The 288,358-nt window shown below is 38.6% G+C and overlaps 4 protein-coding genes across 9 annotated transcripts; 3 read left to right on the plus strand and 1 right to left on the minus strand.

Moving 5' to 3' along the window:
- The first annotated feature begins 24,075 nt into the window (after positions 1-24,075).
- Positions 24,076-36,551, plus strand: CCDC179 (coiled-coil domain containing 179). The gene is made up of 4 exons (XM_070782706.1): positions 24,076-24,185; positions 24,762-24,806; positions 27,715-27,819; positions 36,330-36,551. The coding sequence occupies exons 1-4, from the start codon at positions 24,141-24,143 to the stop codon at positions 36,336-36,338; spliced, it is 204 nt and encodes a 67-aa protein (XP_070638807.1). The 5' UTR covers positions 24,076-24,140; the 3' UTR covers positions 36,339-36,551.
- Positions 36,552-41,905: 5,354 nt separating this feature from the next.
- Positions 41,906-48,700, plus strand: SVIP (small VCP interacting protein). The gene is made up of 4 exons (XM_070782426.1): positions 41,906-42,086; positions 44,147-44,197; positions 44,872-44,985; positions 48,022-48,700. The coding sequence occupies exons 1-4, from the start codon at positions 42,033-42,035 to the stop codon at positions 48,034-48,036; spliced, it is 234 nt and encodes a 77-aa protein (XP_070638527.1). The 5' UTR covers positions 41,906-42,032; the 3' UTR covers positions 48,037-48,700.
- Positions 48,701-53,481: 4,781 nt separating this feature from the next.
- Positions 53,482-233,973, minus strand: GAS2 (growth arrest specific 2). 6 transcript variants are annotated; one of them, XM_070782424.1, is made up of 9 exons: positions 233,703-233,973; positions 193,048-193,212; positions 180,712-180,833; positions 157,466-157,607; positions 144,832-144,895; positions 130,271-130,412; positions 122,393-122,500; positions 104,923-104,976; positions 53,482-54,669 (listed from the first exon to the last, which is right to left on the minus strand). In XM_070782424.1, the coding sequence occupies exons 2-9, from the start codon at positions 193,190-193,192 to the stop codon at positions 54,451-54,453; spliced, it is 996 nt and encodes a 331-aa protein (XP_070638525.1). In that variant the 5' UTR covers positions 193,193-193,212; positions 233,703-233,973; the 3' UTR covers positions 53,482-54,450. The 6 variants fall into 6 exon arrangements, with proteins under 6 accessions (XP_070638525.1, XP_070638524.1, XP_019810839.2 ...); XM_070782423.1 differs by having other exon boundaries at positions 233,643-233,973; XM_019955280.2 differs by lacking the exon at positions 233,703-233,973 and adding an exon at positions 201,343-201,692.
- FANCF (FA complementation group F) lies at positions 233,969-235,195 on the plus strand. The gene has a single exon (XM_019955311.2). The coding sequence runs from the start codon at positions 234,000-234,002 to the stop codon at positions 235,077-235,079; it is 1,080 nt and encodes a 359-aa protein (XP_019810870.1). The 5' UTR covers positions 233,969-233,999; the 3' UTR covers positions 235,080-235,195.
- Positions 235,196-288,358: the final 53,163 nt, after the last annotated feature.

A 288,358-nucleotide genomic window follows, 5' to 3' on the forward strand; every position in this document is an offset into this window, starting at 1 on the left:
CACCAGTCGTGTAAAGGAACTACAGCCTCATTTATTATTCGTAAATCTTGAAGTAGTCTCCATTTACCATTTGATTTCTTTATACCCAAAATAGGAATGTTGCATGGACTGTTACAGGGAATTAATAGGCCCTGCTCCTTTAAATTTTCTATGATGGGTTTTAACCCTTCCTTAACCTCAGGTTTCAGTGGATACTGCTTCTAATGTGGAAATAAGTGCGGGTCTTTGAGCTTGACAACTAAAGGAATAGCATTTTGTGTTCAAGCCACAGATTTTCCATCAGCCCATACTCTAGGATTTACATTTGCTCAATTAAAGGGAGAGGAAGGGAAGGCTCCATATTTATGAAAACAGAGGCATGGACCTTGCTCAGTATATCCCTTCCCAAAAGCGGTGAGGGAGACTCTGGCACGATCAGAAACTCGTGTGAAAATAGCACCAAATCCCAGTCACAACTGACAGAAACACTGAAGTAATACGTTTTTGCTCGTCCAGACAGTCCCATTACGGAAGCGGATCCAGAAGAAAGTGGGCCAGGGGCTTCAGTAAGCACGGAGTAAGTTGCTCCAGTATCTAAAAGGAAATCGATGGATTGCCCCCCCCTCACAGTTATTAATACCCGGGGTTCCTCAGGTGTAATTAGGACGGGAGCTTGTGTGGGGACCCCCGGGGCACCTTCAGTCCTGATTGTCTTGAGAGTCCAACCCCGGAGACCTGCGCCTCTGGGGACAGTCTCTCTTCCAGTGTGGTCCTTTGAAGACCGGACGTGGAGCTGGGCGCAGCTTAGATGCCTGAGGGCAATCCCACTTGAGGTGCCCCTCCTTTCCACAGTAATAGCAAACCCATCCCTTTTCACCTGGGTCCCTCTGGACATTTTTCTCAGGCTGTTTAAGAACGTTTTTCATAGGCATTGCGAAGGCTTCTGCCTTTTCCTTTGTCTTTTTCTGCCTTTCTTTCTTTTCCTCATATTCCCTACCATAATAGACTGTCTGAGCCAGTTGTAACAGAGTATCTAAAGACTGATTTGGTCCATATGTCCATTTTAATAGCTTATGGCAGATATCTGGAGCCAACTGAGTGAGAAATCTATCCTTTAAGATCACTTCTCCCTCTTCACTTTCAGAATCAATCTCAATATCTCAATCTATCTAGGAATTTACCAAGAGCTTCCTTCTCCTCCTGTTCTATGTCTGCCAATTTGCCATAGTTTAAAGGCTTAGCCCCACGTCCAAGGAGCTGTGGCTGCGTGGGCGCAGGAGGGCCTAGAGGAGCTATCCCACGTTGAAGGTCAGGAAGGATGAGGAGATACCCTTTGTCCAAGGTAAGGAGCAGCAGCTGCACTTTGCTGGAGCAGCCATGAAGAGATACCCCACGCCCAAGGTAAGAGAAACCCAAGTAAGACGGTAGGTGTTCTAAGAGGGCATCAGAGGGCAGACACACTGAAACCATACTCACAGAAAACTAGTAAATCTAATCACACTAGGACCACAGCCTTGTCTAACTCAATGAAACTAAGCCATGCCCATGGGGCAACCAAAGATGGGCGGGTCAAGGTGGAGAGATCTGACAGAACGTGGTCCACTGGAGAAGGGAATGGCAAACCACTTCAGTATTCTTGCCTTGAGAACCCCATGAACAGTGTGAAAAGGCAAAATAATAGGATACTGAAAGAGGAACTCCCCAGGTCAGTAGGTGCCCAATATGCTATTGGAGATGAGTGGAAAAATAACTCCAGAAAGAATGAAGGGATGGAGCCAAAGCAAAAAGAATACCCAGCTGTGGATGTGACTGGTGATAGAAGCAAGGTCCGATGCTGTAAAGAGCAATATTGCATAGGAACCTGGAATGTCAGGTCCATGAATCAAGGCAAATTGGAAGTGGTCAAACAAGAGATGGCAAGAGTGAATGTCGACATTCTAGGAATCAGCGAACTAAAATGGACTGGAATGGATGAATTTAACTCAGATGACCATTATATCTACTACTGCGGGCAGGAATCCCTCAGAAGAAATGGAGTAGCCATCATGGTCAACAAAAGAGTCCAAAATGCAGTACTTGGATGCAATCTCAAAAATGATACAATGATCTCTGTTCATTTCCAAGGCAAACCATTCAATATCACAGTAATCCAAGTCTGTGCCCCAACCAGTAACGCTGAAGAAGCTGAAGTTGAATGGTTCTATGAAGACCTACAAGACCTTTTAGAACTAACACCCAAAAAAGATGTCCTTTTCATTATAGGGGACTGGAATGCAAAAGTAGGAAGTCAAGAAACCCTGGAGTAACAGGCAAATTTGGCCTTGGAATATGGAATGAACTAGGGCAAAGACTAATAGAGTTTTGCCAAGAAAATGCACTAGTCATAACAAACACCCTCTTCCAAGAACACAAGTGAAGACTCTATACATGGACATCACCAGATGGTCAACACCAAAATCAGATTAATTATATTCTTTGCAGCCAAAGATGGAAAAGCTCTATATAGTCAGCAAAAACAAGACCAGGAGCTGACTGTGGCTCAGATCATGAACTCCTTATTGCCAAATTCAGACTTAAACTGAAGAAAGTAGGGAAAACCACTAGACCATTCAGTTCTGTTCATTTCAGTTCAGTCGCTCAGTCATGTCCGACTCTTTGCGACCCCATGAATCGCAGACCATTCAGGTATGACCTAAATCAAATCCCTTATGATTATACAGTGGAAGTGAGAAATAGATTTAAGGGCCTAGATCTGATAGAGTGCCTGATGAACTATGGACGGAGGTTAGTGACATTGTACAGGAGACAGGGATTAAGACCATCCCCATGGAAAAGAAATGCAAAAAAGCAAAATGGCTGTCTGGGGAGGCCTTACAAATAGCTGTGAAAAGAGAAGCTAAAAGCAAAGGAGAAAAGGAAAGATATAAGCATCTGAATGCAGAGTTCCAAAGAATAGAAGGAAGAGATAAGAAAGCCTTCTTCAGCAATCAATGCAAAGAAATAGAGGAAAACAACAGAATGGTAAAGACTAGAGATCTCTTCAAGAAAATTAGAGATACCAAGGGGACATTTCATGCAAAGATGGGCTCGATAAAGGACAGAAATGGTATGGACCTAACAGAAGCAGAAGATATTAAGAAGAGACGGCAAGAATACACAGAAGAACTGTACAAAAAAGATCTTCATGACCCAGATAATCACGATGGTGTGATCACTCACCTAGAGCCAGACATCCTGGAATGTGAAGTCAAGTGGGCCTTAGGAAGCATCACTACAAACAAAGCTAGTGGAGGTGATGGAATTCCAGTTGAGCTCTTTCAAATCCTGAAAGATGATGCTGTGAAAGTGCTGCACTCAATATGCCAGCAAATTTGGAAAAGTCAGCAGTGGCCACAGGACTGGAAAACGTCAGTTTTCATTCCAATCCCAAAGAAAGGCAATGCCAAAGAATGCTCAAACTACCGCACAGTTGCACTCATCTCACACAGTAGTAAAGTAATGCTCAAAATTCTCCAAGCCAGGCTTCAGCAATACATGAACCGTGAACTTCCTGATGTTCAAGCTGGTTTTAGAAAAGGCAGAGGATCCAGAGATCAAATTGCCAAAATCCGCTGGATCATGGAAAAAGCAAGAGAGTTCCAGAAAAACATCTATTTCTGCTTTATTGACTATGCCAAAGCCTTTGACTGTGTGGATCACAATAAACTGTGGAAAATTCTGAAAAGAGATGGGAATACCAGACCACCTAATCTGCCTCTTGAGAAATTTGTATGCAGGTCAGGAAGCAACAGTTAGAACTGGACATGGAACAACAGACTGGTTCCAAATAGGAAAAGGAGTTTGTCAAGGCTGTATATTGTCACCCTGCTTATTTAACTTATATGCAGAGTACATCATGAGAAACGCTGGACTGGAAGAAACACAAGCTGGAATCAAGATTGCCGGGAGAAATATCAATAACCTCAGATATGCAGATGACACCACCCTTATGGCAGAAAGTGAAGAGGAACTCAAAAGCCTCTTGATGAAAGTGAAAGTGGAGAGTGAAAAAGTTGGCTTAAAGCTCAACATTCAGAAAACGAAGATCATGGCATCCGGTCCCATCACTTCATGGGAAATAGATGGGGAAACAGTGGAAACAATGCCCGACTTTATTTTTTGGGCTCCAAAATCACTGCAAATGGTGACTGCCGCCATGAAATTAAAAGACGCTTACTCCTTGGAAGGAAAGTTATGACCAACCTAGATAGCATATTCAAAAGCAGAGACATTACTTTGCCAACAAAGGTCTGTCTAGTCAAGGCTAGGGTTTTTCCAGTGGCCATGTATGGATCTGAGAGTTGGACTGTGAAGAAAGCTGAGTGCCGAAGAATTGATGCTTTTGAAGTGTAGTGTTGGAGAAGACTCTTGAGAGTCCCCTGGACTGCAAGGAGATCCAACCAGTCCATTCTGAAGGAGATCAGCCCCGGGATTTCTTTGGAAGGAATGATGCTAAAGCTGAAACTCCAGTACTTTGGCCACCTCATGTGAAGAGTTGACTCATTGGAAAAGACTCTGATGCTGGGAGGGATTGGGGGCAGGAGGAGAAGGGGACGACAGAGGATGAGATGGCTGGATGGCATCACTGACTCAATGGATGTGAGTCTGGGTGAACTCCGGGAGTTGGTGATGGACAGGGAGGCCTGGCGTGCTGGGATTCATGGCGTCGCGAAGAGTCGGACACGACTGAGCGACTGAACTAAACTGAACTGAAAGGCTTAACATGCACCTGCCTGAGTCCTTCAAGAACACATCTGACAAAATGACTCTGATCCCATCTTCCTTTAGCTGTGTTGTAGTCTCAGTCTGGTTCTGTAATTGGGACCGCCTGATTCCCAGTGGGGAGGGCGGTTATCTTGTCCTCCCTCTTCCCTACTGATTCATTACCAAACCATTCATCTCCATCAGTTCGGTTCAGTTCAGTCACTCAGTCGTGTCTGACTCTTTGCGACCCCATGAATCGCAGCTCACCAGGCCTCCCTGTGCATCATCTCCATAAGCAACCGCTTTTCCCAAAACTCGAGTCTTTGAGTCGGGAGTCAGCTTTTGTCCCAAGATATACATCACATCCTTCCAAGTAAGGTCAGAAAGCAAAGTAACACCTTTAAAAGCTCTATTTTTGGGGGGCCTCTAAATAGTCTCCCAGATCCTCCTTGATTCTTTGTATTTCTTGATAAGAAAAAGGTTTATTAACTCCCATAGACTGATTATTTCTCCTGGTGGGTGCTTCATGAAGAGGGAGCAGTTTGTGTGGCTGTTCCTTAGTCTCTCTGGCTGCTCTGCACATATGATCCCAGGGATAGATTGGAGCTTTTCTTTATCTCTGCTTTTCTTTATCTCTTTGTCTCCCGTCCTCCATCTCATCTAGCAAAGTAGGAGGAGAGGAGGGAGCTGAAGGTTTCACACCCAAATCTATACCCTTAGGACACAAGTCTGGCATATTTCACAGAGAGAAAAAAGGGCAACACATAGGCTACTTCTACCCATTTCCCTTGTTTTCTACAGAACCAGTATAATTGTAAAACAGTATTATACTTAAGAGACCCTCCAACTGGCCACGATTTGCCGTCCTCCAGTGGGTACCACGGCCATGCAGTATCACATAGGAAGACCAGGTGTGTCTTCTTTAAGCCCTGGGGACCCTGGGGATCAAATCTATAGGATACAGTTTAAAGGAGTGAGGCTGGAATTGTTAGCTACCATCTGTAAGAGAGAAAAAAAGCAACCAGTGCCCTCTTTCTACTGGAGGCGTCCCTCCCTGCTCTAGATGGGGGTATAGACAGACTTTACACCAAAGCTTTTTTTTCCTGGTCAGACTTAGTCTGTCCCTTACCCACGCAGGTGACATACTCGTCCCTCCTGGTTCTACCAACAAAATGAGGTGAAGATGCACTGGGGTAGACCTGATGGCATCCCTGACTGACGTCTAGCTCCTCACCATTAAAACCTTGCTTGCCTCTGATGCCACCCAGGGTGCAAACAGAGTAACCTTCTGGAATGCCTCCCAGGCTAAACTGCTGGGGAAAACATTCGTCACCTGAGTGCCTGTGTATGACCCTGAGTATATTCCTGACCACAATAAGATAGATACAAACATAAAACTGAGATGTTCCTTCCAAGCGTCACCACACAAGTATAAGAGCCTCCTCTGGTCCACTAAGAGCCAGCGTTACCAAAGGAAAAAAACCCGTTATAGTTCCAATCTGAGTAACCTTTAACCTCAGAGATGCTCTTGGAGATAGAACTCCATCTAGCTTCCAAACTTTCCATGCCTAGCGAGGCTAAGTGCTTCCTGACTACCAATCCAAGCTTGGGATCTAAGTAACAGTACACAGTAACAGCATAGATCACAAGTCCCTTGAAAGTCTATGATCCTACAGATTAGGTTAGTACTTCTAATTTCCAAGGAATTATGAAATGGTCAAAGAGACCAAAAAGTTTGACCAAGAAAGGAGAGTTTGGTCCACATGCTTTACCCATTTCTGGTCGGTCCCCAAAAAGAGACATTGGGTGCCTCTTGGCATTGGCAGGTCGGTATAAACCCTCGACAGGTTTCTGCTATAGCCGTATGAGATCGAGCGGGACCACAGAGCAGGGATCCTCACTTGCTTAGTTCAAAGCATTTCATTCATTCACGCAAGCACACCGTAGAGTTAGTAAAGTACAGCAGAAAACGTGTTTGCTAGGAGAACAAAGAACTAGGTCTCCAAGCATCCTTACCTTGTCCTGAAGAATCCCAGATGAGCCCCCAAGATGAAAGGTTGTTGCTGAACCACGGAAAGATGCCAGGATTCTTGGCTTCCAGAGGAGAAGAATTCAATCCGGGGCCAGAGACAAGGCTTGATCACTCAGAGCTTTTGTGTAATGAAGTTTTATTAAAGTATAAAGGAGATAGAGAAAGCTTCTGACATAGGCATCAGAAGGGAGTATAAAGACTACCCCCTTGCTAGTGTTAGCCATGGGGTTATATACTCTCTAATTAGTTTTTACAGTGAATCAAAAGAATGTCTGGAGGTTGTAAAGACCTCACTAGACCTACTTACATAATTTACACCTTAAGATAACAGGATTAGCCAGAAGATTTTTTCCAGAGACTGTACTCAAGCAGGATACATTATTGTAATATAATCCTAAGGAATGTAGAGGGGGAAAAAGTGTGTCCTTTCTTCCTCTTTGAGAATTCTAGACCCCTCTCGCCTTGGGGACCCATAAACTTCTTATCAACCTGCCTAGGAAATGACTCTCTTACGGTCGCACAGAGTCGGACACGACTGAAGCAACTTAGCAGTGGCAGCAAAAAGTTTTCCAATCTCCATAAATATGTTTCTTTGTCAGAACTTTATACGTCTTAGTAGAGCTTACTTTATTTCCTTCGTTAACAACCCACAGACTGAATGCCACACTTCTGTTTGTCACTCTGTGCTTCTTTCTATGTGGGTATCTCTAAAACCAACCATGAGATTCACATTTCACTCATTATACTTGGACACAAAAGTCAAAAGGAAAGGAATAATAAGTTGCCACCGTTCTAAAGTGTTGATTCAATTCAGCCTAAAAACAAGAATGCTAAAACTTCTGAGTTAAAGAACAGATGCTCCGTTAATCTATTCATACTAATCATATTTAATGTGTTTTAACCTTAATGGGAAATAGATGGGGAAACAGTGGAAACAGTGTCAGACTTTACTTTTTTGGGTTCCAAAATCACTGCAGATGGTGACTGTAGCCATGAAATTAAAAGATGCTTACTCCTTGGAAGGAAAGTTATGACCAACCTAGATAGCATATTGAAGCAGAGACATTACTTTGCCAACAAAGGTCTGTCTAGTCAAGGCTAGGGTTTTTCCAGTGGCCATGTATGGATCTGAGAGTTGGACTGTGAAGAAAGCTGAGTGCCGAAGAATTGATGCTTTTGAAGTGTGGTGTTGGAAAAGACTCTTGAGAGTCCCTTGAACTGCAAGGAGATCCAACCAGTCCATTCTGAAGGAGATCAGCCCTGGGATTTCTTTGGAAGGAATGATGCTAAAGCTGAAACTCCAGTACTTTGGCCTCCTCATTCAAAGAGTTGACTCATTGGAAAAGACTCTGATGCTGGGAGGGATTGGGAGCAGAAGAAGGGGACAACAGAGGATGAGATGGCTGGATGGCATCACTGACTCAATGGACGTGAGTCTGAGTGAACTCCAGGAGATGGTGATGGACAGGGAGGCCTGGCATGCTGTGATTCATGGGGTCACAAAGAGTTGGACATAACTGAGTGACTGAACTGAACTGAACTGAACCTTAACCTGTGAGTTGTTTAATGGTGTATTTTAAATGTTCTTTTAACTGGTCCTATATGTAAACTAGCTAGAATCCTACTCAAAGGCTGCAAGTGAGGACTCTCTCTTAGGTAGTGGAACAAATCATAGTAGGATGCAGTTAGGAGAAGGGATTCCCATTATTCACAGCAAGACAAAATAAGGGCAACCCACAGAGGGAAACAAAGCCATTGGAAATGAATCATTATGATTTGATTGAACCATATTTCCTTTTGTATATTTCCATCATGTAAACCAAAATAATAAAATCTTTCAGCTTTTATACTTTCATCAGTACTTCTGTTTTTGCAACTACAGGAATACTAATACAGTACTGAAAAAATACACACTGAATTAATAAATGTTAAATCACCTTGGTTAGTTCTCTTAAGTTCTCAGAGCTTCACCTTTTTAAAAAATTTAATTTTAAAATAAAGGGAATTATGCACTTTTCTTTCCTCCCAAGGCTTATGAAGTTCATATGACATGAGTACCATATGAAATAAATGATTTGTAAATGAAAGATTTAGAAACTTCTATAAAAGTGCTATGTAAATGTCAAAATCATGGTATCCAAATATGCCATACTGTTGAACAAATCAATAGATGTGATCAGCATAAGTTAGGAAGTGTTTGCTCAGTCATGTCCTACTCTGAGACCCTATGGACTGTAACCAGCCAGGCTCCTTTGTCCATGGAATTCTCCAGGCAAGAATACTGGAGCGGGTTGCAATTTCCTTCCCCAGGGGATCTTTGCAACACAGGGATCGAACCCCGGTCTCCTGCACTGCAGGCAAATTCCTTACTGCTTGAGCCACCAGGTAGAGTGCTCCTTAAAAATGACATCAGTTCAGTAAAGCTTCATCTGTTTCATTGTGTCATTTTCTAGCACATAGACAGGAATGGAGATATTTTCAAGGGTTTCAGTATTCAATGAGCACTATAACTTAATGTTATGACAAAGTAAGCTGATTGAGTTAAAGTATGAATATAAAGATTACAGATTATATTTATCATATAAGAGATGTTTGAAAGATGATGCTTTATGAAAAACATTGCATTTAATTTATTTTGCCTTTTGTAAAAAACGCAAGGTCATCCTCTCTCTCAGGATAAAGTGGAATAATTTCCCACACTTCCTGGTATCTGGAAAATGCCTTCTGTGAAACACCGATTCAACTCTTAATATTCCTGTGATTGCATAAAAATTCAGAAGAACAATATGTATTTATTTCTGTGATGTTAAATACACAATGTAGTTTTGGCAGGCTAATTAAATAAGAATTCAAGACAAGATGGAATCAGACCTCTTAAAATAACTTTTTTTCTTACCTAACAAATAGATCTGTGTTCTATTTGGATACATTCTCCGTCTCCAGATCTTTTCTATGTATTTTTATTTATGCTCTCAAAATATCCATTTGAGGTAGAAAACTGTATAATAGTGAAGTACAAGTGAAGTTGCTCAGTTGTGTCTGACTCTTTGCGACCCCCCGTGGACTGTAGACTAACAGGCTCCTGCGTCCATGGAATTCTCCAGGCAAGAATACTGGAGTGGGTTGTCATTTCCTTCTCCAAAAAGTGTCAACTTAAAAAACTATGCAACGTGAGAGTTTTGAGTTACGTTTTATTGGGTGGTAACTGAGGAGGACAGCCCAGGAGACAGCACCTCAGAGAGGTCTGAGAAACTGCTCCAAAGAGGCAAGGGAAAAGCTCAGTATGGATGTGACTTTGTAAAGGGGGCGGGGGTGGGCGGGGAGGGTAGATGCCATCCAGCACTTCTTTTTTTCTTGGCAGAAGGTTTCTGCTAGTCACAAGAGACAGTCATCCTCAGAAAGGATTTTAGTGTTTTTCTAGTTATAAGGAAATGGCAACCCATTCCAGTGTTCTTGCCTGGAGAATCCCAGGGACGGGGAGTCTGGTGGGCTGCCGTCTGTGGGGTCGCACAGAGTCGGACACACCTGAAGCGACTTAGCAGTAGCGGCAGCAGCAAAAAGTTTTCTAATCTCCATAAATATGTTTCTTTGTCAGAACTTTATACTTCTTAGTAGAGCTTACTTTATTTCCTTTGTTAAAAACCCACAGACTGAATGCCACACTTCCTGCTTGTCACCCTGTGCTTCTTTCTATGTGGGTATCTCTAAAACCAACCATGAGATTCACATTTCACTCATTATACTTGGACACAAAAGTCAAAAGGAAAGGAATAATAAGTTGCCACCGTTCTAAAGTGTTGATTCAATTCAACCTAAAAACAAGAATGCTAAAACTTCTGAGTTAAAGAACAGATGCTCCGTTAATCTATTCATACTAATCATATTTAATGTGTTTTAACCTTAACCTGTGAGTTGTTTAATGGTGTATTTTAAATGTTCTTTTAACTGGTCCTATATGTAAACTAGCTAGAATCCTCCTCAAAGGCTGGAAGTGAGGACTCCCTCTTAGGTAGTGGGACAAATCATGCTGCTGCTACTAAGTCGCTTCAGTCGTGTCCAACTCTGTGCGACTCCATAGATGGCAGCCCATCAGGCTCCCCCGTCCCTGGGATTCTCCAGGCAAGAACACAAATCATAGTAGGATGCAGTTAGGAGAAGGGATTCCCTTTATTCACAGCAAGACAAAATAAGGGCAACCCACTTAGGGAAACAAAGCCATTGGAAATGAATCATTATGATTTGATTGAACCAAATTTCCTTTTGTATATTTCCGTCATGTAAACCAAAATAATACAACCTTTCAGCCTTTTTACTTTCAGCAGTACTTCTGTTTTTGCAACTACAGGAATACTAATACAGTACTGAAAAAATACACACTGAATTAATAAGTTAAAACACCTTGGTTAGTTCTCTAAGTTCTCAGAGCTTCACCTTTTTAAAAAATTTAATTTTAAAATAAAGGGAATTATATGCACTTTTCTTTCCTCCCAAGGCTCATGAAGTTCATATGACATGAGCACCATATGAAATAAATGATTTGTAAATGAAAGATTTAGAAACTTCTATAAAAGTGCTATGTAAATGTCAAAATCATGGTATCCAAATATGCCATACTGTTGAACAAATCAATAGATGTGATCAGCATAAGTTAGGAAGTGTTAATCGCTCAGTCATGTCCAACTCTGAGACCCTAACCCACTCCAGTGTTCTTGCCTGGAGAAAAACAGGGACGTGGGAGCCTGGTGGGCTGCCATCTATGGAGTTGCACAGAGTCGGACACGACTGAAATGACTTAGCAGCAGCAGCAGATATAAGGAGACATAAGAATTGGGCTCATAAAACCAGCTCCTGAAAATGTCTATCTAAAGACCAGTGCTGGCAGTTTTCTCCTGAGCACAGAGTGCCTCATTTCTGCTCTCCACCCCGAACTCCTTTCAGGGGGTGCTGAAGATCTGCATCTATAGCAACACATGATTTAACCCTTGTGAAGTAGATGGCAAGTGCCAATTTGTATTTGACAATAGTCAGAACTAGAGAATACATGAAGAAAAAGATTTGTAATCACGAATATGAATACAATCGTTCTTCACACAGATGACAGTGTTAGCATTATCTTTCTCATCCCAACCTCCTTAGGATTTACGATGTTAAGACTTTCAAGTACTTAAGCAGAGCTCTTTCCATCTGTAAAACTTAACTGTTAATTTTGTTCTAAAATTAAACTATTTGTGCTTTTTTTCCCAATAAATAAGTCAACTGAAAATTAAACACACAACATAAAAGCTGGAAATTGAGTTTTCTTCAGGGTCTCATTGACAGAGAGAGCCTGGGAGACAGCAACAGAAGTATTTCTCTCAGTCTGTAAGGAACACCCCTGATGGGGAGGTAATCATTTAAGTTGTGCTGGGAATGCTGATCGGGCTCCTCAGGTGGTTCAGTGGTAAAGAATCCACCTGCCAATGCAGGAGATACAGTTTCAATCTCCAGGAGGAGGAAAGGGCAACCCACTCCAGCATTCTTGCCTGGGAAATCCCATGGACAGAGGAGCCAGTGGGCTATAGTCCATGAGGTTGCAAAGAGTCAGACACATCTAAGAGACTAACCCTACAGTTCCGGGGTTACGATGAGTCAGACAAAGTTGAGTGACTGAATATGCATCCACGTGAAAGCTGATCACATCAGCATGACAAGTCTTTTTCTGTGCGTTGTGTGTTGTTGATGCTCTAAAGATCCAGAATACTCTTATGTGCAAAGATCCGCTGTTTAGGATGAAGCCAGAAAAAGGGTCATATAACCTAGACTTCTGTAAATCAGAAAACAAATGAGAAACTGAGAAAAGCGGGTCCCTACATGTTTCTCTAGGCTGACTGTATGTAATGAAAGGCAGATTTTTGAAAGATGAGAAAATGTTAATCAAACAAGGAGGCCATAGCTGGATGAGGCTCTAATGCCACTGAAGCCCATGTAAGCAACCCAAAATCTAAGCTTGTAAATACCACAGGGTTACACAATCAAGAGACTAAGGACAACCACTCTGAATCAGCCAACTAGGCTTTCAACTGTAGACAATCAAATAATCTTTGTTTGCTTCTTCACTTTCTCTGTGTAAGCCTAGCCCCTTAGCTACTATCAACCAGGGCTCTTTAAACACTTCTGGTTTGGCATTGCCCCATTAAAATCAATTCCTGCTTTAATAAACTCATAAAAATTTCAATATGCCTCAGTTTATCCTTTAACAGCATGATCCTTTGAAGTGTGTGTGTGTGCACATGTGCATGTTCCTGGTGATTTAATAATAAAGACTGGTTTATTTCTGGTAAGAAATTATGTTTGCAGTTCTTGCTAAAAAATTTGCATTGTAATATACAATTGATAAAAGGTTAAACATTTCCATTAAGAAAGAAAGAGGGACATCCCTGGAGGTCCAGTGGTTAAGATTCCAGACATCCATTGCAGAGGGCAGAAGCTTGATTCCCACTCTGGAAACTAAGATCCACATGCCACATGGCGTGGCCAAAAAACTAAGGGAAAGAAAGAGACCATTTAGGAGGGCAGATATCCCCATCAGCTTTTTAAAAATCAATTTAACCATTTTTTAAATTCAGCTGTCATAGCCCAATGTCTACTTGTAGTACTGGTGGTGTTTAGTCACTCAGTCATGTCCAATTTTTGTGACCCCATGGACTATAGCCTGCCAAGCTCCTCTTGCTTAACATTAATTTTCTTATACAACCATGTTTAAAACCACACTACATAAAAAAATATATTAGTTAGAAATACTGCTAATTTCCATACCCACATTTTATTAAACTGTTTTATTCAACTTCTTCACATGTATTTTCAGCATCACTGTCTTAACTGTCACAAGAGCCTTTTTTTGAGCAATTTTCAGTAACTTTCATTTTTACTTTCATCTCAGTGCCTCAAAATACAGCAATTTTAAAAACCCAGTTTGTACATTTGAATCAGTTCTAATGAGGTGGATGAAACTGGAGCCTATTATACAGAGTGAAGTAAGCCAGAAGGAAAAACACCAGTACAGTATACTAACGCATATATATGGAATTTAGAAAGATGATAACAATAACCCTGTGTACGAGACAGCAAAAGTGACGCCGATGTATGGAACAGTCTTATGGAATCTGTGGGAGAGGGAGAGGGTGGGAAAATTTGGGAGAATGGCATTGAAACATGTAAAATATCATGTATGAAACGAGATGCCAGTCCAGGTTCAATGCACAATAGTGGATGCTTGGGGCTAGTGTATTGGGACGACCCAGAGGGATGGTATGGGGAGGGAGGAGGGAGGGGGGGTTCAGGATGGGGAGCACATGTATACCTGTGATGGATTCATTTTGATATTTGGCAAAACTAATACAATTATGTAAAGTTTAAAAATAAAATAAAATTAAAATAAATAAATAAATAAATAAAAACCTAGTTTGATGCTATTACAAGTTACTGCAAATTTATATACAGCCTAGATACTTTTTCATATAACATTACAAAAGCCTAGGTACTTTTTCATATAACATTACAATAGTCATTTTTTTTTCTTTTCGTTTGTTCTTCTTATGTGTGTTAAAAATCTCCAAAATATAGCCATTTATTCTGTTAGTTTTTAAAGTGATTTTTTAAAAAAAGCTTTGTTAACAAGACTTTCAGAACTTCAAAATTTGAAGTTGTACTTCAAGACTTCAAGAGATCATCACTAAATCTCTGTGTTTTTACTGATGTGGCTAGGTGACCTCAGTAAGTATCTAAAGCTGGAATTCATTAAGGCCAATTTCTCACTAATTCATTTTCCTAAAAAACTTTGTTTTTCAAAATAAAGTTAGTGAGAAGGAACTCTTAAATAGACTTCAAAAGCATTCTGACATAAGATAACTCATTGTTTCTGACCTTACATTGGGGCAGGCGTGAGAGGTGCAGAAGAACCAGCAAGGTAAAGAGACTGAACTGCAGATCTAGTGCTTAATTTACGAGAAAGTATGACTAGATGGAAGCAGGGTACATGGCATATCCCCTCCTGAAAGCTCTAGAACCTGGAGGGTTAAGTGGAGAAAGGAGGAGAGAGATAAACTGTGACAAAAAGAGCAGTCATCACTGGTTTGGGGACTTCCAGTTGATTCGCTTTCCCCTTTTCTAACCTCAATGTGAAATTCCATCTCTCTTCATTTAGTGAAAAAGTGAAAGTCGCTCAGTCATGTCCAGACCTTTGCGACCCCATGGACTGTATGTCCATGGAATTCTCCAGGCCAGAATACTGGTGTGGGTAGCCTTTCCCTACTCCAGGGGATCTTCCCAACTCAGGGATCGAACTGGGGTCTCCTGCATCGCAGGCAGATTCTTTATCAACTGAGCCACAAAGAAAGCCCTTCATTTAACCTCACCTTTTAAAAGCACCAGATTCCACCCATAGCTTTCTTATCACCCAAGCTAATGTAAAGCTGACTCCTTATAAGGTCCCTCCCTGCCTATAGTGAGTATCTTGTAGATTCTGACTTCTCTCTTCTTTCTTCTCTGTTCACTCATTACCTACACATTAATATAAAAGTAAATAAGGAGAAGGTGCCTGCCAACCTCTGATTTCTGATGCGTTGTGAAATTTCTCTAGTCCAAGCCCCTTACCTCCTCTCCTGCAGGTACCTTGTTTTTTTGGTTTTTTTCCTGGTAGCCATCTCTGCCAGGCCCAAGCTTCATTCAGCACCATCACCAGCTAGCAGCTCACTAACTCTGCCAGCACATCCCCGTGCACAGGCTCAGTCAGAGAGACCTGTCTTATCTTTTGGTCCAGAAGGAATTCAGAGACCAGAAATAGTGACATATGATCTATGTCATACCAAATGGGATTTGTGGTTAAGACTGTCATAAAGAAACTGCCAAAGACAATTTCTCACAGCTAGTAAGGACAAAAAGTGTCACTTGTTCCTTCCAGCATTCTAACTGCAGTAACTGATTAATTGCTTTCCTTGCAATGGCCCAGTGACCTGGAGACTCAACAGGTGTGACCCTAGCTCTGCACCACAGAGGTGAAGAGTCCCAGCTCTAGATGGTGGAAAGGACAAGCAAGTCCTCATGAGACAAAGGAGAAGCAAGCAAAATCAACCCTTACCCAGGGCCAGGTTAACATATATGGTAGCCCTAAGGATGAAGATATATGATACCCATCCTATATGTAATTTGAAATCAAAAGGCAAAACTTTATCTGTGGTAGGCTAAAAATTGTTCTCAAAGATATGCCCATGTACTATTCCTTGGAACCTTCCAGGGAACTTTAGAATCCTTGGAAAATGAAGTGAAAGTGTTAGTTGCTCAGTTGTGTCTGACTCTTTGCAATCCCATGGACTAGCCCTCCAGGCTCCTCTGTCCATGGGATTTCCCATACAAGAATACTGGAGTGGGTTGCCATTCCCTTCTCCAGGGGATCTTCCCCACCCAGGGATTGAACCTGGGTCTCCTACACTGCAGGCAGATCCCTTACCATCTGAGCCACCAAGGAAGCCCAAGAATACTGGAGTGGGTAGCCATTCCCTTTTTGGGGGTATCTTGCTGACCCAGGGATTGAACCTGAGTCTCCTGCACTGCAGGCAGATTCTTTACCTTCTGAGCCACCTATGGGGGTTGGAACCTAATGAACAATGCTTTATTTGGAAAAGGGGTCTTTGCAGATGTGATTAAATTAAGAATTTTGAGATGAGATTGTCCTGGGTTATCTAGGTGGGCTCCAGATACCATCACAAGCATCCTCTAAGAGGCAAAGATTAGACACACATAGAAGATAAGGATGAGTGAAGATGAACACAAAGACTGGGATGATGTGCCTTCAAGCCAATGAGTGCAGGCAGCCACTGGAAGCCAGAAAAGCCAAGGATCAGAGTCTACCCTTGAGTCCCTTGAGAGAGTAAAGCCCTACTGACACCCTGATTTCAGACTTCTGACCTCTAGAATAAACTTCTGTTGTTCTAAGCTACCAAGTCTGTGGTAATTTTTATAGCAGCCATAGAAAATTAATACAATAAACTATGAAATAAATAAAAAACAGTCCAACAAAAATGCTGGGGGTTTTCTTCTCCCTAGTTTAACTCCTTTTATTGATCTATTTATGCAATATTAACTCTAGAATTTGATAAGTCAATTTATAAATTGGGGACAAGTTTGCTGAACAAGCAAACTATATGGACTCATAGCATAAAGCACATTCAGATTCCAATAATATATTAAAAAAATTTCATGATATTGATGCCAACAAGATGAATATAATCAGAACTAGCTAGTATTTGAGTGAATATATAACTGAATAAATTCTACCAAAAGGTACTGATGAATACTTCCTGATAAAATATCAGTGCAGCTTTCTATGCTGAGATGTACAGTATCCTTCTTGACCCTGTGCCATGCAAAGTTTTTATTAAAATTTGGATGATGATGTAACACAGTGACCAAGTGAGCAGATGACACAGAGGAGCTGTACTGTAGAGAACAAAAGGACTCTGGATAGGATGAAGCGATAAGTTGGATTTTAAAAGATGTAACTTAATATAGACATATTTACAGTCTCTAATTTCACAGTTTCACTACACACAGGTACAGAAAAGGAAAAATCTACTATAAACTTCACTCATAAAATAATGATAAAAATGATATTAAGTGCTACTATGTCCCAGATATTTGATGATAGACAGATAATTGATACATATTTCTCCCACTTTGTAGAGTAGGCTCAAGACAACCTATACAATTTGCAGGTCCTAGGGCTTCCCTTGGAGAAGGCAATGGCACCCCACTCTTGCCTGGAAAATCCCATGGATGGAACAGCCTGGTGGGCTGTAGTCCATGGGGTCGCTAAGAGTCAGACAGGACTGAGTGACTTCACTTTTACTTTTTACTTTCATGCATTGGAGAAGGAAATGGCAACCCACTCCAGTGTTCTTGCCTGGAGAATCCCAGGGACAGGGGAGCCTGGTGGGCTGCCATCTATGGGGTCGCACAGAGTCGGACATGACTGAAGGGACTTAGCAGCAGAGCAGCAGCAGCAGCGCTTCCCTGGTGGCTCAGCAGTAAAGAATCCACCTGCAATAAAGGAGAAGCAGTTTTGATCCCTGGATCTGGAAGATTCCCTGGAGAAGGAAATAGCAACCCACTTCAGGACTCTAGCCTGAGAAATCCTATGAACAGAGGAGCCTATAGTCCTTGGGGTCGCAAAAGAGTCAAACAGGACTAAGTGACTAAAGAACAACAACAAATTGCCCGATGAAAATTCAGAGCCACTGGCTTAAAAATTAAGAATTTTAAAACAGTAAGAACCGAGCATCAATCTTTCTAAGCACTGAGTCCCAGTGTGTGACTAAACAGATTGTACACCATGGAGTCACCCCTACACTAGTATTATTTAACATGGGACTCATTCATACAGGATTCTTTGGTACTAAAACTCCAGCATGAAGCATAGACACTGGAACAGAAGAATCATTCAATGGATATAAATATATGTAGAATGGAAGAAGGGTCAAAAGAAAGAGCAATGAATCTGTCAACACCTGATTTACTTTAGCATTTTATCCCAGAATGGTAACAGACTTTAATCGTAAGAAAAATTTCCAGGGTTTAAAGAATCTTAAGACCTAAAAAAATTTTGTTTCCTTAAAGTTATTTGAAAAAATAAAGTCACAGGGAAATTTTAATGTATATGAATTAGTCAAAATCCTCCTATGTACTTTGGAAAATAGTCTCAAATTGAAAAGTAGTTATATTTAAATCAAAGTAAATAATAAAGTTTCTTCATGCCCCAAAATAGATTCCATGGTCTCTTGGAATCCCAGAAAACTAACAAAACAGAAAATCTTTGAATAACAGAACAAGATAGTCCAATGTGGACAATCCATTTGTATTTCTGCATAAGCTGTTTCATTTATGTGGAAAAGCTTATAAGCTAATATTTTTAAGAATTTGTACTGTATTTGTATAAACTTACAAAGTAAAATCTAATTATGGAAACATCAAACATGATAAGCTTTTTAAAAATGTGAGCGAAATATTTAAATTCTTCCATAAATTCAGTTTCTAACTAACAAACTTGGAAATACTTGGGATGATAGCAAAGAAAGCTGCAAAGACACAAACCTGAAATGATTTCATTTGAAAGACATGAAAGAATATGCTTAATATTTAAGCAAAGGAAAATTATGTAGGCATTCTATTTTATAAATATTATCCTGTTTTAGGTGATATATATGTAGCATTGATTAGTGCCATATTACTTTAACTGATTTATCAGTATATATTTATTAAATATCCAGAGAAAGCTAATTAAAAATACCAGCTGCAGTGCATAAATACTCTTACAAGCTAATTTCATTTGCATTATGAAACAGCCATTTAAGATATAAAACAAAGATCAGCAGCTTTTTCTTAGAAAATGAGACAAATAATTGCATGTGGGAAAAAGCTGAAATATTGATATTAAGAGTTAATGATGTAATTTATGACATTGCAAGGTCATGCTTCAGTTCAGTTTAGTCACTCAGTCGTGTCTGACTTTTTGTGATACCATTGACTGCAGTACGCCAGGCTTCCCTGTCCATAACCAACTCCCTGAGCTTGCTCAAATTCATGTCCATTAAGTCAGTGATGCCATCCAACCATCTCATCCTCTGTCAACACCTTCTCTTCCTGCCTTCAATCTTTCCCAGCATCAGGGCCTTTTCCAAGGAGTCAGTTCTTCACATCAGGTTGCCAAAGTATTGGAGTTTTAGCTTCAGCATCAGTCCTTCCAATGAATATTCAGGAGACTGATTTCCTTTAGGATGGGTTGGTTTGATGTCCTTGCAGTCCAAGGGACTCCCAAGAATCTCCAATACCACAGTTCAAAAGCATCAATTCTTCAGTGCTCAGCTTTCTTTATAAAAGTTCAACTCTCACATCCATACCTGACTACTGGAAAAACCATAGCTTTGACAAGACAGACCTTTGTCGGTAAAGTAATGTCTCCGCTTTTTATTATGCTATCTAGGTTTGTCATAGATTTTCTTCCAGGAAGCAAGCATCTTTTAATTTCATGGCTGCAGTCACCATCTGCAGTGATTTTGGAGCTCCCCCACAAAATAAGGTCTCTCACTGTTTCCATTGTTTCCCTATCTATTTGCCATGAATTGATGGGACCAGAGACATCCTGGAATGTGAAGTCAAGTGGGCCTTAGAAAGCATCACTACAAACAAAGCTAGTGGAGGTGATGGAATTCCAGTTGAGCTGTTTCAAATCCTGGAAGATGATGCTGTGAAAGTGCTGCACTCAATATGCCAGCAAATTTAGAAAACTCAGCAGTGGCCACAGGACTGGAAAACATCAGTTTTCATTCCTATCCCAAAGAAAGGCAATGCCAAAGAATGCTCAAACTACCACACAATTGCACTCACGCTAGTAAAGTAACGCTCAAAATTCTCCAAGCCAGGCTTCAGCAATACGTGAACCGTGAACTTCCTGATGTTCAAGCTGGTTTTAGAAAAGGCAGAGGATCCAGAGATCAAATTGCCAACATCCGCTGGATCATGGAAAAAGCAAGAGAGTTCCAGAAAAACATCTATTTCTGCTTTATTGACTATGCCAAAGCCTTTGACTGTGTGGATCACAATCAACTGTGGGAAATTCTGAAAGAGATGGGAATACCAGACCACCTGACCTGCCTCTTGAGAAACCTATATGCAGGTCAGGAAGCAACAGTTAGAACTGGACATAGAACAACAGATTGGTTCTGAATAGGAAAAGAAGTATATCAAAGCTGTATATTGTCACCCTGCTTATTTAACTTATATGCAAAGTACATCATGAGAAACACTGGGCTGGAAGAAGCACAAGCTGGAATCAAGATTGCTGGGAGAAATATCAATAACCTCAGACGTGCAGATGACACCACCCTTGGCAGAAAGTGAAGAGAAACTAAAAAGCCTCTTGAAAGTGAAAGAGGAGAGTGAAAAAGTTGGCTTAAATCTCAACATTCAGAAGACGAAGATCATGGCATCTGGTCCTATCACTTCACGGGAAAAAGATGGGGAAACAGTGGAAACAGTGTCAGACTTTATTTTTTGGGGCTCCAAAATCACTACAGATGGTGACTGCAGCAATGAAATTAAAAGATAGTTACTCCTTGGAAGAAAAGTTATGACCAACCTAGATAGCATATTGAAAAGCAGAGATATTACTTTGCCAACAAAGGTCCGTCTAGTCAAGGCTATGGTTTTTCCTGTGGTCATGTATGGATGTGAGAGTTGGACTGTAAAGAAAGCTGAGTGCTGAAGAATTGATGCTTTTGAACTGTGGTGTTGGAAAAGACTCTTGAGAGTCCCTTGGACTGCAAGGAGATCAACCAGTCCATTCTGAAGGAGATCAGCTCTGGGATTTCTTTGGAAGGAATGATGCTAAAGTTGAAACTCCAGTACTTTGGCCACCTCATGTGAAGAGTTGACTCATTGGAAAAGACTCTGATGCTGGGAGGGATTGGGGGCAGGAGGAGAAGGGAACGACAGAGGATGAGATGGCTGGATGGCATCACTGACTTGATGGATGTGAGTCTCAGTGAACTCTGGGAGTTGGTGATGGACAGGGAGGCCTGGCGTGCTACGATTCACGGGGTCGCAAAGAGTCAGACATGACTGAGCGACTGAACTGAACTGAACTGAACTGATGCCATGATATTTGTTTTATGAATGTTTGGTTTTAAGCCAGCTTTTTCAGTCTCCTCTTTCACTTTCATCGAGATTCTTTAGTTCTTCTTCGCTTTCTGCCATAGGGTGGTGTCACCACCTGCATATGTGAAGTTATTGATGTTTCTCCTGGCAATCTTGATTCCAGCTTGTGCTTCATCCAGTCTGGCATTTTGCATGATGTACTCTGCATATAAGTTAAATAAGCAGGATGAAAACATACAGCCTTGACATACTAAAGTATGTCATGCTTAAAGTAATATAAAATAGTATTAAGTTATTCAGCAATAACTACTGTATTTAATGTGGAATCCCCCACATATAAGTTAGGAAGATTTTGTATGCATATACATGGCACAATATATATATATGTAGATGGCACAAAGTGATCCCACAAGCAATAAATTAGACAAACACTGTATAATATATTGGGGCTTCCCAGGTGGCACTAGTGGTAAAGAACCTATAATTCATAATCACTAGCATATTAGAAGTTTTAAAGTAGTCCAACAATAAAGATAGTTATTTATCTTTTTTTTTAACCATTTGACTCTTACATTTACCATTATATCCAAAACATACTTGAACTCAGCACTCATTTTTAGGTAGAAAGGTTGTGTGGTTTGTTTACTTGTTTTGTTTTTTCATGTAAAATTACAAGTATTTCCGGAGTTTACTTTGAGAATTGCAGCTCTGTACCAATCACATATGAGCATGTAGGAAGACTGCTGACATTTAATATTCAGGTGTGTTCATAATTTATTTTACAGTTAAATTGCATAGATTTTTGGCAAAGGCAATTTTTATGCAAATATGCTGCCCAGATTCAGACAGTATATTCTTTGCCCCTTTGCTCTTGGTCATATCACTGACTTAATGGACATAAGTTTGAGAAAGCTCCAGAAGATGGTGAAGGACAGGGAAGCCCGGCATGCTGCAGTCCAAGAGATGGCAAAGAGTTGGACATGACTGAGACTGAACAACAACAACAATATCACATTTTGAGATCTGAGTGAGGTGCAGAGCATTGGCTGTCTGTAGTGTGATACAGATTATCAATATGAATAGTGGGGAGCTGAAGGACTGCAAAGTGATTTAGGGCATGATGGCTGTTGTGCTACTTACTGGTCCCTTATCTTTCAGCTCTAAACCCACTCTTCCATACTCTACTTTGTAAAGCCAAGGTTGGGACTTCACATATTTATTTTTCTCTTTAGAAATAAAAGAGCGGAGGGGTGGGATGGGGAGAGGAGAGAGAGACTCAAGATAGAGAGGATATATGTACAATGATAGCTGATTTGCATTGTTGCACAGAAGAAACCAACACGACATTGTAAAGAAATTTTCCCCAATTACAAAACAAATTTTAAAAAAAGAAAGAAAAGATCTGGAAATTTATTTGGCTGGATCCTTGTATGTTCAGCTAATAGTGGGTACTGGACAGAGGCTGGGAAGCAGGTGGGAGTGCAGAAGGATGGGACTCAGACCTGTCCTCTTGGTCACCTGTCACCCTAGCAGTGACACTTCATCTGGCAGTGACAGTTGACCCATCAGCAGTCATCCCCAGTTTCTAAATAATCTCTGCATGCCCAGAATTGATTTTATTGTCTAGTCTAATCTTTTAAAAGTAGTTGATGGCCTAGCACAGTATTTAGAGCACAGGCTCTGGAGGCTGATTGTGGATATAAATTCCAGCTCCCTCTCCAATTATATAATCTTGGCCAAGTTCAAGTTATGTATTGAGGAGGGCATGGCAACCCACTCCAGTATTCTTGCCTGGAGAATCCCTTGGACAGAGGAGCCTGGCGGGCGATTAAGTCCATAGGGTCGCACAGAGTTGGACAGGACTGAAGCTGCTAATTACGTGGGCAAGTTATTTAACATACTAGAGCCTTGTTTCCAAGAGGATAATCAGCATAGATGCCCCTGTTGGGTTGCTATAAAGAGTTAATGAGTTACGTATGCATAAGTTCATCTAAGAGCACTGAGCATAACCTCTACAGAAGTGTTAGCCATTATCAGGGTGCGAAGCAAGACTTGTTCTGCTTCTAAAAGTGACCTGGAGATAGTGGGTTCCGAGATTTTAATAGAGGACAAACAGTTTGAAGGAAACGCTGCAAAGCCCCCCAAAGAAGTGGTGCAACATAAAAGAAGTGGAAAGCAGCGGTGAGGACCCAGTTTAAGCCAGAGACAGTGAATGTGCATTGCAGCTATCTTCAAGATTTCTCCCTTCTGCCTGGGTACTGACCAGGAGAAGACAAGTACTTGGATGTATCCAACGGGAAGCTGTGACAGAAGAATCATGAGGTGATGGAACTAAGAAACCCTGAGGCTGAACCCAGGGACCATGAAATGTAAGCTAGATGTGTTAAGAAGGGAGGGGAACTCCCTGGAGGCAAGAGTAGAGCGATAAGGTCTGGAAGAAAACCGGAGGGTGTTACGCGGATGTCAAAGCAAAGGAACCGGAAGGCTAGCCCATCTCGGGTGAGGTACTGACTTCAGCTTCCTTGCACTGCGATTGGAAGACCGCTAAGGGAAAGGGCGGGCCCCCAGCGGGTAGGATAAAGAGGATTGTGATGGAACAGGGCGGGGCTCGCGGGGGCCACAGGGGGCCACTGGGGGCGCCCCTCTGAGGACTGGGACGGGGGCCGGCGGTGGGCGCTGCAGCGCTGCAAGGCTCTGCAACATGTGCCTGTGCTGTAGGGAGGACGACTCTGTCCAAGTCAACCCTGTGAGTCCTCCCAGGCCCTCAGCCCCGGGCCCTGCGCCTGCCCTCCCCTTTCTCGGAGGCTGCCTTGGCCCCTCGCGCTGCTTGCCCTTGCAAGACGACTGGTGGTTTGGGGTTGGGAAATCCAGCGGGGAGTTGGGAGGGGTGGTAGTGGGAGAAGGCCGACTGGATCCTGGGCTACAGGACCTACAGGGAGGTGGAAAAGCCCCGCCTCCTGCCTGCCGGGGCCAAGCACGTGCTGTCTTCTGTTGGTTGAATGACACTGACCCAGCGTGGCAATGTTCAGTACCAACTGAAACATGCTTGTTTGGTTTTTCTTGTACACCCTCTCCTTCCAGAATAAATCTCAATAGTCCCGGTAGTGTGGTTCATAGATGTTTTTTTTCTTTTTCTCATAATACAATCTCATCTTCCACCCAGTGTTCACTTTGCTATTCTTATTCTGATCCTGCCTCTTGCAGTTGAGATAGTAGGCATCTATAAACAGAAAATAGTAGCACAGGCTTCCTATTATAATAACTGAATTTTTCCTTTGTTCATGCCCTTTTTAAAAATTTTTTAATCTTACATGTTATGTAGGAAAGCTCGAGCTGGCGGCATCCTGCAGAAGTCACTGAAAGGCAGGTAATATTTAAATAAATAATCCTGGTTATTTCGAAAGTGTGACTTTATCACGTTCCTTTCTGTGTGCTGATCCCTAATAGGACAGAAATTTTACTAGCTAGACCCTTCTGTGTTATCTTTGTTGAGACTCTGGAATCTTGTGACTAGTATCAGAATGAGTCTTAACTAGGATAACCTAAATGGTTTATTTTTCTCCTTTTTTTAATGTAACATTTTGTATGCGGACAGGGTGTGTGTATATATATATATATATATATATGTATACAGCATATGAAATTATAAAATATACCTCCAATTTAAGAAAATATATGGGTATCCTTGAACTCGTGTAGAGGCTGCTTCTGTGCTCAACCTGAGCGCAGCATCTCTCCCAGAGGTAACCACTACCTTGAATTTCATTTTTATCAATCTAATCTTTTCCTTTAATGCTCCTAAAAGTATATTGTCTTCTTTGTTTTGAACTTCATAAGCATAGGATCACACAAAATTCATTGTATGATTTATCCTTTCTTCTTAATATTGTTTTCAAAGATTTGTTCATAATGTGGTATATAGTTATAATTCCTTTGTTTTCACTGCTATTAATATTTCATTGTTGCACATATAACAGTTCATTGATCCTTTCTCCTGTTGATGAATATTGGGTTGTTTCCAAATTTTTCAATGATGACCAGTGCTACTGTGAACTTTAGAGTACATGCTTTTTTTTCCCCCCATAATCAAGGGTTTCACTTGATTATTTGGGCAAGCATAAAAGGATTGGACCTTACCATTGTTATGAAAAATAATGCCATATGGTTTTCAAAGCAATTGTACAATTTCACATTGGCAGTGGAAAAGTTCCTATTATTCCTGTCTTTTCCAGCCTACTACTCTGTTACCTTATCTTCTAAGCATTCTAGTTTCATCTCCGAGGTCTCTGCTACTTATAGATGCCAGCCATGCAATGGGGACATAAAACTCTGTGTGACGTTCATCATTTAAGAAAACTAAAGAATGTGCATGTATTTTGTATTCTTACTTCTATAAAGAAAAGCCCTTTGGGATTTTAAAATGAACATTACCTTTAAAATAAAAGTAAACACATATATCCATGAGTCTTAGATCTGTCTCAGTTCAGTTCAGTTCAGTCTCTCAGTCGTGTCCAACTCTTTGCAACCCCGTAGACTGCAGCACGCCAGGCTTCCCTGTCCATCACCAATGCCCGGAACTTACTCAAACTCATGTCCGTCAAGTCAGTGATACCATCCAACCATCTCATCCTCTGTCAGCCCCTTCTCCTCTGCCTTCAGTCTTTTCCAGCCTTGGGGTCTTTTCTAGTGAGTCAGTTCTTAGCATCAGGTGGCCAAAATATTGGAGTTTCAGCTTCAGCATCAGTCCTTCCAATGAATATTCAGGACTGATTTCCCTTTAGGATTGACTGGTTTGATCTCCTTGCAGTCCAAAGGACTCTCAAGAGTCTTCCCCCACACCACAGTTCAAAAGCATTAATTCTTCAGTGCTCAGCTTTCTTTATAGTCCCACTCTCACATGCATACATGACTACTGGGAAAAACCATAGCTTTGACTAGACGGAACTTTGTTGGCAAAGTAACATCTCTGCTTTTTAATATGCTCTCTAGGTTGATCATAGCTTTCCTTCCAAGAAGCAAGCGTATTTTAATTTCATGGCTGCAGTCACCATTTGCAGTGATTTTGGAGCCCCCAAAAATAAAGTATCACATTGTTTCCACTGTTTCCCCATCTAATTGCCATGAAGTGATTGGACCAGATGCCATGATCTTAGTTTTCTGAATGTTGAGTTTTAAGCCAACTTTTTCACTCTCCTCTTTCACTTTCATCAAGAGGCTAATTAGTTCTTCGATTTCTGCCATAAGGGTGGTATCATCTGCATATCTGAGGTTATATATATTTCTCCCAGCAATCTTGATTCCAGCTTGTGCTTCATCCAGCCCAGCGTTTCTCATGATGTACTCTGCATATACGTTAAATAAGCAGAGTGACAATATGCAGCCTTGATGGACTCCTTTCCCAATTTGGAACCAGTCTGTTGTTCCATGTCCAGTTTTAACTGTTGCTTCTTGACCTGCATACAGATTTCTTTGGAGGCAGGTCAGGTAGTCTGATATTCCCATCTCTTTCAGAGTTTTCTACCGTTTGTTGTGATCCACACAGTCAAAGGCTTTGGTGTAGTCAATAAAGCAGAAGATGTTTTTCTGGAACTCTCTTGCTTTTTCAATGATCCAGTGGATGTTGGCAATTTGATTTCTGGTTCCATCACCTCCACTAGCTTTGTTCGTAGTGATGTTTTCTAAGGCCCTCTTGACTTCACATTCCAGGATGTCTGGCTCTAGGTGAGTGATCACACCATCGTGATTTTCTGGGTCGTGAAGATCATTTTTGTACAGTTCTTCTGTGTATTCCTGCCACTGCTTCTTAATATCTTCTGCTTCTGTTAGGTCCATACCATTTATGTCCTTTATCAAGCCCATCTTTGCATGAAATGTTCCCTCAGTATCTCTATTTTCTTGAAGAGATCTCTAGTCGCCCATTCTATTGTTTTCCTCTATTTCTTTGCATTGATCACTGAGGAAGGCTTTCTTATCTCCTTGCTATTCTTTGGAACTCTGCCTTCAAATGGGTATATCTTTCCTTCTGTCTAATAGTGCCCGGTTAGTGAAGTGGAAATCAAAATAAAGAGTTTCATTTGAAAACTCTACTGAAGCTCTGAAGTGTTTTCTTCATCTGTAAACCACACATTTGCAAAAGTCTTTCCCTTATTTCTATGTAGCTGTGTAAGCCATATCCAGTGATTGTGTTTATCTTTTTTTGTGGATACAAACCAAAAATGTTGGCATGCTCTGTTAATACTGTAAAAGTTTTCTTTCCTTTTAATTTTTTCCTAAAGTCCACAGCTAAACGTATTGAGCATATGAGAAACCTATGGAGACAGAAGAGGAAATTTAATAAACGGTTTTCAAGGCCTGCGCCTGTTCCAGAACCCGGACTTCTAGTAAGTGCTCCACTGAAATTAACAGATCCTTAAATGCAAAACACATCATCATTTTTTTCATTTATATAACACTCTAAATTCTGTTTTTCCCCTTTCCTTTGAGAAATTGGTAACTGCAGTCTGGCTGCAGTTGAGCCTCCATGAGTTTTTTACATGTAGTACCAATTGTATGCCTAATAACCAGTCATAAATCCAATGACTTTCCTTCCACTGGAAAGTCCTTTAGGTATTGGAAGAAAACTATTACCTCCCATCTTAGGCAGATTTTTTAGGGTGAAAACCCCCAAAACTCCTCTAATCAAATTCTCATCTGTTATTTAAGTCTTCTTTATAGTTGTCTCTTGAAGATAATGTGGTCTAATGGAAAGAGTGGATGGAAAAATGGAAAATGGAAAGATCTTTGAAACCTTGATGTTCTGAATTCCTTTGCATGTATTATTAACTGTACAAAGTTAACCACTTAAATCTTCTCAATTATATTATTTGCAGAATAAGTCACAAAATCTCCTGCCAAATAGTTTTTTAATCCAGGCTTGAGCACTTGTAACATCAGAAAACTCTACACCAACCACAGCTTATTCCATCTTTCTTAATACCTTTGATATACATTTGAAAGTTCTTCCAGGGACTTATCTGATGGTCCAGTGGTTAAGACATAGCCTTCCAATACAGGGGCTGCAGGTTCAATCCCTGGTCGGGAAGCTGAGATCCCACATGCCTCATGGCCAAAAAGCCAGAACATAAACAGTAGAAGGAATATTGTAACAAGTTCAAAAAAGACTTTTAAAATGGTCCACATTTTAAAAAATCTTTTAAAAACTGAAACTTCTTCCATGTAACACTTTATATTGCCTCCATGAGCTTTTTACATGTAGTACCAATTGTATGCCTAATCAGTTCAGTTCAGTGGCTCAGTCATGTCCGACTCTTTGCAATCCCATGAATTGCAGCACACCAGGCCTCCCTGTCCATCACCAACTCCCAGAGTTCACTCAAACTCATGTCCATTGAGTCGGTGATGCAATCCAGCCATCTCATCCTCTGTCGTCCCCTTTCCCTCCTGCCCCAATCCCTCCCAGCATCAGAATCTTTTCCAATGAGTCAACTCTTCGCATGAGGTGGCCAAAGTACTGGAGTTTCAGCTTTAGCATCATTCCTTCCAAAAACACCCAGGGCTGATCTCCTTTAGAATGGACTGGTTGGATCTCCTTGCAATCCAAGGGACTCTCAAGAGTCTTCTCCAACACCACAGTTCAAAAGCATCAACTCTTTGGTGCTCAGCTTTCTTCACAGTCGAACTCTCACATCCATACATGACCACTGGAAAAACCATAGCCTTGACTAGACGGACGTTTGTTGGCAAAGTAATGTCTCTGCTTTTCAATATGCTATCTAGGTTGGTCATAACTTTCCTTCCAAGGAGTAAGCGTCTTTTAATTTCATGGCTGCAGTCACCATCTGCAGTGATTTTGGAGCCCCAAAAAATAAAGACTGACACTGTTTCCACCATTTCCCCATCTACTTGTCATGAAGTGATGGGACCAGATGCCATGATCTTCGTTTTCTGTACGTTGAGCTTTAAGCCAACTTTTTCACTCTCCTCTTTCACTTTCATCAAGAGGCTTTTTAGTTCCTCTTCACTTTCTGCCATTAGGGTGGTGTCATCTGCAACCAGTCATGAATCCAATGACTTTCCTTCCACTGAAAAGCCCTTTAGATATTTGAAGAAAACTATTACCTCCCGTCTTAGGCAGATTTTTTAGGGTGAACACCCCCACATTTCCTCATCCATTCCTCTTTTGCCTTAGTAGTGAGCTCCGACCTTATTCAGGAAATCTCTGGGATCAGATTTCATTGTAGAAATATTTGAGGTAGGTTATATTTCTGATCGTTAAGATTTTTTTTCTGTTGGTTTTTTTTTTCAAAGAAAACAAACCTCACTAATGAATAGCACTGTTAGACAGAAATTTGTAACTTCAGCTCCTTCTAAAAGAAACTCAACTGCCATGGTTTAAATAAATAGTACTTTTTCCTCAAAAGGAGAACTCCTGATCTAGGCAGTCTAGGATTGATATGATGAGTTTTAAAACCACCAAAGAAGTTTCAGGTTCCTTCCATCTTTTTGATCGTTCACATTTTCACATGGCTTTTACTCTCATCGTCTCAAAAAAAGCTTCTACAATAGGTAGAGATTGCATCCACATTCCAAAAGAAGAGGATACAGGACAAAGGGAAAAAGTATACACCTGTTGAATTAGTTCTTGTTCTGTATATGTACATCAGTCAGTTCAGTTCAGTCACTCAGTCGTGTCCGACTCTTTGCGACCCCATGAATCGCAGCATGCCAGGCCTCCCTGTCCATCACCATCTCCGGGAGTTCACTCAAACTCATGTCCATCGAGTCGGTGGAGTCGGTGATGCCATCCAGCCATCTCATCCTCTGTTGTCCCCTTTTCCTCCTGCCCCCAATCCCTCCCAGCATCAGAGTCTTTTCCAATGAGTCAACTCTTCGCGTGAGGTGGCCAAAGTACTGGAGTTTCAGCTTTAGCATCATTCCTTCCAAAGAAATCCCAGGGCTGATCTCCTTCAGAATGGACTGGTTGGATCTCCTTGCAGTCCAAGGGACTCTCAAGAGTCTTCTCCAACACTACAGTTCAAAAGCATCAATTCTTCCACGCTCAGCTTTCTTCACAGTCGAACTCTCACATCCATACATGAGCACTGGAAAAACCATAGCCTTGACTAGACGGACCTTTGTTGGCAAAGTAATGTCTCTGCTTTTGAATATGCTATCTAGGTTGGTCATAACTTTCCTTCCAAGGAGTAAGTGTCTTTTAATTTCATATATATATATATATATATATATATATATATATATATATATATATATATAAAATCTAGGTTGAAGTGATGGTTTTGTGGGTGTATGCATGTCAAAACGTTTTAAAGTATACACTTCAAATAAATATTTGTGATTTATTGCATGTCAACTATACTTCAAAAAAGCTGATAGACACCCCACACATACAAACATACACACACACACACACACACACACACACACACACATCTTTTATTCACCATTACACTATCATACAGATTTTCACTGCCCTAAAAATCTCCTGTGCACTATACATTTATCCTTTCCCTCTTCCCTCACCCGTCTCAAGGCCCTGGCCATCACTGATATTTTTGCTCTCTCTCTAGTTTTGCCTTTTTCCAGAATGTCATATGGTTGGAATCATAGAGTATGCAATCTTTCATACTGCTTTCTTTTACTTAGTAATAGACACTTAAGTTTCCTTCATATCTTTTCATGATTTGATAAGTCATTTCTTTTTACCCATTGCATGGATCCATTCACCTATTTAAAAACATCATGGGCACTTGCAGTTTTAGCAATCATCAATAAAATTGCTGTAAACATTCATGGGAAAATTTTTTTTTACACATAAAAAATGTGTAAAATTTTTTTACATGAAATACCTAGAAACACAATTGCTGGATCATATGGTAAAACTGTGTTTAGCTTTGAGGGAAAAAAAAAAAAAACCTGGCAAAACTGTCTTCCAAAGTAGCTGTATTATTTTGCACTCCCACTAGCAATGAATGACAGTTCTCTGTTGCTCCTCACCATTGCCCACATTTGATGTCATCAGTGTTTGCAGATTTTAGCCATGTAGATAGTTGTGTAGTGATATTTCATTATTTTAATTTGCAATTCCATGGTGGCTCAGAATCCACCTGCAATGTGGGATACCTGGATTCAACCCCTGAGTTGGGAAGATCCCTTGGAGGAGGGCATGGCAAACCACTCCAGTATCCTTGCCTGGAGAATCCCCATGGATAGAGGAGCCTGGTGGGCTACAGTCCATGGGGTTGAAAAGAGTCAGACATGATTGAGCAATTCAGCATATTGACAATTATTTTATATGTTTATCTGCCAACTGTATAACTTCTTTGATAATGTGTCTATTCAGGCATTTTGCCCACTTTTTAATTGTTTATTTTTTATAGTTGAGTTTTGAGCCATTTGTGTATTTTGGATGCCAGCTTTTCATATGTATTTTGCAAATATTTTCTCTCAATCTGTCCTTTGTGTTTTCATTTTTTCTAGTAGTATTTTCCCAGAGCCAAAATTTTTAATTTTAATGAAGCTTAACATCAATTATTTCTTTCACGGATCATGCTTTTAGTGTATCTAAAAACTCATTGTGAAATCCAAGGTCTTATAGCATTTCTCCTGTGTTATTTTCTAGAATTTTTATAATTTTATACTTTACATTAGGTCTATGATACATTTTGAGTTCCTTTCAATGAAAGGTATAAACTGACTGTTTTTTTTTTTTGCATGTGGCTGTCGTTCTGATTTTTACAGCACCATTTCCTGATCAAGCTATCCTATCTATACTGTATTACCTTTGCTCCTTTGTCAAAGTCCTGTTGACTATTTGTATCTGCGTGGATCTGTTTCTGGGCTATCTATTCTGTTCCATTAAATAGAGTATTTATCTGTTCTTTTGCCACTTCCACACTGTCTTGATTACTGTAGCTTTATAATAAATCCTGGAGTTAGATTAGTAATATCAGTAACATAAGTGTCAGCCTTCTAACTTTGTTCTTCTCCTTCAGTGTTGTGTCAGTAATCCTTGGTCTTTTTGTTTATTCATATAAAACTTAGAATCAGTTTATAAAAATCCACAAAGTAACTTGCTGTAATTTTGATTGTATTGTGCTAGATCTGGAAAAAACTGACATCTTAATAATATTGAGTCTTTTTATAAATGAGCCTTGTTTATCAGATTTATTTAGGTCATCTTTGATAATTTTTTTTCATCAGAGTTCCTGATCTTAGCTGGGAACATCTAGTTACTCATCATTAAATATGAGGTTAGCTGTAGGTGTTTTATAAATGTTCTTTCTTAAGTTTGAGACAATCCCTCTCTATTCCTACTTTGCTGGGTTTTTTTTTTTTAATCATAAAGGGGTGTTGGATTTTGTCAAATGCTCATTCTGCATCTAGTGATATGATCACATAATAGAAGATCAGGGAAAAATCTCTTTGCTTCCAGAGTGGAAGGGGGAAACTGCCATTTTGAAATACTTAGGGCTCTTTGTTCTCCTAACAGGGCACACTCAAGGGAACTGATTTATCAGGATCTAATTTACCTTTTATCTAATTTGGCTTTTATCAAACTCTAGTTGACCTGGGGAAATGCCCAAATCCAGACCCTTCTACATACGGTATGGAAAATACCCAACTAAAGTTCTGATCTTCACTCAGTGAAATATGAAGGCTTCCCTAAGAGGGCCTCCCTAAGACTCCCCACCAAACTGAGTTTTTTAACTTTCAAGCTAATCCATACTGAGCCACAGCAACTTGTCCGTTAAAGTTTAAGTGTTCCTTCCAGTATGGTGTCAGCAGAGCAGTTCACCTTGGGACTTCAGTTCTCTGACGGATCTAAGAAAAGTTGTTGATTTTCAGTGTGTTCAGCATTTTTCTGGTTATGAGAATGTGAGTGATGATTTCCAAACTCTGTACACGTCAGACTGGAAACTCCCACTTATTTTTCCTTGATCAAAACTGGCCACCCTTAGCTGCAAGAAAGTCTAAAGTGGTAAAAAAAAAAAAAAAGAAAAATTGAAGTTGCTTTCTTGCTGCTCTAGAGAATTGAGGTTCTATTAGTGGGAAAAAGGACTTCTCAGGTGGCTCAGTGGTAAGCAATCTGTCTGCCAATAAAGGAGATGCAGGTTCCATCCCTGGGTCGGGAAGGTCCCCTGGAGAAGGAAATGGCAACCCACTCCAGTATTCGTGCCTGGGAAATCCATAGACAGAGGAGCTTGGCTTGGCTATAGTCCACAAGGTCACAGAGTCAGACCAACTGAGCACAATTAGTGTGAAAGAAAATACCTTCATTTCCTTTTCAGGCCGAAACTCATCCTGTTCCCAGTTTTTCAAGTAAATGCATATTATGAATATAAATTCAGCCCCTTAGCTTTGCTTTCCTTTGTATTTCCATAGTCATGGGAGTTTATGTATTGCCACACAGGATCCCAGGATATGCAACTTTATATAGTTACCCCACTGTCTTAAATATCTACATAGCTCCTCTCTTGCTGATACACCTGTGTTTGTAATTCCACCCCCATGGTCATGATCTCTCTGATATGCATTAAAATATGCTTGCACAACATACGTTTGTTGTTATTCAGTCGTGTCTCTTTGAGACCCCATGGACTGCAGTATGCCAGGCTTCCGTGTCGTTCACTATCTCCGGAGTTTGCTCAGATTCATGTCCATTGAGTCAGTGATGGCTATCTAACCATCTCATCCTCTGCCTCCCTCTTCTCCTTTGCCATCAGTCTTTCCTAACACCAAGGTCTTTTCCCAGGAGTCATCTCTTCACGTCTGCACAGTTATTCCATAGCAAAGTTTAATGATGTGGGATGTGGGGGAGAAGGGAGCAATGATTCCTGAGACCACCTTGCTACAGGGTATGGCTTCTGAGCCCCTTAACTCTTGATTCACTTTCACACAATTAGTTTGGTTAACCTTTCCATCCCTTTTCCAGTGCAGATGTCTCGTGCCATTGGTTTCCTCTTTTTGTGACTTGTCCTCAATTTCAAACCATTATGGCTTTCCGTTAATAAACTCCCTTTTCTTTCTTGAGCTGCCAGATGTGTCTTATAGAAATGTCTGCCGAATGTTCTTTATCAATTATCCTACCAGCCAGAGAGCTTCCAGAGACAACTGATATCTCTCACAAATACAAATATAAAAAATAAAATGCGTGATCCATGAAAAGCCTGAGTTCGATCTGGCACTTAGTATTCATTGTCCTTAATACAAAATTTCTGAAATTATGTTCAGAACATCCAGTTATTTTCTTTTGGCGGTAGTAGGCCATTATCAACGTTTCCTTTTTCCACAAAAAGAACATGAGGGGGCTCAATGTTCCAAAGTATACACTAAAATTTTGTTTGGTTTAATTTCCAAACCACTGTGGACTGATCACTTTGTAACATACAATCAAAATGCTGTAGCAGTGTCAAATTATTATAAATGAACATAAATGCTTGTTCTCAATTTCTCTACTGATCTTGTTGCAAAATTGTAATGAATGTAATGGCTCATAATGAATGTAAAACTAGCACCAAAGCCAGACTGTACAGAATAATACTGCTTTGAAAAGTGAAAGTCACTCAGTCGTGTCCAACTCTTTGCAAACCCATGGACTGTCCATGGAATTCTCCAGGCCAGAACACTGGACTGGGTAGCCTTTCTCTTCTCCAGAGGATCTTCCCAACCCAGGGATCAAACCCAGGTCTCCTGCATTGCAGGTGGATTCTTTACCAACTGAGCATATCATTTTTCACTTTTTCTTCTCCTTATCTTTTGCAAATTGTTGTGTTATAAGTGGCACCCCTACTAATACCATCTTCTCTTTTTCTTTCTACTTAAATTAATCTTTGGCCTCAGAAAAAAGTATATCAACAGTATTTGTACAACTTAAATGATTTGAGATGAAAATAAAGGCCTGAGTCCACACATATAAGTGCTTTACGTAAACATGGATTGTGCCCAGTAGGACAGAAGATGCATGATGACACCAGAGCATCCAATTGGAAAATGTTTGAAAAAACTTTTTGTCTGTTTATCTCTGTAACAAAACTTTTCTCCTAATTATATCATTAATTATCATATTCATACATACTAAAATTATCCTGAAGTATTAAGATTAAATTCCTGCTGATAATGATATACATAAGCTTTCCATTTGCACTTATTTGTCACTCTTGTTCACTTCATTTTGGGACATTTCAAGACTTAAAACACTCAACAGGTAAATTAGTATACTTTTTCAGTCAATCACAGACCATAAAACTTGGAAAGAAAAATCCTTGTCTAACATCTCTATCACATCCATTATATTCAGAAATTCCTCTGTCCTCTCTCTAAATTGTTATTTTTGGTTTTTACAGTTTTTTTCTATTTATAGCATTTGTTGCTTGACTCATAGAAAAAATGATTATATCATATTTATCCAGATATGATTTATTTGGGGCTTCCCAGATGTCACTAGTGATAAAGAACTTGCCTGCCAATGCAGGAGACGTAAGAGATGCAGGTTCGATCCCTGGGTCAGGAAGATTCCCTGGAGGAGGGCATGGCAACCCACTCCAGTGTTCTTGCCTAGAGAATTCCAGGGACAGAGGAGCCTGGTGGGCCACAGTCCATGGGGTCGCACAGAGTTGGGCATGACTGACACGACCTAGCACAGCACACACAGCATGTGATTTATTTGATAATAGTTTTCTATTATCATGACTTATATCTGGCTTCTATGTGACTGTTTTAATTTAGAATATTATTTCTAATTCTTTATACAATTATTTTTTGTAAGAAAGTCTTTTAAGACTTTTCCAAGAGAATTTATAGTTTGTATAAATCTTTGCTTTGTACGTTTTGATTGAATTTATTTTTCTCTGTGTATTTTAATCTCTTCTAGTGGACATAAAGTTGAAGTCTGTGTGGAAGAAATCATGCCGGACCACAGATTTCTAACATCAAGTGGCATTTTATGATGTGATGTCATTCGAAAAAGTAAAGACAGTGCTCTTCCAGTTCAGCAAAATAAACACAGTGCAACCATCTAACACCTAAGCTACAGGGTCTAGAATTTTATTAAATACGATATCTTACTACCACTTTGGTAATTTGAGAGTGCTTCTTTTCAACAAATAATAATATGCATATGCCTTTGTAAGTGATGTATTCATGCTTACGTTTTTGCAACTGGATTTACAACTTATTTAGAGATTTAGAGTTATGCTTTAATAATAGGGGAAAATACATTTCCTCTGCTGTTTATTTATAATGACTTGTGTTTAAACAAGATGTTTAGAATCTTTAAACAAGTCATAGAAGAGAGTTTTGTTTTGGTTTGTTTTTTATTGAACTATGACGTATTGAAGTGTCGTTGACTAACGATATTAGATTCAGGTGCACAATGTAGTGATTCAATATTTTTGAAGATTATCCTTCATTTAAAGGTGCTATAAAATATTGGCTGTTTTCCATGCACTGTACATTATAACCCTGTATCTTATTTACTTCATAGGTTGTACCTAGGAAAGAGTTTTAATATAACTAATGTCTGTATCATATGTTGATATTGCAAATAAGCTATAGTGTAATTAAAATTTTCATTTAAGTTATTAGTAAAATTTGAATACTGAATTTTTACTTTTATGCAAGAAATAAATCATTACCATATCTGTCTGTAAAATGCTTACTTACTTATATAAGTAATTTCTAACATAAAAAAGGAATTATCACAATTATTTTCTGATAAAAGAATAACCAACTATAGAATGAACATGAATGTTATATTCGATGACTGATGTGTGGTTTCTTAAATAAAATTTAAAGTGAAATACAGGAAATTCTGCTTCTGGGCATAATGGAAGTACCAGAATTATGTTTCCACAGTAAACAACTATAAAATAAGACAAAATTCTAAAAAACAATGGTTTCAGAAAATAGACAAAAGTCAAAAACAGGTTGTGATCCCTAAGAGAAGAGAACCAAATGAACTCCATTTACTGCCTGAGGAGCATTCCAGAGCAGTCCTTTATGCAGGGAAGAGGATCATAAGCAGAACACAGGAGTTTTCCTGATTGAGAAACAGGGATAAGGATTCAGGCAGTCTGGAGTAACTGGAACCTGTAGGGCAGAAATCCAGGAAGTAAGAAACTGCTGAAAGTAATTGGCAGTTCTGTATTACGACCTGCATTTGGTCTGTGTTAAATGCTAAGCTGCATGTGTATAGGGTGAACTCAGCAAGGTCAGATCTGTTTACCCTTTTTGTACCATCCATGTGCGATATCTAGTGTCCAGTCAAGATTACTAGGCATGCCAAGGAGCAAAAAATTATAAAACATTAAAAATGGGGGAATCAAGTTAATAGAGACACCAAAATGAAGAGAGGATGGAATCAGAAGAATCAGTTTAATCATCTATTATAAATATGTTGACTATGTTCAGCAGTTTAAGGGAAAATGTGAACACAGCAAGGAGAGGAACGGAAGACTAAAAAGATGGAACTTTTAACACTGAAAATATCTGAAATTTTAAAAATCCACTAAATGATATTAACAGTATATTAGATTTAAATAAAAGACATTGAAGGTCACTCCAGTATTCTTGCCTGGAGAATCCAATGGACAGAGGAGCCTGGCGGGCTACTGTCCTAGGGTTGCAAAGAGTCGGACACTACTGAGAGACTACGTATGAAAGACATTGAAATTGAAGATACAGCAGATAAAGCAATAGAAACAATTCAAACTAAAGCAACGAGAAAAAGACTGGGAAAATGATTAGTTGCTCACTGATCTGTGAGACATTATCATGAGGTCTAAGACATGAATAACTAGAGATATGTGAGTAGGGAAGGATGGAAGCAAAAAAAAAAAAAATGCCCAAAATGTCTCCAAATTTGATGAAAACTAACCCCACAGATTCAAAAAGTGTGATGGACACCAAGCAAAATGAATTCCAAACCTTACCAAATTATCTCATAATCCAATTGCTGAAAAACATTGAAAAAAGAAAACAGGGACATGCAGCACATTAAATGCTGAGAAATAAGCATAAGAAAACCACCAAGGTCATGATAAATCATGTAACCAAAATGACATCTTTAAAAAACTGATTTAAAACATTTTTAAAAATCTTGTCAATCTTACGTGTTATTTGAAGCAAAATGCAGTTGTTGTTGTTGTTGTTTTTTCCAGAAAAGGAAAGCCCCCAAAATATCTATCACTAGAAGACTTGCAGGGCAAATTCTTTAAGTAGAAGAAAAATTGTCAGATTCTTGGACCTTCACAAAATGAATAGCTCTGGAAATGATACACAAGAATGAATACAAAATCATTTAACCTTCTTTTATTTTTTTTAAAAATAATTGATTGTTTTAAGAAAAAATCAAGGTATTGTGGCAATAATAACATGCAGGATTAAAATGTATGATAATAAAAAAGTTCCTTCTAGGAGGAAGTTGAATTTCTCCTATACTTCTGAGTTTCATATAGTCTACCTGGTCAGTTACTCTAATCATAGTCATCTTTTTAAAATGCAAATTTCAGGAAGGTAATTCTTACTAAAAGAAAAAACAAAACAGGAAAAGATAACTTGGAACTTGACTTGTCAGGACAAATACAAATCTTAAGGTTTGTAAGACACTTAAGTGTCTTTTCTATAAATATTAGTAAAAGGATTAGTCATCTAAACAGGTGACCTCGATTTGTTCCATCCACCAGAAATACAATTTGAATCCAAAGTCTTATAACTGATGGGTTTTATATTATTGTAACTTATTCATGGCTAAAATTTTAGAGTGGATACTATGAGGTGTTTGTTTGTGTCTGCATGTTTGTATTGTAGAGGTGTGGCATTGCCAATATTAATTTGTAAAAGAGCTCTATTTAATTGGCTTAAAGGAAATTAAGCATATATAAATACTCATAAATACAAAGAAACTTATCCACATGAACTTCTGAATCACATGATCTAGAGTTAATAAATTAAATGAACTAGATTACATTTTAATGGATGAAAAATTTCAGTTTGTCAGTTTAATTAACACAGACATCTCTTTAGGGTCATCAACATTAAGAATGATACTTTTGTTGTACCTAGGTTTACTCAAAATCAAATAAAACCATAGTATTCCTGCTACAAAATTTGTCAGCAAGAAAAATAACTTGATATGAAAGTTTTAAATAAATTAAAGGTAAATGAGGTAGTTTAAGTGAACTCTTTAGGAATAATTATGTTTTGAGTATATCTGTCTAAAATCATTTCTCCAGATTTATTTGTAACTTGAAACTGCTTAGTTAAATTCAATGATGGAAATTCATTGAATATACAGATCATTTCCAAATAAGAAACTGTAACATTACTGAACAAAAGCTTCCTTTTACAGAGAAACTAAAAATATTCAGGATTATTAGTAAATATATTTGGTGCCACACTGAGATATTTTCTTTACAGAACACCTGTTTTAGAAATTACAATTAATATTCACAAGTTTGCCTATCTATAAATTGCTAATGTACATGTTCATAATTGCTTACTTAGTTTTCATTAGAAACTAAGGTTTTTAAGGTTAAGAATTACAATTAAAATATCTAATTACTACAATTAAAGTATCTAATTACTACTAAAAATTAATAAGGAAAAAATCTTTGTATGCAAGGAAAAAGAAGGTATAAAGAATGGAAACACATGGGAAAAGAAAGGATTTTTGTCCTAAAGCTGTTTATATTTCTAAAAGGAAAAGAAAATAAGGGACAAATTAATATGGATATAGAAAGCTATCTTTAGACAATGCCTTAGAAAGGCATTCTATGTGTTGGTCAGGGCTGATAAATAGTAGAATAAATTTAACTGAGTAAATGAGTTTTAAGTTGAAAGGTAAAATGGTACAAAACCTGAATTCAGCTTTCTCTCTATTAAGGAGACAAAGTTTTTGGAAAATATTGATCTTCTTTTGATAACTAATTGTAAAGTTTTTTTACCTTTAACCAGTAATCTGTTATGACTTGCAACATTTGCTTCTTGAAATCTTTTATTGGCACTTTGGTTAAGTGAATAAGTATTGTTCCACAGTGACATATGACCCTATAATATTTGATCAAATGTTTTGAAACATTTTTGATATTTTTGACAAACTTTCCAAATTTCAAATTCTAATCAAAGTTCTTTTGACCTCTAGCTAACTTTGGGATGCTTCAGAGATAACATCTGAAAAATCTGATGAAGAGAAATATTAAACGAATTAGGGTTACTTTGTACATGAAATTATATGTAAGCATTATCAAAGGAGTCATGATAAAACTTAGTTTATGTTGTAAGGGTAAATGTTATTAATATAGACATTCTGGAAATTATGGACCTCCTAAAAATCTAATATGTCTAAGTAAAATATTAACAGCCATAATTCTAGTAATCATGCTGAATTTTGTAACTCACAGTAGTAACCAAGTTTCTTTGTCAACTGCATTGTAATCAGCTCTTCAATCATGTCTAGTCACTGTTTTACTCTGATGCTCTTGCAATAAGCACTTCATATTCAAAAGGATTCATAGAAAGGATTTTTTGACAAGTACAGTTTTCTGATAACTTTTACACCATAGCAATTAACTGGGTAAAAAAAATTAAATAATTTAAAAGAACCACTTGGTGACTTCATAAAGCTGTTAATAGAAAATTAACATCAAGAACCCAGTATGCTGGCATCAAGTTTCCAATGATATGTCCATTTGGCTGTGATATTTGTTACCTTAATTCATTAAAGTTGATGCTCAAGTGATTCTTATACCTATTAAATTTGAAAAGTATTCACTCTAAATATCTCTGAATATTTCAAACATTACTGCTACTCTTGGATGGAAAAATGCATCCAACGCACCAGAAAATAATGGACATCTCAACTAATGCTGCATTCACGCGGCTCAATCCTAAAACATAGTGATAAATTTCATGTTCTGCCCTCTTAACTGGAGTAGTACTGAGAGGCACTTACAGAAATGCGTGCTGACATCAACTTGAAATCTTGGCTTTAATTTCTTGGAAGTCAGAGTCCCTTCTCACAAAAGAGATAACATAAACTATCCCGAGTCATGTCACTCATTTATACAGGGTCAGCCAACTGGGAGCTACAAAGAGTTTTGCAGGCTATAGCCAAACTTTTCCATCCCTCTTCCGCGTGCTGCCTTCAGCAGGTGTTTCCGGAGTCCAAGGCCTGGTCCTAGCGGAGCCTCTGGAGGTAAGGGTGGGGAGTTGCCTTAGAGGGGCGGGGTTTAGCTGCAGGGGCGGGGTCGAGGCGGGGCCAGAGTTGAGCCCGGCAACAGTGGGGCGGAGCCGAGCCCATGAGGAATGGTGGGGCGTGGGCGGAGCCGCGGGGACGGGGCGTGAATGTGGGCGGAGTCGAAGGGCGGGGAGTGTGAGTGGGCGGTGTCGCGGGGCGGGGTGGGGCGTTGCGGGAGAGGGGCGGGGCAGAGAGGAGCGGCGGGGCGGAGCAACCCGGTCACCAAGCCGCCCGGCGGGGGCGGAGTGAGCGCCGCAGACCTGGGACCCGCGTTTGATCGCGCAGTTCTCACGGCCTGGTTTAGGCGGACCGCGGAGCAGATCCCCGGCCGCGATCCCCATGGGGCTGTGTTTTCCCTGTCCCACCGAGGCCTCGCCTCCCTCGCCGGACCTGGTGAGTAAGGCTGCCTGCCCGCTTCCCCGCGTCAGCCCGCCGGCGCCGCGCGCACCTGTTCCCGGAGGGGCGCGCCGGGAGGCCCGAGCTGCGGCCACGGGACGGGCCGTTGGACGCGGCGGCGCGGGCCGGAGAGCCGCCGGTGGGGACCCAGCTGGCAGAGACGGGTGGCTGCGCCCCGAGGGACCTCGACGTCCTGCCTGCGGGATTTGGGGGCTGTCTCCGCGTCCGTCTCTCTCCCTCTGAAGGCGGCTCCGGTGTCTCTTTACCTTTCGCCGCCGGCAAAATCGGGAATTCGTAGGACGCAGACGCACGCGGACGGTGCGCTGTGGGGACCACTCCTGGAGATGCGGTAGATGAAGTTAATATGTGAAAAGACATCCCTCTTTGTCCGTGAACTGAGGAGTTTCATCTTGTAGGAGATGTGCATTTTTATGTGTCTGTACCAGCTGTTTAAAGAAGGTGCTCAATAAAGTCTTGTATATTTCTGCGTTTTATTAGATATTGTGTTAGTGACTTTCTCTTTAGTATTTATCTACGTTCTATTTTAAAAAGCATTTTATGTAGTACAGAATATACAATTTGTAAGGTTGCCACGTTTAGCGAATAAAAATACAAGGCATCCTGAGATTTGAATTTTCAGTTTAACGAGAAATGCATCTTAAAAATATGTCGATTTGTCCCCATGCAATATTGGGGACATACTTGTACTAGAAAGTAGTCGTTATTTATCTGGATAATTGCAGATGTATCTAGGTGGTTTGTGGTATAGTACATTTATACTTTTTGTAGCTTTCTGTTTTTAACAGCCTTTTTACCTTAATAATCCTTACAGGAAATTGCTAACAGAAAACCTAAATTTTAGGTTTATTAATATTTAGCTAAGAATTCTTTGAAGGAAATGAATTGTTTAGGGAAGTACATTAACTCTTCAGCTATTTGATCTTAAGTGCAAAAAACGACCTGGAAGTTGATACGAGAAAATTCACCTTGTCTTCCTTGCTACTGCTGCTTTTAAATGTTCTTAATTTTCTTTATCTGGCTGTTGATAAAAAACCAACGTGCCAGCAGTTGTTAAGCCCTCCCCGCCACCCCCAGAGATAACCACATGGCAGAATACTTAAATATCACTTTATCTTTGAGGCTTTTCTTCACCACTCTAAATAAAATAGATCCTCCACTCTACCATCAACCCATCCTTCCATTTTGACCATACTCTTTGTATTTCCCAGAAGCACTTCCTTCAGTCTAATAAATGTATATTTATTTGATTATATATGACTGTCCTCATTGGAATGTAAATTCTATGTGGGTGGAAATATTTCTTTGTATTATTTCAGTGCTGTATTCTCAGCACCGGGAATAGTTCCTAGGTACGATTGTTGCTCAATAAGTATCCAAAGAATGAATAAGTGAATGAATGAGTGTTTTGTGGAAAATGAAATTATTAACACAGCTCCCAAGAGAATGCTGTTTACTGTCTTATATATTTAAATAACTTATAACTTGTGATTAATCTAGGTAGAAAAATAATATTCATGGTGTCTCAACATGAAACAGTACATCTCAAATATCCTTCAGTCCTTCTTGTCCTACACAATGAGATTCATTCTCTTCATTCATGAACTTTTTCTGAAAATACCAGGCTGCCTCAAACTCCTTTTCAATTGGCAGTATCAACCGTGTATTTCCTTGCTTGTATTGTTCAATGTCATTTGTTTTATTATTGCCCTGACTAGTTTGTTAGTGCTTAAAAAAAAAAAAAAAAGTGCAAATAGATTATTTCACAGGCCAATCTGTGTATGTATGTATGAGATATAAAATGTGTATATATAGATATATGTCTCACCTTGTGCTTACTTAAAGGTACACTGATTGGGAAAATGAAATTCACAAAGTTGAGTATTTTATAAATGTTATAAGTAATGGCATTCCTAGTGGGACAGTTGAGGCCAGTACTATTTTTATAAACTATTACATTACTGGTAAGATAAAGTATAAAATATCAAGGATCATGTTTGGTTTTGTTTAAAACCATATTTTTTACACATTTTTTCTAGGAAGAAAAAAGAGCAAAGCTTGCAGAGGCTGCGGAGAGAAGACAGAAGGAGGTAACAGTAAAATAAAATTCGACCTTAGATGGTTAAATTTGTGCTTTGTTCTCTGTAAATGTCTATTACTGGTAGGATTCTCTAATGAAAATGATATCTGATATCTTACAAATTTAAAGATAAACATTTTTCAGAATGATTTCTGTGTTTCAGTAAATTCAGTTAATGCATTTATGTCATTTGTGTGTGTGCTCAGTCATGTCTACTTCTCTGTGACCCCATGGACTGTAGCCAGCGAATCTCCTCTGTCCATGAGATTGTCTCCACAAGAATCCTAGAGTGGGTCGCCATGGCCTCCTCCAGGGATTTGTTATTTAATGTATGACAATTACCATACACGTGTCTTCCATTATGTGAGATGCCCCTTTAATAACATTGTTCCTTGAGGTGAAATGACCGTGCCTTGTAAAGCACTGACAGTTGTGAAGTAATTTTAGGGGCGAAATATGTATGGTTGCAAAATACTCAATGAAGAAATTGTAGTATGTTTTATGTAAAGCTGTTTTAGAAATAGTCTAATTCTTTGTTGCCAAAAAAAGAGACCAACCCCTCCCCTGCCCCCACATCGAAAGAAAAACCTGAAAGGCAAAAAGCAAAAGACACCTTCCGGACACAGAAAACTAAATTTTGTTGTTTTTCTACAATTTTGTTGTTTATCAACGATTTTTCTGAAGGCTGCATCTCGGGGTATTCTGAATGTTCAGTCTGTGGAAGAAAAGAGAAAGAAAAAGGAAAAAATAGAAAAAGAAATGGCTACATCTGGACCCCCACCAGAAGGTGGACTTAGAGTAAGTATTAAAATTTATTGAAGATTTGATTTACCTGGAATTTTTGAAAACTCAAGTAGCAATCCATTCAATAATTTCCTCCAGAAAATGATTATCAAAGAAATGTGAATTTAAAAGCATGAACAATATAGATTGGAAGAAGTGTCAGTTTATTTGAACATTTCAACATTGGAATAGATTTGTTTTCTTTTTCCCAAAATGAAAACAGACTTTTCTTGTTTATCTTAACCCTATATCTTAATACTTCATATGTACATGTGTGTGTGTATATGTGTGCTCAGTCATGTCCAACTCTTTGCAACCCCACAGACTATAGCCCACCAGGCTCCTCTGTCAATGGAATATTCCAGGCAAGAACACTGGAGTGGGTTGCCATTTCCTCCTCTAGGGGATCTTCCCAACCCAGGGACTGAACTTGTGTCTCCTGCATTGGCGGGTGGGTTCTTTGCCACCTGGAAAGCCTACTCACATAATTAATGACAATCTTAACTGTGTAGAAAACTTAAGCAATATGGAAGGGTACAAAGAAGAAAGTAAAAATCACCCAAATTCAGTATCATTTTGACATCATTTCTAATCTCATTTTATATGTCAATTTTATAAAATTGGATTGTACTATAACCTGCTTCAAACTCTTAGTTTTTTCACTAAATGTAACACAAATTTCTGAATGACTTGAAGTCACATATAATGTTACAAAAAAGGATATTTTTTTCTATAGTCAGAAGGTACTTCTTTCGCAACCCACTCCAGTGTTTGCCTGGAGAATCCCAGGGACAGGGGAGCCTGGTGGGCTCCCTAGGTTGAGAAGATCCCCAGAAGAAGGGAAAGGCTGCCCACTCCAGTATGGAGCGACTTGCACTTTCAACCTAACAAATTTTACATCAGCTTTTGAACTCTTTAAGAGAGAAAGGAGCTTCTGTAATTAAAGCTGAAGTTTCCATGCAGTGAAGCCTATAGATTACAAATAAGTTAGGTCTTAGATTTCTTCTGGTCCCTTCAGAAGTGCGCAAAATGAGAGACATTATCAGTATTAAATTCAGTACCTTTTTTTCTTTGACCACCTGCATTGCTCATAGCATACAGTGAAGTTCAAAACTTTTGGCGGCTCAGAGCTTCCCTGGTGGCTCAGCTGTTAAAGAATCAGCCTGCAATGCAGGAGACCTGGGTTCGATCCCTGGGTTGGGAAGATCCCCTGGAGAAGGGAAAGGCTACCCACTCCACTATTCTGTCCTGGAGAATTCCATGGGTGGTATAGGCTGTGGGATCTCAGAGAGTTGAACACCACTGAGCAACTTACACTTTCAGGGATAACAGAAGGGAAAATATGAGATAGACAATAACTTTAATCCTCAAACCTTTTGGCCTGGGGCCATTTAGGGGCCGCTCTCAGATCCCTGGGTTGGGAAGATCCCCTGGAGAAGGAAATGGCAACCCACTCCAGTATTCTTGCCTGGAAAATCCCATGGACAGAGGAGCCTGGTAGGCTACAGTCCCCGGGGTTACAAAGAGTCGGACACGACTGAGCTACTTCTATCCTATTCTCAGGCCTTGAGTGTCCTGTGGTATAGGCTGATTCTTCCTAACCTGACTCCATAGTATGAGGAAAACAGGACCCTCTCTGTCTTCACACGCTCCACATATTCATCTGCTGACTGACTAACTGCCTCTTACAAGGACAGTTGGCATTGGTAATGCTTACTGTGTTCTGGAAAGGCAGCCTTATTTTATGAAGTCAGTGTGACGATGGCATCAGGACACAAACTAGCATCAGTTCAGGATATACCAGCAGAGGCGTTCTGGCAGATGCCACTGGCTCATGGGGGACTTTCACAAAAGGCTGGACCTTGGTTCTGACCTTGTACCAATCATGATCTCTGAGATGGCGCTTGGCCCTCAGGACTTTTAAACTCTGCAAGGAGTCTGATGTCAAACCAGATTGAGAATCACTGCTCTAGTGTTTGTAATACTAGTCCTAAGGGCTATTTTGTTGAAAATAGAGTGCCATGGTAAAAAAACGTTTAAAAATACTGAATGAAGTAAAAGTGAAGAGTTGCTCAGTCATGTCCGACTCTTTGCGACTCTTTGGACTATAGTTCATGGACTTTACAGCCTTTCCCTTCTCCAGGGGATCCTCCCAACCCAGGGATTGAACCCAGGTCTCCTACATTGCAGGCAGATTCTTTACCAGCTGAGCCACAAGGGAAGCCCCAAAACACTGAATATTATGTTATATATATTGAATACCTTCCTTGGAGATTAAAAAAAGCACAATATTTAAATCCGTAAGAAGTCCTAAAATAAAGGGAAGTAAATTTACTTGAATTCATCTTTAATTTTTAACTTTATTTAAATAAACATTTTTTAAAAGTATGTTACATCCAATAATGTTTCTTAATATACTTGAAACAGTAGAGACTGGTAAATACGTCTGGTATTATCTCAATGGCTTTTTCAGAACTTACTATTGCAAAATTTAATAAACTGGATTAAGCAGAATACCACGTGTAATAGTTTCTCAAGTTGAGAGAGTCAAAGACTTTGTGTGTATTAGTCGCTCAGTTGTGTCCAACTCTTTGCAAAACCGCATGGACTCCTCTGCCCAGAGGATTCTCAAGGCAAGAATACTGGAGTACAGGTTGCCATATCCTTCTCCAGGCAAAGACTCTGCCAGACCATTATTTAATAATTTCTACCACTTGTTCACTCCCCTGCCTCAAACAAGAATTCCAGTTCCTTTATTTTTACTTTGTAGTTTCATTGTTTTTATTTTGTCTTGTGATGTTTTGTTTGACTGATTATCAGGTATTTGGGACCTAGCTGCTGCCCCTCATTAACCTGTCCAGATATTTTCTTTCTTTCTCTGTGTACACCCTCTTATATTTGATTTCAGACTTTTGACTATAATATAAAATTTTACTAGTCACTGGCCCTCACAAAGATCATTTTACATTTGTATAGCCCAGATTCCTCTTTTACCTGTTTGTTCACTTTTTAAACAAAGTTTACTTTCCTCTATATTTTTATCTTTTCTAGTGGACAGTTTCATAAAGCACAGCATGAATGGAAGAGTCTACTGCCAGTAACTAATCTCTACAATCAAGTGGACATCCTCAATTTAATTTCTTCTCTTTGAATAAATGAAGATTCAGACTTTGTAATTTTAGTGCTCTCAAGTGCAGTGCTTTTTCAAAATTGAATACTGAAAATGCTTTTGATTGCGAGAGTTAGAAAATGGCCAGACCTTTCATTAAATTCTTATTTTCCCTACCTTTGCTCTTCTGTAGATGGTGGGTGATTTGCCACTTTTTAGTAGTTCAAACATGGACCTAAATAGTGAATATATATTTGTATATTGCATGGAAAAATTCTGCATATGTCTCAGATATTTAAAGTTGCACTTGCATTTTCCCTCCTTTATGAAATGATCTAACTCTTTATAATTTGCTGCTTAACCTTATATCTCATTATTTCATTATATGTGAAGACTTTAGCTTAAACTTGTGGACTTAGTGCCTTTTAAACTGATCATCAGGGAAAATCTTGAAAAATCATTTGAAGGGCTTATATGAAGGAACACTGTAAATTTTTATAACTTACTAAGAAATTAATATTTATTTCTAGAGAACATAAAATATCTCCTAATTTCTATTTCTGTAGCTTATAAAATTAACATACTCTCTTTATAATAAAGTTTTTTTTTTTGCTTGCTGAATTTAAAATTATATATTAGTGATGCCATCAGAGGGCAGCGATGTACAATATACAGTATTGGATTCAACTCTATAAAGATCTTTGCAGTAATTGAATGAGTTTAAGAATGGATGGGTTATACTTAGTGCGAATATGTTTGTCCAAATTTTATAGGTGTTTTTATTTTTTATTTATTAAAGAATGCTTATAAGATTTTTACAGATGTGAAATTGCCAAGGCCAGTATGAATGTATGAAAAAAGTATGTAAGTATTGTATTTAAAAAGGTCTACTTTAAACATAAAAATATTGCAGGGTAATTCTGTGTGATGCATTGCCATAAACTTTTTTAGATTTTTGTTCACTGGTAATATTTATTATAGCAATTTTGGTTTTTTGAGTTTCTTGATATATAATAAGCTAAAACAGAAGAATTACTGTATGTTTTAATTTGGTTGCTCTTTTGGATGACAAGGCCACGGTCTGAGCCCTAAATTACAATTTTCAGGTATTAAATGAAATAAGGATTGTAAATTAAAGAGACCAACTCACCTAACCTACAGAAAGGAAACTGAACTACTGTCTCGCTCATCCCTCCCACAAATCTTGTGTTATATTGCAGTATATGATGTATTTTAATTTTAAAGACTTCGAACTATAATATAGATCTCTTGACTCCTCAATTGGAAAAAATCACTTTCTTTGATTATGGAATGAAATATTCTGTGACTATCCAGGCAAGATATGTAGTTATAGACAGGTTCAATATTCTTTATCCTTTAGAGAATTGGTGGTATGTTTGTTCAGAAAGAATAGTGAAGTCATTGGATTGTATTTTAGAAATAAAATTCTTGTATGAACATGATTAATTTTTTTCAAGGCAGAAAGGAGAAAAGAACATTAATAGATGAATGGGTATGGAACCAGAGTATACCATTCCTAGAATGTGTGCATCCTTCCTTCTGTTTTAATATAGAAAAGACAGTTTGATCAGTGTTATAGCTTATAGTTTGGGTTAGTGTAGACAAAAGGCTTACATCTTGGGGATAATGCCCTATTTCTAATAGCAGTTTATATCCAAATACCATGCTTATTTACTATTGAACCAAGAATGCTGTGCTGGTGAATTGCCTTCTAGTAACAGTGGATATGCCCTTCCAGTCAACCATGGCCTGCCTCCTTGGGTGTAATCGACTGTCCCCAAAACCACATGGGTTGCATGCCTTTTAAGGGGTGATACTCAGATGTTAGGAATAGTGTTAGGAAGGAGAAGGAAAAAGGGAGACTGGATGCCTGATAGGAAACCAGTAAGTGACTACTTAAAAAAAATGTACACACGCACACACATTCTCAAGGAATCTTCCTCAAAGTTATAAATCAGTTTCTGATGAAACCTTAGCTTAGAGCCAATTTCCCATAATTGATAATTTAAATAGGAAAGCATTATAATTCTCGATATGTCACCTAAACTCCCCACCCAAATTACTAAAATAAAACTAAACAGTAAAATGCTTATATGTATTGACTATCACATTAAGTGCTTAAACCACTGCTTGTTGATTCTAATCATCAAACTGTTACTATGGCTGATAACAAAAAGTTGTGTATTACCACACAGCCCCTGTGTTGACATGCTGCATGTTTTTTAAAACATCTGTATGTGATTTTTTTGTTTCACTGATTGTATTTGGAATGTAATTTTCCCACACATGGATTTGTTATGAATGCCGTATTGGCTTACAGGGTACAAATATACATTTTCCTATACAAAAAACTGGCTTTGGCCGTTTCTGTTGAACAAATTTTTTTATTTTTACTACATCTTAAATCATTTATGGGTTGGCAAGTTTCTTTTCCTATACTCTAAAAAAGAAATGCTATTATTTGTCTCCTGTTTTTTAGAGAAATACTATAATAAACTTCATAGTGAGTCTGTGTATATACATATATGAAGTGTAATCCCGACTTTGCACAGAGTGAAGCAACACCCCTGCGGCTAAGATGTGGCACGGGTGAGATTTTTATTCATCATTTTCTAATGCTACGGTCAGGCCATTTTTGCAAGCTATGGATCTATTATCCCACCTAAGCCAGGACAAACAGACTTTCAATTACAGAGGAAGTGATGCTTGGCAACAATATGGGCCCAGTATGTTTGTAATGTGAATTCCAATATTTGTTTAGTATTTCCAATAGTATTCTGCTAGCAATATGCAGTCTTGTGGCATTAGGATAAGGAGAAAAAAGAGTTCCTGTTATATGAATAACTTTAGCTTTTATGGAGGATTATGACCAAAAGCAATTTAATAACACCTTAAATGATATCTTATTTCTACATGGAAAGTAGTTATAGAATCTTCATAGAGTTCTATGAGAATAAAATATACTTACTATTTATAAAAGAGAGAAAAATGAGAAAAAAAAAGTTAAAAAAAAAAAGCTTTCCTAGTCATTTATTCTTGAACTTCACTCTGGCATGCAGAGTTTAATGGTTTCTCAGATTATTATTTTGTGATTTTGTTTTTTATTTTGCGTTAAGTAAAGATAGAAGATATATATGTCTGACACATATGTATAAACTTAGCAGCAGCATTTTTAATAATGAAATATAGTATTTTCTAAAAAAAAAAGAGTAAATGTTCTAGCTATCATCTTTGGTACTTCAAAAGAATTGGCCATAAGCTATGAATTTTCCTTTTCTGCTCCAACAATTCAAGTTATTTTCACTGATAAGAATTGTGCTGTGCCCTTAGAAGAAAAGGTAACTCTTGTTGGTTTTAGATTTAAATAATGTCTGCATAAACAGATCAGTAAGAGGTAAGTAAACATGCATGCCTATCCAAGTTGATATTTAAGGTGATTCCTTGGACATCTCCAAGCAAGCATCTCAAATTCCCATGATAAGTGTATTTGCTTTAAGTTGATTGAGTTGTGGTACAGTTTTCTCTGATTTTTTTCAAAAGCCATTGACACAATCAATTTGCATTTATAGCAGACTTTGAAACTAATGCGTTTAGTAGGGTAGCAAAATGCAAATCATTCTATGCTGTGCTGTGCTAAGTTGCTTCAGTTGTGTCTGACTTTGCAACCTCATGGACTGTAGCTCAGTAGGCTTCTCTGTCCATGGGGATTCTCCAAGCAGGAATACTGGAGTGGGTTGCCATGTCCTCCTCCAGGGGATCTTCCAAACCCAGGGATCGAACCCAGGTCTCCTGCATTGCAGGCAGATTCTTTACTGTCTGAGCCACCAGGAAAGCCCAAGAACACTGGAGTGGGTAGCCTATTTCTTCTCCAGGGGATTTTCCAGACCGGCGGACAAACCCGCATGTCCTACATTGCAGGCAGATTCTTTACCAGCTAAGCTACCAGGAAAGTCCAAATCATTATACAGAAAAAGTCAATTCTGTCTTTATAATACAAGTAATGAATAATCTTGAGGCTTCCCAGGTGGCGCTAGTGGTGAAGAGCTCGCTGCAATACAGGAAACATAATGAGACCATGTTTGATCCTGGGTAGGGAAGATTCCCCTGGAGGAGGGGCTGACAACCCACTCCAGTATTCTTGCCTAGAGAATCCCATGGACAGAGGAGCCTGGCAGGTCCATAGGGTCACAGTCAGACAGGAATGGAGCAACTTAGTACACAAGAACAATGAACAATCTGAATCTTCAAACACTGTAAATCATACAATATCATCACATAGGATAAAAATACTTAGGAAAAATGAAAAGATCTGAATTAGAAAACTACAAACACTTTTGAGATTTTTTAAAAAAATATATGAATGGTGAGAGCATTGCATGTTCATGGATTGAATGACAGTTCTGTCAAGATGGTATTCTAAAATTGATCAATAAATGAAACACCCCAGCAAGCTCTTTCAGAGAAATTAATGAATCAATCTAAAACTCATGGAAAATGCAAGATTTAGGATAGTCAAGACAATTTGATAAAAGGATCTAGTGATTTTCACTAAGAAGTCAGTGAGTAAGAGCCATCTACACTTAGTCATTTCCTTCTGAATATAGTCTTATTTCTCCAGATTCTTTTTCAGTGCCATTCAGCTAGCAACTAGACCCCAATGTCAGTTGGGACTGTGTTCTTAGTTCCACTTAAAAAGACCATTGTAGATGTGTAGACAGAATAATGCCACTTCCCCAGAAGATGGGACCCATCCTAATTCCTGGAATCTGGGACTGTGTTACATAACACAGCGAAAGGTATTTTGTAGCTGTGATTCAGTTAACGACATTAAATGGGGAGATTATATTGGACTATTCAGGTGGACCCAATCTAACCATGTCTGTGTGCTCAGTTGTGTCCAGGTCTCTGTGACCCCATGGACTGTAGCCCACCAGGTTCCTGTGTCTATGGCGTTCTTCAGGCAAGAATACTGTTCCCTTCTCCAGGGGGTCTTCCCGATCCAGGGATCAAACCCAGGTCTCCTGCATTGCAAGCAGATTCTTTACAGTCTGTTTTAAAAAGTTTGTGTCTGCTTTGATTAAATCATTCATGTGACAGATACTTCTTCCCTGGCTTTCTGAAGCAAGAAAGGGGTGGATTCTGTTGTTGCTGAAAAAAATGAAGAAATGACAAATTAACTCTGCTTATTCAGGGCAGCACTCAAAGGACTGTTTATAAAATCTAGACTTTCTGCTAAGAGAACAAACACGACCACCACTCAGCTGCCCAAAGTGAAAAAGTACTAGGTAACCGTAATTAAACACTTCCTGTAATTCCCAGGGGAAGTTGCTATTTGCAGATGATCTTTATTTCAGAATGAAGCATTGATAATAGAGACGGGAAATGTTTCAACATTTATCTTTTTAATTCTTGAATCAGTGAGGACAATATCTTGCTGTTTATGAGTACAAAACAGCCCTGTCCTAGGTATACAAGGGTATACATAAGTCTGTAACATCATTAGCTACAGTAAAATTACTAGACAGCACAGCAAAGTAGGGTTAACTAAAGATACATTTTAATAAGAAAATGCTTTGAAATAACATGTAGTCAATGGACATTTGACTGTACAGTTTATTCTGTCAAAATATAAATGTATATCAGCTTATGTGTGTGAATTACACAGTCAGTTTCAACACAGCCACGTGCCTAGGATTGTGTGAAACAACTCATAAGCCATTCTCTAAGGGGTGTTGTGAAAACTTCCAAAAGTACCCCGGATATTTGGTCAGAGCTAAGGGATAAACTTTAAGGCAATCTTGCAAGTGAATGTAAACTTTTCTAAAGTGGCCTTTCCAGTAAAGGATTACTGTCGTGAATACTCTGTACTTTATAGTGCTGTTGGATATTTTTAGTAGCACGTCATCACACTAATTGTCACTTTTTAAAAATCAGCTTTAAAATCCTGGAATTATAATTTTTAAAAAAATGTCTGGGGTGCTTTTATTCTGTAGACTTTGGGCAGGCACTTTCTGTTGATTTTCCTGTAAATCCTATTTTCTTCTAATAATTTTTATCTTTAGCTAGAATTGTATTGCTAAGTTTGTGTTCTAAATACTGTGTTCATATATTGAGAAATAATAATTAGCCTACAATTTGTCTAATTTAAATCTAATTTGAAAATTTCTTTTTAGAGGTCATTTTCTACAGAAGCATTCAAAATAAATAGTGCTACTCTTTGAGCATGTTTCAGCATGATGACATTTTTCTGTCTTTTTCCAAAGTAATTTGTAGAGCATGTGAACTAAACTGACTACTGGAGATGTAGATACAGGCCATTATGAGAGTCCCCTCGTAGTGACCACCTGGTTTCACTTAATTTCCTTCTTAGCCTTATAACTGGCAGAGACCACCAGGTAATTGTCTGGATTCATGTCCTTAAGGGTTGGAGATTTGCTCTGGACGGGGGATGTCTTGCCATCCACACGGGATATCTGCAGCATCCGGCAGGGGTCGTGTTTCAACAAATACCCTGCGAACGTTTCCCATCCTCCTCCCACGCGGACCATAACATGCTTGTTGTGCAGCATCTGGGGAATGAAAAGAGAGCGAATGAGTGAAATTCTGAGAATTCCTGCAGTATCTCAAATCAGCTTCCAGCTCTAGCGTGGTTACTGTTTTCTGTTTTGTTTTTCAAGCCCCCATTGTTCTTCCACTTCTTGTCTGAGTCAGCATAGAGTTTATGAGAGAAGCTTTGTTTTTTCCAGGCAAGTGAATCATGCATGGTTCGCATCCCTGGGTTGCAGCTTTGCCCTGCTGTGGCCATCAGTAGGTACAATCCCCTGTTGGTTCAGTGAGTCTAGAGGCTCCTCGCTGACACCTCAGGCTGCATCATAGCCTCCTCATTGTCCCATTTCCTGCTTGCTGCCTCAGATAAGAGCTCCTTTCTCCCCACTTGGTTATTCCCCCCTGAACCAGGACTTTCAAGACCACGGAAATGCCTGCTGTAAAATATATAGAATATAGAATTGGAATAAAGAATACAGATATATACGTGTGTGTGTTAGTTACTCAGTCGTGACCGACTCTTTGCAACCCCATGGACTGTAGCTAGCCAGGCTGTGCTGTCCATGGGATTCTCCAGGCAAGAATTCTGGAATGAATTGCCATTACCTTCTCCAAGATCTATGCATATATGTATATATGTAAATATATGTGTGTATATTTACAGATCTATATGGGTTCCCAGGTGGCTCAGTGCCTCAATTTACCTGCCAGTGGAGGGGATGTAGGAGGCATGGGTTCGATCCCTGGGTCAGGAAGATTCCCTGGAGGAGGAAATGGCTACCCACTACAGTATTCTTGCCTGGAAAATTCCATAGACAGAGGAGCCTTGCGGGCTACCGTCCATAGGGTCACAAAGAATCAGACACAACTGAGTGACTGAGCACACACGTATGCACAAATATATATATAAATGCAGTACTTGGATGTAATCTCAAAAACAACAGAATGATCTCTGTTCGTTTCCAAGGTAAACCATTCAATATCACAGTAATCCAAGTCTATGCCCCAACCAGTAACGCTGAAGAAGCTGAAGTTGAACGGTTCTATGAAGACCTACAAGACCTTTTAGAACTAACACCCAAAAAAGATGTCCTTTTCATTATAGGGGACTGGAATGCAAAAGTAGGAAGTCAAGAAACACCTGGAGTAACAGGCAAATTTGGCCTTGGAATACGAAATGAAGCAGGTCAAAGACTAATAGAGTTTTGCCAAGAAAATGCACTGGTCATAACAAACACCCTCTTCCAACAACACAAGAGAAAACTCTACACGTGGACATCACCGGATGGTCAACACCGAAATCAGATTGTTTATATTCTTTGCAGCCAAAGATGGAGAAGCTCTATACAGTCAGCAAAAACAAGACCAGGAGCTGACTGTGGCTCAGACCATGAACTCCTTATTGCCAAATTCAGACTTAAATTGAAGAAAGTAGGGAAAACCACTAGACCATTCAGGTATGACCTAAATCAAATCCCTTATGATTATACAGTAGAAGTGAGAAATAGATTTAAGGGCCTAGATCTGATAGATAGAGTGCCTGATGAAATATGGAATGAGGTTCGTGACATTGTACAGGAGATAGAGATCAAGACCATTCCCATAGAAAAGAAATGCAAAAAAGCAAAATGGCTGTCTGGGGAGACCTTACAAATAGCTGTGAAAAGAAGAGAAATGAAAAGCAAAGGAGAAAAGGAAAGATACAAACATCTGAATGCAGAATTCCAAAGAATAACAAGAAGAGATAAGAAAGCCTTCTTCACCGATCAATGCAAAGAAATAGAGGAAAACAACAGAATGGGAAAGACTAGGGATCTCTTCAAGAAAATCAGAGATACCAAAGGAACATTTCATGCAAAGATGAGCTCGATAAAGGACAGAAATGGTATGGACCTAACAAAAGCAGAAGATATTAAGAAGAGATGGCAAGAATACACAGAAGAACTGTACAAAAAAGATCTTCACGACCCAGATAATCACAATGGTGTGATCACTGACCTAGAGCCAGACATCCTGGAATGCGAAGTCAAGTGGGCCTTAGAAAGCATCACTACAAACAAAGCTAGTGGAGGTGATGGAATTCCAGTTGAACTATTCCAAATCGTGAAAGATGATGCTGTGAAAGTGCTGCATTCAATATGCCAGCAAATTTGGAAAACTCAGCAGTGGCCACAGGACTGGAAAACGTCAGGTTTCATTCCAATCTCAAAGAAAGGCAATGCCAAAGAATGCTCAAACTACCACACAATTGCACTCATCTCATACACTAGTAAAGTAATGCTCAAAATTCTCCAAGCCAGGCTTCAGCAATATGTGAACCGTGAACTTCCTGATGTTCAAGCTGGTTTTAGAAAAGGCAGAGGAACCAGAGATCAAATTTCCAACATCTGCTGGATCATAGAAAAAGCAAGAGAGTTCCAGAAAAACATCTATTTCTGCTTTATTGACTATGCCAAAGCCTTTGACTGTGTGGATAACAATAAACTGTGGAAAATTCTGAAAGAGATGGGAATACCAGACCACCTGATCTGCCTCTTGAGAAATTTGTATGCAGGTCAGGAAGCAACAGTTAGAACTGGACATGGAACAACAGACTAGTTCCAAATAGGAAAAGGAGTACGTCAAGGCTGTATATTGTCACCCTCTTTATTTAACTTATATGCAGATTACATCATGAGAAACGCTGGACTGGAAGAAACACAAACTGGAATCAAGACAGCCAGGAGAAATATCAATAACCTCAGATATGCAGATGACACCATCCTTATGGCAGAAAGTGAAGAGGAACTCAAAAGCCTCTTGATGAAAGTGAAAGTGGAGAGTGAAAAAGTTGGCTTAAAGCTCAACATTCAGAAAACGAAGATCATGGCATCCGGTCCCATCACTTCATGGGAAATAGATGAGGAAACAGTGGAAACAGTGCCAGATTTTATTTTTCTGGGATCCAAAATCACTGCAGATGGTGACTGCAGCCATGAAATTAAAAGACGCTTACTCCTTGGAAGGAAAGTTATGACCAACCTAGATAGCATATTCAAAAGCAGAGACATTACTTTGCCAACAAAGGTTTGTCTAGTCAAGGCTATGTTTTTTCCTGTGGTCATGTATGGATGTGAGAGTTGGACTGTGAAGAAGGCTGAGCGCCGAAGAATTGATGCTTTTGAAGTGTGGTGTTGGAGAAGACTCTTGAGAGTCCCTTGGACTGCAAGGAGATCCAACCAGTCCATTCTGAAGGAGATCAGCCCTGGGATTTCTTTGGAAGGAATGATGTTAAATCTGAAACTCCAGTACTTTGGCCACCTCACGCGAAGAGTTGACTCATTGGAAAAGACTCTGATGCTGGGAGGGATTGGGGGCAGGAGGAGAAGGGGACGACAGAGGATGAGATGGCTGGATGGCATCTCTGACTCGATGGACGTGAGTCTCAGTGAACTCTGGGAGTTGGTGATGGACAGGGAGGCCTGGCGTGCTGTGATTCCTGGGGTTGCAGAGTCGGACATGACTGAGCGACTGATATTATCTGATGACTTCTTTGGTGGCTCAGATTGTAAGGAGTCTGCCTGCACTGCTGGAGACCTGGGTTCAAGCCCTGGGTTGGGAAGATCCCCTGAAGAAGGAAATGGCAACCCACTCCAGTATTCTTGCCTGGAAAATCCCATGGACAGAGGAGCCTGGCAGGCTGCAGTCCTTGGGATCGTCAAGAGTCAGACACGACTGTGTGACTTGACTTCACTTCATATATATATATATATACACACACACATATATCATAAATATATACGTTTACATTTCATAGTGATTCAGTTATACATATATATGTACATACCTGTATTCTTTTTTCCAATTCTATCCCATTATAGTTTATTTTAAGATATTGAACATAGTTCTCTATGCTATATAGTCAATCCTTGTTATCTGCTTTTGGAATATAATGTTAATGATCCCACAAATACTCAATGGAAAATGGAATTGAAGATGCACTCAGAAAAACTGAAACCTTCCCCAGTCACCCACTGTTGAGGCTTTTGAGGAAAGATTTTATGGAGTGACCAAATAGTTATGTTTGTCTTTTTCTCATTCTTCCTAGTTAGCATAGAATACCTCCTCAAAACAAAAACAAACAAAAACCTTACTTTCAGCTGCATGAACCATTTAGAGCTCCAGATTAACAAGACTACAGATTGAAAAGGTGAAACATGTGGTTATTTAACATATCTGAGTTGTGGAGGATTGGCACAGTGAGCCAAAGATTTGATCTTAGTAAGAATAAGAGGGCGTACCACTCGTTCACCAAAGACCCTGCTGACTGGTCTCCTGCCCAAAATATTACAACAATGGCAATATAATCTTGGGAAAGGGGTATAGGTTTGGGAGGGCATTTGGAGAGCAGTTTTCCAAGTCAGGCTTCCCTGGTGGCTCAGACAGTAAAGAATCCTCCTGCAATGCGGGAGACCTGGGTTTGATCCTGGGTTGGGAAGATCCCCTGGAGGAGGGAAAGGCCTCCCACACCACTATTCTTGTCTGGGCAATTCCATGGACAAAGGAACCTGGCAGGCTACCGTCCATGGGGTCCCAAAGAGTCAGACATGCCTGCGTGACTTTCACTTCACTTGCTGTGCCTCCCCAGGTCCCACCAGTGACACCACGTTCCTGTTGTGTAGGATGAAGATAGTGAGACCCGGACCTTTGACTATGATTTCCTGACTCCCAGTCTAGTGCTCTTCCCACAAGGGTTCCTCCTTATAAAATCCGTCAGGGCATTTGTAATTTTACTGGCCTATTGTCATTTCACAAGTTCCTGGCTTTGTCTCTACTTCCTGATTTTAAAACTTGGAGTTCCTGAGAGAAAAACAGAAAAGGCCAGTTTCAAAATAACACTTTGACCCGAGGTGTTCCAACATAGCTGCTTTTGCTTATTGTTGAAGTCCTGGCACCTATCCTTGCAAACTACCTCTACACATCATTGGCATGATGCCCCTGGCAGAATGCCCAAGTTCACTTGACTATCAGCAGTCTGTTTCACCAGAAAGAAATAAGCAGTCAGAAGGATTTTTAAACTATCAGTGAATTCTGGAAAATAGAGACAGAAATGCTTTTCAGCCTAGAGTATAAGATTTGGTACAAAGTGCTTGCAGATTCTTTCATGAATCCATAGGACCATAGAAAGTGGATCCAACTTGAGACAGAGTCATTCTGAATATGAATAACACACGAATTAAATTTCTGCCCACCTCATCTTTCATACTCTTCCTATAGCTAATCAACAACTTACGTTTTGCTAAAGAAAGCCAGTGGTCAAACTGGGCAAGTTTTAAGCATGGGATGAAAATAACAGAGCTATAGATGGTTATAGCCTGATTATAGAGATTTGAATCCCATGCCTTTCTTTATAACATGGTCGGTCTCAAGAAAATTAAAAAAAAAAAAAGAAATGAATGCCCACCTGGTGTCCATAAACAAATTCATTATTGTTTAACCTAAAAGCAAACAGTGATGACGTATGATATATTTCCCGTGTTTGGACTCTCACAGGTGTGAGCTCAGAGCACTGTCAATACTGTAATCATAGAGTACTACTTTTCATGCATCCTTCCATACTACTTGCCTTGTCTAACATAAGGTATCAGTATCAGTATTACTGCACTTCACATTTAGTAAAACTGAAGCTCTGAGAAGAACTGATACTCTTATGCAAGATCACAAACAAATCAGTGGCAACACTGGAACAAGAACCCTTTTATCTGTTATACCATATCCACTATCCACTTTCTGTGTAAAGCTTCTAGATTTGGATATTCAATCTACTTCAGATCAGATCAGATCAGATCAGTCGCTCACTTGTGTCCGACTCTTTGCAACCCCATGAATCGCAGCACGCCAGGCCTCCCTGTCCATCACCAACTCCCGGAGTTCACTCAGACTCACGTCCATCGAGTCAGTGATGCCATCCAGCCATCTCATCCTCTGTCGTCCCCTTCTCCTCTCGCCCCCAATCCCTCCCAGCACCAGAGTTTTTTCCAATGAGTCAACTCTTCACATGAGGTGCCCAAAATACTGGAGTTTCAGCTTTAGCATCATTCCTTCCAAAGAAATCCCAGGGCTGATCTCCTTCAGAATGGACTGGTTGGATCTCCTTGCAGTCCAAGGGACTCTCAAGACTCTTCTCCAACACCACACTTCAAAAGCATCAATTCTTCAGTGCTCAGCCTTCTTCACAGTCCAACTCTCACATCCATACATGACCACAGGAAAAAACATAGCCTTGACTAGACAAACCTTTGTTGGCAAAGTAATGTCTCTGCTTTTGAATATGCTATCTATGTTGGTCATAACTTTCCTTCCAAGGAGTAAGCGTCTTTTAATTTCATGGCTGCAGTCACCATCTGCAGTGATTTTGGAGCCCAGAAAAATAAGTCTGACACTGTTTCCACTGTTTCCACATCTATTTCCCATGAAGTGATGGGACCGGATGCCATGATCTTCGTTTTCTGAATGTTGAGCTTTAAGCCAACTTTTTCACTCTCCACTTTCACTTTCATCAAGAGGCTTTTGAGTTCCTCTTCACTTTCTGCCATAAGGGTGGTGTCATCTGCATATCTGAGGTGATTGATATTTCTCCCGGCAATCTTGATTCCAGCTTGTGTTTCTTCCAGTCCAGCGTTTCTCATGATGTACTCTGCATATAAGTTAAATAAAGAGGGTGACAATATACAGCCTTGACGTACTCCTTTTCCTATTTGGAATCAGTCCGTTGTTCCATGTCCAGTTCTAACTGTTGCTTCCTGACCTCCATATAGGTTTCTCAAGAGGCAGGTCAGGTGGACTGGTATTCCCATCTCTTTCAGAATTTCTCACAGTTTATTGTGATCCACACAGTCAAAGGCTTTGGCAGAGTCAATAAAGCAGAAATAGATGTTTTTCTGGAACTCTCTTGCTTTTTCCATGATCCAGCAGATGTTGGCAATTTGATCTCTGGTTCCTCTGCCTTTTCTAAAACCAGCTTGAAAATCAGGAAGTTCACATATTGCTGAAGCCTGGCTTGGAGAATTTTGAGCATTACTTTACTAGTGTATGAGATGGGTGCAATTGTGCGGTAGTTTGAGCATTCTTTGGCATTGCCTTTCTTTGGGATTGGAATGAAAACTGACCTTTTCCAGTCCTGTGGCCACTGCTGACTTTTCCAAATTTGCTGGCATATTGAGTGCAGCACTTTCGCAGTATCATCTTTCAGGATTTGGAATAGCTCAACTGGAATTCCATCACCTCTACTAGCTTTGTTCATAGTGATGCTTTCTAAGGCCCACTTGACTTCACATTCCAGGATGTCTGGCTCTAGGTCAGTGATCACACCATCGTGATTATCTCTATACATGGGCATCACCAGATGGTCAACACCGAAATCAGATTGATTATATTCTTTGCAGCCAAAGATGGAGAAGCTCTATACAGTCAGCAAAAACAAGACCAGGAGCTGACTGTGGCTCAGACCATGAACTCCTTATTGCCAAATTCAGACTTAAATTGAAGAAAGTAGGGAAAACCACTAGACCATTCAGGTATGACCTAAATCAAATCCCTTATGATTATACAGTGGAAGTGAGAAATAGATTTAAGGACCTAGATCTGATAGATAGAGTGCCTGATGAACTATGGAATGAGGTTCATGACATTGTACAGGAGACAGGGATCAAGACCATCCCCATGGAAAAGAAATGCAAAAAAGAAAATGGCTGTCTGGGGAGGCCTTACAAATAGCTGTGAAAAGAAGAGAAGTGAAAAGCAATGGAGAAAAGTAAAGATATAAACATCTGAATGCAGAGTTCCAAAGAATAGCAAGAAGAGATAAGAAAGCCTTCTTCAGCGATCGATGCAAAGAAATAGAGGAAAACAACAGAATGGGAAAGACTAGAGATCTCGTCAAGAAAATCAGAGATACCAAGGGAACATTTCATGCAGAGATGGGCTCGATAAGGTACAGAAATGGTATGGACCTAAGAGAAGCAGAAGATATTAAGAAGAGATGGCAAGAATACACAGAAGAACTGTACAAAAAAGAGCTTCACAACCAAGATAATCACGATGGTGTGATCAATCTACTTAGTGACTTCCAAGTCACTAATTTAGCTCAAGCAAGGAATTATCAATGCCAGAAATAGTTTTAAATCACTTAAGTGGATTAAATGCTCATGTAATATGATTTATAGTTTTACTCTAATAAACTGTAAATAAATATTGCATTTAATTTCAGAAAATTAGCCTTTCGTAGTCCTAATATGTGTCAAGTACAGGTAATAGGATAAAATATATTTATAGATATGTATATGTTGGCATAAGAAGAACTGGGTTTTGATTCTCTGTTCAATGTACATATTACAGTTCCTTTATTTCTGATGCTTCATAATGTTGAACAATTTTGCATTCCCCATTCCAAAAGATAACTCCTTTTGATTAACAGTGCCAAAGCATGTGTGGATTGAATATGCGGTCTAGTTGTCTGTTACTGCATTTCTCTTGAGTAAAGAAAAACAGAGCTGCTACAAATATCCTGCCACACTGCATGTTGCAGAGCAGCTGTTTTTGCACATTAGGCCTATTGTAACATAGCTCTTTTCTACCATCAGCCTCATTCCTCACTGTGCCCTTGATTCTAACAAAGGTAAGATGATTCATTATCAACTTAGCAACATCTCTCAATGCTGAAGGGAAAAAGAACAAAACAACAAAAATCTTGTCTCCACATTTTCCCAAAGGCCTTAATAAAGTTTTATAAGCAGAGCTGGGTTATCATAAAACATTTTAGTTTTTGATGTTTTTGAGTGACATACATCCCTTGCCCAGGGAAAACAATCAGTAGGCCTCAAAGTTATGTTTTTGTTTTTTAAATAATTTCTTCCAGTAATGAGAAAAAGATCACCTGTTCTTATCAAGGACATCTTGCTTTATGCCTTTGTCCTCGTAATATGTTTAATTATGTATCATTTTCTTAGGAGGCCTCTTGCCATCTGCCAGAGAAAGGGAAACTTTTTCTCGGATGACACAGAGTCACAGTATCACAGCACCTACTCTGTGCCAGATAACCTGCAAATATACCTTCCTGAAATAAGGAGGATAAAAGACATTGAGGTCATTGGCAATGGTCTCATTTCACAGATGTACCAACTGGCAGAGTGAGGGTCACATAGGTGGTTCCTGAGAGCCAGGCTAGAAATCACATATCCTTTACTCCCAATCTGTTCTTCCAAAAGTTAATATTCTAAAAATGAATCCAATCTTTAAAGGTGGGAGAATCACTTAATATATTGACCCAGCAGTGGTTTGTAACACTCTCAGATAAGTCTTTTGACTTACTGGATTCAGTACACATCTTGTTAGACTGTAATATGTTAACCTACAGCCTACTTTCTAGTACCACCTTTCAATCTTATCTTCCTAACACAGTCAGGTAACAAATTATCCTATAAACAACAACTTCTGTAGCTCATCCAGATACTTAAAGAGAAAAAAAAAATGGGTTGAAAGGAAGTAAGTTAATTCTCCTATATCAACATACAACATAATGGAAAATTCAAATGTTGTAGAAATGATTAAGCAAAAGCTTCCTACAAATTTTGAGTTCATGGCAGGGGATCTAGTGGTCTGGTTCTTATCATGTGTGATAACAGGATTTCAGGAAAATTATTTTTCCTTTCTAATTATTGGAGCAACAGACTGGAATCATATAATGTGTAGTTACTAAGAACTTAAAGCAAGAAAAAGTATGTATATTTCTTTTTTCTTGGGGACATTCATTAGTCATCAAAAACAATTACATCAACTCACTTTTTGTTGACAAGGCACAGTTGATATTTATGTATGGATCACAGAAAATCATATGTTTTACTAAATGAAAAAAAAATGGCCCGATAAAACAGTCAGAAAATATTGTGGATTTATTGGTAATGTATTTGTGTTAAAGGTGACTGGGCTACATAGAGCTGTTATATTACACAAACAGAAAACAAGAAAAACACCATCAACAAAAAGAACTAATAGAAAATGTCTTTTAGGTAAGCAGAGTTCAAAGTTAAATGCTTTGTGCCCTATCTGATAGCTTTATTTCATAAATTCCCCAGCACAGATCTGCTTGTGTGTTCACCTCTGTCCTAAATCACCATTCCTGTGAAACACTTCAGGTGTCACCACCTCATAGGGGAAACACCAACATATCTCTTTCATTCTGATTTGAATCTTGTGTCCGTGACCTTGAAGACCCAGGGAAGCAGGAGTGTCTGTGTCTGAATGCCAATGTCCTTAGACCTGGAGGATGTGAAAGCGTTCCAGCGCAATGCCCTCACCATCGCTCACACTTCACCAATCCACCCTCCAGTCCAGGGCCACAGCGAGCTTTGTAAGAGGAAAATCTGGCCAAGCTCCTGCCCTGCCAAGGTCCTGGGGTGGTTCTGCACCGTCTCCAGTGTTTCTCAGCCATGTTCAGATCCAGTCCCCCTGAGGAATATGACTTATTCTCATCATCACAAAAGGCTGTGGGAACAATTCTGGGCAAGCAAAGGTGTGAGTGTACAAGCAGGCCTGAGCGAGTGTGTTTGTGTGTGTAGGGCCGGAACAGAATCTTGCATATCTAGAATGGGCAGAACTACACATAATTTGAAGAGACAATTTGTGAGTGAGTCTGATACCTGCCTCCCTTACCTCTGTCCCTCTCCTGCCCCCATGAGAACAACCGGCCTGAGTCAGCAAGCACTTTACGGTCCTGCTATTACTGTTTTCCCGTGTTCTTTCTCACTGTGCCTGTGCGATCACATTCTGTTGGGCACGTGGCACACTGCACAACTCTGCAGCTAAGTGTGGCCCTATTTTTCTGTGTCCATAACCACCCTCCAAATTATTTACCCAGCAAATATTCTGAACTCCTTAGAACACCCTGAAAGGTTCATGCCTTTCTACATGTAGAGGATTGTTACAGATTCACCAGGAGAATCAAAGTAGGTCTCTTCAGTTGACCAACAAATATTGGTTGAGTGCCAGACAAGTTTATTCCTTGCTAAATTTTATACCCTAAGGACCTAGGACAGTGGAAAGTACACAAAGGGCACTCAATAAATGCTTGTTAAGTGGATGAATGAACAATGTTAACACCTGCTAATGCTCCACCCACTGCCTTTATACAATATTTTTACATTTTCTGATCTTTAGATTACCTTCTTTGGATCTTGAGATTTTCCTGCACAGACCTCAAGCAAAGTACCTCGAATACTTTATTGTCTTATTTCTTGACCTTCTTTCTGACCACCCTAAAGGGTCACATCCTATTTAGCTTTGTGCCCAGTCGTGTCCGACTCTTTGCGACCCCATGGACTGTAGCCTGTCAGGCTCCTCTGTTTGTGGAATTCTCCAAGCAAGAATACTGGAGTGGGTTGCCACTTCATTCTCCAGGGGATCTTCCTGACCCAGGGATTTAACTGGGGTCTCCTGCATTGCAGGCGGGTTCTTTATAGTCTGAGCCACCAGGGAAGCCCTCAGCTTTGTATATATGGCAACTATTATCATATGTAATACGTAAAAGACATGAGTTATTCACAAAAAGATAAGAAAAGACAAAATGCTTTGTCTTTAACAGAAAGAGTCAAAAAACAGATTGTGAATGATAATCCACATCAAATATTGCTTAGAGAATTCCTTTGAGAGAGACAGATTGGGGGTAAGAGTATGAAGCTTTAACAGGGATCATATTTTTTTTTTTTTTTTTACATATTCATTAACCCTTTTATTTTTCCCAAATTCTTAGTTGCTATTATTATTTAAACTTTTTATTTTATACTGGAATATAGAGATGGTTGGGCTTCCTAGGTAGTGTTAGTGATAAAGAACCTGCCTGCCAACGCAGGAGACACAAGAGACATGGGTTTGAACCCTGGGTCGGGAAGATCCCTGGAGATCTGGAGAAACCACTCCAGTATTCTTGCCTGGAGAATCCCATGGACAGAGGAGCCTGATGGGCTACTGTCCACTGGGTTTCACAGAGTTGGACACGACAGAAGAAACTTTAGCATGCATGCATAGAGATGGTTGGTGGCATCACTGACTCAGTGGGCATGAATTTGAGGAAACTCCAGAGACAGTGAAGGACAGGGAAGCTTGGCGTGCTGCAGTCCATGGGGTCACAAAGAGCTGGACACAACTGAGCGACTGAACAACAATAAATAGATGATTAACCATGCTGTGACAGTTTTGGGTGGACAGCAAAGTGACTCAGCTATACATATTCATGTATCCATTCTCCCCCAAACTTCCCTCCCATCCAGGCTGCCACATAACATTAAGGAGAGCTCCATATGCTATACAGTAGGCCCTAGTTGGGATCATATTTGAAAAGGGGATATTGTGCTGAGAGTCAATAGAGCAATGAAGAGGAGAGAAAGCAGAAAGGGAAAGATGGAGAGAAGAAGGAAGTGTCCTGAATGAATCCAGAAGCATGTGATTCTCTTCATTACCTCCCTTAACAAGTTCTGATAACACTGGAAATGCATATTTTAAAAGTATTTTTCACTACAGTAACAAACCGCTTGATAAAATTTTCACCCCCTCCTCTTTCTCTTTCAGTGCTTACTTGTTTGAGGTCACTCTCATTAAGCCCTTCCTAATCAAGTGACCAGAGAGGCTCGTATTTCTGCCCAGTCTGTGAACTGCTCTCCATCTGAGCCATCCTTTTAAGAGGCAACCATCTCTGATGCTGACTGAGGAGAGGAGACAATCCTCCTAAATTTAGATCAGTTTGGCTTCGTGGGACGTTATATGCTTCCTAAACGTCCTTGTCAACCCTGTTCATGGTGTGTTTTTACAAGCCATCATAACCTGAGTGAAAATATTGTTTTTAGAATGCAGTCATTTGCTCTCCAGAGAAAGAGTGTTAAATTAATTTATAGTACAACAGACTCTGTCTTCATCGAATATTCTACTGAAATGGCATATGGTGAAAATTGGACAACTGGGAATTCAGTGCTCTGCCTAAGGTACGCTGACACCTGGAGGAGTGAAATGGCAGGTGTGCAATCCCTAGTGGGTCATGACGAAAGGTCAAAACCTCCATCTTCAAGATAAGTGACGACGTGACCTAGGAATAGGGCAACAGAGGCTTTCTTAACCACAGGTGACATGTGAAGCCTCCTTTTTGTCAAAGGTTGGGGGTTCATCTCAATTTCTCTGGCTATTTGAAATTAGAAATGGTTAAATACTACCCAATCAACAAGCTTCTGGAATTATCTCTTTATTGTTTACAAAGCATTTGTCATGTTTGTCATCTCATTTTTATCTACCTAATCGTCCTTTGGTTTATTATGCTGTTTTCTTAGATAACACTTGAGATCTGAACAACAGTCACCAGAGCAGAAGCTCTGTTTCATCTTTACCAGACTGCCTAGGTATGGATACCACTAACTAGCTGTACAACCCTAAGACATTATTTAATCTCTCTGTGCTTCAGTTTCTTATCTGTGAAATGATTATAATTTAGAGTGTTTTGTATGAAGATATTAATATGTGTAAGCATGTAGCCACATTGCCTGGGGCGTGACACTGAATAGCAACCTGCTATTATTATAATTATTATCAAAAGAATAGTACTATAATAGTGATGATGATGATGATAAACTTCTTATGGATTTTATTTCAGTTAGTTCTTGGAGCTACCCTAAGCATCTTGTATTATTATTGATATTTACAAATAAGAAAATGATAGCTCAGAAAAGTCATGTGAATTGCTCAAAGTCACTTAGCTAGAAAGTGACAAAGTTTAGATTTGAACTTGGCTTTCTCTTACCTCAAAGGCAATACTCATTACCACTAAACTATACCCCCTAAAGTTGCTTCACCAGGAGTCATGATTGTCTGGGTTCTTACCTAGACTCTTCCCTTGGACAATACCTCTTTTCTTTAGGAATAGCTGTTGCCATTTTATAATGTCTCCATTCATGATCATATCAAGACCCAGAACAGAATAAGGAACTTAATACATGCTTGGAAGAATTTATTTCAAGTTGAACCTGATGTTTAACCCATACAAAAATACTGAAACTTAGGTACACTGTACACTTAGGGCTTTGTTCTGGGCCCCATACTCTGAAAGGAAACTGCAGAGCAGAAACCTCTGACAGCTTGCAAAATACTTCCAATTAAACCATTTCATTTTGTTATCACACCTGCCCCAGTGGTTTGAGAGGTTAATATTACTGTTTCCATTGCACAAATGGAGAAAGGTTCTCCTCTGGTAGCTCAGATGGTAAAAAAATCTCCCTGCAATGCAAGAGACCCAGGTTTGATCCGCGAGTCAGGAAGATCCCCTGGAGACAGGAATGGCAACCCACTCCAGTATTCTTGCCTGGAGAAGTCCATGGACAGACTATGGGGTCACAAAGAGTCAGACACAACTGAGAGACTAACACTCTCACTTTCAGAGAGGTTAGGTGGGTAGCTCATGGGTACACAGCAAGAACACAGACCTAGTCTTCTGATTCCCAGTTTTGCGATTTTTTTTGTCTTTGGTAATAACATATATCAGGGGGAATATAATCCTCAAACCCTTATTTGAAGGGTGAACTGTTGCAGTATCCTAAATGGTAAGAACCAATCATCCAGCATGAACAGGGCCTTGAATCTGAAACCCTCTGGCTCTTAAGGCTGACCAGAAAAAAAATCCCTGGCCTACTTCTGTGATTTCCTTCTGGAGGGGTAAAAAGTTTAATTCTCAGACTCAATATGGACAAATGACTCTCAGTAACTTCTTTCTAGAAGCAAACGTGAGAAGAGCAACTAGCAGATGAGTGTAATGATCGACTGGCAAAAAGTTCCCTCTGCGTCTGTCTGGAAATATGTGTAGGAGCACTGACTGCCAATTGCCTGTCAGGTCTCATCTCCTCATCATGTAAGGTCTCCATTTTCCCACTTCTGCACCGAATGAAATTGAGAATCCTTAGCTGCAATCTAATTACCAGTCTGTGGCACCATTTCAGACATGGAAGGCAAAGTTATGATAAATATTTAATAGAACACTCAGCACAGTGAAAGCAATGAACTGGAAAATGCTGGCGCTGGAAATGCACAGTCGTCTAGAGGGAGGATTTGTGGCTGGGATGTCTCCAACTGAAACTAGACTTCATCCACCCGAAGGATGCAACAGCTATTCAGGAAGGAGACGTGGGCTCCAAGAGGCAATGAAAACCCACCCCTTTCATTAACCAAACGAGGTCATGTTTGACTCAGTCTGAACTCCCATTCTCTCTTCTAAACACCTTTACCAAAAGCCAACAGACTAGAACCAGTCCTGGGAGAGCCAAAGGTTAACATTTGCTGACAATGATGTACAGCACTGGTTTCCAGCCTGGTGTCCTCCAGGTCCTGAAAAGGAACAACAGTGTCTGGAATCTAGATGCTGGAAAAATTACTACTTTACCACTGGTTTTAATGTATCTTTAGTATTTTGGTAGATCCATTAAAACAGAAAACAAAGTATTACTAAATACATTCAGATCTTTTATGTCGACAAAATACTTGAAAATACAAGTCTCCTTTCTCTAAAAGCCCCACTGAAATGAAAGGCAAGGCATAAAAATGTTTTGAAGCCACCAGGGCAAAGGACATTGAGAGGATGTAATAGAAGACAAGAAAGGTCAAAGACAGTTTTAGAAGATGGAAAAAAGGTAAGTGAATCATAACTGACTAAAGGTGGAGAGAGCTGAAACTAAAAACCCGAAATGACAGCTGACAAAAAGAAGCAAGTCAGATCATGCCTTGAAACTACAGGAAACTCAGGTTTTAAAATCATCAGGTACTTCCATCAGGTGAGGAGAGAAATGTAGCTAAAAGAAAGGGGAGAATCGGCTGAAAATCAGTGTAAGGATCATTTAAGAATTGATGCTTTTGAACTGTGGTATTGGAGAAGACTCCTGACAGTCCCTTGGACAGCAAGGAGATCCAACCATTCCATCCTAAATGAAATCAGTTCTGAGTATTCATTGGAAAGACTGATGCTGAAGCTGAAACTCCAATACTTTGGCCACCTGATGCGAAGAACTGACTCATTTGAAAAGACCCTGATGCTGGGAAAGATTGAAGGTGGGAGGAGAAGGGGATGACTGAGGATGAGATGGTTGGATGGCATCACCGACTCGATGGACATGAGTTTGAGTAAACTCCGGGCATTGATGATGGACAGGGAGGCCTGGCATGCTGCCATTCATGGGGTTGCAAAGAGTCAGACATGACTGAAGGACTGAACTGAACTGATCCAAGATTTACTGCATCCCACGCGAGATGTGCTATGCTATGACTATTCCCCTGGTACCAATGACCACATCATCACAGCAGGGGACTGCAGGTTCCTTTTTGTAGGAACTGAATCAGAAAGGACTAGGGGATGACTCAGGCACAGGATGGAGAGAGGGACAGATAGACGATAAAGCCAATCCAGCAAAGTGTTCACTGTAGAACCAGATGGTAGTTCGATGGGTATAGACTTCTCGGTGTTGCTTCAAAATTTTTTCACAATAAAATGTGAAAGGAAAAATCCATCCTGAATCTGAATCCAATCTGTTTCCAGCATCACCGCTGCCACCTCCCTCATCCCAAGTCTCCTTCATCTCATCTGGATCTCTGCAATAACCTTCCAACTGCTCTTCCTGCTTCTGTTCTGCCTTGTCGGTACATTCTCAGCAGAGAAATTAGAAGGATCTTATTCAAACAGAAGTCAGCTCAGGCCACACCTCCACTCAGAACCCTGCGCAGCTCTCCATTTCACTGGGAACACACTAGAGAGTCCTTCAAATGCCTCCCAGTTCCTGCGTGACCTGGACTCCTGTTACTGCTCCGACTTCATGTGCTACCACTGGGCCCTTCAGACGCTATGAGGCAACCATCTGGCCTCCTTGCATTTCTCAGACACTCCAGGCCTCTCCAGACACGCTCTTGACTTAGTGTTCCTCCTGTCTAACAGACACTCTCACTAAATGACTGGAGGGCTAGCTCTGCATCTCTATGACCTTGCTAATCTCTCATCTGCTCAATGAGCCTACCCTAATACTCAGTGAAAAGCACTGAAAGTGAAAGTGTTAGTTGCTCAGTCGTGTCCAGCTCTTTGCGATCCCACAGACTACCTCACCAGGTTCCTCTGTCCATGGGATTTCTCAGACAACAATCCTGGAGTGGGTTGCCATTTCCTTCTCCAGGGGATGTTCCCAAACTAGGGATTGAACCTGGGTCCCCTGCATTGCAGGCAGATTCCTTACCATCTGAGCCACCAGGGAAGCGAATTACTCTTAAGGGAAAGGGATAATTGGGGAGTTTGGGATGGACATGAACACACTGCTGTATTTAAAATGGATAACCAATGAGGTCATACTGCATAGCACAGGGAACTCTGCTCAATGTTATGTGGTAGCCTGGAGGGGAGGGGAGTTTCGGGGAGAATGGGTACATGTATACATATGGCTGAGTCCCTTTGCTATTCACCTTAAATATCCCAATATTGTTGGCTATACCTCAATACAAAATGCTTTTGGTGCTGAAGACTGTGCTTTCACTCCAGAGGGATGCAGGTTGGATCAGGGGACAAAGATCCCACATGGCACAAGGCCAAAGTAAAAAATAAATAAATAAATTGGGCCAAGATACTGAAAAATCAAAAAAGTCCAAATAAAAATAAAAACTCCTGCAGTCTCTACTCTCAGCACTCCCGGCTTGCCTTACCTTGCCCTAGTTTTCCTTTCCTGCCCCAGCAGGAAATAAGCTCTAGGACTTACATATTTATTATGTTTATTGGACCCATCTCAACTAGGATTGCTAGAATATAAAAAAACAGGACACCCAGTTAAATCTGAATTTCAAAAGAGCAACCTCTCAATCTAAGTATGTCCCCTGCAATGTTTAGCACATATTCATACTAAAAGGTATTGTGGTTTATCGGAAATCCAAATGAAACTGAGCATCCTGTAATTGATCTGGTGACCCTACACACACACACACACACACACACACACACACACATGCACGCACACACACTCACAGGAATATAAGGTCCTCAAGGAAGCCAGGGATCCTCTGCTTTGTTCTCTGATATATTCTCAAGGCCCAGAACACTGCAGGTTTCAGAATATATGTTGATTAAATATATGCTGGATGAATGAATGATTACATATTTCTTAGGATGTATGCTAAGAAAACAAGAGAGTAATTCTCAGAAGATGTGTGATGCAGGAAACAGGAGACCCAACACCAAAACAAGTTTTTAAAATGTCTCAGATGATGCTGTGAGGCTGACCTGCAGTGGGAGGATATACATGGAGGGGCCAGAAATGAAACCAAAAGATGAACTGTTGTGTCTGCCTGTGACATTATCATGGTAATGGGCTTCCCGGTCCTCTCAAGGGATCTGATAGGGGTTTTTAATTATACTTTGGCCAAAAAATAAAGAGATTATCAACTTCAAGCAAAATAAAAATGGTTAAAAAAAGGAAAAGTAATCGTGACACTAGAGTATTTATGTGACAGTAATAAAGCAAATACCGAATACAGTACTGATTTGACCATCAGTGTGGTATCATCTCAGCAAATAGGAGGAAAGGAAGATGTGTGAAGTGGGGTTAAGGGGAGCATGTTGCTGCTGCTAAGTCACTTCAGTCGTGTCTGACTGTGCGACACCATAGATGGCAGCCCACCAGGCTCTGCCATCCCTGGGATTCTCCAGGCAAGAAAACTGGAGTGGGTTGCCATTTCCTTCTCCAATGCATGAAAGTGAAAAGGGAGCATAAAATTGCTAAATCGCCATCTTCCCACTCTTGCTACCTTGGTGTTTATGGGTAGACCACAGAAAATGTCTAACATTTAAAAACTAAGAAAGAACAGCTTAATTACATAGTTTACAAATTTGGAGACAAATGAAAAGAAGAAATAGCTTTCAGAGGTGAAGCTAGTTGCCCATAGGGAGAACTCAGGGGAAGAAAAGAGTGGAAAGGCTGAAGAGGGATGGGGCAGTTTTGCTGTTTTCTGTCATAACTCAGCACCCTTTTATTATCTATATATGTGTGTGTGTGTGTGTGTGTTTCTTCAAAAAATTTAAAATTTCATTTAAAACCCTCAGTTCTGCTACTTAGGAAACAAAAACAAAAAGGGAAACATAGAATTTCTAGAACACCAACATAGGAAAAATATCCACACGTTATTTTAATGCTATGAAACGTTTATACTCTTGCAAACTCGCTGACAGGCTCATATACTTCACTATAAACAGATGCAGTTTTACCTGAAATTACTGCACATTTAATTGTGGTTTTTTTTTCCCTTTTGACATACTTCAGGAGTACTAGGTAACGGAAGACGATTCAGAGTTGAGGTCCAACCTGGCTACCTAATTGCAAATGTTTACGAACATTTCATTAGGACTTTTCCACTTGCAAAATCTTTTGCACCACCATTTCATTTGATTCTCCAACGTTCCATTAAAAATTATTTTCATATTATTCATATTTGGATTTCTCCCAACATTAAACAACATCATAATATCCTCAGGTAAGATGGTGACGTGAACTCAGGAAGGAAAAGCTCTGACATTCACATTGTTTCCCTATCGTTTGTTTTATCCTATCCTGTTCCTGCTGACTCTTGAACTATTATAAGTCTACATGTATAAGCCTTAGCGTTTCTCTTCCAGAAGCTTTCTCTCTTCTCTCCATGATCCCTGATCCTTCCTGCTTCTCCCTCCACTCTGATAAGATGCCAATCACTGCCTTGCCTGTGGGCTTCCCTGATGGCTCAGTTGGTAAAGAATCTGCCTACAACGCAGGAGACGCCGGTCCAATTCCTGGGTCAGGAAGATCTCCTGGAGAAGGAATAGGCTACCCTCTCCAGTATTCTTGGGCTTCCCTGGTGGCTCAGCTGGTAAAGAATCTGCTTGTGATGTGGGAGACCTAGGTTCAATCCCTGGGTTGAGAAAATCGCTGGAGAAGCGAAAGGCTACGCACTCCAGTATTCTGGCCTGGAGAATTCCATGGACTGTACAGTCCATCGGGTGGCAAAAGAGTTGAACATGACCGAGCAACTTTCACTTTTCCTTGCCTGTGACCCTCACTATCTCCAAAATCTTCTCTGAGGCACAGAGACACAGAGGCATTGCTCTTCCTTTCAGTTTTTCATGCTGTTTAAACTATTCAAGAGCAGAGAAGAAAAATACACACCGATCTCATCAATATATAGGGACTTCCTGGGTGACTCAGTGGGAAAGAACCCGCCTCGCAATACAGGAGCTGAAGAGACCCGGGTTCGATCCCTGGATTGGGAAGATCCCCTGGAGAAGGAAATGGCACCCCACTCCCGTATTCTTGCCTGGAGATCCCATGGACAGAGGAGCCTGGTGGGCTTCTTTTTACCTTTCTTTTTCTTTTTTATTGGATTGCAATTGCTTTACAGTGTTGTGTTAGTTTCTGTTGTACACCATCATTAATCAGACATAGGTGTGTGTGTGTGTGTATATATATATATATATATATATATATATATATATCTCTCTCCTCCCTCTTGAGCCTCGCATGCACCCCCCTATTCCACCCCTCTAGGTCATCACAAAGCACCAAGCTGAGCTCCCTGTGAATACGATATTTTAAAAACCCTTCGTCTTTCCCTTCCACGCAGTTACACTCCTTGCTACATGTTTTAAATAGACTGTGTTATTCTGAACTCAAAAATCTCTCTTTACTGAATATTCTATTTTCAGCCTTCATTTTCCAATAGGAGGAGGTGAAGGTTAGAGCTCACTTCCAAATTATTCAGTCTTCCTAAAGACCAAGTGCAGAACAATTAATCAATTCATCACTGACTGGGTCTACCATCCTTGCTTCAGGGACTGGTCACATGTTAACTTATAAATGAGCCTACTGTTCCCTAGGGCCACCCCAAGATCCCCATAGGGAGAATGATGCAAACTCTCCTGATAAAAGTCACACATAACTAATACCCTAGGAAAGGATTACCTGACACTGCTCAAATTCATCATTTTCAGACAAGAACTTCCAAAGCATGCATGTTTTCTTTGCCCTCAAATTCATTTGCCTTCGAGAATTCAGGTGTCTCTTTTTCTCTTACAGTTTACATGACATTTTTCACCAGTCCATCTTTCTTTGCACATTTCCATAATTTTATATCTCTCTTCTCTCAGTTGTATAATTTTCTCATGATTTTGAAAAGTCTTTCATACATGCATGTATGCGTACGAGAGATGTGTGTACACGTGTGTTACAGCAATAAAAGGTAGAGCAATGATTTTAACACATTTATCCCATCTGATATGAATATATATATACATCCATTACCGTGTCTTTTTTTTCTTCAACTATTGTTAGAGAGAGATTGTTTGTCTAACTAGGGCCTGGCTGACACAATGGAATACTTTTCATCTAGTTTAGTCCATCGCTCTTAAATAATGTGAATTTTCTCATCACAGAACCCACAGAACAATTCCTCAGCCATGTGGATGCCTTGGCTACTTCCTTCTCTCTCCTCAACAACCCGTGGCCATGTGATGACATGTTCCTGTTGTATTGGGTTGACCAAAATATTCATTCGGGTTTTTCTGTATCATCTTATGAAGAAAACCCAAGCGAACTTTTTTGGTCAACCCAATACAAGTATCTTCCCATACCTCAAGAACTTACCTGCACAGCTTTACCTCTCTCTGCATGTCAATGAGGAACCATGATTTTTCTGAATAAACCCTTTCCTGTGTCCTTTTATTCCAAGTTAAATTATGATGTTGAAGGAGCAGTTATACCTGTTTCTCAGTGACTAGTCTATCCTTCCCAATGCTTTGTTTCAAATTCACCCACACCTCCAGTAATGTTATTCAGTTGCTAAGTCCTGTCTGACTCTTTTGCGACTCCACAAATTGTAGCCCACCAAGCTCCTCTGTCCATGGGACTTTCCAGGCAAGAATACTGGAGTGGGTTGTCATTTTCTTCTCCAGTAATGTATGTGTTAACATAAGGGCCTCAGATACAGACTCTGTCTTTAACTTGTTAACAAAAATGTCACCACTGTAGACAGCCTGAAGCCATTCCCTTATCTGCAGTTTAGGTCTAAGGGATGATAGCAATGATACAACTTGCTCTGATTCTGCACTATCTTCTGTCTTAAATGCCCTCTTTGGTTTGTTCTAATATCTTTTAAGGCCACTCAGAGTTCTTTTCCGGAGAAGGCAATGGCACCCCACTCCACTACTCTTGCCTGGAAAATTCCATGGACGGAGGAGCCTGATAGGCTGCCGTCCATGGGGTCACTAAGAGTCAGACCTGACTGAGCAACTTCACTTTCACTTTTCACTTTCATGCACTGGAGAAGGAAATGGCAACCCACTCCAGTGTTCTTGTCTGGAGAATCCCAGGGACGGGGGAGCCTGGTGGGCTGATGTCTATGGGGTCGCACAGAGTCGGACATGACTGCAGCGACTTAGCAGCAGCAGCAGCATCAGCAGCAGCAGAGTTCTTTTCTGTTATTTTGTGATCTATGCCTCCCTAGCATCTAACCACCTTCTTCCACAGCAAGATCAAAAGCAAGAATTTTGTAACTAATGTTAAAGGTATGTCAGTGGCCTTCAGAAATGGATGCCTCATATTTTGCCTGCTAACTAGTTATTAAAAGCATGACTGTCTGAGGGCCTTAAGACCTCAGCCCTGAGACCTACAAGTTGAGATGGACTATCTTTGGCAGTGGTCTTTGAAGTGTGACATCTTCACCTAATGCCCTCCTCTACCCTCTTTGCCTAGTTCTCCATTTAGAGAACTGTCCGTGCCTGCTATACCTTTACAAGCTCTTTGTACAAATTCATAAAACTCCATTAACCAGCCTCAGCACCTTCACCATCTATTAATTCTTAACTCTCAAACCTACTTCCCTTTCTTCCCTGTCTCTCCCATATCCTAAGAGGTGTTCAAGAAGGGAATTTAATCTTGCCTGACCTATCTTTCTTTTCTTTTCATGTTGAGTCCATTTGATCTTTTTAATTTAACTTAATTTTAATCATCTCCCACATCCCTTTGTCAGGCTTGTTCTGATAAAGGTTTGCAAAGGATGTTATGAAAGCATATTGGAGATACATAATTTCAACCTAGTCTTGAGGGGCAAGGGTTCCTGCAAATATTTGTTGCAGGAAATGATCTGAGTCTTGAAGAAAAGTAGAATTTTGCTGGATATAGAAGAGGCAAAAGAGCATTGCAGGCTAAGGGAAAAGCATGTGCAAAGGGACAGAAATATAAAGCAGCACGGTCTGAACACGACACTCAGTAGTTCACTGTTGTTAGTCAATAAGTTGTGTCTGATTCTTTGCAACATCATGGACTATAGCCCACCAGGTTCCTGTCCATCGGATTTCCCTGGCAAGAATCCTGGAGCAGGGTGCCATTTTCTCCTCCAAGGGATCTTACCGACCCAGGGATCAAATCACATCTCTAGCATTCGTATGCCCAATTCTTTGTGATCCCATGGACTATACAGTCCATGGAATTCTCCAGGCCAGAATATTGGAGTGGGTAGCCTTTTCCTTCTCCAGGGGATCTTCCCAACCCAGGGATTGAACCTAGGTCTTCCGTACTGCAGGCAGATTCTTTACCAGCTGAGCCACAAGGGAAGCCCACCCAGCATTGGCAGATGGGTTCTTTACCACTGAGCCACCAGGGAAGCCAGTTCACTGTTACCATGGCTAAAATGTGAGAGGGATCAGGGGGAGACTGTTAGGAGATGCAGCTAGTGAGGTAGAGTGACCAAGTGTAACATGACCTTGAATTATACGCACATGGGACAAAGTGGATCACTGATGGGTTTAACACCTGGAGGAATAGGCAAATTTGGCCTTGGAGATGGAATGAAGCAGGGCAAAGGCTAATAGGGTTTTACCAAGAGAACGCACTGCTCATAGCAAACACCCTCTTCCAACAACACAAGAGAAGACTCTACACATGGACATTACCAGATGGTCAACACCGAAATCAGATTGATTACATTCTTTGCAGCCAAAGATGGAGAAACTCTATACAGCCAGCAAAAACAAGACCGGGAGCTGACTATGGCTCAGATCATGAACTCCTTATTGCCAAATTCAGACTTAAATTGAAGAAAGTAGGGAAAACCATTAGACCATTCAGTACAACCTAAGTCAAATCTCTTATGATTATACAGTGGAAGTGAGAAATAGATTTAAGGGACTAGATCTGATAGACAGAGTGCCTGATGAACTATGGATGGAGGTTCGTAACATTGTACAGGAGACAGGGATCAAGACCATCCCCAAGAAAAAGGAATGCAAAAAAGCAAAATGGCTGTCTGAGGAGGCCTTACAAATAGTTGTGAAAAGAAGAGAAGCGAAAAGCAGAGGAGAAAAGGAAAGATATAAGCATCTGAATGCAGAGTCCCACAGAATAGCAAGGAGAGATAAGAAAGCCTTCCTCAGTGATCAATGCAAAGAAATAGAGGAAAACAACAGAATGGGAAAGACTAGGGATCTCTTCAAGAAAATTAGAGATGCCAAGGGAACATTTCATGCAAAGATGGGCTCGATAAAGTACAGAAATGGTATGGACCTAACAGAAGCAGAAGATATTAAGAAGAGGTGGCAAGAATACACAGAAGAACTGTACAAAACAGATCTTCACGACCCAGATAATCACAATGGTGTGATCACTGACCTAGAGCCAGACATCCTGGAATGTGAAATCAAGTGGGCCTTAGAAAGCATCACTACGAACAAAGCTAGTAGAGGTGATGGAATTCCAGTTGAGCTATTCCAAATCCTGAAAGATGATGCTGTGAAAGTGCTGCATTCAATATGCCAGCAAATTTGGAAATCTCAGCAGTGGCCACAGGACTGGAAAAACTCAGTTTTCATTCCAATCCCAAAGAAAGGCAATGCCAAAGAATGCTCAAATTACTGCACAACTGCACTCATCTCACACGCTAGTAAAGTAATGCTCAAAATTCTCCAAGCCAGGCTTCAGCAATATGTGAACTGTGAACTTCCTGATGTTCAAGCTGGTTTTAGAAAAGGCAGAGGAACCAGAGATCAAATTGCCAACATCTGCTGGATCATAGAAAAAGCAAGAGAGTTCCAGAAAAGCATCTATTTCTGCTTTATTGACTATGCCAAAGCCTTTGACTGTGTGGATCACAATAAACTGTGGAAAATTGTGAAAAGAGATGGGAATAGCAGACCACCTGACCTGCCTCTTGAGAAACCTATATGGAGGTCAGGAAGCAACAGTTAGAACTGGACATGGAACAACAGACTGGTTCCAAATAGGAAAAGGAGTATGTCAAGGCTGTACATTGTCACCCTGCTTATTTAACATATGCAGAGTACATCATGAGAAATGCTGGACTGGAAGAAGCACAAGCTGGAATCAAGATTGCCAGGAGAAATATCAATCACCTCAGATATGCAGATGACACCACCCTTATGGCAGAAAGTGAAGAGGAACTAAAGAGCCTCTTGATGGAAGTGAAAGAGGAGACTGAAAAAGTTGGCTTAAAGCTCAACATTCAGAAAACGAAGATCATGGCATCTGGTCCCCTCACTTCATGGCAAATAGATGGGGAAACAGTGGAAACAGTGTAAGACTTTATTTTGGGGGGCTCCAAAATCACTGCAGATGGTGATTGCAGCCATGAAATTAAAAGACGCTTACTCCTTGGAAGCAAAGTTATCAGCAACTTAGATAGCATATTCAAAAGCAGAGACATTACTTTGCCAACAAAGGTCCATCTAGTCAAGGCTATGGTTTTTCCAGTGGTCAGGGATGGATGTGAGAGTTAGACTGTGAAGAAAGCTGAGCACTGAAGAATTGATGCTTTTCAACTGTGGTGTTGGAGAAGACTCTTAAGCGTCCCTTGGACTACAAGGAGATCCAACCAGTCTATTCTGAAGGAGATCAGTTCTGGGATTTCTTTGGAAGGACTGATGCTGAAGCTGAAACTCCAATACTTTGGCCACCTCATGCGAAAAGTTGACTCATTGGAAAAGACCCTGATGCTGTGAGGGATTGGGGGCAGGAGGAGAAGGGGACAACAGAGGATGAGATGGCTGGATGGCATTACTGACTCCATGGACATGAGTTTGAGTAAACTCTGGGAGTTGGTGATGGACAGGGAGTCCTGGCATGCTGCGATTCATGAGGTTACAAAGAGCCGGACACAACTAAGCGACTGAACTGACTGACTGACTGATGGGTCTAAAGCAAGCTACTGGCATGACAAATTTTCTCTCACCTGAAGACCTCCAGCAGATCCACAGAACAGTAAAGTCTTGGAGTAAAAGAGGTTGGGTAAGAGATTTTTACAGTATTTAGGAAGGAGCTGAAATTGAGGCTTGGACTGAGCTGAAGAGAAAGGGAGGATTTTTACAAACTCTGAGTGGGGGGTGGGATAATATGTTCGCATTTTTTACAAGCTCACTGTAGGTGCCCTGTGATGACTACATAGAAAGGAGGACAGAGTAGATGAAGTAGGCCAATTTGGAAGCTATTGCACGGTCCAAGTTGAAGATGCTTGCCTGGGCTGGAAGGGTGCACCTACTAGAAGAGTTCTCTTCGTGTCCCAGTTACCTCATTCTCAACTTGCCTCCCCCCTACACCCCTCCCCGCCAGGACTCATGTTATCCTCTTCCAGAATACACCACAGATGCACAGATGGGCATTGTCTTCCTCTCTGATATGATGCAAGCCAGGCAAAATGCGGATGCTATACGTTCCCCATTGACAGAGGAAAAAAGTGAGAGACAGGAGGCAAACTGCCTTGCCAAATATTTCACTCCTTTAGAGCAACTTTCGGGAGAGGTTCTGTGGTCCACGCTTTTATATTACGCCAAGTTAGAAAAACACTTCGTTATAAGTAATGTGTTATAATCAACCTTCACTCTAAACTGTCGCTTAGTTTATAACTCAGTATGCAACTGGGTGTAATGGGTTGGCCAAAAAGTTCATTCAGGGTTTTCCATGCCGGCATGCAGAAAAACCCAAATGAGCTTTTTGGCCAACCCAGTATAAAGTGGGATAATTTTCTAGTCTAGGGGGTGATCATATGGCCTCAGGAAGTAGGGTTTTTCTCTACTGCAGCTGATTGATTATTGACTATTGATTATTGATTATTATTGATTATTGACTATTGATTATTGATGATTTTCTAACATCTGTCATGTTAGCATCATTCCTGATAACATGACATCTAATAGGTTCACGTTCCTCTTCTTCATCTATCACAATCGTAGTCAAAATAGTTATGTAAAGCTTTATTTAACTTCTTTCTCCATCACAACTTTAATCGATTTTGGAAAAACAGGTCAACTAGCATTACCTCTCTAGTGACTGGCATGATCCCCAGCACAGAGCACTAACTAAAAACATCTATTAAACAATAACATATAATTATTGAGTACTTACTAATTAGCAGACACTGTGCTAAGGAATTTAAATGTGACATCTCATTTATTTTCATACTAATTTCTTGAAGTAGGTACAGCTACTGTCTTCAGTTTAGAGTAGAAGAAAATTAAAGCTAGAGATGTTAAGTTATTTAATCACAAAATTTAGAAAGTAGCAGAACTGGGATTCAAATTCAGACCACTTATTAATATATGATACTGCCTCTCTTGAATATATGAGTGAATGAAAAAAGTCAATGAATAGATGGGTTGAATTTGCTGACAATTCACCAGGCATCATATAATCTGTCTTCAACTAGTGCAAACACTAGACTTAATGAAACTGGGTCATTTGTAGAGATATGGATGAACCTGGAGTTTGTCAGAGTGGAGTCAGAAAGAGCAAATACTGTACATTAAGGCATACATGTCAAATCTAGAAAAATGGTACAGATGAGCCTATTGCCAAGACGTGAGTAGAGACACAGACGCAGAGAATGGACATGTGTGTGGGGCGCTGGGGGGTGGGGGAGTGACAAATTGGGAGATCAGGATTGACATATATAAGTTATCATAAAATAGATAGCTAGTGGGAACCCACTTTAAAGCACAGGAAGCTCAGTTCGGTGCTCTGTGATGACCTTGACAGGTGGGATGGAGGCAGTGGAAAAGAAGTCCAAGAAGGAGGGGATAGTATGTGTTTGTGTGTGTGTGTATGATTCATTTTACTGTATAACAGAAACTAGCATAGCATTGTAAAGCAGTTGTACTCCAGTTTAAAAAATATTTTAAAAACTAAGACGCATAAAAATCACCTATTTGTAAGTAATTACCATAATATGGTTTCGCATTTGTTTCTTAACCCAGGGACATTTGGTAATTTCTGGAGACATTTTTGGTTTTCTCCACTAGGAGGGGGAGTTGCACTGGCATCTAGGGGGCAGAGGCCATAGCCGCTTCTAAACCTCCTCCTACAGACGTGACTTGGCAGCAGCAGCGGCACAACGCATAGGACAGCCCCCCACAATAAGGAACTGTCTGGTCCACTATGTCAATCGCGTCAAATTTGAGAAACCTTGCTCTCTATCATATGGTTCTTCACATGAAGCCAAATCATATTGAAACTACTCCTGTTTAAGAAAAAAAAAGGAGAAGAGATGAAGGGGAGCAGAATGCCTCAGCATCACCCAGGTGATGCAGAGATATGGGAGGATCCAGCTCCTTCTATTAAAAAAAAAAAAAAAAAAAGAAAGAAAAAAAAATTCTCATCAGATCACACAACATGCAAAACTCACTAAATCACATTTTCCTACAGAAATAACTGCATGTGAATTTGAGCAAACCCTGGGAGACAGTGTGCAGAGGAGCCCGGCGTGCTACAGTCCACGGGGTCGCAAAGAGTTGAACACAACTTAGTGCCTGAACAACAACACAGAAACAACAAGAATGGTGACAGAGGACAAGTGGGGACAACATTCCTTCTTCCTGTAGATCAGCAATGCTTTGCTAAAATGCAAAACCGAGGAGGAAACAGTCACCATTTCATGTTGTACATATGCCCTGACACCTTAAAGACAGACACGTCGCCTGACCAGCAAGGAGCCGGTAACCCATTCTGCTTGGGTCGGCAGGTATTCACTATTACATACTTGAAAAGGGAAGGGAAACAAATTCCTACAGATACACTCCAATGTGATTTAACGTCTGTTTCAAAATTATTAACAAAGTACCAAGCCGGTTTCCAACCCTGAATACCAGGCAACGAAAGGAAGGCATAGCAAGACTGCAGTTGTCAGATCTGGACTCTAGGTGGCAGCAGCACATAAGCGCGTGGCTTCACCCCTGAAGAACTATTTAGTGCTGCATTGTTTAAATTCTCTTGGAACAAAAGAAGTAAACATGATTTCCCCCAACACTTCTCACCAATGCCTTGTATTTCTTTTACTGGACCTAAAATTATTAAGCTGCCTTTGTTTTCTGAACAGTGTAGCCTGCCAGTCTCCTCTGTCCATGGAATTCTCCAGGCAAGAAGACTGGAGTGGGTTGCCATTTCCTTCTCTGGGGAATCTTTCTAACCCAGGCATCAAACCTGAGTCTCCTGCATTGCAGGCAGATTCCTTACATCTGAGCCACAGGGAAACCCCCTGTTTTCTGAATAAATCTTTCGTATTCTTGAATAGTTGTTTCCCTATGTAACAAATATTAAGTGTACACGTGAGTATGCATACATATAATTATATATATGAACATAAATTGCATATATTATATGTAATTATATAAATTATACATCTGCCATTTATAATAGTGATGTTGAACATAATCCAATAATATTTGTCACTCTTTGTTGAGCATTTTCTCACTTAATACTTTTAATCATCTTATGTGGAATGTATTAGCTTTTTCCTTTTGTAGTTTAATTTCCAAGGATGAAAAAGATCAAACAGCTTGGCCAGGGTCAGACAGGATAATGAGCACCAGAAGTGAGATTCATATTATACATTTCAGACAGCCCAAAGTCTGTGAGCTTTTTGAGGTTAGGGATTTTATCTTAATTTCTATTCTTCCTCACCAAACATAGATAAGTGCTACAAATGTATTGCATCAGTTGCAAAAACATTTTGTGCCCATTTCCTGGTGTTAGGGAAAAATAGTTCATATGGGAAAATGAAGGCAAATACTAGGGTGCATGTTAAAAAGATTACCAGGCCCCACCCCAGACTAGTTAAATCAAGCATTTCTCATGAAGGGGAGTTTTCTTAAAGGTCTCCAGGTTATTCTAATATGCAGCAAGTGTTGAGAATCCATAGGGTACTGATTATGAGAGTCAAATTTTCAGTAGTTTGAGATGCCTTTTCTCACTTTTTGATAAGTTCTCAAAGACAGAACTGAAAATGCCAAATAGCTGTGGAGAAGGTTATGAAGGTGATGTTTGCCACTGAAGGAGACACAAGTTTGCAGCCCACTAAAGCCATTAACACCCCATCCGATCTGTGGTCTATTCCTTTTGTGATTTTGGGACTTCAGTGACAGAGGCAGCAACCTGTTTTTGTCTATTTCCATAAACAGCTTATCCATGCATGGGTGACATTCATAGAAGTTTGGTGCGGTGGTAAAGTATCTGCCTGCCAATACAGGAGACACAAGATACATGGGTTCAAATAAATCCTGGAGAGGGTGTGGAGAAAAGGAAACCCTCTTACACTGTTGGTGGGATTGCAAACTAGAACAGCCACTATAGAGAACAGAGTGGAGATTCCTTAAAAACTAGAAATAGAACTGCCATACGACCCAGCAGTCCCACTGCTGGGCATACACACCGAGGAAACCAGAATTGAAAGAGACATGTGTACCCCAATGTTCATTGCAGCACTGTTTACAATAGCCAGGACATGGAAGCAACCTAGATGTCCATCACCAGATGAATGGATAAGAAAGCTGTGGTACATATACACAATGGAGTATTACTCAGCCATTAAAAAGAATACATTTGAATCAGTTCTAATGAGGTGGGTGAAACTGGAGCCTATTATACAGAGTGAAGTAAGTCAGAAAGAAAAATACCAATACAGTATATTAACACATATTCATGGAACTTAGAAAGATGGTAAAGACGACCCTATATTCAAGACAGCAAAAGAGACACAGATGTAAAGAACATACTTTTGGACTCTGGGAGAAGGCAAGAGTGGGATGATTTGAGAGAATAGCTTTGAAATATGTATATTACCATACGTGAAATAGATCACCAGGCCAAGTCTGATGCATGAAACCGGGCACTCAAAGCCGGTGCACTGGGACGATCCAGAGGGATGGGATGGGGAGGGAAGTGGGAGAGGGGTTCAGGATGAGGGACACATGTACACCCATGGCAGATTCATGTCAATATATGGCAGAAACCGCCACAATACTGCAAAGTAATTAGCCTCCAATTAAAATTAATTAATTAATTTTAACATATAAAAAGATATACGGGTTCAATCCCTAGGTCAGGAAGATCCTTTGGAGTAGGAAATGGCAGTTCAGTCCAGTATTCTTGCCTAGAAAATTCCATGGACAGAGGAGCCTCACTGGCTAAAGTTCTGTGCTGTGCTTAGTTGCTCAGTTGTGTTTGACTCTTTGCAACCTCATGGACTATAGCCCGCCAGGCTCCTCTGTCCATGGGGATTCTCCAGGCAAAAATACTGGACGGGTTACCATGCCCCTCTCCAGAGGATGTTCCCAACCCAGGGATGGAACCCAGGTCTCCTGCATTGCAGGTGGATTCTTTACCAACTGAGCCACCAGGAAAGCCAGGGGTCGCAAAGAGTTGGACATAACCGAGCGCACACACATGCAGAGTGGTAGATATAGTTAGAATCATTTCTGCCCTATATCACTGATTATACTCTAGAACCTCAGCAACAAGTCCAAGGTACATCTTGAGATATGATTAATTATTAATACTAACTCCAAATTACTATTATTGAACACAGATCCTCACAAATAATGAATAAGCAATAACCTTTTGGAGAATGAGTTAGCGGACGAATGGACTTAGAGTGACTTATTGAGTGAAGAAATCCCTGACTGGTCTTTTAGTTAATCTTCAAAAACCCACCTCAAGACTATTTAGTTATCTCTACCAATATTTCTATCTAACCAGTTGTTTAAAAAATAAAGATTGATTTGACAGCTCAGATAAACTTCTCCTTTCCCCATTTTTTTTTTTTAAACACCACTGATGTAAATGTAGAACTGAACTCAGAAATAAAGGTCTGAGAAGCTTTGTGATTGTTTTAACATAACTATGAGATATAATGAAGAACATTCCAAGCTCTTCTGAGGTGGCTCAACAAAGGTGGCTTGCCTTTGGGAAGATGAGAGAATGGGGTTTATTTTGTTTGTTTGTTTGCTTTGGTTTGCCTTGGCCAAACTATGAAAAACTATGTCATTCTGCAGGCCTTATTCAAGAAGACTGACTCCTATGTATTATGCTCATTATGTTAAGAATCTATTCTGAACTACATATAACTAACTCATAGTCAATGTCAGCATGACAGCAATTTCTAGACATGTTAACATGTTGACATCTTCCAGAATTATAATGCCAATTCCCACATAAAAGTAAAACCATCCATGTTAATTGTTTCTTTGTTTTGTCATTTATATTCCCGTAGACTCCTCATCCTGAATAGTGGCACTCAGGAAGCTAACAGTTCTTCCAATGAACGTGGCATAACATCCAGTACTTTGAATGGCAGAGAGCCCAGGGCAAAAACTGCAAGAGCTGCCCTAGAGTAACGAAACTAAAGGTGGAGACACCCTTAGCAGAGTCCCCAAAGAACCTGGTAATCCATACAGTGTATCAAGGCACAGCTGTGGAGGTGACGGGGGCATTCCCCGATTCCCAAGACATCAGCAAAGGCCTTTACTCAGCACGTATATTATTCTGTTCTGTATGTAATATTGTTCTTAAATATTAAGCAGGTGGTGATTCAGTACCTTCTGGCAGGCCCTGTTATGAATAGCTCTGATACAGCAGGAATGTGTCAGGAGTAAGGAAAAGCAGTTTCCAATGAGGATACTATGTCAGAGTGAATCAGAGAGACTGAGTGAGTGTGTGAGAGGGGACGGAGTACCCTCCCACCCAGAAGGTGGATAAAGAAGGGTGAGAGGGCACTACATACCTTGTGCCACTGATCGTCTTTATCCACGCAGCCTGCAAGGATGTATTTTCTGAGTGTGTGGGTTGTTTGACTTCTGCTTTTTTCTGTCAGCAGCAAAGATATTGTGAAGTGCAAGTCTGTGATACACAGAGTAGGTTGGACTGAGACGAGAAAACAGCCACAACTCACGCAGGCCAAACAAGCTGTCCTTGGCATTCAGAATCCTGAAGATGAAGCATTTACAGCATAACAGGAGGATTTTGGAGTTTTAAATATCCCTCCACCTTTTTGTTCTCCAAGAGTAAGGCTGTTCTGGCAATTTAACCCCAGGCTTTTGCCTGTCTCAGGTTTACTGGAGCCTTCCGTGGCCAGGCCAGGAGATGAAATATGGTCTGCAAACGACTCTAACCCGTGATTTCAGAGGCAACAACTAATTGAGAAAGAGTGTCAAGAGAGATGCCTCAGTACTGAAGGTTACACGCCCTCAAAGGCAGGTGAAGACGGAGGAATAGACCCATTGTGAGAACACGTGTGCAGGACTAGGCTTGATCCCCAGGCCTAGTGGAGGAAGGACAGCGCCAGCTTCTAGAGCACCCAGAGGGCATGGCCAGGATGGCGAAGAACCTAGCAAACTGTGGTTGTGAGAAGGGCAGAGTGGACTCCATAGAGTGGTCAGCTGCCACTTACAGTTTGTGTGTGTGTTAGTCACTCAGTCGTGTCCAACTCTGCAACTCCGTAGACTGTAGCCCGCCAGGCTCCTCTTTCCATAGGATTCTCAAGGCAAGAATCCTGAAGTGGGTTGCCATTTCCTTCTCCAGGGGATCTTCCCAAACCAGAGATCAAACCTGTGTCTCCTTCATTGCAGATGGATTCTTTACCATCTGAGCCACCAGGGAAGCCATTTACAGTTTAAGCAAGTTCTGTTATATGCCAGGCTCTTAAGGTGCAACAGTCCAGAAGGCAGATATGTCTATATCCATTTTGTAGACAAGGCAACTTAAGCTCACTGAAGAGCAGGAATTTGCAAGACAGCACTGTCTGTGTAAGACAGAGAGCTGGGAAGGAGAAGTCTTGGTTGGGTGGTAAGGAAAGTAAACTACCTAAGCTACCAAGTACCTTACAGATCAGTATCCCATGCTTTCTTTAACACAGATGCTGACAAGAAGGGTTTAACAATACCATGACTTGCTCAAGATGGTTTTGCCCAGATCACCTGAGTCTTATCTTTGTTGAATCTTCAAACAGTGCTACCCAATTGATTTTCAACTAAGAAACTGTTTTACTTAATTTTTCTTTTAAACCCTCATGTTTTGGTGGAATAAGACAACTTTGATGATGATGGTGGTGATGATAAATAATCATTCTTTATTAAGTGACTACTAGTGACCACTACTAGCTAACAGTCCTCTCTACCTCTCAAATGAATCTGTCATAAACATCATTAATCCCCTGTGTACAGATGAGAACATTCATTCTCACAATAGTTGCATGCCTTAAAGTGGCAAAACAGGACCAGGGCTCCATCTTATATTTTATTCTAAAATCTGCATACTTTTCCCATATTGTGCTAAAAAGAATTTATCTGCAAAACTTATTCATTAAGAAATAAGTTAGTCCCCATTTTAACTAAGCAGAAACAAACAAAAGTCCTATTTAGAATATCCATTGACTAGTATAAAGAAACCTAAATTACAAAGAAAAGCAATGCCAAAGAATATTCAAACTACCGCACAATTGCACTCATCTCACACGCTAGTGAAGTAATGCTCAAAATTCTCCAAGCCAGGCTTCAGCAATACATGAACCAAGAACTTCCTGATGTTCAAGCTGGATTTAGAAAAGGCAGAGGAACCACAGATCAAACTGCCAACATCCGTTGGATCACTGAAAACGCAAAAGAGTTCCAGAAAAACATCTACTTCTGATTTATTGACTATGCCAAAGCCTTTGACTGTGTGGATCACGATAAACTGTGGAAAATTCTTCAAGAGATGTGAATACCAGACCACCTGACCTGCCTCCTGAGAAATCTGTATGCACGTTAAGAAGCAACAGTTTGAACAGGACGTGGAACAACAGACTGGTTCCAAATTGGGAAAGGACTGTGTCAAGGCTGTATATTATCACCCTGCTTATTTAACTTATATGCAGAGTACATCATGAGAAACGCTGGGTTGGAGGAAGCACAAGTTGTATCAAGATTTCCAGGAGAAATATCAATAATAACCTCACATATGCAGAGGACACCACGCTTATGGCAGAAAGCGAAGAGGAATTGCTGAGCCTCTTGATGAAAGTGAAAGAGAAGAGTTAAACAGTTGGCTTAAAACTCAACATCCAAAAAACTAAGATCACGGCATCCAGTCCCATCACTTCATGGCAAATAAATGGGAAAACAATGGAAGCAGTGAGAGATTTTATTTTTGGAGGGCTCCAAAATCACTGCAGATGGTGACTGCAGCCATGAAATTAAAAGACGCTTGCACCTTGGAAGAAAAGCTGTGACAAATCTAGACAGCATATTAAAAAGCAGAGATAAAAAAAAAAAAGCAGAGATATTACTTTGCCTACAAAGATCTGTCTAGTCAAAGCTATGGTTTTTCCAGTAGTCATGTATGGATGTGAGAGTCAGACATTAAAGAAAGCTGAACACCGAAGAATTGATGCTTTTGAACTGTGGTGTTGGAGAAGACTCTTGAGAGTTCCTTAGACTGCAAGGAGATCCAACCAGTCAATCCTAAGGGAAATCAGTCCTAAATATTCATTGGAAGGACTGATGTTGAAGCTGAAGCTCTAATACTTTGGCCACCTGATCCAAAAAATCAACTCACTAGAAAAGACCCTGATGCTAGGAAAGACTGAATTCAGGAGGAGAAGGGTATGACAGAGGATGAGGTGGTTGGATGGCATCACTGACTCGATGGACATGAGCAAGCCCTGGGATTTAGTGATGGAAAGGGAAGCCTGGTGTGCTGCACTCCATGGGGTCACAGAGTTGGACATGACTGAGTGACTCAGCTGAACTAAACTGAAATTACAGTTAATTTAGGTCAAATTATTATTATTTGTATAATAGTTTTTATTTATATTTTTTATGCAAATAATATTATTTATATAATAATTATTCTCCCCATTCTGGCTCAGAGGGTAAAGCGTCTGGCTACAATGCAGGAGACCTGGGTTCAGTCCCTGGGTCAGGAAGATCCCCTGGAGAAGGAAATGACAACCCACTCCAGTACTCTTGCCTGGAAAATCCCATGGACTGAGAAGCCTGGTAGGCTACAGTCCACGGGGTCGCAAAGAGTCAGACAAGACTGAGCGACTTCACTTTCATATAATTATTAGATTATTATAATAATTTGACCTAACGTCTATGTTTTGGTGAGCTTACATACCCTTGACATTGGTGAAAGTACAAGTTCCATCTGCTTTTTGAGATACTGAATTTAGCCTATGAACTCCCATTTCTAAAAGCACAAGACATGAGAAATCATGATAACTCAAGGTGAGAACTACTTCATTATATATTATTGAAAATAATTCCTGCTGATTTTATATTCTCGGACTTTACATCACACTGAATTAAATTATAAACCTCAAGGAGTTTATTCACACATTTTTAGCTGAAAGCACAGACCAGCATTTGTGATTTGCTTTCCATTAAGGTTCCCAATAAAAATCTCTGAGATGCTGAAGGCTTACGAATTTCTTTCTATAGAAACAAAGGCTCTATAAATCCTCAAGAGCTTTAGTCTCTTAGAGAAAAAAAAAAATTACAAAAGAGGAATGATAGATGAGCCTTGCTAGAAATTTTAATTAAACCTCTGTGACTGAAAAATTCTGAATCAGGCCAGTGGCAGCTGCACTCAGACATGACCTGCTACCACAGCAGAGGCGGGGACACGTGTCAGGAAATAGACATCCTGAGAGAACAGTCACAGTACCCTTGAATTTCATTTCACCTGGCTCTCCATAAGGTCCAGCTTTGAAGGGCCTTGTGGGAGACCTCCCTAGCTCAGAGAATAAGTCAGAATACAAAGAAATCGGCTCTTGGTTGCTTAGTGACAGGAGAGTATGGACCACAGCATGTCTTTGGTGTGTGTGTGCCGGCCCTTGTTTGTCAGAAGACAGGATGCCCTGTCACTCTGCACTGCTCGCTGCAGTGATTAAGTAATTAAAAGCCCTGACCATGGAAGTTTCCATCTGAAACTTCTCAAAGAACTAGGATTAAAGAATACAGGCTATCCACATAAATATTATAATAAATGCTCCTCTTCTATGGCAGGCTTTACCAACAAGGCATTTAGGAGATGCCTGCTTTCTTATCCATACTTCCACATGTTCACTCTCGGGTTTTGACATGCTCTGGGGGACAGGAGGAAGAGCTTGAACTTGATATGACATGAACATGGTTCCATCTTGACTCCATCACTTATTAGCTGTCTGACTCTAGTCTGTTAATCTCTTCATCTAGCTAGCCTTGGGGATTGTTTGTGATAAGGTCAAACTGCCCTTAATTCAAAGTGCTTGGTAAATAGCCAAGCATTAAATAAATATAAAGTGCTATAAGTAATTTTTCCTTTATTTCTAAACCACACTTGCTCTCCTTTACCATATGTACTGAAAGTTAAAGACTTATATGGCTGATTGAATTTAATCTGGCTCTAAATTAGAATTAAAGTGCTTGCAAGTCAATACATTTCATGAAAAAGAATCCTATACTTTATTGCAACCATCTTTGTTGCGAGAGTCTCCTGTATGGATCCCAGTAAAATAGCATAACAAAAACAAAAACCACACTCAGAAGAACAGATCGTTTTAGTATCAATATGAAGTAACTCTTGGGCCTTTAATTTTCACGACAAATTACAGAATCAAAGCGTTAATTTCAAGGCCAAGTTAATGCTTGATGACGTGCTAGGTGGTCATTCAGATATGCCCGATCTCTGTGTTGTGTATCCCAGTTTCCTGGGAAAGACATGGTGGATCCCTCGACACTCTTATTTTCCTCTGTGTGTTAGTCACTTGTCATGTCCGACTCTTTGCAAACCTACTGACCATAGCCCACCAGGCTTCTCTGTCCGCGGAATTCTCCAGGCAAGAATACTGGAGTGGGTTGCCATGCCCTTCTCCTACTTTCCTCTAAGGCAGTAGAAATCTAAATTGGACACACCACTGCCTGGAATAAAGACTAATTTCTCAGTTTCTCGGGCAGGTAGATATGACTACATATCTAAGTTACAGCCAATGAGATGTAAGCACAAGACTCAAGTGAGTCAGGGATTTTCTGTAAATGTCCCTTCTTCATCCTCCCCTCCATGATTCTGCTGGAAACAGAGCTACCCAGGACCATATACCTGAGACCCACCAGTAGCGACAGTGGTGTTGAGCTGGAAAAACTGAGTCCCTGAGAACTTTGAGGAGCAGAGTCATCAAACTAGGGCTGGATTTTTATGATGGAGAAATAAACTATCTTTAAGTCATTGATGTTTTGCTTGTTTCTGTTACAGCCAATTTACAAAAATTACTTTTCCACCGATTCGTTTTCAGAGTCCCTCAACTTTCAAAAAATCTGCATTATGCCTTAATGATACCTGTTTATTTTAGTGCAATACATTTGATAACTATCGATTAGGCAGCTTTGATATGCAAAAATAAGTACAGGAGAATATGTGGCATTGAGGAACCAGTGAGCAACTCCAACACACATCACACCTAAGATGCTTAATGGTGAAAGAAGGGGACGTTCCAGCGTGCTTAACAGAAAAACTTAATCTATCCGAGCCCAGTGTGGGGAGGAAGGAAGGTTTGTTGGGGGATGAGACATTAGCAATAACAACTAAAAAATGAGATGTTAAGCGATGGACAGAGAGAGGAGGTGCATTTCAGAAAGTGGAACCATATTTCCAAAGGCCTTTGAGCAGGAAACAGCAGAGAATGTTGAAAAAAGGGAAGTCAGTTTAGTTAGAACAGAACAATGGCAACACCGGTGAAAAGAGAGTCAAGGTCTAAAACTTCTCATTCTATTCCTTGTTGTCTCTCCATCACCTTCTAAGCTACAAGGATGGGCCCCAAAATGAGAAAAATGACTAGATTTCATAAAGAAAATCCTAGGTCCTGCTTTTCACAATTTTCTTGTGGGCGAGGAGATAGAATTTAAACCCACACCATAGAATCAAAGTATTCCCTGATTCTAGTTTTTTGTTTTTTGTTTTTTTTTCCCCCAAAAAAGGATAAGCACTGAAGTAAGAAAAGATAACACTTAATGGGATCATTGTTTTGCCCTGGTTTATATAAGAATGAACAGACCCAACTAAAATATGCAAGCCATCCCTCTCAACAGAACTCTGCTTGTTCCCCTCCGCTTCCAGTCCTTCTCATTTACAAAGATAAATAAATAAACGAAACTCTCTTCTTTGACAGAATCTGGCTTCTCAGAATTTTTGGTTTCCTACTTCAGAAAATATTAATGCATTTCACTGAGCCAGTGTGGGCCGACATGCATTTACCATCTTTCACGGCACTGAGAAGAGAGAAAGCTTATTAAAAGGATTAAATAATCCACAGAGGACACTAGAGGGCGGGTGTCTCATTTGAATTTGCTGTGATGTCCGCCCATAGACTAACAGCCAACCAGGACCACATTAGGTAGGCACATCCAGGGTGTTCCCATTTCCCAGAACTGTTCAAATATAAGGTTAAAAAAAAATTGCTATCCTGCTCCTCAAATAAGCCAAGCTTTGTATTTGCTTTTCCTTTTACCTCTAAACAGCTTTCCCTGTTATTTCTCAAGTCTGGCTCCTCCTTAATGTTTAAGTGTCAATCCCAGTATCATCTCCTAGGAGAGGTCATCCCTTAGAGCTTTTCCTAAAATAAGCTCTCCTAATCCCATTGCTTTATGTTACATCAAGTGTTTCCTTCTACATTCACTAAACCCCAAATTACCTTGTTATATGTGCTTACTTGGGCTTCCCAGGTGGTGCTAGTGGCAAAGAATCTACGTACAATGCAGGAGACCCAGGTTCAACCCCTGGGTTGGGAAGATCCCTTGGAGTAGGAAATGGCAACTCACTCCAGTATACTAGCCTGGAAAATTCCATGGGCAGAAGAGCCTGGTGGGCTTCAGCCTATGGGGCCACAAATGGACATGACTAAGCATACAGTTAATTGTTGACCAGGGGATTTTTGCAGAAACTAATACTTGTGGCAGAAAGTGAAGAGGAACTCAAAAGCCTCTTGATGAAAGTGAAAGAGGAGAGTGAAAAAGTTGGCTTAAAGCTCAACATTCAGAAAACGAAGATCATGGCATCTGGTCCCATCACTTCATGGGAAATAGATGGGAAACAGTGGAAACCATGTCAGACTTTATTTTTTGGGCTCCAAAATCACTGCAGATGGTGACTGCAGCCATGAAATTAAAAGACGCTTACTCCTTGGAAGGAAAGTTATGACCAACATAGATAGCATATTTGAAAGCAGAGACATTTGCCAACAAAGGTCCATCTAGTCAAGGCTATGGTTTTTCCTGTGGTCATGTATGGATGTGAGAGTTGGACTGTGAAGAAAGCTGAGCGCCGAAGAATTGATGCTTTTGAACTGTGGTGTTGGAGAAGACTCTTGAGAGTCCCTTGGACTGCAAGGAGATCCAACCAGTCCATTCAGAAGGAGATCAGCCCTGGGATTTCTTTGGAAGGAATGATGCTAAAGCTGAAACTCCAGTACTTTGGCCACCTCATGTGAAGAGTTGACTCATTGGAAAAGACTCTGATGCTGGGAGGGATTGGGGGCAGGAGGAGAAGGGGACGACAGAGGATGAGATGGCTGGATGGCATCACTGACTCAATGGATGTGAGTCTGGGTGAACTCTGGGAGTTGTTGATGGACAGGGAGGCCTGGTGTGCTGTGATTCATGGGGTCGCAAAGAGTCAGACATGACTGAGCGACTGAACTGAACTGAACTGAATAACTTGTGGCTGGCAATTTTAATTTTGGCTGGCCCAAAATTAATTCTGCTATTTCACTAATATTTCACAGGTTATTACATTCGATAGTTACACCTCACACACCTTTAGAGTCCTCTAATTTTCATGAAATGTGGGTTTTTAATCCACTCTTCTGTATAAGCAAAAGCTGGAGCATTCTCCAGCACCAGGAGTTTCATTTTTACTTTTCATATCAGAATCAATCACTAAGATTTTTCATGTCTTTTTGTTGGTCTAATATTCACACTGTCTGAATCAAACTATATTCTGAAGAACTATCATCTTCTGAGAAACTAGTATATATGTTGTTCAGATAATCAGAGAAAACACCTGCATAAAATTCACATAAAAATTACTCTTCACTTAAAATTTTGCAAAGTGTCATTTTTGAAAATATTATGTTTACAATATAATCAAGTACAATACAATATAATAGAACCTAGTGGAGCAAAATGTGAATGATTACAATCATAAGTTGTATAGTGAAGCCCTGATCAATTCTAAGCTCTAACAACTTAGCGTGGTGATGTTAATTGTGTTGTGTTGTATTGTTGTGTGTGTGTGCTCAGTTCTGTTTGACTCTTTGCCACCCTATGAGCTGTAGCCTACCAGGTTCCTCTCTCCATGAAATTTTCCAGGCAAGAATACTTGAGTGGGTTGCCATTTCCTACTCCAGGGGAATCTTCCCGACCCAGGGATCAAATCTGCCTCTCTTACGTCTCCTGCATTAGCAGGAGAATTAGGAAGATTCTTTACCACAAGCATTACCTGGTTTAAAAATGTATTGATACATCTCTGGTCAATGTATCTGTCTCTTCTAGAAAATATACTCCTTAAAGGCAGTGACCTGGTCTTACTACTCAAGTCTCAGGACCTAAAAAAGAATTTGTGGAGTATCTGGTGAATGAATGAAAGAGTGGTCAGTTCTTTAAAATGGGTATGATCATAATTTACATTACAGATGACTCACAGAGATTTTATCAAATAACTTGATCAAGGTTTTACAGCCAGTTGACGGAAGAATCACTTGACCTCAGAAAATCTTTTAAGCTATATATGTTTCTTCTCTTAATTTTTTTTTGTGTGTGTGGGGGAAGTAATGTATATTAAGAAAATTATCATTTTCAAAATTCTAGTTTCTTCTTTGACTCTTCCCTCTGTTCTGTCAATATCCAATCAAGTCCACTCTTAAACTGCTATCTATACTGTCCATCCTTTTTCTTTCGATTCTCTCTGCACCATTTTTATTACTGGTCACGTTCTGGGAACTATTGGAATAGCCTCCTACTTAGTTTCATTGCCTTTCGTTGCCTCCCTACTTAGTCTCATTCGTTCTGCTCCAATCTCTACCTCTCCGTATGTCTCTCCCAGATTAACTGCCTTAAACTTCGACTTTATCATGCTACTGAGTCACATCTCCAGTTGCTATCTGTTGCTATTAGCTTAAGTTGCACATGTTTTGGCTTTTACATTCAAGGCCCTCCCTAGCTGTCCCCAGTCTTTCTCACGTTATTCTCTCCTTAAACTCTCTACATGATCTCCAGTTAGATAGCCCCACTCACTATTCAAACATCTCTAGAGTTCTTCCTATTCTTCAACCATTCTTACCCGATTATTCTCCAAAAACATGCCTTTCCACATTCAAATTGCATTCATTTATCAAATCACTGGAGAATTTCCACCTTCTTTTAGAATGTTTTCCAGATAACTCCAGTGTACATGGGTCCACCTGTCTCCAACTTCATTAGTACCTAGAACAGTGCCAAGCTCATTGTGGGTGCTTAGAAAATTTTTGTCCAGTGAATTACTGAACACATAGCAGAAATCATGCTCTGTCTTATGGTAGCTTTTATTTTGTCTTATTTTATCTATGCTATTAACTCTTGGATCCCTTTCCAACTGGATCTTTGAGGTCTGAGATCATAGACTCCTATCCAGCTCCTCATACACAGGAAGCAATGCCTCTTATCTGACAGATTACCCATCATGCTTTAACCAAGTGAGCCTAATATCATACTGTATTATTGATAAACTTACACTCTCTGATGTGCTTTATGGCTCAGGATTTAACAACTACTACACACGTAACAACTGACCCTACAGAGAGGAGACACTGGAGATTCAAAGTATATCCCTCCTTTTTCTTCTGTTAATATTTCACCATCATTATTATACTGTGAAAACAAATTACCAATGTGAGCTATTTCTTGTTCAAATTCTAGCTGCAATTTTTTTCTAACTTTTGTGATCCTCATGAAATAATCCCCTAATAGTTATGGTGTGCCAATAATGTAAAGACAACAAGCTAGCCATAGAAACTAGTATGTAATAGAGTCCATACACTTCAGGGCAGCACATACAAAAGACATACCAACCAATGTCACTTCTTCTCAATACTATGTGAGTATTGTCAGTTAATAAATGTCATGGAAATTCAGAGGAAGTATAAATTAATGAAGGCTGGGGCATTGCATGAAGATACCTGAAACTCTCTTCAACAACAGTGTAATAATTAATGAGCCTGCTGCTGTTGCTAAGTCGCGTCAGTCATGTCCGACTCTGTGTGACCCCATAGACGGAAGCCCACCAAGCTCCTCTGTCCTTGGGATTCTCCAGGCAAGAACACTGGAGTGGACTGCCATTTCCTTCTCCAATGCATGAAAGTGAAAAGTGAAAGTGAAGTCACTCAGTCGTGTCCAACTCTTAGCGGCCCCATGGACTGGAGCCTAGCAGGCTCCTCCGTCCATGGGATTTTCCAGGCAAGAGTACTGGAGTGGGGTGCCATCGCCTTCTCCAATTATTGAGTCTATGTACATGTAAATCTGGTCTATATGGTCCCTACCTGCTATAAATGTGTAATCTGTGATTTAACTTTAATAGCTTTACCTATGCTTTTAAGAGAAAGACAAATAGATGATATTGACAATTTTCTCTTTAATCATTTGGACATTGATTTAACCCAATCACAAAGAGGCCTTCCCAACTACTGTCACCAAAACAGCAACACACAGTACCTCTCTTCCACATTATTGTGTTCTGTCTCATTCCTTACTAGTCCATGAGAATAGTTAAATTTATTTATTGACCTATGTCAAGAGTCACCAAAATACAACAAATATGAACCTCATTCTACTTTTATAAATAAAGTTTTATTGGAACGCCATCATATTCACTCATTACATATTGGCTAAGGCTGCTTTTGTGCTAACACAACAGAGTTGAGTAGCTGTGACAGAAACCGTATGGCCCCCAAAGCCTAAAATATTGATATCTGGCTTTTTACGATCTTACCCTTGGCTTATAAGTTTCTTGTTCATTTCCTCACTCTCAGAACATGAAAAGAGAGTTTTTGTTTACTGCTTTAACTGTGACATTTGTACCTGGGACCTAATAGGTGGTTCATTGCTATTGCTGACCATTCTTGGGGACTTAACAGGAGGAGGGTAAATAGTGTTAACATAGATCCATGTGAATTCAGCTGTGCATCTGGAATCACTGCTTTCTGGGTATGCATGTAATAAACTCATATATAGAAATGTGTAAATGGCCAAAGAATACTCTAGGGAGGATTCTTGGCCCAAAGAACAGTTTTCATAGAAAATACCTTGGTCTCACTGCTGGGCTTACTGGGGGCAGGGTATTTTTTATAGCACTGCTATGCTAAATGAAACATGCAATAAATCACCAGGCAGACCTGGAACTGAGAATCTGGGTAACATCTGGAGAGTAAGAGTTTAGGGTAACAATTCCTAAACAAACTTGTTGATAAGAACACAAGCCTGTACCTTTTTATTAATTTATTGTATTCTTGTCAATTGATATTACCCAGAGGTTTTAAAGAAAAAAAAAAAAAAAAACCACAACAGTTATGAAAACACCAATTTCCCAAGAGTCTCTTTTACTTTCTAGATATAGCTTAGAATTTTATTCTACGTAAACTTCTCACCAAAGAAACTTTATTAACAAGTGGGAATTCTGACCTCCTGAAACGCAGCCAATGCCTCTACGCTAGGCAGACGTGTCAGAATAAGCCAATGTCAACATGTCAATTTTCCAATATTCTGTTTGAGGTACAAAGATGAACTTAATAGTGTCTCAGTGTTAAATAACTACATACCTAGATAGAGAGCTTTGTCTGGGAGGTCATAGTATGTATTATTTCTGGAAGTCTTATCAGACGGTCTCCAGGTTGAGCTGACATTGTCATGACCCATACATCCCCCAAGCCAATATGGTTGGATGTATTCCACTAATTTTATATCATTTCAGTTCATTCTCCACACTATAGCCTAAGCGATTTAAAATGTAATCTAGTCCTATCTCTTCCTTTCTAAAAATTCCCCAGAATCTCTACATTTCCTTCAGGAGAAAGCCAAAGCCTTCATCATACATGTAGTCTGAGATGGCTCTGTGTGTCTGCTCACATGTCTTGCCTTGCCACAAGATTCTCATCTCTCCCTCCTCCCCTTGTCCTCCTCTGAAGGCCGAATGTCTAAGAATTTTGGTAATGCCTTATTCTCTCTAGTCTTATTCTCTCTAGACCCCCTTCATCACTTTCTATTTCCTCCCTATCTCTTTTCTCTGGTGCTCCTGAGCCCCTGTGCTTGCTGTTCCCTTTCTGATTCTGATTGAAACACTTTCCCTTCCTTTTTTTGGCTAACCTTTGCTTATTATTTGAGTCTCAGCTCAGACTTTTCTTTCTCCTGATAGCTTTTCTGGATTTCTGAAGTCCAGATTAGATAGAAAAACCCTGTGGTAAATAACGTACTATTGGGAACACCACCCCATATCTAACTCCCTAAAATGTATCACATGAAAGACACATGAAAGGTAGAGCTCTAACTTAACTGTGATGTCTAACCCAATGTGATCTAAATTCTTCAAATCAATAGATTAAGTACAGATTTAAGTATTCTCCCGTCTCCCAAGCAATTATTTGTCTCTTAGATAAATCTATAATTGTGTCACTATCAAAAAAATATATATATACAGGAATTGTTCTTTTAAAATATGGCAAAAGTGCTCTGTTTAAAATGACACACTATAGAGGCTTCCCTGGCAGTCCAGTGGTTAAAGCTTCACCTTCCAATGTAGGGACTGTGGGTTTGATCCCTGGTCAAGGAGTGAAGAACCCACATACCCAAAACCAAAACATAAAATGGAAATGATATTGCAACAAATTCAATGAAAGAAACTTTAAAAATGATCAAGATAAAAAAAAATTTTTTAAATAAAGAAAATGGCACACTAAATGTATGTTAATTAAAGACATAAGATGTGTTTTGAAAGCTCTTCACTTTTAGGAAATCAAAGAGGATGAAGGCAAGCCACTTGTAATAAATAGCTCCAATGCCTAGGAATACGAGAAAACACCTGTTTTTCTGGAGACATACTTGTACTAGAGTAAATGGGATTGGAGATAACAATAAGAAGTTGCATTAAAATAAAAATGGAGCATTCATGTGTTTAACTAGAAATGTCTGGGCAGCAAACACCGGGTGGAGGCATGTTAAGCACATCAGCCTGTCCCTCACTAGCTCTGGTTATCCAGATGTTGCTAAAATTTAACTGCCATAACCTAAAATGATGCTTGCCACATTTTTTGTAATCTGCTATGGGTAGAGGGTCAAAAACGTGGTATCTTGGGAGTAAAGAAAACCAATCTAAGAAGTGCCAATAATAGGAGGCAGGAAAGGTGATTTTGCTTCAGAGAGAACAATAATTTACACCAAACAAGTCCCAAAGCGGGCGCCTAACGCCAGGCCTGTACATACCCAGCAAGATCTGAAGGTGGTATAGATATCTGAGACTGAGATCAAGGTATGGCATTAGGTATAAACAGCAAAGATGACTAGAGCATAAGTCCCACCTGTGGAAAGGGGTCAGAATGAGGCAAAGAGAACTGAAAACTGGGAAAAGAATCAGATGATGAGACTCAGAAATGAAAATAGCTTGGCAAGCCTCCCTAGCAAGAGTCAGAAGGGCCACAGGGCTGAGATTCTGCAGGGAATAGTGTGAGAGCAAAATGGGACCTCAAGCAGCACCCAGGAGGAAGAACTAGGAGCTTGGCATCTGTTGGGCTCCTGGTATTTCAGCCCTGGGGTCCAGGCTTTCTAAACTGTGCTTGTCACAGCCTAGCAAGCTCTTCCTGTTCTCTCAGAACTGCCTGTGTTCAAGGGTGAAAGAACAGATAACTCCCAAGAGGGTCTGTACCCACCAAACGTAAAGCTCAGCTCCAAACATTTGCTTTGGGCACTAGAGGGTCTCTTGAGAAACCTATATGCAGGTCAGGAAGCAACAGTTAGAACTGGACATGGAACAACAGACTGGTTCCAAATAGGAAAAGGAGTACGTCAAGGCTGTATATTGTCACCCTGTTTATTTAACTTCTATGCAGAGTACATCATGAGAAACGCTGGGCTGGAAGAAGCACAAGCTGGAATCAAGATTGCTGGGAGAAATATCAATAACCTCAGATATGCAGATGACACCACCCTTATGGCAGAAAGTGAAGAGGAACTAAAAAGCCTCTTGATGAAAGTGAAAGAAGAGAGTGAAAAAGTTGGCTTAAAGCTCAACATTCAGAAAACGAAGACCATGGCATCCGGTCCCATCACTTCATGGGACATAGATGGGGAAACAGTGGAAACAGTGTCAGACTTTATTTTTCTGGGCTCCAAAATCACTGCAGATGGTGACTGCAGCCATGAAATTAAAGACGCTTACTCCTTGGAAGGAAAGTTATGACCAACCTAGATAGCATATTGAAAACCAGAGACATTGCCAACAAAGGTCCATCTGGTCAAGGCTATGGTTTTTCCTGTGGTCATGTATGAATGTGAGAGTTGGACTGTGAAGAAAGCTGAGAGCTGAAGAACTGACGCTTTTGAACTGCAGTGTTGGAGAAGACGCTTGAGAGTCCCTTGGACTGCAAGGAGATCCAACCAGTCCATCCTAAAGGAGATCAGTCCTGGGTGTTCATTGGAAGGACTGATGCGGAAGCTGAAACTCTAATACTCTGGCCACCTCACGCGAAGAGTTGACTCATTGGAAAAGACCTTGAGGCTGGGAGGGATTGGGGGCAGGAGGAGAAGGGGACGACAGAGGATGAGATGGCTGGATGGCATCACCGACTCGATGGACGTGAGTCTGAGTGAACTCTGGGAGTTGTTGATGGACAGGGAGGCCTGGCGTGCTGCGATTCATGGGGTCGCAAAAGAGTTCGACACGACTGAGCGACTGAACTGAACTGAACTGGGTCTCTGAGGAATGACTCCAGGAAGCGTTGATTATAGTGCATTTCACTTCGATTAAGAAAATGTCAATGTCAGTGTTGTCATCCTATGTTTGTGTTTAGATTGAAAGAAAAATGAGAGACCAAGATGAGGACCCACTTCCAAAATTTGACAAAGTCTGCTTTTTTCCCTACTCCTCTTCCCAAGGGAAAATGGGAAGGTAAAGAAAAGGAAAGAGGAGAATTCTGTACTGCTCTAAAACTCTCAAAAAGAGATGTAAACTGCCTCCCAAAGAACTAACCTGTGAGCTCCTTTACAAACCTCCTATAAAATCGACACTGCCTACTGAAACCATACCAACTTGAAATATTTTCTATAGAGATGCACCCTAAAATAGGAAGCACCGTGATGAAGGTTATCAGAGAACTACATTCCTGATGTACGCATGCCTTTTTAAAAAACACTTATGAAAAGTTTTTGTTTTTGTTTTTGTTTTTAAGAGAGAAGCAGAGAGAAGTGTGGCAATTTAAGTCACGAAAAGAACAAAGAACACAGAGAAACTTGTCAGGAATACCTTCTTCTTCAAGACATTTAAAGAATGAAAAGGGAAATTTCACATCCAGCAAGCAAGAGTGGTTCAATTGATTATGGTGATAGATGGCAGTCAAGGCTATCATAGCCAGGTCAGAGCAGCGGATTAAGGTTTCATATTTAGTACTAACTTGCTTCAAAAGTCATTATACAATGACTTTCAACAGGTCCAAGGAAAGTTATGGCTGCTGTTTTTCTACCACCCAACATGATCATGCACCCTAATATTCTAGAATATTTTCAGGTTCATTGAAGAGATTTTAGAAGTGATCTAAGGAAATTCATTTCCTTCTCCTTCTTGCCAATTATTAATGTGGATAACCAATTAAGTTATATGCCATTGATAGAATTATCACTAATGTGTGACCAATTACTTATATAGTTAAGCATGATCTTTATAAAGAAACACACCTTACAAACAATATCCTTGAGATTTCTAAAAGTTCTTTGCATATAGCACATACTCATGTATTTGATGAATGAGTGCAGAAATAAATTACAAATCAATAAATGCATTTAACAATACATTGTTGAGATCTAATCTAGTTCTCATAATGTAGTTTCAAGATATACCCATCCTGTTTAAAGAAAAATTGACAAAATGGGACTTTTCTAACACTTATTTATGTGAAATTGACAAGATTTACTCAAGTAAGCTATTTGTGGATCATAATTATTAATATTTAAAAACGAAAAGTGAGCCAATATTTATATCTACACTGATAGCTTCAGGGCTTCAAATTAGAGACTTACTCCATTGCTATCTCTGTCACTTTTCATATAATAAACTAATAAATCACATGTATTAGTTAAAACCCTGCTGAATGATCTGGAGGTTGGATATGGTGTCAGGAGCCAAAATTTGGCAAAGATCCATGGGGTTCATGTGTTAAATCACAAAAGGCAATTTGTACAATGGGAATAGAATGGAAACAATCTGAAATCACATGGCATTTCATTTTTATTCCACAAGTATATTATTTTAAATATTTTCAGGCAAAGGCTAAAATGACATTGCATACAGAAACTAAACCCAGGTTTATACTTTCAAATAATTTTGATAACAAGCTCAGTAAAGGAACACACTGGAGCAAGGAAACTGCACTAAGAAAAGACAAAAATTACTAGGTTACTGCCAGCCACCCACCCACCATAAGCCCACGGTTGCCATTTTTATAAACTATTATGGGAATACCAAAGGAGAACCAGCATTTTAAAACTCTCACCGAAAAAGGAAAAAACAACAGGTACAAAACTCACTTTTGGATGCTCAACTTCCCTCACTTGATGGGAGGCCAAGAGTCCACCGCGAAAGCAATGTGGAGAAGTTCTCCCCTGAGTTTTTAAATTACTAAATCATTACTTAAACTATCTAAGTGATTACCTTCAACGTCTGCTTTGCTTTGGCTATGGAGACATAGTCACAACCATGAAGACCCTACTGAAACAAGAAGATAGGAAGTTCATAAAATGCTCTCTGTCTCAACAGCAGAAAGGCGCATGAATGTTACCTGAAAATGCAAACTGTGATCTTTTTTGACAAGATTAAAGAAAATCTTTACTTTCAGGTTATAATGACTATTCTTACATTTCTTCATACCCTAGAGTCAAAGGAAGGTTTAATGCCTAATAATCTACATGAAGTGATAACTAAGGCATACACAGTCTAAGAATTGGTAGACACTTTAAAACGTAAATGTTTAGAACTATCCATTTTTGGGGGTCCTTCAGTCTCCTGTTCCTTGCTGAATTCTTACTTTAACAAGAGATACACGTAAGGAAATAATTTTTCCCCAAAACAGACATCAAGTCTGTGTCTCGATTCCACAACTGAAATATACCAGGCTCTAGAGAAGGTTTCATGAAACTGTAGAGAAAATTGTTATGTAAATGCAGTCTTTATTTTCTCTATGAAATTTCCTGTTTTAGGTGAATATCCTGCCATCTTGTTCTGACTTCCCTACTTACTTGACCTCTTGCATTTATTCAAGGTTTCACCATTATATTTCCACTCAGAAAATTGTGTGACATGTGAGTATATTAATACTTCCTTCTGTTGAAATTTAAAATGTACGCAGGTAGTGTATTTATGCAGATTAGAAATCTCACAATGGTCACATATTCACCAGGAGATGCCCAGTTTATCTGAAAGGTGATTGGTTGAAAGTCCTTCAGTTATAATTGAAGGACATGTCCCAGATTCTCTGCCTAAGCATCAGGGTTTCAAAGTAAAGTTATCCTTGGGAAACATTCATTTCCCCTCCCATGATTAGATGTTATTATGGCTGTAACTTACTATTTAAGGTTATCTTCCATTTTTTCCTTAGAATATTTCATCTCTACCATATGTGTGTGTGTGTGTGTGTGTGTGTGTGTTATCCATCAGATCTATGGATGTTGTACATGAAGAAAGATCCCACTCAATTCTTGCTGCCAGTAGGTCAATTAAAAATTCAGGCTTCTTTGGAATTCTTCCAGTGCTCATTGTGGGATTTCTTTTTGTTATAAGATGTTGAATAAATACAGGAGATAGATGAGCTACCCAAGATTGGTTAAGAGCTCATTCCTCTCTTGGCGTCTGAGAACACTTTCAGCTCCTTGTCATGTTGGTTGATAGGGAAATTAGAAGAAGGTAGAAAGATACTTTGTAAATATCACCATGGCAGCAGGATTTTGTGATATATTCATTGTGGTCCAAAGTGCCTCTGTGCAAGGCTGAAGCCTACTTTAGCTGTAGGTGGACAGGCCAATAACACTCCTAAAGCTCTGTGTGCCATATGTTTTCATAATTTCTCTATTAATCGAGGATTTCAAAAGACCATGATTATCAAAAGAAGAGTTCCAGATGGGTAACATTATCGTTGGCTAACTGGCACCCCACTCCAGTACTCTAGCCTGGAAAACCCCATGGACGGAGGAGCCTGGTAGGCTGCAATCCATGGGGTCGCTAAGAGTCGGACACGACTGAGCGGCTTCACTTTCACTTTCACTTTCATGCATTGGAGAAGGAAATGGCAACCCACTCCAGTGTTCTTGCCTGGAGAATCCCAAGGACAGGGGAGCCTGGTGGGCTGCCGTCTATGGGGTCGCACAGAGTCGGACACGACTGAAGCGACTTAGCAGCAGCAGCAGCAACACATTGGTGGATGATGACAAATTACTGTGTTACTATTTATCTGGGTGTTGCAATTTAGAATGGAGTCCTTGGGGTCCTTATGCCTAATGCCAAAGTTAGAAGAGAATTTGAAATCCCAGGTCTGCCCTTTACCTGCCTTCAAATGAGGCCTTGGAGGTACTATCCAATTATCTCTGCCCCACATATTTTATGAGGCTGGGTTTCAAGAAAAATATGAACAAATGACTATGTTTAGAGTGAAAGTTAGAGACTGTTAACTCAGGTGTCAGTTTCTGTGAAAATGAAAAAAAAATTGTAGAGCTAGTTTAAAAAGAGAAAGCATGAGAAAGTCCTTTACATGGTGATATTTCAAATAATTATAATTTCTCCATGGAGTTTATAGCCCCCTAAAATGTGATGTCTGTAATACAAGCTAGATTATAAAACCTCTGGGCAAGAGAGAAGGCATTTCTCCATAACAGCCAAGAGTGCTGGAAGGACAAGGTGTGAGAACCGTGAAGGAAGATTAGAAGTTGGCAAGAGAAGCTGGTATATAAAAGGAAATGAAAGTGAGAGAAAGCTACAGCTAGGAGAAAAGTCATATAATGTAGTAATTTCTTGCTGGTGTTCTTTTAGGGAAATGGGGGTAAATATCTTTAAATAACTCACTGTGATTTATTTATTTTTTGGGTAACATTAGGACTTTCATTAGAGTAAAACAAATTGAGTACATATCCTAACGTTAATATTAAACCCAAATTCTTATATCTTGTTCCTCCCCAAATCTACATAAGGAATCTCCTCAAGGTCTTAGTATGCCTCTAACAAGATGGCAGGAAATGACAGAATATATCCTAAACAACATACAACCAACCTTCAAATGAAAATGTTACTACTACTATAAGTGGAACACACCATTCTAGTGAATAAAAATTTGAAATGAATCAGTAAGGTTTCTTCACTAAAAGTCTTGACAGTTAGATGATGAAGGTACCTTCTGGATCCAGAACCAAGCAAGATTCCATGATTTACTGAGGAACTGAAATGCAAAATGTCAACTATTAGAAGGGAAAGACAAGGCAAGGTCTATCATGACTGAGTCTGCAGAAACTTAACTCACTGACTTTATGAAAAAGATACCACAAAATAAATGAGTCCTAATTTATTACAGTCAATGTTGTAATGGTAAAATTGCTACCATGCTATGTTCAGTGCAAACTCAAGATAGCTAAGTTATAAAGTATGTTTCTTAATGAATCTAGCTGCATCCTGTTTATGTAACTTGGCCCTTGGAAGGATGATACACAATTTATAATGACAGATATTTCATAGGTTTGTTCTTTGGCTCCTAGAAGACTCATCAATAATTTAACAACATGACACCCTTTCTGTAAAATTGCTTCATATACTTTCACTTAGTAAAACTCATTTTAAAAATTACTCATATTTATATCAGCATAGAACATGTAAACCAACCAAGAAATATTCTTGTTGGGAAGACTAAAAAAGGAAGAAAGAAAACTCAAACTTTACAATTTCACATTATTATGTAATGCAAGGGAAATGATTCTTAAATCAAAAACAGAAGAAAAAACAAAGAGTTTCATTTATTCCAAAAATTTAAACAATACTTCAAAGGGAATTTTACTGTGTGATGTTTTCAGTTCAGTTAAATTCAGTCACTCACTCACGTTCGACTCTCTGTGACCCCATGGACTGCAGTACACCAGGCTTCCCTGTCCGTCACCCACTCCCAGAGCTTACTCAAACTCCGGTCCATTGATTCGGTGATGCCATCCAACCATCTCATCCTCTGTCATCCCCTTCTCCTCCCACCTTCAATCTTTACCAGCATCAGGGTCTTTTCCAATGAATCGGTTCTTCGCATCAGGTGACCAAAGTATTGGAGTTTCAGCTTCAGCATCAGTCCTTCCAATGAACACCCAGGACTGATCTCCTTTAGGATGGACTGGTTGGATGTCCTTGCAGTCCAAGGGACTCTCAAGCATCTTCTCCAAAACCACAGTTCAAAAGCATCAATTCTTCAGCACTCTGCTGTCTTTATAGTCCAACTCTCACATCCATATATGACAACTGGAAAAACCAAAGCTTTGACTAGACGGACCTTTGTTGGTAAAGTAATGTTTCTGATTTTTAATATACTGTCTAGGTTGGTCATAGATTTTCTTCCAAGTAGCAAGCATCATTTAGTTTCATGGCTTGCAGTCACCATCTGCAGTGATTTTGGAGTGCCCCTGCCAAAATAAAGTCTCTCACTGTTTCCATTGTTTCCCCATCTATTTGCCATGAGGTGATGGGACCAAATGCCATGATTGGTTTTCTGAATGTTGAGTTTTAAGCCAATTTTTCACTCTCCTCTTTCACTTTCATCAAGAGGCTCTTTAGTTCACTTTCTGCCATCAGGGTGGTGTTGTCTGCATATCTTTAGGTTATTGATATTTCTTCCACCGATCTTTTTTTTGTTTGTTTGTTTATAGATTAGTTTATTTATATACTATTTTTTTTTATCACTGAATAGTTATTTTAATATCTTATATATATCACCAATCTTGATACCAGCTTGTGGTTCATCGAGCCCAGCATTTCACATGATGTATTCTGCATATGAGTTAAATAAGCAGGGTGACAACATACAGCCTTGACATACTCCTTTCCCAATTTGGAATCAGACTGTTGTTCCATATCCTGTTCTAACTGTTGCCTCTTGACCTGCATACAGATTTCTTAGGAGGCAGGTCAGGTGGTCTGGTATTCCCATCTCTTTAAGAATTGTCCACAGTTTGTTGGTGATTCACACAGTCAAAGGCTTTGGTGTAGTCAATAACAAAGAAGTAGATGTTTTTCTGGAACTCTCTTGCTTTTTCAATGATTCAGCAGATGTTGGCAATTTGATCTCTGGTTCCTCTTTTTCTAAATCCAGCTTGAACATCTGGAAGTTCTTGGTTCATGTACTGTTGAAGCCTGGCTTGGAGAATTTTGAGCTTTACTTTGCTAGCATGTGAGATGACTGCAATTGTGTGGTAGTTTGAATATTCTTTGGCATTGCCTTTCTTTGGGACTGGAATGAAAGCTGACCTTTTCCAGTCCTGTGGCCACTGCTGAGTTTTCCAAATGTGCTGGCATATTGAGTGCAGCTCTTTCATAGCATCATCTTTTAGGATTTGAAACAGCTCAACTGGAATTCCATTACCTCCACTAGCTTTGTTCATAGTCATGCTTTCTAAGGCCCACTTGACTTCGCATTCCAGGATTTCTGGTTCTAGGTGAGTGATCACACTATCATGGTTATCTGGGTCATGAAGATCTTTTTTGTATAGTTCTCCTGTGTATTCTTGCCACTTCTTCATATCTTCTGCTTCTGTTAGGTCCAAACCATTTCTGTCCTTTACTGTGCTCATCTTTGGATGAAAAGTCTCCTTGGTATCTCTAATTTTCTTGAAGCAATCTCTAGTCTTTCCCATTCTATTGTTTTCTTCTATTTCTTTGCACTGATCACTGAGGAAGGCTTTCTTATCTCTCCTTGCTATTCTTTGGAACTGTAAATCAATTGGGTATATCTTTCCTTTTCTCCTTTGCCTTTCACTTCTCTTCTTTTCTCAGCTATTTTTAAGGCCTCATCAGACAACCATTTTGCCTTTCTGTATTTCTTTTTCTTGGGGATGGTCTTGATCACTGCCTCCTGTACAATGTCACAAACCTCTGTCAATAGGTCTTCAGGGACTCTGTCTATCAGATCTAATCACTTGAATCTATTTGTCACTTCCACTGTATAATCATAAGGGATTTCATTCAGGTCATCCCTGAATGGTCTAGTGGTTTTCCCTACTTTCTTCAGTCTGAAATTGGCAATAAGGCATTCATGATCTGAGCCACAGTCAGCTCCTGGTCTTGTTTTTGCTGACTATATAGAGCTTCTCCATCTTTGGCTGCAAAGAATATAATCAATCTGATTCTGGTTTGACCATCTGGTGATGTCCATGTGTAGAGTCTTCTCTTGTGTTGTTGGAAGAGGGTGTTTGCTATGACCAGTTGGTTCTCTTGGCAAAACTCTGTTAGCCTTTGACCTGCTTTGTTTTGTATTCCAAGGTCAAATGTGGTTGTTACTCCATGTATCTCTTGACTTCCTACTTTTGCATTCCAGTCCCCTATAATGAAGAGAACATCTTTTTTTGTGTGTTAGTTCTAGACAGTCTTGTAGGTCTTTATAGAAACGTTCAACTTCAGCTTCTTCAGCATTACTGGTTGGGGCACAGACTTGGATTACTATGATATTGAATGGTTTGCCTTGGAAACGAACAGAGATCATTCTGTCATTTTTGAGATTTTGAGATTTGTCTATTGGCGGAGCATTCTGACAAAACGTGGTCTACTGGAGAAGGGAATGGCAAACCACTTCAGTATTCTTGCCTGGAGAATCCCATGAACAGTATGAAAAGGCAAAGAGGTATGACATGAAAGATAAACTTCCCAGGTCAGGAGGTGCCCAATATGCTACTGGAGAAGAGTGGAGAAATAGCTCCAGAAAGAATGAAGAGGTGAAGCCAAACCAAAAACAACACCCAGCTGTGGATGTGACTGGTGATGGAAGTAAAGTCTGATCCTGTAAAGAGCAATTTTGCATAGGAACCTGGAATGTTAGGTCCATGAATCAAGGCAAATTGGAAGTAGTCATACAGGAGATGGTAAGAGTGAACGTCGACATTTTAGGAATCAGTGAACTAAAACAGACTGGGATGCATGAATTTAACTCAGATGACCATTATATCTACTACTGTGTGCAGAAATCCCTTAGAAGAAATGGAGTAGCCATCATAGTCAAGAAAACAGTCCAAAATGCAGTGATGTTTTAAATGTATGGAATTTAATATTTAAAGAAATATAATTTAATCCTGGATCAGCCACTTACTAGCTGATGAGAAAATTGTTAAATATCTGTTATCTGTAGCTTCATCATCAAGAAAATGTATAAATTAACAATCACACTGATTTTTTCAAAAAGTATTAATGAAAAATACGTGTGCTAAGTTGCTTCAGTTGTGTGTCTGACCCTTTGGAGCCCATGGACTGTAGCCTGCCAGGCTCCTCCATCCATTAGGTTCTCTAGGCAAGAATACTGGAATGGGTTCCCATGCCTTCCTCCAGGGGATCTTTGCAAGCCAGGGACTGAACCTGGGTCTCCTGTATTGCAGGCAGGTTCTTTACCATTCTTTGAGCCAGCAGAGAAGCCCCAGTGAAAATATGACATAATGTATAAGTAAGTGCAATTTGACTTTCCAAGTGGCGCTAATGGTAAAGAATGCCAGTGCAGGAGACATAGGAGACAGTGGTTTGATCTCTGGGTTGGGAAGATCCCCTGGAGGAAGGCACAGCAACCCACTCCAGTATTCCTGCCTGGAGAATACTATGGACAGAGGAGCCTGGTGTGCTATGGTCCACAGGGTCACAAAGAGTCAGACACAACTGAAGTGTCTTAGCATAGCACACACAGCACAGTATACTTTACAAACCATACAAAAGAAATACTCTACCCTCCATCAAGTAACACAATTAGGAAAAAGTATTATAAAAAATTACTCAAAACTTATGTTTAGGGAAAATGATTTCAAAATGATTAACTGCTATGCCAAAAGTTTTCAGATTGTACTTTGTCACAATCTGTACATAAAAAGTACTTTGTACTTTTTAATAAAGGGCCTAATTTAGACGCTTTATTAAAAATACTAAAAGGTAGAAAAGGCAATTTCATCTCTCCAACCCACCATATCATGGTCAGAAAATCCTTTCATATATAACAAAATTAATGGGATTTAATATTGATAACATAAAAGCAAACTGGAAATGGAAATATATAACTGTAGTAATTTGAGAATATCCCTTTGTTCACTCACCAAATAAATCATTTTTTTGGGAAAGATCTTTCAAATCTGGTCAATATATTGGGAAAAAAATCAGTAACTATGTTGAACAATGTGAAAACCATCCTGGTTTTTCTGATTTGTGTGTGTGTGTGTGTTGGGGTGTTATTGTTTTCTAAGATTGTTTCTTGGGTAATCTCTTCTAACAGGCATTGGCTATTAAATTCCATGCTTTACCAAACCACAGCAGCAAAGGAATAAGCAAATTAGGAACTACCATTAAGTACAGGTCAATTATCAGTGGATGTTGAAAGCTGAGCAGAATACTCACAGCACAACATGCCAAAGACTAGATAGTCTGAAACAGAATGAAAAGCATGTAGTTAAAAATATAGGCTCTGAAATCAGATATGCTGAATTCAAAGAAAGATTTCAACTCCTATAGCTGTGTGACATTTGGGGAGTAGTTAACTTCCTAATACTTGGTTTCCTTATTGTCTATATATATACAAAAGAATCCATGATAAATTTGGTACAATGAATTTATCTCAATGGCAGGAAGGCACAGCAATGCAGAAAGTGGGAATAAAAATCATAGGTCCTATGTATTTCCTCAATTGAAGATGCTTACTTTTCCAATGTTTTTGTAAGTTTACATAATTTTATTTGTGGCTAGTAAAAAATATTATCCATTTATTCTAGATGTAGTGGAATGGCAAAAGAAAATGATTCAAGGTGAAATAGAGTCACGCATGTATTGTACAACTTAAAGGCGTGGTAAACTTTGCTGATCCAGTTGGATATAAGTAAAAATGCTTACCAGTTCAGCTAAAAGGTAGACATAATATTTTTTTTAAAAATCTACTCACTGCTAAGTGGCAAATATTGGCAAATTCTCAAGGAAAAGAGTTTTTGGTTTTGAACTCATTTATTTATTGTTCTTCACACTTGATATACTTCTCTAACTTAAATAGGAATATAGAGAATGGCCCAGATATATTACTCTTTCAATTATTTTAAGAGATATCAAGTTGTGTTTTTTTATTGTTTTCCAATTTAGTGTCAAATGTAGTATTGGGTGCAATCATGGACAAAGTCTATGATTAGAACATAGTTTTTCTATGTTTAAAGGTTTTCATTCTCAAGGAATAAATTTCAGAAAGGTTAACATCCATTCAGCTGATTTTTTTTATAGCTGTGGTCAATCACTATTTGTTTATTTTGCATTCATCCAAGATATATACTTTTCTCTGAAAGAAGAGGTTAAGAAGACATTAACATTTGCAAAGTCCTTTGAGAGATGTGTTACCAAAGTGTAAATTATATCCTATTGGGCCAGCCTCATTGAACATGAATAAATTACAAAGAAATGAGAGTGTCTTTAATGGAGCAAAGACATTATTAAGAAGAAATCTTAAAGTGTTTGAATACATTTTAAATGTTCTTGCTTGCTTTACCTGAATTAGTGTTCAGTTTTGAGGCATTTGGGCAAAGAAAGGTACTCAGTCTGGAAATATTCATGCCGTAATAGCAGCCATGTTTCTTTCATCATGGATTAGAACATTATAAATGCTTTGAGATTTTATACATGTATCAGAGGCAAACCTGACCATTTTTTCCCTAAAAGTAATATAACCCATTAGACAGTTTTGAAATCCTAATCGCTGCTCCCATAAATTGCTAAATTATATGAAATATTTATATCCTTGCTATTCAAGAAAATGAATTTTCAACATTCAACTACTGAGGAAGGGCTGTTTATGCAATGTTTCCACTAAGATAAATGAAAGTTTTACTCCTTGCTACTTGTTTAAAACTCCTTGTCATTTTTATACAAGAGCCCATTTTTCATTACCAGGAAAGGTATGCAATTTGAACCATGTTACTTTTTATTCACAGTAAATCAATATATGTCATAAGAGCAGAAAAGAAAGTCACATTACTCCCTATCATTGGCCCTTCCCTTAGAGCAAGTCCCAGAAGACATTGCCAGGTTGGGTTGCTATAGCAACAGAGCTCTGGTACCTCTTTTGCTTGGCTTATTATAGTGAGTTGTTTTCTACACAGAGGTATAACCCTGAAGATTTCTTATAGTAAAGAAGAAATTACAAAGAATCAATAATAATGTGTGTGGCTTTTCCATTGATTTGTGATGACTTAATTCAAAACTAGTATAATGAAGGTGACTGCATAACATTTCAAATCCCTTTGCTGAGTTCCAGTGAAATTATTCATTGCCTTTTCTTTAGGCTTCCTAAGTAGTCAGATTTCTTAAAATATGAAGAAAAAAATATTCAGACGCTTCAGAGTGTTAGAATGAAAACTGATATGGTTTACCCAATTATAAAAATCTGCTATTAAAATGTCTTAAAATAATATTAATCCACTTAAAATATCAATAATTAGTAAAAAGACAAGAAAACTATATTAGCAATGTAAAAAATTATCTTTTGACTTCCTCGAAAAAGATATAAGATATAATGATGTTTTCTTCCAAATATCAACATGAGTCAGCCATAGGTATGAACATGGGAATCCATAGGTCCCTTCCCTCTTGAACCTCCCTCCCATCAAAAATTCTGTAAAGCAATTATCCTTCAATTAAAATAAATAAATAAATAAGATATAATGGTGGAAAGTAAGATATCTTATTGTCTTATATAGGCCATATAAACCATTTTGAATAGTGTCTGACATACAGGTAAACACCTAATAATTACTATAATTTTTATTACTACCACAATACAGTCAGGCAAACAAATTAAATCCTTTGCCTTACACTGCATAGTACTATTGATTATGCAATTGTAATACTTTTTGTATCTGAATATTTGTAAAGTAAAAATGATATAGGAATACACTACTATATACTTGGGCCTTAAACTTATTGGAAAAAGGTGCAAGTCCTTTTTACAGGACTAACCTTGTGAATAAAAATCTGCATCTAATGGACATGTCATAGGCAGGGAGCTTAGAATGGAGTATGTTATGGATTTGGGAGTCAAAACTTAGATTTTGTCCATCATACTATTTACTTAAGACCCTAACCATAATTAAGTCTTTGTCTTTTCATGTATAACAAAAGGATAAAAACATTTTCCCAGCTCAGTGGTAGAGAAGTCAGTGAGACAATGTACATAAAGCACCTATTATAATGCCTGGTACAAATGATGTTTATTAAATTTTAGCTGCCTTTCTTTTAAAGTTTTCCAGGCATTTCCTTGAATCATAATTTCCAAATGGAATTTACATATAGAACAGTATAACGTCAACATTTCTTAGAAATACTTTGATATGTGTATGCATGTGTACTCAGTCTTGTCCAACTTTTTGCAACTCCATGGGCTGTAGAGCCTGCCAGGCTCCTCTGTCCATGGGACGTTTCCAGGCAAGAATACTGGAGTGAGCTGCCATTTCCTACTCCAGGGGATCTTCCCAACCCAAGGATCAAACTCATGTCTCCTACTTCTGCACTGGCAGACAGATTCTTTACCACTATGCCACCTGGGAAGCCACACTTTGATATAAATAGATTTTAACTCTGGCAAACTGCAGAAAACTTTCATATAATTTTATGTTACAAATTCTTTTTTAATTGATTTGATTGATAATGTCTTTCCCAAAGTATGTTTTCATGACCTCCTAGCCCAGGATAATGCTCTGGGGAAAACAGGTGGCATAGGGACCATTTCCATGTTCAGATACATTCAGAAAATGTTACATAATACATCTCATTCTCATGATTAATATATCACATTAATATATTCAGCCCCCCAGGAAATCTCAGATAATCCCAGATAAATAAATCAGTATTATTTAGTGTTACTACTACTACTACTAAGTCGCTTCAGTCGTGCCCGACTCTGTGCAACCCCATAGATGCCAGCCCACCAGGCTCTGCCATCCCTGGGATTCTCCAGGCAAGAACACTGGAGAATTTCCTTCTCCAATGCATGAAAGTGAAAAGTGAAAATGAAGTCGCTCAGTCGTGTCCAACTCTTGGGACCATGGGATTTGCCAGGCAAGAGTACTGGAGTGGGGTGCCATTGCCTTCTCTGTTATTTAGTGCTAAAGAGTATAAATTCAGGAGTTGGACCTTTGAATCCTACTTTCATCACTTCAGTTCAGTTGCTCAGTCGTGTCCAACTCTTTGTGACCCCATGGACTGCAGCACACCAGGCCTCCCTGTCCATCACCAACTCCCAGAGTTTACTCAAACTCATGTCCTTTGAGTTGGTGAAGCCATCCAACCATCTCATCCTCTGTCGTCCCCTTCTCCTCCTGCCTTCAATCTTTCCCAGCATCAGGGCCTTTTCAAATGAGTCAGTTCTTCACATCAGGTTCTCAAAGCTCTGGTGTTTCAGCTTCAGCATCAGTCCTTCTAAGGAATATTCAGGACTGATTTCCTTCAGAGAGATCCAACCAGGCCATCCTAAAGTCCAAGGGACTCTCAAGAGTCTTCTCCAACACCACAGTTCAAAAGAATCAATTTTTTGGCACTCAGCTTTGTTTGTAGTCCAACTCTCACATCCATATATGACTACTGGATAACCATAGCTTTGACTAGATGAAACTTTGTTCGTAAAGTAATGTCTCTGCTTTTTAATATACTGTCTAGGTTGGTCATAGATTTTCTTCCAAGGAGCAAGTGTCTTTTAATTTCATGGCTATAGTCACTATCTGCAGTGACTTTGTAGCCCAAGAAAATAAAGTCTCTCACTGTTTCCCCATCTATTTCCCATGAAGTGATGGGACCGGATGCCATGATTGGTTTTCTGAATGTTGAGTTTTAAGCCAATTTTTCACTCTCCTCTTTCACTTTCATCAAGAAGCTTTTTAGTTCTTCTTCACTTTTTGCCCATAAGAGTGGTGTCATCTGCATATCTGAGGTTATTGATATTTTCCCGGCAGTCTTGATTCCAGCTTGTCCTTCACCCAGCCCAGCGTTTCTCATGATGTACGCTGCATATAAGTTAGATAAGCAGGGTGACAATATACAGCCTTGACGTACTCCTTTCCCAATTTGGAACCTGTCTGTTGTTCCATGGCCAGTTCTAACTGTTGCTTCTTGACCTGCATACAGATTTCTCAGAAGAGAGGTCAGGTGGTCTGGTATTCCCATCTCTTTAAGAATTGTCCACAGTTTGTTGTGATCCACACAAAGGATTTGGCATAGTGAATAAAGCAGAAGTAGATGTTTTTCTGGAACTCTCTTGCTTTTTCAAAGATCCAACATATGTTGGCAATTTGATCTCTGGTTCCTCTACCTTTTCTAAATCCAGCTTGAATATCTGAAAGTTCACAGTTCACATACTGTTGAAGCCTGGCTTGGAGAATTTTGAGCATTACTTTGCTAGCATGTGAGATGAGTGCAGTTGTGTGGTAGTTTGAATATTCTTTGGCATTACCTATCTTTGGAACTGGAATGAAAGCTGACCTTTTCTAGTCCTCTGGCCACTGCTGAGTTTTCCAAATGTGCTGGCATATTGAGTGCAGCTCTTTCACAGCATCATCTTTCAGCTTTGAAATAGCCAACTGGAATTCCATCACCTCCACTAGCTTTGTTCACAGTGATGCTTCCTAAGGCCCGCTTGACTTCGCATTCCAGGATTTCTGGTTCTAGGTGAGTGATCACACCACCGTGTTTATCTGGGTCATGAAGATTTTTTCGTATAGTTCTGTATATTCTTGCCACCTCTTCTTAATATCTTCTGCTTCTGTTAGGTCCATACCATTTCTGTCCTTTATTGTGCCCATATTTGCATGAAAAGTTCCCTTGGTATCTCTAATTTTCTTGAAGAGATCTCTAGTCTTTCCCATTCTGTTGTTTTCCTCTATTTCTTTGCACTGATCACTGAGGAAGGCTTTCTTATCTCTCCTTGCTATTCTTTGGAACTCTGCATTCAAATGAGTTATCTTTCCTTTCTTCCTTTGCCTTTTGCTTCTCTTCTTTTCACAACTATTTTTAAGGCCTCGTCAGACAACCATTTTGCCTTTTCCATTTCTTTTTCTTGGGGATGGTCTTGATCACTGCCTCCTGTACGATGTCACAAACCTCTGTCCATAGTTCTTTAGGCACCCCATCTATCAGATCTAATCCCTTGAATCTATTTGTCACTCCCACTGTATAATTGTAAGGGATTTTATTTAGGTCATACATGAATAATCTCTTGGTTTTCCCTACTTTCATCACTTATGGGGTCGCAAAGAGTCAGACGCGACTGAGTGATAGAACTGAACTGAGCTTCATCACTTATTTGCTTCTAATCTGGGAAGTTACTCAACCTCTGTGCTTCTCAGCTGTACAATGAGAATGGCAACATTGCACTGAGAAGTTAAAGTGAGATATATCACAGGTGCTAAGATAGAGGCTAATAGAGGCAATTATCAGTAATAAGAGTTATTAAAGAAATCTGTTTAAACCCATGGTCCTACCCTTCTTCTTTATGAATAATATTTTTTAACATCTTCTAGAACTATAAATCCTTGAAACACATTTTGAACAACACTAAATTTAGGGTAGTGGTAAATCGTAATTAAGCAAAAAAATTATTCATTGTATTAGTGCCCAAAGCACAAAAAAAGTCAGCTATTTCACCACATGTGAGCCCACTGGCTTGCCCTCATGCTCCACTATCAGAACACGAGAACCACTGTGTTAAGTGTAAAGATCTTACCCCCCATGGAAGTTCTATTCACTGGAGTCATTTACATCCAATTCATGCATTAGCACAGGTCAGTTTATTGTATTAGATTATTTGCATGTCACTAAAAACTGAGCCTTGAAGGAAAGGGACATCAAATGATAAAAACCTTAATGACTATAAAGTTTTTAGTCATTAAAACTTCAGCAGGGAGAAAACTGAGCATATGGCTCACTGATGGGGTCTGAAAAGAGAAGGGCATTTATATTAATATGTTTATACATTTCCTAGGGCTAACTGCAAACAATTTGTGTAAGTTTTCACAATGGAAAAATAAAATAGTAAAGAACAATAAGGAAAGATGAGAGCTTCATCCAAGGAAAAATATGCTACAAGTTCACAACAAAATGCAAAGCCCTCCCTGGTCTAAACAACTCCATGGTGCCAATAAACCTCTCTACTCTTGTTCAGAAGATAAAAAGCTTAGATAAAAGATCAGAAAAATGAGCACTGAGCTAATTAATCTGATACATTTTAGAAGTCCATTTATTTATTCTCACATTTGCAACTGTATCAGGTTGCTGACTTCTCTTCTTTTAAAGAATCCTTATTTTTAATATCATCAGAAATAAATGTAGAACAGAAAAAAATCATTCACTCATAACAATGCCTTCTGAAAATTAAAAAAATATTTTCAATTATTCCTATTCCCTTTAAGTCTTAATCATATTGGATTTATACACAGATATTTTTATATGTAAATACAATTTCAAAGTCTGTTTTCCCACTTAACATTGTATCTTCAGTGTTTTCTCATGATACAGAGAAGTCTTTAAAATAATCATTCCTAGTACCTCAATGGTTATATACTTCCATGATCAGATATGTAAGTGACTTCTAATTATACTGTTAAAAACCAGATCTTTTCATTCATACAGTTAGTTCTCTCTTTTAGATTAGTGGTTTCAAACTTTAGGATGCATCAGAATCATCTAGAAGGCTTGTTAAAGCACAGGTGTCTGGGCCCCACCCTCAGAGCTTCTGATTCAATAGGTCCAGAGACAGGCTCAAGAATTTGCATTTCTAACCATTTCCCAGATGATACTGTTGCATATCTGAGGACCAGTTTTTAAAATTATTGTTAGATTGTTTACATGGAATAGTATCGTTAAAATATTTACATGGAGTTGCATTGAGGTTGACAAATCAAATAGTATAGACATTTTCATGGCATCTAAGACATATTTCTGAAAACCTTCCTACAAGCTTATACAGCTTTATATTGCCAAGTGATTTTTCAGTACTTGAGGCCTGGGTAGTTACCAACTAAGTGAATGAACAAAGAACAAAGGAAAATTCTTACCTCTCTCCTCCACAAGATCATGACATTAGGCTGAAAGCCACCTGTTTACATTTCAAAGATACACAGCATGGCTAAATAGAAATACCTAAATCTCTGTTATTACAGAAGTCAACAAGGAGGTGTCATCATCACTCCAAAGACAGTGAAAAATAATTGATATATTTAAACCTTGGAAGAAAGCAAATTTGTATCTGTACCATAGACAGAAATCGACTGCATTTAACTTTGTTGGTCTATTCGGTTCAGTTCAGTCGCTCAGTCGTGTCTGACTCTGTGCGACCCCGTGAATCACAGCACGCCAGGCCTCCCTGTCCATCACCAACTCCCGGAGTTTACCCAAACTCATGTCCATTGAGTCGGTGATACCATCCAGCCATCTCATCCTCTGTCGTCCCCTTCTCCTCCTGCCCCCAATCCCTCAGGGGATAGCATCAGGGTTATTAGGTAGTTCAAAAACAGTGCTGCTCATTGGAAGGTACAATGCCAAATCTGGGGCTTTGAGAAATTGTTTTTGATAAACTAGAAACAAGAATTCCCACTGTAGCAGGGGATTATTAGCATATTTGCCTAAAAGTGACAGTTAAAAACCTTGGCGATATCCCCTTGTACTAAAGGATTCTTTATATTGGGTAGAGATTTCTCCCTCACCTTTAGAGACTTGCGCATATAAACCAACATATCTACATAAGCATATAGATGCATTTACATAAGTAAACATTAGATAGCCAAGTATGCAATGTATCCAATCATACATTGGTTTCTACAAACCCACATAAAGCATACGCTTAGCGAAGATATCATCTGCAGAAACGTCTTCTGGGTTCTTTCTCAGTAAACCATACACATTCCTAATTTTTCATTCTTATTGCTTGTTATCGTACTGACTCAAAAGTATAATGAGAAAATGTGTTCACAACAACAAAAATACATAATAATCATAATCCATACATAAGTCATTGGGTGTTGTCAACAAACTTTGGAATTTGGTTAGATGTGAAATTGTTAACTCTAGCTTATGCTGAAAACAGTAAACCAGCAGTAAATGTGTTAGATACAGAATTATTAAAAGAATTGTGCAATTATGACTTTCTAAGGAATAGTGCTTTCTACGTCAGTGTTTTTTAGGGATTGTTTCTCTCTTCGTCTTAGGGAAAGCAACAAACATTTTGAGAGATTAAATTCTCTTGATGATTAACAAAGCAGATCACAGCCTGAAATGTTACTTTATTAAGTCAATAATTACAATCAAAAATTGTCAGATTTTTAATTAGGATGACTGAAAAATGGCCAGAGGCCACCAAATCTTTCATTGACACAGGCCCCCTATTTCTTTATTCTAACCCAGAAAACTACTAAAATAATGGCAGTCATCATTTAATCACTCTATTGTAATGAGTTTTGACTTTCCTCACCCTGGTTCATAACCCAAACTTTTTCAAAAGTCATATTCAAATAATTTGAAAGTTATCAGGACCTATGGGTTGATCATTTCCCAAACTTAAGATATGGAAAACCAGGGCAGAATAGTGTTTCTTATTACCCATTGAAGCAGATTTAGTTCCTTTGAAACTAAATGCCTAGACCAAAAAGGAATTTGTTTTCTTTTCTCTTCCTCATTCAATTTGATTCTATGATCTGTTTGGTGTATATGTAAAAAGATAAAGTTGTATTTATTTAGGCCTCAGCAGTAATTATGTATGATAATAAAAATTTCCATATCTCATGTTCAAACCCAATTGTAAGCACCACCTGGGAAGTTCCTGCTTAGTTACTGGTCATATTTTCCCTGTAACCCCCAACTCCAGTTCTGTGCATGCTCAGGAGAACAAGCTGTCAAGTGAAAAGTGAAAATTTACCCTAATAAAAAGGATCTTCTCTCCGACGCGGTATCTTCCTTGAGAGAGCCTCTCCACGCAGAACTTGCTTGGGCATTTGCAAGGAGGATCTTCAGAAATCCGCTTCACCTGAAATAGAAGAGCTGGCAAGTTCATTCTGCTTAATCAGATTCATTTAATTTGTTTCACGGGTTCAAAGGCCCCTAAACCATTAACGCGTTTGAATGTGTTCTCTATCAGCCTATGGACATGATGTGAGCACAGAAATTTCATATTAAACCTGAACTATGTAAAGGTCAGGCCCTGAAGGCACTTTGTGCAGGCCAGTAACTGCACGAAGGCCTAAGTGGGCTGATGGCAATGATAATACCAGAGGATAATCGGGAGCAAATCAACTGGCAGTGTAGGGATGATGCGCTGGGGTCTCATGTTTAGTGAATTAAGAAGACTGTGTACATTGCGTTGCCAAGAAGGTCTACTGATGGCTGGAACAGCATCTATATTAACATAGTGTATATGCTTCCCTATCATAATTTTAATATTAATTTTACCCATTTTCAAAATAAATGAGAGTTTAAATGTTATTATTATTTTAAAATGAGACTACTGCTTCACCCTATTTTGAACTCTTTTTGTCATCTTTAATTCATCCAGACTAATCTGGCAATTCACTCCTCGGTAATTCCCATCTTCCAAGACCTATTCTCATAGCAGTATCTTACAGTTTATATGTATTTTATAGAATCCATGTCTGACTATCAAATTTTCTCTGTTTTATCTCCATGTGCATGCATGCTAAGTCACTTCAGTCATGTCTGATTCTTTGTGACCCTATAGATTGCAGGGCTTCTCTGTCCATGGGGTTCTCCCTACTCTTTAAAAAATACAAATACTAAATGATAAATGCAAAATGCTTATAAATAGTTGTGACTACTAAAGACGATATATAGTCCATGATCTTAGGAATAAGGTTTATTTATGTTTTCTTTTGTTGGGAACCTCCCATGTTGTGTCTCATACCTGTCCTCTCTTAAAGTCACCAACCAACCAGACAATAGAGGCTTCCCTGATAGCTCAGTTGGTAAAGAATCTGCCTGCAATGCAGGAGACCCCAGTTTGATTCCTGGGTCAGGAAGATCTGCTGGAAAAGGGATAGGCTACCCACTCCAGTATTCTTGGGCTTCCCTGGCGGCTCAGCTGGTAAAGAATCCACCTGCAATGAGGGAGACCTGGGTTTGATCCGTGGGTTGGGAAGATCACCTGGAGAAGGGAAAGGCTACCCACTCCAGTATTCTGGCCTGGAGAATTCCATGGACTGTATCGCCCATGGGGTCGCAAAGAGTCGGACACAACTGAGTGACTTTCACTTTCGCAACCAGACAATGCAAAATAATACCTTGTGTATTGAGTCAAAGTTTCCATAGATGGCAGATCTAAATCATGCTCAACCTACATTTGAGAAGCTGCATAGAATAAATTTAGATTCTGAGGAATTGGCTTGGATACCCCTCATCCAAATCCTTACTTCCACAAAGACATGATTCCTAGAATTTTGTCATCAAAGAAATTCAATCATTTCTTCAAATAGTTTGATGTCTGACTTCAATCAGCACTCCACTAAGCAAAAACTGTGGGAAGATAACACAGGAACTCACTTGCATGCTGGAATAAAGAACTTACACCACTTGCTTTCCCTATAACAAGTGAGGCTCCAGAAAGTATGAAAGCATAAGACATTAAAGGGGAAAGCTAGAAAAAGTGGGGGGATCCTGAAGCAAAATTTATCTTAAGAGCTATACAATTATGGGGTCTTTGCTGGTGGTGCAGTGGCTAAACACTCTGCACTCCCAAGGTAAGGAATGAGGGTTCGATCCCTGGTCAGAGAGCTAAGATCCCACATGCCTCAAGGGCCAAAAGGACCAAAGTACAAAACAGAAGCAATACTGTAACAAATTTAGTAAAGACTTTAAAAATGGTCCACATAAAAAAAAAAAATCTTAAAAAAAGAGAACTATACAATTATGTCTCATGGATGCCTAGAAAGGAGAACCAACACTACTGCTGGGAAAAAGAGAACCAATTTCAGGATATATATTTTCATCAGCTCCTTCTAGAATTCCTAATTCTGTCAACATAGAAACCTACAATTCTTGTTACTTGTTTGTGTTACAGCACATTGCATCTCAGTGGCTGGTCCACCTTCATGTCTCTTTGCCAGATTGTGAGTTACTTGAGGACTGAGATAGTACTTCATTCTAGTTTTTAATCCTTGAAATAAAACACAATGCCTTAATGGCATATAATATGTGTTCAATAAATACACATTGAATAAATAAGCACAGGGACTTAGACAGGACACAAGAGCAAATTAGTGTGACAGATCAACTGGATTCAAAGAATTTTAGAGATGGCCTTCATTGAAAAAGTGACATACCTAATTATGTTAGTGATTAGGCCCATGTCTTTGAGTTCTGAGTTTTTCCTACCGCACGATACTTGGGCTATTGATACATCTACCCACTTCCCCAGTATTAATAGTATTCTATCCCTAGGAATTTTTTTTAAGAGATATTCTTGAACAAGATGGCGATAATAGAACAAGAAGTACGACATTCCCTTCTATGATGCAGAACCATAGTCTGGGGTGGAGGTGAGGTTACAGGACCAATGAATGTGTACTGTTGTAGACATTTTAAGTATTCCAATATGTGTATCTCTTTTTATATGTGTTTATAAACATGTTTTAAAACTATAAATAAATATGTAAATACATTGGGTTTATTGAAAACAATTGCTAGAAGTAGTACAGCTTTTCTTAGCACCACAATAGTTCCATGATAAAAGAAGGAAAGGAGGGGGAGGAGAAGGGATGGAGGAAAAGAGAAGGACTTTGGCCACCTCCCCCCAAAAATATCCAACAATCAGCATCATAAAAGCACATGGCCCAAACCTTAAGAAACTCATGTTTGGCATAGCTTTTCTGCAGCTTAGTAATTGAACAGACATTAAATTGCTATTCAAGTGGTTCCTCTGCTAAGAAATGACAGTCACAAGTGTGTATGGAAAGTATTTCCATCTTGAAGTGTTTTTAGACAAAATACAGAAACTGTTGGTATCAAATGAAATAAAATACAAGAAACATTTTCTCAAGTGGTCTGTCCTTCTCTAATGTCTTCCTAAGCTTTGAAAATACACTTGCTTTTTTTTTTTTAATCACGGGCTTTTGTGTAGTTGTGTGAGAGCTGGAGGCAGAAATGGAAGAGACAAGGCCAGGCTGTGGGTAATGGAATATATTGTTAAGTAAACAGTGACTGATGACACCTGTGCTTCTTACATTACCTTGGGATAAGTCAGTCTGGCAGGTGTTCTGTTTTTGGCCAGGAACCCAGCCAGTATTCTGCTGAAATGGGATTTCAAGAGGAGCCTGATTACTCAGAATTATACTATCTCTCATCCCCAGACTGAGGAAGTCGATGGAGAAGAGGAAGAAAGTAAGACTGGTTTCTTAGAACTGTATTCAACTCATTGTGTGGGAACAGGCTCAACACAAGGGAACTAAATCTGACCCCATCATTTTATCACAGCTGAGTCACTTTATCAGGACATCTGGGGAATAAATTAATCTGAATGACTCCACTGTGTTCTGTTCCTCTTAGGATGTCTTGCTTGATTAAAGAAGGTGGGATGTATTACCCACATTAAGGGTCACCTATTTTTTCCCCCAATTTTCCACAAATCTGCTAAGTCAAACAAGGAAATGTGAAGATGCATTGAAAGTTTCTAAACTGGCAGTTATTGTTGGAACTATTCACTGGAATATGACGTTTTAACACGGGTCTGTGTCTCTTTTTTTTTTCCCCTCCTTCTTTCTTTACTCTTTTCTCCACTTTTTTCTTTTTCTTCTTCACTATTCTTCTTTATTCTTTTTTCCCTCTTTTTTGATGTAAATAATATCTCTAGAGTATAAATATTCAATATTATTAAATAAAGACAGGAACTTTGCAAGCAATATTTTTATACCCCCATTCTAAAGCACATGTTGGAGTATGTGAATTGCAACTCCCCAATGGCTATCTATGCCTCATATGCAGGGAAGCAGTTGCCATATGAACTATTTCCTTTTCATATTTGACATATGAAGCTCTGATTTAAACCATTAGTGAGGCCCAAATGGTTTTTCTCTCTGTTCTACTGTCCCTGACATAAAACACTTTGGTGAAAAACTCTCACTTAAACAGAATGCAAATATTTCAGTGCAGTTTCCCCAGTGTAGTATGAAGGAGACTTTAAGAGGCTTCTGTGGCCAAAGAGGCATGGAAAATTCCAGGTTAAACAAGATCTTATTATAGAACTCATTAGTGCCTTTCATACGCCAGAATGCATTGCCAAACTCTAGGTAGGGACTACAGTAAGCTGTATTTCTTAAACTAACCTACCCATGGAATTATTCATGCCATGGGCCATCTGGTGGTGTGAGTGTTTGATTAAACATTCTTTGAGAAATGCTGGTTTGAGGACTGCACACACACAGCATTCTAGCTGGCAACAATACATAAGAATCCACTTAGCACATTTCCTACATTCGATGAAAACCCCCTAACTATACAGACGGTTATGTTCCCAAACCCTGAAAAACTGTAAAGGGAGTTTAAAGCTTCTAGAAAGCCCCTTCCTTGTTTCCAGCTGCAAGAACAGAGCCTGGCATAGTGAGAGCAACCACAGAATGAGTCTTGCCATTTTGAAGACAGTCCCTAACTCATGTATGTGCTCTGAACTGGATTATTGGTAAAACTTTTCCAAAATCCCTTTCGTAGTTGTTTCACCACCTTCTTCCCCTGTCCTTCTCCCCTTCTCAAGGATGAGGGGTGGCCACACAGGACATAAGCTGGTGAAGAAAGGGAACCATTCTAGCTACTTTGCCCAGGCTCAGGTAAACAGCCCAAGGGGCAACATCTCCTCCTCCTTCTGCTAAGTTACAGCAGAGTTGAGAAATGCACATTTTCTCCAGAGCACAGGGCCATTCCAGACAAACAGAAAAAGGGAGAATCTTTTTCAAGCTTTGATTACTCACATTAACAATGTATCCAATTAGCATGGCACTAGATATAGCTGAATAAAATACGGTCCTTGTCTTTGAGAACAAAGACAGTACCTAGAGAAGAACAGGTATTTATGCCCAACATGATAAACACTTCACTAAATGTATAAGAACACTTGAGGAACCAAGGACACATTCGTCAATTTTACCGGGAATGAGAGATGCCAAGAAAACTTTCTATAGAAGACCGTGCAGCCTGAATTTTAGAAGATGAAAGGGTGTCTAAAAGTAGAAACCAAAAGTGAGCAGGGTGAGGACAGCAAATGAGGAAAAACACAGGGCATAAAATAAGCCTTGGGCATTTGGGCTTAGAGGACAGGTTTACAATAGATACATTACTATGCAAGAATGAACCCAGAGCGTAAAAAAGGCTGGGAAAGACAAAATCGGCCACAACATGGAGGCCTTATGTGACACATACATGAGTGCGGGCTTTACCCTGGACATTATAGAGCTCCCATAAAAATTTAATCAATTCTGAATTCCCTTTAGGTTGATCTTTCTGGTAGCAATAATACTTGTGGAGAATTACGAGACCAGAGTGGTCAACAGGGTCAGATACACCAGAAAGTGGTCTCATAATTTGAGGACTAAAATATTCATTTGATTCACTAATTCATTCATAAGGAGGTTAAGGGTGATGCTGGCCAGACCTCTGACTATAATGCCTTAAAGAAAGTGAATGAAGGTAACAGCTTAGAGGAAAAGGACTAAGATCAGAGTAGTCCCAGAAAAACACTTTTATAAGAGAAAGACTAAAAGGAAGATCTTACTCTAAATGAAGTCTAATCAAATCTTCCCACCCTCTCCCTCTCCCACAGAGTCCATGTAAAATATCATGTATGAAACGAGATGCCAGTCCAGGTTCAATGCACGATACTGGATGCTTGTGGCTAGTGCACTGGGACGACCCAGAGGGATGGTATGGGGAGGGAGGAGGGAGGAGGGTTCAGGATGGGGAGCACATGTATACCTGTGATGGATTCATTTTGATATTTGGCAAAACTAATAAATTATGTAAAGTTTAAAAATAAAATAAAATTAAAAAAAATAAAATAAAAATGAAGTCTAATCAAAAAAGTATAATTGAGAAAAAAGAAAAGTTGTTCTTACCAATATATAATGTGCCATTACATACTATTAATACCAAGTTACTCAACTACCTTACAAAATAAAAATGGAATAGTAGGATGCAAGGCATGTGACTGATCTTTAAAAACATTCCTGTGATTTTAACATCCTTTTAGGTGCATTATCAGAGAAGGCAATGGCACCCCACTCCAGTACTCTTGCCTGGAAAATCCCATGGACAGAGGACCCTGGTGGGCCGCAGTCCATGGGGTTGCTAAGAGTTGGACATGACTGAGCGACTTCATTTTCACCTTTCACTTTCATGCATTGGAGAAGGAAATGGCAACCCACTCCAGCGTTCTTGCCTGGAGAATCCCAGGGACGGGGGAGCCTGGTGGGCTGCCGTCTATGGGGTCGCACAGAGTCAGACACGACTGAATTATATTGAAGTGCCCTGCCTATCCTTTCATTTCTGAGTGGACTGAACATAGGAAAACTAAATTAAACTGGTATCGGATAAGATAACTTGATGGGCTAAGTGTATAATGTGCTGCCCTTAGCAGAAATGGGAATTCTCAATCTGTCAGACAAATTGTTATATTTCTGTTCATCTAAATATGCAATATAGGTTATAGTGTCACACAAAAGAGAATAAAAGGTGGGGGAATCTTTCTATATCCAACAGCACCAATCAGTCATTTCCCCAGATCTTTTCAGTTCAGGCCCGAGGGAAAGAAACTCTCAGCTAAGAGCCAGCTGTCCTTTTCAGTTCTGCCTACTCCTCATAAAGGGCATCATGGTTGGTGCTAGCTTCTAAGAACTCTCCCCGTGTATGTGAGACATACTGTACATATTGTACCAAAGGATCTTATCCGTGTATGTGAGACATACTTCAGTCTAACATCCCCAAGGTTTCCATTTTTCACAAAACCCAGAGGCAGTTCTGACATTCACACTCCAAACAAATGTGCTGAGAAGTAAATGCATACATGTAATCAGACACACCACTAAAGACCAAGAACGACTTAAGAGACAACAGAAGTAGCCAGGGAATTTTACTTCATCCTGTTTACTGTTACACCCAGAATCTGTTTTCTGTATGAGGAGGTAATGAAAATATTTCCTAATCTGCCAACAATGGTGACTCAAGGACTCTGTTAAGTAGAGGGAGGGTGACCTCAGAGAGTTAGACAAAATAGGGTTGCAATCTAAGCTTCTCTCTTCCTCTCAGCAGGTAATTCAAGTCTCAGATTCCTCAATAAAAAACCTGCCTAACAAGATCACCTGAAGAACAGTGGCAGACCACCTCCCACCCTGGTGCAGAGTCAGTAAAGGACAGTTGTCATCTCCATTGCATTTTGCCTTTCCTTCTTTAACAGTCCTTAAGATCCCACGCCTTCAGACTTCTTATCAATGAATAAGGGAGCAGGAACCAATAGTATCAAGGCTTAAGTGTTTTCAAAGACAATTTTCAGGAGCTGGACTTACTATCCTAAAATTTAAGGTACTACTCAGCAGAATTAAGTGATGCTGTACTTTAAATAAGATAAGTGGCTCAGTTTTGAGTCTTGAAACAAATTGCAGGATATAAATTTTCTCATAGGACTCTAAAAGAAATTGCAGTAACACTGGAATAGGTAGAGGTGAGACAGAGAGGAGACTGAATAGAATGAGTTCTGAAGTTCAAAAAGGAGCAAGTACTGGTAAGAAACCCGATGAATTTTACTTACTGCATCATCCAATAAGTTTCCTGTACTCTTTTTTCCAGAAGACTTTGAAGAAGGAGAAGGTGAAGGAGAAGGGGCAGAGAGTGTTTCTTCTTGTTCTATCTCTTTTTCCAATTTTATCAAACCAGGAGGCTCCACACCATACCTTTTTAAAAGACACCAGACAAGTAAACATGCATAACTTATAATAATGATGCACTTGACATACATTCAATTATGAACACCACAAGACCAAACTGCTAACTTTTCAAAATAACATTAATTTTTTTCTGGCATTCTGGTAGGTACTTAAATTGTAACCCTTTTAAGCAGGAAGAAAATTTTTATATATATACATACATACATACATACACATACATAAATATACATACATATATATACACACACATATATGTTTACATGTTTACAGGTATACGTGCTCAGTGTCCTCAGTTGCTTAGTTGTGTCTCTTTTGTGATCCCGTGGACTGTAGCCTGCCTGGCTCCTCTGTCCATGGAGTTTTCCAGGCAAGAATACCGGAGTGGGTAGCCATTTCCTCCTCTAGGGTATCTTCCCAACCCAGGGCTCAAACCCATATCTCTTACAGTCCCTGCACTGCAGGCAGATTCTTCAGCACCGCACCATCTTGGAAGCACTCCTGGTTCATAGCTGTGTCTTTTCGCTGTCACCTTGTGTGGCAGAAAGGGTAAGGGGTCTCTGTGGAGTCTCTTTTATAAGAGCACTAATCCCACTCATGAGAACTCTGTCCTCATCCCCAAAGCCCTGCTTCCTCATATCATCATAGCAGGCATTAGGTTTCAACGAACTATTTGGGGGGACACAAACATTAAGCCCAGTGTAAAGTCCTAACTTCTAGTACCTCTGAATATGACTGTATTTGGAAATAGAATCTTTACAAGGAGGTAATTAACATAAAATGTGGTCATTAGGGTGGGGCCTATTCCAATATGTCTGGTATCTTTATAAGAAGAGGAAATTTGGACACAGACAATACAGAGAGATGTCCATGTGAAGATATAGGGACATGACCATCTACCAGCCAAAAGAGGCACCTCAGAAGAAACCAACCCTGCTGATACCTTGACCTCAGAACTATAAGAAAAGAAATTTCTATTTAAGCCACACAATCTGTGGTACTTTGTTAAGGCACCCTAGGAAACGACTGTAGTCAAGAATTTGCCAAAGTTTTGTTAGTCACTGGCATACTGCTATAATTTTTAGAGGAAACCTATACTCTAGAAAACCAAAAGTGTTAAATTTTAAGTCAAAATATCTGTTGAGTAGATTTTTAATTCTCAATACATCATTTTATAATGAAATGTCATTAACATTTTAACATAATTTTATTGCAACACTAAATAATTCTCTGGAATTTATCTTCTATACTTTTTCTTTTCTAAATGAGGTTAAAATCTGTTAATAGTAAAAGGAGATTTATACTTTATAATATAGTATACAGCATATAAATAAAATCTTAAAAGTATTTAATAGTTAATTATATCTCAAAATTTAGTACTTAATGAATCAGTTTCTATATAGTGCTTTCAATCACTTTCTATTAATTGCTTCCAAAACTTGGAAACGTGTAAAAGAGGTTGAGGATATCCAAGTAGAGGCTGATAGCAGCTAATACATACTCTTCAGGTGACAGCCTATACATCAGTGAGTGTGTGTCATAGATGATGAATCTGCAGAAAAGAAGGGCTCCTACAGCAGCCAAGGGGCTTCCCAGGTGGCACAATGATGAAGAATCTGCCTGCCAATGCAGGAGATGCAGCAGACATGGGTTTCAATCCCTGGGTTAGGAAGGTCCTCTGGAGAAGGAAATGGCAAACCACTCCAGTATTCTTGCCTGGAAAACCCCATAGACAGAGGAGCCTGGCGGGCTACAGTCCCTGGGGTTGCAAAGAGCTGGACGCAACTGAGCACTGAGCACACATACACAGAAGCCACGACCAGCTCCACTGTTTCACCATAACAAAACACCTTCAAGATTCCTGACAAGAACAAAATCCACAAACCAGAAAATAGGCCTGCTCCAAATTTGCTGCAGTCTCTCTTAGACTGCAGAGTATACACAGTTGAATCAGGAAATACTGCATGGGTCAGTATACAATCTTGCAGGACAATATGTACATCACAGAAAGTAACAATGAAGGCCACAGTCAGAGCTTCCAACACTATAAATACAAAGAGCAGGGATGGGCTAAGGGGATGCTTATGTCTGTTTAAAGTCATGGCTGAAATCAGACCAAAAGATCCAAGAGAAAACACCAAAATTAAGGCCAGACTTTCATGTACAAAGGTCCATCTGGTATTAAAAAAATGCAGATGTCATTGTAATTAAGTTAGTTACAGCTATATATGAAAATATATATGAACAGACTCATAAGAACCTACAAAAATAAATTAAAAGACTCCATGTAGTACATTGATGAGTCAATAACATGAATTACCATGTTAATTTTGTCTTCAAATTTCAGATTTATTAGCTTTAATGATATTAGTGCTATAACTGAACTCCTATTTTGAATATAAATTTTTTAATGATGGAAATAAAGTCAGAGTCAAGTGGAAAACAGCAAACTTTCCAAATAAAAGTTCTTAAATGAATTTATAGAGAAGAAATTCACTGTTAATTGTATACCTTTATGGACTCAGAATAATGTAGAATGGGTTACATAGCATCATCAATTATCCTCTTAGGAACAACATAATGAAAGCATTTATAGTGTTAGCGAGAAAGAAAATGAATACAGAGAAAAAAAATAATTTAAAATGACAATATGGTAAAATTATATGCCGTAAATTATAAATGTCACAGCAGTTTAAAGACAGAGATATAGTTGTTAATAGCATTCACCTCTCTCCTAATCATATTTTCCTTAGAGTAAATGTGAAATTGATTTGATTTCCTCAATACATATCAATTGTATATTATAATGCCTAGGTGGGGGAGACCAAAGATAATTCTAGAGGATCTTTGAGTTCATGTAGTTATATCCTTTCAGTTTTATAGAATAAATAAAACAGACCCAGAGAAAATACAGAACTAGCTAGGAAAAGGACAAAGACACGATACAGGTTTTTTGACTTCAGGTTTTCTCCGATATTTTAATCAGGTGATCACATGTTAAAAAGAAGAGGAAAAAGTAACTTGGCAATTAAAAAAAATAGGCTATGGATTGCCTACAAAGTAAATAATCTATAGAGAGAGAATAAATACGTTGGTAATATGTCCCGTACCTTAGCATGACTGAATAGTACATTAAAAAAACACTGTTAAATGTAAAAGTTTAGATTATCACTCTCCCGTTCTAATGGTTTGTTCATTTAACTGACATTACATACGCGTCAAGTGCTCTTTGAGAGCTGGAAAACATACCAGAATTTGGTACAAAACAGTTTAAACTGGCACAACTCAAATAATAATTGCTGTTTTGATAACTGCTTCTAGTGAACAGAGTAATTTTTAGTTACATAAATCATTAGCGAAAAGACTTTAGGCGCTATCACATTTCAAACCTTTTAAACAGATTAGCCAGTTAATAGGACGTTTGTAGAAACATGCAATTGACTGCACATTCTGTAACAGTAGAGACCACTGTCTGATTCACAGCCACCTCAGCAGGTCGTACGAATCCTGGCTCACAATAGGTACTTAATAGCTACTGTCTGAATGGGGAAAAAACTCTGGATCCTCCTATAGCAATGTGTTCAGGTTCCAGAGATGAATCAGAGTTCATTGTTTTGGATCTTTAAATGTGTATCACTTTAATAAAACATATCAACATTAAATTTAAATAGGTACCTTACCCCTAAAAAGTGTTCTTCTAGAAGACTTTAAACCTTATTCAAAACTAAAATACATTTTTAACTTTCTAGAGCTCACTAATTACATTTTACTCAACCCAGTGTCTCATACAGTTGACAAGTACCAACAATATTCACTTAGAGATCTGGGTATCATTCTTCCCTGAGGCAGACTTGAGATAACTGTGCCATTAACCTACTCTTTACATTTAGCAAATCACCTTAAGATGTAGCAGAAGAGGGGGAGAGAGGGGGGAGGCAGGAAGGAGGGAGGAAGAGGAAAGTTAAAAGAATAACTGCAAACTGAATGTCTTCCATGTGTCTGGACCACTGGGGCATCTTGATATACATCATTTATGAGTCTCCGTTTTATTTCACTAAAAAGTGAAAATTCTAATTCCTGTGTTTCAATACAGTTAGAAGGAATAAAAACAGTATCCATTACATACCCAGTACAGTGTCTGACACAGGGCACCACCTCTGAAATGGCTATTGATAACTGATGTATCAAAGCTTGCAAACCAGGAAACTGCAACATTGAGGTCCTTTTGCTGAAGTTTTAAGTTTTTTTTAATATATTATGCCATCCAATGATATAATGAAAGTCTCATAATTAAGATGTAGTTTTGTTTTTTATGAGAAATGGGATATTCCTGCTGTATCAGTAAACATGGATGTCACAATCATCAGCAATTCTAGTTCTTTAATATGAGCTCCTGAGCCCTAAGGGCACTCAGGAAGGAAAGGATTACCTGTGCGCCAACAGCCATTAGACTGAAACCCCAAGGAAGTTCAGGACGTGAAAAACAGGATACTGGCCCTAGATAGCTGCGATGCATGTGAAAGGCATGATTTCAGTGAGCCCAGACTTTTGCATCGTCCCATAAAAAAGAAAAACACTAAATTCCTTAACCTGAGATATCTGGCTTCCTTTAATTAAAAACAATCGTTTTATGTTCAGACTGTGGGTGTGTGCTAAGTCACTTCAGTCATGTCAGATTCTTTGCGACCCTATGGGCAGTTAACTCATCAGACTCCTCTCTCTATGGGATTCTCAAGACAAGAATCCTGGAGTAGGCTGCCATGCCCTCCTCCTGAACCAGGGACTGAACCCGTGTCTCCTACATCTCCTGCACTGGCAGACGGGATCTTTACCATGGGCCACCGGTAAGCCCATGATGTTCAGACTACTTGCCCTTTGGGGTAAAACTTATATATAACCTGGCTCCTCCCCATGCCTCCTTGGAGCACTTCTCTCAGAGTCACTTGAGATGTTGTCTCCCAGCCATGAAATCCTAAAATTACCATTGCATAAAACATAACTTTCAGCTTTTAGATTGTGAATATTTTTTAAATTTACAATATTGTTATGTTACTATTGTTTGTATCCTTTACCAAAAACTCACATCAGTTCAGTTCAGTCACTCAGTCGTGTCCGACTCTTTATGACCCCATGGACTGCAGCACGCCAGGCCTCCCTGTCCATCACCAACTCCCAGAGTCCACCCAAACCCATGTCCATTGAGTCAGTGATGCCATCCAACCATCTTATCCCCTGTCGTCCCCTTCTCCTCCTGCCCTCAATCTTTCCCAGCATCAGGGTCTTTTCAAATGAGTCAGCTCTTAGCATCAGGTGGCCAAAATACTGAAGTTTCAGCTTCAACATCAGTTCTTCCAATGAACACCCAGGACTGATTTCCTTTAGGATGGACTGGCTGAATCTCCTTGCAGTCCAAGGGACTCTCAAGAGTCTTCTCCAACACCACAGTTCAAAAACTCACATAGGCTTCCTTTAAATTAATTTTCTCAGAATTGTGGGATAGCAGGAATATCTCAGTGCTGAAGCATAGCAGAAGTTATAAATTAATTTTTGCTACTAACTCACTGGATGAACTTCAACAGGCAATCTTTTTTAATCCCTCTAGACTTATTTAAATTCTTAGTTCCAACAAGGTATAACATTTTGTTATATTTAATGTTCTTAAGAGAATAACATAAACTGGGCAGTGATGCTAGAGGAATTTAACACTCTAGAATTCACAGCCAATTAAAAGTCAATCATAAGTGAAAACATCATATTGGAAAATATAAATTAGGTCAATTGGAAAATACGATTTCATTTGTAATTGTAGGTGGATTCATGCCACCTTTTAGAAACAGGTTGGTTGGGTTGAACAATTTTTTTTTCCTTTTAATATTTTAATAAAATGAAATAATATGAAAAATGTTATTAAAGTACCAACAGGTTCCACTCCATGTCCAAAACAAAACAAAGTTTCAATGAAGTAGAAAACACCACCACACATGGAAAACTGTGCCCTGGAGATTTTTCTTTATCTGGGAATGCTGAAAATTAGCTATGCCACTGAACATAGAAAATCAGCACTAAGCCCCAAATCTCTGCTTATACTGGCTTTTGAATACTTCAAGCTGTATAAGGTACAGTCAGCCAATCCTGAAATACACACTTAAGTACGACTCATTGGCTTCCTGTCTGTCTGGAGATGTCAACAGGCTGTAAATCATGAAATTCCCCTGCACCTGAAGCCAACTTAGTCACTAAAAGGTCTTTTTTTGGCTCTCCAAAAAGCTGCTTCACTCTGGTTTCCATGATTAACCCTATCCCATGCTACATTTTGATTTTGTCTAAAGGTTTTCAAAAATGTACACTGTTGCCTATTCTCATTCAACTACAAGATCTCAAAGCTCTGTAGGAGAAGGAGCAAATGTTACTTTCAAACTGAATAAGGGTCAACTACTATTGTCTAGAGGTTCCCTTGTGGCTCAGCTGGTAAAGAGTCTGCCTGCAATGAGGGAGACCTGGGTTCGATCCCTGATTTAGGAAGCTCCCATGAAGAAGGGAAAGGTTACCCACCTGGGTATTCTGGTCTGGAGAATTCCATTTACTGTATAGTCAGTCCTTGGGGTCGCAAGAGTCAGACAAGACTGAGTGTCTTCCACTCTCACTTTCACTGTTGTCTATTCTTGCCCAACTATAAGATTTCACAGCCTTGTAGGGGAAGGAGCAACTGTTGCTTTCACACTGAATAAGGGTCAACAAAAGACAGCAAGAAGGTTGGATCTGCTAAAAGCAAATCTTTGTATACCCCAGTGACATGAAAGTAGGGAATATACTGAAAGGGCAGTGTCGTATTATCATTTTTGGTCTCATTAAAAAAAGTGCTAGGGAAAGGGTCTTGTGGTTAATAACTTCATGATGAGATCTTAGGCATAGACTTTACATTTTTCTGACATAGGATATACCTTTTGAGATTGGTCTAGATGAAATAATTGAGCCCCCAAACTAAGCCCTGAACTAGAAAATTTACTCAAACTATTTACTAGATGATAATTTTCAAAGAAAACACATCTGGGGTCTATTTTATTAGACCTGGCTGCTGCTGCTGCTAAATCGCTTCAGTCGTGTCCGACTCTGTGTGACCCCATAGACAGCAGTCCACTAGGCTCTTCCGTCCCTGGGATTCTCCAGGCAAGAACACTGGAGTGGGTTGCCATTTCCTTCTCCAACGCATGCACGCATGCTAAGTCGCTTCAGTCATATCCGATTCCATGCGGCCCCATGGACAGCAGCCCACCACGCTCCTCTGTCCACAGGATTCTCCAGGCAAGAATACTGGAGTGGGTTGCCATTTCCTTCTCCGATTAGATCTGGAGGGATAAAGTTTAGACATTCCCCTTTCTTAAGGCATATAACAGATCACTTAAAGATTCTTGCAAGATAGTTTTTGCCCCATTTTTATTCTGCTTTAAAGTCTGGATGGAAGTTTCACTCAAATGAAAATAAATTTTATTCTTAGCAGTAAGAGTCAAGTTCTTTAAATAGGATGAGTTAACTAATAACCCCGGTGTAAGAATATTTTCTTTTAAGTAACATTTCATTATGTCACAAATTAAAATAGGAGGAAATATTCACAAAGTATATTTCTTTTAAACAGTCATAAATTTTGTTCAAAATGAAGCACTCAAAAATAAAAATAAAAAGCTTCCCTCTGATGTTGACTATTTATAATAGTAGCCCCAAACAAAATTAACAAAAGTTCTTTTTTACTTTTATCATAAAGCTAATCTTAATTTTTCAGTCTTAAAAAAAGGCTGAATTCTTAGTAATTTTTTTAAAATAATGAATATCAAAACACTCTCATTAAACAGATTTTTGAGGTTTTACTGACCTATTTTTGCTGAGTGTTTTACTTTGCAGAAGGCAAACATGCATATTTTAGACACAGAAACTGACATGGTTTCTGAAATATTAATGGAGGGATTTCACAGTGATGATACCTCTTTGTAGTTGAAAAATAAAGGGAAGTTTTACCCATGAGAGCAAAAATAAGTGGTCTCATTCTCCCATTTCAGAACTCAGAGAAGCCCACAGCTCTCAAGAGAGCTTCACAGAGGGTTCCCAGGCAAGGAATATGGCAGAGAATTAGAAACTTTTAGTTAATCATTTCTGAAGTGATGTTGATGCTTTTAAAATGACATTTATGTAATCCTGAGAAATAAATATTTAGGATCAAACATAAAAAATCATTATCTATCAGTAGAAAAAACACAAAATTCGCAACTTTGTGTTGGGATTTTGTCAGGGTCAAACTGCATCTGTTGTGTGTACAAATTAATGTGATTCTTGAGAGCTCTCCAAACATCACTTCTAGTTTTGGTTAATGCTATCTTAATTCAATAATGCTGTCCTAATTCAACATCATGGAAAAGTAAAAGGGGAAGGAAGCACCCATACAATAATCTAGATAAAGGTTTACTATGTCAAAACAAAAATTTTGGCCAAAATAAGATGAGAATGATGAATTTCCCTTTTTTTTTTCCTTCAACTATTATGCTTCAACACAGGACTAAGCTAGTGTTGTTTGGGTGTACTGGGTGACTGTTTTTGAAGTACAATTGAACTTCCACTAAGATTTTAATAAAATCTTCAAATGTGTCCAAAGAGAAATTTACACAGACATTTATACTTAAATGTTCATTCTATCCATTTGGGTATTCAGCTGTTTAACTTTATGCTGCATACAAAATAACAACCTGAATAATCTCTCAGCCTATTTTCTCTTTTTCATGGTATGTGTACAGTATTTCATAGCACTCAAGTAGGTAAGGAAGATAAAAAACAAAATTTACAAATTGAACACTGTAATGTGTTGTCTTAATCCTTCGATCGCTGCTTTGTGAAATTAGTAAAGTTTTTATAATGCGAATAATCTCTGCTTTTACTAGTACACATGGTCATTAGTGTGGTTAGAAATGTAGCCACCCATTCTTGTAAATAATAATGATAATGAACATAATAATAATAAAGGCAGAGGAAACTTTTGGAGGTGATACTACATTTATGGCATAGATTGTGATGATAGTTTCATAGATGTATACTTACAACCAAACTCATCAAGTTGTTTACTTTAAATATGTACAGCTTATTGTATGTTAATCATATACCGATAACATGGCTTTAAAAAATAAATGGAGCAACCCAAAATCTCAATTTTAAAATATTTGAGGAAAAGCATACACAAAACACTTCACCTTCAAATTGACCAGGCCATTATGATTCCCTTTCCTTAACCAAGATGTTGTTTTAAATACTATGGCGAGGGATTTTTCACGCCACACTCAGAGCTAGAGGAAAAGTGATTTCTAACGGGATTTTGTCATTGGGTGGCAAACTTTTCCTTTGGTGACTCGATCATACTAAAAATGTTTAGTTCAGCAGGATTCCTAACAGAGTATTCAGTTAATAGCATAAATTCAAAAAGTGAATCCAGAAAATAAGTAAATGATGTACACTAAACAGCAGGAAAATGAAAACTCCCAGCTAATTCTGCAGAAAGCGGTCCTCCTTCTTTTTACCTCTGTCAGTTCAGTTGCTCAGTCATGTCCAACTCTTTGCAGCCCCATGAACTGCAGCACATCAGGCTTCCCTATCCATCACCAACTACTAGACCTTGCTCCAACTCATGTCCATGAAGGCAAGTGATGCCATCCAACCATCTCATCGTCTGTCATCCCCTTATCCTCCTGCCTTCAACCTCTCCCAGCATGAGGGTCTTTTCCAAGGAGTCAGTTCTTTGCATCAGGTGGCCGAAGTATTGGAGTTTCAGCTTCAGCATCAGTCCTTCAAATGAATATTCAGGACTGATTTCCTGTAGGATGGACTGACTGGTTTGATTGCAGTCCAACAAACTCTCAAGAGTCTTCTCCAACACCACAGTTCAAAAGCATCAATTCTTTGGTGCTCAGCTTTCTTTATAGTCCAAGTCATCCATACACAACTACTGGAAAAGCCATAGCTTTGACTAGACAGACCTTTGTCAGCAAAGTAATGTCTCTGCTTTTTAAAATGCTGTCTAGGTTGGTCATAGATCTTTTTTCAAGGAGCAAGCATCTTTTAATTTCATGGCTGCAGTTACCATCTGCAGTGATTTTTGAGCCCCCGCCCCCAATACCAAATAAAATCTGTCACTGTTTCCATTGTTTCCCCATCTATTTACCATAGAGTGATGGGATGGGATGCCATGATCTTAGTTTTTTGAATGTTGAATTTTAAGCCAGCTTTTCACTTTCATTAAGAGGCTCTTTAGTTCATCTTCATTTTCTGCCATGGGGTGGTATCACCTGCATATCTGAGGTTACTGATATTTCTCCTGGCAATCTTGATTCCAGTTTGTGCTTCACCCAGTTCAGCATTTTGCATGATGTATTCTGCATATAAGTTAAATAAGCAGGGTGACAATATACAGCCTTGACGTATATGACACTATACTCCTTTCCCAATTTGGAACCAGTCTGCTGTTCCATATCCGGTTCTAACTGTTGCTTCTTGACCTGCATACAGATTTCTCAGGAGGCAGGTAAGGTGGTCTGGTAGTCCCATCTCTTGAAGAATTGTCCACAGTTTGCTGTGATCTGCACAGTCAAAGGCTTTGGTATAGTCAAGAAAGCAGAAGTAAGTGTTTTTCTGGAATTCTCTTGCTTTTTCAATGATCCAACGGATGTTGGCAATTTGATCTCTGGTTCCTCTGCCTTTTCTAAATCCAGCTTGAACATCTGGAAGTTCACAGGTCACGTACTGTTGAACACTGGCTTGGATAATTTTGAGCTTTACTTTGCTAGCATGAGATGAGTACAATTGTGTGGTACTTTGAACATTCTTTGGCATTGCCCTTCTTTGGTATTGGAATGAAAACTGCGCTTTTCCAGTCCTGTGGCCACTGCTGAGTTTTCCAAATGTGCTGGCACATTGAGTGCAGCTCTTTCACAGCATCATCTTTTAGGATTTGAAATAGCTCAACTGGAATTCCATTACCTCCATTAGCTTTGTTTGTAGTGATGCTTCCTAAGACTCACTTGACTTCACACTATAGGATGTCTGGCTCTAAGTGAGTGACCATACCATCGTGATTATCTGGGTCATGAATATCTTTTTTGTATAGTTCTTCCATGTATTCTTGCCACCTCCTCTTAATATCTTCTGCTTCTATTAGGTCCATGCCATTTTTCTCCTTCATTTTGCCCATCTTTGCATGAAATGTTCCCTTGGTATCTCTAATTTTCTTGAAGAGATCTCTAGTCTTTCCCATTCTATGATTTTCTTCTATTTCTTTGCATTGATCACTGAGGAAGGCTTTCTTATCTCTCCTTGCTATTCTTTGGAACTCTGCATTCAAATGGGTATATCTTTCCTTTTCTCCTTTGCCTGTAGCCTCTCTTCTTTTCTCAGTTATTTGTTTTACCCCTATAACAACTTTCAGAGTCAGGCCTATTTGACCCACATATTTAGGTTATCAAAGTAACAAAATGGAATGTGCCATTTCAGAATATTCTAATGATATAATTAAAATAAACAAGTACACAAAAAAGTTTTCTGCCTAATCTAATACATAGGAACTCTAGACAACCTCTCTTTTCCTCTAGCATTTCAGGGCTAGCAGCTCATTTACTGAGATTCTACTTTGTGTGTCTTCCTCCCTCTTATATTTTTTGAACTTGTTATTGGAATATAGTTGATTTACAATGTTGCATTAGTTTCAGGCATGCAGAAAAGTGAATCAGTTTTATATATATATATATATAACTCCATTCTTTTTAGATTTTTTTCCCATATAGGCCACTACAGAGTATTGAGTAGAGTTCCCTGTGCTGTACAGTAGGTTCTTACTAGCTGCTGCGGCTGCTAAGTCGCTTCAGTCGTGTCCGACTCTGTGTGACCCCATAGATGGCAGCCCACCAGGCTCCCCCGTCCCTGGGATTCTCCAGGCAAGAACACTGGAGTGGGTTGCCATTTCCTTCTCCAATGCGTGAAAGTGAAAAGTGAAAGTGAAGTCACTCAGTCGTGTCCGACTCCCAGCCACCCCATGGACTGCAGCCTACCAGGCTCCTCCATCATGGGATTTTCCAGGCAAGAGTACTGGAGTGGGGTACCAGTGCCGTCTCTGTCTTATTAGATAACTATTTTATATATAGTAGAGTATATATGGGACTTCCCTGGTGACTCAGACGGTAAAGCGCCTGTCTACAATGCAGGAGACCCAGGTTCGATCCCTGGGTCGGGAAGATCCCCTGGAGAAGGAAATGACAATCCACTCCAGTACTATTGCCTGGAAAATCCCATGGACAGAGGAGCCTGGTAGGCTATATAGTCCATGGGGTCGCAAAGAGTCCGACAGGACTGAGAGACTTCACTTTCACTTTTCAGAGTATATATGTCAGTCCCAATCTCCCAATTTATCCCTCCCACCTTATTCCCTGGTAACTATAAGTTTTTCTACATCTGTGACTCTACTTCTATTTTGTAAGATCACCTTTCTCAGGGATATCTGCTGAACCCAAAGACTCAAGGCTGAGCCCTCTGACTCAAAGCTCTTTGTCCTGCAGGACAGCAGGATTAAGCATGGTGGAGGAGTGGTTTAGCAGAGTCTTAGAAGCAACAGGTACCTTTGTCTTGCTCCCTCTCAGAACCCAAGATAGTGACAGAAGGAGAGTGGGGTCCTAAGGACTGTCAGACACTATGAACTAAGCCTGAGTAGTAGAGGCTTGAGCGGATAGAAGATTAGAGGACCCTCTCTAGAGGCTGTCACACAACAAAGCTGGGAAACTTACAGCAGGGAACAGGGACATCCCTAAGTATCTCAAATTGATTTTTTCACTTCTTATTGAGTGGAGCCTCATTTCTATTTAATTAGAATTGCTTTTAAATAAAAACAATCCTTCTCTCATCCAATTACTATGGCAAAGTACAATCCATACCTTATGAACAATTTGTTAAGATTATGTTGACTATGATGTTTTAAAGAACATGGGATTACTTCTGATTACAGTTGATCTGTTGGATTAAAAAAAAAAGGGCTATTCATTGACAGCAAGTTTTCTGCCCATTGCTGTAATTTCCTGATGTACACACCTTGTATTTTATTTTCCGTGATTTTCTTTATAGCTTTCCCTTTGAGAATTAACACAGAGAGCAAGCTCTTACTTTATCTTATTAATTCATCTTAACACTACAAATATATCCTGGACTGGATGAGAAAACATCACCTAATTAATTCTGAAGTTTTATCTTGCATCAAGATTTATTCAAATATTTATATCTTCTTTTATAATTCTTTGGGCTCTGTAAAACTGTCAGAAGCCTTGTTTGATGAAAGGAAACCAAATCAAGTCAGCTGGGCTAATAAACTCTCTTCCTCTGATTATTTAGCTATGGTTATGATTTCTACAAGTACTTTTGGTTTTTCTTTTCTAGAAGAAAAATATTCCAAAGATGTCTCTACATATGCAGGATTATATTCTATGCCTTTTTCCAATCAAAATATGGAGATAACTATAAACCTATTAATTGATGCTTTTGAACTGTGGTGTTGGAGAAGACTCTTGAGAGTCCCTTGGACTGCAAGGAGATCCAACCAGTCCATTCTGAAGGAGATCAGCCCTGGGATTTCTTTAGAAGGAATAATGCTAAAACTGAAACTCCAGTACTTTGGCCACCTCATGAGAAGAGTTAACTCATTGGAAGAGACTCTGATGCTGGGAGGGATTGGGGGCAGGAGGAGAAGGGGACGACAGAGGATGAGATGGCTGGATGGCATCACTGACTCGATGGACATGAGTTTGAGTGAACTCCGGGAGTTGGTGATGGACAGGGAGGCCTGGCGTGCTGCGATTCATGGGGTCGCAGAGAGTCAGGACACGACTGAGCGACTGAACTGAACTGAACTGATAAACCTATTCATCTACTCAGGAGTAGAGACTGAAAAGAACTGAGGGATCGGCTGCTAAATGGGGAAAGTGAGGAAAAAGGAACAAAAGAGGAGTCTGACAATCATTAAAGACTAAACAGCAAGAAAGCAGTGAAGGAGTTGGGAGACAGAGAGAGAATAATGGGAATCAACTTTCCACTAAGGGAAGTGTATTGCCACATACGACTTCGCGTACAATATCCTCTCCAATTTCCCAAGAAAGAGTTGCAAGGAAAATATACTCAATTAAAAGATATTTAGAAAATGTTTAGACATAGTGAGTTGGACAATAAGGTCACGATGTGAAGAATATTGGTAGTCCATTTTTAGTTTGAATAGTTGTTCTCGAGATGTTCATACTGATCATCTTTGAAGAAGTTGCTCCTCAACACCTAAGTTAAATATCAGCAATGAAAAACCAGCAAGCTTCTGAGTTGCCTGGATACTGAGAGGGTCCACATCTTACATAGCAGCAGCAGTATGACCTACCTGGCTGCAATCCGGCCAAGCTCTAGCAAACAGAGACACACTTCTCTGGGTTGCTTGTGGAGGACTGAAAAAGAAGACGAAGGTGGACACTTTTACAATAGAAGGGATTGGACAGCAGCTCAATGGGGAACATGCTTGACCACCCCCCTCACACCTCAGGGTCCCAGTAAGGGAGCTAGTCTTCATTCTGATATTCACAGAAACCATCCTGTCCCACAGTACACTTAGATCTACTGAAGTCCTAAAGCAGTTTTCAAAACTCTTTGCCTAGCTTCCCTACCAAAAATCATGAGCCTCAGGAATCTCACTCTGAAAATATTTTCTTCAATTAGTCAATATTTGTATGTGAATATTGAAAACATATGTAGTTATAATTCTGATATAAGTAGTTGATGAATACTTAAAAACAGCAAATAGAAGACTATGAAGCAAAGATTGTTTAAAACTTCTAACTCTATCTTCACCAGTGATATTAGCAGAAATAATGCAATGAATAAGGATTAAAAATTACATATCACAGCCCTTTGTTATCCTCCAAACAATAATGTAAGGTGAGCTCTCTGAATCTTGATATCTTCTCCTATTTTGATTATATTTTAAAAGGAAACACTTTCAACTGACTGAATTTTGTAAATATGTACAAATATATACCGTCAGTCAGTTTGGGCCATAAAATGAGCAAATCAGAAGATGGTTCTTTGCAATACTATTTATTTTCTAATATAATCTGATTACTTAATAAATTTGTTTTACCAGTTTCTTTGGACACATTCAGTAATGCTGACAAGTCATACTTGCATTTGTTGAGGCTACCGGAGGAGTATGTGTTGCTCATACTTTTTTTTTTCTTTTTAAACTCAGACTAGAAAAAAATTTTTAATGTTATTATATACAATACCTAATAAAGACAAAGATATTAGGGGGAAAAGATTGTATTGAGAATGCTCTTTACATAGACACAATATCCTGATAAAAGAAAATACGAGTTTATTGATAAACTTTAAGAAAAATAGCAATATTGCTTCATCTTTTTTTGTGGATTAGGGGGAGCCTTCCCTGGTGGCTTGGATGGTAAAGAGTCTGCCTGCAGTGCAGGAGAACCAGGTTCAATCTCTGGGTTGGGAAGATCCCCTGGAGAAGGGAATGGCTACCCACTCCAGGATTCTTGCCTAGAGAATTCAACGGGCAGAAGAGCCTGATGGGCTACAGCCCATTGGGTCCCAATATACTGATAAAAGAAAATAGTAGCTTACTGATAAACTTTAGTATAAATAGCAATATTATTTCAATTCTTTTATTTGTTTATTTATTTTGGCAGTGCTGGATCTTCATTGTTGGGCAGGCTTTTCTCTAGTTGTGGCAAGTGGCGGCTACTCTCCAGTTGCAGTGCATGGGCTTCTCATTGCAGTGGCTTCTCTTGTTGCAAAGCATGGGCTTTAAGCAAGTGCACAGATTTCAGCAGTTGTGCCTTTGGACCCAGTAGTTGTGGCTCCTGAGACCTAGAGCACAAGCTCAATAGCTTTGGCACACAGGCTCAGTTGCTTCACAGCACGTGGGGTCTTCCCAGATCAGGGATCAAACCCATGTCTCCTGCATTGGTTGGTGGACTCTTCACCACTGAGCCACCAAGGAAGCCCTGCTTCAATTCTTAAATACACAATTTTATAATAATTTAATTTCCCAGCATTATTTCTATCCCCCCCCCAACTTAAATATCTAATTTCTTCTCTCCACAGGCTATGACAATGGCAATATTTGCCACTGACACCAGAATGGAATTTGTTGGGGCTGTGTGGTGAATAGAAAAATACATTTACTTAGATTGTGAAAGTATATGATTTTACTTGGCTTTAAACAAGCAAAAATTATTATCTTGCTATAAAATGTAATCTTTAAAGCTTTTAAAATATGTTCTAATATCATCAGCAATACTCATTGAAAAGAACTGATTATGGGAAATCTGAATTACAGAGTAATTCCATTCTTGATAATATAAATTTGAGCTTCAGCTAACACTTGGTGAACTGTCATAAAACCCAGGTTGGGGAAGTCTAATATTACTTCTAACTAAAGGGGCTTTTAAAAAAGATATTTAGTACCTCTAATTTAAGTGCACCATTAGATGACTCTGGCTGAATGACACAACTTTTGATATATTAAATCAACTTCAGTGCAATGAAACATATGGACTATAACACCACATGGAAATCAATTTCAAACAGAGAACAATAATAAACATCACAAAACAAAAGCAAATAAATGAAAATCAATCTTCCTGTCTAGTTCATCAGTTTCTTCTGATTTGGACTTTTTATCCTGTCAGTGGGCTTCCCTTGTAGCTCAGCTGGTAAAAAATCTGCCTGCAATGCAGAAGACTTGGGTTCGATTCCTGGGTCAGGAAGATTCCCTGGAGAAGGAAATGACAACCCATTCCAGTACTCTCGCCTGGAGAATCCCATGAACAGAGGACCCTGGCAGGCTACAGTCCATGGGGTTGCAAGAGTCGTACACAAGTTAGTGACTAAACCACTGCCATCGCCACCCTGTCAGTGGTACAAAATAACAAATAGGAAAAGGGAGTACATGAAAGTTGAGGAGAGGAAGATGTTTAAGGCCCTGCTAACACACTCAGCTTCAGTGAGAACTGTGTGAAGCAAGTAGTTAAAGCTTCAGGAGACTTGGATATAATCTCGTGCATTTTGCGATGGTAACAGTGACAAAATATGAAAATTATTAGTGAATGGACCAAACTGTGCCCATGAGCAGTCAATACCAATCACATAAAGCAACTCTGACCCAACGATCATGATCCTTTAACCAAATTACTGTGCTTAATTGGAGGACTCTATAAGCATTGGAAATAAACAGAGATATTCTATGGAAAATATAATTAATTCTGAAGAAAAAAATCATGTGGGTAATATGACAATGTGGTATGTAGCATGCATTGCTATTGCATATCCGGCTATCCATGTAAAACAGCTTTTGCATGCCAACACTCAAATATCAGTTCTATCATGGACTCATTAGAAAATCAATTTGGAAAACTGAAAAGTAACGGCATGATTCTCCTTTTTATATCCTTAATATAACCAGCTTATAAAACTTGAACAAATGTCTCACTCAGCACCATATCTTAGGGAAATGATAATAGAAAGATTATGTTTTACTTCCCAGTTTTCTTGGAAATGTTATCTTTAATAAAGCAGTTGCTTCAAAACATACCCATAATATTGTCTTATCATGCCTTGGTTCATGATGGCCACAAATACTAATATCATGTTTGATACATAGTAAGCAATGAATGAGTTAAATCTGCAGAGGGGATAACCTAGCACAATAACAAGAACAGAGTAGTTAGTTACTCAGTAAACACTATGTCCCAAAATACCAAGGATGATAACCATCATGGATCATGACCGTGTCATGTGGTTATAATGGTGGTTGTGACAGTTAAGCTGAATAAAGGCTAAAATCTTACCTAGCATCTTTAGAAAATGCAAGAATTTATATTATGTTAATGTTTATTCAATTGTAAGAGCAAACATGCTTACCTTACTCTATAAAATTAAATTCAAGAGTCTTTAAGTATCATCTGTGCAATGTGCTGTGTGCTAAGGCACTTCAATTGTGTCCGATTCTTTGCAACCCTATGGACTGTGGCCCGCCAGGCTCCTCTGTCCGTGGGATTCTCCAGGCAAGAATACTGGCATGGGTTGCCATTCCCTTCTCCAGGGGATCTTGCCAACCCAGGGATCGAACCCAGGTCTCCTGTTCTACATTATACCAAAGAAGTGATTGTGTTTGGTTTTTGCACTGTAGACTATATGAACAGATGGAAAGAGTATAGTGGCCATGGGATTCGAGCCACAGAAATCTGGTTCTGCCTGTGAGCTCTAAAATTTACTAGTTCCTCATTTGGGGAGATCATAAAATGTCAGTTTTCTGAGGGAAAATAATGGTGTGTATCTTGCAATATTTTTGTGTGAGTTAAACAAAATATTATTCATTGTTATTCTTAGCCAGTGCTTGGCAGATAGGAAAGACTTCCCAAAGTTAGTTTTCTTTCTTCATTATTATTACTTTTTGTTGTATATTATTAGCTTAAAGATTATCTTTATTTGGCTTAGTTAATATTAATGTTAATAACTAATAACATTTTTTCCTGTAAGCATTTTTTTCTGTGCACCTATCATGTGAAAGCCAGCTTACTAAGCAGAAGAAACCTCAGAATTAAAAAAAAAACAAAAAAACCTGCTTTTGATCATTTAAGCTGTATAATTTAAAAGTTATTATGATGAGTATATTTTGAATATTTTGTCATGTTGTACCATAAATAGCTAATTCTAAGTTTAATCAAATCTAAGGTTAAGTAGGTCAACTTGGCTGGCATATATAGACAGACATAAAGCATATATCCTATTATTATTATGGATTTTTGCTAGGTATAAAACTTAAGTAAAAATTATATTAGAGCATGTCATTTTATGAAACACTAAACATCTTACCATCAATTTTCCTCCATTTCTAGGAATAAAATAATTTAGATAAGCCCATTTTCAATAAATTACCTAAGCTGATTATATATATATGGATGCATATCTTTATCTGGATGATTAGAATGAAAACTTTTAGTATATTGCATTTGAACTAAAGACTTTATGTTGTCGCATGTACTACTAATTTTTTATATTTTATTGATTTGTCTTTTCAAAAATATAAGCAAATTTCTAGTTATACTGAGGCTTATGGTAAAAAAAATTGTTTTTCATTCTATTGCCACATCATTAATATGGCCTTTTGCTTTGAGCTTTGAGTAGAAGGGTTCTTCCCTGGTGGCTCAGCAGTAAAGAATCTGCCTGCAATGCAGGAGCCACAGGAGACGTGAGTTTGATCACTGGGTTGGGAAAATTCCCCTGGAAACTGACTCCAGAGGGAACTCACTCCAGTATTCTTGACTGAAGAATCACATGGATAGAGGAGCCTGGTGGGCTACAGTCCATGAGGTCGCAAAGAGCTGGACATGACTGAAGCGACTTAGCATGCACCCATGCATTCATGAGAAGAGAGGATCACTATTGCCTTTTCTCCTCTCAACAAATTTTCTTTAAAACAAATAAAAGCTGTCTTAGTCACTGGTGATTTTTATGCAAAAGGTTTTTATCACTGGAGGCTTCTTTTAAAATAATCAAAACCATTTTGAAAAAATGTATAAGGCAGAAGCCCTCTGGGAAAAGTAACATAGATCTCTATTCAAAAATATGTGGCAAGAGACTCAATCTTATAACCTAGATTCTATAAAAATCTCATGGGCATCAAATGTCAAATGGAATGCTGCTAGCTCCAGGAATAGAAAATGAGACCTTCCGCTAAAGCAAGGGGTAGAGTTTCAATGTCACAGAATCTGCGAGGATAAAATGCATTAAACCGTGAATGTATAGTTTAGCTATACAGCTATTTAGTTGTAACAGATGGACAAAAAGTGAAAACATGAAAATATCATTATCTATTTGGTTTAATATATATTAGAAGCAATAATATTCATGCTGGTTTTGAAGGAAATCTATATTTCAGATTTATGTTTAAGATGAAATTTGAAAAGATTATATTTTTGAGTGAATATTAAATTGTGAAAATATCATAAATTAATAGCTTCCCACTGTCCTAGAGAAGAGAACAGGTTCTCATACTTAGAAAGAATGACATAGTAGAAGACACAGTAAACTAGACACCAGAAGAATTGGGTTCTACTCCAGGCTACATAATCTCATCTCTAAAACTTGCTTTCTACTTACTCTTTCTTATGAGGTAATTTTATGGGTAAGCGCATTTGGTATATGGCAAGCACTCAACAAATTTTACACCTTTGTACTTAAGTGATGATCTGCAGACCAGTAGCATTGGCATCAGCTGGGAGCTTGCTAAAAATGCAAATTATTGGGTCCCATCCCTTACTTATTGAGCAAAATTTAAATTTAAACAAGCTTTCCAGGTGATGAATATGTGCATTAAAGTTTGATAATCATTATACTAATCAACGTTATGATTATTACCATATGTCAGTTATAATTCTATATCTATTCTGGTTAAAAATATTCAAATGTGATTTGATTCATGGAACATGCTCTAGAAATGTTTAGGATAACAGTGATGACAGTGATGATGATGATGAATGGAGGAAAAAATAATCTGTGCACTGGATTAGCCCTTAATGGGTTTTATGGCATTTATCATCTTCCAGGATCTATAAGGTAGAAAAGATGCCTGCCAAGAAAGTGAAGGGCTGGCTCTCTGAAGTCATGTCACTCCCTGTAACTCACACACAGAGATCTTTGCATTTAAATGTGGGAAGCAGCTAGCAACATAGGTGACTTAAAAACTGATCTGAGAGAGGCTAAAGAGAAGAAAAGTCAACAAAGCATAAACCCCACAAACTCATGAATGCTGAGTGTGTATGTATCCAGATTTCTCAGAATCACTGTTCACAGTGAAAATAGGATACAGCATCCATATAATTCATATAAAAGGGAGAATTCATTCATGATCTCATCAGTAATGGAAGATGTATAGAATAAAACGTAGTTAATTGCCTCTGCCATCAAGTCAAAAAAAAGTCCCAGAGCAAGGAGTGCCCTTTCTGTCTCAACACCCAGACTTGATGTGAAATTAATGGGTTAAGTCACTATCACTCAGAGCAGCAAGTAAGAGTCTCTTCTAATTTTGCTTTCATTTATACTTTATTTTTCCTTTTACTTTAAATCATCATATGAACTTCTAAAATTATCTCATACAAAACATAACTTTCTGTAATACTGGAGGGACATGACCTTCAGAGGAAAATGAAGCTGAATTTAAATCCTAGCTGTGTCACTGAGAAGCAGTATAAAACCAGGCAATTTATTTAATTCTCTTGGTCCTAAACTAGCATTTCCATTTATAAAATTAGTGGTTGTTGGGAGATTAGAGATGGTAGCACATATCCACTGCTTGATTATCATTACTGAACATATAGCTATTATTATTGAATATTGCACAGTGAAAATTTGATTCTGGAAAAGCTAGAAGGCTGTCACTTTCCTGATTCAACCCTGACTCCATCAAATCCTTGATATACCTATTACTCCTGGGAGATATTTAGTTTTCTCACTCAGATACCATACTACATTTGTGCTGACATAGGGGCAAATGGCTAAATTTGGAAAAAGTTTCTGAGCTCAAATTCAGAATTGAGATGCTGATAAAGTACTTTATAAGGAGAGGTGTTACAAAACCCAAAGTCTAAAATAAATTGTTACTGGGAAGAAACAATGTGAATATAAATAACCCAGAGTTGATCTGGTATCCTGAAATTGTTATCCTACATTAATATTAATAAAAGTAGGTTTCTTTCTACAGAAGTATTCTTCCAGTCCTCAATACAGACAGCAACAACGACCACCACATGGGATGCTTTATCAAACACTTGCAGGCAGGCATAAATTCTTTTTCTGATGCAGTAGGTACAAAATGGAAAATGTTAATGTTTGAATATCCACACACAAGCCTTTTTACTTTTGTGTGGTGGGATCAAACCCAGTACTGTAGGTAGGTCAGTGCTTGACCAATGTTCAATAGAACAAAGAATTGTATAAAACATATTCTTCAGAGTTATGCATCAAAAAAAGATAGTGCTCCATAGCAAACACCAATACAGAAGATAGAAATGAAAAATCACACACATTTGCATGCTAGCACAGCAGAGAGCAAACCCTTTTCCTGCTGAGTAGATTCTTTCTCAGAGAAATAGATGAAGCATAGTCATTGGCCTCCAGATCCTATAATTATCCAATAACATAGTGATATTGACACAATTACAGCAAGCAGAATTTGTGCATTTTTCAAATATCCCCTCCCCCATCCTTTTATTTTCTCAACTTTCCAGCTCAACCAGAATGTACATAAGTAAAGAAAAATAAACAGATCTGGGGGGAAAATTAAGGTCACTTAGCAATTTCTAATCAGTGGGCTAAAGTAAATTACAAATAACAAATCCTCCATGCAAGAATATCATTTATTTAAAGAAATAGTTTCTACTTAAAATATCTTAGAAAAAATCATACAAGAGCATCAATTTTAGGACCCATAACAATTTTTTTTAATTGAGAATAAGTCATATATGTCTGGTCCTAATGTCCAACAGCCCTTATAATACACTGATGTAGAAAATTCACTGATGTCAATAAATAATTCTCTATGCAATTTTATTGCAATTAAGATTGTAATTGTCTTAATATGAGTAAAATTGTTTGTGTTTCAGACTACATGCCATACCTGTTTACTGCCTTAAGTGTGCTAATAGAGAATTGAAGAAGGAAATATTACTTACAATCCAATTACTATTTGTCTTACTTTCAAATTCTGAATATAGCATTTTATTGTTATTTACTAGATGTAGATGCTGAGACCTCATGTTTATATTATATCATAATTTTCCCATATTATTAGTCTCAAAATATTATGAATATTATTTTTCTTGGTATCTATGAATGACTACAGTCTGTTTAAGCTACCACCAAATATCTTCAGTTCATTCATTTTTTTTAACTCATAAAAAAATGTTTCAATAGACATTACCTATCTCTACTTCCTCAAATAAACTTTTAGAAGTAGAACAACTTGATGAAAGAACATGAGCACTTCTGAAGTCTTTAATACATAATGTCAAATTTCCCAAGAAGACAAAAAAAGGCAAAAATTTTCCAATTATTTTTCAGCAATATATAGAAGATCACACTTTCCTCAATGTTTGATACCTTAGTAATAAGTCAAATGCAAATTCAATCTGTGAAAAATTAGCGAGGATTAAGAATTGAATATTTAGTGTTGACTTTCCTCTATACTCAACATTAAATATACAATTCTTAATCGTCACTAATTTATCATAGTTTTTATTTGCATTTGACTTATCACTAAGGTATCAAACATTTTTATCTCTCTTTTGGGCTTTTATAAGTCTTTTATGAAAAAGTTTTTTATGACATGTATCCATTTTGCTATTGACTCATTTCTGAAATACTATTCTGGGATATTAGTTAACTCATAATCTAAGAACTGACATTTGACAGAGGAAAAGCTCTCTCTCAAGAATGTCTTAGAAGATAAACGGCAGGTTATGCTCTGTATGTGATTGCATCATGTGGCGTAGAGAGCTATCTGCCAAGAATCAAAACAACAAGCATGAGAGAAACATATGGAATCAGATGCTGTCTATACTCCCCAGTTCATCCCTGGCATCTTTCCCCACCCACTGAGATTTCTTGTCATTAGCTGTCGTGGAAAGAGAACAGACAGAGTGAGTCATGAATTAAGATCCTCTCACAAATAATCGTACCAAAAAAAAAGCACTGCCACAGAGGGTAACGTATCAGTTGCCACAAAGATAAGAATGCTTTATGCAGGCAAAGACCTTTGAACAGCTAAAGACAGAAGCCTCTTGGTACACACTCAGTACAGTGATCTACCTTATCATTCATTCAAACAGATTTTTCCCCTTTAATCAGGGCATCTTTTCATTTTATTTGCTGGTCAAAACACTAGGACACAAAGGCTGCTCTTCATCTTGTGTGCTACTGAAATGAAATCTTGAGGTAGGGAAAAAAGAAGAAACCCTTGTCCTAAATTCCCTTTCAAAAAGTGAAGTGTGAAAAGACATTAAGCAGAGTACACAGTGTTACTGTTGCAAGAAAATCAGTTCTGCTGCAGCATCCAAGCCCATCAGCCGTGGCTCAATCACTTCCTCACCCACAGGGAATAATAAGAAAAATCCAAGGAGAATGGGTTCTACTTGGGGAAACGGATTTTCTCATTGTCCTTCTTCGTGATTATCATGAACATCTATGGACACAGCTGTTTCCTTTCTCTGAATAATCCTGAAGTCAATACTATCGTATTGGCTCCTTTCTTCCATCTCCACAAGACCTATAATACATCACCTCATGTCCTATTCTAAGCAGCAGAAATTTCAAATTTACCTTTTCATTAAGGAACAAACTAGAAAGCTGAATTATCTGATCTAGTTTGGTACTGAGAGGATTCAAAATTATTTAAAAATTTTTATCGCCTTGAAAAGTTGGTTTTATTAAACTTTCTTGACTATATAAATACATTTTAATTGCAAGGTATAAGCAAAGCTATACTATAGACTTTACTATACTATACTATAAGCAGAATCAAAGATATTTTAACAAAATACTTAACAGTTATTGCATGTAAATTACCATGGGTTTTCTTTTTTATGAAGTCAAATAGGGTGAAGAACTCGACCACTTAAAAACTCTTCTTGACATAATTTTATATGCTACACAGTGTGTATTTATGTACGAGGACAATTATCATATAAACTCAATTATGCTTTATTGTTTCAAGATAAAATGTACTATTTATTACCCAAATGGGGTTTTAAAAAGTCATCCAAGCTTCTTGGAGTCCAGTTGAAAGATTTACTAGTTCAAGTAACAAAAAAAACTTATGGATGGTAAAAAAAATTGAGACAAGACCATATTTATATTCATAGTTTCTAGTTGTCCATTTGGCCTACAGAAGTCACTGAAAAATTCTTTCTTTAATGGAAACCTGTGCAATGAACAAAGGAACAGACAATAAGTCAGTTTCCCCATGTGGCAACGTAGGAGGACTCCAGGATTTTAAATCATGATGTTATTTGTCCACCCCTGAAAGTGTACTTCTTTTACACTTCAGTTCAGTTCAGTTCAGAAGCTCAGTCGTGTCCGACTCTTTGCGACCCCATGAATCGCAGCACACCAGGCCTCCCTGTCCATCACCAACTCCCGGAGTTCACTCAGACTCACGTCCATCGAGTCAGTGATGCCATTCAGCCACCTCATCCTCTGTCATCCCCTTTTCCTCCTGCCCCCAATCCCTCCCAGCATCAGTCTTTTCCATTTTTAAAAATACTAAGTGTATTTTAAATACACAAAACTAACTCATTTTTTTAAAATTTATGGGTATATGTGTGTGTATACCCACAGACATTTAATAGCTCTTTCATGGGTTTTTCCCCAAAATAACTTTGCCTCACTCCCTTCCTATAATCCTCCACTCACATAAACCTATAAACCTGAAAGTTAAAATCTATTTGTAAAATTACCAAAGCCCTGAAAAAGAACTATATCCATATATATCTTCCACCAAGTTTTTTTCTTTTTTTACTTTGATGTGAAGAAATGGTAAGAACATTCGAAGTCCATTCATACAACGGGCATCCACTTAGCACACTGTTGTATAGGGTACGCTACTGTGCAATTATTCCGGTTTATTTTTTCTTTCAGGTATAAAATGTTCTCCTAGTCTAAGTTCATGTTATTCTTTTCTCTGCTGAGAGACTTCTCAGAAATTTGATGACAGTCTTTTTGGTACCACATTAACTCCTCTTCATACAAATACAAATTTCCTTAAGTACATAAAATGAGTAAGACTTTAGCTGCCATACCATCCGTTTCCTAGGCTCAGCAGGGGAAGGAATTCTGTTTTGTGAGGCTTCAAGGCAAAGAATATTCTCAATGCTAGGAAGGTAATTTGTATACTTGTTCTCTCTGAAGGATGTTCAGCTTACTTTGATGTTAACATTTGGTATTATGTGGTTTTGTAAATTAATTTTTTGTTTGTTTTGTTTTGTTTTAATTTATTTATTTTAATTGGAGGTTAATTACAATGTAAATTGATTTTTAAAGCCTCAGGCAAAAGAACCAAAGCATTTCCCCCACCCCTTAAATGTCTCCTTTCTTCACTTAGTTCCACCTTACTAAAACTGGTCTTTAATTCCAATATTTTCCATTATAGAGTACCACTGGGGTAGATCTTATATAAAAGATTTGAACATTTAAGGGTACCAAGAAATGTCAAAACACTAAATGGTCCAATGTACGTTTTCTCCCAGGGAAATATAAAACCAGGCTCCGTGGTCTGGAAGTGCATTTGCCAAAATTCAATCATAAAACAAAACAAAAACCCCAAAATTATCTGGGTAAGCCTAAGCACTAAGGTATGGGCTAAGACTCTTTGAGCCTGACTCTTTGAGACCCCACCTGTCTTTTTATTCCATCATTTTCAATTTGCCCTAATCTCTTGCTTGTTTGCCTAATTTTTAACTAGCAAAAAAACAAATTTCACTAACTATAAATAAGCTTAACTAAAATATGTTTCAACAAAGTGCTTATAAGTGATAGTGTTTGCATAATTTTTTAGAGGTGAAAAGACAGAAGTGCTCATGATTGATGGCAGGAACACATTTAGCTATTCTTCTAGTCCAGGTAAGAGCCTGATGGTAAAATTTAACCCTACATTTTCCAAGAATCCCCCCATTTTGTATTGTATATGCTTATTTTTAGCCAGGAAAGAATTCTGCTACTTATGTTCCTGTTATTTTATGCACAAGGTGACCAAGCATAAGAGGCTGAATTTTTCTACCTTCAAAAATGCAAGTTTACAAAAACTCTACAAGTTTACAACAAACTACATTTTTTTAAGTTAACAAACTGTGAAATGAATCACACAAATAAGTTAATCTTGAGAGTTATACTAACAAACAATAATTTTAATATCATATCAACTAAAATTCTAAAAGAAATATACATACCCAAACCTTCCGATTCAAATAGACATGTTTCATCTACTCCTAAATCTCGGCACCAGGATAAGAAATTTGCTGTATTGTCTCTGGCAAAAAAGGAGCCTGAGGGTGCACTGGCTTTGCATGGAATCTTCTTCAAGGGTAGATTCTGAAAAACAAAGAAATCTCACTCTGGTGGAATATCTGGCAGTCATCACAGTGACACATTTATGTTTTCAATAAAATGCTTTGGTATGACCTCACAGCAGTAAATAGATTTGTGAATAGCTGTAGGAAAGGATATGAAACACAAATGAAACTTAGTTGGTAATCAAGAGAGTATGAAAACCTATGCCTGTAAACATAAACTTGCCTTTTTAATATCTAGAAGTAAATATACATAAATCCTTTCCCTGGCTCAGACTGCCACTCTCTTTCTCTTCTACTGTTTTTCATGGCGGGGGTGGGGGTAGGGGAGGGACTTCTCTTTCATCTGTGTATTCTCAGTACTTCTCATAAAGTATGTATAATTGTATTTATCATTTGTGAAAGAAGAATGAAACACAAATATGAATATAAACATAGATAAAATGTAACATACACACCTCCATTCTTGTGTGCATACATAGACACACAATAAGAATTACACAAGAATTATAAAGTCAAAAGAGAGCAACAGAATTAGCTAACCTCCAGAAGACTCTATCACCAATACCAAGAAAAGGAAATATTAAAAATTTTTATCTTTCAACAATAACATTCTACCTTCATTCTTCCAGACTATTTCCTTTTAAACCACAGATCATTGCTGTATTATGTAATACAAAAATAATTCTGGTTGGATTTCTGCTATCTGAACTTGAAAACATATTTACATTCTGCATCATTTCTCTTCCAGGATAAGAAAACGCTTAAGATAAGGGAGCATGTGAACCTGGACAGATTTTTCTATTATTAACCCCCAAAATTTTAGCCCTAGAAAGCTCCCTTACCATACCAAATGTTATAAAGAATTGCGTGAGGTATTTTTTGTTCCTATAATAGAATATAACCAGTTTTCATGGCATTCCATGAAGTCAGGGTTTGATTCTACATGATGTGAAAGCCTGAGCCAAGTATTTGATGATTTGGGCTAGACAGAGCTTTGCCTCTGAAAGCAAAAAAGATCAAGGGAGAAGCATTTTATGATTTAAATTCGTATATAGGATTATTCCTTCTATTCTCTGTGAACAAGAAAACATAAACAAAATGTTGTTGACTGTTGAGGTCATTTACAAAGATGGTTATAAAAAATGAAATGTGGTCTTTGTGTATTGGTGAAGCCTGCAAATATCAAAATATTACTAGGCTTTTCCTGTCCAATGATATTATAGTTACATAACTAATATATTCAGTTACTAAGTCACTCAAAGAGTGTGTCTGTCTAATATCCAAGATCCATCTCTTTGTTGCTAAGTTTGTTTTAGGCTTAGACATAAAAAAAATTTTCATGAATATACATATATTGAGGAAAAGGGGACGACAGAGGATGAGATGGTGGATAGCATCACTGACTCGATGGACGTGAGTCTGAGTGAACTCCGGGAGTTGGTGATGGACAGGGAGACCTGGCGTGCTGCGATTCATGGGGTCGCAAAGAGTCGGACACGACTGAGCGACTGAACTGAACTGAACTGATATAGATACATATAACAATGTGCATGCGTGCTCAATTGCTCAGTTGTGTCTGACTCTTTGCAACCCCATGGACTGTAGCCCTCCAGGCTCCTCTGTCCATGGGATTTTCCAGGCAAGAATACTGGAGCCTACTTCAGGAAATGACTTCTCGACCCAGGGATTGAACCCGCCTCTCTTGTATCTCCTACATTGACTAGCAGATTCTTTACTACTAAGCTACCTGGGAAGCCCACATATAATAATACCTCTTAACCAATTTGGTTAAGTAGTGGCTTTCAAAGAAATGTTTTCCTACATGAATTGTAAAAGCAATAAAAAATAGCATAGTATAATATCACCTTTATAAAATATTCATGAACATCAATTAGTCAATATTTATTAAAACTAAAATACATACATCCTTAAATCTAGCAATTTACTCCTAAGACTATATCTTACAAATATAATAGTATTTTATATTTTGTACTATATCTTGCAAATATAAGAGTGTTTAAAATATATGAACAAGTGTATTTGTTTGCAATGCTGACTGAATAGAAAAAATAGACATGAATGTGTCAAGAAAGTGATGGTTGAATAGTACATAATACAATACATAACACAATACATAATACAATAGAATGGACCTCTGTGCAATAATTTTTAAAAAATAAGATAAATGTATATCTGTTGAACCATAAGACGCTCAGTACATACTCTTAGGCAGATAATATACAAACACATATGTACACCACAATTTCATTTTATGATGTGTGTGTATACACACACATACACAGTGTTGCTGCTGCTGCTGCTAAGTCGCTTTAGTCGTGTCCGACTCTGTGCGACCCCATAGACGGCAGCCCACCAGGCTCCTCTGTCCCTGGGATTCTCCAGGCAAGAACACTGGAGTGTATACCTGTGCCGGATTCATTTTGATATTTGGCAAAACTAATAAAATTTGTAAAGTTTAAAAATAAAATAAAATTAAAAAAAAAAAAGAACACTGGAGTGGGTTGCCATTTCCTTCTCCAATGCGTGAAAGTGAAAAGTAAAAGTGAAGTCGCTCAGTCGTGTCCGACTCCTAGCGACCCCATGGACTGCAGCCTACCAGGCTCCTCCATCCATGGGATTTTCCAGGCAAGAGTACTGGAGTGGGGTGCCATTGCCTTCTCCACATACACAGTGTAGATAGCCATATATGCAGTTAAATTGCATATAAATATGTTGGATTATAAATATGAACACTGTGTTTATTTATATAACATTAATTTATGGAATATTCAAGTAGGATATCCATCAAATTAATAGTTATTACCTTTGAGGAAGGTGATTGATGCATAGAGGATCATTTACATCTTACATAATTCCAAAATATGTAGTAAGATTTTGAGTGACTTTTACGTTTTATCAATATTTTCTGATTAAATTCACTTCTAAAGTCTTTTAATTCAATCCATTACCTCTTAAGTGAATCACCTTCTAGGGACTGGGAGTCCAATTACCTGAGTTCAAACCCAGTTGTGTCTCTTTCTCGCTACAATAGTTTTTGAAAGATTACTTAATGTTTCTGTTCCTCAGTCTCCTCTTCTATTCAACATGTATAGGGGGAAAAAGTGCATCTCATTGACTATGTGCATGTGAGTGCAAATTAAATAATATAATTCAAGTGAAGGAATGAGTTAGACAAGGCTGTGGTCTGTGTGGTGCTGGAGAAGACTCTTGCGAGTCCCTTGGACTGCAAGGAGTTCCAACCAGTCCATCCTAAAAGAGACCAATCCTGGGTGTTCATTGGAAGGACTGATGCTGAGTCTGAAACTCCAATACTTTGGCCACCTCATGCAAAGAGTTGACTCATTGGAAAAGACCCTGATGCTGGGAGGCATTGGGGGCAGGAGGAGAACGGAACGACAGAGGATGAGATGGCTGGATGGCATCACTGACTCGATGCACATGAGTTTGAGTGAACTCTGGGAGTTGGTGATGGACAGGGAGGCCTGGCGTGCTGCGATTCATGGGGTCGCAGAGAGTCGGACACGACTGAGTGACTGAACTGAACTGAACTGAATTGAATTGAAGGAATATGTGTTCAATAAAGGTTATTATCATTGCCATCAATGCACGAAAAAATATATTGAATTGCCTATGACTTCCTTCCCTTGTATTTTCTTAAAAGCATTTGATTTTTTTCTACTGTAGGTATAAGAACTCAGGAAAAGATTGGCAAACGATTTATTTGTATCATTCCCCTAAACTTGAATTTCATCTTTTAAATAGTTTTCCAGGAGAACTTTCTGTGATAATATTGGTAGAAATGTTCTATACCTGTGCTACCCATTGTAATAATCACTAGTAATTACTAGTGGCATGTGGCCATTGAGCACTTGAGCTGTGGTGATTGTGACGAATTTCTAAATTTTATTTCTTTTTAATCAATTTACACTTAAATAGCCACATGTGGCTTGTGGCTATCATATTAGGGAATTCATAATATGGAAAATAAAGGCATTATTTGGAGGCTTAGAAAGTCCAATATTTGACCACTTGACTACTTTCCCTCTAACTAATATTGTCCCCGTTTATTTCAAGCCCCCTCAAATCCAGTAGCTCCCCTGGATACAGTTACTGAGATACACAACCATGTTTCTCATTTGGAAAGAGTGGACTTAGGTGCTACATAGTACAACATGTGCTGCCCTAGTTACCACCCTGTGGGTGTTACAGCTTCAGAAGGGCAATAGTGATAACTATATCTAGAATACCTATAATTTACACCTACAGAACCAGGATATTTTTCATCATTTTACTGCCACAGAGCCAGATACAGTGCTTCACACATAAGCAGTCCTGACTGTTGTTTTCTGAAACACGTGGTAGGTGGGGAAGGAACAAACTAGCATTGTGAGTGCCTCCATGCTCCAGGCACACAAAACCTATACTTTCATACAGATCATGAAATTCTCATAATGTAATGAGAATTACATGTAATTTCTCATAATGTAATCCTTTTTAATTCTCAAAAAGTAATGCCATGAATTAGGTATATAATAGTATCTCCATTTTCCAAGATGGAAAAACTGAGCTCATACATAGTTGAAATCAAACCATTCAGCCTCTTATACCCACACACTTCTAACTGTTCCATGAAAGCTCACTATTGCCTGGAATTTAATATATTTCAGCACTTGATTTATTTCCCAAGGTTTTAGCCAGGTAGCATTAACATAAAGAATTATGTATTTTCTTTCACCTATTAAACCTAGAAAAAATGGAGAGAATGGTATCTGTAGTTCTCCATAGGCAGTGAACTGAAAATTTAATACTAGTAGTTTATTTTTTTAACTTTACTAGTAGTTTAAATAATCCATTTTTCACAAAAGTTTGAGACAAAATATTCCCCTTGATTACATCAAGTAGACATTTCAGATATAAAACAGAAGAGATATATAAAAAAAGAAATGGTAATTGCCAAGAACTAATATCTTTCCTTTTCCAAAGGGTATATAGAATGTACTTTCAAATATGCAGGCAATAAAGTCACTCTTTCCATGATGGAATCAAAGTTTCCACTGTATCCCTTTGCTCCTTTTAGTTTTACCATATATTTTATTGAAAAAAAAAAAAACTCTCAATAAAATTATTTCATTGAACATTCACAGTACCAAGGTATATGAACATAACTACCCAGTGGCTTTAGAAAGGATGAAAATATATTCTTCAAGACCAAATTACTGAAATTAAAAATGGGAAAAATTGTTTCTAGTACTGTCAACTTCGTCTGGGGACTCCTCAATAGACTTCATGCCTCAGACAGAGTGAGCTATGATTTAGGACAATAGCAACTGAACTTAATGGCATTGAATTCAAAATCAATCTTTCCTATCCTTTCTCTCTCCAAGATACATTACACTCTAGAGAATAGGTTCCACAGCAAAATTCGGTGTAAATTTCATGCTGTAACAATATAAGAATATTTACATAAATTAAAAAATATAATTAAACAAGGTTTCTCAGTAAAATTCTGGTGAAAGTGAAACTGTTAGTCACTCAATCATTTCTAGCTCTTTGCGACCCCATGGACTGTAGCCCACCAGGCTCCTCTGTCTAACGGGATTCTCCAGGCAAGAATACTGGAGTGGGTTGCCATTCCCTTCTCCAGGGGATCTTCCCAGACTAGAGACTGAGCCCAGATCTCCTGCATTGCAAGTGGATTTGTTACCATCTGAGCCAGCTGGTACACCCTGTAAAGTACCCCTGATACACCCTGTAAAATCATAAAGAAATTATTTAAATTAAAAGCTAGAAAAAGATGTTAAGTATCTTGAATTATTTGAAATTATTGCTGGTATAAAATAAAATGATACTGGAAATGAAGGTCTAGTGCTCAAAATTCAGGTTTAAAAGATGAGATGGACAATAAAATGTTAAGATGTTAATTAATTGAAAACTTATGTCCACACTATAACCTGCACACATATATTTACAGCAGCTTTATTCATAATTGCCAAAACTTGGAAGCAATCAAGATATCCTCAGTAGGTGGAGAAATAAATTGCTACATATGTAGAAAATGGAATAATAGTCAGTGCTTAAAAAAAAAAAAAGATCTATGAAAAGACACAGTAGAACCTTAAATGTATATTACTAAGTAAAAGAAGCCAATCTAAAAAGATTTCATATTGTATAATTCCAACTATATGACATTCTGAAAAAGGTAAAACTATAGAGACAGTTTTATCTTTGTTACCATCGGGTTTCCCTGATAGCTCAGTTTGTAAAGAATCCTCCTGCAATACAGGAGACCCTGGTTCGATTCCTGGGTTAGGAAGATCCGCTGGAGAAGGGATAGGTTACCCACTCCAGTATTCTGGCCTAGAGAATTCCATGGGTTGTACAGTCCATGAGGTTGCAAAGAGTCAGGCAAGATTGAGAGACTTTCACTATAGAGACGTGAAATAATTAGGGGTTTAAGAGGAGGGAGGTAGGATCAAGTGATTCATCGTGAGATTCATCACACTGGGTTTTTAGGGCCGTGAAACTATTATGAATGAGACTATAATGGCATGTATATGTCATTATACATTTGTCAGACCCCATAGAATGTACAATACCAAGAGTGAACCCTAAATGGGTTCACAATGGACTTTGGGTGACTGACAATGACACATCAATGTGGATTCATTGATTATAACAAATGTACCGTTCTTCTATACTTTTTGCTCAATTTTGCTATGAACCTAAAACTATTCCAAAAATTAAATTCTATGAAAAATTTATTATTAATTGACAGTTATTTAAGAAGCACCAGATGCTTTACAGTGGAGAAAATATAAGAAATTCAACAAGAAATGGATTCTTTCCATTTTTATTTGCATGGTGCCTAATTTTACATATACATCCACATGGGAATCATTATCTAAATGCCATGTTACTATAAAAAGCTTCTGTTCTCCCAACTAATGGCTTACATATGACTAGACAGAGATTAGCTTAAAAATTCCTGAAATCTAGTCCTACACTTGAAAATTCGGTTAATTGGTGAGGCTCTCTAAAAATTTTAAATAGAAATTTAATCTGCTTCAATTCAACCAATCATTATTAAGTCACAACTCTACTCCAGTTCTAACATTAGGTACTGGAGGCAGACAAGGCCAAGGTTCATTTCTGGAGACTCTCAGTTTCTTTGAGAACGGACTTAAAACCACGGTATTATATGGTAAGAAATACAACAGAAGTTTAAGTATTTGAACAGAAGCTTAAATTTGGTTCTTTGGAAAATGTTAGGATGTGTCTTTAACTTTGGGGAGAGGTTGATCAGACATCATTATAAAAAAGCCTCACAAAGAAGCAAAATTTTACAAAATTGAAGGATTTAAGTTCTCACCAAACCTAAAAAATGAAGAGCAATGCATTCCATAAAGTGAAAATCTGACAGAGACATGGGTGTTATGATGAGTATAGAATGCATGTGGAGGAGAAAATGAGACCAGAAAAGTAAATTAGCCCAGGATCACAAGGGTATTTTATGTCTAACAAGAATTGCTAATATTGTAATTTCAGTTCAGTTCAGTTCAGTTCAGTCACTCAGTCGTGTCCAACTCTTTGCAACCCCATGAATTGCAGCACACCAGGCCTCCCTGTCCATCACCAAATCCCGGAGTTCACTCAGACTCACGTCCATTGAGTCGGTGATGCCATCCAGCCATCTCATCCTCTGTCATCCCCTTCTCCTCCTGCCCCCAATCCCTACCAGCATAAGGGTCTTTTCCAATGACTCAACTTCTAGCATGAGGTGGCCAAAGTACTGGAGTTTCAGCTTTAGCATCATTCCTTCCAACAAACACCCAGGACTGATCTCCTTTATAATGGACTGGTTGGATCTCCTTGCAGTCCAAGGGACTCTCAAGAGTCTTCTCCAACACCACAGTTCAAAAGCATCAATTCTTCGGCACTCAGCTTTCTTCACAGTCCAACTCTCACATCCATACATGACCACTGGAAAAACCATAGCCTTGACTAGACGGACCTTGTTGGCAAAGTAATGTCTCTGCTTTTCAATATGCTATCTAGGGTGGTCACAACTTTCCTTCCAAGGAGTAAGCGTCTTTTAATTTCATGGCTGCAATCACCATCTGCAGTGATTTTGGAGCCCAGAAAAATAAATTCTGACACTGTTTCCACTGTTTCCCCACCTATTTCCCATGAAATGATGGGACCAGATGCCATGATCTTCATTTTCTGAATGTTGAGCTTTAAGCCAACTTTTTCACTCTCAACTGCAAGTTATAAACTCAAATACCCAGAAGTCAGGCAGATTAAATAACAGAATGAAGTGACTAGCTCTAAGAGACTATAAGAAGTGGTGGAGACTGTGGAAAACTGAAGAGCTCATGCTATGTCCAGGAGGAGCAACCATATTTATTTAGTTCTAAGTCATTGCTTCCACAAAGAAATGCAGTCACAATTTCTTGTTAGATCTTCCAATTTTTTCAGAATAATTTGGAAAGCTGGATAGTTTAATATGAAAATACTCCAGATTTAAACAATCAGATCTATAGGCAAATATATGTGGTTTCCAGTTTAAAATCTCCATGTTCATAGTGGGGAATAATTTAAAAATAAAGAAATAAATACCATTTTAAATTAAGCAGTACTAAATCAGTTATATGCACACTTTGGAAAATTAACTAGGTCTTTTGTTGTCAAAGTGGAAGGAAGGAATAAAAAAAGGTTTTTTAGACAATTCTACAGAAGTCTGGGCTTCCCTGATGGCTCAGACCATAACAGATCTGCCTGCAATGCAGGAGACTTGGGTTCTATCTCTGGGTCAGGATGAACCCCCCGGGGAAGGGAATGGATACCCCACTCCAGTATTTTTATCTGGAGAATTCTATGGACAGAGGAGCCCGGTGGGTTATAGTCCATGGAGTCGCAAAGAGTCAGACACAGTTGAGCGACCAACACTTTCACTTTTTTTTTGCACAGAAGTGAAAAACAGTCACTTTTCTTTTGCCACTTCCATCTTGGAACACCTCTAAATCACAGCTATAGTATTCAGACTGAAAGAGTGAGGTCTGAACGGAAGGAAGAGAAACATTCTGTGAATATGAAAGATTTCTTAGAGAGGAGTGTTAGACTGTCAGGTGTGATAGTCTCAGAGTCTCAACAAAATTAACAGTAGTTGTTAAGTATTACTTATAAAAACTCAAACAAATTGATGATACTTCAGAAAATGTTTTTGAGAGTGCATGTCAGTTTTCTGTGTCCTTTCTACAATCAAGAAATTACCTTAAGGAAATAGACAGGAAAACTTTTTCAAAATGCATCTTAAATTTTAACTTTCCAACAATGTTCTGTACATTCTAAGGTATGATAATTTATGACTATTGGCAGCAGATTTGAAGTTCACAGGGTTCTAATATTTTGGTGAAAACTGCTTTTTAGTACCCATCCATGTGATATCCAATAAAGAAAAGCATTTTCAAAAGTCCAAAGATTGCCTTATAGATGGATTCCAGGAAATTCTTTATTTTAGTGCTGATTTCTAAAGACTCTTGGAGCAGACTTTTTAAAAATAATTTATGGGACTGCAGAGTTGGGGCATTGTAAATGCCCATAATGGTATCTCCACAGATGCTCAGTAAATTTGGAACACTGGGATTTAAACTTTTAATAATTCAAAGAGGAAAGTTTTAAGGCTGCAAATCATCAGCAATAAGATGGTGATCAAGAATGCTTGTTTAATCTATTTAACCTTTGGAACTTCAAGTTCATCATTTGTAATTTCTTATGAGAATTAAACAAGATATTTTGGAAAATGCCTAATACCAATCCTAGACCATAGTTTATCTCCAATTAACGTTATTTTTTTCAAATACATGTCTACTTTTAGTCTATTTACACGAAATACCCTGATGAGAGTTGAAAAACAGTTATATCACCACATCTGTAATTAATAAAATAAGCCCACAAATACATAGGAAAAGTTTGAGATTTTACATTCATGAGAAGAAGTGTTAGTCACTTAGTCATTTTGGACTTTTTGCGATCCTATGGACTGCAGCCGCAAGGCTCCTCTCTCCATGGAATTCTCCAGGCAAGAATACTGGAATGGGTTGCCATTTCCTTCTCCAGGGGATCTTCCCAATCCAGGGACTGAACCCAGGTCTCCTGCATTGCAGGCAGATTCTTTACTGTCTGAGCCACCAAGGAAGCCCACTTATAAAGACAGAGAGCTGCTTATAATACGGCTTCCATGGTTTGTATTAGCTTGGCTTCCACCTACTGACCTTAGGACCACGGTCCTTTACTCTTCCGTAGCCACACTATGGAAAAGCAGCTTCCACAGTGGCTTCTATAGCCTTCCTTAGGCTTCCACTTCCAGAGTGGCTTCCATGGTCCTTCAGTCTTCCACAGCCACACTAGCTTCTGCTCCCACCTTCCCATCCTCCCCACTCTCCCTGCAACCACACAGCCCTTACACAGAACTGTTCTCTGCCCTTTCTACATCTCTGTCCAATTACCTCCCAATCCCCGATGATGGATCACTTACTCCAAAACACCACCCCTCAATTCTGCTTTATAATTTCTTAAAATCCACAATGTTCAAGTGCTCTTGCTGCCATGTCCCCATATGAGATTAACTGATAAGCAACTGTCTCCCCCCAGACGGTTTAGTCCAGGAGGAAGGGAACAGTGTATGGTTTTGTTCACCATCTTATCCTCAGCATCTCTCAAATAGTGCTTATGGAAAATTTGTTGGATAAATACCAGTCTGAGTGCAGCCAAAGCATTTGCCCAGCAAAAGGCAACAGAATGGAATGGTTACAAGCACAAACTTTGGAGCTAGGCTGCCTGGATTTGAATCTGGAATCTTTATTTACTACTTATGTAACTTCAAGTATGCAAACCAACTTCACTTTATGTTAAATGGCATTAATAATAGTGTCTACATCACAGGGTTGCTATGATGGATGTATGAGTTTATATGAAAAGTTCTTGAAATGCCTGACATGTAGTAAGGTATAAATATATGCTTGTCAGAAAACTGAAACAAAGGGAACCTTTTTAAAAAATGATATAAAACTCAGCCTGTGGCTTCAGTGAACTGTTGGGGGTTTTAATGATCACTAAAACATATAGACATGGTCTCAAAAATATTCCTCATTTCCACTTATATATCTTGCCATCCAAGATAACTATCAAATTATTATATTTCTCTCCCAAACAGAACTTCCTTCTGTTAGTTTTGTCCCCACATCATCGTAGTTTTTCAAACCTCAAAAAGCATAGTTTTGCTTTGATTCATCCCTCATCCCTTCTTACTGTGGCCAATAAATAATCAATCCAGCTCACTGCTGTTTTCTAATAAACATGTATTCAAATATCTTGCTCTGTGCAATATAGTATTGACATTCTTACTCTAAACACTCTAATATTTTATGTATGAACAAAGGCAGAAACTTCACAAAATATTCTTCCTATCTTTAACCCCAATCCTTCTAACAAAATCTGAACATCATCATCATATCAACTTTTCTAAATGTAATGCTTTCAGTCTCCAGCTCACTGTCTGCAAATGATTCAAATGCTTAAGCCTTGTAGCTTTGCGGTTCATCAGCTTAATCAGTCCATGTGCCAAATTCTCTTCATGAACTCTTCACATCAATCAAGTGTTCACTACTCCTAGAATATGCTTATATCTTTCCAACTTCAATATTTGGTTCATTAACCACAAAGTTACTTTGTATTTGCCTTTTCTCTCTGTCCGTCTATTAACATCAGGTCTGGGAGATTCAAATTTCACTGCTTCCACAGAAACTTCCTGAGCACGCTGACAAATTGACTTGTTACCTGAACTCCTATAGAATCTCCTATCTGTATCAGTAGATGTTGGTGTACAATGATGTGTTTCAATTTAAGAGTTAAGTCTACAGATGTTTGTGATTAAAAAAAAAAAAAAACTACTGATCTAATGGTTTATAACTGAATATCTTTTAAGGACTATGGCAATTAAGGCATATTCAAGGTTAATACTAGAGTCCCCCTCTTACTCATTTGCTTATATTTTTCTTGAGCAGAAATTAAAGGATTTGTATGGCAGAGAGTCCACAGCACTTCCTGGGTACCAATGGGGGCATATTGCACAGTATGTAGAAACCCATGATCTTCCCTCAACTCAACTCTTCCCCAGCCTTTTCAATTGTAAAATAAAACACTGTCATCCATTTCTTTCTTTATGAAATCCTGAACCAGTCTCCCTTATCTACTCTATCTAATTCATCACCAAATCCTACCACGCCCACCAAGAGTATAGCTCAAAACCATCTACTTCTTTCCAGTATTTCTGCTACCATCCTAGGCTAAACGGTCAATAGCTTTCTAAGTGGGTCCTCAGTCCCATTTTCACCTCTTCTAATCCATTCTTCACACTGCTAATGTTATCTTTTTAAACACGTGATCATGTTCCTGCTTAAAACAGTGAAATGGTATAGTTTTGTTCTTAAAATAGAAGACAACATCCAGCAAAACTTAGCTCTGGTCTCATCTCTTGATGCTCTACTATTAAGTTATAGTATCCATACATTCATTTACCTTTAGTTCCTCAAAGTTATTCTTTGATATTCAAGGGCTTTCATATGTGCTATTTTCTTTACTTGAAACATTCACTATTCCCTCTCTGCCTAATGCCCATTCCTGTTACAGAATAATAGAAAAATATTTCTACAAGACTAGGTTAGGTCTTCTTACTTGCTCATATAACTTGGACTTCCCCATACTTAGAGGTAACAAAGCTATAATTTACTGCTGGCTTAATTATTAGCTTAAAGTTATTCTCCCTTCCCTGCCACTCCACAAGTTACCTTGTCCTGCATATTTTAGTTGTTTAATAGATGTTTATTGAGCAACTGATAAAGTTTCACCAATGCAATATATGTTATGGTGAAACAAAGTTTGAAAACCATTGACACATGCGATTTATTGAGTACTTACCATTGATATCTGCATTTTTATACATTCATATTTTATTTTCATAACTAGACTGTAACCCGTTGAGAGGTGACAGTAATGCTTTACTGTTTTCCTTTTTAGTTATGAACATCTTGAACACAGTTACCATTCAATAACTATTTGTTGAAAAATCTAGAAGCTCAACCTTAAGGTACTTTATATAGAGTGGTTAGGTGTCAGCCAAGAGATGACATCTGAACAGAGATGTGAAGGGAGTGAGGGGCAAGTCACACACACGTGTGAAGGAGGACAACCCTAAGGAGACAGAAAAGGAAGTGCAAAGGCCCTGTGGAGGGTGGAACCTGCTTGTTGGGTTCAGAGAACAGCAAGGAAGCTCGCACGCCTGCAGCAAAGTTGGGTGAGGGGAAAGTCACAGGGAATCATACCAGATAGGGAGCTGGGAAACGGAGCGCATAGTGCCTTACAGACTGTTAGCAATATTTCAGCTTTTACTCCACGTATGTCAGTGTGCCGTTGGAGAATTTTGAGCGACGAGTTGAAATGATGTAACTTAAGTTTTAAACTATCTGATGATTTAATCCATGTAAAAAGCTTATTTGGCCCAGAGTAAGAATTTAACAAATGCTTGCTTCATTATCCTATCACAGGGAATTCATTTAATCTGAGGAAAAAAGGTCAGACATTTACTTTTCAGTCTTTATACACAATAAAGCAAATATGACAACATGGGACAAAATGCAGTATTGTTCCTCTTTTGTAATTGACAATTTAGTTTATATGTATGTAATTATACATATATAAATGTATACACAAATTGCTACTTATTTCTTATATGGAGCAGTGGGGCTAGCAAGCTATTCATTGGACAAGCAGCCTATGCTGGTGTGAAATTAGACATGACTAGCAAAGTAATATAAACACTGAATACATACTGGACAGCTTCATGCATGATATGTAATGCATTTTCAAACTACTAAGTGAAACAACAGAAGGCATTCATGTAGTCAGCCGCTAAAAGCTTAAGATACATTTGAAAAGCCCTATATACTGTAAACTCAGTTACCTCATCGAAAGAACATTATGCCATTAGCCTGTAATGTACCGGGCCCACCTCTCTTGGACCACACACACGTCAATATGGTGAGTACTTATATGTTAAATCACCTAGCAATCTCCAGACATGTTTAAATTAAAAAGAAACCCTTTTCCCCTGATTTTCAGCCACTTAAAAATGTTCTTATTATAAAATCTGGGTATGCTCTCCATTAATAAATGGCATGCATAATCATTATTGATTTGTTAAATGACCTGAATTTCTCCAAAGCATTTAGTAACAGCTCATTTTAAATTAATTAATTTTCTTCTTTCCATATGGTGCGAGTGACTTTTCTTGACACAATATTCTATATCCACAGTGCTTTGAAACAGCAGTGACCACAATGAGTGCTATCAAATATCATGAAAATAGTTCCCCAATTACACTATTTTTTACAATTTCGTCTTGCCCATGTGCCTGAATGTGGTTAAAATGCAGGATGTGAGCATGTAAGTGGAATAGATGATATCATCATGGAAATATTTGATCAGGTTTGCTTTTATGCTCGGGGGGCAACATTCTGTTGGTGCTCTGATGCAGATGAAAAAATGTGGATGTCTATGCTTGTGTGTGTGTGTGTGTGTATGAGCTTCCTTCTAATCCAGGATCTGTTTTAATTTTTTTTCACGTTTTCCGGAATTTCAGTTCAACATGCTTTATTTTTTGTCTTATGCTTCACATATCTTTAATGCAACCCTCATTCACACTACTAAATAGTATCCTACACTTGGAACTTTTGAAACAGTTTTCCAAAAAGATTTGAAGGAAAGGCCTTTATCAGCAGATCCACATAAACTTGTAACCTCTGAAACTTGGCAAATTTACCTGGCCTTTCTTCTTCTCCCCCTCATTTTGGATTGTGGGAATTCTGTCGAGTTTTACAATGGGGCTAAAAACATCCTCTCTAACATCTCTTAGCATAAAAAGCTCATCAGATGTAAACTCCAATGTAAAAGGAACATTAGAACTTAGGGGTAAATGACTTGTTTTTGCTCATACAAAAAGGTCAGCACCTACTGGTATAGGTAAGTAAGAAAGAAGGTAAACATAACAATAATAAATTATATTTTACTTGATCTGAAAATCTATCTACTACCACATACATATATTCTCCCTGCATGCACGCTAGGTCGCTTCAGTAGCGTCTGACTCTGTGCGGCACCATGGACTGCAGCCTGCCGGGTTCCTCTGTCCATGGGATTTCCCAGGCAAGGATATAGGAGTGGGTTGCCATACCCTCCTCCAGGGGATCTTCCAGACCCAGGGATCAAACCCGTCTCTTTATGTTTCCTGCATTTGCAGGCGGGTTGTTTATCACTAGTGCCCCCTGGGAAGCCCTTTATATTCTCCCTAACAGACAGTAAATCCCTGGAGTAGACTATATTCCTTGAGAGTAAATTCCTTGGGTCTATCTTTATGCCATACTCTTTCTCACCAACAACACATATATACATAAATATCCAAATGAATAATATTATCTCCTGTTCCTAACATAAACTCACCAATTATCAAATTTTAAAATGACATACATAAGTAGGACTCAATTATTATGAAATATTTATAGTTTATAATATTCTATATTATTAAAGGCTGATAAAATGTGAACTTGCTACCCTTTATGACCATTTTTATCTTTCTTTTTGAGTTATCTATTGGTAAAATAACACAATTTTGGAAAGCCAATAGCAATATTTATTGCTTATTATTCCTGAGCACTGAAATTCTCTGATTCCCTCTTACAGTTTTACAGAAACTTTACTTTTACCTTGGTTGTTAAACAGTGTTTTGGTAGATAGCTAATTAAGGGCTGAGATGAAACAATAGTTCTTATAGTGCCATTTCGCTCACCAACTGTTTTATTGGACTAGAGGGGCAGTTATTGAGAAAAAGATGTAAAGAAAAATAAGAAACAAACATGGCAATTTCATCTTTATGGCTTCTTCTGTGATTGAAAAACACAATCCTTAATTGCTATAACAATACTTCATTTCAGGTCAAAACTATCTCTTGAGAACCTGTCACATGAAAGGCCCTACAATTATTCTTCCTCTTAATACTCAATGGTGAACAAACTCATAAAACTATTGGTTATCACTCATCTCATCTTTATTTTATTTTTCAGGAACTATGGCAAACATCATAAACAGGCATTGAAATAAAATTCTCAAAGTGAATAAAACATTTGGATATTTTAATATGTTCCTTGTATCATTATTTTTAGTTGTAGCTAACACTCTGAACTCAAATAATAAATGTGACATGTGAATATAAAATAACACCTACAATTGACTAAAGAACCAACCTCCTCCACCATTCCTTACTAACTAGTCTGCTCAGGCCATCTCTTGTCAGTGCTTTTAATGTCCTTGTTCTTCCACTGCACCACCCTAAAATCCTCCAATCTCCTGCTTTGTCCATTCCTTAGAAAGTCAATTTTGTTCCCTATGATTTTGTATTAATAGGTCAAAGACTTTTTCGCCAAGCAAAACCAGCAGAGGAAGGAATTCCCAACTTGATAAGAATTGAAGTCTTAAGAATTAAAAAATCATCTCATAATAACATCTGGATCTATAAGTAAATGTCTGCATTAGTCCATTGATTCATTCATTCACTTATTTATTCAGCCAAAACATGTCAACTGAGCACCTATATGCCAGTTATTATAATCGACCCATATATGAATGAAACACAAACCATGTTTTCAAGGATCTTAGAGTAGAATAAAGGAATAAATAAAGAACAAAACAAGACAATAGCTAAATATCATAATATGGTGCAGTGCTCTAACAGATAAGAGCCAATTTGATGACCCAGATCCCAGTGAATGAAAGGAATGCCGATCTCAAGCCTTTACTGTAAAGCTTCCTTCTAATAATCAAAGTGACCTCAACTGTTTACTATGCTTTAGGGAGACGGATATGCCTTGTGGGGATCAGGAGATAGACAGGTACCTGACCTAAGTCCATGTTACACTATGACTATTGTGCCTATGAACACATCAGTGGTTAATTTTTTTTTTTTTCCTGAATGTGTATTTGGTATGGGTATTCTTAGCAGTTTTCAGAATTTTTATTCCCTGAGACAGGGAATAAATTCATATTTGATAGAAGGACCAATTAAGATATCACAATTTTGAAAAAAATTCAGGAATTCATGCTACTATCCAGATGTAGTTGTCCCAGATGTGGTCTTTTCACTGAAATGTAAGAATAAATATTCTGGGACTTGGCATGCAACTATTGGTAAGGAAAATGTAATTTTCTTAATCCTGACAAATAGAAAACTCCAGAAGCAGTTTACATATACTTGACAAAAATAACAGAGCACTTACTGTCTTGCACATCAGCTTCAGCTCTGTGACATAACCTATAGGAACCATGAGGATTTCAACATCCCACAAGATATCAACTCTTCCACTCTCATGATATTTTACTGATTTGATCCTGAAGAGCAGAAATAGGAGGAAATCTAGATGACTTCATAAAATATATTCATTCTATCAGGTGTAAGATAAATTCCATGAGTATCCAGGAAGGGAGTTTTGCCAACAAAAAAAAGTTTCTGAGTCCAGTAGAGTAGACAGTGTAGGGAAATTGCCTTGTTTGTAAAGGACATCATTCAAGGGTTCCTAGCTAGCTATGGTTGTCTGATGGAGGTTGAATCTCAGTTTTAGGATACTAACGCCAATGAAACTTGAATGGTTTATAACGAACTCAGTGCCAGATAATCAACTTGGTCCTATTTTCAGTTGTACTCAGCAATACTCTACCATGGAGTAAAAGTGTCACCTATGGGATTAGTTCAGTCAGGCCTGAAGAGCCAGGTAAATTCCATTAGCACATTATTCACTTCCTATCCTACCCACCTTTTCACACTACTTTTCTTCCTCAGTCTGCATATATAAATCCACATCAAGTCTCCTATGCCTAGTTGACAATGGGTGAAAAAATAGTCAGGAATGTTTTCATATCATTTCATGTTACACACCAACATTTATGCTATAGCACATAAGCCCCATTCATGTGTATCACTTTTTGCCTGGAAAACCCTATAAATAGAGAAGCCTGGCAGGCTAGAGTCTGTAGCGTCACAGAGAGTCAGACATGACTGAGCGACTAAGCATGCGTGCCCTGTAAGAAGGCACAGAACAGAAAAAAACTCACAAAGATAAAAACGTTAAGCAAGACATTTCGTTATCCCTAAGCTAGAAATGAAAATTTTGTCCAGTGTTCAGGGACTCAGAGAAATAAGGACAAGAGAATTTAACTTTTATAATAGGAAATAATTGACTTTATTCAAAATTTGACAATATTTATATTTATTTCCTTTAGCTCTGAGGAATTTGACTTTATTACTGACTTTCCTGTTTTTTTCTTCTTAAACCCAGGCAGCAAGATAGCCCATCAAAAATCATTTATTTCTATATCATTCTACCTATATTTCCTTCTTCTTGTCATGATTTACTGTTGGTTTAATACTGGCAATATATTGGCATTTCAAAATCATGGATTTCTTAAGAAATATTCAGTTATTTTAGTTGCATAGCTAGATACAGATTCCTGTACAATAATCACAGCTGAGATTTTCTTTTCAAAAACCTTTTATCACTTCTACCAAATTTTCCTGTTCTATCCGAGATATCAGCCATACACACAAATTTCTCAATTTCTCTGAATTCAATCTTGATAAGATATTCTCTCAACAAAATGTGCTATTGATTTTTGAGGGGAAAAACTCTAATATTTATGTTGTATTTAATTCCTGGATGATACAACATCCTCAGGTACTGCGATCTCAGGTATTCTCGATGGGCAAATGTACTCTGGGTATTCTATCTGACTAGGATGTTCTTTCCCCTTTGCCGTAAACAAGGGCTGGATTCCACATTTAGACACTGAAAGCTCAGTTCCTTCCTTGGAGCATAATGCAGCATTTACCAAGTAACAGAACTTCTTTTTTTTTCTTTTTCCCTTCATGTACTTCAAACCTGATCTAACCACCCAGGGCTCTTTGAAGTCAAAGGAAGCTCTGAACCTAGGGGAACTCTGATGTCTGGGGTAGAGTCTCTTAAGATAAATGAGACAAACAGAAAGGAATGTTAGGAGAAAAAGAGAGGTTGAATCTTTTGAGTATTTTTGCACCATGTCAATGCCCCAGTGGTTCAGAGAATCGTGTACACAAATCAGCAAGTTATGACTGAGAAGAAAAACAGTAAATATACAATAACAAAGTGTTCCTGCAATTGAACTCTTTAGACCAGGACATGAAAGTTCATATGTAATATAATGATTACATGTAAGATGTAATGATTATTTTGTTTTGACTGGAGATGCCAAGTTGAGTCAGGCAATTAAGGGTCAAAAGGCATAAAACCTAACCGTGGACTTACCACTTGTTTTGGTTTTCAAATCTCAGCAGGATATTGGAAAGTTAATTCTGTTCAGATTTTTGCTGTTAAAGTTCCTCAGTTCTTGGATTATTAAAATTTATTTTTTATAATGAATTGATCAGATTATGGTATATTTAAACTAATCAAAACCAAATTATACATTCACTTGCAGCCCACTGGACTCAAATGCTTCTACCCAACTATGGCCTAATTTTGTGAAATCTCTGCATTGCTCCCATGCAAAATGAGAAAACCCAAAGGCTAAGATTAACTACTCACAGCTAAAAACGTAGAGTGGCTATTTTTTAAATTGATCCACTGATGCTTGGAAAGAATCATAGGATATAATTTATTTTCATTCAGGGTATTTTATTAAGTCAGAATAGGCTATGAGTCATGCATTTATAACTAAAATATTAAATACGTAAACTGTCTAACCTATTTATTCAATTTACTTGCAAATATTAATAGTGTTTAAATCACTCTTAACACAGACATGCTTCACACATACCAGACATAACTTACTCACTCTAATGTGTTTACACAGCTGTAAAATTCCCAAATTAACCATCAATCAGGAAAAGTAAAAATATTACTATGAGAATAAGAACATGAGATTTAAGCTGCTGTAAAAAAATTACAAAGGACTTCCTACAACGTGACTTTAGATGGGATCAAATTTGTTGTTGATTTTTTTAAGTAATTCTGTTTTAACATCTTCCTAAACATAATAGTTTCACTAATTCAGCAAAGTAATTGGTCAGCTCATTATCTCTTCCACAGTTGTTCTTAAATTTCAAAATGCCAAGGTGGAAAATAATTACTTACACATGTAAGCAAACTTAATATTGTGACCTTAATATTGTAACCTTCAATTTGAAAGTCTCCCTTTTTTCCTAAGGGAAATAGTCCATTTAAACTCAACTACCTGGGTTTTAGTAAGTCTATGCTAGTTTAAATTTAGATTTAATAATAACAAAATGCTGTAGAATCTCAAATAACAACTATTTCTGTTTATAGACAAAGATGGATTGAAAAACCATGAATTGTGACAAAATTATATTTATGAACAATAGCTATGAAGATATTAGCCATTTGGCTTTTCATCTTTTGGAAAATTTCTCGTAAAACTCAAAAAAAGAAAAACTAGCTGTCTTTGCATTTTTCATAAAATAAAGCACATGCTATTTTGATTTAAGCTGCTTTGGAAGTAAGTTGTGAAATATATGAATTTTGCCAAGGGCATAGAAGGCAATTCAGGCAAAAGCAATTGTGTTAACTTCTAACTCAGAATAAATTTGACTTTCTAAGCACTGAAAGTTAGGTCATAATGGGTTTTTAAAAATCTACACTTGTTTAATTATGACGATTGAGCTTTTATGCTAAAATATGTTTATCATAATCAAAATACACTTGATTCACTTTTATTTAATACACTTTTATTCACTTAAATGACTTAGGGTCAAGAAAGTTGTTTAATAAAATCTTGTTGCAGTTTTACTCACTTTGAAAGAAAATTTTCCTTTGTTTCTTTTTATGTTTTATAGTCTTATTATAAAAATAATATAATTTGAAATAAATGTTTCAAAGGAAATAGCTAACAAACTCGACCTCTAGCTATCCTTAATATTACATATTTTTATGGAGATTTGGGGCAAATATACTTATATTTGGATATAACAGCTACATGCTAACTCTAAACTTTCACAAAATACTTTTTCTTCTGATTTCCTCTAGTAAATCTAAAATTCTCATCAGAATCTTTTAACTCTCTCAAATGGGGAAGAGAGGTAATGTTTATCATAAGTTTTTTTGTGTCATACTCTCTGGGAGGCACAGATACATGCTTTTTAATCCTATTTTACAGATAATGAAGCCAAGCCTCAGACACACCCACTCAATAAATAATAAAACTAGAACCCAAGCAAAATCTGTTCAATATCAAAGCCTTTGTGCAATAGAGTAATGCTTTGGGGGCTATCTTACCCTTGACAGTCTTATAATTCTATTAAGGGATCTTAGTTTCTGTTTTAAAAAGCAGAAGTTTACAAAATAAAACCAGAAAACTGTACCTTGTTTACACTTTGTTAATTGGAAGAGTTCACGATCTTAATAAGGAGACAATGAGCTTTCTTTTCTCAACAATACATAATACAAATAGAGGTTGCAGGATCTAGCCAACACGAAGGTTATGCTTTCAAACAAGTCTAGGCACAATACTTTTTTTTCCTCTGTTATTTGAGAGTAAATTTTCTATACACATTGTCCTTCTAGGCATCATGTTTTCTCATTAGTGAACAGAAGTAGAGACCAATTACGTTATAATGGAAGCCACAGAGAAAAATAGGTGTCCTAACAGTTGTAACATTAAATTTGTATTTTCATAAGCAATTTCTTCATGTCTAAGCTATGCACAGAGAACCAAAATGAAAGAGCACTTGTCTTGGAAAGAGGACCACTATGCCAAGTTCTTGCTCCATCATTTACTAGCAGGGTGATCTTTCACAAATCATCTAATCTGCATCTAAATGCAGAAAAATGAACTCAGTGATTCCCAAACTTTGCTGCACGTCAGAATCACCTGCAGAGTTGTTTAGATACCCCAGCCCCCAGGTCCCTCTCCATATGGATTAAATCGGGATGTTCAGGTAAAGGAGCCAGGCCCCATAGTTTTTAAGGATCTTCAGGTGATTCCTTGGCCCAGCAAGGTTTGGGAGCCACTGAACTAACACTTTCACAGAGCTGATTTTAAGATGGGAAAAAAAAAAAATGGAGGGGCTTTGTATATTATGTAATACTTTACAGAGTGATATAAAAAACTAAAGAAAAATTTATCCCCAAACTAACTACAGTGCTACAAAAAGAAATATATTAATTCAGGGAGCTTGATCTTTGGTTTAGATTTTTAGTTCAGTAATCATAAAGAAACTTTACATAATCAGCTTTTCTTTTTCTTTTGCCAGAGTTGCAGAAAGTTTTTTTTCTTTTTCTTTTAAGCTGTCTTAATATTATTTTAACCTCATTTTTTCTTACCCTTTTCCTTCTCTATGTAAAATTAAGAAAAGTTTCATCTACATTGTTCCCTTCAAAAATATCTAACACCACACTTTTATTATGTGTTTATAATAGCTAGGGAAAGTATTAAAACAATGTGCAAAAAAGAAATCTGAACAGTCAGAAAGAAAATAACTTGTCCATAGTTACTTAGTTCAATCTACTGCTTACTTAAAAAGAGCAAAAAAATTACATATTCCAGATATTTTGTTCCAATATACAGCCATAATAATTCTATTTGGAAACAAAGACCTATTCACGATGTCTTTCTTAGCTAGATTTTGTTCATTGCCTGATGACATATTATTTCTCTGCTATATTTTAAATCAATATATCAGATTCAACCAGTTTTTATACAGTATTTATTTCCTATTAATGTCAATTTCCATAACCTTCTATTTAATTAAACTTAACCAAAAGGATCATCTGTAATTAGAGTGCAAATAACATGGTACCTAATTAGAAAGCACCCTCCATGTTTTGTTTTTAATAGAGGAATTAATGCATCCATTCACAACAAAATCCTCCAATTAAACTCAATTTGTAAGCTATCGCAAATGCAGTCCGCCATCTGACAGTGAGTGATTTTGCCTTGGGATCTTTTACCTTGGTGGGCTTGGTAGTGTCCATGCTCTCTTTGAATTTCTCCTGCACAGTTTCTGCAAGTTGACAGAGCAAGGCACCATTATCCAACTTCTCCATAAAAGTCTCTGCCGTAATTTCCTTCCCTGCAATAACAAAAAGAAGTCTTATAAAAGCACAGTCATTCCCCAACCCAAATGTGACATCCATGCCAACATATTTGATGCAGTTTTAATCACCAAAATTCCATTTACTGCTGAGTTACATATCTGGGATAAGAGATCACTGAAAAAAAAAAAAATGGCTTCTTTGGAATTTTGTTTTCCTTTGGTCTCAATTTGATCTCTTTATGAGCCCAATTCTTTTATCTCCTCATATCTAGGAAAGGAAAGTGAAGTCATTCAGTTGTGTCCAACTCTTTGTGACTCCATGGACCGTAGCCTATCAGGCTCCTCCATCCATGGGATTCTTCAGGCAAGAATACTGGAGTGGGTTGCCATTTCCTTCTCCAGGGGATCTTCCCAACCCAAGGAACGAACCCATGTCTCCCTCACTGCAGGCAGATTATTTACCCTCTGAGCCACCAGGGAAAACCCCTCATATCTAGAAAAACACTGAAATCCTTCACAGTAGCCACTGTTTCTCATGACTAGCAAAAAGTTTCATGAGACTAGCAGAAACCTTCTGGAAAAATATGTACTTGATTGCATGTATTTCCCTTTCACCAAAATCACATATGTACTGACCTTTCCTCCCTGCCTCTTCAGAGCAGTCTCTCAGAGCTATCTGAGGTGCTGTCTTCTCGGCCGCAGTCCTCATTTTGCCCCACATAAAACTTAACTCACGACTCTCACTTTGTCCATTTTTTTAAGTCGACACAATAATACAGGTAAAGTTAATGCAAGTAATAAACTCTCTATAAGAAATCACTATCCCTCTAACCATTCCTCCCCTTTCTGACCCAGTGCCTAAAGTATGGAATTATCAAGTTCATATCCCTGCTTTTTTGCCTCTCCTTATAAACATCCATAGCTTCAATTACCAGTCTTATGAACATAATTCACAGTTTTCCATCTCTGACATTTCAATGGGTAAAAGTTATTTTCCTTCTTTTTTACATGCTCCCAAAGTATATTTTCTTTCTTCTGTTTTTTTTTCACTTTGTAAAAGCCTTATTGGGATATGATTCACATATCTTACAACTCACACATTCAAAGTACATGCTAAGTCATTTCAGTCGTGTCCAACTCTGTGCGACCCCATGGACGGCAGCCCACCAGGCTTCCCCGTCCCTGGGATTCTCCAGGCAAGAACACTGGAGTGGGTTGCCATTTCCTTCTCCAATGCATGAAAGTGAAAAGTGAAAGTGAAGTCGCTCAGTCGTGTCCAACTCTTAGCGACCCATGGACTGCAGCCCACCAGGCTCCTCCGTCCATGGGATTTTCCAAGCAAGAGTACTGGAGTGGGGTGCCATTGCCTTCTCTGTCAAAGTACATAATTCAATGAATTTGAATATATTCACAGAATTGTACAATTATCATCACAGTCAATGTTAGTACATTTTTGTCAACCCCCCAAAGAAACTGTCTTCTTTATCTCTCCTGATTGCTTCATCCCCTCAGCTCTATAAAACCATTAATCTCTTCCTTAAATGTTCCTCAAAACTCCCTTCCCAAAGCGCTTTCCTTTTCCTAGTTTTGTAATTCTCAGAATACAAGTTTCCTTCTGTTTCTAGAACCATAATCTTAATAAAAAATTTATAATCTGATACCTAAACTCTATCAACAAGAGCAATGACTAGTCTTCAAGTCCTCAACTTCTGTCTCCAGAACATATAATCACCACCAAAGTTGATATTGCTAAACACAATCCTCACTGAGTCAATCTTCATCTTTGTGGCATAGTCCCTTATCTTCTCTTCTACCTAAAAGATAAAACATATACTCTGTAATCCAGTATACTAAGTCTTCTCATATGTTGCTAGTCTACCTTTCTATTTGAACTGCCTTATACCTCGCTCCTGGTCTGCACCCTGCCTTCCCAGGTCCATTAGCAGACCTTGCCATTTCCACTCTGATGCCTTTGTTCTAGGCATGGCCTCTGCCTGCAACACCCCCTTATCTTTTATCTGCCTAGCCAAATTCTACTTTTAATCAGAAATACAGAGAGATTCTCTGAGCACACAATTGATTGCCTTTCTATATGTTCATACTTATGAGTATCACTCAGTCTGACACTCATCAAACTTCCTTTATGGCTGATATGCTTTGCATAAAGTTCCTGTCATCATCAGTACATTAAAAACCTTTAGAGGTATATATATCCTAGAGAGGTAAGCAGAATGTTACTTACATAGAATGTACCTAGTAAATTTGTTCAGTGGGCATGTGAATTAACAAATGAAGAAACAAACTCTTGTAAAACTCTGAGAAAATGTTGGGTATTATTTTTGTGAAAAGTAGTTAAGGCATTTGCATCAGTTCTAATGAGGTGGATGAAACTGGAGCCTATTATACAGAGTGAAGTAAGCCAGAAGGAAAAACACCAATACAGTATAATAACGCATATATATGGAATTTAGAAAGATGGTAACAATAACCCTGTGTACGAGACAGCAAAAGAGACACTGATGTATAGAACAGTCTTATGGACTCTATGGGAGAGGGAGAGGGTGGGAAGATTTGGGAGAATGGCATTGAAACATGTAAAATATCATGTATGAAACGAGATGCCAGTCCAGGTTTGATGCACGATACTGGATGCTTGGGGCTAGTGCACTGGGACGACCCAGAGGGATGGTGTGGGGAGGGAGGAGGGAGGAGGGTTCAGGATGGGGAACACATGTATACCTGTGGCGGATTCATTTTGATATTTGGCAAAACTAATACAATTATATAAAGTTTAAAAATAAAATAAAATTAAAAAAAAAAGAAAAGTAGTTAAGGCAAAAAAATAAAAAGGAGGTATTTTAAAGTTTTACACAGAGAGTCATAAGATTACATTTTATCTTGAGAAAAATGTATGTAGTTCAATTCTGCAAACACTTAAATATAAACCAACTGGAACAAGAGATAAACTACTGGCTTAAAGTTAAACTCACAATATCTAATTCATTTGGTCTTTAAGAAACATCTGTTTTAAATGATTTTTTTTATAGTTTGGGGGGGAAGGGCAGGTGAAAGAGGAAAAAGAATTACTTTTTTTATGTTCTTTTTTCCCTACTGGATAGTTCACATTTAGCCCTCAGTTAGGATAATGATTTCTGCAGGTGGCAAAACATCAGTAGCTCTAAGTACTCACCACAGAGATAGTCTATACAGAACTATTACTACTTCAAAATTGTATGCAGTTCAACTCAATTCAGGAATTAAAGTAGCAGTCTCAAGATACAAAAAGCCAGCATAACAGAATTTTTACTATATATTCACCATATTGGATTGCATTTTCTAACAATAATAAGAAAGTTATTTTACAAACAAGCATAAAAAATAAATATTAGAAATATTTTTTTAATATGTCAAGGTAAAGAAGGTAAACTTTACCTAAACTTAAAGATTCTATTATAATGTTAAGTGACAAGGGTACGTAAATTTAAAAGAACTTCTAAGTCATAAAAAGAAAAATGACATTCATTAAAAAGTCATTAGCAATTTACCAAAAGGTATGACTTTTATTTTTTCTGAATTATACCTGAAAAAATTTTTGTTATCCTGCTTTTCATGAATATTTGAGGAATTTTACATTGAACATCTGTACCTAATGAAAAATATATTAGGTGCCAGCTTTCAATTCTGTATATTTTATAGCTCCAAAAGGTGGGACTTTTTCTTTTGGCTAAAGCAGACACTATTACATACTTCATGGCTGAAATGTATGACTCAAATGAAGGAAAAGTGCAAGCAGAGAATTTTTTTAAACCTTCACATATAACATATTTTCCATCCAACAATTAAGAATCATAAAATATATACTTTAAATATAGTATATAATTTTAAGAAATCAACTATAATCCTTATATGGGATGATATATTATCATACTTTCTGCATTAATATCACCAAAAATATATTAAAAACAGAATATAAAGTTGATTGAATTTAATCACAACAAATCCAACAGAATAGACTATGAATTACTAATTAAATTTCTCAAGGGAACTCTATACAAAGGTAAATCTCTGTCACACAGAACCAGATCTTTAATATAAATTGTGTAGCTGGCTTGAGACATTAGATGATGCATGCTAGAAATAGTAGGATTCTAGTATCATAGACTTATTTCTTCCCCAATCCTATTTTTCCTTTTTTTTTTTTTTTTTTTGCATAATTAGGGAAAGAAGGGGTAATGAATAGATACAATTAAATGATGGTGGCGTACCAGCCCACACTGGGTTGTCTATATTATTGGCTTGAAGGTTAACCCAAAATAGCCAAGTCTAGAAGAAATATGTTTACTTTCTGGGTTCATAATTCTGGACTTTGATCTTCACACCATCAGTTCAGTCATGACCAGTGCCAGTAGACAGAGATCAGGGAGGTTGGTTAAATATTGTGATCAGTCACTTCCTCTTAAACTATGAGGGCACAATGATATGAGATAATCATCGACTGAAATATTTTGTCAGGTAAGTAAAATCAGCACACATACTTGTACATACAAGTGTATTTCTCCCAGAAATGTGTGCTAGCCATCATTTCCATAAAGATTATCACCTTTATCTTTTATTTGGCTAGGAAATAATGTTTTCCTCCTAGTAAGTTAGCAGTTTCCTAAAATATGACAGCATCTAATAATGATATTTAACATTTGAGTTCTCACTATATGTCAAGCACTTTACATGAATTCATGTTTTTAATCTCACAAAACCGCAGGGCGTTTATATTGTATCCATTTTACAGATGATGAAATTGATGTATTTAGATTAAATAACTTGCTTAAGCTCACACAGTGAATCTGGCTCTTTAACCCAAAAAGTCTAGTTATAGAGTCTACGTTCTTAACCACCATGCTTGGTTAGTGTTAGCTAAATATACAAATGACTATTTCCTATAATAGTGCATTCAATGCAGTTGTCTTTTTCTTTGTAGAAAACTTCACAGAATCTTTCTCTCTAGAAACTCCCTCAGAAAAAAAACAAGACAGAATGGGGTTGAAGATAGTGGTGCCGAGAAATGAACAGCAGTCCACCTTTCAGATTGGTGAATGATGGAGAATACCATTTAGGCATGCTCTGATATGGAAGGGCTTTTTATGTGGCGCTAGTGGTAAAGAACCCACTGGCTACTGCAGGGCGGACATGAGAGATGCAGGTTCCATCTCGAGTTGGGTAGATCCCCTGGAGTAGGAAATAGCAACCCTGCAGTATTCTTGACTAGAGAATGCTATGGACAGAGAAGCCTGATAGGCTACAGTTCACAGGCTCACAAAGAGTCAGACATGACTGAAGCAACTTAACACAAACACACGCGTGCCCTGATACGTAGCCTGATTCACTGCACAAGAAAACCGGTATATTTTATCTTAAGGGTGATCCAGATATGATCAAATTCTACTCCAGTCTCCACTACACCTCTCAATCATGGTCTACTTATCCAATTAGAGGACTCAAAGCAACTTGTCTGCTATCAACTCAAATTAGTGTCTTGAGACTGAAATGTAAAGGTTGTAAGATAGGAAATGATGGATTATACCCAGAAACCCCAGATCAGCACCTGCTCCACACAGATTCAGAGTCTACCCCTCATTTGTATCAAGAAAAGACAGAGTCGCTTCCACTGGAAAAGTTGGGTGAAAAGAATTAGGGAGTAACTGCTCTGAAAGGTGTCAACTTGTGAACATAAACTTGATTCTTTAAACTTCTGAACTAGCATAAGATACCACCTTTCCTAAGGAATTTTTATTGACTACATCAAGAATATGAGCTCTCTGCAGGATAAGTACTTAGTAAAATGGTTTTACGAAAAAAGAAAAGAGAGCTGTTCCTACCTTGTTAGACAGCAGCAACTCCACTAAATAGGTGCTTAACTTTTTAATGCTAAAAATGGGATTTTTAGAAATAACTGAAAAAATAAAAATATTAAAATAGGTTGGCCAAAAAGTTCACTCAGGTTTTTCCATAAGATGGTACAGAAAAACACAAACAAACTTGTTGGCCAACCCAGTATATCGATCACAGTAAGCATATAACAACTGAATTTTCTTTTATGTGCATCTAGGAAAGTCTAAGAAAGGGGAAATCACTCTAACATCAACTGTCATAATGCATTTCTAATTATAAGTAAAATCAATTTAGCTTAGCTTGATTTGTCATATACCTTTTGATTTACTCAAAGTCCCTGCATATATCCAAACATATACACCTATACTCTAACAAATTAAAATCCTTAAGAACAATATCAATTTCTGTGATGTTTAACACCTACAAATCTTTTTTCAAAAGTATACTCCCATGTGATTCATGTGGTATTATTAAATAATTGAAGATAAAGGTAGACCATCATTTTCAAATGATTAAAGAAATACAAATTAAATAAACAATTTGAGAACTTTTATGTTAGTATATGGAGAAGGCAATGGCAACCCACTCCAGCACTCTTGCCTGGAAAACCCCAGGGATGGCGGAGCCTGGTAGGCTGCCGTCTATGGGGTCGCACAGAGTTGGACATGACTGAAGAGACATAGCAGCAGCAGCAGCATGTTGCTATATTTAGTTCAAAGTTAAGTCAACAACAGTCTTCAGGAGACCATCAACAATGATGTGTGCGTGCATGCTCAGTCACTTCAGTTATGTCCTATTCACAGCCCGCCAGGCTCCTCTGTCCACGGGATTTTCTGGCAGGAATACTGGAGTGGGTCGCCATGCCCTCCTCAAGGGCATCTTCCCCACCCAGGGATCAAACCCGTGCCTCCTGCGTCTCCTGCATTGCAGGCAGATTCTTTACCACTGAGTCACCAGGGAAGCCTAAGCCCCCAAATCATGAAATACATAGAATGTGTCTCATCTATTTAAATGATAAGTAGTTGCTATAATCTGGGACTATTAATTTAATAACATACTGCTTACTCAAAGTGACAAGTCTTTCCCCAAGGTTTATTTGTATAATCATTTGACGTTCAAATATGTCTGAAGGACATAATTAACAAATCATGAACAAAAATAACAAAAACAGAAAGCCTAAAATAAAGTCAAATGTGTATATTTAATATATAGCAAGGGATAATGGTCAGATAAATGTTTAAGAGGCAAGATTCTTTTGCTTCAGGTTTATTTTGCTGTCTTTTCTAAATATTGGTCATAAAACTCCACAGTGCCAGCTATTAGAAACCATACTTGGACTACAAAGATATAGGAGCAGTCAGTAAATATCACCTGGTGATTTTCTCATGAATCAGACTGGTATGCTACCCTATAAACAACTCCTAACTATTATGACAATTTATTCACCTTCACTATTTATCATAAGACAGGTTTATATCATAATATAAAAATTTTAGTCTGCCATTGCTATATGTGCGTGCTTAGTTCTGTCTGACTCTTTGCTACCCCATGGACTGTAGCCCACTAGGCTCCTCTCTTCATGAAATTTTCCAGGCAAGAATACTAGAGTGGGTTGCCATTTCCTGCTCCAGGGGATCTTCCCAACCCAGGGATCAAACCTGTGTCTCCTGCATTGGCAGGCAGATTCTTTTACCACTGCACCACCAGGGAAGTCCAAATTTTAGTCTAAAAATTAGCTATTGCAAATTTGCTATTGTTACTTTATGGCATAAATTTTAATATTGGTCTATGAATCAGTGAGGGGAAGGCAATGGCATCCCACTCCAGTACTCTTGCCTGGGAAATCCCATGGACAGAGGGGCCTGGTAGGCTGCAGTCCATGGGGTCGCTAAGAGTCGAACACAACTAAGCGACTTCACTTACACTTTTCACTTTCATGCATTGGAGAAGGAAATGGCAACCCACTCCAGTGTTCTTGCCTGGAGAATCCCAGGGACAGACGAGCCTGGTGGGCTTCCGTCTATGGGGTCGCACAGAGTCGGACACGACTGAAGCGACTTAGCAGCAGCAGCAGCATGAATCAGTGAAACAACTTTCTTCTCTATCAAATAATTTTTATCCACCCAAAAACCTGAACGCAAAATGAGTGTTCTTTAAGAAGTTCCATCTTTTAAATGGACACTTGATATGTAGGAACAAAAAATATGAATTCAGAATATCATTAATATTTATTGAAATACATAGAAGAAAAAAAGTTACAGTTTAGTCAAGTATTACTAAAAAGAAAGAAGAAATTTTTCTACAAGTAAGGTCCAAACTACAATGGTAAAATCTTATTAAAAGCTTTAATTTAGTATGCAAATTTCTACCTCACCAAAAAATTCAAATGCTTTATTGGGAGATCAGATGAATTTTGAAACTACTTTCAACCTTCTGTCTCTAGGCTTCAACCAACTATCCCTAACCTTCAAGAAGATAAAAATTAAAAATTGAAAGAAGGTTGTATAATAAAGTTTGCAAATATTTCTGGGGTGACAAAATGACTAGTAAAAATTATCTTAAAATTTGCTTTAATGGCTCCCTTCTAAAATATATGAATGTTAATTGTATCTATCATGTGTAATAAAAACATATCATAGCCATATATTTTTCTCCCTTCCTTATTATCACCATTCTAGAACATAATGTATTTTATTACCTCTGAATGCTTTATCATTTTAAATAATCTCAAGCTATTGGTCTACTTTCCAGATTACCATGAGGATATTTACTTAAAATTTATTATTTTCTACTCTTATAAATTCAAGTTAACAGAAGGTGGTACTTGGAGATTAAGATTTTTTTTTTCTGAGAAAATTTCACAAGCTATTGGTTGCATTTGTGTTACCAACAATTAATATTGAAAACATTAGCCTTCTTATTCTTTAAAAGAATGATATTCATTTATGTAAATTGGTTTCTCCTTGTTTGTGCCTATTGATGATTTTAAACTGGGTCTTAAGAGATGGATTTCTTGGAAACTTAGACTTTTGGAACTGGAATGGACATTAGAGATCGTCTGCTCCAATCCCTTCATTTTATGGTTGGGGACACTGAGCCCAGAAAAGATAGCTGAGTGACTTTGGGCAAGTTTCCTACCCAGTGCCAGAGCCAGAACCAGAAGCCAGGTCTCCTGACTCCCAGTCAGAAGCCAGGTCTCCTGACTTTTAGTCCAAGGATATTTCCATTACACATACACTGACTCTCTATTCTTCGAGGCTGTCTTGGGCTGCTCACACTGATCAAGCTACTTTGTAAATGATCACATTCACCAAATAAAATGCTTCTGATGAAAAATCATGGGACTTTGAAACATACCTGTGTAATCAGGCTATACTCTAATTAATCATGATTTCTCCCTGCCTAGAACATTTCAGGGACTCCTCATAGATCGTGCAATAAATTATAAGCTCCTCAACCTGGTCTTCAAAGCAGCACATGCTCTAGGTCCAACAAATCTCATATATCTCCCTGCCCCTCTCCTTTAATCTATGCTGTTGACACAAGCTTTCATTCTGTTCTTACAACACACCAAACTCCTTCCTATCCAACACATACCTTTCTCTCTATCCAGGCTCTTTCCCATGATTTGTCTGCTTAGCTATTAATTAGTCTTTAGATCTCAGTTTCCAATATGTGAAGCAAAAGTCACTCAGTCATGTCTGACTCTTTGCAACTCCCTGGACTGTAGCCTGCCAGGCTCCCCTGTCCATGGGGATTCTCCAGGCAAGAACACTGGAGTGGGTAGCCATTCCCTTCTCCAGGGGATCTTCCCAACCCAGGGACTGAACTCAGGTCTCTGGCATTGCAGGCAGATTCTTTACTGTCTGAGCCAACAGGGAAGGCCCTTAAAAAGGATTTCCCCCAAGCCCTTGTTTATTTGCCTCACTCCCACCTCCTTGTTTTTACATTCTTATTACAATCTATATCTTATACAGTTTATAGCAAATCCAATTAATTATTCATTGTCACTTATTTAATATTAATTTCATATTCAATCTACTCCAAGCTCTATAAGAACAGAGAATCTGCCTATTCCTAATCACCACTCCACACTCTAGTACTCAGAAGACTGTGCTGCAATACAATAAACACAAAAGCTAGTATTCACCATAGTTAGCTGGTTACTATATGTCAGACCTTGTTCTAAAATGGATGATCTCAGTTGACTCTACAACAATCCTCCTGAGGTTGGTACTAGTTCAGTTCAGTTCAGTCGCTCAGTCGTGTCCAACTCTTTGCGACCCCATGAATCGCAGCATGCCAGGCCTCCCTGTCCATCACCAACTCCCAAAGTTCACTCAGACTCACGTCCATCAAGTCAGTGATGCCATTCAGCCATCTCATCCTCTGTCACCCCCTTCTCCTCCTGCCCCCAATCCTTCCCAGCATCAGAGTCTTTTCCGATACTAGTATTACACTTATTTAACAGATGACAAAACCCAAGCACATTCAGATACTTACTTGATATCACAAATCTAGCAAGTGATGGAAATGAGATTTGAATTCAAGCATTCTGATTCCAGAGTCCATTTTATTCAAATAATACATTATGCTGCTGCATACTCAAATATTTGTTGAATAAATGAATAAACTTACTCACCAAATCAAATTAATTGTATCACTAGACTGAATAAATGGAATAACACCACCACACATAGAGTTTATGTCAGGCGCTATTCTAAGCAGTGTACATATTTTAATTATTTAATCTCACTGCAACCCTACTCTCATTACCACTTCATAAATGAGGAAACTGAAGCACAGAGATTAAATAACTTGCCCAAGATTGTAATGCTAGTAATTGGCAGATCTGGGGTTCAAACACATGCAGTTTATGCCAAGTCTGTGCCTTACTGTATACACTGCCATGCTTGTGAGAGCCCATATCTGAAAACAGCTTGAAGTCAATAAAATGCTAATAAAACAATAATCAGTGAACACACAAAAGAGGGAGGAAACCCATCTGTTTAAGTTAAACTGAGTTCCTCTGTATAATGGAGATAAATGCTTTTCCCTTGAATAAATGAAAGATGGCCCTTCCTTCTGGTGGATACAGTTCCATAGCACAGTGAAGGTTATTTCTGGGGCGTGATGGACGTTAAGGATGCCTTCTACATTTCTCCTCTCACCCCTTAATTAGGCTTCCTCACAAAAGATACCACCTGCATTTATATATGTGGTAGCTCTGGTTAGATGACATAAAACTGTTGAAAACGTGAAGAAAAAGGAAACTCTAGGATAAAGGCTTAAAAAATGAAAAGCAACATAAAAATCCAGGGCCATGGTGAGCAAAAACAAAAATCTTGCTAAAGTGTGCTCAAACCTCACAAAACCTTGTTAAATTTCAGATCCGCAGGGCGCTCTTCTCTTCAACTCTTTCATTTCAGTGGCTAAAAAGTGAGAACAACAACATTTACCTTGAAGGAATCCTTTCAATAATAAGATCATGTTGGTGAAATCTTTTCTGTGAATGATAAAGCACCATGCGAATCCTATGTATATTCAATATTCAAATCTTATATTTTATGAACTCTATAAGGACCCTTTTTTCAGGGCTTAAATCAATTTTGGCCTCTGCGAAAAATTACTAGTGAAATAGTATTGTTTTATATGATGATCCTTTAACTGTATGATTCTACTTTGCACATGGTTGAAATTATATTCTATGACTATGCCAGCACAGTAGAAACAAAACAAACAAAAAAAAAGAGGCAGCCTTAGCAGGAAGCAATATTTTTCTCAAAGACAGTCCTTTTGGAAAAGTATTTAAAAATAAAAGTGCAATGAAAAGAAAAATTTTAGGTCAAGGTTGGATGACTCCAGTCAGCTCATTTGGACAAAGGAGAGGAGTCATTGTTCCAGAGTCTGGGTTTTCAGCAGTTTTAGAGAGTTGGACATGACTTAGCAACTAAACAACAGAAGATGTATTATAAAATGAGAGCAAAGAAACCAAGTTTTAGAAGCCAGATTTCACAGACTGTGGCTCTTGTGCAGTGTCGAAAGAATAGGCCAAACTGGCCAGTTGCATGAAAGAAAAGTAAAAATAAATCAGATCAGCAAGCGTGTAGGTAAAATAAGCAATTTGACCACATAGTTCCACAATCCAATACATTATATTGGAATAACTAAGCACAGTTAATGTAAGAGACATTGGGAAATTCATTTAAATTTTCCACATGCTTCAGGTATCCCAGATGCGAAATGAAACTGATGAAAGTTTTTCTTTCTAAGGTGCTGTCACATGCTTAGGAGAAGGATATTACAGGAGCAGGGGGAATAAACTTGTTATCTTTGCTGACAAAACGAGGTCTTATAACCTTACCTAACAGATTGGTTAACCACAAGGCCAGATCTTCTTTCATCGGCAGCAAATTAGCTTCATGTCTGCTGGCCAGCCACTGGCTATACTGATGCATATCAGAAAGGCCAGGTCCACTGCGTACCTTTGGGCTCAGAGCAGTGCACATTATTTATCCACTTGTAATACCTGTTTTGGAAACAAAAGAGCAATTGCTTTTTATACAGACTTCTCTTGTTAAAACCTTGCTAAAAATGGCACAGTAAGGAACAGGATCTGCAGACTTTTGGATGACAAGTCAGGTTATTAATTATTAACCCCCAGGAAACAACCGTTTGCTCTATCAGTACTGGCCCTTGTCAGTTTTGACCAACTATTTGGTCAGAAACAGCAGCAATCAAAGGTCAAATAGAAAAATCAAACAGTAAGCTCTATGCTTGTAGAAAACATCACATCTGGAAAAAAGTCAGTTTTGAAAGCAAGAAATTCCATTAAAATTTTGGTATCCAAATTGTAAACCTCCATTGTTTGGGTTAATTTTTGAAGCCATAAATTTCCACAGAATTTTAGGACTGAATACTAGCAATGACAGTATTTAGAAAATTTCTTATCGACATATGATCACTACTCTTCAAACTATTACCTATGAGATTAAGCATAGCACTTGGTTCTTTACAGATGGCCAAGTGATCATGTACTTACACTTTAAAAGAGTTGGGTGGGACACAGGAGAGCTTGCACTTTTTAAAAATTTTTTAATTGAAGAATAATTGCTTTACAGTGCTGTGTTAATTTCTGCGGCAAAAACAACATGAATCTGCTATAAGTATGCATATATAGTTAATGGAAACAAAACCCAAAGAGGAATGGTGACTCAACCGAAATCATAGGGTTAGATCATGGCAGAGTCAGCTTTGAACTTGGGTCTTCATACTGTAAGACCATTACTGTTTTCAGAATGACACATTTTATAATAGTGTCATCAAGTACCCATATTATAATTCAGGAATTACACCTTAATTCTAATAACTATCATCACAGGTTTTCTTTTGTCTTACTTTGTACCTTCCCACTTCGTAAGTTTTGCATACCAGGGTTTATTTGTAATCATCTTTAGCATAAAAGTAATTACATATATCTACACAACAAGAAATAAATTCACTCACCTATGAGTAACACAGTCCTCAAAGTGGGTTGCAGGGGGGAAAAATGTATGAATATATAGTTGGCCTCGAATGTAACACTACATTCATTTTTTGCGTTATTTATAGGACCTAAGACTGTAGATATAATAATGGGGCAGTAAAGTAATAAACTCATAAGTTTAACTATGTGTTTAACTCCATTCTATATGCAAATAGTGCCTATAAAATAACAAAATGTATTATGACTGAATAAAAGGAAAATGTTTGCAACTGGCAAAAAGTAAGATTTATATGCTATAATAGGGTTTTCAGCTATATTTATTACTAATGGTACTTTAAGTTTACTGGTATAAGTTGTTTATAGCCTTGTTGGTTTTAAAATTTGAAACCTTACATAGCATTCTTTTCCAATTAATCTCAAACGCTTCTCAGCCTAGGTTAATTTTTGTCTTTTAAAGACAGCTTTAAAAAAAAATTAGACATTGGTATTCACAAAAATGTAAAATGTGATGGTCTTCCAAACATTTTGCTGCATACCTAAAAAGTGCCATCAGTATATAATTTAAAAGCACAATTTCATTTCCAAACAAATTATGCTTTGATTTCTTTTTTTGTACAAAAAGAATTACTATAAATTTTCTTTGAAAATATCTTCTGTAAATCTCTAAAGTGGTAACTAGTGAAAATGTGCAATATTTTATCATCCCTTGCCCTATTCTATTAAATTGTCATTACAGGTGCCAGGATATTGCAATTGTCTATTTTCTTTTGCAATTTATCATGAGATTATTCATATAAAGTCCTAAAAGTTTTCTCCAAAACCTGTGACTAAACCAGAAGCCTAAAATATTTTTGCCCTGGTTCTTTAAAAAATAGGTCCAAGACCAGTAAAACAAAACACCTCCCAGTAGGTGTGTAGGATCCCTACAAGCTAAGCTAGCCTCAGAAACAAGCATTTTAATAACACATTTAAGCCCATGATTCATACATTTAAATAACTAATTGAAATCTTAAAAGGGTTACCTCTAAAATGCCTTTCTTCTCAAGACACAATCTCTCCCACTACTCTCCTGAAAGTGAGAAGTGGGAGTTCAGTAACTTTACCTACATGCTATTATGGGCTCTGCAACTTCCATTGAAGCATCAGAGTCCTATTCTGCTTTGTAAAAGCAAGAAGACACCTCAAATTCTTAAGCTCATTGTCCAGCAGAGAATTCATCAAGGGATAGTTTACAGTAAGCCTAATGGCATGTAACAGCTTCAATGAGCCAGAGGGACACAATCTGTCCCCTCAATACTTCTAAACAGTGAAGGTTTATTTTCCTTGACAGTGGCACATTTATTTCTCATGCAGTCTGTCCCATATTTTGCCAGAAATGTAATTCAAACTATCTTTTAATATTTACAGGTGATTATTAAGTCAAAACAATAATTCAGCAATGCTTGTTATACTGCTTTGTGTATAATCAAAATTATATTTAAAAAACGAAAAAAAAAAAAAAAAAAAAACAGAATCATATTTTCCCAGGTGACAAAGGTGGAGAAAAGTTTAGTGGGCAATTGGCATATGATAGAAGTTAAACGATTAAACATATGCCAAATATGTAGAAATCTAAAGTCACTCATATATAGGGACTCTTGTTTAAGGAACTCTTCTTGTTTAAGTCCCTTTTGAAAAAAACTTAGGATTTTCATCCAAATTCTTCTGATCCTTTTTTCACATTTTAAAACACCGTCAAACTTGGCTTGACTCTACGGTTTAGCTGTGAGTCACTACTTGGTGGTCTTGGATTTAAATGAGGCTGAGATATGAACAGGAAAGATGGGCATGGGCCCAACTAGCAGGACCAAAATTTGGACTGTGAAAGAATTACCCATGGTGAAGCAGTTTCCAAATGAAAGGATTAAATTGGGGTGAGCAAAGGTCAAATAAATTTAAATTATCCAGATAAAAAGATCACTACAGGATTATAAATGTTTTATAATTTTCAACAAATGTTTAATCCATCTGAATGAGTTGAATTAGCTCACAAAGAACAGATTACAAGGGAAATGTCACTTCTGATCTTTTGAATATATTCAAAAGTATGTGAAAACCACTAGAGATGCCAAGGGGTAGCTTTTAAAGATAGGAAATGAAATGATGAACAATACACTGACTTGAAAAAAAAAAAATAGGTTTTGAAGAAAGAAAACACTTTCTTCTAGAACATATCTAAATACTGGAAGATGTTACTGTTAAAATTTCTATAATCTAAATATTTTAAAACTTGATAAGTAACTTTGGTAATACAAAGCAAAATCTATGCTTTGAAAAAAAGGAGTAAGGATTCAAAAGCTTCTTCTATGGCTTCTCCAAACTTTATGGGTCTATCGAAAAATGGATAAATCAACCCTCAGGATTCGGAATTCAGAAAAATAAAGGGAAAAACATGCAGAAATTTAATACAAAATTCTTCAAAGAATGTGTGTGTGTGTATTTTTTTTCTTTCTTTCCATAGACGTGATTCTGGAATAATCATTATGAATATGATGAGACTTGAACTAGCCCAGGGGGAAGAAGAAAAAATTAATGACTCCGTAAGTAAAATATCACATGTTTGAAGACTTGGTTTAGTCTGTTGTTTCAGAATCCCAGCTGAAGACATCAGTTTTGACTCTGAAGAAAAGTTACCTAGACTTTTTTGCCACCTAGAGCTGTTCTTTGATTATAATCAAAATGGTTTCTGATCTATCTCTAGTCTTTGTTGATGTTATTTTAAAAAATCACATTATTGCATGGAAAATAAATTGGAAAGAAAGAAAAATAAGAACAAAGTGAAACACATACCCCTACTGTCTGATATTTAATTCTGTTAAGAAGCCTTATTAACAGAATATTAGAGCTGGAATCAGAAGTTGTGAAGTCAAATACTAGCTGTACCACCTTGCTATTTAGTAGTTGTTCTATTCTAGCCCTGTGACTTTGTCTCTTTGTACTTGAGTTCTCCAGTATGTACATTGGAGGCTAACACCTCACATACACTTGTGAAAATGAAATATTTGTGTCAGTATTTGGCATATATTTTATATTCAACAAATACTTGCTAAATTGAAATCATCACCATAGGAAAGACGCCAAAATAAAGCTTCCATTGACTTATTTTTGAAAGAAAAGAAATTTTGTAACAAAATAGGGATACTTTGTAGAACTCTAAATCACTAAGAAAAGACAAAGGATAAGGGGGAGAAATGAAAACTGATAAAAGTATTGATGAAGAATTCCTGGCAGTCCCAGTGGTTAGCACTCTGCACTTTCACTACTGAGGGGCGGGTTCAATCCCTGGTCAGGGAACTAAGATTTTGGAAAAGGAATGGTATAGCCAAAAAAAAAAGATAAAGTATTGGTGAAATAAAACCATAAATAATTGAAAATCCCAACTTTTCTTCATATTGAGAGGTATGAAGACCCCAAGATGATGAATGAAATGTTGAGCTCCAAGATGGGTAATTTACATGTGTTTTTGACAGCAAATTTTGGTAACATATTACACTTCACTTTAGCAGCAAAGACTTATAAGCCATTAAGATCGAGGAATGCCGTATCTTTTAAATTAAATGTGACAGATGTCACCCCCGCCAACACACACACACACACAGATGCCTCACTGTGGCCATTTAAAACAGAGTGCTAATGAACCCACAGTCAAGGGTCCTATCACTACAGGCCACCTTTGTTCTCATTTAGAGCATTGACCTCACTTTTATCTAGTCAGTTTTGTGTGCTATAGGAGTAAAGCATGAAGAAAACAAATTTAATAGGCCAATTTCTTTTAAAATGAAAATTAAATAAATAAAAACACCTTAAGTCAAACACCCTTCAAAATTCCCAACGTAGAAAATGCTCTCTTTCAAGTTAGACTCAAAAAATTAACAACCAAGGATGGCTCTAGATGGCTCTTTCATCATTCTGAGTTCTTTACATCTATGGGATTCATTTTGGCTGACCAATAATAGCTCTACAAAGCTATATATTCTCAACCAATGTCAGGAATGCAAAATTTTACAGAGAATAAAAGTCCAAAATTTAACCAGGAAGGTAATTTTAGATCTTGTAAATGGACCTTTGCTTCTGGCTAAGGGGAGTGAGCAACTTGTCTGAAATTGAAAAGTGCCAAGCATAAAGGCAAAATGATACTAGTTACTACTTTTCCTAATTACGTAATGAAATCTTTAAACTCAAATGGGTCTTAGACTTACCAGCCAAATTCATGGTAATTAAAAGGGACTGTAGGCTTAAGATGTTTTGGCCGAAGTAACAAGTCTATTTAGTCACAGTCATTAAAGGTATCCTATCCAAGCCCTCCTGCTAGGATATGCTAACACTCAAAGAATGCTAACTCTCTTTCAGGAGTCTCTTTCTTACCGTTCAGCCCCATGATGATTTGCCTTTAACCAAATGATGGTACACCTGCAATAATAATTCCTTCTCAAATCATAACCAAAAAATTAAGACTGAGTGGGAATTAATTTCTTGTATTTTCTTGGCATAAAAGATATTTAAAGCTTTGCTGTTTTTTTAAATTCTACTAAACCATTCTTTCAAACAATTTAGCTCGTTCTTGGACTCCTACCAGATAAATTTCAGACTTTATTTGAATAGAAAGCCATCTGAAAGTCATTAATCAATTAGGATATTTAAGGACTTACATCCAAATTCATCTAAGTTGAACTTTAATTCATAAAAAGATGTTGTATGTGTACGTATGTGTGTGTGTGCACTGTTTGCAATAAAAAAAGATTTCTGTTTTCCATAACTATAATGTAGTTGAGAGTTAGCAGAGTTCTACATTCTGTTGAATATATATGTACTCTCATGTAAGGGGAGAGCGTACGTAAAAACTCAACTGACTTGACTCTGAAAAGATTTAGGACAGAAACATTACACAAGCATCTTACTCTTTTTGCCAAGAGATATTTTCTACCTTTCTCCAGTTCTTTTCTCTAGTCAGAAAACACTGAGTGGAAAATCTTGATAGCTGTCTAGCAGAAATTAAAGGAAACAGCAGGATCTCTGTACCACCATATCAAAACCACAAAGATAACAAAATAACCTTACCATAGGCTCCAGTTTTAACTCCCCCTGCAAACAAATTTGTTAGAATCTCATTGTTTGACTTCAACCAAGGTAACTTTGGCCTTCCTAAAATTATGCATAACATACTTAAATAGAAGAGCTGACATTGTGCCATAACTGCAAGTTTAACTAAGATTTCCTACCAACATACTAGGAAACTCAGTGGCAATCACATAACTTTTTGTACCAGATTAAAGTGTGTCTTGTAAATTTATTTCCCAGCAAAGTACAGCCCACATCACAAAGTATGGTGGTTAGGGCTAAAATGAAGAACTAAACCCCAAGTTTAGCAGCACACAAGCTGAAATGCAAGCTTTCAGAGCCCACTCAGGGAGCTTATGCAAAGCCTGCAGTGTGCATTGCAAAGGCTGCCTGTCCCATGCCTCAGATGTCTGTCCCTTACCTTGTCTTAGGCACTGAGAACCAGGATGCCCATGTTGGAGAGGACCACCACAGTCACCACCTCCTCCTCCTCCACAGTTAGGGGGGAGCATTCCTTGAGAAGGAACTCATTGATCAATTTCAAAGACAGGCTGGGCAAACCAGATTCCAGCTGGAGTTAATCAGTGTCCACACTGCTAAGAGGCTGGGAGAGAAAGGCAGTGAGCAGATGGGATGGTTCTCAGCCTGGCCTCTGTGAATCTCAGGGGATAGGTGGGGAGGGAAGGTGGACTTCCTCTGCCTGGCTGGCACCTCCGACCTGTCTGAGCCTTTATTTAACACTAGGCAGCCTAATGGGTGTTCCTGTACACATGCAGATCTTATTTCCTGGGCAAAGATCTCCCAGAGTTGATCTGGCTTTGCTGAAGAGGGATCTTGGGGAGAGGAAGGAGATGACAAGAGAGATAGTAAAGTTTTGCAAACACTTGACTGTAAGAGGATGAAGATGCAGGGGCTGAGAGGATGAAGATGAAAAGGGTGGTAGGGAGGAAAAGCTTTGATTTCCAAAGAGTTTAATGGACAACCACTCCTCTTCCCTAACCCTATTATACCATAAGGTAGAAAACAGAATCTGTTAACCTCTGCTTTTGTTTCCTCTATACGACAGTAGAAATGTCTGGGCTAGGCTGTGTGTGTGTGTGTGTGTGTGTGTAGTCGCTCAGTCGCGACCGACTCTTGGCGACCCCATGGACTGTAGCCCTCCAAGCTCCTCTGTCTATGAGGATTCTCCAGTCAATACTGGAGTGGGTTGCCCTGCCCTCCTGCAAGGGATCTTCCCAACCCAGGGATCGAACCCAGGTCTCCCGCATTGCAGGCCGATGCCTTGCCATCTGATCCCCCAGGGAAGTCCCTGGGCTACGCTAATGGCAGTTTATTCGGCGTATAGAATTTAATCTTGCCAGGATAGTTAATGCTTCCAAAGCCAAGCTGGCTCTTCGGCTCCCCGAACAATTCCAGATTCCAAAACCTTGCTCTTTGGATCCAAAAATCTCCCCAAAGGAGGTTGATTCATAGGCTAACCTAGCGTTTGTTTATCCATGTAATAAAAGCTCAACTCTGTCAAATTCATCAATGGGACACAGCATCACCCCAAATCACGCGTGTCTCATTGTTTCCTCCCAACCCGTCCTCCCTCCCGGACTCAAGTAAAACACTCAGGATCAATCCACTAAGACCATCCCCCCTCCGCCCTCCTCTCCTCCATGAGAGACAACGCTGAGCAAGCAGACAAGGACCCTTCTGCAAGACTGCATAAGTGTGCATTTACGATCGTGCTAATTAGAAGTCCCTACTTCGGTAGCTGGTTGGCTGAGCCGCCCCCAGCGGGGGCTTCTCTAGGCGGCGGTCGCTGGGACTCCTCCACAATAGGGATGAGGAACACATGGTTGCTTCCGGGGAGTCAGAGGGTCCCCCGCTGTAGTGATCACCCACCCAGAGCCAGAGCCCGTCCCGCAGTCCGCAGCACGCCACCCTTCCCACCCGCGTCCCCGAGGTTATTTGCCAGGACGCCCCCACCACCCCCGCCGTCCCCCGGGCTGGGATGCAGAGTGCGCACACCGCGGCGGCAAGAGGGTGGCGGCGGCGGCGTCTGCGAGCGGGGCCCGCCCGCCTGCTCACCCCACGTCCGGAGCTGGGCTGCTGGCGGCGCTCAGCGGCGCCGGGGCTGCGGGCTGGGCTGGCGCGGCGTCTCGGGGCCGGCCCCCTCCCTGCGCGCGTGCTGCTGCAGCAGCTCTCCGCACCCAAGCAGCCCGGCGGCGGCGGCGGCGGCAGCTCCAGCCGCACGGCCCCTCTTCATACTTCTCTGATGGCTCCTCTCGGTGCTGTTTGGGAAAACGATTTTTACCCCCGCCCCGCTGCCAGAAACAGATTTCCTACATTTCATCAGTCCACGCAGACCGAGCGGAAGTCAAATGCTTACTTTTTCTGGTGGACAGCAAACGCAGTTGACACTGATTTACCCTTCAAACGGGGAGAGATTGTATTACAAGCCCTTGGCAGCAATTCCGAGGTTGGGGCCAAGCTCCAGCCCCCTCCAGGTCCCCCAAACACTAACCTAAGAGAGAAGGGGGCGGGAGAGGCGGGGGTGTGGGGGGGGCGGGTGGAGATCATATTTAACTCAGGGTTTTTCACAGAGTCAATGGCTTTAGCACAATATTAAAATTGGGTGTTGGAAAAGTTTTGCTTTCCTGGCCAGTGATTTTTGCAGACTCGGAGACATGAGCTTTCCAGTAACTTCGGCCACTCTTCGTTCCAAATTGAACAGTTTGATTTCTTACAATTCCCTTTAAATATCAGATTGTATAAGAGGCTGTTATTCATGGCCGCTGTTTTCGCTTTACACAAGGAAATACAATTCCACCTTTCCTTCTCTCAGTCTGGGCTCAGCATTACGTTGAATGTCACAGACAATTTTCTCCAACTGTTGTTTATTAGGGCACTATTCTGAGATGAAAAGTCTTCCTGTGAAGCAGACAGACAGACGTGCAACTGTCTGTCTCCTTCACCTCTAGTAGGCATGTGACCTCTTGAACTCAGGGTCCTAATTCCCTCCGGTTAGTTACTCCTTTCCATGGAATGTTGTTGAAAAGGATCACTTTTTGTTGTTGTTATTGTTCATCTGTTCATCAGTTTCACAAGCATCTCCATCCAAGGATGGTATAGCACAGGTATTCTAAACTTGTCTTGGATACCATGTTTAAAACGGTGAAGCTCAGCTGGTAAGGGATGTGCCTACAAATGCAGGAGACTCCTGTTTGATTGCTGGGTAGAGAAGATCTCCTGGAGAAGGGATAGGTTATCCACTCCAGTGTTCTTGGGCTTCCCTGGTGGCTCAGACAGTAAAGAATCTGCCTGCAATGCGGGAAACCTGGGTTCCATGCCTGGATTGGGAAGATCTCCCGGAGGAGGGCATGGCAACCCACTCCAGTATTCTTGCCTGGAGAACCCCCATGAATTCTACAGTCCATGGCTTCATAAAGAGTCTGACACAACTGAGCAACCAAGCACAATATACCACCACCCCACCCCAACCTCCCCAACACCTCACACACACAAAAGAAACTACCCGTGCGTAGACAACAGCCAAGTGATGTGGATAATTTTAAATATAATTGGAAAAATTCATTTTGCACTTATTGTTGCTTTCATCTGGAAATGGTTATTTGCTCTAAAACATCTAGAAACTTAATCAGTTCTTTGGTTGTAGTAGCAGGGCAAATCATGAAGGGGAGAAAACAGATGGAAAAGTTTGGTGAAACTGAACTCTAAGCTTTTTATTTTAGTTCAATTGGGTATTGCAGTTAGCTCCATATTTCTCCTTGGGCTTCCCCATAAAAGGGGGGCGGGGAAGCCATTCCTCATTTTAAGGAGAAACGGCATCATAAAAAGGCCTACCTTACTGCTTACATATGCCTCAATAACAACAAAACATACAGAATGGATTACTGATGAATTTGACTAATCACTGTCAAAATAATATTTTTTCAAAATTTAACCAGATAGATATGAGTGTTCCTAGAGCCCCAACAAAGACCTGTTAGTTTCTAAACCTACAAAATGGAAGTAAAATCAAACATCCTTGACAATTTTTCATGATCAAAATATCACCAGCCAATAAATTAAGTATATCCAAAGCATATAATAAAAGTTTAAAAAGTTTAACACCTAGATTTTCAAAAGCTCAGATTCTCTTCTGCTATCTATATAAATTTTCTTGTCACATCATTCAACATTGATATTTTAAAAAGTGCAAAGACAATAATTTTGTTGATTAAGGGAATTTGTTAAACCCAACTTGGGACAATCAGGAGTCTTCCAGAAGCACTGGGAGAGGATCATCATCCAAATTACTCCCTTTTATGCCTCTTTCTTCCAGGTATTTTACATTTTAAATTCTCCATTATATCAGACCCTCTGTCCTTTGAGCAAAAGCCAAAAGAAAAATACGAGGAGAAATATGTATTTTCTCTCTTAGTATCTAAGAGTTGATACTGAATACTGAATAGTCTTCTGGTGACAAAAGAGAAGTAACACAAAAGATTTCTGAAGAGGCAGCAAAGTGGATTTTCATTTGATTTTTTCCACTTGATCTTTATTTTGTGTTTTTGAAAATCAAATTTCTACTTATGTATTCCAATCCGTCACTTATAAAAATCTGTCAGAAAACCTTTTTGTCCAGGAATTGTCTTGCCTTGTTCGCAACCTAAACACATTTGTGTTAGGAAATCCTAGTGACTCGATGGTAACTTCCCTCATGTGAAGGTCAAGGAAGCTAATGTCTCACCTAATGGAGTGAAAAGTGTCTAAATACATTCTTGAAACATAATGGCATAAGTGGGGATGTAAACTGATGCAACCACTATGGAAAACAGTATGGCGTTTTCTTTAAAAAACTAGAAATACATCTACCATATGAGCCTGAAATCCCACTACTAGGCATACACACTGAGAAAACCGTAATTCTAAAAGACCCATGTGCCCCAATGTTCATCACAGCAATATTTATAATAGCTAGCACACGGAAGCATCCTAGATGTCCATAGACAGATGAACGGATAAAGAAGTCGTGGTACATTTATACAATGGAATATGACTCAGCCATAAAAAGGAACAAATCTGAGTCAATTGTAATGAAGGTGGATGAACCTAGAGCCTCTTATACAGAGTGAAGTAAGTCAGAAAAACAACTATCATATATTAACATCTATCTATGGAATCTAGAAAAATGTTACTGATGAACCTAGTAGAGAATGGACTTTGGACACAGTGCGGGAAGGGAAGGGTGGGATGAATAGAGAAAGTTGCATTGACATACATATATTATCATGTTTAAAACAGATTGTTAGTAGGAAGTTGCTAAATAACACTGGGAACACCTGGCACTCTGTGATGATCTAGAGAGATGGGATGAGGGGAGGGAAGGGAGGCTCAGGAGGGGATATATATATATATATGTAAACATCATATGTACATATAGCTATACTTATACATATCTATACACACAGACAGACACATATACCCACACACACATAATTACATATATATATATATGTATAATTATGGCTGACTAGCACTGCTGTACAGCAGAAACCAACAAAAAAATTGTAAGGCAATTTTCTACAAATTAAAAAAAAAATGTTCAGTGAGTGTAAATTATTGTCTAGACAATAAAGACAATCTCAGTTCAGTTCACTTCAGTCACTCAGTTGTGTCTGACTCTTTGCGACCCCATGAATCACAGCACGCCAGGCCTCCCTGTCCATCACCAACTCCCGGAGTTCACTCAGACTCATGTCCATCAAGTCAGTGATGCCATCCAGCCATCTCATCCTCTGTCGTGCCCTTCTCCTCCTGCCCCCAATCCCTACCAGCATCAGAGTCTTTTCCAATGAGTCAACTCTTCGCCTAAGTACTGGAGTTTCAGCTTTAGCATCATTCCTTACAAAGAAATCCCAGGGCTGATCTCCTTTAGGATGGACTGGTTGGATCTCCTTGCAGTCCAAGGGACTCTAAAGAGTCTTCTCCAATACCACAGTTCAAAAGCATCAGTTCTTCAGTGTTCAGCTTTCTTCACAGTCCAACTCTCACATCCATACATGACCACAGGAAAAACCATAGCCTTGACTAGACGGACCTTTGTTGGAAAGTACTGTCTCTGCTTTTGAATATGCTATCTAGGTTGGTCATAACTTTTCTTCCAAGGAGTAAGCGTCTTTTAATTTCATGGCTGCAGTCACCATCTGCAGTGATTTTGGAGCCCCCAAAAATAAAGTGTTACACTGTTTCCACTGTTTCCCCATCTATTTCCCATGTAGTGATGGGACCAGATGCCATGATCTTCGTTTTCTGAATGTTGAGCTTTAAGCCAACTTTTTCACTCTCCTCTTTCACCTTCATCAAGAGGCTCTTTAGTTCCTCTTCACTTTCTGCCATAAGGGTGGTGTCATCTGCATATCTGAGGTTATTCATATTTCTCCTGGCAATCTTGATTCCAGCTTGTGCTTCTTCCAGCCCAGTGTTTCTCATGATGTACTCTGCATAGAAGTTAAATAAGCAGGGTGACAATATACAGCCTTGACGTACTCCTTTTCCTATTTGGAACCAGTCTGTTGTTCCATGTCCAGTTCTAACTTTTGCTTCCTAACCTGCATACAAATTTCTCAAGAGGCAGGTCAGGTGGTCTGGTATTCCCATCTCTTTCAGAATTTTCCAGTTTATTGTGATCCACATAGTCAAAGGCTTTGGCATAGTCAATAAAGCAGAAATAGATGTTTTTCTGGAACTCTCTTGCTTTTTCCATGATCCAGCGGATGTTGGCAATTTGATCTCTGGTTCCTCTGCCTTTTCTAAAACCAGCTTGAACATCTGGAAGTTCACGGTTCACGTATTGCTGAAGCCTGGCTTGGAGAATTTTGAGCATTACTTTACTAGCGTGTGAGATGAGTGCAATTGTCCGTAGTTTGAGCACTCTTTGGCATTGCCTAAAGACAATCTAGTTAATAAAACTAAAGACAATCTAGTTAATAAGAAAAACTAAAGACAATCTAGTTAATAATAAAAAAAAAGTCAAACCAAATTTAAAGAAAACAAACTTTTTTTTCCTCTTTAAGTTATCACAGTTTTGGAGACTCTAATATTGAGAATTCCTGGGTTACTGTGTGTTTCAGGTGTCTGAACTTTCAATGTTGTCTTGAACAGGAACCATGCCTTTTCTCTAAATGTAAGTATATATGCATATGAGTGTATATATACATATATGTTTAAAGTGATCAATACAATTATTTTTTTTTCCTTATTTATAGGCTAACTTCCCCTCACTCCTCAACCCCAACTCCCCACTCATGGAAATAATTACATTCACTTATTCTAAAAAGTGGGACAAACCTTCAATACATGATGGAGATTACCGAGAATTTTGAAATAAGTTAAATAATGTGGGAAGAGACACTGGATTAAAGTAAAATAAATTTCCAAAGGTGACCAAGACGTTCTCCCATCCATGAATAGCTTCAAAAGGGCACTTAAAGATGACAAGTGATAGCTTTAGATGTAAGAAAAATGATACAGAAAGCAGCATAAAGACATGCAATGGTGCTGAAGAAATGTAATAAGTGGATGATTCACTAACTTAAAGCAATGTAATAAGTGAAAACATTTATTTATGTTTTATTGAAATAATTTATTAGGGCTGCAAAATATATTTGCCTACCTAGCTAGTGTCTTGGCCTGTGATATAGGCCTTCAATTGCTTTACATTGAAATAAAATTTTTCAAATGTCAAAAGACAAACAAAGTGGATTTTATAAGTCCTACTATGAAAATTACAAATACTGTTAGGGATAAAAAGTCAATGCTATTACTTTTCATCACTGTTCATATATAAAGCTACAAAGGATAAATTAAATGGGAGAAATTTCTCAGGAAAAGTTTAAGATTTACTATCAGTTTGATATGCAACTTACTCTCAATGGAGAACTTTAAACTTTATAAGTATAACACAACAGTAGCACAGATATCCGTTCCCTACTGGGCAAAACCCATATTTTTGCAAAATGTGTGTTATATATGAGCATATGTCTTCTAATTTTTACACAGGGGATAGACTGAAATCATTTCATGAAATATATCATGTATCTTGTCTAGTTTAAAAATATCCTATGCAATATATACAGTTATGTGATTCTTCTTGTGTAGGTCAGAGTTGTGTTTTTTATTTTTCCAAATATTTGTGTGGTTTGTTTCTATTAAATCTTTTATTAAAATATCATGCTATCCTAATTGAAAGAAGTTTGAATTTAATGTCTAAATGAAATATTTTTATAACTTTGTTTTTTTTACACCGCTTTCATCTCCAGCATCTTAAATACCATTAAGCCTTAGAGTAAGCGCTCAATAAATAATTGCTGAATGGACAGATGACCATTATAGAAGAAGCCAATCTGTTAGGAGGCTTACTAGTTAATTGGTTAGATTTTTATATATTGTTTTGAATTTAGTAGTTTGGAACTGGAATAGAAAAAACTAATGTTAAAATAACATTATAAATGATGGTTTCATTTCCAAGTTCAAATCATTTCACCTGGTTAAATGCAAGTAGATTTCAGTAAAACAGATGCATGCCTCTGTGCCAGGTTTATAAATGAGGTCAGTCTATGTCACCTGTCACTTCATTAAAAACCAAGGTTGATTTGGGCTCAAGGTTTAATCATAACCAATACTATGAGTGAGTGAAAAGTAATAGAAAATATTACTACTTCAGGGGCTTTCAAAAAAAATTTTTTTTTTTTTAACCATGATCCACAATAAGAAATACATTATGGAACAGACATATGAAACCACACTCAGAACACAACCAAAACATGTTTCACAAAACAGTACTTACCTTCCCCAATTAATGCACTCTGATATTTTTCTGTTTGGTTTTAATCTTTTCTGTGCCATTCAGTTGAAAAGAAATGCTGCTGTGGAGCTACTAAATTTATTTCACAACCCACAGTTTGAAAAAAAAATATCTGACTTAAAAACTAAGCTGAGGAGAAAATCAATCAAAATTGAGGTAGAACATCAATGAACAGATGGTTTCATTATAAAGAACAGAACAGATGTGCATACATATATTCTCAGCAGTAGACGACATGATGTAATATCCGTCACAATATCCCCAACACTGTACACCTCACACCTCCATGCCTTTGCTCATGCTGACTCAAATGATCTTTACCTTTTACTTTCTCCCTTTGAAGAAATCAGATTTCTTCTTCCATGAAGATCAGCTTAATCATCACCCTCTTTGTGGTTCTCTTGATTTCCCTGGCAGAATGTTGCTGTGCCTCTGGGTCCAGGGCTCTGGGATATTTTCTATTTCTTTTATACCTCATTGAGGATGTAGTATCGTGATTGTGTTCTTATGCACCTATCTCCTGTACTAAATTGTAAGTCCCTAGAGAGCAGGAACTCCCTAGGGTTGATGAGGTTCAAGCAGGTTGATGAGACAGAAGGGGGAACTGTGCCCATCAAAAGGGAACTAAATGGAAATCCCAATGTAAAGATGGCAACAGCTATTAATTTTGCATCATTGTGGATAGACACATTTACATTATAAATGAAATTTTCCTGTCACATTTCTTGGGACTCTACTGCAAGTAGACATTGGTACAGTTATCCATTTGTTTTTTAACCCTGATAATTATAAATTTAGGATGGCAACAGCTATTAATTTTGCATCATTGTGGATAGACACATTTACATTATAAATGAAATTTTCCTGTCACATTTCTTGGGACTCTACTGCAAGTAGACATTGGTATAGTTATCCATTTGTTTTTTAACCCTGATAATTATAAATTTAGGATGACAAGTTTTCCTCCCCTTATAATGGGGTTACTGTGTCATTTAAGCTGAAAATATTGTAAGTTACTTTAATATACCTAACCTACCAAATGTCATAGCTTAGCCTAACCTATGGGAGAAGGCAATGGCACCCCACTCCAGTACTGTTGCCCGGAAAATCCCATGGATGGAGGAGTCTGGTAGGCTGCAGTCCATGGGGTCGCTAAGAGTCAGACATTACTGAGCGACTTCACTTTCACTTTCCACTTTCATGCATTGGAGAAGGAAATGGCAACCCACTCCAGTGTTCTTGCCTGGAAAATCCCATGGACAGAGAAGCCTGGTAAGCTGCAGTCCATGGGGTCGCACAGAGTTGGACACGACTGAATTGACTTAGCAGCAGCAGCAGCCTAACCTATATTAAACACGCGCAGAACACTTACATTAGCTTATAGTTGGACAAAATCATCTAACACAAAGCCTATTTTATAATGCAGTATTGAAAATCTCATGAAATTTATCAACGACTGTGCTAAAAGTGAAAAACAGAATGGTTGCATGGGTACAGGATGGTTGTGATTGTATCAGTTGTTTACACGGAGGTCACATGACTGACGAGGAGCTGTGGCTGCCCCGCATCGTGAGAGAGTAACAGAATATCACCAGCCTGGGAAAATATAAAAATTCAACATTTGAAGCCTGCTTTCTACTGAATGCATTTTGCTTTGGCACCATCTTAAAATCAAAAAATCATAAGTTGAACCATCCTAAGCTGAGGACCATCTGTATTTTGTTGAAAGATGAGAAAACTTGCTGAAACTTCCATTACTGAGACTGTAACTTACACAAACATGGAATCTTTGCTACTGCTGATTTATATGAAACAGAGAAATGAGTCGTAAACTTATCAAAGGACTTTCCTAGTACCAAAGAGTAGAGTGAGCAACAAGCCAAGAAGATAGTACATCTAAATCGAAGTGAATGAACTGTGCAGGAAAGGGTCAGGGTCACAGGGCTTCTCTTGGCATCAGGAACTGGTGCCCTCCTGCTGTTACCACCATAGCCACATGGACTCTCAAGCCATTTGCAAAGAGATTTCAGTGACCATTATTCCCACTGAAGCTGCCGAGGAACAGACATACTAATTGTGCTAATAATTGTCACTGCAGTTAAAATAATAACCAAGTCCAGATTTGGAGACAGACAGGTCAGGTTCTAACTTCTTCACTTGCTGAAAACCACAGCAAATTACTTAACCTTTCTATCGATTTCCACATCTGTGAAGTGGAGTTAACAAATAGCCCCTCTCATAGGCATTAGTTGAACATTATATCAGATCAGATCAGATCAGATCAGTCGCTCAGTCGTGTCCAACTCTTTGCGATCCCATGAATCGCAGCACACCAGGCCTCCCTGTCCATCACCAACACCCGGAGTTCACTCAGACTCACGTCCATCGAGTCAGTGATGCCATCCAGCCATCTCATCCTCTGTCGTCCCCTTCTCCTCTTGCCCCCAATCCCTCCCAGCATCAAAGTCTTTTCCAATGAGTCAACTCTTCGCATGAGTTGATCAAAGTACTAGAGTTTCAGCTTCAGCATCATTCCTTCCAAAGAAATCCTAGGGCTGATCCCCTTCAGAATGGACTGGATGGATCTCCTTGCAGTCCAAGGGACTCTCAAGAGTCTTCTCCAACACCACAGTTCAAAAGCATCAATTCTTCGGCACTCAGCTTTCTTCACAGTCCAACTCTCACATCCATACATGACCACCGGAGAAACCATAACCTTGACTAGATAGACCTTTGTTGGCAAAGTAATGTCTCTGCTTTTGAATATGCTATCTAGGTTGGTCATAACTTTCCTTCCAAGGACTAAGCGCCTTTTAATTTCATGGCTGCAGTCACCATCTGTAGTGATTTTGGAGCCCAGAAAAATAAAGTCTGACACTGTTTCCACTGTTTTCCACATCTATTTGCCATGAAGTGATGGGACCAGATACCATGATCTTCGTTTTCTGAATGTTGAGCTTCAAGCCAACTTTTTCACTCTCCACTTTCACTTTCATCAAGAGGCTCTTTAGTTCCTCTTCACTTTCTGCCATAAGAGTGGTGTCATCTGCATATTTGAGGTGATTGATATTTCTCCCGGCAATCTTGATTCCAGCTTATGCTTCTTCCAGCTCAGCGTTTCTCATGATGTACTCTGCATAGAAGTTAAATAAACAGGGTGACAATATACAGCCTTGACGAACTCCTTTTCCTATTTGGAACCAGTCTGTTGTTCCATGTCCAGTTCTAACTGTTGCTTCCTGACCTGCATACAGATTTCTCAAGAGGCAGATCAGGTGGTCTGGTATTCCCATCTCTTTCAGAATTTTCCACAGTTTATTGTGATCCACATAGTCAAAGGCTTTGGCATAGTCAATAAAGCAGAAATAGATGCTTTTCTGGAACTCTCTTGCTTTTTCCATGATCCAGGAGATGTTGGCAATTTGATCTCTGGTTCCTCTGCCTTTTCTAAAACCAGCTTGAACATCAGGAAGTTCACGGTTCACATATTGCTGAAGCCTGGCTTGGAGAATTTTGAGCATTACTTTACTAGTGTGTGAGATGAGTGCAATTGTGCGGTAGTTTGAGCATTCTTGAACATTATATAAAATAATAATAATACATGTAAAATAGTTTGGTAGTGGTAGTAGAGTCGCCAAGTCATGTCTGACTCTAGTGACCCCATGGACTACAGCTCCTCTGTCCATGGGATTTTCCAGGCAAGAATATTGGAATGGGTTGCCATTTCCTCCTGAAGGATACCTCAAACCTGGGTCTCCTGCAATACAGCTGTACTCTTTACTGACTGAGCCACCAGGGAAGCCAAAAATATTTAGTTTACTGTCTGACATATTGCAAGTGTGACATTAAGGCTATGTCCTCAGTCATGTCCATCTCTTTGTGACCCTATGGACTGTAGCCTGTCAGATCCAGGTTCCACTGTCCATGGGATTCTTCAGGCAAGATTATTGGAGTAGGTTGCCATTTTCTCCTTCAGGGTATCTTCCCAACCCAGGAATTGAACCTGTGTCTCCTGAATCTCCTGCATTGGCAGGTGGATTCTTTACCACTGAGTCACCTGAGAAGCTCAGAAAAAAAAGCTAGGTATTTTATTATTAACCAAGGAACTAAATCATCTTATTGACTCATTATAAAGAATTCTCTGGGATAAAGAAGTTATCATCATTAAAAATAGAGAAGATCAGAGAATTTTATGTATCCTTTCTCTGAAGATGACATTACATTATACACCCTTTAGAAATCCATATTTGGACATTCATTATTTAATCATCCATTCTTCTATCTCCTCTGTGTAATTTTTCTATATAGATGAAGTTGCAGGATCAGATCACAGGTTAATAGGAAAAATGAGCCATTAAACCATACAAGTAGGAGTCAGATTCATGTCTGAGTTTGACTGGTTTGAAGGTCTGGGTTCATTTCCCTCCTTCCTCCCTCCCTTTTTTCATTTCTTTCTTTCTTCCTTCTATCCTTGCTTTCTTTTCTCGTTCTTTATAAGGAGGGAGAAGAGTCTACACATTAACTGAATTTATGTTCAAATGTTTGAAAGTAATAATAAAATACTCTGAAAAAAAAAGTCGAATCATTTTTTAAAAGAGGATACTGTTTCTGTTGGGCTTCCCTGGTGTCTCAGTTGGTAAAGAATTTGCCTGTATTACAGGTGACCTGGGGTTTGAGCCCAGGGTCAGGAAGATCCCCTGGTAAAGGGAATGGCTACCCACTCTAGTATTCTTGCCTGGAGAATTCCATGGACAGAGGAACCTGGTGGGCTCCCCTGTGATCTCCTGAGATCATGGGATCACAAAGAGTCAGACACGGCTGAACAACTAACTCACATTGTTTCTGTCAGGTATCCTAACTCAGCTAGAGGTTCCACATCACATAGAATTAAGCCAAATCCCTTATAGCAGTATGAGAAAGAACTCACACAAAGAACACAGCAGGAGACACTGAGAAAAGGCTTTTGAGTAGGAAAAGTGAAGAGAAGGTTTCAAACTCTGCACAAAATTATCTCATCTTTTGGAATTAGCTGTAGGAGAGGACAGATGGGAGTCTAGGCAGACAGCTATTTAATTGGCTCCTGCGACCTAAACAGACTAAATAGCCTAGAGACTGAAAGACACATATTAAATAGAATTGGCTTATACGATTATGGATGCTGACATCCCAAGATCTGCAGGGTGAGCTGGCAAATCTGGAGTCCCAGGAAAGCTAATGATGCAGTTCCAGTCTGAAGACCAGCAGTTTCTTCAAGAGCCAGGAAGAGCAAGGTCTCAATTTGATTCTGAAGGCAGGAAAAGGGTAATATTCCAGTTCAAAGTCCAGTCAGGTAGGAGAAATTCTCACTTACTCTGAGGAGATTCAGGCTTTTTGATTCTATTCATGCCTTCAACTGATTGGATAAAGCCCACCCACATTAGGGAGGACAATCTGCTTTACTCAGTCTACCAACTGAAATGTTGATCTCATTCAAAGGGCCACTAGAATAATGTCTGACTAAATATCTGGGCACCCTGTGACCCAGTCAGAATGACACATAAAATTAACCATCACAGGGGAAATAGATGGAAAGAAGCATTGGTGCTGATTTAAATATTCTAATCCTTGATTCTCAGCAATCTAAATTCCATCATGTTCCATGCAAATTAAGATGCTAGGATGAAAATAATCATGTATTAACTTGAAAAGAAAAAGAAAAAAAAATGAAAGTAGTATTTCACTGTGGTGGTTTAGTTGCTAAGTCGTGTCCAACTCTTGTGACCTCATCTACTACAGCTTGCTGGCTCCTCTGCCCGTGGATTCTCCAGGCAAGAATACTGGAGTGGGTTGCCATTTCCTTCTCCAGGGGATCTTCTTGACCCAGGAATTGAACTCGGGTCTCCTGCATTGCAGGTAGATTCTTTATCGACTGAGCTATGAGGAAAGCCAATATTTCACTATGTTCTAGTTGAAATGAAGTATGATGACTTGAGTTCTGACATATACTTTCAGTACATGTTTAAGCACCAAAAGATGTTAATGAATACAAAATAAATGTAAATATTCAACTAATCTTGCAATATAACAAATGTGCATGCATGCGGATATGCTCAGCACTGTCCAACTCTTTACAGTCCCATCAACTGTAGCCCCCCAAACTCCTCTGTCCATGGAATTTTCCAGGCAAGTATCCTGGAGTAGGTTGCATTTCCTTCTCCAACATAACAAATGTAGCCACTGTTCATTTACATATATTAACTAGGATTTTTATCTCTTTACATACATTGAATAGAAAGTCAATATTATATCTTGTATCTCTTTACATATGTTGAATAGAAAATCAAGAAGAATCTTTTTTCTGAAACATCTTTCCCTTTAAAGTATCATTTATTCTGCTAGCAACAAATTAATGAGGCATGCCTTGTTTTTTTCTGAGGCAAAGTCCCTAACTGCATAGAACTTATATTTTCCCAAAGACAGAAATTAAACAAATAATCCAATAAAACTAATATACAACATATCAAGTGACAATAGATGGGCTCTGCAGAAAAATAAAGTATGGGGTAAACGTGATGGAAATTGCTGAGAAATGGCAGATGTTATAGGTGGTCATGGAAGGCCTCACTGGTAAAGTGACATCTGAGCCGAAACCCAAAGGAAGTAAGTGCACTATGCAGATTCCCTAAGGACCACTGCAGACAGAGGAACAGCCAGTGCAAAGTCAGAGGCAGGGGAATGCTGCAAATCAAATGTTCCAGAAAATCAAAAAGGCTCCTATGGCAGAGATGAGTAAAGGGTGAGTAGAAGGAAAAGTCAGAGAGATTAGGGGGAGGGCAGTGGTCCAGATCCCATAGGGCCTTGTAAAGAACTCGCCTTTCTCTCAGCATTTGAACAGAGTGACGTGATCAGATTTACAGTTTAAAGCTGTCACTCACTCCTGGGTAGAGAACAGACTGCAGGAAGACTTTGATTAAGTTCCGGGAAAATGGTTTAATATCTATTGTAATAATCCAGGTGCGAGGTAATGGTGACTTGGACTTAGAGTAAGGAATCGAATCCTGGATATCTTTTGAATGGTTATTCTTTTCTCTTTGCTTCACACTCTTTTCTCTCAGTTTAAACATTTTGTAATGAAGATGAATTATGTCAGCATCAAATCCCAGTCTACAATACATCACGCATGACATATTCCACTATGAATTTATTTATGACTTAAATTTTATCAGTGATGGATGACGAGGCAGTGTGCTAAACAGACAATGAGGACCCCTAAATTTTTTCTGTAAGGAATGCTGTAGTTTACTGAAGTGGAAAAGACTTTGGAAGAAGTCATCTTGTTTTGTTTTGCCTTATCTTGTTTTGAGTGGGGTGGAAACTAGGTTTCTAGTTTTGCATAAATTTGATATTGCTATTTGATATTCAAAGGAAGCTCTTGTGTGGTCAGTGGAGCCCAGTAAGAGTGTGAATCAAAAACAACGGAGTCTTTTAAAGGCAAATGTTATGTATACACACAAGTATTCAGTTTCTATTCCTCCTCCTTACAAATACATCAGATTATATAAAGGCTCTCACCTACAAGACTGGGGAATTGCTGAACACAAGTAAAAATATTCTCATTTCTAATTGTTTAGTTACCAATTGTTTTAGAACTCTTGGGGAGACCTAGTTCATTCCTACATTGTGATTTTAAATCTTCATAAAATGTTTTAGGAATAATGGATGATTATGGACCAAGGTATAAGGCTCACATGATTGGCTGCTGCATTTGACAACCAATGCCTTGGGGAAGAAAGAGTGTGAAGAAACAGTAGTCGTGACCTAGAGGTTAAGAAAGAAAATAAGCTCATAAAGAATTTGTGATTCAGGAGATAACCTGCTTTTTTCTTCCCTACAGCTTTCTCTGTTCTTCTTTCCCTTCTTTATATTTAGAGTGTATCTGCTCTCTTTGTGTGCATGTGTGTGTATGTGACACAGGAGCCTGGCAGGCTACAGTCCACGGGGTCGCAAAGAGTCGGACATGATTGAGTGACTGAGCACACACACACATGGATATGCTCATTTCCCTTTCTGGTCCAAGAAAATATACCATAGTGGCAATTGACTGTTTTTATGCTGTCTTGACCCAGTTTCCAGGCTCTGGGTTGAGAGTCTGGTCAGTTCCCCTCTGAGCAGCCAATTACATGTGCACCCTGATCACTTCCCTTATTGGGCTCACATACTCTGAACCACAGTGGACTTGCCCTAATCTTCATGGGGCCAGGAATCAGAACCTGGGAGATCCCCTCGCCAATACCCTGGGGGTCCACAAAAGATTTCAAATGAGCCAGTTCACAGGGAGCAAAAACTAACTCAGCCCAGCAGTTTGCCATACAGAGGCTGCCCGCTACAGCTCCAGCTTGCTGGCACCCTGTGCCAGGATAAAACTGCTTCTGTGGCTCTGCCTGGCAGCCTTCTCTCGCTTGGAGCTGCAACAAAGGATTCTAACTTTCGTCTATCCAAGGGTCAAGGTGTTTTGATGTGTCCTGCCATGAAAAGAATCCTTACGTTTTATAAAAACAAGAAAAAAGGGATGGAGAACTCTGTTTTTATCCTCACTACTTCCCTTTCTTCACATCTACACTCCTAGAATTCCTCTCCTCTTAAATAATTTCTAGATTTTTTCTACTTCCTGTCCTTTCTCTTAAAATGTTCCTTCCGTCTATCTCCTATCTGTATTTCCTCACTATAGAAAAACAACAATCATAAGCCCCTGTGCTCATGAATTTCTGTAATTTATTTCAGAATACATTGTCAAAGTTACAACTAAAAAAGAAGACATGAGTTATTAAAACCTTACTAGGGTAAAAATAAAAATGAAGATGTTGGGCATTAAAGCTTGGAAGTGCTATAACACACACGTGCACACATACACACACACATACAATAGTGACAGACATCATTAGTGGGAGAGTAATAAGCAATACCTTTGCATGATATCCATTGTAACTTGAACTACCTTGGACTATTTCCACCAAAAGCCATTTTCTCTAGCTTATAACACTTATGGCTTATGAATAAAGCGTGGAGATGGTTTTCATTTGTTAATACTGTTTTACCCTTTGTTGTGGATTTGTCAAAGCATAAAATTTACTTCTAGATGCTTTTTAAGTTTTTTTTTTTTTAATTCCAGTCATTCTTTATAGTTTACCTGGTTTACACATTTCTTTTTTTCCTCCAATATATGAATATCCTTTTTACATTCAATTTCTCCTTTATACAATTCTGTTTTATTTTTTCGTCCCTATTTTTCCCCCACATCAATCTTCTTTGCATCATCAGATAACATTTTCAGTGTTCTATGCCTAAGGCAGATCTTCTTAATTGGTGCTAGTGTCTGTCATGTACTGAATTAAGAACAATAGCGAAGGCAGTTACCCAACTCTTCTCATTAATGACATGTGTTGCTGCAATTCACAAGATGATGGTAAACTTGAAGTTTCAGAAAATACAGCCAAGTTTCTGCTAAGTCGCTTCAGTTGTGTCCAACTCTGTGCGACCCCATAGACGGCAGCCCACCAGGCTCCCCCGTCCCTAGGAGTCTCCAGGCAAGAACACTGGAGTGGATTGCCATTTCCTTCTCCAATGCATGAAAGTGAAAAGTGAAAGTGAAGTCGCTCAATCGCGTTCGACTCTTAACAACCCCATGGACTGCAGCCTACCAGGCTCTCCATCCATGAGATTTTCCAGGCAAGAGTATTGGAGTGGGGTGCCATTGCCTTCTTCAACAGCCAAGTTTAAGAACCCAAAAATCTAAAACCAGAATCAGAAGAGACATCAGCAACTAGTGTACGCTATGGTTTTATAGTTTGTAGAAAGTATAGATGGCGATTGAAATACAAATTTCTAATTTGTTTTCAAACATTTTTAGTTTCTTGTTCATGAACAAATTTGATCCGCAGTTTTATTCAGATAATAGGACACTAAGACAGAAGGTAGATGAGTAACCGCCACCCCCACCCACGCCAGAGAAAAGCAATTGGAGACTCATTCCCTATGGATCTAAACTCCATGATGAGACTGGCAGGACAATTAAGGGAAAAGGCTGGGCCCTGCCTATATCACACATTTCCTCTTCTCAAAGTCAGGAGACCGCCTAGACTACACGTGCACAGAAAGGCTCCTCGGAGACCAAAGGTGAGTGATGTCAAAGGATGTTCTCTGCCCATATGTCTTTTGGGTAAAATCCATCCTGGCTAAAGAGATGCATACACACATGTGGGAGGATCCTGAGGTGTGCCAAATATGGACTGTGAAACAGGAAAATCAGAACGATTGGCCAAAGGAAATTCAGAAGAAATGCCCCATAAAAGCAATTCAAACCACTAGGAGGATGCAACTCAATGACCTCTCTCTCCCTGAGTCCACCCATGTCTATCCACATGTTGTAACTTTTTCCCTCTTAATAAATAGTTTACTTGCTTCACTACTGTCCCTCTTTGTAGGAATTCTTTCCTGCAAAGCCGAAGGGCCAGGGCCCTTGTCACTGACCACTGGTCTAATGGCTACCATCCGGTGCTTTCACCGCCACGACCCAGCCCAATCTCCGCTGGGAACCCAAGCCCGCTCCAAGCCACTGCAGGCCAAGGCCACCCTAGATCAACACCTCGTAAAGATATTTTTACCATCTAGTAAATAAAAATATTTCTATGAAACGAGAAGAAAGTATGATCCAAGGAGCACAAGAAATACAAAGATATACTAGAGGCATGATGTTTACATAATACTCTTCTTCAGAATTATTAATTTATTGTAATTATTAATTAATGTAAAATCTCATACACTCAGTCTTAAGTATTACACTAATTTTGCTAATTTCAGTAGTTAGTCTTAAAGAGACATGGAAGGTAAGGAAATACAGCTAGGCTCTGTACCAAAAAAGTATATGATTTACATCTTATGGTTTGGTTTCTTTGCTGAACCAGCAGAGGCGGCATTTATGAGACCTGCCAGAACGTAAATTAATTTTTTCAATGAAGCGGAGTTTATAAGTGGAACCAAATTATATATGAGAACTATACAGATGTCTCCGTAAATAGAGACAGTCATTTTTTCTAAAACAAATGCCAATTTCCACAATTTGGGGAGCTTATGATTTCAACAAAATACAGTAATTTTTTATTTTATTCTTGCTTTCAATTATGGAATTAAAGAATGGGTGGAGACTCTAGTATGTTTTTGGAATGCTTCTTGCCATGTCATAAACTTATCTCAGAAGGTTTCCTATATACTTTTTTAACTATTAGGAAAATATTAAGTACTTAAGTTGAGTACTATGGGACTACAAAGACGAATCAGACAAACTATTTCCCTTGAAGAATCTTCCTTGGGTGAAGGAAACAGACAAATGAAGACTTAGGTTAAGGCAGATGCTGCTGCTGCTGCTGCTAAGTCGCTTCAGTCATGTCCGACTCTGTACAACCCCATAGACGGCAGCCCACCAGGCTCCCCCGTCCCTGGGATTCTCCAGGCAAGAACACTGGAGTGGGGTGCCATTGCCTTCTCCAATACATGAAAGTGAAAAGTGAAAGTGAAGTCGCTCAGTCGTGTCCGACCCTCAGCGACCCCATGGACTGCAGCCTTCCAGGCTCCTCCATCCATGGGATTTTCCAGGCAAGAGTACTGGAGTGGGGTGCCATTGCCTTCTCCGAAGGCAGATTCTAGAGAAGAGCAAACAGAAGCAAGATCAGCGTTGTCTCTGGAATCAGGGTAAGTGTAGTTGTAATAAGGGTGACCCTAGAGGATAACGTTGGAGAAGGAAATGGCAACCCACTCCAGTATTCTTGCCTGGAAAATTCCATGGACGGTGGAACCTGGTAGCCTACAGTCCATGGGGTCGCAAAGAGTCGGACACGACTGAGGGACTTCACTTCACTTAGAGGATAAGGTAGACGAATTGAATCCACACATGGAGGTGTGGAAGTATATACAGTCTTCAGGGAATGAGAAGCAGTCTGGGGAGGCTGGGGATTAAGATAATAGAGGGTAGTAATGCGGATGAGGCTCTGATAGCGATTTTTTTTTTTTTAATGTGGACCATTTTTAAAGGTTTTGTATTGACTTTGTTACAATATTGTTTCTGTTTTAAGTTGTTTTTTTGGGGGGGGAGGGGCAAGGCATGTGGCATCTTAGCTCCCCAGCCAGGGATCAAAGCCACACCCTCTGCATTGAAAGGTATAGTCTTAACCACTGGATCACCAAGAAGTCCCAGATTTTAGATGGTCTCTTAATAGCGTAACTCAAGTTTCAATTCAATTAATTTTCTAACAGATTTGCTTTATTAATTCAGAGGTAAACATCACACAGCTACATTTTTCCCCTCTGATGAAAACTTCCATTTTCTAACCACTAGAAAGAAAGAGTTATAAAACACTCCATTGACCATAACTCTTTATGGTCTGTTCTTTTGTTTCATAATATAAAGATTGAGGAATGCACTTCACATTGAGAAGGAATCTGCTTTAGCAGGAAAAAAAAATAAGTAAAAATTATATTAACTACTTCTCATCACTTTGACCTACACATTCTTACAGGTTATTTTACGCTTACTTAGAAAGAAAACCACTTAAATAATTTCAAGTAGAGGGGTTTAAAATATTATTGGACCATTAAGTGATAATGACCTTGTCATGGTCCAGGCATGGGTTGGAAAAGAATTTCCAGACATGAGACAGAATGAGAGGGAAATAAAGTTTATTAGAATAGGAGAGGCTGTTAGAACAGCGGGCCAGCTCAAGGGAGAACTGACATTGAACAGAGGTCCTTAGTCCACTTTTATACCCAGGGTACAAGGAGTGGGACAGGGGTCTTGCGGGTCATTTCTTGATTAGATGAGCCTCATGTGCTGGGTGGGGGAAGAGTAGGGCAAATACCTTCTCCCTAAGGGATAGGAGGGGAGACAGGTTATACTGTTTCATTAATAGTTACAACATGGGGGAGGGAAGGACGATAAGGGTCTGGTTTTTCCATTCCTGCTTTCCAAGATCCTCCTTGGTTTTACTCTTGCTCTTTCGTCCTTGGGTCACCACAGACCTCACAGTGTTCAGCCAGGTTTTGACTTAAGCACCTTCACCTGGGTATCATCTAAGGCTCCAGTTACAACTGTTGTATAACAAACCACCCCACATTTAGTGATGTAGAATAACTACCATATAATTTTGCTAATGAATTCTATGGAAAATATTAGACAGAGCTCTGCCGGGATGGCTCATCTCTGTCCCACAGAGATGAGAGAGAAAGAAGGAACAAGGAACTAACGTCAAAAGGCAGAACAGAGAGGGAGAGGCAGTGGGGAAGAAAAGCTGGACAAAAGCACTTTAGTTTTACAGTCAAGTTTAGTTTACAGTTAAGCAGAGGGGCAGGGTCCCCTAGACAAGCCATTAGTTATAAAGAAAAGCAAGTCAAAGAAACAGTTTCCAACATGGAGTCAGAATTGGCTTTCTCCTGGCAACAGCTGAAACAGCCACCCACTCCAGTACTCTAGGCTGGAGAATTCCATGGACAGGGCCAGGCTACAGTCCATGGGGTCACAAAGAGTCAGACATGACTGAGCGACTAACAATGCAACAGTGGGAAAACTCAAACAGTTAAGGATTGGAATAATCTGTAGGCTTTGGCACTCTCATATCTGGTGCCTGGGGTTAAATGAATGAAGGGTTCTCCTTGCAAACTGGCCTTCTATATAGCATGATGGTCAGATTCCCAGAGGGAATGCTGTTAGAGGAATGTCCTGAGAGCAGGCAGTCAAAGAGAACCAGGTAGAAGATGCATGGCCTTTCAGGATCTAGCCCCAGGAGTCACACGGCATCCTTTCTGTCATACATTATTAGTCAAATTGGCCACAAGTTTATCCTTTAAATATTTGGATGGAAGACCATCAAATATTTCCAGGCCATGTTTAAAACTGCCATACCTAGTATCTTAATCCTAACTCAGTGAGTGACAGTCCTCCGTCATACTCGACTCTTTGAGAGCCCATTGACCGTAGCCTGCCAGGCTCCTCTGTCCATGGAATTCTCCAGGCAAGAATACTGGAGTGTGTTGCCATTTCCTTCTCCAAAAAGGCTGATGAAAGTGTGTGAAATACTTAGCATTAAAAATGGTTAAAATGGTAAAATTTAAGTTATGTAAAATTTAAAATGTAAAAATTAAGTTTTTACAACAGAAAAAACAACATTTAACAACCAGGAAAAGAATTTGAATAGACATTTCACCAAAGATGATATACAAATGGCCAAACAATCACAAAAGTACTGCTTAACATGATTCGGAAAATGTAAATCAGTCTCAGTGAGATACTACTTCACACCCATTAGGTTGGCTATAATCAAAAAGAATAACAACAAGTGCTGCAGAGGATATGGAGAAAAGGAATCTTCATATATTGTTGATGGAATTGCTGTAAAATGGTACAACCACTTTGGAAAAGTGGTTTGTCAGTACCTCAAAAATTAAATATAGAGTAGCCATATGATCCAGCAACTTCACTCTTTTGTATATACCCATAAAAACTGAAAATGTTAAGTCCACGCAAAAACAATTGGTTATTTGAAATTTTCTCCTCTCTTAGACTGGGTCTTGCTGATGCAGGTTCTATTTTGACTCGGTTGTTTGTTTTGATTATACTATGTCTCTTGAGCTGTTTGTAAATTTTGGTCACATCATTTCTTGTCGGTCACATCACTAACAGATTCTATTATATTCATTACTTTAACCCGAGGGCATAATTTGGCACATAGCACGGGTTCAAAAAAATATTAGTTGAAAAAAATGAATAAACTATTTCCCAAAAGGATTTTGCTTGCCTCATTTTTTTTGTTTTGCCAGTCCTGATGGGTAGAATATCCTTTTCATTCCTCTGTCTACCAATTCATATATATATGAATATATATGGGGCTTTCCTGGTGGCTAAGATGGTAAAGAATATGCTTGCAATTCAGGAGACCCGGGTTCGATCCCTGGGTTGGGAAGATTCCTCTGGAGAGGAGAACGGCAACCCATTCCAGCATTCTTGCCTGGAGAATCCCATGGACAGAGAAGCCTGGTGGGCTACAGTCCATGGGGTCACAAAGATACAGTATTTCAATAAGAAAGAGAACTCTCTAATATCAATTGTATTGAGTAGCTGTTCTAGGGGCCCTGCAGACATGATTGTATTGAGTCAAAACAACTTTGTGACAAATACTATCATCTCCTGTTTGTGAATGAATGGACTCAAAAGTTGAAGTAACTTGCCTGCTGCTGCTGCTGCTGCTTCGGCTAAGTCGCTTCAGTCGTGTCCGACTCTGTGCGACCCCTTACCTGAGGTAAATGTAAAAGCAAAAAAAGGATTAATCCCAGGTGTTAATCCCTGAATCCAACTTTGTTGAACTTGACACTTACTGAACACCATGTATCAGTGGTTATGTTAGGAACCAAAGGCATAAAACTTAGCCCCTACTTTATAGGCACTCAAAGTCTAATGAAAAGAAGTCTAACCATCATAGAAAGTACGTATTTCTCCCACTCCATCACCTTGCATTCCTCTGTCCTGTAAGGTACTACAGAAAGTACTGTGGATATTAAAAATACCAGTAAAGACACTTATCTCATTCAAAAAGTTAAAGCTGGAGCAGAGATGCACAAATCCACTTGAAAATGTAATTGGCCTATGTATTCTTGCCCTTTGTGTGGAAGAGGGACCTGCACAGTGAATGACTACTGAATTCAATCCGGGTGGTCGCAATACGACCAGCATGGAGATGGATCCAGTTGGGTCATGTCATTAAACATTTGGATCATAAAACAAACCTAACTTCTACTGAAAGACAGTAAATGGTAAATGACAAATTAACAATCCAACCACAAATGTTAAAAGAATCTGGAAGTGAAACAGATTACTTTCAGCTGCAACTACCTGGAAAGGCTCATAAAAAAGGGAGGATTTGGTTTGGGTTTTGGAGCATAGAAGGAAGTGTTTCATGTGAAGCAGAAAAGAAGACAACCTGTGGCGGAAAAAAAACGATTCCAGACGCAAGAAACACTAGCCACAATAGTTGAGAAACGAAAGAAGAAGACTGTGCTGGGCTAGAAATAAGGCTGGGGATTCCCAGGCGGTGCTAGTGGTAAAGAACCCACCTGCCAATGCAGGAGACATAAGAGACATGGGTTCAATCCCTGGGTCGGGAAGATCCCCTGGAGGAGGGCATGGCAACCCACTCCAGTATTCTTGCCTAGAGAATTCCCATGGGCAGAGAAGCCTGGCAGGCTATTGTCCACAGGGTCACAAAGAGTCGGACACGACTGACACGACTTAGTACACACGCACAGAAACAAGCTAGTTTAGTAAAATTAGAGGTAAGGTGTATGTTAAAGGAAACATTATAAAATAGAGCCTGCATAGGTTTCTAACTATTTTTGAGCTCATGTGCTATGCTATGCTGTCAGTCATGGCTGATTTTGTGACCCCATGGACTGTAGTCCACCAGGAGCCTCTGTCCATGGGATTCTCCAGGTGAGAAGGCCCGAGTGGGTTGCCGTTTCCTACTCAATGGGATCTTCCCAACTCATGGATCTAACCCGTCTCTTGCATCTCCTGCACTGTCAGGCAGATTCTTTACCACAGCATACCACTTAGGAAAACCTTTTGAGCTCCTATACTACTTAAAATATTAGCACCCTTTCACTGAGTGCTTTGTATTAAACAAAGCTGGTGAGTCTTATTCTAACCGTCTATGGAAACAAATGAGAGCAGAAATGGAAAAAAAAAAAAAAGTCAAAAAGAAGGAAGGAAATTTTAGCATAAGAAAGCAAACTTGGCAGTGTACAAATACTACTTAACTAAGCCACTTACCATGGGTAGAGCATTAAAGCAGGCTGTTTGATTTCGGGATTATTGTCTAAAAGAGATGCCACAGAAAAACAATTCAGCGCAGTCAAATGTCTTATGACTCTGTTTCCAAATACTCTACTTTTCTCAAAATAGAATTTTCTTTTGGCAGTTCAATTGCCTATTTCTTTTAATGCTGTGCTGGCCGTTCTTCCAATGTTTTATCATCTGGGTATGAGATTAGTATTCATAGTTTATGTTCCTCAACTATATACCTAATGAGATTATAAAAGGCAGGAATGCATAGATTTAAAGTAGAAAATACTTGGACTGTTAGAAGTTTAGTGCTAGATTTAGTGTCCTTTGGGCTCTAAAAAGTAGAGAAGAATAAGGGGAAATTTGGCAGCCATTACAGGCAATAAAAGGTAAATGGATCTTAAAGCACACAGTTAGAGGTATTCAGTCATCCTGTTAAATTAAGCTCCCTCTCCCTTTTCATTAAAATCTGTAAACAAACTAAGTAAAATCATCACATCAGAGAGCCGGAGAAGAACATAATGTTCACGTTAATCATTTCTTGTTATACAGAATTGCAGATATTAACTGATACTCTGGTTGCCTGAAGGATAAGAACACCAAACTGTTTTTCTCTTCACTAAGAATGTTATGCTTTAAAAATTATAATATTTACTAACATCTTTTTTTCTTACTATAAGATTTGACATTCTTTATTTGCTTAAATTATATTGTTGCTTGCCATCCCTAACTTTATCATATTTTAATTATTATTTAGGAAAATGTATCTCTGAAAATTTTCTCAATACTTCCTATTACACAGTCAAGTTCAATCTACTACATATATATATTTATGTGTGTATACATATTATTTTTTTAATCTTGTCTTTACTATTATTACTACCTTCCACTTTCTGCTTTAGAATCCTCTGTACATTTTGTCTTGTTCTGAACTTCTGTCATGTTCTAACATGCTGAATTAGCCACGGAATACTGAAACGTCTTCAAAAGGATCCGACTTTTACCAACATCCTGGTAACAGAGATGATGTTCGGTTGTATACATTCCCTCCTCCATGTCCAGCATCAATAAAACACATGAATACAAGAATTACTGAAAGTAGGGGGAAAGTGAAGATACACCATATTCTAAGATAACCAAAAATAGGGAGTTTTACCCAATGGACCTGTTTAAATAGGGATAAGCAAACTGCTAGAAAACACCATTCGTTAATCCACTCAAAAGAAAAAAGGGAAAAGAAATATTAACTATGGCACTTTTGCTTTAAACATTCTTTTTGCCCCGTAAGTGGAGTGCTTCATCAAATCCAGGGGAATATTCCCTTTAAAGCCAATCTTTATGCTTAAAATCTGGTAACTAAATGATAAAAGCATTACCAGAAAGAATTTTTACATACCCATAAAATGTCTCTGTGACATTGTGAATTTTGTTTTAATCACTTATTTGTCTTATTTCAGCCAGTTTGTTTTGAAATGCTAGGAACCTGTGGGTAAAATACTCCCTGACACTAATGATATTAGCAGACTAGCTCAATCTAAGAACTTAGATTAAGTCTGGAAGGTATTAAAAAGTTTCTTGATTACTTTTCCACCATGTTTGCTACCCAGTGAGAGAATATTAATTATGAAGATCAATTCATTTACTACCTTTTTAAAGAAAGTATAAAATGAGTTGTGCATTTGCATGTACTAAAAGGCCTATTTTTCTTAGCTTTCTTTTTTATATATTAATTCTCTTAGGACATTTCTGGTTATATGTCTGGAAACTTCAGCCATCCAGAAAAAAAGAAGGCTGGGAAATAATGAAAAAAATGTGCTGAAAGAATTCACATAAAAGTTTTGGAGACTTGAAAATGGGAACAACAGACACAAAAAGTTATTGAACCAGGAAAAAAAAAAAGGCCTTCCTGGCAGGTACCTATATAGCAATACACTGATAACTGTGGGATAAAAATAAAGGCACCTAGACATTATTACAGTTCTCCTCCATGAAATCAAAATTCTAACTCAAAGGTAAAGAGAGAATCAGATTCATATTTTATCTTTCTGGTTTAAGCAGTAGGAAAAAAAATTACCAGTTGTAAAAGAAAAATGAAATCTTAAAAATAAATTTAGTTCAATTATTTAATTCAAGTATCTTCTTAGGAATTACATCTTCTATGCAATTCTTAGGAATTACTTCTATGCAAATACACACATAAACACACATACAGAGGATGGTGCACAATTTGTGTATTGACATATAATGTTAAAACTATATAGAATCAGTTTATGTTAATATGAATCTCACCATTGGCCCTTAGATACTGATATTTTCCAATAGGGTGTCCAAGCAGTGGAAAAAATATAATAATGATAAGTCAGATGAGTTTCTTCCAGTGGGATTAATTACTTTCTTTCTGAATATTAGCAATCCAAGAGATATTAAGTTAAATGTTAAGATTCTAGGAATTGGATGAGAGATTATTTAAGGAAGGGGAGAAATTCTTGTTTAAATTCTGCCTTTTGAATAATTCAATCCATATTTTTTATTACTCTCATGCAACCAAGATATACTCTGGAGTTACCATAGTATTCACTAATCACTAATAAAATACTCTATTACCTAATTTGCTAACCCAGGGGATCCTGAAGGTGTGAGGAAAGACAGTAATCTGAGATTAAAAAACAAATTCATACGAGTTTCCACTGAGCCGTGATTCGCTCTTTTTTCCCCTTCTTTTCCATTTGTAGGCTTTAGTTGAAATCAATACCAATTCACATTCCATTCCAAAGGTAAAGGGATTTCACTCAATCACTTGAATATGCAGAGTAATTTTGATTCTTCCCTCCATTAAGATCTAATGATGATTCTTCAGAAGGAATTTTCAAGTCTGAGCACCACTCACTCCCCACCCCTTCTTAAATGTTTCCTCTGCTACTTCCTTAGTGAAACTGTCATTTTGTACACCTGAACTACTGCAATGTATCTCTAGTGGATCTCCATTTATAGTCATTTGTGTCAGCTGGCTACAACCAATTCTCCATGTTGCTTTATAACAGATATGACTGTCATTCTTGTGCTCTAAAACTTGTCAACAGAATCTTAATGCCAATTGAACAGACCCTATTCCTTATTGTAGTATTCCAAGTTCTTCACAATCTGGGTCCATCTGCAAACCCTCCATTTTCCACACATCAGACAGGAGACTTTCAGAATTATTTCACAGGCTTACAATCTATCTATCTTTTATCTAGCTATAGATATATGGATGTATGCTAAGTTGTTTCAATCATATCTGACTCTTTGAGATCCAATGGACTGTAGACTGCCAGGCTCCTCTGTCCATGGGATTCTCCAGGCAAGAATACTGGTGTGGGTTGCCATGCAATCCTCCAGAACTTCATGACCCAGGGATCAAACCCACATCTCCTGCAGCTTCTGCACTGCAGGCAGATTCTTTACTACTGAGTCACCAGGGAAGCCCATAGATATATGCATATATCTACAAATGGATACCTATAAACACATATAAACTTTCTAAAGTAGATGTTTAAGAAAATAACTGCAAACTTTAAATTTTTTTTCAAATAAAGAAAACACAAAATTGCCTTAAGACATCAACTTATTAAGAAATACTTTTTCCCTTCACTTAAATTTAGCATACTTATGAAAACACTTCACCTTGTTCTGTCATCTATTTTTCATATATCACTATAATAATGATGACTTTGTCACAGATTGGCAGGAGTGTCTGGCAATGACAGGTATTTGGGAATCACTAAGGTAGACTAGTCATCATTCCCTAAACACACACTGATTGATAATATTATGACTCACAGACTTATATTAATTATGAGAATGGTTGAAAACACAGATGACTGTATCAGTCAAGACCTTGGCAGGAAACCAGCACAGTCAGCAGGGATTCTGAAGGTAATTTAACAGAGCAGAAGCAACGTCAGGGTTAAGGAAATCAACAAGGTCTGTTAGAGCATCCAGGGATTAGCAACAGCAGGAAGTCCCTGGGGCTGCATGGAATACTAGAATGTATCAGAAGCTCAGGGAGGCCTCAAGGAATTTGTAAATGAAAGAACCAGAATCCTGAGCCCTTAGCAGAGAGCGAAGAAAGAAAAAAGCTACATCCCTTGCCTTTTTCTGATGGTCAATGTCTCTCATTGGTCAACTCAGCAGCAAGCCAGAGGGCCAGGGGGACAAGGCTGACAGTGTCAGTAAGGATCAGGCCAGTTCTCTGCACAGAACAGGGAAAAGAAAAGAACATGGCTAGGGAAATATGGGAAGGGCAAAAGGAAAATATCTAATCAACCAATTTTCTTCCTGGCTTATTTGCAGAAAATTTAAGGCAAGCTAATTTGAATTGCAGTGGTCTTTATTTTGCCCCCTTTCCTTAGCTAATTGTGTTAGAAAGTCTATATTGGAGCAGTGCTATCCAAAATCTTTGTGTGTTATGGCACATATCAGTCAACCAAAGCGAATTTCGTATGCATACAAACAGTCCTCAATTTACAATGGTTTCACTTAAGAATTTTCAACTTTACAATGGTGCAAAAGTGATATGCATTCAGTAGACTCATACTTTGAATTTTGATCTTTTTGCAGGCTACAGCTATGTGGTCTGATTCCATCTCCTGATGCTGGGTAGCTGCAGTGAGTGACAGCTCCCAGTCAGCCATACAATCAAGAGGGTCAACCATCAATACTCTGACAGTCACTCTGTACCCATAAAACCATTATGTTTTCTTTTTTTTTTATATAGTGCTCAATAAATGTCATGAGATACCTGACGTTTTATTATAAAAGAGGCTTTGTGTTACATGATTTTGTTCAATTGTAGGCTACTGTAAGTGTTCTGAGCACATTTAAGGTAGGTGAGGAGGTTTGGCAGGTTAGGAGTATTAAACGCAGTTTTCCAAATTCGCTGACATATTGAGTGCAGCACTTTCACAGCATCATCATTTAGGATTTGAAATAGCTCAACTGGAATTCCATCACCTTCACTAGCTTTGTTTGTAGTGATGCTTCCTAAGGCCCACTCGACTTCACACTCCAGGATGTCTGGCTCTAGGTGAGTGATCACACCATCACAGTTATCTGGGTCATTAAGATCTTTTTTGTATAGTTCTTCTGTGTATTCTTGCCACCTATTCTTAGTATTTTCTGCTTCTGTTAGGTCCATACCATTTCTGTCCTTTATTGTGCCCATCTTTGCATGAAATGTTCCCTTGGTAGCTCTAATTTTCTTGAAGAGATCTCTAGTCTTTCCCATTCCATTGTTTTCCTCTATTTCTTTGCACTGATCACTGAGGAAGGCTTTCTTATCTCTCCTTGCTATTCTTTGGAACTCTGCATTCAGATGGGTATACTTTTCGTTTTCTCCTTTGCCTTTTGCTTCTCTTTTTTCTCAGTTATTTGTAAGGCCTCTTCAAACAACCATTTTGCCTTTTTGCATTTCTTTTTCTTGGGGATGGCCTTAAGATATTTTTAAGCTTACGACTGGTTTAATGAGACAATCCCACCATAAATTGAGATCTACATACAAAATGCTTGGTGAAAAAAATTCTTTTTGCATTCTCTTTATATGATATTTTAAATAGAGATGATTCTACATATTAAATTTATACAAAACTTCCTAACAATATTTAAGACTAAAATTTTAAAATAGGAAAATTAATCATGCGTTCTTTCATATTTTTTTAGTCTTGGTTTTGATGCTTGAAAGGGTCAGTCACAATTCCTGAACAAGACCTTAACAAAGTTCTCTTCTTATTCTTAAGACACCTGACTAGAAATGTTGTTGATGAAATAGGTAAAACCATTTTTTATAGCCTTTTAAAATTTATATGGAATGTGGTTGTATTTAAAGAAAAGATCTTTTTTTCCTTTCCTTATAAAGGCAATAAATGTTGTGAATATAATGTTAAACATTACTATAATGATGGAAGTGAATGTCAAGTCCAAAAAAAACTTCAAGTCAGGTGTCCCAAAGTTTTAATCAAGTTCTAAATTTCAGAATAAACATGCATTGTCAGGGCAGTCCTTATGCTGCTAGCTTTGAGGCCACTTAAAGTCACATCCACTGCAAGTGTCTCAAATTTGTGAAAACAGAGATTTAGGGCCACTATCTAGATCCATGCCCACAGATCTCACCTTCTAATCCTTCCTCCAACACCTTCCTCTGAACTCACAAGTGTTTGCCCTTTCTCTCTGGACATTTAGAACTCCACTGTTAACTTCTGGATGGGCTGCGATGTGCACTCTCTCTAGTCATTGAATAGATGCCCAGGTGGCAGACCACATCCAAAGAACTGAAGAGTGGATTATCAGATCTCTTATGATCTAAGCAAGGACTCCAGTCTCCCAAACGCCACTCAGACTCACCAAGGCCAAAGGAGATCAATGTTTCTGACATACAACTGTAAACCTTCCCACCGTACACTGATCGAAAACTTTAAGATCCAGAAAAACACTCGCTTAGTTATAGTCAGTTACCTTTCTGAAAACAATTCCAAAGAGTAAAAAGATCAACATTGTTTTTTTTTTTTATAAGATATTTAAATGTAATATTTTTGAGATTTGATATGATATTCTACAATCTGATCAGAGACTAGGTATAGGAACATAGGATGCAAGATAAAGCCATTGGTTCCTGGACTTCATTGTCAAATTACCCTGTACATATCTAATGTCCTCTGTCCATTAAAATTCATTTGATGACTTTCCCCCTTTGAAAGGGAAGCAAGTAAAACAAAGAAATTTTTGATTTTATATAAGTAACTCCCACTAAGACATATAATCACCTCTGAGAAAAAGAGTTTGAATTGTCACAAAAAGTGCCAAGTTTGTTTGTAAAGTTTCCATAAGAAATCTGTCTTCAAAAGTTGTGTCAGCTTGTTATTTATTGTTGCTACTGGAGAATATAGAGAGACCTACTCAAAACTCAGTCTTGAGTCAAGTAACTGAGTTAGGATCAGGTGTAACCACTGCCCACAGTATTTGCCCTCAGAGTGATTGCAAAATGCCAAAGCACTTTCCTTCCATGAAACTGATTCTAGAATGAGAGGGAAAAACCCTCTAAGTCTGCTCTGCCCGAAGATGTAGTCCAGGTCTGCTTGTTTCTATAAAAAAACATTATTTCCACAAGCAGAGGACTGAAATAGTGTCAATATGTGAATATACTATTGTTCAGAGTAATACAAAGGGGCATCAGGATACTATGTTTTCATTGGTCTCCCAGTTCCATAGTGTCCTATAATTTCTGACGTAATGCATATCTTAAAATAACTAAAAATATGAAACCTACCCTAGAGCATGGCACAACTTGATTTTTCAAGTCTTAATAGTCCATAGGAAAAGAATGCATCAGAAATCTCTCAGGACCAACAATAAATATGGCAACATCAAGCTGTGTGTTTCTTTGCTAAAATTGTCTCCACTTTTGACCATAGAGTGTGGGTGGTTGCTCTTTTATATTAGGGAGGAACAGAATTTGGAGAAGACATTCACTTCGGAGGCTTATATAACATTAACAATAATAGCAGTGTTCAGAGAGTGTTTATATGCCCCATACACCGGTGTTCTGAAGAGCTGGTATTACTTCGGTATATTTAGTTGAAAGCAACAGAAAATAAAACTGGCCAAAGAAATGGGAATATATAGTGTTATAATCTTAAACAGGGTTAATTTGAGAGTTGTCATAATCCAATGTATTCCTTGTGATTCTGAAATTCTATTGGTTCAGGAAAAGAGATGGATCTGGTAGCTTTGGGCTTCATATAAATATTCAACAGCATCAGGAGGAAGAAACAATTTCTTAAGCATGCTTGATACCCAGCTTGTATACAGCTGCATTGTCCAATACAACTATCACTTCATATTGGTCAATGTTCAGGATCTACCAACTCTGAAGAGTAAGAAAAGTAACCATATAGGCCTCATCCTGATTAGAATTGATTCACCTGGCCATTTCTGAACAAATTTCTGTCCTTGGGAACTACTAAACATTGGTCCGCTTAAGACTGGGTTTCCTAAATTAATTACTAAATTAAGGGAGGGTTGGATTAACACAATTAGCTCAAATCGGCCTACCCCTCCACTGTGAGCTTCAATCAGTACTCAAAACTGCATCTTTATTATGCAAAGAGAGTAAGGGTAATGATAGAATGGATACTAAAAGATCGCCAAAATACTAAAGATGGCATTTCACATTTATCATTTTATTTAATCCTCACCAGGATCATATGAGGTAGGCTTTTTGTGAAAGCCTCTTTTTCTGATGCTTGTTTACGAATGCTTAACTCCCACAGTTAAATGCCACTTAGTTCAATTAGTTGGGTGAAATAAGAGTCAATTTAGCTATTCTGCCTTGTAAGTTACAAAAACGAAAAACAACAGTGAAACTCTGAAATAAAATTTTAAATTCCTTTAACATTTAAGAAACTGTTAATCTTGAAGTTTCACTTAACCTAGCATTCAAGTTCTAATAATGAAAGATAAGTTCAAGGCCCAGGCTTTAGCATAGTGTCTGGCATTAAATATTTGAGTCAGTACCTTTTTACTAAACTGAAATGAACTTAAATTTTCATTTAATAACATTTTCTTATATGTAACAGCACGTCTCTGGCTTTCCCCAATTATGATAAACCTTAACACAGTTTTACTCACGCAAAACTCAGGAAATTTCTACTAGAGATTTTTTTCTAAAGCGAAAGGAAGCACGGAGACCTCCGTAAATAGCAGCAGCAGCAGCATCTCCCACGTGGATCCGGTAATTCTCCAGTCCTAGCCCTTCATTCAATCTTCCTTGCTTAAAAATCCCCTCAACATCCATGGTGAAATACAGGCCTTTGCTCAGGCTTAAATTTCCCGGATTTCAGGTACCCGGGTTAAGGCCGCTGTGAGATTGACAGGCATTTTACCCAATAGCATTGCAGAGAGGCGTATCATTTGACCGACGCACCAATCAGCACGCAGAGTCTCCGTCGCCACGGTGAAGACGGAAGTAAAGCCCTGCGGCGCCCCATGGACTCACTCCTGGAGCAGTTGGATCGTTTCTCTGAGGTTCTGGCTGTCTCCCGCACAACCCACGTCAGCACTTGGGACCCCGCAACCGTTCGCAGGGCTTTACAGTGGGCTGGCTACCTGCGCCACATCCACAGGCGCTTTGGCCGCCACGCCCGTATTCGCAAAGCTCTGGAGCAGCGACTGCAAAACCAGTGGAAGCAGGAGGGTGACTCTGGGCCCGCTCCAGCCCCGGACTTGGCGAACTTTCAGGCCCTGGGGCACTGTGACCAGCTGCTATCTCTGCGACTGCTGGCGAACCCGGCCCTCGGGGATGCCTCCTTTCACTGCCTGCTCCAGCAGCTCTTTCCCGGCCCCGGCGTTCCGGACGCCGAAGAGGAGGCGCTCCAGGGCAGCCTGGCCCGCTTCGCCCGCTGCCGGGCCGCTGCCCACATGCTGCGCTTCCACGCCTACAGCGAGAACCCGGTCCTTCAGAAGGACTCAGTGATGAAGACGCAGGCGGAGCTGCTTCTGAGGCGTCTGCACGAGGTGGGGGAAGCCGAAGCTGAGGGTCCTGGCAGGCTTCTCAGCCGCCTGTGGGAGCGCCTGCCCCAGGACAACTTCCTGAAGGTGGTGGCGGCCGCGCTGCTGCTGCCGCAGGCATCCCCCCGGCTCCAAGAAGAGGAATTGGGAGTAGGCAGCCCCAAAACACCGGGAGACGGGCGTCAAGAACTGCTTCGTTGGCTTCTGGGGAAATCAGATATCGTGGTTGCCTTTTGCCGCAACCTCCCAGCCGAGCTTTTAACTTCCGTGGTGGGGCGCCATCCAGAGCTGTCCCCTGTCTACCTGGGTCTGCTCACAAACTGGGGTCGCCAACTGCACTATGACCTTCCGAAAGGCCTTTGGATTGGAACTGAGCCCCAGGATGTGCCCTGGGAGGAGTTGTTCAGCAGGTTTCAAAGCCTCTGTCAGGCCCCTCCGCCTCTGAAAGATGAAGTTCTAACTGCCCTGAAGTCCTATAAGGCTCAAGACGGAGATTTCGAAGTCCCTGGTCTTAGCATCTGGACAGACCTGTTGTTAGCTCTTGGGAGTCGTGTATGATATTGCACTGGGGAAGAGAAGTTTTCAGCCCAGACCCCAGTTCTCTGTGGGCAACATTGTGTTACTGATTACTCGAATGTATGGTTTACAAAATTAAAATTCCTGTTTTCTCACCACATCTCCTGTACTTTCATGTGTCCAAAATATTATTTTAGGTCCTAATATATAATAAAGTAATTGTAACTTAATTACAAATATGTAAAGTAACTGCCTTGTAGTGCCATGGATTTTCTGGATACAGGAGGTAACATTGCAAGTATCCTACCTAAAACCATAGAATTAACAAGTGTTTTAGAACGTGCGTTTCTAATAATCCTGAAAATATATGTGCTTGTCCCAGAAAAAGTAGTTTTCCAGTGACCAACAAGACACCGTTTTTACATTATTAATGCCTTACTTTTGTAGGTTTTTTGTTGGTTTTTTTTTTTTTAAGTCCTCAGAAGTGAAGAGATTTCTTTAACCAACAACATGTGTTGTCAGAAATAGTTTGGAAAACCAACTGGCCTAGTTGGACTTTATACCCTGGATTTTGGCCTTGTTAACCTGACATTCTAATAAGTTAACCAGCCTTGTGTGCCTGCGTGCTCAGTTGCCTCTGTCTCTTTAGGACCCCCTTCCAGGCTTCTCTGACCATGGAATTTTCCAGGCAAGAATACTGGAGTAGGTTACCACTTCCTACCAGAGGGGATCTTCCTGACCCAGGGATCAAACCTACATTTTCCTGCATTGGCAGTTGGAACATGTGTTATTCAGAAATTTTGTTTTTCATTTCTGCAAATTGAAAGACCAATAATTTAAAGCATTGCCTTAAAGACAAGGAAAAAAGTTTTTAAAGCATAGAAAATGCAAATCTATGCCTCTGGATTTGATGGCCAAAGAATCAAAACAGACTTCTAAATTAGTACTGCTTCTGCCATTGAGGTTAATACATCACAACCTTGGTGTTAGAATTGACTTATGTTAAGTGTTGAGTATAAAAATAAAGTTCTCCCACTTTTCCCTTGGTGATTGCCCTATGGGGGCAGTTTAGAATATTTGTTTAGTATATGTAGGAACCTAATTTTGTGAGTTTACCCAGATGCTCCACACCTGGCAGAGTGATTCCCAATCACCAAATTTAAGAATAATGTATTCATTTTTATTAGGGGGGATACTACTTCCTGTTCAAGATGTTTTCTTCCATATCCAGGTTAGTTGGTTGCAAGATTCTTCAGGAAATGTAAAAAATCAGCAAGTTGATTTGAGCAAAAAAATTTGTATAATATAGAATTTTTTTGTTCTGTAGTGAAGTCTGGAAGAAAGTACTGTCCCACTAGCAAGTACACTTTCCCAGATAGATAATCCTGTGTTAACACTAAACAAGTTTGTATTTCCTGCAATTTGATTCCCTTTTCTAGCTCTAATCCATGTAGGCCGTATTTTAGATTTAATTTGCCATGATACAAGAGTAAAGACAATTCCTTCTGCTCATTACCTGAAGGTCTTTTTTCAGGAAACATAACTCAGTGAAGAGTTCTATTCACACAATTTGTAATATTGACTCATTACCATAAAATTTAGTTTTAAAGAGTGAGATTTTGTAAACTTATTTCCCTATTTCTGCTGCTACATTGCACTTTTATTTAAGATAAAATGATAAAAATGGTTATCGACTAAAGAAAAATTTTAAATCTATTTTTATTTTTAGTCTCCATGCTATGTTCATTACATAGGTAACCATATTTAGTCTTCACAGCAAGATTGTATTGTTATAAATCTAGATATAGGCTAAAGAAAATTAACTACAATACCCGAGCACACAGAAAATAAGCAACATGAGAGTAGAAGCTAATCTGTTATTTCCCCCCACCTAGAGCCTAGAACAGTGCCTGGCATGGCTTGCGGGATCTTAGTTCCCAGACCAGGGATCAAACTTCAGCAGGGCAGTGAGAGCCCTGAGTCCTTATTACTGGGCATCCAGGGAATTCCCTTTAATTTCTATTCTTGATCTTATTTTCAAACAAAGTTCAGTTGTTAAGTCATGTCTAACTCTGGGAACCCATGGACTGCAGCATGCCAGGCTTCCCTGTCTATCACTAACTCTGGGAGCTTACTCAAACTCATGTCAATACAGTCAGTGATGCCATCCAACCATCTCATCCTCTGTCGTCCCCTTCTCCTCCTGCCTTCAATCTTTCCCAGCACCAGGGTCTTTTCCAAGGAGTCAGGTCTTCACATCAGGTGGCCAAAGTATTGATGTTTCAGCTTTTAGCATCAGTCCTTACAATGAATATTCAGGATTGATTTTCTTTAGGATTGACTGGTTAGATCTCCATGCAGTCCAAGGGACTTTCAAGAGTTTTCTTCAACACCACAGTTCAAAAGCATCAATTCTTTGGTGCTCAACTTTATAGTCCAACTCTCACATCCACACATGACTACTGGAAAAACCATAGCTTTGACTAGACGAGCCTTTGTCAGCAAAGTAATGTCTCTACTTTTTAGTATGCTGTCTAGGTTGGTCATAGCTTTTCTTCCAAGGAGTAAGCGTCTTTTAATTTCTTGGCTGCAGTCACCATCTGCAGTGATTTTGGAGTCCAAAAAAATAAAGTCTGTCACTGTTTCCATTGTTTCCCCATCTATTTGCCTTGAAGTGATGAAACTGGATGCCATGATCTTAGTTTTCTGAATGTTGAACAAACAAAGTTGAACTTAAAGTTAAGGACTTAAAAAGATGATACTGATATAGGAATTTTATTATCACTCCAGAATCTATATCTAGGAAGAAAGTGAAAGGAAGGAATGGGAAATTGAATAAATGAATTCAGGATACTTATGAAACAGCAGGTAAAATGACTGCCTATGTATGTTGTTTTTTGTTAATATTATGGAGGACAAATATCAATGCTCTGTTAGAACTTCCCTCAGGCTGACTGTATATTTATTAAGTATATTAAAATGTTTTAAATCTAAATGCTGTTGTCTAAGAGCTGGCTACTTACTTAGGTTCTGATTCTAATGGAAAATGTGTAATATTTGACTTTGAGTAAAATGTGTAATATTTGAGTAAATAAGGCTTTGCATTTGCTGTCATATAGTATACAAAGTTCTACAGTTAAATAATCTTAGCAGAACCTCTTGATATAACTGTTAGGGGAATGTGCTGTGAACTTCAAATTTTATTAATCAAAGATTTGAGACTACAGTTCAATTTGTCATGAATTTGAGCAAACTTTGGGAGATAGTGGATGACAGAGGAGCCTGGCATGCTGCAATCCATGGGGTTGCAAAGAGTCAGACACAACTTACCGACTGAACAGCAACAACAAATAATGACTTTAAGTGGTAAAGTCAACAAGGATCTGGATCTCCTCTAACTTATATTCACTCCCCAAATCATTTTTGGGGGGTAGATTGGTGATGTGAAAATCAATACAGGACTGGCACATGGGAGAAAATATATTTATCAAATATTATTTAAATTCAGGTTATTATCTACTATTATAACTTTAATCTGGCTTATTCACTTTCAAAGTCAGAGTCTCCTCATCTATAAAATGGAAAAATTCTAGCTTGTGGTTGTCTGGTGGAATGGCAAGGGAGGTTGGATTGGGATATTTGGGACGAGAATGGATAAACAGCAAGGTCCTATCATATAGCACAGGGAAGTATATTCAATATTCTGTAATAAGTCATAATAGAAAAGAATATGAATATATGTGTATATCTTAAACACTTTGCTGTATAATACCAGAAACTAATAAATGTATTATTAATCAACTATGTGTGTGTATGCTCAGCCATGACTGATTCTTTGTGACCCCACGGACTGTAACCTACGAGGCTCCTTTGCCTATGGAATTTTCCAGGCAAGAATACTGGAGTGGGTTGCCATTTCCTACTCTAAGGGATCTTCCTACCCAGGGATCAAACCCACATCTCTTGTGTCTCCTGCATTGGCAGGCAGATTCTTTACCACAGAGCCACATGGGAAGTTCCCAAACTATCCATGGGGGTGGTGGTTTAGTTGCTAAGTTGTGTCTGACTATTTGTGACCCCATGGACTGTAGCCTGCCAGGCTCCCCTATCCATGGCATTTCACAGGCCAGAATACTGGAGTGGGTTACCATTTCCTTCTCCAGCTATACAATACTAAATCAACTATACTTCAATTAAAATAATTCCCCAATATGATCTTGGTTCAAGAAATTTAATCAGTTAGTATTTTATTTTATTATATTTTCAGTGAGTTTATGACATGCAAACAAATACAGAAATGTTATAATAAATTGAAACTTTTATTTATAAAATTTTTAAATAACATTTTATTTTTTATTTTCTTAAATTTTAAACTTCTAATTTTGTACTGGGGTATAGACAATTAACAATGTTGTGACAGTTTCATGTAAACAGCAAAAGGACTCAGCCATACGTACACAGGTATCCACTCTCCCCAAACTCCCCTCCCATGCAGGCTGCCACATAACATTGAGCAGAGCTGCATGTGCTCTACAGTAGGTCTTCGTTTATTTATTTCTGGCTGTGCTGGGTCTTCGTTGCTGCACGGGCTTTTCTCTGGTTGTGGTGAGGGAGGGCTCCTCTCTAGTTGCGGTTCTCCAGCTTCTTATTGCAGTGGCCTCTCTTGCTGTGAAGCACGCACGGGCTCTCGGCTGCTCGGGCTTCAGTAGTTTGGCACGTGGGCTCAGTAGTTGTGGTTTCTGGGTTTTAGAGCACAGGCTTAATTAATAGTTGTGGCACATGAGCTTGGTGGCTCCACAGCACGTGGGATCTTCCCTGACCAGGGATCAAACCCGTGTCTCTTGCATTAGCAGGTGGATTCCTTACACTGAGCCACCAGGGAGGCCCTGAACCTTTTATTTTGTAGTGAGACTTTCTGCTGTAAAATCTTGCTTTTCCCCCCAATGTTTCCTCTCCTGCACTTTTTCTAATGTCTCTCGTGATTCTGATTAGGCCTATATTAAATCTTCTTACACTACTCTTATTCCTACAATCTCTCTCTTTCCTAGTTTTTATCTCCTTACTACTCTATGCTTATGTGGAAACTGCTGTTACCTCCTAGAAGACATTTCCCTATCTTCATTTTGGTAACCCTATCTCAGCCCCTGATGGCTCAGCGGTAAAGAATTCACCTGCAGTGCAGGAGACACAGGAGATGTGGGTTCGATCCCTGGGTCAGGAAGATCCCCTGGATGAGGAAAATGGCAACCCACTCCAGTATTCTTGCCTGGAAAACAGAGGAGCCTGGTGGGCTATAGTCCAAAGGGTCACAAAGAGTTGGACACGACTAAGCTACTGAGCATGGCACGGCTCAGCCCCAAGTTTCCGCTAGAAGTGGCCACCCAGCTAGAGAGTAAGTTTCCCAGTCTGTCTTGCAGTTAGTTATGTGTGGCCATAACACTAGACTTTGACCACTTGTGTATAAGCAGAATTGATATGCACAACTGAAGGTTCACACTCCAGAAATATGAAATCATTTGCCTTTAATGCTCTGTTTGTCAAACTGGCTGAAGGGTCACGTGGTACTGGTGAGCTACCTTGAATTACAAGGCTGAGAAAGATTGGAACAACTGCTGAGAAACATAAGGCCAGTGTTCAGGATGGCAGACCAGAGCCCACTTGTCGCATGTATCTTGTTATTAGAGAGAGAAATACGTTTCTCTTTACCCTTCTTTTATCCAAATCACTGCTTTGAGGTGTAGCTGTCACATCAACTTTGCCTATATCCTCGGTAAATATATTGGTATATTCTTATAATCCACTCTTATCTATCTGATGTTTAAGTAATCCATTATGTTTTAAATTTCAACAAACATTTTTTTTCCTATAAGTGTTCTTTGACTTTTTACCCTCTCAAATCTGTCTGGTCATTTTGTATAATCTGATGTTACATGTTTATTTTTTGTGATTCCATTTTTTTTTTTACATTGTTATTTTATATTCTGTAGTAAGGCCAGTGTAATAATTTCAAAACCTCAAGTCCCTGGGGATCTAATCCTGTTTGTTGTTTCTATGATTCTCACTCATGATAATTTGTTTCTTTACATATTTCTTTATATATATTGTGAGTTCACGTTTGTTTGGTTTAATCTATGGAAACCAAGATGTCTAAATAGGGTATTCTTTCCCCAAGAGGGCATTTTCAATGGTTTCTGTCAGTAGTGAACACATGTAACCTAGGGGCACTTTGGCAAGGTTTCTGGCTTAAAGCAAGGAAATTTGACTTCAATTTCCCTACCTTGTGGCTTGCTCAAAGTATAAGTTATAAATCTGATTTGCATACTATTCACGCCTCTTTGCTTTTGGAGATATATATATTTGACGGAGACAGACATTCTGGAAATTTCCTTTATTTCTTAAAATTTCAACAAAGCATTCGAAGCATATATTATTGAGAATCTAAATGTTTACAGCAGTTGAGTCCTGCTGCCACTGCTGCTGCTGCTGCTAAGTTGCTTCAGTCGTGTCCGACTCTGTGCGACCCCATAGACGGCAGCCCACCAGGCTCCCCCATCCCTGGGATTCTCCAGGCAAGAACATTGGAGTGGGTTGCCATTTCCTTCTCCGGTTGAGTCCTACTGAACATATACTCACAGCTTTGCCAAAAGCGGACGGCCTCTCTTTAACCCTTGCTGCTCTGAATTTTCCCCTCAATACTCCTCTTAAAGAAGTCAAGGTCACCCATCATCTTTATCATCCCAAATTCAAAGGATATTTTTCTGATCTCAAGTAATTTGACTTAGTAGCATTAGATGTTTTGACCCCTTTCTACTTTTTGAAACTAGGCTTGAAATTCTGCTCTCAAAACTTGTGTGACATTCCTCTATCCTGGTTTCCTCTTACATTTCTAACTATATTTTTCTCATTCTGATTTTTTTTGGCTCCTTCTCCCTGAATCAATCTTCCCCAGGATTATAGTCTGCTTCCTCTCCTGTACATGCTCTCATCCCAGGTGATCTCATCCCTTTTCCACGGCTTTAAATACTACCCGTATGCTTCCAACCACCCAATTTACATCTGCAACCCAGAGCTCTCATCAGAACTTCAGGGTGAATGTCCTCACTTCAATGTCTCACAAGCCTCTCAAGCCAAATATATGCAAGACAGAATTCTTCATATCCCCGCAGAAGCTTGCTTATCCCTATGCATTTCTCAGTAAATAGCCAGAAACCTGGGAATTATTCTTGAATCCTTTCACTCACTTAGCCCTCATAGGCAATTTATTAACATATTTCACCTTATCTAAATTTCTACTCATTACTCTAGGATAGGACAGGGTGACCATAGACTCTTATTTTCCCAAGACAAATGGGGGTTATGCCTGTTGTCCTGGCATAATTGATACAAGTACAGTATGCTTTTTCATTCTCTAAAATGCCCTGATTTGGCTGATAACTCATATGCTCACCCATCTATCACATCTCTGCCAGATCACCACAATGAGTTGGCTTCTCTATTTGCTTTTTAGCATATTTTACAGTCCATTATCCACCGAAAAGCTCAAGTAGTCAATTTTCAGTCATGTTCACTGAGAAATTTAAAGTCAATGGGAGAAAAGTTACACAGACTTTTATTACTACGTCTATCTAGACTAGCATCTGTACACCCATACTTCTTCTGTCTGTTGATAGTAATAAGCTATTCTATATTAAGCCAATTTCTATACACTTCAGCCTCATGGGAATTCTTTCAGTTCTTGGAGTAGAGAAGCTGAGCTTTTTCCTGTCTTAGAAACTTCTTATATTGTTAGTTCAGCCAAGAATGTTCTCACCTAGTCTTCACTTCACAGCTTAATTTCATTCTCTCACCATGATCCTCTATCTAGACATGTTTCACCCTGTTATTTTCCTTCAGACCACCCATTTTCCTATAGTTGTGTTGTTCATGTGTGTCTGCCTTTTCTACTAGAGTATAAGTTTAGTAAGGACAAAACTGTTGTGCTTGAATATTCAAGGTTTTCACACTATACTGGCATATATTACGTGAAAGCTCAGTCATGTCCAACTCTTTGTGACCCCATGGACTACACAGTTCATGGAATTCTCCAGGCCAGAATACTGGAGTCGGTAGCCTTTCCCTTCTCCTGGGGATCTTCCCAACCTAGGGATCGAACCCAGGTCTCCAGCATTGCAGGCAGATTTTTTACCAGCTGAGCCACAAGGGAAGTCCAAGAAAACTGGAGTAGGTAGCCTATCCCTTCTCCAGCAGATCTTCCCAACCCAGAAATCGGACCAGGGTCTCCTGCATTCCAGGTGGATTCTTTACCAGCTGATCTACATGTATTTGATACCTATTTATGAATACATAGGAATGGAGCAAACATTTGATTACAGCATCACCCTGTAGGTCGTATCTTTAAGAACTATAAACCATTTTAGTGCTGGCTATGACAAGTATAAATCCAAACAACAAGAATGGGGTCCCATTCTTGGGATGGGTATATGGTAATGTTTCCAAACTAGAACCAATCAAACTGAAAAATCTCCAAAAGCTTCTTTGCTGCATTTGAGTTGGATCAACATTCATCAATGTCAGATTTAGTTGCTGTGGTTAAACTGCCCAGTTATACCTCTTTTATGCATTTTTGAGCTCTGAAATAGTGTATCAAAGCTCTAAAATAGTAACCAGTTTATAATTTGAATGTCCTATCTTCCCTTGCACATTGTGGATATAAGGTATTCATATTAACATAAATTAGTCAATGCATATGCTTTAGGAAGAAACCATTGATTTCTCTCAGGAATTAATTGGAAATAATCAATCCCTGTGTTAGTAGTGTGGCAGTAGCATCATTTATCAGATGCTAATTGTCATAGTGGACCTAGAATACCCTTTTGGCTTAGAAATACGGTAGCCCTAAGGGAAAGTAGCTTGAATAATTACAATAATTAATGTGCATACAACTGTCTCTTGAAGCTTCATTACTCTCAATATTGGGGTAAAGGTTTGAGTTCAAAAGAGCTTTCAGTGTTTTAAAATCTTATTATGCTTTTATTCTTTTATGTCATGAAGGACCAGAACTAAATCGTAGACATTTTTTAGATGTAGTAATTCAGAAGTATAACCATAGGGATATAAAATGTGAATAATTAGTTTATATTTTATATTTATACATATAATACAAACAGGATTATCGTGTTCTCAGTGAAGTCTATGATAATCTCAATGTCAAGCATATATTTGATATTTGAGTTTTATACATCAGTATTCAAAATAAATGTTTTCTAAAGTTAAATTTGTTTATCACTACGAAAATGCTTCTCACCTCTTATATATATATCCTTTCAATTTGATATTTGTGTTGCAAAATGTACTTATTTATTCAATAAGCTACTTACATCTATGATTTAATGCACTAAAATGATATAAACCATTTTAATATATGTTTTGATGTTATAAACCAAATTTTTTATTTCATAAAAAATACATCTGGAAAACAATGTGAAGGTATAGATATATGCATAGATCAATAATGGATCTTTTATCCTCCTTAATTGTTCAAAGCTCTGAGGGCAGATGTTAAAATAATGATCATTATACCAAGCATCTGACACATTATCAATACTTATTTGGTAACATATTCTGTTTGAAGCTATACATGTATTTATGAGCATTGACAATGTGCCAGAGTGGAATAAGAATACAGCATATTGTTAGTTTTCACTGAATACAGAAGTAGTCATGGACAAGAATGAATAAATGTTCTTTGTTAACCTCAGACACATTAGATACCTTAAAAAATGTTAACTGAATTTGAATCCACAATAGATGCTAAGATCAGATTTCAAATAAACTATCACTAATAAATTGACTACTAAAATGCAGATATGAAAAACAATGCAGAACTTGTAAGACTATAACTTATAAGACTATAAGTTATTTTATAATCTTGAGAGATCTCAAAATTTTGTAAGTAACATTCTTGGCAGAAAGAGAGTATGTTTTCTTTTCTTGCTTTAAAAAAATCATATTGACAGTCTTTGATGATCTTCAAAAATATTCAGTAGTGTATGTAAACATTAATAGCCAAGAGAGGGATAAGGCTGAAGGTACATGTTCTCTGATTTGTTTTTCCAATAATTGCAAAAACATGTGTTCCTGACACTACTGGTTTGAAATTGTTGTTGGGAACATAAAATAAATTACAAGTGACTAACAAGAGCAATTTACAGAAGATACACGATCTAGTTCACTAGTCAGCAGGCATATGGAATTACTATAGTAACCATAACTAATGGAGAGCAGGCGCCGTTTTCTAATTATAGCTAGAAGCACTGGACCTGTGCACCGCACCAGTAAATTGGTCCCCGTAGATTCGAATGTTTTCACAGTTTGTCATTATAGACGTTAGCTAAAGCAGGAGATTTGAAGAACGGCAGTTTCTGCAATTTGTTAAAGGTATTATACCCATTTCTAATCTAGTTCTGTGAAAGGAATATTACAGTTACTGTTACAACATTGCAATTAAAGGATATTTTTGATTTCATTTAACAGTTAAAGAAATTTTAAAAAACAATGTTTTTTTATGATGGAAAGAACTAAAGTATATATGTGGAGACAAAAAGGGAAATAAATAAAAAAATTGTTAAATGGTTTCTTTTATGACTAAGAAATGGTACATTTTCAAATACTGAAAGAAAAGATATGTCAACCCGAAATTCTATACTTGGCTAAATTATTTTTCAGTAATGAAGGAGGAAATCAAGACTTTATATATATTATAAAATATATATATGTAATTTAATAATATATATAAATGTGCCTAGTCACTCAGTCATGTTCAACTGTTTGTGACCCCAAGGACTCTAGCCTGCCAGGCTCCTCTGTCCAGGCTCCTCCTGGATTCTGCAGGCAAGAATACTGGAGTGGGTTGCCATTTCCTTCTCCAGGGATATATATAAATAATAATATGTAATATATAAAGGGCTTCCCTGATAGCTCAGTTGGCATATCTGATGTCTCAGGGTGAGAGATGCTGCCTCCTGGGGTCAAAGTTCTAAATGCTGTTGGTTTAGTCACTAAGTCGTGTCCAGCTCTTGCAATCCCATGGATTGTAGCCCACCAGGCTCCTCTGTCCATGGGATTTTCCAGGCAAGAATACTGGAGTGGATTGCCATTTCCTTCTCCAGGGGATCTTCCCAACCCAGAGATCAAACCCAGGTCTCCTGCATTGTAGGGGGATATTTTACAGAAGTCCTAGAAATTCCCGCCAAATAAAACACACTTCTCACCTTCAGGTTGTGAATATGTTTTAAGTCTATATAACTAATCACTGAACAGATGATTTAATGAACACTTGCAAAAGGACAGAATAACCAGTTCAGTTCAGTGCAGTTGCTCAATCGTGTTCAACTGTTTGCAACCCCACGAACCGCAGCATGCCAGGCCTCCCTGTCCATCACCAACTCCCAAAGTTTACCCAAACTCACATCCACTGAGTCAGTGATGCCATCCAACCTTCTCATCCACTGTCGTCTCCTTCTCCTGCCTTCAATCTTTCCCAGCATCAGGGTCTTTTTCAGTGAGTCAGCTTATCGCATCAGGTGGCCAAAACATTGGAGTTTCAGCTTCAACATCAGTCCTTCCAATGAACACCCAGGACTGATTTCCTTTAAGATGGACTGGTTGGATCTCCTTGCAGTCCAAGGGACTCTCAAGAGTCTTCTCCAACACAGTGGCCGCCAACAAAGATTCACTAAGAACAAATCGTGAAAGAAGGTTACTTGATTTATGTGAGGCCTACTAGGCTAATGGACTTCTCTGGCTACTCAGACAGCAAATAATCTGCCTGCAGTGCAGGAAACCTGGTTCGATCACCTGGTTGGGAAGATCCCCTGGAGAAGGGAATGGCTACCTACTCCAGTTTTCTTGCCTGGTGAATTCCGTGGACAGAGGAGCCTGGCAGGCCCCAGTCATGGGTTCGCAAAGAGTCAGACACGACTGAGTGACTAACACTTTCTTTTCCCTTTCTAGGGTAATACTCTTGGCAATGCCATGAACAAAGCTTATGACTGGGGCAAGGGACTTGGCAAATTATATCATACAATTTTTGTGTGCCAGATGAAAGAATGTGAGTTAGTTGATTGTTGATTGAATCTATTGGTTGTATGAAGTAAATCTCCTTCCACAACTTACCCTCTGCATACTAGATTTATTTTGCTATGTCTTTTTTGCTTTAATAATAGTACTTATCACTATTTGAGATTACTTATTTATTTAGTTATCCACTTTTATGGATAAAAACTGAGGAATACAAAGGTAAATAATTTAGTCAAGGATATATATCTATGATTACAGTATGGTGTTACCTTCCTTTGAGGGGATTAAAAATGATGAGTTCTTATGGGTATATGAGTAGATGTTCAAAACTCAAAAAGGCATACCAGATATTGGACTTATAATTCTTAAATTCCCTTATAAGTTCCACTAGATGGTAAAGCTTTTCTGGGGAAGCAAGCTGAGGGAAGTATACTGTTTAGATATATTCAGTCCTGAAAATCAGAGTGACTGGGGCAAATCTAGGACTGATATTAATTAAACAATCATAATTGCATTATTTAACAGGCAATTTCAATGATTTTGATAAAATTCATGAAATAATTTAAATAGTTGAGATGATTTAGTGGTCTAATGATGCTAATATAAAAATAGATATGTTCCAAAAGGTAGTCAGTTAAGATATATTTTATATATAAGTTGAGAGGTTAAGGTTCTGTAGACAGCTGATAATATGAAATTAGAATTTAAAGAGTTAGAAATACGTATATAGCATTTGACATAATTAGCACTGAGAAATGATGGGCATAAGGCTGAATTAGCTCTCTAAGAAAGTTGGCATAAAAGTTTTGTCCTTAGCCTTGGGCTTCTCGTCTTTAGCACTGACATCTTATATGCTGAGAAAGTCTGCTAGAGTTATGTTAAAAGAAAGAAGAAAGATCTTAGGAGCTGACTTGCAGAAAGATGAGGGGACGAAGGGAAAAGATGTCTTGAAAACTGGAAAGAATATTTTAAGAAGAAGATGGTCCAAGGTGTCTTCTGAAAATAGAAGGTTGAAAGGAATGAAAGTTGCCTTGGATGGGACTAAAAGAAGGGTTTTTGTTAAACTGAGAAGCAGTGATTCCTCAGGGATTGAGACAAGATGGTTTTCAGAAGACTAAAGAGAACATGCCAATGCAATAAAATGGTAGGAAACAGATCACAGATCACTGACTGACTTACTAAGAACAGAAATATTACAGATTGTTTGCTAAGAACCCTGTATTCGGAACCCTACTGAGGAACAGATATGGTTTCTTCATCTGAAAAATACGAGGCTTATAATTGTACCTACTAACAGAATCCTTGTAAGGATAAATAGTATAATGTATACTGTTTACACATGAAAAGAACTCAATGTGTGATAAATGCTATCATGGAAAAAAAGTTGTAGGAGGCAAGCAATAGTGTGTTATGGTATGTATTTTTGTGAATATGCATATTTAGCATAGGTTCGTGAATATATGGAAGGGAGAGCGTAATAGAGATTTGTGGTTTATGCCTTCTAAAATACAGTGTCTCTTCAAATAACAGCACCCCATTTTTGGCTTTAGGGAAACTACACTTTCTCTTTGTACAAAGTCCTGCAGGGCTCTGGTTAAGGTAATCTGTTGTCATCTAGGCCAAAATCTGAGGGGGAAAAAAAAAGGTTGGACTCAATTCACTTTACTCATAGTGTGCTGATAGACTTGAGCTCATCCTCGGGATCTTTAGAGATTCCCTGGTTTCTAGCCCTTTCTTGTTTTTCTTTCAACTATTTCCATAAGTCTGTGAGAGATTCATAGGCTTTCGATATGTTATCTTTTCCTTGGCTGATAAAGGGCAATCTCTGTTGTTTGTGACCACATAAACCTATCTGATATGAAGAGGAACCAGGAAGGAGTTAGAGATTTAAGACATACATTCAGTTCAGTTCAGTTCAGTCACTCAGTCATGTCCTACTCTTTGCAACCCCATGAATCACAGCACGCCAGGCCTCCCTGTCCATCACCAACTCCCAGAGTTCACCCAAACTCAGGTACATCGAGTCAGTGATGCCATTCAGCCATCTCATTCTCTGTCGTCCCCTTCTTCTCCTGCCCCCAATCCCTCCCAGCATCAGGGTCTTTTCCAATGAGTCAACTCTTCGCATGAGGTGGCCAAAGAATGGGAGTTTCGCCTTAGCATCCGTCCTTCCAAAGAAATCCCAGGGCTGATCTCCTTCAGAATCGACTGCTTGGATCTCCTTGCAGTCCAAGGGACTCTCAAGAGTCTTCTCCAACACCACACTTCAAAAGCATCAATTCTTCAGCGCTCAGCCTTCTTCACAGTCCAACTCTCACATCCATACATGACCACAGGAAAAACCATAGCCTTGACTAGACAGACTTTTGTTGGCAAAGTAATGTCTCTGCTTTTGAATATGCTATCTAGGTTGGTCATAACTTTCCTTCCAAGGAGTAAGCGTCTTTTAATTTCATGGCTGCAGTCACCATCTGTAGTGATTTCGGAGCCCAGAAAAATAAAGTCTGACACTGTTTCCACTGTTTCCACATCTATTTCCCATGAAGTGATGGGACCAGATACCATGATCTTCGTTTTCTGAATGTTCAGCTTTAAGCCAACTTTTTCACTCTCCTCTTTCACTTTCATCAAGAGGCTTTTTAGTTCCTCTTCACTTTCTGCCATAAGGGTGGTGTCATCTGCATATCTGAGGTGATTGATATTTCTCCTGGCAATCTTGATTCCAGCTTGTGCTTCTTCCAGTCCAGCGTTTCTCATGATGTACTCTGCATAGAAGTTAAATAAACAGGGTGGCCATATACAGCCTTGACGTACTCCTTTTCCTATTTGGAACCAGTCTGTTGTTCTATGTCCAGTTCTAACTGTTGCTTCCTGACCTTCATACAGATTTCTCAAGAGGCAGGTCAGGTGGTCTGGTATTCCCATCTCTTTCAGAATTTTCCACAGTTTATTGTGATCCACACAGTCAAAGGCTTTGGCATAGTCAATAAAGCAGAAATAGATGTTTTTCTGGAACTCTCTTGCTTTTTCCATGATCCAGCGGATGTTGGCAATTTGCTCTCTGGTTCCTCTGCCTTTTCTAAAACCAGCTTGAACATCAGGAAGTTCACGGTTCGCATATTGCTAAAGCCTGGCTTGGAGAATTTTGAGCATTACTTTACTAGTGTGTGAGATGAGTGCAATTGTGCGGTAGTTTGAGCATTCTTTGGCATTGCCTTTCTTTGGGATTGGGATGAAAACTGACCTTTTCCAGTCCTGTGGCCACTGCTGAGTTTTCCAAATTTGCTGGCATATTGAGTGCAGCACTTTCACAGCATCATCTTTCAGGATTTGGAATAGCTCAACTGGAATTCCATCACTCCACTAGCTTTGTTCGTAGTGATGCTTTCTAAGGCCCACTTGACTTCACATTCCAGGATGTCTGGCTCTAGGTCAGTGATCACACCATCGTGATTATCTGGGTTGTGAAGATCTTTTTTGTACAGTTCTTCTGTGTATTCTTGCCATCTCTTCTTAATACCTTCTGCTTCTGTTAGGTGCATACCATTTCTGTCCTTTTTCGAGCTCATCTTTGCATGAAATGTTCCTTTGCTGTCTCTGATTTTCTTGAAGAGATCTCTAGTCTTTCCCATTCTGTTGTTTTCCTCTATTTCTTTGCATTGATCACTGAAGAAGGCTTTCTTATCTCTTCTTGCTATTCTTTGGAACTCTGCATTCAGATATTTATATCTTTCCTTTTCTTCATTGCTTTTCACTTCTCTTCTTTTCACAACTATTTGTAAGGCCTCCCCAGACAGCCATTTATTTTTTTTGCATTTCTTTTTCATGGGGATGGTCTTGATCCCTGTCTCCTGTACAATGTCATGAACCTCATTCCATAGTTCATCAGGCACTCTATCTATCAGATCTAGGCCCTTAAATCTATTTCTCACTTCCACTGTATAATCATAAAGGATTTGATTTAGGTCAAACCTGAATGGCCTGGTGGTTTTCTCTACTTTCTTCAATTTAAGTCTGAATTTGGCAATAAGGAGTTCATGGTCTGAGCTACAGTCAGCTCCTGGTCTTGTTTTTGATGACTGTATAGAGTTTCCATCTTTGGCTGCAAAGAATATAATCAATCTGATTTCGGTGTTGACCATCTGGTGATGTCCATGTATAGAGTCTTCTCTTGTGTTGTTGGAAGAGGGTATTTGTTATGACCAGTGCATTTTCTTGGCAAAACTCTATTAGTCCTTGCCCTGCTTCATTCCGTATTCCAAGGCCAAATTTGCCTGTTACTCCAGGTGTTTCTTGACTTCCTACTTTTGCATTCCAGTCCCCTATAATGAAAAGGACATCTTTTTTGGGTGTTAGTCTAAAAGGTCTTGTAGGTCTTCAAAGAACCGTTCAACTTCAGCTTCTTCAGCATTACTGGTTGCGGCATAGACTTGGATTTCTGTGATATTGAATGGTTTGCCTTGGAAACGAACAGAGATCATTCTGTTGTTTTTGAGATTGCATCCAAGTACTGCATTTCGGACTCTTTTTTTGACCATGATGGCCACTCCCTTTCTTCTGAGGGATTCCTGCCCACAGTAGAAGATATAATGGTCATCTGAGTTAAATTCACCCATTCCAGTCCATTTTAGTTCGCTGATTCCTAGAATGTCGACATTCACTCTTGCCATCTCTTGTTTGACCACTTCCAATTTGCCTTGATTCATGGACCTGACATTCCAGGTTCCTATGCAATATTGCTCTTTACAGCATCAGATCATACTTCTATCACCAGACACATCCACAGCTGGTTATTCTTTTTGCTTTGCCTCCATCCTTTCATTCTTTCTGGAGTTATTTCTCCACTAATCTCCAGTAGCATATTGGGCACCTACTGACCTGGGGAGTTTCTCTTTCAGTATCCTATCATTTTACCTTTTCATACTGTTCATGGGGTTCTCAAAGCAAGAATACTGAAGTGGTTTGCCATTCCCTTCTCCAGTGGACCACGTTCTGTCAGATCTCTCCACCATGACCCGCCCATCTTCGGTTGCCCCACAGGCATGGCTTAGTTTCATTGAGTTAGACAATGCTGTGGTCCTAGTGTGATTAGATTGACTAGTTTTCTGTGAGTATGGTTTCAGTGTGTCTGCCCTCTGATGCCCTCTTGCAACACCTACTGTCTTACTTGGGTTTCTCTTACCTTCGGCGTGGGGTATCTCTTCACGGGTGCTCCAGCAAAGCGCAGCCATTACTCCTTACCTTGGAGGAGGGGTATCTCCTCACCACCGCCCTTCCTGACCTTCAACGTGGGATAGCTTCTCACTTCCACTGGATAATCATAAGGAATTTGATTTAGGTCATACCTGAATGGTCTAGTGGTTTTCCCTACTTTCTTCAATTTCAGTCTGAATTTGGCAATAAGGAGTTCATGATCTGTGCCACAGTCAGCTCCTGGTCCTCTTTTTGCTGACTGTATAGAGCTTCTCCATCTTTGGCTGCAAAGAATATAATCAATCTGATTTCGGTGTTGACCATCTGGTGATGTCCATGTGTAGAGTCTTCTCTTGTGTTGTTGGAAAAGGATATTTGATATGACCAGTGCATTCTCTTCACACAACTCTGTTAGCCTTTGCCCTGCTTCATTCCGTATTCCAAGGCCAAATTTGCCTGTTACTCCAGGTGTTTCTTGACTTCCTACTTTTGCATTCCAGTCCCCTATAATGAAAAAGACATCTTCTTTGGGTGTTAATTCTAAAAGGTCTTGTAGGTCTTCATAGAACCATTGGACTTCAGCTTCTTCAGCATTACTGGTTGGCACTGAGGCTTGGATCACCATAATATTGAATGGTTTGCCATTCAATTTAAGACATTAGTGAAAGAATAAGAGAGGAGAGAATTCAAGGCAGTAGATAGAAGATATGTGGGAGCAGAAAACAAGCTCCTTTTCATCTAAGATTAGAACATCAGAGAGGGAAGAACACAGGCATGAGAATAACTGAGATAAGAGAGAACAGAAGACAAGACTGTTGAAGTGAAAGGTTTTAGAGAACTTATATGAGAACGCACAAGTGGATAAATGGCTTTGATCTCAGTAAAGAAAAATAGTATTGATATGTAGTCATCTGCTGTAAGGATGATGGGAAGGAAGTAGGACCTTAAGAAGAAAGAAAGCTTGAAATAACCATAATGAGGGGACATCTGTAAAGAGAATTCATAAAACAAGAAGGATTTTTCAGGCTTTGGCGGGACAAAGGGGAAAGAACAATGAGTATGCAAATATACACTTTTTTCTTATGCTAAAACCACCCAGTATCTGTAAGCCTTATGTAATCCAGGTTCCTTGCTCTTTGGCAGCAAGTAATGATGAAAAATAATCATACCAAGCAAGTTGAAAAATTAGATTTTCAGTTACAGTAAGATGTTTGCATCTAAAAGAGTGATGGAATCTTGGGAATTAGTGGCACAGTACCACAGTGATCTCACAGCGTGTTGTGCCCTGAAGAAACAGAAAAATAATCACATCCATGTCACATCTGTCAGAAAGGTGCTGGAAACATTATGTATTACCTAATGGCTGCCTCTGTCATTGAAATGTCAAGGAGATTAAAAGGAAAAACTTGAATTATTTACATTCAACACCATAACTTTAGGAAAAATATCTTTTAGTTTTCACACTTGATTTTATCTCAACTCTTTAGTCCAGAGCTGAGCAATAGGACCTTTGTGATGATGAAATGCCTTCTAATGACAAAGATAACACAAATAACCTGCACCATTCAGTCTTGTAGTCACTACAGTGTTATAGTCACGTGTGCTAAGTGAGCACTTGAAATATACTAGGGTACTTGAGGAATTTAATTTTTCATTTTGTTAAACTTAATTATAATTAAGTTAAATTTAAATAGTCGTATGTGATTAAGTAGTTACTGTCTTGGAGAGCACAGTTCTAAATCATCTCTACCTTATGCATGTAATGATATTCTAAAACCATACATGTATGATACAGTATTGGATCATACAGTACCCAAGAACAATCCAAATGGATGGTATGGATAATAATCAAGAACAGCTAAAACAGCTAGGATTTAATTATAGTTTCAGTTGTTTTCAAAAGGAGTACTAATTTTTGTCACGTATGCTAGTGTTGCCATGTATTTCCAGTTTAAGTTAAAAAGAAAATAAGTCTCTAAATTCTAAATTCACAAAGATAACTGTTATCAAAACCATTATAATCACAAAAGATAAATATAACACATGTACAATATTTTTTGAGAATTGTACAGTATGTATCAATGTTTAAGAAACAGTTTCAGTATAAAATGTCAGGGATGTGGGCACATTATTCAGATATTTCTATACTGTGTCAAATACCTAGCAATGCAACTGCAACCTTTGAGAATGATTTCTCTGCTTTCAGAAATATGCAATCAAATGAGGGACCTAGCATAAGTAATTTTAAGGTAGAATTGTAAAGGACCTACATCAGAGTATAGATGAAGAGAGATTAATTCAATCTGGGACATCCTGTTAAAATTTTAAGTGGTGGACAGAAAGATTTGTTCCTAACCATGGAGGTATTATTTGAGTTATTATACTAGAATTATAAAATATGGGGAATAAGAATTTATATCTTCTGAGGTTCTTACAAGGACTATTTCATTATTCCATTAACTTCTAATTTCTTAGAGTTACACAAAAAAGATAAAAATCAAAGATATAAATTCTTATAAATTTTGGTTTCTGTAATAAAATTGCACTTTACTGAAGTCATGAAGAAATTCCAACAATAAATATAATGTAATATTTTACGTAGTTTTGTTAAAATTGTCATTATATATTTTATTATGCAGACTATATGTATTATAATAAATATATTAACTAAATAATAATTGAATCAAGTCACATTTCTCTAGGCCATTTTTAAGAGAAGTAGTGACAGACTCTTCAGTACATTAGTGAACATGTATATTTATTAATTAACATTTTTATCTTCTGTGATGCATATCCTAGATTATATATGAAGCACATTTTTGTAACTTGATTTTTGCAACATTTTTGTAACTTAAACTTTTGTAACTTTTAAACTTTACCTTTGATAATATTTTTACTTAAATTGATGGCAGGAATTTCCACAGCATTGATTTAATTGTGCTCCTAATGTGCCTATCAGTCTGGAAAAGTCTACCAACCCATTTAGCAATGCAAATAATAAAATTTGAAATGAAACCTGAGTACATATTAAAATATACACAACATAATAGATTATTTGAACTACGTTCTAATTTTTAAAGATGCAATTAACAAAACTTATTTTTCAATTCTACACATATTTTGCTTTTGAGTCATTTTTCTGGTACATACATCTATTTTTCTAGGGAATACCAGTGATTATGTGAGAGATGACATATTTCTACCGAGTACATGTGAGTCATACGGAGTGTAGAATTTAAGAAAAATTTTTGGTCCCAGTTTTCCAGTGTTGTATGCCACTTGTCAAATCTCTTCATATTTTAACTGCTGAAACAGCTTTTTGGTGAAGCCATGCAAATCATTCATCACTATGATTCAATGCTGAGTGTGAGTGTTGTTTACACATAATTCTGGCTACATGTTTTTAGAATAAAGAGGTGGCTAGAGAAGAGTTTGTGAGGACTATTTAAGTTGGAGACAGATTCTACAACTACTCTGCTTCCTGAACTACATGAAACCAGTTATTGAAAAGTTCACTACCGCATTAAACATAGCACACACATGACTTTAAATCAAGAAAATACAGTTAGCAGTTCCTAAAATATATTTATAATTAAATTTATTATAGTATATATTTCTCTAGTGAAACAGTTAAGAATCTTTAAACTGCTGAGCAACTGTGTTGATAACAATGAAAACAGTATGAGTCCATTGTAAATATGCCCAACAAGTACACGTCACAAATTTTGTAAATCAGTGCATAATATTTTGCACTTAATCATCCTTTAAATTAAATGACTATATCAATACATAACATCTATTTGACAAATGAACCCAGTCTTCCTTTTTCATTTTGTTATTCATGCATTTAATTTTTCATTCAGTCAATCAATACCTTACCATAACTCTTACTGTGTAAGGCCCTGAACAAGAAATTAGCAAATGCATAAGTGTGTTCATTGTATAGTGTAGGCATTTACTCATAAAACTATGTTAACACTTAAGTTACACTAAATTCCAACAGTGGAATACAAAATTATGAAATTTAAAGTTTCTTGTCACTAAAAGTTATAGAAAGCAATTTCATCCACTCATAACTATGAGACTTTAATCAGGTTAACAGCAATTAATAAATAATTTGTTTTGACAATGGAAGTTTAACCAGGACCCTAAGCTATACATTTGCTAAGTGTTTAGTTTTATGTCAAGTAAGCTTTTACTTATTTGATTTCTTTTCTTAAAATTCTATTTATTAAAATATTTCTAATCACATAAATAATAAATGGAATGCATGAAAATGTTAATCTAGTTATTTGTTCCTATCTGTAAGTACTGGAAATAAAAGAAAAGCAAACCAAAAAATGGAAAAGAAAATAACTTAAAAGCTGGCTTTAAAATGATAAAATCTAGAAGAGGATGGACTGTCATACTAAACTTTGCCTTTTGTACTGAAACATTTGCAAATGGTGCTTCCCTGTCAAGAGCCTTGGGAAAAAAAGATCTTACATGGCAAATACTTACTAATTTCTAGTTTCAATATAGCGAGAAAAAGACTGATCCTTCTGATTTTGAGAGTATAAAAAAAAAAACTAACTTAAAATTCAGATCAGCTTTTTTTTTTTAATGTAGAATACTATACAATACTGGGTGAATCATTAAATTCTTTACATTCCATTTAACTCATAGTTCAGTAAGTATGAGGGCTTCCTTGATAGCTCAGTTGGTATAGAATCTGCCTGCAATGTAGGAGACCCCAGTTGGATTCCTGGGTCGGGAAGATTGGCTGGAGAAGGGAAAGGATACCCACTCTACTATTCCTGGGCTTCCCTTGTGACTCAGCTGGTAAAGAATCTGCCCGCAATGCAGGAGACCCAGGTTGGATTCCTGGGTTAGGAAGAACCCCTGGAGAAGGGAAAGGCTACCTTTCCCTGGTCGGTAGTCTGTCCTGGAGAATTCCATGAACTCTATAGTCCTTGGGGTCACAAAGAGTCGGAAACGACTGAGCTACTTTCACTTTCGGTAAGTATAAGAACAAAAAACCATGTGAGGTATGCAATGAAAATATTTCTTTATTGAATGTAATTTTCTCATTACTCTCATAAACTATCAAAAGTAACAGAGCTATGAAGCTCTCAAAATCAACAGCAAAACAAAATATCTTGATCTACAAGAAGTATTATGATGCAAAAACTGAAAAATGGAAAATGAAATTTTTGACTTTAACCTGGATTGATGATAATTCTCCTTAATTGGTAATAACTGCTACCTGAAAACCTGAGCTAAGGATTTTGAAACTTCTTGGGGGTTCCCTGTTTGCTAATTGACTACTCCACAGGGATGACGGAGCAGGAGCATGTCACGTGCACCCGTTTTTAACACTGTATGTGTGCTAAGTCGCTTCAGTCGCGTCTGACTCTTTAGGACCCTGTGAACTGTAAGCTGCCAGGCTCCTTTGTCCATGGGATTCTCCAGGCAAGAATACTGGAGTGGGTTGCCATGCCCGCCTCCAGGGCACCTTCCCGACCCAGGGATGGAAACTGAGTGTCCTACATCTCCTGCATTGGCAGGCGGGTTCTTTACCACTAGCGCTGCCTGGGAAGTCCGCGTAAATTTTCGCTAGTATTTCTGTGATGATTCAGTGCCAGTAAGTCTCTGTCCTCAACTTAGTTCCATTGAGTCACATCATAAGTAAAGATCACTCATATGTTTACGTAAAGTGAATGGTATGGTAGGGCTAGAGTTCCGTGACTGAGCAGGGACAATTGTTCAGAAACAATATTGGTGAATGTGATTATTTTTCTTTTTACCTGGCATGTGGTTCTTTTATTGAGGCAAAGAAACCCCTCCTGCTGATTTAGTTATTTTTCACATTTATAAGGTGTAAGGATAGGCTCATATGGTAGATCCATAAAAAGCAGTCAATTGCAAATAACTTATAAAACATGATTTATTTATATTAGTTCCACATTTTCTTTTTGATATAAAATGTATTTTTGTATATTTTGCCAACGTTATTGTATTCTATCATTTAAAATTTACAAAGGTTGTGGCTATGCTTTGTTTTTTAGTTTAAGATGAAATTTATTACTTTTAGCTGAAAAGACATTTTCACAATGGGGATACCATATGGCCCAGCCAAGGTAGGCTGCGTTCCTGCTCTTGCTGGCCTTGGCTGACTGTCATATCTGTTGATGTACCTTTTCATCAGCTGAGTGCAATAAACAGTCTCTACCTTAGGGTCTCAGAGTGTAGCCAAGCATGGAATTTCAGAGGCTGACTTTTCAAGTGAGCTCACCTAAGGTCCTGCCTGTCACATCTCAGTAGTGTTCTTAATATTTTCATTTTTAATTTCAAAAACAATTTAAATCCATAAAAGCAGCAAAAATAATAAAATTCAGCTTCACATTGCTCTGTCACCTATTCTCAGTTTCTCTTCATTTTTCAGAGTTAGCACCTTTAAAAATTTGGTGTGTATTTTTTTTAATATATAAATCATGTGATACATATTATCTAGTTACTTGCTTTTTACACTTAATTTTATATATATATATATGTATATCTTATGTATATTTTGGAGATATTTCCATCTTTGTTCCTATGGACCTAATTCATTACTTCTAATCACTGCATAGTATTCTGTAATGTGAATAGATCATTATATATATTTTATAAATATATAAAACCATTTCTATAGTAAGAACATTTAGATTTCCAATCTATTGTTATCGTAATACTATGATATACATTCCTTTGCAGACATTATTTTATAATGTTAGATCTGCAGGATAGCTCCTGGGTCCCAAGGCATAACTATTTTAAACTTTAAAGCTATCTCCAAATTTCCTCCTCAAAAGGCTATTCTCATTTACAAATGTACAGATATCATTTGACCCAACAACTGTATTCTTAGGAAATTATGCTGCAGATATAGTCGCACCTATGTGATACAACTTATATATACTATTTTTATTGTGTCATTATACTCAGCCATCAGTTATGTCACATCTAAACAATGGAATACTATGAAGCCATACAAAAGAACAAGAAACCTCTCTGTGTTTGGGTAAAAATTAAAGTACAGAGCATTATATATTTACTTGTAAATGTATAAAATATTCCTGTAAAAATTCACAGAGGATTTGTCAAATCAATTGTCTGTAAAAGATAAACTGCTGGCAGGAAAGTAGGTGGGAAGGTTTATTATATAGTATTTTGACCCATGTGAATATATTATCTATTCAAAATTAAATAAAACATATAAAAACTAACTTATTAAATTTATATGAATGTATTCTTATCTTACATGATAACCTCTCACTTTAAAATGTATTTCCCTGATTATCAGTGACATTGAGCATCTCATATATGGTGATTACCCATAGGTATTTCTTCTTTGTGAAATATCTTATCCTCTATACCCTATTTTTATTTCAGACACTTTTAGCCTTCTTTTATATTTGAAATGCTAGTATTTTATGTGTTAAAAATGTTCTGAATACTTTCTCTCCAGATTGACTTATTATTTAGCTGTTTTTATAGCATTTTTAATCAAATAATGTTTTAAGTATTTAAAAGCCAATTCTGCTTTTTCTTTACAGTTTCTGGCTTACTTAGGAAAGCTTCCCCTACATTATCAGAAACATCTTTCTCTGTCTTTTAAAATTTTATAGTTTTTGGTTTTTATATTTCTTATGTATATTTTTGTTTATATTTAACTTACTAACATTTAAAGTTGACTTTTATACCATCTGTAATTTATTTTTTCCTTGGGTATAAATGGAGCTCCCATTATCCACCCACTATTCAATAAGTAGTCTATATTTTCTCCATGGATTTACAATACTAACTTTTTATATCTTAAAATCTTCATGCAAATGCTTCTAGATTCTCTATTCTGCTTGACAGATCTATTTGTTTTTACTAAAACTACTCTGTTTTAATTGATATGTCTTTATAGTGTGAGTTGATATCTTGGAAGATGCTTGCTTGCCTTATTTTTATCGAGATTTTCGTAGCTATTCTGTCACATTTTCTACTTCTTTCATTTGAGAAATATGATCTTGTAGATATATATGTGTATATACCCCAAGTATATGTATTATACACATGCACACACACACACACATATACACACATACTTCATTTGTTGGTTTCTTAGCTATTTGAGGGTTAAATATTGCTGGACTTCCCTAGCTCAAAGAGTAAAGAATCTGCCTGCAGTGCAGGAGACCCAGGTTTGTTCTCTGGGTCAGGAAGATCCCCTGGAGAAGAGAATGGTTACCCACTTCAGTATTCTTGCCTGGAGAATCCCATGGAGAGAGGAGCCTGGTAGGCTACAGTCCACGGGGCCTCAAAGAGTCGGACACGACTGAAGACTAACACTTTAACTTACTTTTCACTTTCTAAAGAGTGCCTTACGTAACTGAAGTCTCAAAATTTCAGGAGAAAATATTTTATATTTCCTGTCTTTGGGAAAAACCAATCTCCCCTTTGCTTCCAATCTTAGTATTTTTGGTAACAAGTACAAAAATCATAGTCAACTATTTTTAGTTTCTCACTTCAGGTTCAGTTTATGTGCAATGTGAAATATGGGGCTAGAGTTGAGTGCTTGAATTAATAGAACATTTCAGTTTAAGTTTATTTTTACCCTAAGACACTTCTTTCCAGGGGCTTTCCTGGTGGCTCAGTCAGTAAAGAATCTGTCTGCAATGCAGGAGACTGCCTGCAATGCAGGAAACCCGGGTTCCATCCCTGGGTCAGGAAGATCCCCTGAAGAAGGAAGTGGCAATCCACTCCAGTGTTCTTGCTTGAAGAATCCTATGGACAGAGGAGCCTGGCAGGCTATAGTCCTTGGGGTTGCAAGAGTCAGACATAGTGACTAAACCATCACTACTTTTTCTATGTTTAGCCTCTAAGATTCTGCCAGTCAAGTTATGAAGTTTAAATTCACATAGCAATTTTGAACATCATTCATTAGAGCACCAATTCAGTTCTATGTTTTCCATGATCATTAATGAATTTCAGAAAGTGGGACTGCAAACAAAAGAGGCAAACAATTTTTAAAGTCATGTTGTTTTGGACATTCATCATTCTAATCTAAAATACTAGGTTTTAAGTAACTCGGCTATAGTTACCATTCATTCCAATTTCTATAAGTGATATATATATATACACACACACACACATATATATATATATATATATATATATATAATTCATCCTGATTTCTATGTATTTGAGTGCTTACTGACATTTGCCTTATCTTCCTTACTTTCACTGCTTCTCTACTAAAGAGTAATTTAAAAAAAAATGAAACAAAAAATAAAACAACATAAAAACTCTTGCTAAAAATCATCCTAAATTTTGGGAACCATTGGCATTTCTGTTTAACTTCTCATAGTAAGAAGCCATAAGCACTGGAAGAATCACAGAGATGAATACTTTCATTGTTAGCAGTTGTCCTGGGAAGGTCTAAACAATAAAGTTTCCCTTGTAATTTAATATTTCAGAGTCTGGCATCTATCATTTTTGTGTCCCCTCCCTTCCTTCTGTATGGTTTGGCTTCGAGCCCCTCAGACCTGTGGCTCTTTATTGGAAGATTGCTTTCAGGCACCGGGGCCTGCTTTGCCAGCACTTGTGGAGAATTAGAAGTGTGTGGGGATTTAAATTTATGTCTCTCCCACTTCTCTGGAGAAGCCTGAAACCAATGAATAAAACTCCAGCTCTCTCTCCTCGAATCAGTACATCTCTGAGACAAGTTTACACTGCAGGAATTCCCTGAAGTTTCCTTTGGTGAAACTGCCTGAGAGCCAGCCCACTTTTGTATGGCTTTCTCTTTTTCCCCAGTCAGTTCCCACCCTCTCACACGTCTTCCTGAAGACATCTCCTTACTAAGCCATTTACCCATGAATCCTTGACTGAAGATCTTTCTTGTGGGCAACCTGATCTAAGACATGACAAACAGAAGCATTTTTGAAAGCAGTTTTAACATTTTGTTCTCATTTTCCATTTCCCCCATTAAACAGATTGGCTCTCTATATGTTCTTCTTTAGCACCCCTCCCTTTTTTTTTTTTTTAAACTCTAAAACTCTACTTTTTTCAGTAATTATCCATATCTGGTGGAGAAGGAAATGGTAACCCACTCCAGTATTCTTGTCTGGAAAATCCCATGGACAGACATGAGGTTGCAAAGAGTCAGACATGACTGAGCATGCACACACACACACACACACACACCCCTATCTGGTGTCTCTGCCTTTGTTTTTCACTCATCTTCCTTCTCACTAAGACCTACGTTACAACTCTGGGCTTCCTGCATTTGCTAGAAATTTCTACAGGGGGTTGGAAGAAGCAGAGTCAGCAAGATTAGGCATGAGGTTTAACTTCAGTCAGCCTACTAAGAGTTTCCTGAACGTTCAATCTTAGGCAGAGGACAAAAAGTCAAGAGAATGCATAGCCACCATTTACTGAGTACTTGCCATGTATCAGGTATTCTGCTAAATTCTTATGTGTGTAATGTTATTTCCAAATGATATCCATATAAAATGTTGATACTGTTACTGAATTTTTATGTATAAATTATGGCACAAAGAGATAATAATTTTCCTGTATTTACTCCATTAGTAAATACAGGAGAAGAATTTGAGCTCATGTCTTTCTGACTCCAATTCATGGTTTTAATCACTATGCAGCATCACCTCACATAAATAAACCCCTTAGGAGTGACTTAGACCCTTGATTCTGAAAGTATAGTCCAAGGAACAGCAACTTCTAAACCACTTGGGAGCTTATTAGAACTGTAGAACCTTGCGCCCCACAAGATCTCCTCCATGAGAATCTGAATTTTAACAAAATCCTCAGGTAATCATATTCACATTTGTTTGAGAAGCACTTGGCTAGAACTCTTGATGTCATCAACCTAGATGGAAATCAGACTGATAGCTATGTCATTCATTTCACAAACTCTCCTTGAAATTTGACTGTGGGCAAGCTTTATACTTGAGAGAAGTGCTAATATGGATCCATGCCTTTAAGGTGCTAAGAACTGAGTTGGGATCAAATGAGTCAACCAATGAAAATGTTCAAGATTCTCAGCCGGGTTGTCACTGTAAGCTATGGAGTCAGTCACACAGGAAGTGGAGAAATCTACCATCCAGGAAAGTTTAAACCTGATTTTCATTCATCTCACTTTCTTACTCAGATCTTCCTCACATTAGGGATCTCCCGTGTTTGCTTTCAATCACTGCAGAGGGTAGGAGGACTCTAACTGGGCAAGATGAGGCTTGGGCTTTAGCCTCTCTTAGCCTCTATGTATTGGAGAAGGCAATGGCACCCCACTCCGGTACTCTTGCCTGGAGAATCCCATGGACAGAGGAGCCTGGTAGGCTGCAGACCATGGGGTCGCGAAGAGTCGGACATGACTGAGCGACTTCCCTTTCACTTTTCACTTTCATGCATTGGAGAAGGAAATGGAAACCCACTCCTCTGTTCTTGTCTGGAGAATCCCAGGGACGGGGGAGCCTGGTGGGCTGCCGTCTATGGGGTCACACAGAGTTGGACACGACTGAAGTGACTTAGCAGCAGCAGCAGCCTCTATGTCTATCTGTCTATCTACCTTTCGCTTGTGTGAAAATTGCTCAGTTGTGTCACTCTTTGTGACCCCGTGGACTATAGCCTGCCAGGCTCCTCTGTCCATGGAATTCTCCAGGCAAGAATACTGGAGTGGGTATCCATTTCTTTCTCCAGGGGATCTTCCCGACCTCGGGATCAAACCCAGGTCTCCCTCATTGCAGGCAGATTCTTTACTGTCCAAACCACAAGGGAAGCCCCTATCTATTATCTATCTCTAAGGCTATGGTTTTTCCAGTGGTCATGTGTGGATGTGAGAGTTGGAATGTGAAGAAAGCTGAGTGCTGAATAATTGATGCTTTTGAACTGTGGTGTTGGAGAAGACTCTTGAGAGTCCCTTGGACTGCAAGGAGATCCAACCAGTCCACTCTGAAGGAGATCAGCCCTGGGATTTCTTTGGAAGGAATGATGCTAAAGCTGAAACTCCAGTACTTTGGCCACCTCATGCGAAGAGTTGACTCATTGGAAAAGACTCTGATGCTGGGAGGGATTGGGGGCAGGAGGAGAAGGGGACGACAGAGGATGAGATGGCTGGATGGCATCACTGACTCCATGGATGTGAGTCTGAGTGAACTTTGGGAGATGGTGATGGACAGGGAGACCTGGCGTGCTGTGATTCATGGGGTCGCAAAGAGTCAGGACACGACTGAGCGACTGAACTGAACTGAGCTATCGACCTATTAGGGCTTCCCTGGTGGCTCAGTCGGTGAAGAATCTGCCTGCAATGCAGGTGACTTGGTTTTGATCCCTGAGTTGGGAAGATCCTCTGGAGAAGGAAATGGCAATCCACTTCAGTATTCTTGCCTGGAAAATCCCATGAACAGAGGAGCCTGGTGGACTATAGTCCATGGGATTGCAAAAGGTTGGACACAACTGAGTGACTAACACACACACGCCAATCTATTAGTCATGTATCTATCCCTCTATAAAATATTTTAAAACAGCTAGTGAATAGGATATCTTACCTTGAATCTCAGGTCAGAATTATTTATGCTTTGAAGGACTAGCATTTTGTCATTTATTTACAGTTGATAAAGTTACTTGACCAATCAGGTATGTACCATACTTAAACAATAGGAGGTCTTGTTTTTACCATGACATCTCTCTCAAAATGGAAACTCTATATCTATTTTAAAGAGAGAATAGCATTAAAAATAATGAGAACGCGATTATTTCAAGAAAATAAAAATGGAGTCCTAGTCATTTCTGTACTTGCTTTTACTAAACTCCCTTGCGGTTTAAGCACAATTCCTGACAGCTCTAAAACTATCTTACACAAGTAGGTCAAGGATTTATGCAAATATTATCTTGCTAAGTGTGAATATTTATCTTGGACACTGCTAGAATATTTCTCTCCATTTTATAGTTTTAAGGCTTGAGTTACCAGATGTCCATAAAACTACTGGATTACCAAAAGAGTCATGAAAAAAAAAAAAAAAACACAAAACCTCTCTTCTCCATTCCTCAGTCTAGAATTGAAGGTGAAATTTTTGATAATATGGTCACTGAGAACTCAAGAATTACTATTTTCTTGTCCATGACCCAAGAAGTTGCTAAGCTCTACATTCAAAAGATAGCAGAATAGGTGTTTCTTTTTTATTGACATGTGAAGTACTTGATATTACTTAATGCAGCATTTTGATAAAGCTCAAATGGAAAATCAGCTTAGGTTTGTGATCTAAAAAGAGTCTTCAACTTTTGTTTTAGCCCAATTGAAAACTTACCTCTAGCTGATCTCTGAGTGAGAAGAAATGAAGTACTATATACAGTATGCAAAGAAGAAATGAGGATCAAAGAGTGAGATGAATCTGCTCTGAAGAAATAAGACTAAGCTTACTTATTCAGCAGCAGAGCATGCATTTGGGCACATTAACTTTGCCACTAGCTAGTCAATAGGGCTCCATCAGTATCTGTAATCCACACATTCTATTAATAATATATATTTGTACATGTACATGTGTGCTCAGTCGCAAAACTCTTAGCGACCCCATGAACTGTAGCCTGCCAGGCTCCTCTGTCCATGGGATTTGTCAGGTAAGAATACTGGTGTGGGATGCCATTTCCTCCTCTAGGGGACCTTCCCAACCCAGGGATCAAACCCACATCTCCTGTGTCTCCTGCTCTGACAGATTCTTTACCACCGAACCACCTGGGAAGCCTGCATATGTAAATACATGCATATATATATTCTCATTTGGAAAATGCAAGAGTTTTTCCTGGCATTGGAGGATAACTGAGAACTCCCTCTCAGAATTATGACAGCCTGTTCAAGTAGAATTTTTGACATCTCAGTCTAAAGTACTTTCAATTAATTGATTAATTCCACCAAAATCAGGGTTTGACTCAAAGATATTGAGTAGGATCTTAACCATGCAGATTATAAAGTGATCCCCCTTACAATTAAAAAAAAGGAAAAATAAATTAAATAAAAAGAAAATTGTCTTCTTCTAACTTTAAAGTCATAAACATTTACGTTTTAGAAATTAATCTTTATTTTTATTCTTTAAAAACTCAGGAATAGTGAGTTTAAGTTAACAGATGTAAATAGAAGCCTCATCTCTCCTCTTGGCCCAAATTAAAAACTTACACCTCTCTGGGTTTGTGAGCAGAAACAGATTTTAAACAGTATATTAGGTTCTTATAAAACCACTAGAAGGGCTAGAGGAGCAAGTTCTAGCTTTGGCTCCCCAGAAAAGACTCCTAGAATAAATTGTTGCAAAAATTGCTTATTATGGGAACCTCTATCTCTTCCATGATAAGGAAGCTGGAGAATCAGGAAATCATTACATGAACTCCTGGCTCTCATACCATATCACCTCATTTACAATCCAATCAGGAAGCTATTGCTTCTACCACATCACTGCCTCCAGAAAATCATTGCTTAGCAGTGATACGGAGGTCAGGAGGAAACTACAGGAAAGGTTGACTTCAGATCCATGCTTTACTTGCTGATTTGAACCTGTAAAATAAATGCCTGAGACCTTGATAACCCCCTAAGATTCTAAGTTAACCCCCTTAGAATCAATATCAGGTCTGGAACCCTAAGGCATCTTCAGAGGAGTTTGAGAAATTCCATTTTCACTTTTCCAGACTCTGTGTACAGGAAAGCACTATAAAAGAAGACAGGGAAAGATGTCAAGTGAGTCAATCAAGAGAACAGGATATGGTCCAGTCTCAGAGAACCCTGCTACAAAACCAAGAATGTTTTAATGATTTAAAAAAGTGATATTTATACAGCTATTGTTTTCTTATTTCATTTTCTCTAAAGGAAGTTAAAATGTCAAATTGTTAAGTTAAAGTTTAGATACCTGACAAAAATACATAGCTTGGTAGGTTTAAGTAACAGAAAATGTCAGTGACAAAATTATAGAAACCAGGAACAGGAAATATGTTTCAATTTCTAAGTATACTGCTTCCTTAGTCATTATAGAAAAGCATATGAATGACTAATGAAAATGTCTTCTATTCATTACATGTTCTGTAATGAGTCTGGGCATTTGGGAACACCTTTTAATTTTTCATGGCTTAATGATTTCTCTAATAACTATTTGAGCAGGAATTTCACCTATGTTAATTACTGACAATGCTGGATAAACCTGGATAATATTTTAAGATGCAAATCTGAGCCATGAATCTGTTTTTAAACATTAACAGACACAATATTAGTCTGTTTGGCTAACAACCCTAGTCCACAATTCTGAAATATATGGGGTAAATGTAGATATCTCAATTGAATTCATTAATACAATTATTCATGCCCTCATTTTTTCCCAAGACTTTTACTTTGCCTTTGATTAAGAATTCTTTGTTCCCTATCAGAAAATTTAAGGAAGTAAACCAATGGATTTATAATCCCCTTGGGTGAAATGGTATCAATGTTCCACTATTTGAAAAATTGAAGTGCTCTTCTAATTATACAAGTTAATCTGTCATTTCTCAACCTTTTAATTAAACTGCACAATATTTTCTACAACTTCATATTCATCATAAGTGTAGTATCATACTAAGGCAAAAATACAATATTCCCAAAAGGATATAATTAAGACCTTATCAACCCACACATAAAACAGTCACACTCTAAGACTTATACTGTCTTAGAGTAAGAATAAAGGTGGCTTGTTCATATGTGAATGAACAAGGTGGCTTTATTCTTCAAGGTAGCTTGTTTGATGTGGAGCTTTGCTCTAGGGATGCATCTATTAAAAAGGAGAATTATAAAGGATGAGCAGATCTATACATGTGAAGTTTTAATATCAGAACTATCATAGATAGTCATACAAGATCACTGGAAGAAAAGTGGTAAAAGGCCAACACGAAACCAGAGGTGGATCAAAAGGAAGGAAGCACAATGTGTGCATCCCACATCTGAGACTCTTTTTTGACAGATCTCTCCAAAGCCTTCACTTCAGTTGGCTCTTCTGGAAACAAGCTACCTATACGTTGAGTCCACTTACATTCTATTGCATCGCTGTGTTTTATTTTTTCATGCATTTCCCCACTGTCAGAATTATCTTATTCATTTATTGTTTAATTGTATATTGACTTCCAGTAGAATATTATCGCTACAAGTACAGATGCGTTTGTCACTGGTTCCTTGTGTATCTCTCTGGGCCCTAGAACAAAGACTGGTATACAGTAGTCACTCAATAAACATTTCCTGAAAGAATGAATAAATAGATTCTTAGCCAGGTTCTGTTACTTTCTCTGTGAAAGTTTTACACATATATCCCTATGCACATGAATTAATATGAAGCTTCCCAGATTATCTTCAGTTGAGCTTCAATTGAAAATTCCATAAGGGTGTTCCAATACCAACTTATATCCCTTGGCTCTGTTGCATCTACTGAAACCAGTAAAAATTTCGAAACTAATAATTTGACAATTCTGGTGAATGCCAATGCTACAAATAAAATGTGCCTGTGATTGGATGCTCTGAGAGGGTTTGTGTCACATCTGTTATGTATTGGATATTGCTAATGAATTGGGTCTTCATATCAAGTCACCCTAGATCTATTTTACAGAACATATATTTATATAGAAAATAATAGTAACATTACAAACCTTGGCTTAAGTACTTGGAAAATTCTCTCCCAGGGTTTTGCTTTTCCCATAACAGGAATTATTTTTCTTGCACAGTGTTTCTGGCCCCCAAAATGAACATTCCATCTTACTCAGCATTGATTCTCCATTGTTGAATTTGGGTGTCCATTCCTTTCTTTGCATATCCATCTCCAGATTTTTATCCTTATTACTACTCATCCTTTTATTAAATTTCTAGTATAATAGTTACACTTTTCAAATTGAGATGCTTTCAATGGGTGGATTGTATTTTTGATGGAAGATTGCCTTAGTAAGAGTGGCAATTTTATAGTTCTGAAAGTCATCAATCTGGACATTGGCTTCCGTTTTAAATACAGAAGAAAAGGATTTTTAGAGGTCCATGAAAGGAATTTTAAAAATTATACCAGAAAAAGGGCAAACGCCATGTGGAATAGGTAATTTCTTGGAAAAAACAGACAGTAGGAGAAAATCTGATAATTAAAATATGATCACCTTGTAGTCTAAAGTATTGATAATTTTTACAAAACAATTATTTTAAATACCTATAGTCAATTTTGAAGAAAAAATTATTCTTAACTTTTATTCAAACATTTTCATTATTAAAGCATTTTAAATAATTCACTAACATCTTTAAAATTAATTTATAAAATAGACTATCATTCCCGTCATATTGTGGGACTTATGAGAATCAAAAGTCTTCATCCGAGTACTCTGTCTAAAAACTACATTTTACCTGTGCAGGCTCAGAGTAGGAAAGTGAGAGATACATTTGTTATGTCTTGAGAGTTCAGATCTTGTATCTATTTTTTAAGACCTTAGAATTTGTAGTTGAGTTAACCTGGCTTCAAATCCTGGTCTTGATAACCAGATTTTGGACAAGTTGTTTAACTCTGAGTTTCCTAATTTATAAAATAAGAAAAACGGTAATACCCACTTCAAAGGTGCTGTCAGGATCAAATGAGACACTACTAGCCCAGTAACTGAAACAGAGTAAGCTATCTCTTATCTCAGCTATTATGATTGTTGGCTTTATTATTCCTCGTCTCCAGAAAAAGTTGCTCCTAAACTACTCTTCTTCGTAAAGATCAATCATCAAAATCATTATGATGCATTATAAGATCTTTGGATGAGCGACTAAATATATGAAACTTGAGCTAACCTTAGCAGTTTAAGATTTATCGATTGGTACAAATGAGTGAATGGTCAACTACCTCTCCCTACAAATTTGTTTTATCTTATACCTGTCTCAAGTCACTCACTTGTGTTACCTACCAAAATTCTGTAAGCATTTGAATTTTGAACCTAGGTGTATAAAATAAAAGTTATGCAGTTAGCATAATAATATGTGCTCTAAGAATATATATATACACACACACACACACATACATGTAAGACTATATTTATATGTGTATACATATATAAGTATGTGTGTTAGTCCCTCAGGTGTGTTCAACTCTTTGCAACCCCATGGACTGTACCCACAAGGCTCCTCTGTCCATGGAATTCTCCAGGCGAGGATACAGGACTGGGTTGCCATTCCCTGTACTCTAAGAAATTCTAAGCCATGTGAATGTGTTATGTTTATTTCAAAAATATCAACAGAAGTTATAAGGGCTTGGTAGAATTATGGTAGTAGAATTATGGCTTTTTGTTTCATTTTGATTTTTCTTAGATAACAAAAGTTTACAGGGAATTCTCTGGTGGTCCAGTGGTTAGGCCTCCATGCTTTCAGTGCTGAGGGTCCAGGTTCAATCCTTGCTTGGGGAACTAAGTTTTCATAAGCCTAATGGCACAGCTGAAAAAAAAAAAGTGGTGAAAAAGTTTATAAACAGAAACATTTAAGAGTTATCTCAAAGTGAAAGTGTTAATCCCTCAGTGGTGTCTGACTCTTTGCAATGCCATGGACTGTAGCCCACCAGGCTCCTCTGTCCATGGAATTCTCCAAGCAAGAATACTGGAGTGGGTAGCCATTCCTTCCTCCAGGGAATCTTTCCAACCCGGGGATTGAACCCAGGTTTCCCGCACTGCAGGCAGATTCTTTACCATCTGAGCCACCAGGGAGCCCAATGGTGCTTATCTTCCTATTTCATTCTCCTGGTCCCAAATTCATGATCTAGTCATAAATGAGAAGGAAATGGAAACCCACTCCAGTGTTCTTGCCTGGAGAATCCCAGGGACAATGATGGAATGAAAATTATGAAAACATTTGTCTTCTTTTATCTCCACATTTTCATTTGTTTAAGAAAATTTTGCTTATGAAATCGGAGATAAACAACACTAATTGTATAACCATGTGTTCGTTCATGAAATCTATAGCCAGTTGTTAAGTGCCATGGGTTTGCAGATACCAATTTAGTCACAGTTTTGCATAGTAGAGGGTTGGTCACATTATAAACTGCATTCCACACGAGATACATATTCGCCCTTGGAAGCTTGGTGTGCACTGATTGAGGACACCAGGGTTTCTCTGGTGGAATCTGGCTCAGGCTTGGTGGTTGACTCAGGAAAACACCCAGAAGCTTGACCCAGTTCTCACTCGTTTAACACAGGAGCTATGGATAGAAATGCTTTGAAATATGTCTGCTAATCTATGAATTCTAACAAATCAACTTCAGAGACCATCTGGAACAAACAGCCTGTGCTCAATACCATTAAAAGTGAAGACATATTATCATTTGAAGACATATGACAAGAACTGATTTTCAATAGGGAAGAAACTTGAACCATATCTAATTAACTATCTAGTTTTGGTTTCTTCCAAAAGAACAGTTTGATGCAGTGATAGATACATCTTTGGTTTGAGGTACACTTCAATATGGGCTCTAAGAGGACTCAACATTTTTTCTTAAATTGCACCATAAAACATTTCAGTACCCTATGCTGTATGGAGATTTATTGGGAAGGTATTCATCTAATGAGAAAAGAAAAAGGATCGCTTAGGCTTTTTTTTTAACTTGTGGAAAAGTGAGCCAAATAAATTGCTACGCTGATGTAAGAGTTCATTGGTCTCACAGTATTAAAACTCTTCAGACTTCAATAGTTAAGATTTATTGAGTTTTTCTTTGTGCTGGGAAATATGCTGAATAATTAATATGCATCATCACATTTAGTCCTCTTAAAACCCTGTGAAGAAGGTACTATTATTTTCATTTCACACACAATGAGTTTCAGAAAAGTAAAGAAAGTTACCATGAAGCTTGTAAGTGGCCAACCTGAAATATGAGGTTACGAAGTCAAACTATATAACATGCATGGGCTCTTAACCAGAAAGCAATACTGATTTTAATAAATGTTCAGTGTAGCTGAAGGGTATAGTACAGAACTTGATGGACTCTTTGAGGAGACTGATGACTTATACATAAGCCTCTTAATTGATTTATAGAGACCTTAAAATAGGGCCACTGCAGATTCCTTGGGCTTCCCAGGTGGTGCTAGTGGTAAAGAACCTGCCTGCCTATGCAGGAGACATAAGAGATGTCGGTTCGATCCCTGGACCAGGAAGATCCCCTGGAGAAAGGCATGACAACCTCTCCAGTATTCTTGTCTGGAGAATCCCACAGAGAGAGGAACCTGGTGGGCTACAGTCCATGGGGTCGCAAAAGACAAGAGACTTAGCAGGTACACAGGTGACTTACCTGGGATTCCCAGCAGTTTAACTGAAAGAGACACCTTCATAGTTTCTAAAAGACCATAATCGCTTGAAAAAGAATAAAAGGTAAGAACTTTGCATGTGGAGGGGCAATTGAGGGGAAATATGCACTGCTTTGAGTCATGGGAAGATTCCCTTTAATAACCACTGCCATTCATTTGTGGAGTATCCTAGACTGAATTTAAATCTTGTCCTCATTACAAACCTACAAGGGCAGGTATTGTTTTGATGAGAAAGCTGAGAGAGGTTAATCGACTCGTACAGAGACACACAGGGCTCTGAAAATTTGTCTCCTGTGGCTTTTTTCTGTACCATACTGATAACTTATGATCAATCAAATAAAATTTAGTGACTCTTTGCGACCCCGTGGACTGCAGCCCACCAGACTCCTCTGTCCATGGGATTCTCCGGTAAGAATACTGGAGTGGGTTGCCATTTCCTTCTCCAGGGGATCTTCCCAACCCAGGAATTGAACCCAGGTCTCCCGCATTGCAGGCAGACGCAGGCAGACGCTCTAACCTCTGAGCCACCAGAAAGCCCAGAAAGAAATCTTAATGCATCTTATAATTGGTCTTTGCGGGACCTTTTAGCCTTCGAACATTCTAGCCATACAAGAAGTATGTGGAAAATAGTTGTGCAGTCATTCCAAAAGAAATATTGATAAAATATTATCTAAAACTAATAAACAAGAAATAATTGAGACCAATAAGTAAGAATAGAGCTCCCTATGACCCATGCTGGAGAAATCATAACCTTAAGGAATGGAAAAATAACCACAAAATCAAACATGTGAAAGCCCTGGAGTAACATATTCCCCACATTTACTTACTTTAATGTCCTCATAAAAGACACTCTGATTAAAATCATAGATGGTGAGAAATATTTTTCATGCAAATATGGCTCAAGAAAGGCTGGATAGTGAAAAGGATATGAATAGAATATGATGCTGAAAGCTTAACCCTCCTAATCAGTATAAAAACTAAGAAAAATGGAGCTGAGGATCAAAGTAACTTAGAAGGATTAGCAGCAAGATCCTGCAGAAACCTGATGATCATACTACTTGGAAATATTTTAAGATACTTTAGTATTGTTGACTAAGTGGTCAATGATCTTTCAGGAAATGGAGTTTCTTCCAGCAGAAAATATTAAGGAACACAAAGACTGGCTCAGGTCAATTACCCTCTTCTGTACTGGTTATCAATAACACATCACTCCATTGAGTATCTTAAAGCAATGATAATCGTTTATTTACCTGGAAGGTTCAGGAGCACCTCAGTCAGTTCTGCTAAGGGTCTGTTATGAGATTATAGTCAGATGTCTGCTAGGGCTACAGAATTTGAAGGTTTAATAGTTGGAGGATTCACTTCAGGTGGATTATTTCAAGATGGATTTATTTTCTGGCAAGTCAGTGCCGGTAGTCTGTAGGAAGCCTCAGTTTCTATCCTTGCTGACATGTTCACAGCACTGCTTGATTGCCTTCATTGCATGGCAACAGAGCAAGAATTCCAAGAGACCTAGGTGGGAGCTGTCATTTTTATGACCTAGCCTTGCAAGTCGCTCACCACATCTGTAGTATTCTACTAACCACATATAACCACCTAGCTTCTTTATGTGAAGGATGTGAATATGAGGAAGTAAGGACAGTTGGAGACTAGAGAAGGCTAGCTATCCTGTTTTCCAATCTCTTCCCCACAACCTGGAAAAGTGGCCTGTGAACTCTTGCTGACGCCAATGTGAGAGAAGTGTGTGCATCTAAGCCAAGTTCAGAATCATAAAAACACAGTGGAAAAATATGTTCAGTTCAGTCACTCAGTCGTGTCTGACTCTTTGCGGCCCATGAATCACAGCACGCCAGGCCTCCCTGTCCATCACCAACTCCCAAAGTTCACTCAGACTCATGTCCATCGAGTCGGTGATGCCATCCAGCCATCTCATCCTCTGTCATCCCCTTTTCCTCCTGCCCCCAATCCCTCCCAGCATCAGAGTCTTTTCCAATGAGTCAACTCTTTGCATGAGGTGGCCAAAGTATTGGAGTTTCAGCTTCAGCATCAGTCCTTCCAATGAACACCCAGGGCTGATTTCCTTTAGGATGGACTGGCCGGATCTCCTTGCAGTCCAAGGGACTCTCAAGAGTCTTCTCCAACACCACACTTCAAAAGCATCAATTCTTCGGCGCTCAGCCTTCTTCACAGTCCAACTCTCACATCCATACATGACCACCAGAGAAACCATAACCTTGACTAGATAGACCTTTGTTGGCAAAGCAATGTCTCTGCTTTTCAATATGCTGTCTAGGTTGGTCATAACTTTCCTTCCAAGGAATAAGCATCTTTTAATTTTATGGCCGCAGTCACCATCTGCAGTGACTTTGGAGCCCAGAAAATTAAGTCTGACACTGTTTCCACTGTTTCCGCATCTATTTCCCATGAAGTAATGGGACCAGATGCCATGATCTTCGTTTTCTGAATGTTGAGCTTTAAGCCAAGTTTTTCACTCTCCTCTTTCACTTTCATCAAGAGGCTTTTTAGTTCCTCTTCACTTTCTGCCATAAGAGTGGAGTCATTTGCATATCTAAGGTTATTGATATTTCTCCTGGCAATCTTGATTCCAGCTTGTGCTTCTTCCAGTCCAGCATTTCTTATGATGTACTCTGCATATAAGTTAAATAAGCAGGGTGACAACATACAGCCTTGACGTACTCCTTTTCCTATTTGGAACCAGTCTGTTGTTCCATGTCCAGTTCTAGCTGTTGCTTCCTGAGCTGCATATAGGTTTCTTAAGGGGCAGGTCAGCTGGTCTGGTATTCCCATCTCTTTCAGAATTTTCCACAGTTTATTGTGATCCACACAGTCAAAGGCTTTGGCATAGTCAATAAAGCAGAAATGGATGTTTTTCTGGAACTCTCTTGCTTTTTTGATGATCCAGCAGATGTTAATTTGATCTCTGGTTCCTCTGCTTTTTCTAAAACCAGCTTGAACATCTGGAAGTTAGCGGTTCATGTATTGCTGAAGTCTAGCTTGGAGAATTTTGAGCATTACTTTACTAGCGTATGAGATGAGTGAAATTGTGCGATAGTTTGAACATTCTTTGGCATTGCCTTTCTTTAGGACTGGAATGAAAACTGACGTTTCCAGCCCTGTGGCCACTGCTGAGCTTTCCAAATTTGCTGGCATATTGAGTGCAGCACTTTCACAGCATCATCTTTCAGGATTTGAAATAGCTCAACTGGAATTCCATCACCTCCACTAGCTTTGTTTATAGTGATGTTTTCTAAGGCCCACTTGGCTTCACAGGCCAGGATGTCTGGCTCTAGATGAGTGATCACACCGTCATGATTGTAATTGGTCACATATGTCTACTTTAAATATTTAGCAAATCTTATCATTATTTTATCCACATTTTATATTATTTTTCTTCAGTATTTTTATTATTAAGAAAGTTATTATGTTATTTCATTAGAAATATCTGAATAATATTTACCAGTGTGTGTATGTTAGTTGCTCAGTTGTGTCTAACTCTTTGTGACGCCATAGACTGTAGCCCTCCAGGTTTTTCTGTCTATGGAATTCTCCAGGCAAGAATACTGGAGTGGATTGCCATTCCCTTCTCCAAAGGAACTCCCCAACCCAGGAATCAAACCCTGGATGGGTTTGAATCTCCTGCATGGCAGGAAGATTATTTACCATTTGAGCTACAGAGAAGTCCTAATATTTACCAGGGGTATCCTTTATTGAGTTCTTAACAATATGCCAGCCATACACCAAATACACAGAGGTATTGCCTAATTTAAATCTTACAATAACAAAACCATCTTCATTTGTAGTTAAAGAGGCTGAAGCAAGAAAATTTAAGGAAGATGTGCAAGGCACTGGAGCTGAGATTTGAACTTATATTTATCTGAATCCAAAAATTGTTCCTATTAACTTCTATGCTATTCTTTTAAGATCCTATTGTACTCTTTTCAACCAAATTTTGTGTCCTAACATCAATGGTTTTAGAAAAGGCAGAGGAACCAGAGATCAAACTGCCAACATCTCCTGGATCATGGAAAAAGCAAGAGAGTTCCAGAAAAACATCTATTTCTGCTTTATTGACTATGCCAAAGCCTTTGACTGTGTGGATCACAATAAACTGTGGAAAATTCTGAAAGAGATGGGAATAGCAGACCACCTGACCTGCCTCTTGAGAAATCTGTATGCAGGTCAGGAAGGAACAGTTAGAACTGGACATGGAACAACAGACTGGTTCCAAATAGGAAAAGGAGTACATCAAGGCTGTATATTGTCACCCTGTTTATTTAACTTCTATGCAGAGTACATCATGAGAAATGCTGGACTGGAAGAAACACAAGCTGGAATCAAGATTGCTGGGAGAAATCTCAATAACCTCAGATATGCAGATGACCCCACCCTTATGGCAGAAAGTGAAGAGGAACTAAAAAGCCTCTTGATGAAATTGAAAGTGGAGAGTGAAAAAGTTGGCTTAAAGCTCAACATTCAGAAAACGAAGATCATGGCATCCGGTCCCATCACTTCATGGGAAATAGATGTGGAAACAGTGTCAGACTTTATTCTGGGGGGGGCTCCAAAATCACTGCAGTTGGTGACTGCAGTCATGAAATTAAAAGACACTTAACTCCTTGGAAGGAAAGTTATGACCAACCTAGATAGCATATTGTAAAGCAGAGACATTACTTTGCCAACAAAGGTCCGTCTAGTCAAGGCTATGGTTTCTCCAGTGGTCACGTATGGATGTGAGAATTGGACTGTGAAGAAGGCTGAGAGCCGAAGAATTGATGCTTTTGAACTGTGGTGTTGGAGAAGACTCTTGAGAGTCCCTTGGACTGCAAGGAGATCCAACCAGTCCATTCTGAAGGAGATCAGCCCTGGGTGTTCTTTGGAAGGAATGATGCTAAAGCTGAAACTCCAGTACTTTGGCCACCTCATGCGAAGAGTTGACTCACTGGAAAAGACTCTGAGGCTGGGAGGGATTGGGGACAGGAGGAAAAGGGGACGACAGAGGATGAGATGGCTGGATGGCACCACTGACTCGATGGACGTGAGTCTGAGTGAACTCTGGGAGTTGTTGATGGACCGGGAGGCCTGGCGTGCTGTGATTCATGGGGTCGCAAAGAGTCAGACACGACTGAGGGACTGAACTGAACTGAACATCAATGGTAGGAAAGGGATAACAAAGTTACTATTAAAAAAGGGAGAGTTACAAGTTATAAGTAATAAGAAGAGAGATGAGGTGTACTGGGGCATTGGGAGAAATGTAACAGAGCTCGAGAGAGTACAGCCAGGGCGGGGGATATCAAGAAGGGAGACACATTGTAGAGGAAAACGTGATAAGTATGATGATCAGTTCCACAGCCCCTTAAAACATCCAGAGAGAAAAAAAGAGAAAATCTAGGAATATCTGGGTTGTATTAGGTGCTAAGGAGAGTGTGTAATAGGAAAGGCAGGCATGTACTCTGAATTCAGGCTAACCAAGGCTCAGATATGGGTTGCACTACCACGATTTTCTTGGTGACCTTTGACCAGTTACTTGAATTCTTTGAGCCTTAGCATTCTAATCTTTAAAGTGGGAATGATAATAATAATATCCACCTAATTGGGTAGTTATAAGAAATAAAATGCCATTAGTAATGCACCTAGGAGAAGGCTTGGCACATAGACATCCAATAAGATCAACATTTACTCTACTCCATGAACTTTGCTAAGTATTTTATACACATTTTATTTTGTCATTAATACAAGTTTGGATCCTCCACTTTATAACCTAAGATCTTGAAGGACATAGGGGAGGTGCCTATAACGTCAGAACAACTTAAAGCTGAGCTTAGTTAACCTAAATAGTAATAGCAAATACCCATTCTCCATATGAACTCTTTCATCACAAATGAATATATTCTTGTTTTTTTTTAATTGAAGACTTTAAAATTCTCTCCTTTAGCATTGTGTAATTCCAAAATTACAACATTTTATTTGCTCTTTCATGAATATTTATTAATTAATCCACATTCCCTGTCTTTCTCCCACTGAGCCATATACTCTGTGAGGGCAGACATTTCTCTCCCTGCTTCATTCTGGAACCCCTAGCATGCAATACAGAGCACAGTGAGGCCTCAAATATTTATTTAATTAAATAAAAGGAGTTTGAAGAGCTATGCTAAAGAATAGACATAAATTGTTTTGTTATTATAAAACAACAGACATATGCATAAGGTTTTATTATCATTAATTTTTTACATTATCTATGCAGATATCATTTCAGCTTTAATCCGAGCTTATAAAATGGATTTGGACTTTTCTCTAGAGGAACATTAGGCAAAAGTCAGAAAATAAATGTAATCTTCCATGAATAAAATCATTTTTTTCTCTTTTTAAAACTGGCATTCTTTTACTTAAAATCAGTCTTCTAGCTTTATTGTGGTATACTTGACAAATCAAATTGAAGATATTTAAAGTGTACACTTGATGATTTCATGTACAAGCCAGTTGTGTTTTGCCAGTCATAGCAGTTTACTATATCCAGTGCTGAAATGGCAAGTATGAACAATTGGTCTATAGGCCTGATATATTTAAGCAGTCACTGGAGGAGCCTGCTGTACCTATTTAAGTCCTAGAATGCCTCCACAGTCTAGTCAAAATGATAGAATCTAGCTCTTGTTTGACTTTCAGTAAAACCACATTGTTAAGCTCTGCAAGCCGGCATTGTGCTAAACCAAGCACATTTCCTTTTCCATTTCCTTTGCCATTTCCTTCTCCAGGAGATCTTCCTAATCAGGGATCAAGCCTGCATCTCCTGCATTGGCAGGCAGGTTCTTTGCTGTTGAGCCATCAGGAAGCCTATAGGGCCCGTTAGAGGAAGCATAGTTTAACATAAAGGACTGAAGTAGCCTAGACAATAGCTAGGATTTTGAACATCAGGAAAAGACAAGGAAGAAGCATTTATTTTTTGTTTATTATTTATTATCTTATTTTAAATAAAGTAATCCTTACTCAGTGCTGAGCAACTGACACAGAAGGTTGATTTGGAGACTACTTTGCAGGTTTTCAGCATTGAGAGGTTATGTATCTCTCTTTCCCAGGGCCTTCCCAGGTGGCTCAATGGTAAGGAATCCTCTTGCCAAAGCAGGAGGCACAAAAGACATGGATTCTCTCCCTGGGAGGAGAAGATCCCCTGGAGTAGGAAATGGCAACCCACTCCAGTATTCTTGCCTGGAAAATCCCATGAACACAGGATCCTGGTGGGCTACAGTCCAGGGGTTCACAAAGGGTCAGACATGACTGAGTACACACATATATATGTCTCCAAACCCTTGAAATGGGATGTGTCACTGTACCTTACTGGAACAACATGTTTTAAGTTAATATTGCAATATTTATTTTTATGTACAGAAAAATTAGCCTTCTGTGTGTGTGTGTGTGTATATATATGTATAATTTGGTTGGAAATTCTTAAACAATTGTTTTTTCAAGCTTCACAGTGTGAATTTTTTTTAATATTTATATTTCTGACTACAAGAGCAGTACTTACATTCAATCATTACTCATTTTCTGAAGATTGACGAGGTGGCTTCCAGTGTAAGACACGATGTAAACACAACTACCGTGAGTGCTTACAGTGGAAAGGAGTCATATCAGCTGGATAAGTATATGGTTTCTTAAAGTAAGAAGGGAGGACATTCATGAGACAGGATATCAAGATAATTGTGGATGTCCTGAATTATGCAGCAGTCTGGGACAGACGCTCTAGGTCTACGTATCATCTAAAAGGGGAGACGAGGGAAAAGAGCAAAGGCCAGGCTTTTAAGAAATTTTACTGATAAGAAAATGAGCTTATTTTTTCCTTTCCATCATTGGGACCCACACTTTCTAACTGAGAACTTATTCTGGTATGGCCAGGATAAAGTATTTTCCATCTTGCTTTAGTCATTTCACTGTGCTTATATACTACTACCCAACTTTTGCTGCTAACTATGTATTACATATTCAACAAATAGTCATTGAACATCTATCATCCTTGAATGCCACAGTCAGCTCAGTCGCTCAGTAGTGTCTGACTCTTTGTGGCCCCATGAACTACAGCACACCAAACTTCCCTGTCCATCACCAACTCCGGGAGCTTGCTCAAACTCATATCCATAGAGTCAGTGATGCCATCCAACCATCTCATCCTCTGTCATCTCCTTTTCCTTCTGCCTTCAATCTTTCCCAGCATCAGGGTCTTTTCAATGGGTCAGTTCTTTGCATCAGATGACCAAAGTGTTGGAGCTTCAGCATCAGTCCTTCCAATTAATATTCAGGACTGATCTTTAGGATGGACTGGTTGGATCTCCTTACAGTCCAAGGGACTCTCGAGTCTTCTCCAACACCACAGTTCAAAAAGCATCAATTCTTCAGTGCTCAGCTTTCTTTATGGTCCAACTCTCACATCCATACATGACTAATGGAAAGGCGGTGGGAAATAAGAAAAAGTACCTCTACTGTGAAATTCACAATGTTGTTAAATTGACAAATAGCCATCTATTTCAAGTTTGAAAGGTTTTTGACATCAGAGATTTAAAAGGAAAAATATGTGTATTAATTCTGGGTCTCTCTGAAAATAGCAATGAGTGTAACTATTTTATTTAAGTTTAATCCCATTAATCTGTAGAATTCCAAGACATTGCTGTGACTATTTTTACTATGGTGATATTTTATTCCCTTTGCAAACTTTGTAGATTAATGTTGAACAACAATCAGCATTAGGCTTGCAAAGAACAAAAAGTTCTATTGGGGTCGTAGGAATTGTAACTTAGGAGACACAGATTCAGGTAATACTGAAAGAGTGTTCTTGGTGAGAGAAAGTGTCAGGGGCTTATAAAGGCAGAAGTCATGAGGCTGTACTCTGACACAAGGGAGGAAACATTTGTCCTTAAGGGGTGACTGTCAGGAGTTGTTCTAAATAAGGGTCTGATAAGTATCTTGAGTTTCTAGAACATTTGGAAGATGTTTGGAGCCTATGTTAAGACAAGAATCACTGAAGTTCAGATTCCATCCAGGCTGAGAAGTGCATAAGTCCTACTTCCTCAGTGGCCTCTCAGCTTCCCATTCCAGAGAGCTTTCCTGGCAACATCAACTCCATTTTTATTTTCCTTCCACATTAGTTTTAACATAGTATAGTTAAATAATGGCAAAATTATAGTTTTAAAATTATTTTTTCTGTCAGCCTCCCTCCTCCTGATAAACATATCTAAGGTGTGATTTAAATGTAAATCTTAAACCCAATGCTGAACATGGAGGTATCTCTGATGTGCTCGCATTTAAATAAATACTATAGAAAAGTAGGGCATGGAGAGTTATTGTAATAAAATGATTTGGTGATGAGAAGAAAATGAAACAGCTGGGGCAAGATGGAGCCACAGACTCTGGGGAAAATCAAATTCATGTCCTTACTAATGTTCTTACTAGCTGATTCGTTGGAAAACAAATACAATTTATTAGATAAATTTGCTTCAATGAATGTTTTTCTTTTTTCTTTTTTTACAGAATCACTGGTGTACTGCTGATCAATATTACAAGGATAGACAGAATAATAAAGATTTTTAATCATGTTAATTACTGATTTTTTTCATTAATTTCAAAAGCTGTTTAAAAAGAAGTGATTACTTACTGTTTCATTTGTATTGATGAAAAAGTGAAACTCAATATCTAAAACATTATGAGTTTCTTTTCTTTTTTGTGCTCAGCACATAATAATTTATAATGCATTTCATTCTAATTAAACTGAACTAAAATTTCAGCTAAAGTACGCATAGGTGCTCTGTTGTTTTGTTTAAATAATGACTGGACAGTAACCCAACTTTTTATGCAATACAGAATGGTGAGCAGGTCTGGAAGGCTGCTGTTGAGATGGGCAGTGACTTTTTAAAATTTAAATGGAAAGTTCTGATTTGGTGACCTTGCTGTATAATGTGATTTTTTTTTTTATTTAAATATGTGCATGAGATTTTTCTTTTTTCACAGGGAGGTGAGACCATGTACTATGGGGTTTTCTCAGGAGGCCTGTTCTCCTGGCTGGATCTGTATGACAGGTTTAGACATTAAATGACTTTAAGCTTGTCAAAGAAAGGTTATTAAAAATGTCCCTGGCTTTCAGGCTTCGTGCTCAGTAGGAGCCCAAATGCAATCCTATGGGGCTGTCTTTCTATTTAGTCATGTCATTTGGCTCTTTGCCTATAGCAAAAATGAGACACCATCTGTTATTTCTCACTAATGGCTGTCGGTCCTGAGCTCGCCTGGCTCACTATGCATTTTCTTTTCTCATCAGTGGCTGGACACAGCTTCGCTAACATGGCTCTATTGAGAAGTACGCTTTCTCATCAAATGGGCTTAGAGATGTGGAAGCACTCGCACACACTGAAACCCTCTTCAAGTAAGGTGTTGTCATTATTTTATTAACACTGTGAAATCTATGTAATTTTTTGTATTAAGGTCATCCAGATTATATGTGGAAGCTTCCATTTTGCCGATAACAACAATAGCTCATATTAATTGAAAGCTTACATGAGTTATCCCTTTCATTTTCCCCAAACCCTAGAGCTAGACATTATTCCCTCCATTTTATAGGTTAGAAAACAAGCGAGACAAGTTTATGAAGCTTGCTCAGTTCCATAGCAATAAAGGACAGAATGAGAATTCACCCAGTTCAAGGCTTCCTCCAGAGCCATACCTCTCAACCACTGTACTCTTACTTCTCCAGGTAACCTGCTGGGCTCTTTAGAGTTATCACCTGAAGCTTGAAGCTTAAAACCACTACAAATCAGAAGCAAGCAATTTTCCCTTGGGTCATTTGGTGCAGCGGTAAAGAATCTGACTGCCAATACAGGAGACATGAGTTCGATCCCTGGGTCAGAAAGATCCCCTGGAGGAGGAAATGGCAACCCACTTCAGTATTCTTGCTTGGAAAATTCTAGGGGAGGCTGGCGGGTTATAGTCCACGGGGTTGCAAAGAGTCAGACATGACAGCTTGCACTCATGAGGGAAGAAACACCTTCTGCTTAGCTTCGGGAACCATTGTGAATTTCTAGATTTGCAGTTGGCGTCATTAAAAATTCTTCTCAGTTTACAGATGGGGATTCAGAGCCCAGGGAAGACCTGCGAGTCAACCTGTTGTCAGGCTCTCAAAAGCAACGCTTGCTTGAAAAACACTGGGCTGATACAACACTTGTCATCAGGGCCATGATGTCTTTTCCATTTCAAAATCTCAGTGAGACAATGCTCTGGGGACTAACATTTGTTATATAGCAACAGATAACTATTGTACAAGACACAAAGCTGGGTAAATTTTTCAACTAGATATATATTTTCCTCCAAGGTATACACTTTGTTTTTGTATACTTTAAAAAACCTGTATTGGTTTCAAAAGTGGGAACTGCAATTATTGAAATAGCTAAAAGAATAAATACCAATTTGATTCTTTCTGAAAGTTTAAATAAGGATTAGTTCCTGAAGACTTGACTATGATTAATGTGAAGCTAAAAAAAGTGGTTAGCTACCTTCTTGCAATGTCATTTGTGGCAAATTTTCAATGGACATTTACTGCTGATTTAGGTGAACTGTAAATTCTTATGACATGTTCATCACTAATCAGAACGTCAGAGAAGGCAATGGCACCCCATTCCAGTACTCTTGCCTGGAAAATCCCATGGATGGAGGAGCCTGGTAGGCTACAGTCCATGGGTTCGCTGAGGGTCGGACACAACTGAGCGACTTCACTTTCACTTTTCACTTTCATGCATTGGAGAAGGAAATGGCAACCCACTCCAGTGTTCTTGCCTGGAGAATCCCAGGGATGGGGGAGACTGGTGTGCTGTCTATGGGGTCGCACAGAGTAGGATACAACTGAAGTGACTTAGCAGCAGCAGCAGCAGGCTTATAGTATGTTAAGAGAGGCTGAGCAAAAAGAAGAGTCCATCATCAAATATATTTGGGAAAATTATCTTGAAAATATATGTATCTCTTTACTGAGAAAAAAAAAACAGTAAGAGAATTTTTATCTGTAACATATTGATGTGCATTGTAAATCTCCAGTGGCATGGTATTTTCTAAACTGGTATGTCCACGGAAACTCACTTTCTGACGGTTGCACATGAATAGTTTCCCCATGTACATGCATTGGAAAATATTTATCAGACATCTCAGTTCATACTGATACTTTGTTCTCTCCCCAGTTACAGCCTCTTCTACCTCTCACTTCCTCAGTTGTCCAAAACTCCATGGCTTTGTTCATGTCTTATTTTCTCTCATTTCCCAAATCAACTGACTGACAATTCTGATACATTTTTACCTCCTAACAAGCCCTTGGAAACTATCTGTCTTTCCATTTCCACTGTCCCTACTTCTCCTCTTGTCACTATGGTGTCTGGTCTTATACAAGAGTCATAGCTTCCCAACTGATCGCTCTGCCTTTTATCTACACGTTATGGCTGAAAAAATCTGCCTAAAATATAAATTGGGCTGGGTAGATCAGTTAGTTTTTCTATGGCTCCACAGGTTCTCCAAAGTGATCTGTAAAACCCAGCCTCTTCAGCAAGGTTTTAAAGTCTTCCGTGACCTGACACAGACTACACCTCTCATTCTTCTTATGTTTTAGCCCCATTGAGCCTCTTGTGGTTTTGCAAATAAAAGGGGACTATTTTTCAGTATATATGCTTTTTCTGTTTAATCTAGAGTGTCTGCTTGCCTGTCTACCCTACTCACTGATAAAATTATCACTCTTTCTGCAAAGCTGTGATTAAACTCTTTTGTAAAAACTTTCTGGCTTCTTCAGACCTGGTTATGGATTTGGCCTTTTATTAGTACAGGGTTCCTTAGCCCTGGGTCTATGGTTCATTTCTCTGGGAAGAAGTCCATGGGAACTGTGGTAGTCAACTCTAAACATGGCACCCAAAGGCCCCTGCTTCCTGGTGTTCATGTTCTTGTGTCGTCTTCTACATTTTATCAAGATTGATCTGTGTGACCGACAGAACACTGGTTAAGTAATGGTGAGTCACTTGTGTGCTGGGTCATAATAGCATCAAGGCTTTCTCCTCTGTCTTTTTCAAGGATCATTTATTCTGAGGACAGCCAACCACCGCGTCATGATCAATCCTATGAGGAGGCTCATAGGCTCATAGGCTCATGGCTGGGAACTGAGTTTTTCTGCTGCAGCCTATAGCAAACTCCCTGAGGCTGTCTTCCAATAGTCATGCGGGGTAAGCGTCACTGGAAACATATCCTCCAGCCCCAGTCAAGCTTTCAGTTGACAGCAGCCCCCAATGGATAGCTTAACTGCAACCTAATCAGAGATTCAAATCTAGAACCACCCAGCTAAGCCACTTTCAGATTCTTGACCTTTAGTAATTATGTGAGATAATAAATGTTTGTCGTGTTAAACTGCTAAGCATTCAGGCAAATATTTGTTTATAGCAACAATACACATGATCATGTTCTCAAAATGGTCCATGACTCAAAAAGGATTAAGAACCTCTGGCACGCACATTGTTCTAGCTACTATTATTTGTCATTGGGAATCATTTAGTTATTGTGTGCTTACCAGGTTCTTCTTACTGCAAGCTACCTGGAAGCAACATAATTGCATTTATCATTGTATTTTCAGTACCTAGCTCAGGGCTAGAAATATAGTAGACAGGTTTTTTAAAGATCTGTTTAATTAAAATAAAGTTTGCCTTTCATATAGGGATTGAGGCAGATGCCAACTTGTAGGGAAAATGCAAGTTATTGGAAGACCATCTCAAGGACTTTTGATTCTATGGCATGTTTGCTGGGAAGGGCCAGAGATTTTCAAGATATCTGAGACCTTTAAAGAAATTCTCTCAGTAAAAGAGATATTTTGTGTATATAGATATATATATATGTGAAAAAATTGGCATGTTAAAGGACTATACCACTTTTCCTTGTTTCCAAAAATAATTTGAACTTATGTCTTATATGATGTTAGAGGAAAAAATCCCCCACTCATATTGAGGTGATCAGGTCAACAGTAAATAAGAACAGTATAAATTAAGTATGTCCTATGTCTTCAGGCTAGTCTTTGTGTGTATGTGTGTGTATATATTGGTGTACTTCAGATATTTGTGGCTAAGAGGCAATTAGAAAATGCTATATTTCTATAAAATCTAACATCTGACTTGAAGGAATTCTTCTGGGATTCTATAAAAGGCACACAAGGTTTTTGCATGGGATTAAAGAATATATGCACAATAAGGGAAGGTACTTTATAATTCTCAATAAACACTGATTAAGATATTTCATATCAACTTTAGCTTGTGATTATAAAAACCCATTCTTGTGCTTTATGAAGAAGATAACTTCTTTATCTTCCTTGTTGTTTTTGCAAGAGAAAGAATTCTTCTATAAAAAAAATGGCTGAGTAAACAAACAAAAGTAATTGTATACACTATCAACGCACAATCAAATAAAATTCTAGAAATTCCAGATAATTCAAAAATATAAAATAAATAATAATTATAAGGAAGGAATGGACTTATCAAAACAGAGCTGCACTACCACCACTCTCTGTCCATCTGTATCTTTTTATTCAGCAGTTGAATGAAAGCTTGCAACTTTATGGGGAAACATTGATGCTATCTGGTTGTTCTCTTGTTTTCTTATCACATTTCAGGTATAAGCAGGTTACTGACTCTTGTTTCACATACAATCATGGAGAGTCAGTCAGTAGTTTTCCACATTTTTACATCCTTTGGGATGGGCAAAGCCAAGAAAACAGCTTTCTTAAACTGTAAATGTTGTATTCCCTGGACTGTACAACTCTAGCCGGAACTGAGATTTCTGAAAGTCTTTTAATTGATCAGAAAGGAATCTCCAAGACTTTTCCTTGTCCTTGGGGAATTTTTAATGGCGTTCTCTCACCAGATGTTTGCCCCAGTGGACTAGCTTGCTTTTTGCTGTTGTTTGTTTGTACATTTTTAATAGACAGAAAGTGATTCACTAAACCTTACTGAGATGGACTTAAATATTCAACAGGCCTGACGCCCTTTTATCATCCTTAAGAAGTTCTAACCAAGCTGTGGTCTAGCTTAGACGTAAACAGGTTAAGAGGCAGAATTTGCTGCCTTTGCAGTATTGACTCAGGAGGTTCTCCTTTGTTTTAAATTAAATCATTTCCCTACAGCTTTCACCTGGTGGAACTGTAACAATTTAGTCCCCCTTCCAGCACAGGCTACCTGGAAAGCTCTCAGCCTACTCAACTCCACCCCACTCCTATCCGACCACTGCAGTCTGCACCAGTAGACAAAACATGCAACTTCCTTGGCTCAGGTTTGTTTCCAGTCTCTTAATGGGCTCCTCTTTCCTGATTTTAGAGTTTAGTGCATGCTCTTTGCCCCTTCCTTCACCCAGGCAACTGTTAACTCATCCGTCAGAGCTCAGCCCAACTGCCACTTCCTCAGAGAAGACTCTCATGCTGTCCATAGAGTCCCAGGGATACTCTACTAAAAGCACTCTACATGTTCTTCCTTGCTCTCATTACAGTGATTTTATATCTAACCACAAGATAAATGTCTGTGTTTCCCAGCAGACTCTATGTTCTACAGGGCAGAGCACTCTGGATTCTCAACACTGCCACAGCTCCTTCAATAAGTAGTTATTGAATGAATGAATGAATGAATTCCTCAAATGTCATGGGGTATGAACAACTCTTCTTTTGAAAAGAAGAGTTTCCC

Source organism: Bos indicus, chromosome 29 (genome assembly GCF_029378745.1).
Source record: "Bos indicus isolate NIAB-ARS_2022 breed Sahiwal x Tharparkar chromosome 29, NIAB-ARS_B.indTharparkar_mat_pri_1.0, whole genome shotgun sequence".
NCBI classification, from domain to species: domain Eukaryota; kingdom Metazoa; phylum Chordata; class Mammalia; order Artiodactyla; family Bovidae; genus Bos; species Bos indicus.

Bases quoted from the DNA above. Each gene is read 5' to 3' on its own strand.
- CCDC179 (XM_070782706.1), top strand. From the start codon at position 24,141: ATGTGCCTGTGCTGTAGGGAGGACGACTCTGTCCAAGTCAACCCT. The intron at 24,186-24,761 runs GTGAGTCCTCCC...CATGTTATGTAG, and splicing joins ACTCTGTCCAAGTCAACCCT to GAAAGCTCGAGCTGGCGGCA. The intron at 24,807-27,714 runs GTAATATTTAAA...TTTTTCCTAAAG, and splicing joins CAGAAGTCACTGAAAGGCAG to TCCACAGCTAAACGTATTGA.
- SVIP (XM_070782426.1), top strand. From the start codon at position 42,033: ATGGGGCTGTGTTTTCCCTGTCCCACCGAGGCCTCGCCTCCCTCGCCG. The intron at 42,087-44,146 runs GTGAGTAAGGCT...CATTTTTTCTAG, and splicing joins CGCCTCCCTCGCCGGACCTG to GAAGAAAAAAGAGCAAAGCT. The intron at 44,198-44,871 runs GTAACAGTAAAA...ATTTTTCTGAAG, and splicing joins CGGAGAGAAGACAGAAGGAG to GCTGCATCTCGGGGTATTCT.
- GAS2 (XM_070782424.1), bottom strand. From the start codon at position 193,192: ATGTGCACTGCTCTGAGCCCAAAGGTACGCAGTGGACCTGGCCTTTCT. The intron at 180,834-193,047 runs GTAAGGTTATAA...TTGTTATTGCAG, and splicing joins GTGGTTAACCAATCTGTTAG to GGAAGGAAATTACGGCAGAG. The intron at 157,608-180,711 runs GTAAAAGATCCC...TTTGTTTTTCAG, and splicing joins ACACTACCAAGCCCACCAAG to AATCTACCCTTGAAGAAGAT.
- FANCF (XM_019955311.2), top strand. From the start codon at position 234,000: ATGGACTCACTCCTGGAGCAGTTGGATCGTTTCTCTGAGGTTCTGGCT.